The sequence below is a fragment of the Pseudorasbora parva genome, chromosome 22 (genome assembly GCF_024679245.1).
Source record: "Pseudorasbora parva isolate DD20220531a chromosome 22, ASM2467924v1, whole genome shotgun sequence".
NCBI classification, from domain to species: Eukaryota; Metazoa; Chordata; class Actinopteri; order Cypriniformes; family Gobionidae; genus Pseudorasbora; species Pseudorasbora parva.
In genome coordinates, this window is record NC_090193.1 from 29,809,793 (window position 1) to 30,043,376 (window position 233,584).

The 233,584-nt window shown below is 37.2% G+C and overlaps 9 protein-coding genes across 14 annotated transcripts in view; 7 read left to right on the plus strand and 2 right to left on the minus strand.

Moving 5' to 3' along the window:
- The first annotated feature begins 1,645 nt into the window (after window positions 1-1,645).
- tmem178a (transmembrane protein 178a) lies at window positions 1,646-91,086 on the plus strand. Of its 4 annotated transcripts, none has more exons than XM_067431774.1 (5): window positions 1,646-2,490; window positions 5,571-5,684; window positions 7,486-7,623; window positions 49,167-49,315; window positions 89,600-91,086. In XM_067431774.1, the coding sequence occupies exons 1-5, from the start codon at window positions 2,079-2,081 to the stop codon at window positions 89,612-89,614; spliced, it is 828 nt and encodes a 275-aa protein (XP_067287875.1). In that variant the 5' UTR covers window positions 1,646-2,078; the 3' UTR covers window positions 89,615-91,086. The 4 variants fall into 4 exon arrangements, with proteins under 4 accessions (XP_067287875.1, XP_067287874.1, XP_067287873.1 ...); XM_067431773.1 differs by lacking the exon at window positions 89,600-91,086 and adding an exon at window positions 74,544-74,763; XM_067431772.1 differs by lacking the exons at window positions 49,167-49,315; window positions 89,600-91,086 and adding an exon at window positions 10,808-12,128.
- Window positions 17,509-70,028, minus strand: slc8a1a (solute carrier family 8 member 1a). Of its 2 annotated transcripts, none has more exons than XM_067431770.1 (11): window positions 69,837-70,028; window positions 63,129-64,983; window positions 37,456-37,562; window positions 35,312-35,332; window positions 34,846-34,863; window positions 34,698-34,712; window positions 27,701-27,769; window positions 26,374-26,501; window positions 23,785-23,884; window positions 18,756-19,028; window positions 17,509-18,371 (listed from the first exon to the last, which is right to left on the minus strand). In XM_067431770.1, the coding sequence occupies exons 2-11, from the start codon at window positions 64,943-64,945 to the stop codon at window positions 17,995-17,997; spliced, it is 2,925 nt and encodes a 974-aa protein (XP_067287871.1). In that variant the 5' UTR covers window positions 64,946-64,983; window positions 69,837-70,028; the 3' UTR covers window positions 17,509-17,994. The 2 variants fall into 2 exon arrangements, with proteins under 2 accessions (XP_067287871.1, XP_067287872.1); XM_067431771.1 differs by lacking the exon at window positions 69,837-70,028 and adding an exon at window positions 66,341-66,656.
- LOC137058490 (myelin and lymphocyte protein-like) lies at window positions 87,900-89,626 on the minus strand. The gene is made up of 4 exons (XM_067431776.1): window positions 89,479-89,626; window positions 88,699-88,866; window positions 88,459-88,587; window positions 87,900-88,147 (listed from the first exon to the last, which is right to left on the minus strand). The coding sequence occupies exons 1-4, from the start codon at window positions 89,566-89,568 to the stop codon at window positions 88,073-88,075; spliced, it is 462 nt and encodes a 153-aa protein (XP_067287877.1). The 5' UTR covers window positions 89,569-89,626; the 3' UTR covers window positions 87,900-88,072.
- A 993-nt stretch (window positions 91,087-92,079) lies between the features above and the next one.
- On the plus strand, window positions 92,080-94,653 carry pgap4 (post-GPI attachment to proteins GalNAc transferase 4). The gene is made up of 2 exons (XM_067431136.1): window positions 92,080-92,387; window positions 92,949-94,653. Exon 2 carries the CDS (start codon window positions 93,101-93,103, stop codon window positions 94,289-94,291), a length of 1,191 nt encoding a protein of 396 aa, XP_067287237.1. The 5' UTR covers window positions 92,080-92,387; window positions 92,949-93,100; the 3' UTR covers window positions 94,292-94,653.
- A 701-nt stretch (window positions 94,654-95,354) lies between these two features.
- Window positions 95,355-112,655, plus strand: tpcn3 (two pore segment channel 3). The gene is made up of 19 exons (XM_067431271.1): window positions 95,355-95,604; window positions 96,344-96,426; window positions 96,511-96,625; window positions 99,168-99,296; window positions 99,676-99,792; window positions 100,737-100,855; window positions 100,984-101,085; window positions 101,219-101,345; window positions 101,686-101,893; window positions 101,984-102,128; window positions 104,384-104,569; window positions 104,674-104,738; window positions 105,817-105,904; window positions 105,987-106,056; window positions 109,005-109,224; window positions 109,360-109,450; window positions 109,540-109,653; window positions 109,783-109,895; window positions 112,180-112,655. The coding sequence occupies exons 1-19, from the start codon at window positions 95,500-95,502 to the stop codon at window positions 112,302-112,304; spliced, it is 2,322 nt and encodes a 773-aa protein (XP_067287372.1). The 5' UTR covers window positions 95,355-95,499; the 3' UTR covers window positions 112,305-112,655.
- A 152-nt stretch (window positions 112,656-112,807) lies between these two features.
- Window positions 112,808-145,252, plus strand: ttbk1a (tau tubulin kinase 1a). Of its 2 annotated transcripts, none has more exons than XM_067430898.1 (15): window positions 112,808-112,955; window positions 120,311-120,463; window positions 123,910-124,057; window positions 125,322-125,395; window positions 125,623-125,763; window positions 125,890-125,994; window positions 128,124-128,189; window positions 128,312-128,404; window positions 128,532-128,657; window positions 130,170-130,324; window positions 131,089-131,287; window positions 131,377-131,543; window positions 131,910-132,453; window positions 141,538-143,042; window positions 143,908-145,252. In XM_067430898.1, the coding sequence occupies exons 2-15, from the start codon at window positions 120,395-120,397 to the stop codon at window positions 144,344-144,346; spliced, it is 3,831 nt and encodes a 1,276-aa protein (XP_067286999.1). In that variant the 5' UTR covers window positions 112,808-112,955; window positions 120,311-120,394; the 3' UTR covers window positions 144,347-145,252. The 2 variants fall into 2 exon arrangements, with proteins under 2 accessions (XP_067286999.1, XP_067287000.1); XM_067430899.1 differs by lacking the exon at window positions 112,808-112,955 and adding an exon at window positions 113,613-114,221.
- Window positions 145,253-146,989: 1,737 nt separating this feature from the next.
- Window positions 146,990-157,104, plus strand: slc22a7a (solute carrier family 22 member 7a). Its single transcript, XM_067431084.1, has 11 exons — window positions 146,990-147,235; window positions 147,315-147,718; window positions 149,271-149,374; window positions 149,820-149,974; window positions 154,262-154,430; window positions 154,941-155,064; window positions 155,146-155,252; window positions 155,329-155,543; window positions 155,636-155,744; window positions 156,430-156,636; window positions 156,816-157,104. The coding sequence occupies exons 1-11, from the start codon at window positions 147,088-147,090 to the stop codon at window positions 156,901-156,903; spliced, it is 1,830 nt and encodes a 609-aa protein (XP_067287185.1). The 5' UTR covers window positions 146,990-147,087; the 3' UTR covers window positions 156,904-157,104.
- Window positions 157,105-158,280: 1,176 nt separating this feature from the next.
- On the plus strand, window positions 158,281-159,636 carry wdr83os (WD repeat domain 83 opposite strand). Its single transcript, XM_067431085.1, has 4 exons — window positions 158,281-158,440; window positions 158,849-158,954; window positions 159,101-159,198; window positions 159,301-159,636. Exons 1-4 carry the CDS (start codon window positions 158,391-158,393, stop codon window positions 159,365-159,367), a joined length of 321 nt encoding a protein of 106 aa, XP_067287186.1. The 5' UTR covers window positions 158,281-158,390; the 3' UTR covers window positions 159,368-159,636.
- Window positions 159,637-160,608: 972 nt separating this feature from the next.
- The window catches only part of cacna1ab (calcium channel, voltage-dependent, P/Q type, alpha 1A subunit, b), a 162,040-nt gene continuing 89,064 nt past the window's right edge, over window positions 160,609-233,584 (plus strand). Inside the window, 5 exon segments of the mRNA XM_067432376.1 lie at window positions 160,609-160,949; window positions 163,552-163,941; window positions 194,370-194,635; window positions 225,853-225,959; window positions 226,908-227,047. Coding sequence (XP_067288477.1) covers window positions 163,556-163,941; window positions 194,370-194,635; window positions 225,853-225,959; window positions 226,908-227,047 — 899 coding nt within the window. The 5' untranslated portion in view covers window positions 160,609-160,949; window positions 163,552-163,555.

The following is a 233,584-nucleotide window of genomic DNA, read 5'->3' on the forward strand; positions in this document are numbered from 1 at the left end:
AGAATAGAATAGAATAGAATAGAATAAAAATAGAATAGAATAGAATAGAATAGAATAGAATAGAATAGAATAGAATAGAATTTATTTAGGGCACTTAAGTGACAAAAATTAAAACATGACTAAAACATGATTTTTATGACTTTATTGATTTCCTTGCAAAGCTGTTTCTAGTGTGATTTTGTACATGAAATGTCCCTTCACTGTTAGATCATTGGTTGTAGTAGGTTTAATATTTTGTAATTTACTGTTATTTTCTGACTTGTATGCAATGATAACAGTGAAGGGTTGTGGTTTTCTACATGGATTTTCTTCATTTCGGGAGTCACACAAGGCAGTTTGTGCTCTGTTTTCTCACATATATCTCTCCAAATATGTGACAAACTGACAGTTGACAAATTAACAGTTGTCAGGATTCTCCATGTGGTTGTGACTTACAAAACAGTCTCATACTTCTTCCTCCATCTTTTTCTCTTTCAGCTCAGACAGGATTGTGATTCAGCGCTGTTTATTTCCGAATCACAGAGGAGTGTGTGCCAAGAGTGAGCTTCTGAACACATTTGTACTTACACCATGTGGTTGTTATGAAGGTTTTATGAGCCAGGACTATTGAGTCTAATTTATTTCTCAAATGCCAGGCACACATCCAGGATGCAATTTATTGACTGATTATTAAAGCATGCACTGGCACAGATCAAGGTCTCAGCATGACGGCAGTTATCAAACAACCAACGCACATACACTTGGCCTGTATAGCTCAGAGAGGTACTTTGGCTGTTCTAGATGTGTTCCATTGTTCAGGTTTTTATTCAATGAGCACAATTTTATTCATTTTTAGTTCCTCTCTATCTTTTGCGTCTATATGATGCAGTGATAGTCCAGTGAGGGTTATTAATTATTCTTAATTATTACAAATAATATTGGTTTTAGATACCTATTTTTTATCTAATACATAATATATATATATATATATATATATATATATATATATATATATATATATATATATATATATATATATATATAATTATTATTATTATTAGCCTATTATTATTATTATTATTATTATTATTATTATTATTATTATTTATATGTATATATGTATATTTAAAAAATATGCACATTCATTAACCAATACAAAATGACCAAATATTGGTTCATCTTTTAATCATATGCATGTCATATAAGCTACATTTATACTGGCATTAATGGTTACATAAAGGACCTTTAACATTCATGGAACCTTTAGATTATTCAAATACTCTTCACACTAATAAAAAGGAATTTTTATGGAACAATTCTTTGGGGAACACAATATAATAGTTATACGTGTTTTTTGACCTTGTTATGAAAGTTACGTTTTGAGTAACTGGCCTATAAAGACCTTTTAATTCCCAAATATTGTGAATTATGTTTTTTTTAAAAGTAAAAAAAAAAAAAAAAAAAAAAGATGGTTGGAATTAATGTTCTAAAAATGGACGCAAGTATTGCATTAAACGATTTATAATTTGTATCATATCAGACCCTAGAGTAGGCTACTAAAAAAATATTTCTTCAAAATATTTTGCTGTTGAATCAAGTTTTTAAGTTGTTTTTCCCCTTTGCATAATGGTCTGCATTGATGTTTGCCTGGTCAAACTAGTCATCATCATCATCATCATAACAGTTCAGTCGCGCGCTCGCAGGAAACCGCCTCGCCTGTCTCCTTGACACACCCATAGCTATTGTTGGCACAGTAAGCGCGCGACAACCTTGACATTCCCACACGCGCGTTCAGTTGGACGGCGAAATCTCTTTCTGCGTGGATGCATCATTCTTTACAGGAAAAGGGAAAGTAAGACAAGCGGCTACTGCGGATAAAGGAAGATGCACAAACGCCGACCGGAGTGCAGGTAAACACACACGCACGGCCATCGCTCATCCCCATACAGATGCCCACAGTACCGCACGCGCAGACACACTCCGCGCATTCACCTGTGATGAGAGATCGCTGCTCAAAGCGGTGCATTGTCCCGGGAAAAGGCGAGGAAAGTATGCTTCATGTGAGAGATGACTGAGTGAGTTGCGCGGATGTTGGAGACATGGAGAAACGGGCTCTTGTAACGGCGTTCAGCTTGTCCATGAGCCTGCTCGCGCTCATGCTGCTGGTCACGGCGATCTTTACCGACCACTGGTACGAAACCGACACCAGGAGACACAAGGAGAACTGCGACCAGTACGGCTCGGAGTCCAACGACCAGAAGAACAGGGAGATGCCCATCTATCACCTGCCTCTGGTGGACAGTGGGAATGCGAAGCGCAACCTGGCTCTCATGAAACCCATCCATGTAGGGAGTCGAGAGGAGGAACTGTTGGAGAACTGGAGGGCGATTTTGGGCATGGGCATTTTGGAGACGGAGTGCGGGCGCCCGCTCTTCTCCACCTACTCTGGACTTTGGAGAAAATGCTACTTCCAGGGAATGGACGGGGATATTGACAAACTCATTTCGAAGGGTAAGAACTGGAAAGTTCGTTTTAACACAGGCTGAAAAGCGTCCAAATGTTTGCTTAGACTAGGGCGAGAACTGTTTTAATAGTATCCTATCCGAAACGAAGGGACTGTTAATGAAGTTCAGTTCTGTTAGGCTTCTCAAACGTGCTCTTTCTACAGCTACAATAATCATACAGCGTTGTCTGCATTAAATCTATAACGCGAACAAACACGCGCGACTAGTGCTAACCGATTCCCGAACGCATGACTCTTATGAGTCGGCTCTTTTTAGTTGACTCAAACACAGAGCGGCACTAGTGTAGTTCGATTCCTGAACGAATGATTCTAATGAGCCGTTTCTTTTCAGATAAAAAAGTAAACTGACAGCGCGACCACAGTAGTCAGATTACCGAACAAATGATTCTTAGGAGTCGGTTCTTTTCAGTGAATATAAACACTATAATTAATCAGTCGATTGTTAATCAAGGATCGTGACACGTCTAAATCAGTGCAGTCAGCTTCTGACTGGTTGTTTATAAGATGCATATAAAGTGCATTCTGAATCTTGCTGTGACAAGTAGCGTATTGTATAAATGAATAAATTAATGTTTTTGATTGTTTTTTTAATAAAATGTTAGGATTGCATAGCCTTATGCCGGATCTAAAGAGAAGGGCGAATTGAAAAAGTGTTGGCTAACACGAAATCATCTCATCATTCCGAATATTTAAGTCGTTATTAAGTCGTTAAGGAGTAAAATCGGAACCGGAATTGTTAATACTATTTTCATAGTTCTGGCTGTTTGACAGACGCTAAGTGTGCAGGCGAGTGATGATGATGATGATGAGGATGATGATAGTCTGCATGTTGCGTCAAAAACATAGGTGAGTGTGGATGAATATATTGCTTATGCATACTCGTTTCCTGGAAGAAATATCGATTTAATCCTTTTTGTTCTGACACTTATCCTAACTTAAGCTTAATGGACTTTTTGCTGACACTAGTGCCTGACATTTTTTGTCTCTCTCTTGACCTGTTTATTTTACTGCAAAGGCACTTTCTGCAAATCAATTTCATGCATGATAGATCTCAACAGAACAAAACTTTATTAAATTGCCAACCAAGCCAGCTGTTTGGCAAAAGTTTCCTTTGAAAGAGATGAAAGTCTCAAGGTGAAAAAAAGCACAGGAAATGAGTGATGATTCTTAGTCAATACAGATTATAGAGATCTGATCATGTCAAGATTAAAAGCGGAAGCCGCATGCCACCTCGCATTTAAATCAAGCCCAAAGTCACACAGATCACTTGACCTTCAGCACCCAGGCTTTGATTTGTGTCACAGTCTATTACTGTGAGTCCCCGAACCAACCCATCAAAGAAGAAAGGCACTCTAAAGAGCATCTCATCAGATCACAATGGAATCAGCTTGGGTTGAGGGCCCCATGACAACCGGAAGATCAAAACTCCATTTATTTCTGTTCATCACTTGTTTCTTGATGTTTGCTAGTGATATATTTAAATGTACCAGTAGGAGTAAAATATATTATAAAACTATTTATATTCCATTTCATGAAAATATTAGGATTACAGCCCACATATTTATAAATCAAGTAAATACAAAATGTGTATAATTTTACAATATGCAATTGGCAGAAACTTTTATTCAAAGCATCCTGTGTGGCATTCATACATTTTACCAGTTTATTCATTCCCTGAGAATTGATCCCATGACCTTGGTGTCTCTATCATAATCTTTAAATATATTTATAGGCCCACATACACATACTATACATATGTACATTTATTTTTTTCCAGAGCTATATATATATATATATATATATATATAGATAGATAGATATATATGCTGTATATGTACACACACACACACACACGCACACGCACACACACACATTTGTTTTTGTGACATATGGGGACATTCCATAGGTGTAATGGTTTTTATACTGTATAAACCGTATTTTCTATCCCCCTACACTGCCCCCTGCCCCTAAACCTACCCATCACAGGAAACATTCTGCATTTTTACTTTCTAAAAAATTTTATCCTGTATGATTTATAAGCATTTTGAAAAGTGGGGACATGGCCAATGTCCTCATATTTCACCCTCTCCGTAATATCTATGTCATACCCATGTCATTATACACTTTTGTGTCCTCATATGCCACAAAAACATACACACATACACACACACACACACACACACACACACACACACACACACACACACACACACACACACACACACACACACACACACACACACACACACAGCTATAAATTGGTTAGAATGATATTATTATGATATTTAAAAAACGCTTAGGCAGTAATCACGATAGGAAAAGTCATGGGAAATTGGTCAACAGGTTGGGAATGCTTTAGACAGTATTCATTAAAGTACATGGCTGCAACACTGTGAGAAAACCTACAGAGTTGAATTCATTATCAGTGAATACAGAAGTGCACATCTAGCCTTTTTTCGAGGTTTCTCGCTGGCTTGGCTCTAAATTTAATGTAGTCAGTTCAGAGAAGGCATATTTCAATTTCACCCACACGGTTTTAAGAAACTGATAGGAACTTGCCAGACTGAATTCATTTTTTATTTTTTAGAGTGAATGAAGTGTCTGTATCTGACCGTAACCCAGACAGTGTCTTTTTTACTTAACTATGCATCTTAGGCTTTCCGCGTGATTACTGCAGTCTCTGCTCGGCTATCAGAATCAACTCACAACGCCTGCCAAATCTGTGTGGTACGGTGTGAACCCAGGCGGAAATAATGACAGAAGGTCACTCTGTCGGGGAGGCGGTGTTTCAGCAGTGCTTGGCTCTATACTTGTTCTTGGCCCAGTGCTGGAACGTCCAGGGAAACAAAGACAAACAAAACAAACAAAGTAGCAGAGATTAGTGCAAACAGAAATGCATTATTACAGAAACAACATCGCAAGGATTTTAGGAGGAAGCAAGAAAGCGTTTTTTTATGAACAACTAGCATCGCATTCCAGGAGATTTGGGAGGGATTTGATTGGTAAGACCTTTAGCTGCATTTGAAAGGCAGAATTTTTCTTAAACGAGTGTGTGATCCCTATGCAGGTATTGCAGACCGATGCACTTCTGTCAAGTACCATTTCTCCCAACCCATTAGACTCAGGAACATCCCTCTCAACCTGACAAGGACCATACAGCAGGACGAGTGGCACCTCTTACGTAAGTCACCCAAAGCTTCCTCACTGCCTTATGTAGCTCTTGATATGCATTGAATGTTAAGCAGTGCATGCAAGCTGAAGTTAAGTGTGCTTTGCATAGTGAAAACTGTGCAGTGCAATACATGTAAAAACATACAGAAGACTTGCTTGGGATACAGGATGCTTACCATAAAAAATATTATTTTGCTCTGACAGTTTTTTGATTATGGTTATGATTTTTTACTTAATTCAGTTACATTTATTTGTATTATGCTTATTAGTAAAACACATTGTATTTATGTAGCTAGTTGAACTAGCAGGACCATACTGAGGATCTGGATTTTAACAAGTAATTGTATTTTGAAAAGGAAAATTATGTTATTTGGTATTAATGCAATATAATCAATGCATTTAATTTCATTGATATTTAGGGAGTGAAAATAATAACATAAATATTATCCAAAATATGTGCTTCCTTTCTTAGACAAAATCCCTAAAGGGTTATTGACTCAATTAAAAAACATTTATGCCAAAAATAAATAAAAAATATTATATTATACTATCATGTTTAACAGGTTATTTAAAAAATATATAGTGATAAAGTAAGTTTACATGCTGTTTAACACTTAAACCCTTACCTCGGGTCTTTAGTGATGCGGGACATCATTCACTACACTCCTCCTCATTCATTTTTTTTAAAGATAGACATCAGCCTTCTTTGTATTCCTCAAACAATTCATCATAAACAATATAACAAAAAAATATATACATAAAATGATACAAGAATGCCTGTTTTCCCATTCATTTTTTGTAAAAATTGTATAGGGTCGCTAATGACCCGAGGTGTGTAAAAGTGTAAGTATATTTTTTTCTGCACAGCAATAATTGAATCTTTGATGACTGAAAAAGTGCAATTCACCTTTACTCTGACAGTTACCACAGGAAGAAAACAAAATAATAGGAAGTAGCATCAGCAAAACCTGAAATGACTCAAGAGCAAGTACTGAACCCAATCAAATATCAGAGCCACTGTCACTTAAAGGTGGATCTGGTGAAGAAGCTGTCAGCTTCTATATTGATTTTGAAGATGTTGAAAATGTAAGAATATGTTTGAGATGCTGAATGTACTGGGAAATGAGCTCTGATGAGGACAGTGATGATGATGTTATAAACATTTGCTCCAACTGAACCCTTCCAAGTGCCAAAAGGTATCATAAAATATGATATATCATATTTTATATGATATAAAATATATAATACAATTTTAAGATAGAGAATTTTAAGACAAAGAACCATTGGGATCTATTGTCCATTCCATAATAAGAATACAGCTCATGTTTTTTGTCTTAATGCGGTTGTTGCATGTCCTCTCATGAATATGTAATCATAACCTTTTCTTGCATCTCCACGATATGATTATTTTCCCCACGGTATTGTTTTGTGTACACAAACTTGGTCAAATGTCATTTTCTGTTGGAAGGAATCACATTAGCTCTTGTGATGTCGTAACTTAGCAAGTCTGGAGGGAGCCTGCGAGCCTTAATTACAGCCCTTGTTAAAATGTCTCTAATTAAGCTTTTCTTCCTCCATGCATGTGTCCCAATCAGATTCTATAATGTGATATACCTCCAAATTAAACTCACTGAATCAATAACTGCAATCAGCAGCTCCAAAACTTCGCATGGAGTCAGAAGCGATTATTGAGCCCACACAGCTCAGTGAAAGTTCTTAAAGATAAGGTGTTACCCATAGCTATGAAGTGCGAGTTGTTGGCTAAGTGGGTGGTAGTCATGGCAACAGTGTGTTTTTTCTGTGTTTTTCAGATCTGCGGCGCATCACGGCGGGGTTCTTGGGTATGGCTGCTGCCGTAATGCTGTGTGGAAGCATTGTGGCCGCGGTGGGATTTTTCTGGGAGGAAAGCCTCACCCAGCATGTGTCTGGACTCCTGTTCCTAATGGCAGGTACACAATTCTGCTTATTCGGACTTGTTTAACTTTTTCTTCTTTTTTTCTTGGCTTCTTGTTACTCGTTTCACCCAGTCGCGCGCTTTCTCGTAGGTGGTTCTCTTTCCTTTCCAAGTTGTTGTCTACCTTGTTCATTCTCCCACGTCTCTCCTTCTGTCTTATTTCCCTTGACTTGCATGTGTGTGTGTGTGTGTGTGTGTGTGTGTGTGTGTGTGTGTGTGTGTGTGTGTGTGTGTGTGTGTGTGTGTGTGGGTGTGTATTTAAGTGATCAAAATAGTGAAATATATATAAAAGTATTTATTAGTAGTGGGGATTTTTCAGTGACTTTCTGTAGGTTACAACATTACACCAGTAGGTGGAGGCAAATGAATGTCTTTGTAAGGGAATTTCAACTGATTCGTTCAAAAACATTGATTAATTCAGAAATAGTATTCAAAACCAGCATACTGTCTTTAAAAAGTAATTATATTGGCACGAATTCAATGAACTCTTGAACATCCCATGAGGCCACAGGAGAGGATTTATGAATGGCACCTCACACGGGTATGTCACATGACAGTAACAAAATGGCGGACGTAGTAGTCCCTACGTCCAAATTTTATTCACGCTGCATCCGAAATCGCATATTGATCAGGTACTACATTTGAATTTGAATTTACTTTGTGACCGTTAAAAAAGTCTGCTCTATATAGATAAAATGTAGACTGGGTTAACCTAGCCTGATCTGCCAGCGACTCGATTTTGTCCTTCATCATTTCACTCCCACTCACAACTTAACTTTTAACTTGACTCTCTGTGGTCATTAAAAATCCCAGGATTTCCTTCGGAAAAAAGAGTTGTGGCAATATTGTGAATGTAAAATTTCATTTATACTACCCATATTCATACTACTGTATACAGAACTTTTTTTTTTTTTTAGTCGCAACGTAAGTTTCAAACCAAATGTACGATGCCATACAGTATGAGGTATTGGCCGCAGAAAGTTAATTCACTCAAACTATTCATTATTAAATCTATCCATCTATCTGTCTGTCTGTGTTTCTTAATATATATTTATCTATCTTTCTATCCTCTGTCTATCTGTCTGTTTCTAAATATCTATCTGTCTGTCTATCTGTCTATCTGTCTATCTGACTACACTCAGAAAAAAAGGTACAGTTCTGTTACTAGGGCGGTACCCTAAGGTATAAAAGTGATTTTGATATATAAAAGGTAACGGTGATATAAGATTATCCTGTAAGTTTCAAAGCTGAAAACCTTTTTAGTCAAAGAAAAGCTTTTATAACACCAGGCCCAGAAAACAATCGTGTGCTTCATCCTTACGTCATTGCGTGACAAAACACCTCTACAGAATGTGTAATTCAGTAAACCCGCCCACCAACAAACTTATGTGAGTAAAACGTCTTTTTTATATGTAGCATAGTAATAGTAGTACGGGGGCTGTGTGTTTTCCAGACGGGCTACCAAAACATACACCCGTCAAGAAAATTCTTTCTTGATCTGGTTGCGCACGTGTTTGTGTCTGTGGGCTCTATTTTAACGATCTGAAACGCAAGTGTCAAAGCACGAAGCGCAAGTAACTTTGTGGGCGGGTCTCGGCGCTGTTGCTATTTTTCCGGCGGGATAAATGGCTCTTGCGCCCGGCGCAAATCTAAAATGGGTTGGTCTGAAGTAGCTTCATTATTCATAGGTGTGGTTTGGGCGTAACGTAAATAAACCAATCAGAGCGTCACCCAACATTCCCTTTAAAAGCAGGTGCGCAAGTTCCATTATGGATTGCTATTATTATGGCGTATTTACCAGGCGCACGCCAGGAGCGGTTCACAGCCTGAATAATTTGTAAGCTAGATTTATGCCTATTTTTTCACATCTTCGTGGCACAGCACAATGATTTCCGTCATCTCATGTGTTAATATTTTTTTAGTGTAACAATTTATGATTTGCAAAAAAAAAAAAATCGCGCTTTGCGCGGGTGCAAAATAGGAATGACACATGCGTCGGTGTACAAAGTCAATTGCGCTTGGGTGCAAGATAGGGCCCTGCGTGTGTGTGTGTCTGTGCACGGGCTGTTCACGCTTATATCGGACGATCGTGCGGGCAATGTAATACAGAAACAATATTCCAATCAGTTGTGGGTGGATGAGAAATAAATCATTGTGTTTGTTTGATAAAGACGTTTACGAGCCCTGTGGTCAAGAGAATATTTGCAGTTGCCGTTTTCAAAATTATCTCTCCCTCATGTGAACCACACGGAGACGCGTTTAGCTGTATACGCATCTATTTTTCGTCCACACAGATCCGGCGTTTTGAAAGCATGAATCCAATATTTTTTGAAACTGGGTCCCAAAGTGGATAAATCTGAAAACGACAATCTTCCATTTTCGTGTGTACAGCCAATCTGTATATTTTGCAAAATGGTGATATCATCACACTACGTCCAGCACGGTGAAAGAGTTAAGGGATACAACTATGGGCACTGCCGGGCATGCGCACATCAATATTGCATCCTTTAATTGCCGTATTTGCATTACTGTAAGGGTATGTTTAGGGTCGGGAAGGTGTTAATAAAACACATCTGTTAAGTAGCAAATGTATTTATTGTTATTTTATTGTGAGATTGTGCCTCACTTCCAACCATTGCTTTACCCCTTCTTTCCATAACTCTTTTTCTCTGGTTTTAGTGTATTTCTGTTGTAGAATTACATAGCCACACACTGGCCTGGCATATATACTACATCGTTTTGAGACATTTTATAGCTCTCGTGTGAACGCAGATACGAGGGAAAAAAAAGATCGGATACAAAAAGCTCTGGCTTCGTGTGGAAGGGGCCTAGATATGACAGCGGTGCTGAAGCTCATTAAATATGCAAATCTTATCCAATCCTTGCCATGGGCATTTACTTCCAAGTCTCCAGTACGGCACACCCATCAAAACCCAACGTTTTGGAGAGAGCCACAAAACCAGTGTAGAAAATAGCCTATTACTTATTAGTTATGATGTTTTTGAATGTAAAAAACATATGAACGTCATTTTATACTGTTGACTCAGACAACAGTATAAAAAAAGAAAAAAGTTTCAGTTCCAGTTTATGACACCTTTAAATAAATATTAAGAAACCGCTAACCAATCACCAGTCTCATGTCTTGGATCAGTAACCTCAAAGATTCTTCTTTTCCACAGGAATCTTTTGCACAATTTCACTGTGCACCTACGCAGCCAGTGTGTCATATGACCTATCCAGGAACCCTCCTTTCATCTACGGTCTGCCCGGTGACGTGGACCACGGTTACGGATGGTCCATCTTTTGTGCATGGGTCAGTCTGGGCCTAACAGTGGCGTCAGGTTGTATCTGCACAACTTATCCCTTCTTGAGCCGTACAAAGGCTCTTCGCTCCAAAACGGCAAGGGAGTCATCTGTATGAGCGCTGTGGCCTGGAGGACCCAGCAAAACAATTAATCAGCACTTGGCGCTTTAGTAAAACGGATTCAAGTGGGACTCCATGCTGTATGGAGCAGTTCTGAATGTCTTGTAGATTTCCGATACCTTTGTGGGGCTCTTTTGAGATGTGTTGAGGTTATACAGAACGAAGACTGTTGCATTTCCTGCGTGTCTTCTACACACATTTGCTTAGAATTCACACACATAAAAAAGAAAATACACACAAATATACAGTATATGTGAATATAATGAACAAAACATTTGCTCTGAAATGGGTAAGTGTATGTTTTTGGGTTGTTGTGATGCAGTCATTCTCTGGATCAGGTGACACTTAGGATCTGAGCCACAATTTTTTATGCAAACCATCTGAAATTCAAATGATTGCCCTCATCACGGTCGGTATTATTTTTTATCATGTGATTAAAGCATACCTTTTGGTTTCCCAACCACGTGCAAATGGATACAAGACGACTAACCATCGGCTCCAAACTAAAGCTGACATTTCAAATAAAAAAACGGCGAAAGAATTCAATCAGGGATGAACAGGACGCTTCATGTCAGCGATGTCACCACATCAGACAAATGTATAAAGGCATGATTGCATATATATCACCGTTGGGTAACAGCTGGTGGACGATATTCAAAAAGATTGAAAAATCAAAGACACACAAGAAGTCTTGAGATCTAAGACGTGGATATGCAATTTCGTGATTGGATGAAATGTCTCTGAAGATTCAGAACTTGAACGTGGCTGTCACTAGCAGTGCAATCGTAATATGGCAGCATGCTTATTAAAGTGGATGCTCTCGAATCTACCAGCCTTGCTCATGACGTCACGTCATTGCTGAAAATACAAATCCTTCCATTCCACACGAAGCAACGCTAAAATAAAGCGACGAGGATTATATTAAATGCAGGATGTTGTTTTCCAAACTGAGCCAAAACAGTAACATATCTCTTAAACTGTACTGTTTGCCTCTAAACTTCTACTGTGTTTCTGAAAGTGTATCGTAAATCAAATATTATAATGAAAAAATAAAGGTCTATGAAGAAACCAAACTGCTTCATGGGAACTTCGGCAGTTTTTCGGCTGTTATTCGTGTTAATATTCTTGTCAGACATATGGCGACTCATTTTAAGCAGTGCCAGAATGTTTTTCTGCTTTCTCTTTTTCAAGAAGAATACTAGCCCACCTGTGCAGAAATATAAAACAATGGCATTAATATCACCTCGCAGCTATCGGCTATGATGTATTATTCAAGAAAAGCAGTTCATAAGCTAAAAATGATTAGTGTATAGCTGATTTGTCGATATATTATAAATACGTTTTTTCCCTATATTAATATTTATATTGAGTGCCATGGTCCTGAAAAACAAGGAGCAAGTGTTACTATTATAGTTAAATGATTTTGAAATAGGTTTTATTTTAGTGTATTTTTTATATTTCTGTTTAACTTTATTTTTAGTCATTTTAGTACTTAATTTCAAGTCAACATTTGATTTGATTTCAGCTTTATTTTTAAACGGTTAGTTCACCCGGAAATGAAAATTCTGTCATTAATTACTCACCCTCATGTCATTCCAAACCTGGAAGACCTTTGTTCATCTACATTTAAGATATTTTTGATGAAATTCAAGAGGTTTCTGAACCCTTCAGCAACATCATTGCAACTTTCAAGGCCCAGAAAGGTAGTAAAATAGTTCAAATAGAGATCTCCAATTTTCAAATAAAGATTTGAACGGTTTGAACTAACCCTTTAATGTTATGAAGCGATGAGAATACTTTTGTGCACAAAAAATAACAACTTTAATCAACAATCACTTCTCTCCCATGTCAGTCTCTTGTGCTATTTGTAAAACCAGAACAGCACCTCAAGGTTCTACGTCTGAACGCCGCCTCATTATTGGCTCCTGCATCAGCATCACACGCATGCTTTGTGCTGCTCACGTGAACAGTGTCAGCCAATGGTGAGTCGGCGTTCTGATGTAGAAATTAGACATGCTGTGTTTACTACGTAGGAGACTGATACAGATGAGAAGAAATAGTTGAATAAAGACATTATTTATTTAAAAAAAGGATTTGCGCCCAAAAAGTATTCTTTCATACCATTACGGTTGAACCATTGTAGTCACTATTTTAATGATGTCTTTACCACCTTTCTGGCTTGCAGAATGGCTTAAGGCGGAATAAATCATGGAGTAATTTTTATTTTTATGTGAACTATCCCTTTAATTATTGAAAACATTTGAATAGTTATCAATAACAACACTGACCTGGAACTAACAGGGAAGTTTACTCTATAGTGTACATAAATTGTTCTAGTTATGCTCAGTTCCAAATGATTGGGCTACATGTATACAATGCAGTCTAATAAATGCTCTTTGTGAGTAAAACTTCTATTTATTTAAAATCCCATTAATCACAAATGATAAGTGAAAATGGAAAATGAATGGACAAACGGTGTGGCAGCTGTGTTTATGAGTGAAATGAAGCATCAGTAAAACCAATCATAATATTCATAACAGTTTGATATGGATATTATGCTGGATTTGTTTGTACAGGAATTTCAATTATTCTGCCACAAGAGGGCGCCATACTATCTATCATCAATATACACACAACAAGCCATTGTCTAAACTCTGAAAACGGCTATTTTGTATGAGGTCCTAAAGTTTTATTTTGTTGTGGTGGCGAAGTCGGGGCAACACGTCTGGCGTGTGCCACAGAAAACAAAAAGGACAAAACTCAAATTGTTGAAACAACAAACAATGTTCCAAATAAAGATTGCATTCTCATACAGATGACATTAATAAAAAATGAAACTTACAGGTATCGAGCACTCGCACAAGCGAGGGAAAACTACTTCAACATATCTGCGAAATGTACCGTCAGTGAAGCTGAGGGTCGAGCGACACGGGCTGGAGTAGATATAAATAGTGATGTCACCCGTGTGTGTGTGTGTGCGTGTTTGTGTGTGTGCGCGCGCGCGCGCAATGATATGGCCTGACCAAAAGGTGAAAAAGAAAAAAAGCTTTTACCAGTGCTCTAGTGTCCTCAAATAGCCATAAAATAGTCATATATCCTGATTTAGCCTATCTATCTGAAGACTGAACACTATATACAATAAAAGCATATTCCCAATGTCTCTGTTGACTTTTTTTATCACACATGTGCGGTGTAGGCTACTGTGATTTACAAAAAAGCCTTTTCTTTATGAAGGAATAAGTCACAAAAACACAGGAGAGATAACATGCATTCCTCATATAGTATTATTAAAATAATAAAAACAACAGATTCTGAAGTCAAATCATTTTCTCACAGATCTTCTTGACTAAATGCTCAGGTTTCATTGCATGTACTAAAACTACTGTTACCTGCACTAGAAACGCATGGAAACGTCTCAGAGTTCATGAAATAAAACATAATATACAAATTTAGACACAAAATATTGCAAAACATTTTATATTATTTTCGATTGTCCTCAGTAACTGACTTCTAGCTATATGAAGTCTGTGGAGAGCTGAGAGACACTGTCCCATGTAACCAGGCTGGAAGGTGGCAAAGTGTTTTTCTCTAAATCTATTTTTAGGCTACTTAAAAACATCGAACACACTGAATTATGCAAATCTCAAATAAAATCAAGTCAAAGGCTTATGATACTCACAAATCCACACTTTTATGCATTAAAATCTAAATGAAAAAAACATCTGTTGACATCGTCCATTGTTTAAAACACCCGTTTGTAGGTCCAAAAAGTCTTCATTGCAAATATGCACTATTTTCATCTTTTGAGTTCCTTTACACAATGATTTCTGTTTAGTGAACTACAAAATGTTTCAAGTATATGACTGAGATTTAAAATGACAGTGAATGTGTAACAAAATGTTACTCAAATGTAATTTATTTTTGTACCATTTACCCCCCCCCCCAAAAAACCCCGACATCTTAGATGCCATTGGAATTTTAGATGTCATTTGAATCAAATTTACTCTGCTGTTGTCATATTACAGATTTCAGTCTAAAGGCCTGTTCACACCAAGGACAATAACTCTAACAATAGCGATAAAAATGCAGTTATAAAAATCTTTATAAGTGTAAAAGAATAGCAGAGTTCACACCACAGTAACAGCAAAGAAATACAACACAGTTGAAATCACTTTCACAACGGTTTCTTCCAGCTGAAATCATTGACAGCCAATCAGAATCCCTATTATGCATTTTTGAAAATTATCTTTCATGTAGTGTGTGACATAGTTCTAAGTGTATGAAAACATCCTGCAAAGTTTTAAATCTGAAAGTGCACCGTATATTAACTTCTCAAAAGTAACAGTCGACTCGGAGTCAATTAAACAAATCGTTTTTTAAAAGGAATCGCAAGCAATTTTGTTGTGATGTCATCAAGACGAAACATTAGCGTACTGCCCCGTCTACTTATTGTGCGTATTGTGTTTCATATCGTGTAGGTCTCTGGCTAACCGACAAACTCACATTATTACTGTCTTACTTATTACTGAACTATAAATCAGCTGTGGGATACTATTACTTAAAGGGGGGGTGAAATGCTGTTTCATGCATACTGAGCTTTTTACACTGTTAAAGACTTGGATTCCCATCCTAAACAAAGTTTCAAAAACTAATGTTGGACGTTTGATGGAGTATTTCTGTGCCAAAAATACTCCTTCCGGTTTCTCACAAGTTTCAGAGAGTTTTTTTCGAGTATGGGTCGGCTTGACGTCGACAGAGAGGAAGGTCCTTGTATGGGCCGTACGGGCTCTTCTCCCGGTAGGGTGCGCGCGCGTGACTAGAGGCGAGAGAGCAAATGCACGCCCATAAACACTGCTCTCAGGTGCAGGTCCGTGAACACGTCTGTCGCACCGCGCTCCACTTTATTCCTATGGCTGACATCAAACGACTTTAATGCGCCCGCACAGCATTTCGGGAAGGCAGCGCTGCATTTGAACCGATTTGAACGCAGAAATGACGGGAAGCTTCACAACATCGCTTCCAGGGGCGTCGGACTGGGGGGATAAAGGGTACCGAGTAACCAGGGCCCGAGGCAGGGGGGGCCCTTAGAAGTCAGTTTTCTATACATACACATATATGGTACGGGGGCCCAGCAAGATGGTTTGTACCCAGGGCCCAAAATTTGGTGCTACGCCACTGATCGCTTCAGTCGTGTCCCAAACGTGGATCTCTACGGTCACTGCTGTCAGGACTTCACGAAATCAACAGTTACCAAAGAAGTGTGTTTTTGACGGCGCAGTCCCAACGATAAAGGTTCACGTCGTGCTTTGGAAGCAGATGGTGAGTAAAACTGCTTCAAATGTCTGTGCTGTTGGCTATCGTCGCGTAAGTAAACATCAGTAAACAACACGATCGTGTATAACGTTAGTTAATTTATCAATGGAGCATGCGATCTATGGTGTGTGTTTAAATACATTTGTTTAGCTGACCACTATAGGTTTCAGTTTGTTTATTGTAAAACCACCCAAACATAAACCTAGCATTCTCACAAAGCGAGCTTCGTCATTCAAATGCGCTAACGGTTACTCCATTGTTGTTCTCTGTATAACGTTACACTAGTCTGACGTGCAAAACCGTTTTGCTTGCTACGGCTAATGTTTAGTCACATACAATAGTCAATAAACCGAATCATGTCCTCATAAACTGCGAGTAAACACACACAAATGTTGACAGGCCACTAAATACAGTACGTACCACAGAGACGGACGTCCTGCTGTGTTTGCTTCGCTTGTTCAATTTATTTCAGCCTCTGGATCTGATTCTGGATCATATATGTATTAGTTGAATCTGATTGATATAGCCATGGTATATTTAGGGTAGCGTTTTCTTCTCCACGCTTGAGGACGTCACCGCTTTGTGCGCACTCGTCATTCTTTAGCTCCGCCCACACGATACGCCTCTAGCCGCTCGTTTTTCCCCGGAAAGACTCGGTACAGCCTATATTTCTTTTATAAATATAATAAAACTAAAGACTTTTTGGATAATGAAGGATGCAATACTACTCTATAGGTACTCAAGATTGACATTAGATTGACTGAAACTGAGTGCCCCCCCCCCCTTCAAACTGTCCATTAATGCAGATTGTCAGTTATTCTTACTACTTTGAGTAAAGATAAAGGATAGAGCAAATATTTTAAGGTTTGCAAACTTTAATGTTACATCAGTCATTCACGCAAATGCCGGGCTAACGTATGCGCTGTTATTGAAACAGTTCCTGCATGTGTACCGCAATAAATTAGAAACACACATACACATGGAAGCACACTTGTTAATGCTGATGGTGAGGAATTACAGTTGAAACATCTCGTAATGTACCTCAAACTGAGAACAATCACAGAGAAACGTCCTGCTCAAGGTTTGGGTTGAATAGCTAATAATTGCGAGAAAAAAAAGTCTCTCTTTTTATAAAAAAATTACTCTTTTTATATATGTGGCGGAAACGGGCTTTCATATAAACCTGTTGTTGGAGACCTTGTTAGGAAACTTTAAAATAGCATAATAAGGGCACTTTAAGGGCTTGAGTATTTAAATGAGAAAACTGCAGCTCTTCCTTACAATAAACAGAACGTCATCGTCCACTGGTCTGAATGCTAATATAATTATCATTCTTGGTGTGAACAGGCCCAAAAGCTTAATAAGTCCAACAAATCAGCATTTCCATACTTAATTCTCTGAAATCTTTACAGCTGTCAATTAAAAAAAATATTTAGACAGTCTCTTTGAAGACTAGAATCATCTCAACAGCAGAAACACACGTGTATTCACACACATACAAAACATACAGTGCATAACACAACAATGCACAATAAAACACCTGCTTTGAACTCCTCTTTTGAACCCTTTCGTCACATCAGTCCTGTTTTAACGACGGCATCCTGTCTGCGGCATCATCTCGTGTCTGATTTAAAAACCCTTGATGATGCAATAGGCCTCCATGGAGGATAAGATGATGTACATCAGCCAGAGACTGAAAAACAACGTCGTGGTCAGGATTTTGGGAGTCCGCGGGCCACCCAATTCCCCCCCGATCTCGGGCCTGCGGCGGTACATGAGGACGGCGATACAGATGAAGGCAAAGATGGTGAAAAGGGTGACGGAGAACGCAAGCGTGCCGGCCTCCACACGGAAGGTGTCGCCTTTTGCCTGGTGAAATATGGCAGCGATGGACCAGGCCACTCCGATGCCCAGAAAGACGTTCACAGCATTGCTGCCCGTCACATTGCCGATGGAGGCGTCAGCGTACTGATCCTGGGTGGCTGCCACCTTACTAGCAAATGTGTCTGATTTTGGAATAAAAAAGACAGAATATTATAAATATTTTCAAGCTGCAAAAATAGCTCCAATCTTATAAAACTTCTAAAGAACAAGTTCATTTCATACTTTGCCTTGAAATCCAAATATGGAAGTTTTGTGTAAATTAAGATTATTTTTTAACACTTTTGAGCACATTTCCCTCCAAATTATCACTGTAGCAAAAAATGTAATATGAAATTAATTATATATAATTCGTTATTATAAAATTATGATTTGTTTTAATAATTATTATTTTAAAGTACTTTTAGTTACATTCAATTCAATGTGCTAATAATTTACAAATAGTTGTAAATAAATCTTATAATTAACTTGATTTTGGAGTGAAATGTGTTTTTTTAAAGGGAAAATACCTGGCACAGAGGTTCCCAGTGCCACAAACACAACCGCAGTTACAGAGTCTTTCAGGCCAACAGTGCATCCGAAATGGGATGCAATGTCTCCGATGAATGCAGTGAGGACACCAATCATGATGATGGACACGATGAAACATGCCCAACCGTTCCAGTAATCGGTGGGCGGCACGAACGCAAACAGAACCTTCCAGAACACAGTCAGGAAGTGCATCACGTAGTCAAAGCAAGATGGCATCCTTTCTTCCCCACACTCTTCATCGTCGTCGTCCCCTTAGGATGAGAAAGGGGAGAGGAGATTTAAATTATGGATTGGTTTGTTTGTTTCCTGTGAAGAGACAGGCTGTCCTCTTCCTCTAGGGAACAGCAGTGTGTGATAAGCATATCGCTGTTACACCATATAGCCGACACCAATCAAATCTCTAAAATCAGAGGACGTAGAACAGCAGAATGAAGCTCAGAGGACCGGAAGTCCAATACCATCTGTGTTAAGCCAAATATTACACCTAAAATCAATCTTAAAGTCACCATGAAATCAAAATGGGCAATTCTTATTTTTTCATGGAATATTGCAGTATTTATTTTAAATGATTTAACTGTGCAGTGTGCACATCTTTTGTTTTCTTTTTTTAAATCACATGCCGTCATAATCTTCAATCAAAATAACTTCCCCTCCCTCTGTCAGAGACATCTCTCTGATGTGTTCACCAACACGAGGACGGGACAATCTGTCAATCACATGAGATCGCAGAAATAGCAAACCACAACCATCCAATTATTAACTAATGGATAAAGTCCTGCCCTACATTTTTTCTTGCTCAAACTGTTTCAAAGAATCTTTTGTACAGCCCAGTTCATGGTAACTGTTTGAACAATAAAGCTATGAACAATAAGAGGCAGAGCTATATTGTGAATGTAAAAGGGAACTGTTAGGCACAACACTCAATATAATCAACATTTATACTGGCCCTGATGCACGTACGCGCACACACACACAAGTCTGGTTTACTATCTTTGAGTGGACTCTCTATAGATGTAATGTTTTTTACAAACTGTACATTCTATCCCCCTACACTTGCCCCTACCCCTAAACCTACCCATCACAGGAAACATTCTGCATTTTTACTTTCTCAAAAAAAAAAACTCCTCCTGTATGATTTATAAGCCTTTTGAGAAGTGGGGACCGTTGGCTGATCCCCGCAACGATCTCAGGTTTTACCATCCTTATGGGGACATTTGGTCCCCACAATGTAATATAAACAAGGATACACACACACACACACACACACACACACACACACACACACACACACACACACACACACACACACACACACACACACACACACACACACACACACACACGTTAGGTTTTTGTGAATTGTGGGGACTTTCCATAGGCGTAATGGATTATAATGCATTATAAATTATACTTTTCATTAATAAATAAAAACATAAAAACACAATAATTATTATGTTTAAATTAAGTTAAATTTATAATTCAATATTTACATTTGTTTAACATATATAAATGTATTTTTCTATATTTACATGTATAAAATGCATTTTGAATTTTTAGAATAAAGACAATTATTATTTTACATTTTAACGTTTTTTTAAAGCCACAATATGTAATTTCTCGCCACTAGAGGTCGCTTATTCAAAACAAAGGTGTAGCTTAATGACGGCTTGATTTCACAGAGCTTTTATTGTTAGTCGCCTCTTCCTCTTCTTTAGCTCATTCTTATGTGTGGTAACGCAGCACTGTTTTATCATATTAGATACAATTGTGTTAAAGAAACTGTATTTAAGAAATGTATTTCAATTAATCATAAAATGGCCCTGATACGTCCCTAGACATTAAGAAATTATGTTAATTTCAAATACTTATATCCCTGACAACAGTAGTCCGGCCAAGACATTGTCATTTAAAAGGTTTTGTTGCAGCCCTCAACTGATGTTGACGTTGAAATGCTGTGTTTTGGCCTAAAGCTCCACCCTACACCTATCGACCAATCACGGAGTCAGTAGTGTTTCGGCATCCGGGTTGCCAGATCTACCCAAGTTACCACAGCTGCAGCTACAAATGTTCCTGCTGGATCCTGTAGCCTATCTGGCAAGCTCGAGTCGGGGGGGAGGGGGAGAGGGGATCATGATTGCTGTACCAGTTTTGGCCACAATCTTACATACACTTCCTTTAAAATTTGTTATAATGCTACACGGTGCATTCACTCGGCGGCTACTATGAGACACTTGTTGCACACTGCAGTGAGCTAGATCGATATTAGGCACGGTAAAACATGATACTCACGGTACATCAAGAAAACAAGATTTAAACAATAAGACTAATTGTGTTGAGCTATATCGATGAATGTATCCAAACAGCTTACCTGTCTAATAAAACGCATAATATATTAGAGCGTACTTGGTGTCATGGTTATTACAAAATAAAATCAAGGGTAACGCAGGTATGATGTCATTGATAGGAGATGCACAGACACCGTGTCTTGGATAAAATGGCTTATTTCTCTGGATTTAAACATTCTTGGAAACATTTGGGATAATGTAAGTACACAAGTCAACAAAATATATAACATTGTTCTAGTGGTTTTGGGATATTTGAATACAATACTTACATATTGTGCCTTTAAATATTTAAGAATATATGATTTACTATTATAGTTTTTTTGCACAATATAAATTTAACTGTTACTACACTGTAAAAAAATATTGTTGGTTTTTGTTGGTTTAACTAAAAAAAGTAAGTAACCTGGTTGCCTTAAAATTTTGAGTTTATTGAAATTAAACATTTGAGTTGATACAATGAAGGACATTTGTTTAATAAATGGAAACTCAAATTATTATTGAAACTGAACCACATAAACATTTTTGGTAAATCATGAAAATAGCACTATTTGGCATGTTTCACTGCATCATCAGAACTAAAAAACACACAATTACCCAATATGCTTACAAAATCTTTTAATAATATTTTAATAAAGGTTGACGAATCGCAAAAAATGTTCATTGTATTAACTCAAAAATGTAATTTCAATGAACTCAAAATTTTAAGGCAACCAGGTAACTTTTTTTCTAAATCATTTTTTACAGTGTATACTAATCTTTTTGTTGTTGTTGTTACATTTAAAGGAAATATAAGATTGTGGCCAAAACTGGTACTGCAATCACTTTCAAATGACTGTAGAGCGGTGTATCCCCCCTTCCCCTCCCCCTGACTCGAGGTTGCCAGATAGGCTGCAGGATCAGCAGGAACATTTGTAGATCTGCAGCTGTGGTAACTAGAGCAGATCTGGCAACCCGGATGCCGAAACACTACTGACTTTGTGATTGGTTGAGAGGTGTAGGGTGGAGCTTCAGGCCAAAACACAACATGTCAACATCAACATCAGCTGAGGGCTGCAACAACAACTTTTAAATGACAATTTCCTGGCCGGACTACTGTTGTCATTGAAATAATCATTTGAAATTACCATAATTTTTAAATGTCTAGTGACATGTCAGGGCCATTTTATGATTAATTGAAATATATTTATTATATACAGTTCCTTTAATCTTGTAAAATTACTAAATTTAGGTGTGCAAGAATTTAAGTGAAAGCAACTCTATCTTAGTAAAAATATCAATGATTATTTTACATAATACAGTGTCATTTCATCATGACAAAGGAAGTTCTTGTGTCACAGCCGGAGCACTGCAGTGCAGAGTGAGGCAGCTCTCTATAAACTGCCTAATGTCTAATTATGAGAAATATTCCCCAGGAATTTAGATTATGATCTCCCTCTCTCTCTCTTTCTCTCTCTCTCTCTCCTCTTGGCTCAGGCTGCACTAACAAGCTCTGTCAGCTTCAGTCAAGCCTGTCAGAATGAGTGTTTGTGTATGCGTCTGACTGCATGTGCGTGTGTGGCAAAAGACACAGAGCTTTGCGTCCACACATTCCTTATTAATACGCTGTGCTACATGACGAAAGACACTTCAAAAACTGAGCGGACGGAGGGTGAAAGCAAAAGGCCTTGACATTTTAGAGGAAAGACTGGCGCTGCCTTGTGTTTGGTCATGCTCGCAATAAGCTTGACTGATGGTTGAAGAATTCTGGGTAAAAAAAACACAACAAAAAACGTATAAGAAACATTGATGTCTTTCTCCCTGTTAAATTCAGTTGCTTTCAAGAACACAACTTTTGCACAACTAAACTTAACATTTCTTGAAAAAAAATATTTGTATATGGTGTGAAAAATCTATAATATTAAATAGTAATACTTATTAGAGTTAAAACCGTAAATACTGTATAATTAAAACATTTAAATATTTTACAAAATAATTATGTTTTTGATACAGAATTGCCTTCTATTGTTCCTGACTCTGAAGTTAAGAGTAAAAAATTCAATATTTTTATCCAAATTTGTGGATGTTAAAAATATCTACAATGCACATAAATAAAACTTCAACATTCGCATCCCAGTTTACTTTCATAATGTGACACGTTTCCGAATAAATAAAGGCGTAAAAAGAAAAAAAGTAAGATAAGTTTTGATTTTATCCCTGGTTTTTAATTTGGTTGTGACAAAGGGCTTGGTAAGATTACAGTTAAAAGATTATGAAGACAAGAATTGATCAAGACATTATAATAGAACAGTATGTTTGCTACTATTAAGATGCCAAACTGGTTCTTGGGAACTCCAATGTAATACTAAGAGCTGTCTGCTCAGGATGAAAAAGCAAATTATGATTATATCTTCTCTCTCCGGCACCCCTCTGGAGTGTCATTTTAATTGATGAAACACTCACATGCATTTCTCTCTGGCTACAGGCATTCAGCTCCAACACATTTTAAATTGCAATGGTGCGCTAATTAAAGACATGTGGCAAAGTTAGTGCAGTGATTGAGAAGCAATTACTATAAGCCTTTTAGAGTTTTCTAGCATTCTGACTGTCAAATCTGTCAAGTTAAGTCTTGCATGTGTAATGATTGTTTTTGAAGTATGTATAAGACGTTATCTCAGTGGCTTACCTGAGCTGACAGTGATGGCTTCTACAAACTGGTCTCTCCAACTGTTGGTCCCAACCAAAAGGGCCAAGTTGGTTTTCTTTATAAGTTTGTCGACTGTGCTCTGGAAGGGGGGTTAAAATCATTACAACTATAGGTTAACAATACTTGAAAGGTTAAATGGATTTATTAACATTAGTTAACATGAACTAATTAAAAAACAACACTTCTACACCATGTATTTATCTTAGTTGATGTCCATTTCAACCTTTCCTTATACATTTTTTAAATTAAGGCCAGCTGCATGGTCCAAAAGGTTTGTCCCTATTTTCTTAATGAGTAACGGCGTGTGTGTTTTGGGCATAATGTGCAATAAACCAATGAGAGTCTCGTCTCCCATTCTCTTTAAAAGCCAGTTGCGCCCATGCCATAGTGGATTTATTATTTACATGGCGGATTTTGCAAGTGGAAAAAATGAACGCTTCTCCGACGAGGAAAGCTCCCTGGGCATATGACATACAGGCATTTTTATATTTATGTACACGATAATAATCTAATCTTAAGATTAATGCGTTAATGTTATTTATCAGCAAATGTTATGCATTATCAGCAGCTTTTCTAGCGTTAGCAAGTTTTCAGTAACTGGGAATACATAGATCGAGTACAAGTTCACGGGTGGGAAGTCACGGGTTTGACTATCGTTCCAGTGCACTTTCACAAAAGTTTGGAAAAACATGGGTTATGGGTTGCCTGAAACGTGGCATTACAGGCTCAAAAACCTGCCTGGAACGTAGCATAAAGTCAACTGCACAATATTTTCTTTTGTTATTTAAAGAGTGCCTTAGTAATATGTGCCTATGGGTGCACAACGCACGTACACTGCTTAGTACACACACAGGGATGCACAGCAGCACACAAACATTTTTAAATATGATTAATTAAAGGATTTAAATGCAAAAGATTATTATCGTGTATATAAATATAAAAATGCCTACATGTGATATGCACAGGAGCTTTGGTGGAATCCGTCTTGTTCCGTAGGTGGTGCGCGCTTTAAAGCTACTTTTTTAGTTTATTTTTTAGCTAAAAACACTTAGTTCTTTCAAAAATATATGTGCTCATTAATGTATATTTACTTCTTTCAAGTAATAAAGTATTCTCGTAAGTTTATAATATGCCATTGAAAATACATACGGGTGAGGGGTTTGAATGCCGGTCGCCATGTTGCCCCTCCATCTTGAAAGTACATTAGCCAAAGAGGGACATACCCGTAAATTCAAGCTTTGCCTTTCGCGTTTTAACACTCGATGGCACCGTGTTGAATGTGAAGAGGGGGATTCCCATGTTAATCTTGGACTAAATCGGCCACAGTAGGAGTTAAAACGAAATCAGAATTGAGAGGAACAGAAACTATTATTCCCTGGATGGTCATATACCTTTACACCGCTAGATGGGGGAAAATATCACACAGTGTAGCTTTAAACTCGAGCACGAGCAGATCCGTTTCATCGCCAGAGAAGCGTTCAGTTTTTGGCATTAAACAGTCTTTTTCAGTTTCCTCACAATAGCAACGCGGAAACGTTGTTTAAATTTGCTATTTAAACAACGTGACGCAGGACCTGAAACCTGCCTGGCGCCACAGTGAAGAAAAGAATCAATTATTTGATCAATAAATAATATACTTTAAGCACATTCTTGATGAATGTGCATAAAGTATATTATTTAATGATCAAATCTAGTAATTTTAAGGTATATCAAATATAAAAAAACTCCCAAAAATGCTTGAAAAATATAAATATTAAAATAATCTATTATTAGCAATATTAAAATATAGAACAAATATTATCCAAATGAAATTATATACGCTTTCTGGACAAAAAAAAGTATAATTTGGGTCATTTTGAGCCACAAGGGAAGGATTTGCTACTGGATGCTAGGATAGGGTGAGGGTTAAAGTCACAAAGTTAATAATTCAGCAGATTTCTTAGATTAAGAAAAAGATTTCCAATAAAGGTTTTCCTGTAGTGCAGCCACCGATAAACCTGTCAGCCTGAACACAAAATCTTATCCATTACAACACTGCGAAACTGATTTGTCAGGGCATCATCGTCATTCAATTATGAAGGTTATAGTCAGTATCACACCAGCAGAACATCATTTTGTGCAGTTCAATCAAATCTTCAGGATACAAGGGAATCATTTTGCTCGAGTCAAAGAAAATTAATCTCACGGAGAGGATGAAAATGAATAAACCCTCTGACGCACACAGAAGCGAACTGGAGAGGTGAACTAGAGATGGAAAATGGACACTGTTAACATGTATAAAGTGACAGGCACTCAGAAAGGTTGCGGTAATAGCTCTGCCCGTGTCTGCTGTATCTGAGGAGCAATTAAAGGTTGAAACGTCTCCAGCTGGGGCTACTTCAGCAGGACAGGATACCATCGCTCATGTCCAGATGCTCTGTCATCCTCTTATTCATTTTGAAGGGTTTCTAAACCCTCATTCGTGCTTTAAATGTCATCACTTGACCTTATAGTATATGCGTGTGTCTGCGTGAGTGTCTGGACATTGAAGGGTGTCTGAATGTATTTTTCCATGAGCAGTAAATGTACCTTAAACTCATAGGACTCCTCAATGATTACTTCAATTTTAACATGTTCGCCCAATGTCGGACGGCCCATCTCAGCAATACGCCTCTCATCCTTTTCTTTTTTAGTCAGGGTCTCCTCTTCCCCGTCCTCTGAGAGAGATAGACAGAGCAAAAAGAGGTAGAGGAAATTTGATGGAAAGGAACAAAACAAGATGGTGAGTCTTTCATGCATAGATCCATAAAGTTTTTGAGTTAATCGGCTTTGCTCACACGTGCACTCCTTATAAAACCACACATTTACAGTGAAGAGGCAGATTACTATTACACCAGTTGCAGGGTTTAAATAAAGTCATAACATCTGTAACGTGAGCTATGCTGTGTTTGTTTAGAAGCATGAGAATGCAATGCTGTCAATCTGGACTTGATTTTTTTTTTTTTTTAAAGTGTAGGCCTTTTGGATGGTTTAAAAATATAGTATACCAAGCAATGTTACTGATCTGAACAGACGGATGTATAACTGATAAAGGATATTTCAAGAAATGTTGTCACTCCCATGTTGCTCCAACCCACTAAGGAGATTATTTTTGGCAGAATGTCCGACTTTCTGCTTTATATACAAGGAAAATGAATGGCTAGGATGAGAAAAAAAAGGTTGGAAATACATTAAGATGATTTATTTTTAAAATTTGGGGTGAACTATTCCTTTTAAAGAGATAGTTTACTTAAAAATAAAAGTTCTGTCCTAATTTACTCGCCCTTATATTACGGTAAACAAACTTACCCTACATTAAATCTGTTCATCATATAAAGCAATTGTATCTCTTTACAAGACTTGAATTAAATCGGTTGGTTCATATGGATTTATTTTACAATGCCTTTATGAACTGAATGCCTTTTTTTAGGAGGGACAGAAACCTCTCAGGTATTATTATAAATATCTTATATTCTAAACATCTAAACTGTTTTGAATGGTTTTATGGGTTTGGAACGACATGGGGGTGAGTAAATGATGAAAGAATTTTTCCTTTCTGGGTGAACAATCCCTTTACGATAACACAAAAAGACAACTTCCAAGTCAATCAGTGTATTGCATTGATTCAAAACACTTATAATGTGATTAAATGCATGCATTAAGCATCAATCACCTCATTCCAAACCTGTAAAGTAAGCACTATAGCTTTTGCATTTGAGTGAACACTAAGGAGGAAATTAAACAGTTGAACTGATTTCATCCTCACAATTGCTTTATCACATACATGCACACACAATGAGATCACACATTTATAGTGACACAAGGGAGAATGACTTAAAAGGAAGAGAAAGGGATGAACAGGAGATGAAATGGATACCTGTGATGCTGATAATGGTGGAGGGGATTGGCTTGTCTCTACCCTGTACTTTCCGGTACACATCCCTGCCTGATGAGCCCAAGCACATGGACTGAACAGTGTTAGCACAGATGCTAACAGATAGACGGAGCTTTATCTAAAATGGTGCACAACTAAATAAAGCTTTATAAAGCAGATTATGAAAATTTCATTTATCAAGTGAGAGAACAGAGCAGCCTATTTGACAGATTATTATAATGTACATAGTGTATAAACTCTAAAAAAAAAACTAAAAACAAAAACTGAAAAGAAACATCCTGTATTTTAAAGATAATTATGTAAAACCCAAATAAGCTTTATATATCTGTATTGGAAATGGTTTAAATAGTGTTTTTCATGATTATTTAATGAACCATAAACAATGATTACACATGTACCAGAGGAACAGTCCTTAAAACACTAATGGCCCACTCAAAAAAATAATTAACTTGCACTGTTGTTAGTTGCACTCAAATCATACTTTTTCACAATACTTAAAAAACTAATTTAACTAAATTAACTTTAGTGTACTGAGTTGTTTCTACTAAAAATGAGTATTGGCAGCTTTACATAAGTGTTTGTTCGGTCAACATTTTGCTGAGTGAAACTAACAAACTGGCCGGTGGATCTGTTCCCAGCATGCTTTGCAAGGGACTGTATTAGGAGAGTAAATTTAGGGATTAAAATGTTATTTTATGTGCTTTTCAGTAAAAGGAAAGATTTTGTTAGTGTATGTTAGTGTTTAATGTTCAGCTATGTTGGATATAGGAGTTTCTGTAATTATGGTTACCATAATGCAAAAGAGTGGTGCCTGTGTTTAGGTTGCGGACACTCATACAAACACATTAATTGGATGGATGTCCTGCCCTCAATTAAATTATTTTAAAATTTTGTTTTTAAACATTCACTTGCAGAACTAGCCTGACAAACCAGACCCACATCAAGATGTTTGGTCTGGAAACTCACCATAGACAGGGCTCAATCCGAGGGGCGGGATAAACGGTTGTCTTTCAAACTCCCTCTGCACGCGATAGGATAGCGCTACACCAACCAGAGCAACGAAGGTGAAACAGAGCTAGTTGATAGATTAAACTTTCGCCGTATCCGGTCGGCTAAACTCCGAACACATCTTCCCTTTTTAAGAATGACTTCAGTGCCGTTCTTTGTTCTTTTCTCAGAGAAAGCTTAACTCCAAGTCTTCCAGAGTCGCGGTCAAAGCTGATTCGAAATACCGCCGTTCGCCAGTTTCTGTATTTACTAGAAGCACGCAAGCGCAACTCAGCCGTCATTATGTTAAGCCCCGCCCACCGACTCTATACACAATGTGATTGGCCCGGCAATAGTTTGGCGATTACAGCTCAGCTGGGTATTGAGAGTTGCTAGACGACACTCGCGGCAGATTAGATTTGTTGCCGCTAGTGTGCGTCTAGATTTCTAGGCTATAGTAGAACAGTATTAGTTGCAAATTAAAATGTATTTAATTTAATAAGATAAATTAAATTGATAAATGTGTTCACCTAACATAATAATCTTTTATAAATGTAACAAAACATTATTAAGTAAACTACACATATGAATATTATGTAACAGTGACAAATTCAAATGGTTTGCATTACTTGAAGAAATTTTGTCAGCTTTTCTTGACATTCTCTTGTTCATATAACTAAATTGTTATTTGTAAAACTTTCTAAATATAGTTGTGTGGAACCACTTGACCATGCTTTTTAAAGTAAATTCAACCAATACATTTTTTGAGTGTATCATACAGCCCCCGCAATGCGAAGCCAGGTGTTTTTTGCTAGTTTTGAGCCCGACGCAGTTATCGTTCTCACATCCAGCACAACGTTGTTTAAATAGCAAATGCATTGACGGCCATCTGTGCGCCCATGGTCGTGCTGGTCTGAAAACAAGGTGTGTTCATACGCATTATTGGCGTGTTGCTTTTGAGGCATCCACAGCATCATTGACCAACAAAAACCTGGTCTGAAGTTAACAGCGCAGTATTTTTTGTGTTCTTTAAAGGGCGCATAAGTAATACATGCCTAGAGGCGGTGCACAATAGACACACACTGATTATTATGCACACAGGGACGCACACATACATTTTTATCTAATAATAATAATAATATTGTTACATTTATATAGTGCTTTTCTGGGTACTGAAAGCACTTTACATATAGATGGCGGGAATTTCCTCAACAACCACCAATATGCAGCATCCACCTGGATGACGAAACGGCAGCATTATATTGCACCAGAACCCCCACCACACACCCTCTTATTGGTGGAGAGGAGACAAGGTGATGCATCAAATCAGTATTTGGGGACGATAGGGAAGTCATGATGGACAGAGGCCAATGGCCAAATTTGGCCAGGATGCCAGGGTTACACCCCTACTCTTTTTCTGAAGGCGTTAGGACCCACACAGACAACAGGGTGAGCACCCCTTGCTGGCCTCACTAACACCTCTTCCAGCAGCTATTTATTTTTCCCAGGAGGTCTCCCGTCCAGGTAGTAACCAGGCTCAACCCTGTTTAGTTTAATTGGGAAACCAGTCTTGGGCTACAGGGTGATATGGCTGCTGGACTGAAAAATAAAAGATTCCTCTTCGGAGAAGCTTTCAGTCTTTCTGCTCGCAAATTCCATCATGGTGCAAGTGCAACTGGCTTTTAAATGGAATGGGAGATTAGACTGATTGGTTTATTGCACGTTACGCCCAACACACACCCATGACTCGCTAAGAGACTAGGTATAACCCTTTTGGGCTATGCACCTGGCACGCCAACCATTTTTCCTTCATTAAACTAGCAAAAGTGGATTTGGACACGCCCTAAGTGTCATGCGCTTCAGACCATGCACTCAGATCGTTAAAATAGGGCCCTAAAAGCTAAAGGCAGTAGATCAGATCACAAGTGGATGATGCTAAATACATTGTAAATGGGGTCTAAAACCAGAGGTAGTCCAAAACGCATTTGAACAGTTGGAAATGACCCCCTATGCTCTGCCTAAAGACCTAAGGCTTAAACATTATGGGAAGCACGCTAGCCAGTCGGGATTTAAACTTTTTGTCGGCTGGAGACACCATTTTTTCCAAGAGGAAAAATGGAAAAATGTACCAGGCACAATGTTCTCTCACCATTCATGATTTCTAATACGCACTCTGTCGTCTTTCAGCTATCAGAGCAGAAATCAAAGCTGCTGCTCTCCACAAACGTGTTTTTACATTTGCCTCTGAGCAAATTCATATGTAAATTGCGCAAGCTTAGTTTGTCCATTTGATCGAAAGATCTGGAAAAAACATACATTTACCCGTCCATAGACCTCCCCTCGGAGAAATAAGACAGAAGTGGTTGGAATATATGTAAGTATATATTATCTATTTTAATTATATATACTATACAATTATTATATTATATAATCAGTCACAGTACTTCAATTCAATGTGCTAAATGAGATTTAATAAATCATACTGGAATATACACTCTAAAAGTGCTGGGTTAAAAACAACCCAAGTTGGGTTGAAAATGGACAAACCCAGAAATTGGGTTGTTTGATCCCAGTAACTGGACCCATATAAACAACCCAATTTCTGGGTTTGTCCATTTTCTTGGGTTGTTTTTAACCCAGCACTTTTTAGAGTGTATAATTGTGTATAATGTGTATATTTTTAAATATATTAATATCTATATAAAATTATTTAAAAAAAATTAAAAGTGCAATTTCCTAATCAATTAATGAAGGTCAAAAAAGGTGAAATGGGTCATGATGGCTACAAATTAATAATTAAGATAATGAATGCTATAATTATATATAATAATTATTAGAGAGCAGTTGTTTAAAACTCTTTTAGATGGTGTATAACATGTCATGACACATCAACATGACGTCAACCTCCAATATATGTGAAATAAACCACACCTCGCCTGAATGGCATTCATTTCATTCTTCTGACTCATATGTTTAGGATGCACTGTTCTCTCTGTGGTGAAATTCTCCCGTAGCAGACACTCCTTTGACACAATATTCAAAGTGAAATAATAGTGTTTGATGAATCAATGCGTGCTGATACAGTTGAGCGAGTTTGACAAGAATGTTACGCAAACAGCTGCGTCAGCTTAAAGCGGACTAGCTATGTATTCTCGTCAGGAACCAGCCCATTTGCCTTTGGGAATATGCCAATGCTATTGCCCGCCACACAATGTCTATTGTGAAACTTTATGTTGCATGCAGCAAACGTAGCATTTCACAAGTAAAACAATTCCAGGAGGTTTAGAGCACTGCAACAGCAAAAAAACGTAACTTTATAAATTAGTGCTGAGTACACAACTTGAAAATAAGGCCGTAATTATGTTTAAATTGAGAACACAGGTAAGTTTGAGAAAATGAAGTAAACGGGTTTAGTTTTTATTAGAGACATGCAGGTAACACTCAGCATACTAATACTCTGTTAACACACTAATGAGAGTTAGCCATGTAGGTGCAACGTTACTTATTTAAGGGACCCTAAAAATAAAGTGAAACTGAGACATGGACTGTGTTTGAAAACATATTTAGAAAGAAAATAAATTGGCAATTGGTTATAAAAATAAAAAAATGTCTGATGGAGTGGTTACCAAAGTAAATTATAAATTATTATTTATCAAATGAAATTACTTATAAATTATAAATTATATTTTATATTATATTTATTAATTAATTACCTTTTAAATGCTATTATTTATTTATATAATCAAATTGTCAAATTTGGATTTGCCCACTTATAATTCAGTTTGTACAGAGAAATATAAGCAATGTCATTATTATTGAACACAGTTGTAAAATATAAATTTGATAAATTATTTATTCCAATAAAAAAATAAAAAACATTTTAATTATTTTTACAATTTATAACAATATTTTCTAATTATAAAGATATGAAATTATTCATTACATACAGTTGTTACAATAATTAATCAGACCCCCTTCATTTTTACAATCTTTGTTATATTGCAGCCATTTGCTAAAATCATTTAAGTTAATTTTTTCTCATTAATGTAATCACAGCATCCCATATTGACAGAAACACAGCCATATTGAATTGTTGACATTTTTGCAGATTTATTATAAAAGAAAAACTAAAAATTATCAAATGGTCCTAATATTAAGACCCTTTGCTGTGACACATTTATATATTTATATTTATATATGATATTTGACATTTATATATGATATATTTAACTCGGGTGCTGTCCATTTCTTCTGATCATCCTTGAGATGGTTCTACACCTTCTTTTGAGCCCAGCTGTCTGGACTTGATTAAGAAAGCCACACACTTGTCTATATAAGACCTTACAGCTCAGAGCGCATGTCAGAGCAAATGAGATTCATGAGGTCAAAGGAACTGCCTAAAGAGCCAGAATTGTTGCAAGGCACCGATCTGGCAAAGGTTAAAAAAAATGTCTGCTGCACTTAAGGTTCCTAAAAGCACAGTGGCCTCCATAATCCTTAAATGGAAGACGTTTGGGACGACCAGAACCCTTCCTAGAGCTGGCTGTCCGGCCAAACTGAGCTATCAGGTGGAGAAGAGCCTTGGTGAGAGAGGTAAAGAAGAGCCCAAAGGTCACTGTGGATGAGCTCCAGAGATGCAGTTGGGAGAAAGTTGTAGAAAGTCACCCTTCACTGCAACCCTCCACCAGTCGGGGCTTTATGGCAGAGTGGCACAACGGAAGCCTCTCCTCAGTGCAAGACACAAAAAAGTTTGCTAAAAAAAACATCTGAAGGACTCCAAGATGGTGAGAAATAAGATTCTCTGGTCTGACGAGACCAAAATAGAACTTTTTGGCCTTAATTCTAAGCAGTATGTGTGGAGAAAACCAGGCACTGCTCATCACGTCCAATACAGCCCCAACAGTGAAGCATGGTGGTGGCAGCATCATGCTGTGGGGGAGTTTTTCAGCTGCAGGGTCATGATGACCGGTTGTAATCTAGGGAAAGATGAATGCGGCCAAGTACAGGAATATCCTGGACGAAAACCTTCTCCAAAGTGCTCAAGACCTCAGACTGGGCCAAAGGTTCACCTTCCAACAAGACAACGACCCTAAACACACAGCTAAAATAATGAAGGAGTGGCTTCACAACAACTATGTGACTGTTCTTGAATGGCCCAGCCAGAGCCCTGACTTAAACCCAATTACCAAAACATCTTTGGAGAGACCTAAAAATGTCTGTCCACCAACGTCTACCATCCAACCTGACAGAACTGGAGGGGATCTGCAAGGGGGAATGGCAGAGGATCCCCAAAACCAGGTGTGGAAAACTTTTAGCCTCTTTCCCAAAAATACTCATGGCTGTATTAAATCAAAAGAGTACTTCTACTAAATACTGAGCAAAGGGTCTGAATACTCAGGATCATGTGATATAAGTTTTTATTTTATTTTTTTAATAAATCTGCAAAAAATGTCAGCAATTCTGTGTTTTCTTTGTCAATAAGGGGTGCTGTGTGTACATTAATTAGATTTTTGTATCTTAAATGATTTTAGCAAATGACTGCAATATAACAAAGAGTAAACAATTTAAGGGGGTCTGAATACGCCGTACGCACTATTTATACATATATAATTTATTTACAATACATTTTGAGCAATTCAATATTTATTTATTTTTTTGCCCAATTTCTACTGAGATATAAACATTATAGTCATTATTTTCAGACACAGCCATGATGTAAAAGCTAAAATCTAGTCTAATAGATAGTTTATAGTCTACTGGACTGGTCATGTGAGCTATTATTCTGCTGTAAAGGTTACTCAACAGGAAAGAAAACAAAGCAAATTAGACACTTAGTATCTGTCTCTGGGCCTATTTAAGCAAGCAGGCCTAAACTACATGTTTAAGCAGCGTGACAAACAAAGGCTCTAGCTCAACATCAAGCAAACCAGTTACCAAACACACCCAATGTTATATTTAGCTCTCAGCTTGGGTGAAAAGTAAAATCTCTTACCATAAAGCTGCTTATCTATCAAAGAAAAGATTATCATAGAAAGGATTAAATCTATGACTGCAAATTCATTCACATTGTTAGCAATGCAAGTTAGCTTAAGTAGCTGGTAAAGAGTTAGCTAAGCAATTCCAGTGATGTATTACCGTACCTGTCTTCACGAATCCACCTAAAATCATAAAAACATAGCACAAATGAACTCACTCGTTGTTCGATTCATGTTTAATGGTCTGGTTTTAGTGAAGATATGAAATTGTTATTGGCTGAAATTAAAAGCTTTACTTGGTGACCAGAAGTGATAAAGATGGAGACAATGAGAAATTAGTCCAAGTATATCACAACATATTGCATGTCCTTGCTGTAAAGACCAGCATGTGGTAAAATTTAGCTTGACCAGCAACAAAACAGCATTAACCAGCATAATTGGCATAGAAGAACCACCAGCATGGAAAATGATGGCCTTTGCAGCATGGATAGTGATAATCTTCTAAATGTGAACAAACAGCTTAAATATAGTAATAAATAAACATTTGCATGATCATAATCATGTGATGAGATGACATTGTTTAAAGTGATTTACAGATATAAAGAGCAGGGGGAAAAAAGAGACAGCTTACCACATTCATGCAGCAACATAGCTGATGTAGACAAATGAGAGAGACACAGGACAAAAAAGAAAAGGAAAAAAAAGAGATAAAGAAAGAACAAAATGATTATGAATGAACCATCACAGTAACACAGACAGGGACAGTGTGCAATAAGATTGTGTTGATAAATTTAGCTGACTCCAGGTGGGACTGATGGGGCTTAGAGATTGTCTCTGAAATTGAAGCGTAATTTCAACAAAAACTGATGGAAATCATCCAACATTGATAAATGGGGGATTTTGTTTTTAAATTTTGGACATCTGAATACATCCATTATAATCTATACAGTTACTATTGAAAATAATGTTCTTAAAAATAAATTAAAAAAGAATCTCACCAAGGCTGCATTTATCAGTTTATCTATTTCGATATATTTAAAAATTGAATGCATTCCTGTGATGATAAAACTGAATTTTCAGCATTATTACTTCAATCTTTAGTGTTACATGATGCTGATTTGATGTTCAAAAAACATTTATTATTATCAATGTTGAAAACAGAATTTTATTTTATTTTTAAGATTCTTTTAAAAGATTAAAACATTTTTTAAAATAATAATGTAATGTAAACTGCCAGTTTTGATCAATTTAAGTCCTTGCTGGACAAAAAGTATTAATTAAAAAAAAAAAAGATCATACTAACAGTGTGACTGACTAAAATAATAATAATAATAATGGAATAAACATCTCCAGACCTGTTCATAAATGTCATTTTAGGGACATTTCCTACAAATACAGCAATTCATAAAGTACCACTTCAACAGACTGACAGACTCTGATTGACAACTGACTGGATTGGGATGAATGGGTGGAGATGAAATAAAAATACATTGACTCCTAATGCCTTTTATAATGTTTTTGTCTGTCACAAATAAATGTTATCTTAAATTACCTTCATTTGGGAGATTAATCTTTAATTAGATAAAATATTGAGAATCACATGTAATTAATTATATTATAGTTTTAATTGGATTGACAGCTCTAAAACAAAATATTATGAAATTTGAAAAATGAGTATGATGTCATCTTTTTGAACATCATTTTGCTGAATCAATATCGTTCTGTTACAGAGACCATGAAATCACACAGGCTCTGGAATTTGGCAGAAATCCCATGTATCTGCAGGTCATTATGGTTTCATCCTGGCTTAAAGGAACGGTCCCGACAGCTTTAGTCCAGGACCGAATCCTCACATTAAAGGTCTAGTCAGAGCCAATTATGCCTATTCTCTGAGAGAGCTCTTAACCTTTTGGTCAGGAGAGAATATTGAGGATATATCCACTGAAATTGAGCAGTAAGGGGAGGAAAACTGCATTACTGCAACAGTAGAACGAAAGTAGAGGATCAGCTTTGAAGGAGGAGCGGAGGAAGTGAAGGACAGAAGCCAGAATAAAGGGCAGCTGCAGAAAAAGAAAAAGTCTCGTTTCTTTGCTATCTTTCACCTGTCCATCCCCTCCTCCTCCATTCTGGTTCCTGCAGCTCTATGAAGAAGTTTGCATGCTTGTCATACTCTTCATGGTCAAGAATTTTAACCTTTATGGTCTTCCTGTGGGAGGAACATAAAATCACATTTGAGGTGTTAAGTGTGCTTGTGTGTTCATTTTAGGCACATCAGATGCCTCTAAACAAAACGTTAATGAGCCAATCAAATCCTAGAGTAACTATAAGACTCTCCATTATTAACTGATTCATCTATTCATTTCGCTTCAGAATGCAATGGAGAAATGATGCGTCCTCTTCTTCAGAACTCAAGAATCTTTGAGTCCAAGAGGCCATTCAGAGAAGTTTGTCCAGCAGAGTTTAGCTCCAACCCTAATCAAACGCACCTGAACCAACTAACCAAGCTCTCCAGGATCGCTTGAGTATCACAAGCTGGAGCAGGTTGGAAATAAACTTTGCAGGACTGTTGTTCTCCAGGAGTAAGGCTGAAGAACTCTTTAATAACAAGGTATTCTGTACATTAGGTCTCAATTGGAGAGATTGTGTGTGGACTATGAGCCAACTAACAGTGACTTTTCGCCCTGATGGCTTTGTAACACTTCCACTTCAGCCCTGAAGATGGCAGCACACCGAGCTGTTACAGGGAAGTGGGACCAGGGGAAGACGACATCCCACCTTTTCTCTCACTCATTTCCACCATTTGTGGCTCTCCAATCTCCAGGAAGAAGTTCTTATTCTTTTCATACTCCTCGTCATCAATTATATTGATCTGAATAGATTTGCTGAAAGAGAAAGAGAGAAAGAAAAAAAGCACAAGTTTGCAGACATGAGAGAGGCTCAAGGAAAAGAGCTGAAGAATAAAGTAAAAGCATGCTGGAGATATAACCGATAGCAAAGTAAAGCAGAATGAAAGAATATAGACAATGACTATATTGTAAACAACATAAAAAGTTAATAAAAAAAATTAAAATCAAAGGAAAAGTCCACTCAGAAATTAAAACTGTCCTCATTAATATTTCCTTATTTTGTTTAACGCATGGTGTTATATTACATATAATGAAAACTAATTACAAAGAAATAAATTAATAATAATAATAAAAAAGATTAAACTGATTTTTCATTTAAGGGTGACCTAAAATAAAAGTGCAATTTTATGAACTATTAGGGAAAAAATAGAATCCATTCCCTGAAGGAAATGGAAAAATCTGTGGCATATTGTGCTCATTCTGAATGAATTGCTTATCTGCACATGCTGTGCATGTTTATTATCTATCCATTGAGTGCTTTATATACTCACACTAAAACAGAGCAGCACATATATCATCATATAATGTGAGAGAGTCACAGGCAATGGAAATCATTTGAAAAATGATCTGCAATCACAGCTGTGTTTACTGGAATATATTGGCCTAAAAGCCCTTTAAGTGCTTCTATCTGGTTTTGTGAATAATACAACAACAGGCTCTCTCTTCCATCTACCTTCGTCTTTACTTTTTTTAAAAATAGTATCAATTTACTAGGACAAATACACAAGTCATTGTAACAAACCGCTACACAAAATTCAAATCTTATCCTCAAGTCCTCTTATCCTTAAGTCAACAATGTTAGGCCAAGAACATAGTTAATACAATGAACATTTTTGAGAATTGACAACCTTTAATCAAATATTATTAAGATATTTTCTTTTTTTAAAGAAGCATATTGGGTAATTGTGTGTGTTTTATTTGTGATGACGCAGTGAAACATGCCAAATAGTGCTATTTTCATGATTTATCTTTTTTTTTATGTGGTTCAGTTACAATAATATTTTGAATTTCTATTTATTAAACCAATTTCCTTCATTGTATCAACTCAAATGTTTAATTTCAATAAACTCAAAATTTTAAGGCAGGTTACTTACTTTTTTAAGTAAAACCAACAATTTTTTTTTTTTTACAGTGTATGAAATCGCCACAGTGCCAACTCACAACTGCCAGCTTTCAGACAGCTCAATCTAAATAGCTAAATAGCCACCTTGTCAAATAGTTAAAGGGTTACTTCAGCGATTAGCATAGGGCTTTGTATCAGTAGAAACCCTGGAGTATATTCGAATGATCGCACACACAGCTCAGCTCGCAGCTGCAGGCATTCATGTAAATGGAGCTATGCTGAGCAATGTTAGTGTTTCTAATTCTCAAATTAATTCCTATTAAAAGTTAAGCTTCCAAAGGCATGAACTGAAAACGCGCCAGACTGAACACGCGCTGTGAACGACTGCCGCGAGCGTGGATGCCTTTACCTCAGCTCTCATCACGAGCTCATTCAGCTCAGTCATGACGATGAATGTTATCTGACTACTACAGCGTTTGTGCTGTGACACTCCCTCAGCAGATAAAATACATTACATTAACAGACACATTCAGTTTTTAATTGTAGTGTCTGTTCTCTAACTATACTGGTTTTATAAAAATGACCAAAAAAAATCCAGTCACAGTAATCCTGTAGCAGTGGCTTTGGAAGTGGCCTCTTAGGGCAGCGAAGCATTCTGGGAATTGTTGTCTTTAATCCCCATGAGACAAAAATACATTTTCTATCATTTCTCAGTCTAGAAAGCAGTAAATTCAAAAATAATTTCACATTTCTACTACATTAATGATCCAGTTTAAATACAGATTCATCTTCCTAGTGCTGAAGTACCCATTCAAGTTTCCATTACATTGGGTTGGATAGACATATTTATGAGATATTTCACAAGCAAAACATACACAAAAACAATCAGCCAATCTGAACGCAACTTCAGTTTTCAGCCATCACTTGCTATTCAATCAGATATAAGCGATCAGGCAAAAACAAGCGAACAGCATGTGGGCGGCTGGTGGGTGTGTCATCTGAGTCTGAGACTAGGACAGGACACACAGAAAGCTAAAACACATCCCTTGAAATACTCTCTACCTTCATCCAGGCATGTGCTCAAAATAAACCCTTCCTCCTATCTGTTGGCATCTAAGCTCCGCTTGTCACAAAATCTTGAATTTTTCTGCCACCAGCACACTTCTGCTAAGGAACAACAGAGAATGAGTTGACGTAGTTGAAACGGGTGCCTTTTTCGGTGCCAAACCGAAGATTATAAAGATTGCACCAGTCAAATAATGTGTTAGATAAAATAATCGCAGGCTAAATAAACATATTTTTAATACATTTAATTATGCTTTTCAGAAAGGTAACAAGGTTGATATAATAGTTTAACACTTTAATTAGACATTACAAGCCCTACACTGTAAAAAAAATTGGTTGTTTTTTGTTGGTTTAACTCAAAAAAGTAACCTGGTTGCCTTAAAATTTTGAGTTTATTGAAATTAAAAATTTGAGTTGATACAATGAAGGAAATTTGTTTAATAAATAGAAACTCAAAATATTTTTGTATCTGAACCACATAAAAAATTTGATAAATCATGAAAATAGCACTATTTGGCATGTTTCACTGCGTCATCAGAAATAAAAGACACACAATTACCCAATATGCTTACAAAATCCTTTAATAATATTTAAATAAAGGTTGTCGAATCTCAAAAAATGTTCATTGTATTAACTCAAAATTTTAATTTCAATTAACTCAAAATTTTAAGGCAACCAGGTAACAGGTAATAATTTTTTACAGTGTATGCTTGTCATGGTCCTTCAAACTATACAAAGTGCCTTAAAGCTGATATTTCTACAAACATTCACATTTTAATTATCAAATCAGTATCAAATTTGAAATTTTGATGTGTATTAATTTTAAATTAATTAATTTTAATTTAATTAGATAAATTATATTCAGAAATAATTGTGTTGGTGTGTTGCTATGGATGTCTTATAAAATCTTTTTAAAACTTAATCTAAAATATGATCTGAAAATAAATTAGTTTTAAGAAAAAATACATTTTACACATCAAGATAGCATTAACCAAGTCATTATTTATACTGTATATTGTAAGTGATCAACACCAATGGCACTCATTTAGTAAAACTACCTTATGCTTGAAACCAAAACCTAGCGAATCTAGAACACATTCTAGAATATTTAATTTCATTGGCACATAATACCTAAGACTCTTTAAAGAGAAAGTAGTTTGCTCTTTTCCCCTCTCATGCTCTTATGATTGTCCACCTGTCTTTCTGTGACTGACCTCTTTGTAATGGCTCAAACCATAGATTTATAAACTGCGACAAGAACAAAAAGGACAAACAGAGACAAAGGCCTGCGGATGGAAAAGTGCACAGTGCCATTGTCTGCGTATACTATAGGTTTATGTAAGCTCCCTGCACACTGAGGCTTTACAGGGCCCAGCCCCAGACATGCTGCACTGTGTTGTGTTACGGCTTGTTAAATGGGAAGGCCTGGGCAACAATGCCAGACAGCCTGTTTACATAATTTTCTAAGACCAAACACTCTCTTTCTCTCAGGGGCTGTTCACACAAAATGATACTTAAGTTTAAAATAAGATGCAGAGATGGAGAAACATGTTTTTAAAGGAATAATTTACCCAAAAATGAGATATATTAAATTAAAAACAGCTTTGATGGGTTCAAGAATGTATCCTTTTTTTTCACCCACCCCCCCATTCATATTCTGCCAGTATAGAAAACAGCACAAGCAGTTTATCAATTCATTTTATGGGCCAGCACACCATTCCCATGTTTGATGATATCCAGAGGCGCTTCATCTACAGCAGCAATGCTTACCAAATATGGAGAGTAAACTAATGTGAGTGGTGGATTTTTCCCTTATACGCAATTTATTCTTATTTCCATTTTGCACACAACACCAAACAATGATTCGTGACTAAACGAGCAGAGAATAAAAACGTCAGGTTTGATAATAAAAAGAAGGTTAAGAGAAGCCTAAAGGAATGAATTTTAAAAACAATAAAAACCAAAAAAAAGAGAGCCGTGTTTTGAGACCCGTGTGATTCACATTCTTCGACTGAGCTGAAGTATTTACACTACTGTTATTGTAACCTAAACCTATTTTAAAATAATTTTCATTCATTGAAATAAAGCTGAAATATATAACTTACAAAAATTCCAAATGTTTTCTTTTAGCAACTGAAAAAAATATCAAATGATGACAAAATGTTCCTTAAATAGCTCATATTTGTAGCTGCTTATGGTGTTAACTTCTTGTTTTAATTGAGCTTCTTTTGACTCATATTGGTTTGGAGGCATAAATTATACGATGTGAGCAACAAATATGGCTTTAAATGCTAAAGTCATAATAAAGGCCTTTGGCTGTAGCTGTTGCTTTAATCAAAAATGACCTTCGCTAGTCTGCAATACATGTGAATGCTTTTGACCAATGAAGATACAGGGTTAACTTCAGACCACAAGAATTTGCTTAAGCAACTGTGTGTCTGTGTTAATAATTCAAGCTTGAGTAAAATAGATGCCAGCTGGTTTTAAACCAGGAGGGCAAGGACAGAACTAACCTGAAGCACAGAGCTCCAATTGAAGATCACTGGGACACCAGCTTGCAAAAGCCAAAGAATTTTTGCACGATATAAATGGTGCCTGGTGGGTACCTCCACAAATTGGTAAATAGATACTGACAAACAGATCCTTACAACATGCATATACATGACGCAGCATGCAAGCATTTGACCTGTGTGCCAGTGCAGTAAATCCATCAGATGAAAGTGATGAATCTGCATGCAGGACGCCAATTATATTTATTCCTATAACTAGGCATCAGTATGTCAGCTGAAGCATAGACGCATTGCTTATATTTACCCCAAACAAGACAGCACTGAGCCGGATAAATTATACAGAAATTCCAAGGTTAAACTATATGGTTTTTCAAGGATGAATGCAGATTTATATAATGATACAATTTATGTATAATTTATAACAGCCTCTAAATCTATTGCTAGTTTTATTGTGATAACTTATATCAATGCCTGATGAAATATCGGCTTGTAATGAAAGATTACCTGATCTAAAGAATCTTCTAAATACTTTAATTCTTTCTGGATTGTTTTAGATTAATGTGAAATATTTACACCTCCACAGAGAAAATGTCATGTTGTCTCAGAGCACCCTGCTTATAGGCACATATTACTAACGCGCCCTTTAAGTAACACAAAAATACTGCATTCAGTAGCCTCAAAATAACAATGCACCTGAACACACCTCGTTTTCAGACCTGCATGCCCATGGGCGAACAGAGGGGTGCAAGAGCATTTGCTGTTTAAACAACGTGTTGCTGGACATGAAAAGTATAACTGCATCAAGCTGAAACTAGCAAAAAAACACTTGCATCAAATCGACCTGGCGTCGCATTGCAGCAGGTTTATGATAGAACCCCTTAACACTTTCCCTCCTATTTTACAGTTGCCAGCCAGGGCCAGTGTTTTTGATCATTTTCACAAAAATGTAATGGCCCATAGAATATTTTGTTGTATGAATATCTGAGCATGCGATATACAAAAAGAAAGAGCAGACCCTCTGCCTTAAACAACAACAAAAAAGTATTCTATAGCTTCATGCATTACTTTTTTTTTAAAAAAAAGGAACATTTTGAACAGAAAGCTGATAATTTTTTTGTCAAATACAGACAGATGATCAAAGCACAGATGGAGTAGATTAAGTTCATCATCACCCCTAATGTTTACACAGTCCTGGGTCCACATTTCATCATGTAACATTAGGCAGTTTTGATTTATTTGTTGTTTAATGTTGACGATCACGTTATTTTACATATGCATCTGCTTACATATGATCGCTTGTTTTTGTGTCTTCTTCGTCTGTGTTTTGATCAGGAGATTCTGTACTCATTCAGAAGTTGTGTAATATGGATTACACAAATTAATCCCCCCCCCCCCCCCCCCCCACACACACACACACACAGCGTATAACAGTGAAAACCCGGAAGATTCCATGTTTGCGGGGAAGCATTTTCTTACAAATAACAGAAAATTCTGTGTTTGGCGGGGAAAGTGTTAATGTATGCCATAAGTACAAGAAAAAAGCTTCCTTGAAGAAAGCATATAGAGCTAAAATGACCCCTTCTCTTATCCGGTTTGTGACTGACCCATTTAAACCCAATTTAATGCCATTAAGGCTTTCTCCACTCAAAAAGCTAATCAGAGCCAGTGCTTTTCAAGTCAGAAAGCCCCTGGCTCTTGACTCTCAGATGTTGATTGTGAGCTGGAATATTAATTAGCTGTTTTCCCCAGTCCACGACAAGCCATGCTACGAAAACCCACCACTAAGCAAGCCTATTGAACCGAGGTGATGTGTAAAGCCAGACCTATATGGGACTCCTGCTGTGTATTGTTTCCATAGACAGGAACAGGCTGTTACTTTCCCTTCCAAAAGCTGTAATAGGATGGGATCAATTTTTCTGGCTGCCTTGAAGTTTCTAGCTCTCTCCCTCTCTTTTCCTGACAGTGATTACAATAGAATGCCATCTGATCAGCGTTCATTCACAGGCGGAAAGAGCTGATTGAAAAATGATCAGGCGTTTTATAACCCAGAAGTTAGTGGACGGGATTACACAAGCGTGAAGGCTGCTTGTCAGACACAGGTCCAGATCTACAGCACTGTGAAAGACACGAGACAGGAGGAAAGATGAGAAAGAGACTGAGGGAATAAAAGAGCGATAGCAACACTGGATGCACCATACATGGACCACACAGTTTTACAGAAGCAGGATGAATCTTGGGAGATGCTTTATTACGGAATATATTATTTAACCTACTATTCATCTCCCAGGGAACACACTAGTGTTGTTACTGTTAATTAAAACTAAATATATTAAACATTATTTTATAAGTTTAAATTAAAATACTTAATTTACTAAAACTGAAATAAAAATAAAGCAAAACGGAAATATATATAAAAAAAATGAATAAATGACAAAACCACAAAAATGAAAACTTTCAACACTGATAAAATGTATTCTAGTTTGAACACTGCTTTTGGATAAGGTCTGGAAGATGAATGAATGCAAATTTTATATTTTATTCTAATGTAATGTACTAATGTTTGCTCATTGATAAAAAAAAACTAAGCAAAAAGTTAAAACTTCAAAGTGTTAAAAAAAATTATAGAGTGCTGATCTTTTTTACAAGTCTATGGTGCTGATGCACAAATTATTGTAAGATTTAAAGGAGTTGAAACTATATTTTAAATTGTTCTCTGATATCTACAGGGTATTTGACTTATTTAAGGGTTAAAACTGCCCAGATACGGTTTTACAGGTCCATTTACAACCCCAGAAATTGTCCCTAGGACGTAGTGGTCTGATTTTGTCTTATTTGGAAGGGTCATGAATATTAATGTAGAGTTCGGCTCTGATTGGCTGTTTCACTGTGCAGCTTAGTGACAGAAACACATCTACCATATACTGTCAATCATGGAGATATTAGGCTATGCATCCAACCTTATGTTTGATCCTGTTTCTGACATAGATAAAGATTTTGAGGAACAACCAATTGTTTTGAGATTGGAAATGGACGCTTTTGAGTGGTAAGTTTAGTCTTTATTTTGAGTAAGACCTGCAAAACGTAACGCCAGTACTATAACTTCAGCCTACATGTGAACTATAACATTAAAGGGATACTTAACCGCATTTTCATATTAAACAGAGATCAAGTTAGAAGCGACCAAACACCTCCACGTTTTCCCTATTTAAATACAGTTACACGAATAGTTGAACGATCAAGTATAGTGACATAAAATAAAATGTAGCACTTTTCTTAAAGGAGAACTACGATGTCTTGTCAAATTACTACCTTTTCAACTTAAGGGGTGGAGAGGACGTTAGCTAGAAGGATCGAGTGAGCAATCTGTAAGCAACTAAACTAACATAGTTAGCTCCTGAGTTATGTGTTGTTGATGAAAATAGCCTATAGACTAAATTATAATTCTATTCGACAAAAGAGACGGCCTTATGTATCTACAGTTGTATTGTGCAGATTTGTATGACAACACTGGCAGGAAATAATACTAACTTTGACATTTGTCATACTGATGTATACTACTTGGAGTTTCCTATTGTTACTGTGCTAGCATCTTGCGCTGTTAACAGGCCCAAAGTGACTAACAAAAGAGAAAAAGCGCAAGCAGCACTGCATTACCTCCAAGCCTGCAGTCTCCCTCTCAGATACTGAAGCTTTCGCGCCTCGATCGCCCCCCGGTGACCGGTCCCAGTATAGCCGCCCCTCTGTGTTTTCTAATGGACGCGAGGCAAACTAAATAATAAAATTACACTTCAAATATTTTTTCCCCAAAGTTAGTTTATGTCGCTGAAGGCAGTTATCATCACGATGATTTCATTTCAAGTGTTAGTTTTTAAAATAAGTTTAGTTTTAGTTAGTTATTTGATGCTATAAAAACGGGGGGTGTGACGCATAGACTGTAAAAAAATATGGACGTAGTGTCCGTGACGTCACCCATAGGATTCCGATAAGCCGCTCTGAAGCTTGTGAGCGAGTCATCGCGTGTCACTCCTGCATAACAGAAAATGGGCAAAAAGGCGGGATGTGGAGCTGAGGTGACGCAATGACTATAGACGGCAGATAAATGGCTATCCACCTGTAACCATGCACTTAATTATGCAGAACCTTAACTCTTTATATAACGTAAACGAATGAGTTATAAAAAAATTCACCCCCCTCACAGTTGTCATGAAGATCAAAATTAGCCTTATAAGCCAAAACCACAATTTGTACCAGGCTGTAAACATGTTTTTTTCTGCTTTAAAGTTGAGAATTTTAACATGGGGCTCAATGAGATTCTGCTCCCTTCTGGAGCCTGTCCCTAGTTCCAGTTGAGGAATTGCAGTTTACATTACTTCCGTATTGGCTTCAAGAGAGATCGTGGGAGGTTGCCGCTTGGTGTGACGTCATGATTGACAGCTGAGACTGACGGCTTCTCTTAGTTGTCACTGAGGCACTAACGGACCTTTTTTCGTCATTTTTGGGAGTAGATTGGAGCTTTAGCTTTAATTTCTACATTTCCATAACTGTTTATTTCACACCAGCATAATTAATTGTTCTGCATCTGCGAGAGTGTGGGCGGGCTTTTGATATCGCAGCTGTACTTCTGCTCTACTTCCTGCTCTCTACTGCGCAACTCTACTGCGCAACTTTTATTATCAATCGCTACTGCGCAGACTCGGTCCCAAGATGTCAGCGTCGTGCAGGCCGCCTAAAAGCTTCAAATCTGCCAAGCGGAAACGGATGATGTCGAGTCGTACATATTTTTTTACGGTCTATGATTACCTCATAATACGCATGAGCTGAAGAAGCAGAAGAAGCAGAAGAAGCGGAAGAAGCGGAAGAAGCGGAAGTGCTGTTCTGATGCATAATAAAAGCTCTGTGAAATCAAGGCGTCATCAAGCTACGCCTTTGTTTTGAATAAGTGAGTTTTTAAAAATTATATATTGTGGCTTTAATGATAATTTAATTTATGATAAAAATATAATACTCCTTTACGGCTGTAAAAAAACGATAATTGTAAGCTGTGGGGTGAGAGAAGATAAAATCATCTGCGCTTTCATGACACACATAGTGCTCAAGGCTATGATCAGCTGTCCTGTAATTGAGTGACACGCCACTAAAGATTGAGATTAGAGATTAGAGTGTTCTTTGCTACACAAGATAAGCCTACACATGCATGGCACCAGCATTTTTTTTCTCTACCGGTGCTAAGGGGAGGCTTGACCAAAATGTGGGGGTGCTAAGAAAATATTCGATATTCATGATGTCAGAGTTACTTCATAAAGAAATTGTCATTTAAAAATGAAATAAAATCAGCTATGGTACACACCACAATCATCAGAAGTGTAGTTTAAAATTATATTTGGCCGAAGAATAGGCATATTCAACAAAATATATATATTTTATTTAGCTTAATACAAGTGACCACAATACACCACAACAAAAATCTTTTACATTTACAAGACTTCAGCACATATTGATGCATAATCATAACTGTGCATACTTTACACTTATATTAAACGTGCACCACATCACAATCTTAGTGATTATGGAATGGATTAAATGCAGCCTTTTAATGGATTTAAGCATTTTTTCACATGACTGACATATTAATGCTGCGTTTTTAGAACGCCATGAGCGCAACGAGTTGCTGAACGACGTCTATTTCACGCTCAGTGCTCAACATTTTGACCGGTCATCAAGAGATGAAGAATGTTCAACTTTGAATAAAACACAGCACTCATCACTGTCGATTTTTACCCAGCCGTCCAATCACAGTGGAGATGGGGCGGGACAAATCCAACACTGACCAACCGCCACAACCAGATAAACAACAACATAAATTTAAACAAAAATGAACAAAATAATTTAAAACGAGAGCCAGAGCAGACACTTTACATTGTATCGACATTTTTATATAGCATCAATACAAAAACAAATAATCTGTGAATGAAATACTAGTAACACTTCTGTGGATATTCTGTATCATAGCAAGCAAAGTACCTCAACTGAAAAAACAGGACTATAGCCTGAGCCTCGGTGTAGCACTGTCACTGAGCCTACAATCAATCAATCAATCAACTTTATTTATATAGCGCTTTTACAATCACGATTGTGTCAAAGCTGCTTCACAGTGTCAAACAGGATAATATTGCAACAAAATTAGATTTGGCTGTACAGTCGCTCCGGAGAAAACAGTGATGTTATCAGCTTATTTTAATTTATCATATAGTGACAATGTTGGAAGTTGTTCTGTTCTGCATTATAGTATATAGAATTAATTAAAACCTAATTCATACATTTTATTTGTATAATTAGTTGAATAACTTGGATCATAATTTTAGTGTCCCCAACTGAGCAAGCCAAGCCAAAGGCGACAGTGGCAAGGAACCAAAACTCCATCAGGGCATGATGGAGAAAAATAAACCTTGGGAGAAAACAGACTCAGTCGGGGTGCCAGTTCTCCTCTGGCCTATTAACACACCGTGTATGATTATTATTCTGGCAACCTTACAAGTCAGAAATCATATTAGATCGGAATATTCAAAATTTCAGGGTATCAACGAAGAGACGGGTTTATTTGGGATGGTGCGTCGATTACACAAGAGTATGAATACATTAAAGATCGGAATTATTGCGCCTGAGACGGGTTTTACAACACCTGGGACAAGCCATACACACTCAAAAACACACATCCTAAAATGTACACCCTTGATGTTCAGCTTTATTATCCCAATAAAAGTATGGCATAAAATACTGGACAACATTCAGCAGTATTAGCTTTATAGAAAACACAACTCAACATTCAAATATGACCTTAAATGTCAGTTTTATTTCATTTACTCCCATATTTTTCATCAAAGCAACAGAAATAGATCATTTTCTGACATCGTCTGTCTGTTCTCCCTCCCGGGGCAACTACAGACGGAGATTCGGGGCCATGTGAGCAGCTGAGTTTGGGTCAGCTTCCCTTGGCAACAGAGCTATTTGCCCTGGGAAGCACTGCAGGCCCAAGTGGGACCGCCACCGGAGCAAAATCCCAGCAGAGAATCTCTCAAGAACCTCATCTGATGGCAAGTATATGGCAATGACTGTCTTTAACCATACAAGGTAAATCTTGAGATGTTCATGCATTGAATTAAAATCCGATTAGATTGACAAACTCAACATGAATTGAGAAATCAAATTTTCGTTGAGCTTTTTACATATAAGAGGTCAACATGCTATAAGAATATCCTGTACATTTCAGAACTGAAAACATTCTTGTTAGTCAAAAAAACAGCTTTTATTTTTTTATTTTATGACTTTTTTGGGGAATTGGATATGCATACATATTTTTATGTAAAATCATACTAACATTATAAGTGCACCCCAGGAAACATATAATAATACAATAATGCAGTTAATGAACCTTTTAATGAATATGCCCATCTAATTGCATTTCTATAGGGATGCCATGTGCTGATGCTAAAACTCTATAAAATTGTGCTTAACAAACTATGCTTTTACAAATAAAACTCTAAAAACAATATTTTTAAACACTGCAGTCCAAGTGCAGCACAACATTACAATTGGCTAAATGTTACATTATTAAGGATTATTAAATTGAGTTTTAAAGATTTTCAATAACTTTAAGTGAGCATTAAATGACGATAGGTAATCCAAATGAAAATCTATATAGACTGAAACCATTAAATAAAAGAATAAATAAAAAATACAATACAAATATAATAAATAAATAAAAAATATGACGGCCACAATTACAAATAAAAAAAATTAAAATAAACTTACTGAGTTTAACTTCAAACATCAACATTTCAAGAAGTCCACTTACAACCTTCTTGACAACATCAAACTTGGCCTAATGCACTGAACAAGCAGCTCCCCAAATCTGCCACATACTTTTGTCAAACCCTTTTATATCCCATCTGTCTGTGTAGAAAGAAAAAAAAAATCACAAACTTTGGAGACTATAATCTTCTCCAGGCCGATTTTTTTTTTTTTTTTTTTGGAGCAGGTTTATGAAGTGCACTTGATAGCTTTGAAATGTCTAGTGTGCTTCAGAAAGAACTTCTGCCTGTGCTTGCTTGGGGACAAAAAGACAGCAGGAAAAGAGTAATCAGACGAAAGGTCATGCTCTGTACGGCAGTAATCAACTGATGGAGATGATGGAGCATCAAACTATAAAAATGGACCTCAGTTTCGATGAACTACACCTGCACAAATCCTTTGGACAAGACTAATTATTTGGTGAAATAGTATAAACAGAAAACCAATCAATCTAGATCTCTCTTGCAACTTACACATTTAAAAACAAAAAGGCTTTGTACGAGCATCACAAACAAGGGCTTCCAGACGTTTTGATCAATACATTTTTCAATCGTTCATGATTATTACAGAATAAGAATTGCAGACTTGAGAATGAATAGATTTTTACTAGTGCATAATGCCTCCAATTAAACTGTCTCAGTAGACAGATCAGTTTTTCTCATTGGCTTGTTGCCATATTTTACTCTACAAGCATTTACAAAAAGCAATATCCAACGAATTACATATTTATGAGCTGTGCAGAACTAGAAACATGGATATTCACTATAAAAAATTACAAACTATTTGTTGACATTTTAAAGAGGACCTATTATACTTTTTTTTACTTTTTCAACTTTCTTTAGTGTGCAATGTTACTGTTTGAGCGTGAAAACGATCTGCAAAGTTACAAGGCACAAAGTCCACTCCAAAGGGTGTTACTTGCTATATCCGTAAAGCACTGTTTCTGAACTCCTTAAAACAACACAAATCTATTTTAAAGTTTTCTTCCAGGAATGTACGTGTCAAATATTCCTTTCATATAATTCCAGGCCAAGGAATACACACACACAAAAAAGGGCAAGGCCTGGTTGAGTTGGGTTAGTTGTGTGTTAAAATTTGAGGTTATGGTAAGAGGCGTGATATTTTCAAAACACACTTGAAGCGGTTGACCAATCACAACTGGTCCAGCCGGTCACAACTGGTCCAGCCAATCAGAACACATTGACCTTTTTGCAAGGAGGGGCTTCATAGAGTCAGGAACTAAACAGAGCGTAGTCTCGCTCATGCCGTGTTCATACTGCATGATTTTTAAACGTGTCAGATCACTGCTCTTTTCACACTGCATGACTATCTGTGGTAGCATTCAGTTGCTGTTGTGTTCACACTGCACAATGGATCGGCGACGGGGGGTTTCCCATTGCATGACTGTACAAGAGCGAAAATCGGCAACAACTCTGTCCTGTCCGTAAATTAGGTTTCACAAAAGCTTGCGATCCAAATTTTCTGTGCTCTGATTTTCAGTGAAAAGAAGAAAAAGAAAAAAAGATTGTGGTGGTGGACATGTTTGGGGAGACAGAGGGAGCAAGGATTGTGTTCTGCAAAGAGAGTTGGAGGTCAGAACACGTTCAATATTTAGCATGCATAATATCTCATGGGCACTTGCAACTCATCGGTGATTCTATTATTCCGTGTCATGTTTAGGGGCGTGAAAATGTAAAGTCTATGTCCCAGCAATAACAGACCAGTGTGCATCTATAAAGGATTAATTCTAGAACGTTATGCAAGGTTACTGCATCAATGGAGCTGCGAACTTCACATACTTTTGAAAATGTAGAGTTTAGTTGATCTCGGTAAGTGCTCGTTGACACAGTTGTAAACACGACGGCGTTCTTCCACAAGAGAGTTTGAAGTCGCGGCATTTGTAGACTGTTAAAGAACATAACACACTCGTCTCGCGGACATCCTGTAGAATTCAACCAATCAGGTGTGCCATTTGCATCAGACATTCGACCAACCGTCCATGGGCGTGAAGTCTGGGGCTGAGACCAAACAGAGTATGAGATTCTTGAAAAAGAGTCTTGAAAGAGAGCAATAATGTAAAATATGTGAAAACATTTTTTACATTCAACAATTGAAAACCTATTCTAATAGACCTCATACAGCATGCATACTTTGAAAAAGCAATAATAGGTTCCCTTTTAAGACATTTTAAAGAAATTATGCTACATTTTACTTAATTTTAACACATATTTACACTGATAATTCGAGGTTTTCCATAACCATAGAAAGTAAACGTTGTGGGTGTTCAACCTAGTCAATATTTGAGATACTGAATCATTTAGGACATGTTACTTGTTTATTTACTGGCGTCTTAATGTGCTCAATTTCCTGTGACACAATATTTCCATCTTCCCTACTTGTATCCTAACATCTAAAATGGGAACTGAGCAGTGACCGAAGCTTGCTGTGTTACGATAAATGGCCACGCTACAATCCAGTGTCTCGTACACACTCTAGTATAGCATGAATCAGCTGTGACATTAATCTTCATGTGGTTACTCCTGGCATAAAGGCTACAGAAAAATGTATGACTCATGAAATGTTGTCATTTCCAGGCAGTTTAACATTTCTGTGATGTGCAAAAGTGTCATGACCTTGCTACCTAATTTAACATGTGGAGTCCCAATGGGTTTTGTAATCGGACCATTGTCATTTTGTAAATACTGAACTCCTGATCTGTATTCTTTAAGCTGAGGCATGTGCAGTGATTATTTGTTCAAAATCACGTTTTGCTGAATCAAATCATGCAAATCTTCAGATATGCCAGAAACACAAATACCCAAGACAGGTGGACAGATGGCTTATTTCAAAACCAGGTTACATTCCTAATCCTCTTCTTTTTGCCTACCACGTTCACCCTAATCTGTTTGATGGCTTAAGAAATGCACAATATTGTTGTTTCTCGCTAACAAATCCAGGCCTGACAGTGGAACTAAACCAAAGCATTTGTAAAAGACACATGGGCAAAGAAAGAATTAAATGAAGCATAGATGTCAACTACATTCAGGGAACAGGTGGTAGGAGAAAGCTCATGAACAGCAAAGTCGATTTATTAGGGTAAAGGGTGAACATTTTCTTTGTAAGGAAAAAACTTTCAAAACTAGAATGGAATAAGAAGATGATGGATGAAAAGCCAGCGTACATTTCAACCAATCCTGGCACTAATGTCTTCCATCCATTAACCAGTGGAGAATATAATTCCATCTCTATTCTGTCACTGCTTCTGATGGAATGTTGTCATTCCCGGGTGGAATATATGGAAAAGTTCCTTAACAACTTACTTCATTAAAAAGTCCCCTGTCACATACATCACAGCCTGACAACTGTCAGCCGTTGGATTTACTCAGAAGTAATTTATTTTTCGGCCTAAGGGACACTGCAGAGAAGCCGCTGCACTGGCTTCTAATAGGAATTTACAAATGTGATTATTTTTGCCAGATTATTATTTTTTTGTGAGGGGGAAAGGCTCTAAATTGTTCTGGCTTACAGCAGGAAAATGATTTCTGTCAGTGTTCACTATTGTTTGATAGTATTTACAGACCCATGGAGCTAATATTCTAAAGGACTACATGCGTACAATTTTATAGTCGATTTGCTTTGAAAATCCTTTTCATTTGCCATTAATTATTTTAAACCATTATTTTAACTATACATTTTAACAAACATTTTTAAAGCACAATAACAATCCAGTTAATCTAGGCATGTTCATCAATTTGTCCATGATCCATAAAATGTATTAAATTAGCATTTCACTGCGGAATCATTTGTAAACAAGATACAGGTCAAGTCTGGATTTGCAGAGATGTTGATATTAAAACACAATGATGGACCTTTTATATTAGATCCGACAGGAATTGTGCAACACACTTATGTGAGTAAAACATGTTTTTTTTATATGTGATAGTATTGCATTGTTACAGATCATTTTGATTATGTGTACGTGTCTAACAGAACATACCTAAGCATGCTGTCACAAGCTGGAGAATCCTTTATTTGTTGGTTCACTGCGATTCCTGATTAGAATTGGACATGTATTGGCCAGGGCTCGCAAAGCCCAACGTCCTGGGGCTATGTGTTTTCCAGGCGGCTACCAAAGCGAAAGCCTGTCGGCAGGCCGGTGAATCTTAAATAGTGAAAAACATTCCTTTTTTGATCTGTGTTGTTCACTCTCTTGACTTGATATTTAAAGGGTGCACGCACGTGCGGTTCGGGCGGGCCAAGAAGGCTAATACAAAAATAATATTCCAATCAATCACGGGTGGATGAGAGATAAATCATTGTGTTTGTTTGATAAAGACATTTTGCGAGCCCTGTGAGAGAATCATTCCGCTTTCAAAACAATCCCTCCCTCATGTGAACTGAGCAGAAGCTCATATATTATGCAAATATTATCCAATCAAAGTCGTATGCGTTTACTTCCAAGTCTCCAATGCGGCACGCCCATCAAAACCCAGCGTTCAGGAGAGAGCCTCAAAACCAGTGTAGAAAATAGCCTATTACTTATTCATTATTATGTTTTTGAATGTAAAAACCACGCGAACGTTATAAGTTGACCTCTAAGTTGACTTTTTTTTTAAAGCCAGTTCATGACACCTTAAATATATTTATTGATCTATAAATAATCTATCCAGGATGCTTTAAATTGTTCAAAATGATAGTAAAGACATTTATAATATTACATAGGATTTCCTTTTAAAATAAACACTGCATTTTATGGATTATTTCTAGTCATCAAATCATCCATACAAGTCTGTTGAATAGCCCAATGAGCAGTAATACTTAATAATCTCAATAATAAATTATTGCACATATAAATATTTGATATATTGCCAAGCTATATCATGGTACTAAATTTTACTAAAGGACACAATAGATTTTGACAAGCCTTGAGAAAACTTTGCATCCCAAAGAAAGGCAAGCAGCTTGTGCCGTTAAAAGGGAGATTTATCTGGAAAAATCCATTTCCCTCTTGAATTCTTACTGCTGAGTTGATGTTGTCCATGGACAAAACTGGCGTAGAACAGATCAGGAGAGACATAGAGGAAGCGCAATGGAAATAACAGCACTTCAGAAAACAAGACCTATTCCTGGATACACTTGAGAGGGTATTATTTCGGACTACTTAAATGCAATCTGTGCTCCTCCACAACAAACTGGCAAGGTCTGTGACGAGAATGGCGACAGTGACAATAACGAGAGATGATAATTAAAGCCACACATCTTCCCCCACCCCTCCGAGAAATGCATAAAAAAAATATCGGGCAGGAAGCCTGACAGACGCTGAGCGAATGAGCATGAAAACACAATCTGTCATTCAGATTGCCGATGAGAGGATGGTAAAGGTATGTGCACCACGGCAGGCTTCATTCATTAGCCTCATTGCAGGTTTTCAGGTTTTGAAGTTAAAAGAGAGAAGCAGAAAAAAGGGTTAGCCATTATATTATGTAATGGGAGTCAACTAAATGAACAGAATTTGAAGTGGCAGATCTGCTGCTGTGCGTGTACTTCAAAATTTTACGAAACTACAAGCTACTTACAGTAGGCCTACAATATAAAGTAATTAGACTACCCTTTCAGTCATGCTATTCCCTTTTTAAGAAATATATATTTTCAAGTTTGTCACTTAACCATATTTACAAAGGTAGTGAAATGTGCAAGTCCCTAGACTGGTTTCTTTCTTTGTAAATATTTATTGTATGTTGTGTGTGTACCGTGTAATAAATATGTGTGTATAAATACACACACATACATGTACATATAAGGAAAACATTATATAAAATGTATATAAAATATGTATGTGTGTGCGTTCAAGTATATATAATAATTATACACTGTATAAACACATATATTATGTAAACAGAAACTTTAACCACGATAAAGTGATTAAGCAATTTATATATTGGCATAAATCGTATAAAAAATAAATAAAAAAAACAAGTAAAAATTGATTAGTAAACAGAGTAGAAAAAGTGACAAGCAGCTAAATATTCTGCTATAATAACAGTTCACAAAATAATAACAAAATCAGTAAAGATGTTTAAACAGCTCTCTCAAATGAATGAACTTGAATATATTTGCACTAAATAAAATGTTGAAAAACTGGAAAAAAAAATTTTAGCAGGCTGAAGGACAGCAGCATAAAACAAAATAAGAATAAGTGAAATTACTCTATTTTACTTTATTTAAAAAAAATAGTTAGACTTTATTTTACAGTATGTGTACACACTGGTAATATAAGGTAATAGGTTAAGGAGTAGGTTCAGAATTACACTGTAAAAAAATGTTGGTTTTTGTTGGTTTAACTTAAAAAAGTAAGTAACCTGGTTGCCTTAAAATTTTGAGTTTATTGAAAAAAATTTTTTTAGTTGATACAATGAAGGAAATTTGTTTAATAAATAGAAACTCAAAATATTATTGTATCTGAACATAAAAAAAAAATTATAAATCATGAAAATAGCACTATTTGGCATGTTTCACTGCGTCATAAGAAATAAAACACACACAATTACCCCAAATGATTACAAAATCTTTTAATAATATTTTAAATATTTTTAAGGTTGTCGAATCTCAAAAAATGTTCATTGTATTAACTCAAAATGTTAATTTCAATGAACTCAAAATTTTAAGGCAACCAGGTAACTTTTTTTCTAAATATTTTTTTACAGTGTAGTTATTACCCAGTTATTGTAATTGCTTTAAATTAATTAATTTAAAGGAATCAATGAATGAAAAAAAACCGATTCACTGAAAGGAATGCTGCATGAGAGGGAGGACAGGAGTGTGCATTTGAAGCAGTTCACTTGACTATAAAACTGTGCGCGCGATAGAACGTGACATTAAAACCAACGAGGTAGCATTTCATAAAACTACACTGGAAAAAGGAGCTTGTTACTGGCAAAGCTACACTGGTTTAAAAACAACTCAGCTACTGTCACGCATAATGAAAACGTAGTTCGCTACATTAGCCTTGCTACTTTTAGTATGTTACCCCCCAACACTGTGTGGGTGTCGTTTGATTTGCTGTGTGAAGCTTCTAGGACATTTATCAGAGCCAAAGAGCAGATCTCGGCCTCTGCACACTATGCAATAAAGGTTACGGCGGTTCGTTCTCCTCCTCTCCTTCTACATATATTTAATTTTAAGCAGTTTTTCCTCTCTACAGTAAAACATGCAAGAAAACATAGCTGTCTGTCATTGTGATCCATTTTCCCAAGGTTTGTAGGAGGATATTTCCCATCTTCCTGCCTGCCCTCGTGTTGCTGTTAGGCTGAAGTCATGGAAAATACATCATGGAGTTTATGCAAGTGTTCAAAATAAGCATGAGGCAAAAAGAGGAGAACCTTAAAGTAAGCTGAGAGAGGAAGGAAGAGAGAGAGCGAGAGAGAGGGAGAGCAGATTAAAAGTATGTATGGAACTTCTTGCAGTGAGTTTTCTGGTTGAAAGTTGGTCTGACTTAGAAAAATTGAATCATAACCTGTCAGGAAAATCATTTTTAGACCCAAAACAATGCTGACAGCAACATAACTGTTAACAGTCTCTTTGAATCTACAGCATGAAATTTTCCAGAGATTTTCTACAGATCTAATTTTAAACCCTATATTTGTTATTGTATGTGAAGGGTAATAGTGATGGAGTGATATATAGTGGCCTGGCCGGGATCTTTCGACTGTTAATTACAAACTGTACATGTATTGTGTGTAGTGAATTCTCAGTAAATATTGCAATTGTAATTAAAATAAGCAGAAATACAAAAATCAAATCAAATAATTCCCATTATTCAAAGATAGATTACACTGAATAGCCCAATCAAATTTATCTCTGCATGTCACTAGATATCATTATTGGCATCAGCAGTTTAAAAAAAAAGGGTAACACAAACTGTGTGCTAGATTTTATGAAGTAAACAAGAAATCTTCATTTGAAGTTAAACGTAATACTCTCTGACCTCTAAACAAGCTCCATCACTCACTCAGTGTGTACAGATTTCATCATGAATGAATAAACTAAACTAAACAAGCAGAAGTAATGCTGAGAATCATCACGATCCTTTAAGAACAGACTTGCCTTTGAGGGACACCGAGGGTTATTCTGATGGTGGCTTGCTCTCTGTGAGCCAACTGCTGATTCATGTCATCAAACCGAAAACATATTTCCATTTTTAATTCAATTTTCATGACCTCCCTCAAGAGGAAGAACATTCTCTCCAGTATGGTGTCTTAAGAAATTAATGCATTAATGCCATGAACATCACGTAAAGCTACACAACCCGACCTCTGCACTTCCCCACAGGCCACATATTCAAAAGACTGTATTGTAAACATATCATCAAGCCGTTTCTGGAAAAAGGGCTGCTCTCCTAATGAAAATTTAGGAAACGCACGTACTGTACAACACAAAGCCACAAACGTTCGGCAGGCACCTCTGGAAATAATTTGAATTAGTCATAGATGATCATAAGATAATAACTGGCTGAGAGGGGTTACCTAATATGATTAATATACCCAGCAGAGATGGGAGCAGTGATTTAATGGTGCACTGCTGCTGACTATCTTTGCTTTGTGCAACGAGTCACATGAAATCAACTGACAGCCTGTTTGTCTGGGCAGCTCTGAGCTGGCAGAAGACTCTAGCGACAGAAGTGTGCCCTCTCCTCCTCGACTGGGGACACACACACACACTCCAAAAACATAACAATAAACCCGGGAGCATCTTTCCTTCTCTTGTAGAATCAGGACATAGTACTTGACCATTAATTTTTTTGATTTTTGCCCCTTGTTCAGTTTAGTTAACTAAAATGGGCTAATAAAACACAATTGTCAATGACATGCAATAAACTTGAATTTGTTAATTGGATGTTTACCTAATCTATTCACATTGGGACACCGTGTGGATTTTTTTTCTGTAACCAGATGTACCGAAACACAAATTTATGGCAGAAAATAATTGACAGTATTTATTTTTATATAACTGTATAAAATAAATTATATAAGAATGAATACAAATATTATCAGAGAAGCATAGGTAATTTTCATTGCATCTAGTCGGAAAATTATTTATATAAAATAAAATAATCAAATAAAGTACTAAGATGAAAATTGATATTATGTTTAATTTATTAATTTATTAATTTAAGTTTGAACAAGAGACTAAACCATATTAAAGGGATAGTTCACCCAAAAATGAAAATGTGATGTTTATCTGCTTACCCCCAGGGCATTCAAGCTGTAGGTGAGTTTGTTTCTTTAGTAGAACACAAATGACGATTTTTTTTAATCCAACCGTTCCCATGTAATTCATGTCAATTGTTTTTTTCCTATGAGAGCCACTATGAGAGTAAAAAACGAATCCATATTAGACCCTGTGGCTTGTGATGATACATTGATGTCTTAAAACACGAAACGATCGGTTTCTACCAAACAGCATTTATGATATTTTTTTACCTCATAGCAGGCGAATCTCATCTAGTATTACCAACCCCATTACTTCTGCTGGAGAAGGTCAAAATCCGGCGCGATCATAGATATGTGTACATAGATGCTTCATTCGACTGATCCGCACCATCCGTGCTGGCACTAATGAGAATTTTTACTCTCATTGTGGCTCAAAAAACCCATTGACATGCATTATAAGGCAACGGTTGGATATAAAAATCTTCATTTGTGTTCTACTAAAGAAACAAATACACATACATCTTGGATGTCCTGGGGGTAGTAGATAAACATCAAATTTCATTTTTGGGTGAACTATCCCTTTAAGTAATTAGTAAAAGTATTTAATTTTTTTGTCTACAAGGCTTAATTTAATTGCATGAAAAAGTTATTAAGTCAATTAAGTCATTTGAACAATTTTTTGTGTAACATGTTTCTCAACTCATCAGATGCACCACATGTTTTTGTTGCAGAGTGCTCATGTGAGATGCACTGCCCAAGGTTCACTGTCAGTGTCACATGACCACTGGACGAGTCATCTAATTAGCCGTGGGCAGAGGCAAGGACTCTGGCAACTGTGCATGAGGGCACATGGACATAGTGTGTCCTTATAACAAAGGTCATGTCGCAGTGTCTTATTGAAGACCCTAACTAAGCATTTGACTGTTATCTTAATTAGACTAAAGATCCTGGAAGTGTTTCAAGGGCACACTTTAAAAATCCTTATTACCTGACAGATATCACGGAATTCTCACAGCCATCTTTGCAGCAGCCTTGAGCTCAGTAAAACAACTCAAAATATGTGAAAGACTGTAGACGGGGAACATTTTTTTTGGCCAATCACAAAATGAACCAAATCAAAACAATCTCTGCCTGTGAATAAGGAAAAATATTTTGGGTGAATGCAAAATAAATGTGTTTTTCTGACTATTTTGAGAGACTGCAAGAATGTAAATACTATACGGAATTCTCCAACTATTGATGGAAATTCCCTCCCCCTAGAGACTTTGTCCCCTCCATGTACAGTGTTAATGTAAAGTCCAGTCTCGCATACGCCAAGATAAACATGCCTGACATACTATTTCTATGTTCTCCCTTCTTTTTCCCATGTCTAAGTTTCATTCTCTTTTAACAAGCTCATCGGCAATACACTCATGTCTTGCTTGTTACTCTGCATGTTGAGAAAAATGTAAAAAAAAAAACCTCAAGATTACCATTTAAAACTTGCTAATGATAAACATTATATTCATTACTCTCCATGACAAAAGCCTAAGAGGACACAGACGGATTGCTCATGTTTTTGACAGCCCCCCATCAGGATGAAACACTCAATGCTAATACATCAATAACAGGGATCCAAATTTAATCTAGTGTTTATACTGCAAGACCCGTTTGTGCCCATGTGATCAGAGGCCAGTTATAGATGTACTCTAATAATAATTAAAGCAAGTAAGAGACAATAAGGCTACTTCAGTGAACTCAAATGAATTGACTATACCACCACTGAGATGTCTTAGGGTCCTAATTCATCTCGCTTCTCTTTTGACATCCTTAGTGCCAAATCTATAATATTCAATATGGGATGTACTTAATCATCTGGCCTATTTTAACCTCTAAAAAACCCTAAATTACATGTAAAGGATGTCGATTTGAAGTAGCCCCATATAAAATCCTCCACGGACAGCAGTTGTCTCCAAATAGGATCTAGGGTCCGGAGTCGAGATGCCCATAAATGGAACTTCATCTGTACGCATGGCCAGATCAGCGTGGTGTAGGTTGCTTACTTCAAAGCAATGCGTTTAACTCTGTTTACATTTGTGCATGTCTTCCCATTAATCAGCTTAAAATAAGCACAAGTAAGGGAGCTTTTCCATTTCAAGATCTTGGAGCAAATTCCGAGCTGTTTATCTTTGACTTGAGTAAATCTGTTATCATTACATCCTCCCTGTCATGGAAAATATCTGGGGTTCAGGCCACCTTGTCAAGTATGTGATCATACCAATAAATGATCTGAGGCTGAGTGCCAGAAGTGTCAGAAGAGGAGGAGATCGGTGAGGAGAGCCTGTTCTCTGCCAGAAGCCCTAGCGATGGAGCTCAAGCTCAAGTCGAGCATCGCAACAGTTATGGAAATGTAATTAGTCACCCAAATGAGCAGTTCTGGAGCTCCAAGACATTCTGCGGCATGCCTTTACACAGATTAAGCAGATCCGACTTGTGGAAAGCTTCTACTTAGCTCATTCACTTCAAACCAGATGCTTTTTCATTCAGTTCAGGACTACATTTGTCAAAGCCTTTATTGTGTGTCAAAGGTCTGTTATTGGAGGAACTTAATCACCTCAAGCAATAAAAGTACTCTTACTCTCTTCTGATCCAGCTAAATGGTTTTGCATGCCACTTTAAGGTGGATTTGAGGTGGAAATAGATGCTACTGCAAGAAACTATCGATAAAATAACAATATACAAATCTAACCATATCAATGCACTTCCTTGAATCACACTTTTGCCATATGCAATGGTATAACAATGTCAAAGCCACGGTTTAAGGAGATCTGGGAGTAGCTGCTATATATAAAACATTTTTATTAATGTGAGATTCTGAAATAAACTGAGCAAAATGGAAACATTAGTGTGAGCAAAGCTAGTAAGGAAATGAGAGGGTGAAAAGAAAGCACCAGGAGAGCTCCAAAAGAAAATGTACAGCCAACAGATATAGCAAGGGGAAAAACATATTGTGGAAAATAAAGAACTGAGGAGATAAAATCATCTGGATGGTTTGGAGACTTTGATGAAAGTATCTTTTTTAATTACACTATTTAGCGCTCAGCAGTAAAGATTTGTCAGCATGCCTGGTCAGGCCATAAAATGTTAAATTTTCTTTATATAGGAAATGTATAATAATAGCAGGAGATTCTACAGTTTATGAATTATACAAAAAAATGGTAACACTTTACAATAATGTTGTATTAGTTAACATTAGTTAACATGAACTATCCATGAACAGCAGGTGTTCAGCATAAAGTTAATCTTTGTTAATACAAATACAAAGTAAATGTTGAAATTAACATTAACAGAGATAAATAAATGCTTTATAGGTGCAGTTCATTATTAGTTCATGTTAACTAATGTAGTTAACTATGAACCTTATTGTAAAGTGTTACCAAAAAAACACCAAGACAGCAAAAAACAAAAACAAAAAAACATCAGCCAGCTGGATAATTTACCTATTTGACACATTAAAAAAAAAAATTCTGACAATGAGAATTTAGAAGCATCTCCATGTGACAGAAAAATAAATATTTAACTTTGAAAGCCATAAAATCCATTTACAAAATTAAAAAATGTAATAGTGCTAACCCAATAGGACAAGTGACATTTAGGTCATTTGGACCAAAACTGACTCAAGACAAGTGGGCCATCCTTAGTGTGAAACACTTACTAGGGTTTTCAACAATACACGATTATGTTGATTCCCCTTTGAATTGTGAAATAAAATGATATTGAAAGTAATATCCATTATATTTTTGTCATTTTGCACTCTGATGCAACACATTCTAACTGAATAGTTAATTAAAAGAAAAAATACACTTACGATATCTCATCGTTCTGGAACTCCAAGACACCATGAGTATCTTCAAAGTCCTCTCCTCCACCTTTTGCTGTGCCTTCAGTTGTTTTATAGGGGATTACCACTACTCCACGGGCTCCAGAGGTACGTGCCACCTTCACCTCCATCGTACCAACGCTTTCACTGACATGAACAATCGGTTCCTCAAATGTGAAGATGCCAGCATGGTCATCATCAAAGATAGTCACAGTAGCTGTTGAAGGAAGGCCAAGACCGGCTAATGAGTCCACATGATTGGCACCTGGGTTCCCGTTGCCGGTTCCATCAGACATGACCTTGACGTTGCTGAGATGAACCAGGAAGTGTTCGTCTTCTTCAAAAATGTCATCGTCAATGATGTCCACTCTTATCTCCTTTTCGATTTCACCTGGTTTGAAGACTATAATACCCTCTGTGAACTGGTAATCAGACCCTGCGTTGGCAGTGCCATCCTCTGTGCGGTACTCCACCGACACAGTGCTAGTTAAGTCGCCTCCACGTCGTACCACATTCAAAGCCACAGTTCCGCAGTTCTCAAGACACTGATATGTGCCAGGGTCAAAGAAGATTTTGGAGGAAATATCATTATCTGAGACTTCTGAACGAAGTTCATGGATACCAAGTGCTTTCCTGGCTTGGTCTGCAGCATGTTTTTTTAGTATATTACCCGCCCCAGTCATAAGTCTAGTGGCCTGGCAGCGATAGAATGCACGACTCTTCTGCTGCTGGCTGAGGACGTGGTAGTTGGCAAGCTCAACCAGCTGCTCCATCTCTTTTTCTGGATGTTTCTGTTTCATTTCCTTCAAAATCCTTGCCATTTCTCTTCTGGCCTCATCCTCATCCATGTCTTTATCTTCAATATCAACTGTTCCGTCTAAGAACTCCTCGCCGTGAGAGTTAAGCATCCCGCCGTCCATTTCTATATCTGCCTTTGACTGAAGCTCCGGCTCACCTTCGGTCTCGATGATCATCCCCCTTTGTTTTCCAACTCTGTAACGCTTGTAGACATACTTGTAGAATAGAAGTCTACGGTCTGCAACCCAAGCAAAAAGGACACAAATTGGAAAGAAGAAAAGAGTAAGCAGTCCCTCCCAGACTTCCACGATACCTGGGGAAATCACCGCCAAGATCAGATAAAGCCATGTATATGCGAAGATACTCCAAGAGGCTGTGACAAAAAACACCCGCAGGTGCTTGACCTTCCGATGCTCTCCTTCTGGTATCACAGAGACACAGAGACCGATGATGACAAACATATTGAAAGCTGCACTTCCAACAATGGTGTTTGGGCCCAGCTCGCCTGCATCAAAGTTGTGTCCACAAACTTCAACCACGGAGAGCAGAATCTCGGGGGCTGATGAACCCAGAGCCATGAGAGTAAGATTTGAGACGGTTTCATTCCAAACACGAACAGTAGTGGTTGTGGTTTCTCCGTTTGGCTTCTTGATGGTGATCTCTTTCTCCTGGGATGTGATGACCTCAATGGAAGCCATAAAGCGGTCTGCAATGATGGATACCCCCAGAAACATGTAGAACAAACTAACAAAGTACACAGTGGCTCTGGCCAACTTATCCCCAAAAGACGGGTTCTCCGGCATCCATATCGGCAAGATCACTCCCTCTTTGCACTCAAAACTACCGCCACAAGTCTCGTGTGAAGTTTCATTAGGAGAAGTATCTACATCTAAGCTTGTTTTAGTGCCGCCAGCAGTGGCTGGCATAAGCTCATAAGAGAAAACTAAGAGGAAGATGCTGAGGTTTAGAGCGAGAGAAAAACTGTATGAAGTCCCAGATTGGCCCATGTTCCTAGTGAGGTATTTTGTTCCTGCTCTCCTGTAGCCTGTGAAGGAAGAAAAAGTGTGGAGAATTGTTAAGAATTATACAACAGCAAAATGGTTGACCAGAATAAAAAATAAATAAATAAATAAACAACAGTTAGTTCTAATGCTCAAATTCAATTGGCCGAGCAAAGTTCAGAGAGAGCTGATATTAACAGTAACAACAGCACTAGGAAGTTTTACCATTTGTATGCAATGCATGCTTGTTCACAAAATTCCAGACCTGAGTATGCGAGCAGTGCTGAGTGTAAGTGGAAATTGCTGAAGGGAGAAACCGTTTTTGTTTTAAAGTCAGAACATCAGTGTTTTCTCTCGCTTCATGTTCGCTCAGAATGGGGAAAACACAGCGAGGAAATGGAAAACCTGCAAAAGAGTTGGCCAAGAGTGATCGCAGAAAGTGTTGAGTCGGGGGGTGTAACCTCTGTCACTCAACTCCACTTATATGTTCCAGACCGGTTTTTAGACTTGCAAGCTGCTTGGAATACAAACTAATTGGTCTTTTTTTTTTTGGTCTGAAATATACCACAAAACTGTATTATAAAAACCAATCACGTGTTGTGCTTTAGTACTGAATATAAGTGAAGCTGAGATTACCGGTGGCCTGTACTCTTTTTTCCCTGTTTTTTAATGAGTAGTAAGAATAGAGTGTCTGTTAATTATCTTTTTGTATTTTAAAAGCTTTGATGATGGTGTAGACAAGCAGATATAATTCAAACAATACACACATTTACACAACAGCTGTTTTGCATCAAACAAAAACACATTCAATTTTTAATTATATGCATATTAAGCTTCATTTTATTATAAACCCTATAGGGGTATTCTCAGAGAATATACTATAGGGGTATACTCTGAGTATACTCAGAGAAAAAACAGCTTAATCCAGCCTAAGAACGATATGTTGGTCTTAGTTGGTCCCCCGTCCTGGTCAAGATGGTCTGCTGGCTAGGATTATAGATTTTTTTAGCTGGTCAGACTGGGAGACCAGCTTACTAAACCTGAACACCAGTTTGTCCAGGATGTGGGACCATCTCAAACCAGTACACCATTTTAAATAAGTAAGCATATAACAAAAAAGGTTTACATAAATGAGCAATAGACTGCAGAAAGCACTTTATAAAACAGAGGAGGTTTTCTGAATGGAAAGATGTGCAAAAGATCTAAATAACTGGCTTTGAACTTGCTCTAGGCATTTTCATCTCATCTCTGTGTGCTCAAGAAAAAAACATATTACTATGAAATTACACTCATTTTTCATCCATAATACTATAAAACACATTCACAATATTTAGCTACATACACCTGCAGACAGTCTAAAACATTGTAAACATAGTAAAGTCCGAATACATTAAGATGTACCTTTTAAAGCGAAATGCTGTGGTGATGTGAAAGACGCCACATATAGTTACAGCTGTGGTATTTTGACGCTCGGAGATTCCGACCAAACAACCAGTCAACCGGACCGTTTACCGGCAGCGCTCATTTGCAAAATACCGCGACCGTTCACGCTCATCCTCCAGTAGTAGAATCATTCCGGTAACGAGAGCTGTGCGTGAGACACGCGATTTAGATTCATTTAGATTCGGAGCTGCACATGGAGAGTGTGCGGAGGGAGAGTTGTAGGCTACTTTTCCTAAGTGCTGCAAGCATATTTTCCGATTTCCGTACGGATTCGCATTTCTGACCGGAGGAGGGGAGACTGTGTTCGGATGGCTGGAAAGTGCAGTGGCTTCATGCCAGACTCCCATGAGCTGATAACACTGACACTGAGAGCACACACAGCTCAATACTATCTATAATATAAGTCAGAAATGACATGTAAGCAACCTTTGTCCCCTTGATTTGGTTTGCAGTGATTGCATTTTAGATGGCATATTTTAACATAGTTGATTAATTAACATAAATGTATATCGAATATAGTTTATTGAAAATTCAACTCAGGTCAAATTAAACCAACGTTAAATAAATAAAAGCAATATTAATTAGGCTACAACGTTAAATAAATAAAAACAACACTCTTAACAATAAAACATCATTTAAAAAAAAACTACATTTTTAAGTGATGGTTATTATAGGGCGTTGCTGATTGCTATGGTAGCTTATTGGTAGGCGTTGAAGGCTGTTGCCAAGCCTAGGCTACTGGATGCATGCGTCCTAGGCCTGGGTAGCTGTTTGCTGCTAACGTGTTTTGTGTGTGCTTTAGCAAATATTTCGCCCTGTCTCACACAAAGATTTCTGTAGCCTAATCAATCGTCTCCTCATCCAAAGTTTTACATTTCCAAATCCCTGAATGAATGTACGCCCTCCCCGAGCGATATAGGAGAAAGAGAAAACTCAAACGCGATTACTTTCAGGTAAACAAATCGTTGCGTCAATTAGCTAGATATCGTGGACACTGTAATTTTTCCAAAAGCTGCTAAATTATAATTTAATTTAATATAATAGATAGATGATATAGGCTTAAACACTACTGTTTCGTTTTAGCTTTATGAAGCCTGAAACTCTGTCAGACTGTCTGTCTTTATGACTCAAGAAAAACTTCTTGCTACCAATAGCTGGGGAAACTTCAGCAATTGATAAGATAGCATTTAGCTATGTTTTTACTATGCTTTAATTCATTTTCCCAAAAGATCAATATAGAAAATGGAACAGGAAAAAAATAAATAAAGATTATCTTAATAATCATATAAAGTTTCACAACCAACCACAATAAATTCTGTAAATATTAGACTATCTTAGTATTATACATTTATTATATATAAATAATATGCAATTTGTCTGATCATATGATCATATATCATCAGTGATTTTGTAAGATGTTCTATGCTGCAATATTTACTTTAGGATGCATGTGCAGTTAACATTCAAAAGAAATGTATCAGTACTGAGCCATGCTATGCTGTGTTCCTCACTCCTACTGCAGAAAAGACACTTTTGTGCCCTATCTTGAGTCAGTGGTATGCCATGCCAGGTCACATTTGCCAGTGACGTGATATCTGTCGTGATGTGTCTCCCTGCGTTAGACCAATATGACCTGAAGGGCCTCCATTAATTTGAATCATGTTTCTTATTGTGCCTTGCCGACGGCTCCCTAGACAGAAGCAATGCAGAAACAAAGCAATGAAAATGCAAATATATTCATGCATACAGTGTTGTAAAGGTTGTCTTACATTTTTTACACAAGGCTGAGTATCATAGTGTGTGTAATTGATTTTGTGGGTTGACTACTGACACATATTGTGGGTAAATGCACACGTGCAAGATTACATTCTGCATCATCCAAAGCATCTAAGCGCAAATAATTGATGTATATCAGCTAGGTATATTAGTACACATGAGGAATTGCACAACGATGACCACCAAAAACGTGCATGTGTCTTATTACATTTTTCTTGCTTGAGAAGACGTTTTACTTGGATGTGTCCCAATAGTGAATAAAAGACAATCACAACTTTCATTTCATGCCAACTTTGAAGCTTTACCTAAATGGCACATTTCCCAGAAATACATAAGAACAATTCATTACATGTATTTGTAGAAAGATGCCAATGATTACTCTGCATTTCACATGGTCTTTCAGCCTCAGCTCATCTCAAAATGTGTCCTTTTGCAGAAGTGAACACAAAATGTCCGAATCCAGTTTGGCATGAACTTTACATCTTGAGGCTTATTTTGCTGTTGCGGGCAGCTTTCACCTCGCATAGCTCCACAGCTGTGCTGTGAGACGAGGAGAGGAGGCCTTGAGACGGAGTGAGCTCACCGTTGACTCAGTGAGGTGTGTTATTCTCTCTGTAAGATGACGATTTGTGCTTGCAGTTCCACAGACATGCCTGACTCTTACGCCTGACCTGGCAAACAAAACCTTTCCACCGTAAAATAAATAAATAAGCAACAACATGTTGTCATTTGCTCACGGGCAGTCTGTCAATGTACTGTCATGTCATGGAAGAGCTAGACTGTTCCCAACTTTCTCACCTCATTGGCATGAGGTCAGAACTGGCATGGATGAGCTGTAGCAATTTACTGGGCTGAAAGTCTGAGAGTAAGTTTTGGTAGAAATGTTTCTGAATCTATACATTAGCTGCGACGAAGTTGCATCCTGCTGTTTTTTCCTTTTTCACTCAATTTTTCTTTGTTTGCTTTGGCTAAGCAACTCGCATGCACTTAAATGCAAAGTCAGTGCAAATGAAGTTTGAATCAAAACATTATCACCGCTAAAATAATTTAACTTCCATGCAGGTTAAAAAAGCGATAATGATTTTTTTTTGTTAATTATTAATAAAATATTTATTTATTCGTAAAACTATACAATCTCTTCAGATTCTATTCCTTTTTTCTTTTTTTGGGGAGGTTAATGTGAGAAATAATCAATGTATTGCCACATGGAGTTCTGAAGAAACACATTTCCTTTAAATAAACCTCTAATTTTTTTCTTTTGAACTAAAACTTTTTTTTTTTTAAACTCTTTTTAAAACGTAATATTTTTTACATTGGCGAAGCCACATGGCAGGTAACATTTTATTTACAAAAAGGCAGATTTTACTTTCATTTAGCACTTGGTGACTGTTTAATTTTTTTTCATATAATTCTTTCTACAAGAAAATATCAACGTCATCATAAAATATGCCTGCTTCCTTTTTTGTTGTTAACACAGTAGCAATTACTTGGCATAAGTCAGACATTTTTGATAATTGAACATTACACTCAGCAACAATCAAAATAAACCATTATGATCGCAAAACTGAAACTTATTCATGCAAATTATGTCACTTTAAGTGGTATGCCATCTAATAAGTCATTCATCCAATAACATAATGCTAAGATCCTTGAAGTAATCAATCCCATATGGACTCACCTCCGTATTCCCTGTGGTGCTGTGAGAGACTGTCTAGGAAGAGGAGCTGTGGCCGATAACCTGTCTAAATTTAACAGAAACGGGCATTGTTTCTGGCCTGGTGGGCCCAGTGAGCGCCTCTAAACATGGACAGCATAGTTGGGTTGTTGCTTATCGTTCTCCTCTCCTTCAGCCACTTCCATACAAGGCTGTGTTCGGAGCCTGTCACTTGCTACCCTGTCTGTGAAGCTCTCCTATCTGCCAGCTTCTTGTCGTTAACAGACACGTGCGAGATAAAGGGGCTCCGCTGGCAGGTAGCTTTCTTCTCCCCCTGTGTGTGTGGGCATAGTGTGTGTGTCTGTGTGTGTGTATGTTTGCAACGAAGGCAGGAATGCGCTGAGGACGTACGAAGCACTCCTGGTCCTTTTCCACCGTTCCCAGGACCCCGCTCATGACATCTTCTGGTCCTGTGAGACATCCTGAAAGGTTTAGAGAAGCTGGCTTACATTCAGTGTTATTTCAGTATCATTGAGATACTATTATAGTTTTTATTAATATGTTGTATATATTTTCTGTTTTCATTTTAATTTTTAATAAAAAATTTAATTTTAAAATTAATTTAAAGAAAAAGTTTATTTTATTTCAAGTAACTATCTTTTTTTTAAGGTTTTAGTTTAAATTAACTATGATGACGCTGATTACATCCTTCAGTTGGAATGAGACCAGATGAAACTCACATACGGGAGGCGAGAGGCAAATATGAAATGAGTCATTGTTTACACTTTATTTTGATGGTCCTCTTTCGACATATTAACTCTGCAATATGTCAGCTCACTCTCATTAGAGTTTTAGTAGACTGTCTTCTTAAAGGGATAATTCACCCAAAAATGAAATTTACCCCATGATTTACTCACCCTCAAGTCATCCTGGGTGTGTGACATTCTTCTTTCAGACGCATACAATCAGAGTTATATTAAAAAATGGCAAGCTTTATAATTGCAGTGAATGGCAAATTCTGTTTTGTGGTCTATAAAAGTGCATCCAAAGTATGGCTTTGTGGGGTCAATAAAGGGCTTCTGAAGCGTAAAATATATTTTTATGTAAGAAAAATATCCATATTTAAAACTTTACAAACTAACTGTCATACGCACGTTCAAGAAAGACTGGCGTTTCAGTGTAGGACGCAGGTGTAGTGTAATTTCCGGTGACAAACTCTGAAGTGCAGAGGATAGAGTAAAACAAAGCTTGGTTCTCGCAAAAACTAACATATTCTCACCAGCTTCCTCCTACGTCATATGCTGGAACGCACTTCAGAAACAGCCATTCACTGCCATTATAAAACTTATATATGGTTACTTATATATACTTTAACTTATAATACTTTAATACTATAATACTTTAATATAACTCTGATTTTATTTGTCTGAAAGAAGAATGTCATGACTTGAGGGTGTGTAAATCATGGGCTAATTTTTTTTATTTTTGGGTGAACTATCCCTTTAACATCTGCTAACATTTTTGTCCCTCAACATACATTTTACTGATCTATAAGTACCTTTACTGCTACATGTAAACCTACTAACCTGAACCCTAACAACTAACCCTAAACTAATGGTCTACTAATACAAGGGTTTTCAAACTTCCAGGGGTCCTCCAGAAGGTTCTAAGGGGTCCCCAGAAAATGTCAGGGAATAAAAAGACAAAGCAAAAATGGATAAACTGTTTCATTTTCTAAATGTTTCTCTCCTTTCTTGCCATAAACATACTTTCCAGAACTGTATGTTTGTCTTGTACCTTTTATAGTGAGTTTTTCTCCCTTTATCTCACTCACTGGGACTTTAAGGCAGAATTCTTAACCCAGTATGAAAGCTTGTTTACATGCATTTATTGTGAAAGTTGCTTATACAAATCATTTTAAAGAAAAAGTTCTTCAGGGTTATACATCCAACATTAAATATAGCCAGTTTTAGTTTGGAAACAATATGTTGTACTTATAATGCCACACTAAAATAAATTTACCAATAAAATTAGTAAATAAATAAAAATAAATTAACTTTTTTTAACAACCTAATTTTGCTCTGAACATTGACTTTTGTATTAAATGTTTTTAGCTTTAGTAACTCCAGTGGCAATTTTTTTAAAAACCATATATATATTATTTTATTTATTTGTTTAGCTAAAATGTTAAACTCAAGTTAAAGATGGACTACAACATCTTATCATTCATGCTCCAAGCTATAGAGGGAGACACTGTGCAGATTTTAAGAAGGGGGTCCCTCATTAAGGTTCATCATAATTGGGGGTCCTTGACATCATAAAGTTTGAAAACCCCTGTACTAATACTCTGACATGTAATTAGTTGACATGTAGTTACAAATGTATTTATATTTAGTCGAATGTCTAAAATGGACAAAAGAAATAAAGTATACAAGTCATTATTCCCATCACTACATTTGGTATATTATGCATCTTAATCTCCCATGCATATGTTATCACTATTTTAATTCATTTCTATGTAAAGCACTTTGAATTTAGACTGCGTAAACCCAGCCTGATCTGCCAGTGATTTGATTTAGCCCTGCAAATTAATTTCTACTGCTCCTGTTACACTTTTGCGGTACCCATTTGCAGACTGGCTTCTCCACCTGGTGTGCTATGCGGGTTTAACATGATGACGGATAGAGAAATGATGGGTCATTGCCTGTTGATCACGCCTCTTGTGGTCTGACTGGTTGAAGGAGTATCAGATTGCATACTTCATTCAAATTATGCTGGTTTATCACACCTCTTTTGCAGTAGAAAATAAAGAGCAGACTCCCCAGACCAATGTTCAATTTTAAATTAAGCTCGGTCAGATGATAGCCAGACAACTTTGAATTGCCATTGTATATGAAATGTGCTATATAAATATACTTGCCTTCCCTATCGGTACATCCTGCCTCCAAATCCTTTCATTTACATTCAACATGCCGTGACATGAGTTTAGTTGCATGAGGGCAACGTGATATAACACTTTTGGCCGCTTTAGACGTATTGCGTTTTGACATCTGTCTAACTGGGCTGTATGAGAAGGGCAAATAAAAAGCACATGGACTTGTAAGCACATGAATCATGACCATGTTTGCCTAAAATGCAACATCCTATAAACATCATGGGAGCAGTATGCGACAAATCCAGGAAAAGCATATTTGATTTCATATTCTCTGGTTTTGAAATTGTTAAGGGATTGTGTCAGTGTCTTTAATGCTTCGCCCTTTATCACAATCCAGTGATAAAGTGCACTTAGGCAAGTACTTTGTTGCTATTTTTATCACGACTTACTGACATTTTGAATTCAGTTTATTTTTCTCCTCTATGGTGTTTATTTACATGTTTACATTATTAACAGACAATATGTCTTGTAATGACATGTTAAAATAAATAGTTTGGAGGGGATGCAATAAAATTAGTAAATAAATAAAAATAAATTAACTTTTTAATAAATTAACAACCTAATTTTGCTCTGAACATTGACTTTTGTATTAAATGTTTTTAGCTTTAGTAACTCCAGTGGCAATTTTTTTTAAAACCATTATTTTATTTATTTGTTTAGCTAAAATGTTAAACTCAAGTTTAACTCTTAAAGATGGACTACAAGCTGATCAAAAATAAATTCATAATAAATAAATACATATGAGTTAAGGGAACAAGGGGGTTTAAGACAAAAAGTCTATAAGGTTTTTTTGTTTGTTTCCAAAAGTCAATAGACTTTTTTAAATAATAATTCAAAAACAACAGGGCTCTGTCCCTATGTCAACAAAGACTACAATGTATCACATTACAATTGAGCTGTATATGCCAGCAATACGGAAGAACATATCAAAGCTCATGTTACTCTACAAAGACAAGACATGTATATTCTTCATATCTCTTCGATCATATTTCCATAATATGGATGCCGCATTATCAGATTAAGCACAGTAAGCAGATGACACATTCCTCTTGTCATTTTGCTGTTTGATATGATTTATCCATAGATCTGTAGTCATGTGAGATGTATACTGTTTTCCAGAAACGTAGACCAGTCCGAGGTCCATTTTAAACTGCATGAAGGTACCCAGTGCCTTATTTAACACATGCCCAGTCCTCCTATGCCATATACTAGTCTTATGTTCACGAACATATGAAGTGACTAACATGCAAAGTCATATGATTTGGCTTGTATGCCACTAGCAACCATAGACCGGTAATCTGAGATTAACTCAGATTATGGGATCTTTCGTCAAGTTTGCTGAAAACAGAAGTAATGAATCATCCTCTTATGAGTCATTAAACAACTTTGAAGTTTGTTAGATTAAGTATTATCTTTCCTGTAGTCACTGCTGGCGCAGTCATCGCCGGCATATAGGGCAGCAATGATTGTCACAAACACATGCTCCATTTTGTCTCCAACTCTTACCTAAACATTTTCTGTTCCAGTTAAAGTGTCCTCATTTGATGTTTGTGTTACATAAGTGAACTTCCTTCCTGAAACTTGTATTGAAGCGTAGATAAAATCCTGTTACATGTGAGGCAAATATGATGCCATTTTTCATGATATACTTTTCTTTTGCCTCTGAAAGGGGACTTTAGAGCTTCTAAAAGAAAAGACAGCAAATATTGTAATATTTCCAAATAGTGGCTTGTCTAATGTTAGGAAATGGGTCACTTACATGTGATAATCTCTTTCATGTCACTCTTACTTCTTAGAAGACGAGTGTAGAAGATTTCATTTCTTCGCCAGTGGACTGAAATGACAGAAACTGCAGCTGTGCATTTGGGTGGTGGAAGAGGAATCATCTGAGATTGACAAGGAACATAGAGTTCCTTATAAGAAGAATATTGGCATAATCTCAGAGACAGAAAACTATGTTAATTTCTATCAGAAAATGTTCAGTTGTGATTACCCTCATTGTTTTTGTTTGAAGTCACATTAGCGGGGCATACACTTTTGACTGTTTCAGTTTGTGTAGGTCCACTTGCAGTTCAGAGTATTTATTTTTTCCCACATTAATTTCCCAAATGTTTAGACTCTAAAAAATGCTGGGTTAAAAACAACTCAATTTGGGTTGAAAATGGACAAACACAGAAATTGGGTTATTTGAATGGGTCCATTCACTGGGTTCAAAGAACCCAATTTCCAGGTTTATCCATTTTCAACCCAACTTGAGTTGTTTTTAACCCAGCATTTTTTAGAGTGTAGTACAATTAGGTGGTTTTGTTTCATTAATACAGTGTATACTTTTTTATTGATTTCACCCGGAAGAATAGAAGTGAAATGTCACAACATGTAACATTTTATTCCCAATGCCATTACTTCCGTCAAGTAAGGTCAAAACCCGGCACGATCTTAGATATATATTTACATAGATGCATCATTCGACCGATCCGCGACCGATATAGCATGCGGACCTCACGAAAATGCGTATAAATAGTACGAGTGTGCAATGCCGTGGAATGTATACGCCAAAACTCCTTTTGGCGTGCATATGATACGCACTTTATGGCGTATTATACAGCCACGAACCACACACCCCACCACCCTAATCCTACCCAAGAGCGTGTCATATACACGCCATAAAGTGCGTATCCTATGCACGCAAAAAACTGCATAGCATATGCACGCCAAAAGGAGTTTTGGCGTATACATTCCACACTTGTACTATTTATACACATTTACATGTGATTGGGTTGGATATTTTTATCTATGATCGAGCTGGGATTTGACCTTCTCTGGCAGAAGTAATGGCATTGGGAATACTCGATGAGATTTGTCTGATGTGAGGTTAAAAAAAAAAAAATTGTGTCTTAAGCTACACTTCTGGTAAGGTCAATATCCACGCTATCCAGAGCATAGATATTGACCTTACCGGAACTGAAGCGTGTATATCCAGCGCGTGTATTATTGACCTTACCGGAAGTGAAACGTGTTCCAGGCTGTCGGATATAGCGTTTTATTTAAGGTAAAAAATTATATAAATACTCAATTTCTCACACAAACTGATGATTTTGTGTCTTAAGATGTCAATGTGTTGTCATGAGCCACAGGGCTCTTTGTACATGTTGTCTAAGCATGTTTTTGTTTTTTTTGCTCTCATAGAAAGGTACCCATTCACATGATTATATGACCTACACAGCAACGGTTGGAGTTAAAAATCTTCATTTGTGTTCTACTAAAGAAACAAAGACACCTACATGTTGGATGCACTGGGGGTAAGCAGATAAACATCACATTTTCATTTTTGGATGAACTATCCCTTTAAACTTATACATTTCAACATCATTTCAACATCTTATCATTCATGCTCCAAGCTATAGAGGGAGACACCGTGCACTCTGAGGCTTTTTTGACTTTTACATTGTACTCAGAAATGAAAAATTTCCTGTGTTAAATAAAAATACATTTACATTTAAACACTTTTAAAATGCATTTTAAAATACATTCTAATAGAATTTTTTTTTGTGTTTATTAATATTTTACAATATTACTGTTTTTACTTTCATTTTGATCAAATTAATGCAGCCTTGAGTATTTCAAGTATGTCATACTGTATAAATACTGTATAAATAAATAATATAATACTGACTTTGAGACCCAAAACAGTGTTTTCACTGGGTGTTCTCATCCTCTAAATCTGTTGTGAAACTGTAAAAAATAAAATAATTCACAGCTCTGTGTGTTTTAGGGAACACATACAATATAACACTGACCTGAAGGTCATAATAATCTGCACAAAACAAAACAAAACAAAACAAAACAACAACTCCAAAATAATTGTATTTACATTTTCTAAAGGTAAAGTCTTCTTCCAAAAGATATAATTAAAAGACCTGTCCTGCTGCTATATTATTATGTTTTTATAATAATACCAGAATCATTCTTGTAGACAGAAAGTCCCCGAAGGCCGAAAAATGTGTGTTTCTTGCCAACTAATACTGGGGTGAGTCAGAGACATTTTGCTACCTTTGGAGTTCTTTCATCTGAACACACTAAAAAGGGATTTCACGAAAATTCACGAATTTCCCCCCATTACATTTATGTGCATATTTCAACCAGTAACCGTGAATATGATTTTTGACGTCCAGCCTGCGTTCTTAACTGTTAGTGTTGATGTAAAATGCAATGAACAGTGTTCCTCTGATTAAAAATATTCCCACAATAATGTACCAGCCAGAAAATGTCCACATGTCTGATTAAAGCTGGGGACACATCTTAAGTCTTATCCTTGTTGAAGTTCCACTAGATCAACTATTTTTAACTACAGTTTCAAAGCGTCAAGGGCTGGGTGACAGAGAATCAGGTTCTGAAGTATCCATGAGATTACAGGGACACTCACACCTTTCAAAGATATTTTTTTCTTTGTTCATCTACTTTCCCAGCCAGATATCCTCTTGTGCAATGACGGTGTGGGTAAAAATGGCATTTAGTGTCGTTGTGTCGGCTATTTTTTGTGAATAGTGGGCTGTTGTAGTATTATTGATGCAAAAAGAAAAAACTAAAAATATTTTTTAAGAGTTAAGGACTGCTGTAAAAATGAAAAGGGTCTTCATTTTGCCACACTGGCGGAACCCTCTGTAGAACTTTTAGGAACCTTTTCAAAAGCGTCAGTTGTCTGAGGAACCACCCTAGTTTCCCGAGAAACTCTTATGAAGCTAGCCTGACAAGCCAGACCCACATCAAGATGTTGGGTCTGGGAACTCACTATTAACAGGGATCAAATAGGAGGGGTGGGATAAACGGTTGTACATAACCTAATGTACATAACTGATTTGAAACTAAGAAGAAACATTTATTTCAATGAAAATACATAAAATGTGAAGTGTCGGCAGGGAATTCTGGGAATATCAATTGATGTTTTTTTACTGTAAATTACAAAATGACTTGTTATTTTTCATTTCCAAAAACTGTGAATTTAACTGTATTTTAAACTGTATTTTATTGTAAATTTACATTAAATGTAAGGTATTACAATTGTTCACCGTATATATTGCGGAAACTTTCTGTAATGGGTCCTGCACACTGTGCGATTTTTCAAAATCCTTTGCGAATGTCCCTTGTCAGACTGTACGAACATGATCGCCATGTCACACTGTAAGATCTCAGTTGACATTAATGTCAGACTGCACGATAGTGAAGTCACGCTAAAAACGGACGCGCGCAAGAAAACTCACCCGGAGTTTCATATCATCAATGAATGACGCGTTCAGTGACAGTGAGCTGCATTACACGCGGGACTGAAATGCTGGCTACAAAGAAATCTCCAGCTCTCGTTTTGGTCATAGTTTGTCTTGAAAAACTGAGATATTTGACTGTCGTCGTAGGAGAAGTCACACTGCAGGATTCTGTGCCAAATCTTCTGACACTGCCAGAATTTCGTCGCAGCGCTCATTAATCGGCTGCCGGTGAACATGTCAAACTAACGACCAAAGACGTCAGATTTTAGCCTAGGATCAGAGGAATCTTTTAGGATTTGCTAAATTTGTCTCAGACGGCCAAATCGTGGCCAAAATCGCACAGTGTGCACCCGGCTTTAACCAGGTAACTGTCTTGCAGTCTTTTACCGTTAAAATGATTTGAATTTAATTTTTGTTACCGGTTTGCCGTTATCCTTGCTTCTTGATTTTTTTTTCCATCTGTTTATTTATTTTTAGCACATCCATGTGAATGTGTCTTATGTTGGTGGATGTTCCATGTCTTGTATTATACATTGTGCAATAAATAAATAAATAAAAAAGACAAAAGAAACATTGTTTCTGCTTGTTGAGGCTGACAGCACAGTTTCCGGGTCAAAAAGCTCTATGAAATGCCAAAAACAAACGGTGCATATATATATATATATATATATATATATATATATATATATATATATATATATATATATATATATATATATATATATATATATATATCTCAGATGGACAGTTAAAGTCAGCTGTTATGAATCATTAAAATATTGAAGTCACCACGGCTTTTAAAAAGCTTAGAGTAACAAGGTTTGTTGATCAGGGAAACAGTAAATGACACAACTTTAATCACAAAAATATACATGGTAACACTTAACAATAAGGTCTAATTTGTAAACATTTGTTAATATATAAACTAACATTAACTAACAATGAGCAATACATTTGTAACAATATTTATTAATCTATGTTAATGTTAGTTAACAAATATCCAGTTGTTCATTGGTTGCTTGTGTTAGTTCACGGTGCATTAAAGAAACACTCCACTTTTTTGAAAATAGGCTCATTTCTCAAGTACCTTAGAGTTAAATAGTTGAGTTTTACCTTCTCTATCTTGAATCCATATCTTTGAATCCATTCCGCCGATCTCTGTATCTGGCGGTAGCACATTTACCATTGCTTAGCACATCATTGAATCGGATAAGATCATTAGCATCGTGCTCAGAAATTACCAAAACTTTATTTTTTCAAAGATAATATTTTTCCTATTTAAATTAAGAGTATTCTGTAGTTACATCGTTTACTAAGACCAATGGAAAATGAAAAGTTGTGATTTTTAGACTGATATATAGGGCTATTCTCTCATTCCTACGTAATAATCACCAAACTTTGCTCCAGTAAAATTGAAATTGGCGGACACCCAAAAATGTTTTTATCCCAGCAAAGTCTTATTTGATCTGTTATTGCGATTTATGAGGGATGTAGATGACAGTGCGCATGTTAACTGAGTGAAAGAGAAAAAGAGCGGAGCGTGCGCACTCTCTGTCTTAATAATAAGCACTGTTTTAGCCTATTTCATTCACATATTATGTTAGTCAAAATCAAAAGGTCGGAAAACCGAATCCATGTCAAATTTTCCTTGAATTACCGCTGGGTGTGAATTGACTCTTCTCAGACTCGCCAGTTTAAATCTGTTCTCCTCGTCCCTTCTGCCCCAGTCTGTTCAGCCACACTTTCTTGCCTTTTACGTTTCAAAAGCTCATCTTCACTGTAACTCTAATTGTTATTCTGGTTCAAATAGATATGGTTCAGGGTCTGCACCAAAGTAAATATAATCTGAATCGTCTCTCACAAAGGTCTCCATTGTTGCAAGGCACGAGACTTTGTGCAAGCAGGTTGTCATGTTGGTTATGTTGACAGAGGTTAGCCTACTTTCAGGCGGTGTAATATCGTTGCGCTGCTGCACCCATGGGACGGCCGCAAAGTTCCGTGATTCTTATCCAGGAATGAGAAAATAGTCCCTAGTTATATCAGTGTAAAACTATTTTCGTTGGTCTTAGTACATATAGAACTATAGAAGAGTCAAGTTTTAAATAGAAGAAAATATTGAAATATTGTCTTTGTTTTTGTTTTGTTTTTTTGAGCGAGATGCTAATGGTCTTATCCTTATGGATGTAGTGAAGGAGGACATGAAGGTAGTCGGACTGAGAGAAGACGATACAGAGGATAGAAATAGATGGAGGCAGATGATTTGCTGTGGCGACTCCTAAAGGGAACAGCCGAAAGAAGAAGAAGAAGATGCTAATGGTCTTATCCGATTCAATGATGTATGCTAAGCTATGCTAAAAGTGCTACCGCCATATACAGAGATCGGCTGAAGGTTTTCAAAAACAGTAAAACTGTTTAACTCTAAGGGACTTGGAAAATGAGCCTATTTTCAAAAAAAGTGGAGTGTTCCTTTAACTAATGTTAAAAAGATTTCAAAACCACACTAAAGAATGTAAATTGCCACAAAAGAAGTATGGCCTGCTTCTTATAGTGTCCATAGTGACTCATGGATTTAGCATTCGGTTGAAAATATCCTGTGGTCACTGTTAACTCTGAGTTTCACACTCCGGACAGGCTGAACTTACGACCGTGGTTTTGGAACCTGCATTCATCGAGTTACCAAGATTTGGGTTAAACAACCGAGTGTTCAGTGTATATGTGACTGTTAACCTTGCTTTCTGGAAGACCCCCTGGTCCTCTCTTATCCTTCACTGTCGTCACGTCTTGCTTTATCCTTCCAGAGCTCCACCATGTGACTAGAGCGGTATGGAGCGCATGTGATGCTCATTAGCACTTGCGCCACTGGCCTCGCTCTTTCCCATGGTTCTTTCTCGCCATCATTGCCACACTTAGCTTAAATGTGTGACATGAGTCAGTGCTCATAAACAGCTGTCAAGTATTCTTACTACAAACATGTAGAGGCTTGGACCTGGAATCCTTTTACAAGAATCCTCATATACAGAGTTCAGGTGCAGTCATATTTATTGTTGTTTAGCGAATTTTCAGTCATTTCAACAAATCCACACAATCAGGAATCTCGTGTGAGTATGGGGGACAGTTGACCAACAGAGATCTGCTTGAAAAGTGACTTTTCGTGCAGTGAGAGCATTACATACATTACTTCGCTACACAGTTGACAATGGACAATATACCTTTTTTTACAAAATTTCACTGACAATTTAAAAAAGTTTACTTTATTGCAACATAAAATGCAACATAGAAAAAATATTCACGAGGGACATTGGTTTCTGCCAGGCTTCTTCTTTCCTCTTTTCTAGCAGATGGTCCTGGCACTTGATTTCCAGCTTTACAAAAGGTTTTCATTCCTGTTCGAACTTGTTTCAGCAGATCTCTGCAAAGTACAACATTCACTGTTAGTAATGTTATTAAAGTTATAGTTGTGAAAATAAAGATCATGTGTTATGAGTCACAACTCAAAGTTATCTGCTTACCCTCAGGGCATCCAAGATATTTTGTGACTTAGTTTCTTCATTGGAACACAAATGAAGATTTAACTCCAACCGTCACAGTCGGTCAGTCGTATAATCATGTGAATGGTAACACATAAAAGTATTAGAATGAGAGAAAAAAATATGCAAATCCAGTGGCGGTTCTAGGAATTTTCTAGCCTGATGTGGTCATACTCAATTCTAGTCAGAATATGAGTCCGATACTGCTCCATTGGGCTGTGATTATGGGGCGTGTTTCAACCGAACCAGCAAAGACATCAATTGGACAGACTTACAACCAATCAGAGCAACGAAGCCGACGCGTAACGTTAGTTGTCAAATGTCAACAGAGCTCAACTGCACTGTGTTGCTAAGTGGGTTGTTTTCCCCGGGTTGAAGCAAACTATTATGTGATATATAGACCCATGAATGCAAATTTTAGCAGGCAACCTTGCCAAAATAACACACATTTTACCCCCCAAACGCCGTTTTTTCTGGAGACAGTTTCTGTTTTTCTGTAACAGTGGCCATTAAGGGGCCAGATGTTACATTCAGGGGCCACGTACAAGGTACATAAAAAAAGGAACATTGGCGTAGAGTTCTATGCCATATTTCAAATATTGTAAACTAAAATATAAGTTTCTCAGTATGCAAACTTCTGATTTGCGTCAATGTAATTCAGACTTGCCAAGTTCGACTGGAGAACGACGGGACGGGAGGGCAAGTCAAGTAGGCTACTCTGCAAATGGAACAGCAGTGTTCTTGATAGTGTCACTCAGTGTATAATTGTACATTTTAGGCTACAATAAAAAAAAGATTTGATAAAACACCACTCTGCCTACTTTCATTTTCATTTTTTTTTAAATGCAACATTATAGCCACACAAATCTAGTGGAGGTAATGCATTATCTTCACTGCATATCAAAACGAAATATAAAAAACCCTGCCTCTTTTCATTTACATAAAAAACATAGATATATAAAAAATATATATGTTGTTCAGACAAGTGTGGATATATATGAATGCCACTGTAATGAAATGAAATATGACATAAAACACAACCCAGTCTCTTTTTGTTAAATGTCAGTTAGTGTGATCATAATTCAACTATAAGAATATAGTAAAAGGTATAAGAAGCTATTCAAGAAATAAAGTGAACAATTTAGACAAAAGTTAGTGCTATCTACAACGGTTAAATTACACCTAAAATATAAAACTTCCCTTTGCTCTCAGCCAAAACGATCTGCCAAGGAACAAATTATAGATTCATGATACCAAAGATCAGCAGTTAGATCTACACCAAACAAATAATATCTCAATATCTCAAGACAAATATTTTCCACTACAGAGACATCAGAGTCAGGTAAATGTAAGAAGGACTATAGCCGAGGAAAGGCTGCTCTTGCCTGCTGATAGAGCCTACAACTTGGGAGAAAAAAAGTTTTATTGATGCTAGCCACAACCTTTGCTTCTTCTCCCAAGTTGCATTGACAAATTACTGCCGCCAATTGTTTTTTTTTTTTTTTGGGGGGGGGGGGGGGGGGGGGGGGGGGGAGACTGCATCTGTGATAGTTGTGAATAATTCTCCGGTTGCTCTTCTCGTCGACGATTGATGGAACGTGGGCCAATCAGATAGTGGCCCCAACTCTTGAACCGCCCCTATACGAATCCATATTAAAACCTGCGGTTCGTGAGGACACATTGATGTCTTAATAAGACACAAAACGATTGGTTTTGTTTGAGAAACAGTATGTATATACTTTTTAACCTCTAATATGTTACAATGTCCAATGGCCTTCTGTGTGCGATCACTTCCAGTAAATGAGGCCAATGTACACATTATGACAGGTAAACGTAAACATAAAATGTAAATTTTCGGGTGAACTATCCCTTTGAATCTTCTGAAGCCGTATAATAGCTTTTTGTAAAAAAAACAATATACAAAAATGTAAGTTACAGTGCATCTGGAGAGTATTCACATTGCTACACTATTTCCACATTTTGTTGTTACAACCTTATTCCACAATGTTTAAATAATTATATTATCCTTAATTATACAAAAAAGTCTTTGCAATTAAAAAAAAAAAAAAATTCACATGTGCATGAGTATTCTCAGCCTTTTTGAGTATGGTCTTGAGTAAGCTTGGCACACCTACTTTTGGGGCAGTTTCTCCCATTCTTCTTTGCAGGACCTCTCAAGCTCCATAAGGTAGGATGGGGAGTGTCAGTGCACAGCCATTTTTAGATCTCTTCAGAGATGTTCAATCGGGTTCAAATCTGGGCCACTCAAGGACATTCACAGAGTTGTCCTGTAGCCACTTCTTTGTTATCTTGGCTTTGTGCTTAGGGTCATTGTCCTGTTGGAAGATGAACCTCCGCCCCATTTTGAGGTCCAGAGCGCTCTGGAGCAAGTTTTTAACAATGATGTCTCTGTACATTGCTGCATTCATCTTTCCCTCAATCTAGACTAGTCTCCCAGTTCCTCAAAAGGAAAAAGATCCCCACAGCATGACACTGCCACCACCATGGTTTACTGTATGGAAAGTATGGCCAAGCGATGAGCGACGCCTGGTTTCCTCCAGACATGACGCTTGCCATTCTGGCTAAAGAGTTGAATTTTTGTTTCATCAGACCAGAGACAATTTTTTTTCTGTGATCTGAAAATCCTTCAGGTGCCTTTTGGCAAACTCCAAATGGGATATCATGTGCATTTTACTGAGGAGTGGCTTCCATCTGTAAATGAAGAACCATCAGAGTTGGTTGTTCTTCTGGAAGGTTCTCTCTCCACAGAGAAACCCTGGAGCTCTGTCAGAGTGACCATCAGGTTCTTGGTCACCTCCTTAGTTAAGGCCCTTCTCCCCCATTCGCTCAGTTTGTCCGGTGTGGCCAGCTATAGAAAGAGTCCTGGTGGTTCCAAACTTCTTCCATTTTCGGATGATGGAGGCCACTCCATTCATTGGGACCTTCAATGCTGCAGACATTTTTCTGTACCTTTCCTCAGATCTGTGCCTCAAAACAATCCTGCCTCAGTCTACATAAATTCCTTGGAATTTATGGATTGGTTTGTGCTCTGACATGCACTGTTAACTATTGGACCTAATGCCGCATTCCAGGCAACCCGTAACCTGTGTTTTTCCAACCTTCTACCTGTGAAAGTGCACTGGAACGGCCGTCAAACCCGTGAACTCGTACTAGATCGATGTACTCCTACGAGTTCTGACGTCACATAGCCCTCGAAACAACAATTGCAGCCCTTAGGGATTGTTTATGTATAGGCGTATATTAAAACAAATAATTTAAGGTATTGCTCTAATGTTATTTATCCACTAATGTTATGCATTATCAATAGCTTTCGTAACTAAAACCTGCCTGGAACGCAGCATTATATAGACAGGGTTGTGCCTTTCCAAATCATGTCCAATCAATTGAATTAGCCACAGATGGACTCCAAATCAAGTTGTAGAAACATCTCAAGGGTGATCAGTGGAAACAGGATGCACCTGAGCTCAATTTTGAATGTCATGGCAAAGGCTGTGAATATGTGTGTAATTTTTTTCGTTTTTTATTTTTAATAAATTAGCAAAGATTTCAAACAAACTTCTTTCATGTTTGTCATTGTAGGGTATTGTTTGTAGAATTGAGGAAAAACATTATAAGGCTGCAATATAAATTGTGGAAAAAGTGAAGCGCTGTGAATACTTTCCAGATGCACTGTATGTCATTTATAATCTTACCCTCGGACAGAGATGTCTTATATTCAAATTGGTCACAATGCAAATGATTAAGGCATAAGAAACAAAAGGTATCAAGCATCAACACCAAGCCTGTCATCTTGTTTTTGAGTAACATGAATGAGATTTGAGAGCTGCAGCATGGGAGATTTTTTAGGGAATAATAGATTACATTTATCTTCATCGCATTATTATGTAGTGATTTTTACTTTTGTCCACCCAAGGACACTAAGTAAGGTAGTGATTGGTACTCACGTCACCGCTGACGTTGTGAATTTTGGATCACACGTCACTTAATGTGTGGTTATGAGTACATCAGATGACCACCTTCCCCCCTCTTAGTTTGGGACACTAGTCAAGGTCTTTTACCTTGGCTGTATGAGAACACTCCGCACAGGAGGCTGCCCAGTCATTTATAATGAATGTAAAGGGGGGAGAGTTGGTCAGCTGATTTATCTGAAAGATTGGTGAGATTTCTAACTTGTAGAGCCTTTTCTGCCTTATCAGCACAAGGAAGACACAATTGTAATAAAATAGATTTTATTAACAAAAGATAAACAGAACAATTAACACAACTACTAAATGAATACAATGAATGATAAAGGAATAAAGTGCGTAAAATGCATAAAATACATGTGAGTAAGTTAAGTGTGGCTATAGAAGAGTTACGTTATCTTATGGAAAGATAAACTGTTGTTTCTCTGAAATTAAGGTGAAGAACCTTATTATGTATCAAACAAATAAACGAAAGATTATTTGTTATTAACTAGCATCAGTTATATTACCTCTGATGTAAATTAGAAAATCATATACTAATAATATACAACAATGCCAAGGTCTCTAGAAATAGGTTTGGTTAAGTGATATTTACGTTCCACGTCGTTGAGTAAGCAGTCCGATGGTGAGGATTTCAGGTACAATGCTGTAGGCCACATCTTATTATGGCCTCAGAGAACGTCCAGGTTCTTCAAGAGGCTGACTTTTATAAAAGAAATCTTCCAGAAACCACTTAAATGTTTACAGATCTTACAAATCTTACATTTAAAGAATTTAAGTTCCTCTAATTTCCCCTAAGCACTTCAAGGTCTCATGGTAATGAAAAGCTGTATCCAGAACCCATGCAAACAGAGTGCTTAAAGGCTCTCACAAGTTCCCCCAAGATCTGTAAAGAATGTCAGTGGTTACACCAGTAACTCTATTATCAGAGAAAGAGTTTTGAGGCACCTTTTGAAGTTCCCTGAGTACCCAACAGGATATTTGATGTACCTTTAATTTTACAGTGTGGTTAAACATTGTCAGGGCTGAAATTAACATCGTTTTATAAAATAATAATAAAAAAATTGTTTAAGGCAATGTTGTTGGCAACTAATTAAAATAATTTGTTACATTTACATTTCGATATGAAGAGGGATTCTTCCTCACCCTAAAAAATGAAAATTTGTGTATTAATGCATGTTGTTCCAAACCCTCCTTTCGTCGTTTCTTTCTTTCAAACAGTGAAAGTAAACAGAGACTTAGACTTTCATTCTTACTATTCTCTTACAGACAAATGAAATTCTTAATAAGACATGAGGGTGTGTTCATTTTTCAGTGAATTATCCAATTGAGCCACTTACAAAAGTAAGAATTTTAACTTAATTTATTAATGTTATTAACAAATGTAATGTGTGCTTGTGCTATATATTAAAACAAATTGTATATTCTATCATCTAATGCAATATCATTCATACATTTTTAAGTGGCTTTTGTGATCTACATAGAAGTAATCATGTCATAGTATAATGCACCTGGACTCCTGGATACTTTTCCCCACCTGTCCTATCCTCATGAATTAAATATTTTGATACAGTTCCCAGACATCACCTTACAGGGTCCAATTGTCCCCTGTTCCAAATGTGTGTGAACTCACACTCCTGTGTCCTGTTACTCATACTTCATTACAGACCCATTAGGAACAGGTTATACCAGTTTAAACAGTTTAAACCAGTTCTGGAAAAATAGATGCATGCTAAGGAACAGAAAGACACACCAAAATACACAGACTACAACACACATGACCAAAAAAAAAAAAAAAAAAAAAACTGAAATGCTGCGATTACATCTACACCTTTACTCTGGTTACAGGTTTGTTTACTCATAACTTATCCATGCCCACATTATTGTGGTGCTCTGCTAAGGCCATACAATCTTAAAAAATAATTGCATGGTATTATATTATATTTCTAAAAAATATACTTTTGGTTCCCCAAAGAATCTTTCAGTTAACCATGTTTTCTTTATTGTAAAGAGCATTTTTATAATCAAAAGAACCAGTTCTGAAATAGAAAGTATGGAGCTCCTAAAGGGGTGGGGGAAAAAAAAGAAGAAAAAAAAATGCAATGCTTTTGTGTTCTCTATTGCAAACGTTTTGCATTCCCAATTAGATATGTTGCGTTCGGTACGGTACATCACACTGGCAACATTTTGTAAAAGCAGGTGATTCATTCCAGAAGATCTTATATTTCAAAGTAAAGTGCATTTATCTGGTTTATAATGAAGCCCTAGATAAGCCCTATAATCCAAAAGATTATTCTCCACAGATCGTTTGTAATCTCCTTTATTAGATATACTGTCATACAGTAATTACAATAATTTATACCTAAGGTGAGACTAGTTTACAAAAGAACACCAGCAAAAAGTGTTTAAAAAAAGTCTGTATACATTTTATAGAAGATCAAAACAAGACTGTACAGTCAATCTATTATCACATGAATTATTACTGATGCATAAATCACATTTGTGTAATAACTTTGCTTAATGATGCCGTTCAAGGTTGTGGGCAGATATTTTAGAAGGATTTCCATCTGATGGCTGAGAAAATGGTGTGGATGAAATACAGAACTGTTGTGAGAAAGGAGAACACCTGAAATTAAAGAAAAAAACTGTCATTATACACTTTATACATTATACACAGATCACAGGAAAAATGTACAGATGCTTCTTTAAAATGACTTTTGCTGGTGTAATCTAATCAAGTTGATTTTATTTTAAGTTATTTGTTAGCACATGAAGCACATTTTAGGTTACCTAAATGAAGTTAAATGTTTAGTAATCTAAATATTCAAGATATTTCAGAACATAATGAATGTTTTGTCATTTTTTTCACAAATTTCATCTTCTTACTGTAGTAGTATTTAACAGGTAACATTTTAGATTTGGGCTAGAGGGACTTACCACGGCAGCAACATCCAGCTTGTAAACAATTATGGTAGTGTCAACATAACTAAAAGCAATGGTTACAAAAGCTAAAAGCACAGAAGCACTGAGATAGATGAGTGTTGCAAATCCATGGTATGCTACATCCTGTGGAGAGAAAATTTTGAAAATGTATATTAAAATAGGAAAACTTCTTTGTGAGTGGAGAGAAAGAGAAGATGGAAAGGCAAATGACAAAGAGAAAGATTATAAACCTACTGCGGTTGCCCAAGAGCTTTTGTTACGATGAGACCCACAGGCAAAGACCATGAGCCATAGGAATGTTGCGATGAAACAGAAAATTGTCACCGTAATCACATACGCCTGGGGATTGTTAGGAATGAGGTATGTAGATGCTACCAGAGACAATACCAGACCGCCAAAGACCTGTGAAATAAACACAATGAAAAATGAGCTTCCAGATAGTTGGACTCTTTGTACAAGAAAATAAAATGCATATTCAAATAGATGAAAAACCCTATTGTTTATGAATTGTTTTAAAATCGATATAAGAGAAAATAATGACATTGAAATGAAATACAATACGTGACATTTATCAGTAATAGTTGGCTTATTAAAATGTTTTGACGATTACAGATTAGCTTATTTTTTATGTATATACGTATTCAATAATGAATCAAGTCACTTTAAATATCTTGTATTTAACAGTATAATCTTTAGATTAACAAAATAATATTTTTATCATTTCATAATTGTTTAAATTTCTGTTAATATTTGTTGTCTTTTTAAATGACTGAAATGATTCAAATAAATGAAGTTCGATTTTCCAGGCTGAACTCTCACAGCTATTGTTGCCAAATGAATAAAAACAGTATACCACTGATCAATAACTTGATCCATTAACAAATATTATATACTGTTTAACATTTAAGTACTTGAATTTACATCAAATAACTAACATATCAGCTCTTTGTTTCAGTGACTTTAATGAAAACATAATATAAAGTTAATTCAAATGAATTAAGTAAATAAACTCACAAGCTCCGGTATGTAGAGGATGTCAGGTATGGTGCAGAATATAGCCCCTCCGCTGGGCAGGTAGCCCATTTGTCCTGTATTGGATGCCATGTGTGCTCACCTGAGTGTCCTCTCTGCACAGGTAAAACCAATGTGAAGAAACACTGAAGATATGCTTTATTAAAGAGGCTGACAGACGCTGGTCGGACCTGTTCATCTTGATGCATTCCATGAAGACCCACCCTGTTTACACCGCTCACCCAAGGGCTGCTGTTTTCTTGCCAGACATTTGTGGGACAAAGTCAACACTTGTTTACAAATTGTTAGAGCAAACGATGCACAATTATTTTAGACAGTGTTGTTGGTTGTTGTCTCTAAAACGACCATGACAACTTTCTTTTCTTTTTTTATGATAGGCCTGCTACAACATACAGATCTTATTCTAATTCTACCAGTACCAGTTTATCAATTCATGGTGGTGATCAATATATGGCAATGCAAAATATGGGAACATAAAGTGAGCAAAATGCATAATTTTAAAACTAAATATTTTTATCTCTACATTTGCCATGTAGCGGTATGTCGAAGACATTGAGAAAAACAAACAAACAAAAAAACAACAACCTTGAAACAGTTTCCCAACAGTATAGGTAATTAAGAAGTCGATCTGGTTATACGGGTGGTTTAGATTTCCTTTGGGGATAGTTCACCTATAAAAACTGGAAAAAACTAGCAAATGCCGGAATGTCTGATTAAGGAACAATGACTCTCTAAGAAAATAAAGGAAATTAACATCTGAACTCATTCATACGTCCCCATCCGAGACAACTTCACACTGAGTGAATAACTTTAATTTACATGCCTTTCCTTTTACTGCCTCTTCCACCCATCCCTCCAACAGAATTCACACAAAATCTATATGGTTTAATGCAAATTCTAATTATACAGTATTATACATGTTTGATATCATTTGAAATGTCTCAGTGTGACTGGTACAAAGGTCTCATCCCCAGAGAAGTAAACAAAAAAGTAATAAAGGTTTTCAGAGTTTAAAGATATTTTGCTGAATGTGTGTTGGGCGTGTCTCCAGTTCGGGCCAAATGTTCTCTACCTTCTGCTGTCAGGCTAAACAGGTCTATAGGACTTGATTAATGAAAATTTCCATTGTGAACTCATGTTTACATATGAAAGAGTTTTGCATCTTACTCTGGGTATTTCAAGAGATGTTGCAAAGTGATCTGGGCTCGAATCTTTGTATGGGTCTCCAGATTTTTTCAGAAGTCAGGTATCCAAATTTTATTTTGTACTTCAGAGTATTTGATGTTATGTATAGATTATCTTTGAACTGATTATGTAATTGGCGTCATACATTTACCCGACTGTTACTAAATTGTTACATTTTAATTTATTCTGACTTCCTCTGGAATTATTAACTATCTCTAGTATAATTTGAATGGTTATAATTTCAACAGTGTTAAACAGAATAATTAAATGTGTGGTTAACTATTGGCATTTAACCTAAATACGTTGGTCATAATAAAATGAAGTCAGATAAAAGATGAACTGGAATAAAATCCCTTTGCCCAGCTGAAAAGATCAAATGCGCAAGAGACCTTCACCCACCAATCGTAAGCCTCCATTGGGACGATTGGGCAAAATGTGTCATCATTTACTCACCCTCAAGTTGTTCTAACCAAACTTGATGGGGTCCATTGACTGCCATATATAGAGGAAAATACTATGGAAGTCAATGGGGTCCATCAACTGTTTGATTACCCATATCCTTAAAAATATCTTATTTTGTGTTCAGCCGAAAAAAAATATTTAATACTGGTTTGGGACAATTTTAAGGGTGACTTAATGACGATGGATTTTTAATTTTGGGGGTAGCCTAAAACTATCCCTTTAATTTGAGTCTGACTCAGGATTCAGTTTTATAGACTTTTTTGAGTGAATGAGATATTTCTGATGACTGAGATATTTCTAGGATTTTTACAATCCCAGTGAGGCTTAATTTATTGCAGTGTCGTATTTTATTATCAGTTGGTTATCAGGAAAATTCCAGGCTTTAGTATGTTTTATGTTGTAGTATGTACATATGTATGTAGGCTAATATGTGCAAACTTAAAGTGTCAAACTTTACCTGTAAGCTTGAAAGTTAAGTTGGTCATTTCTATTACTTATGTAGTTAGCCTATTTATTGAGATGTTAATGTTCCACTGCGATGATGTTAGCCAAATGAAAATATTTTCAGACTGACAAACACGACTGTAACTTACATTTGATGATCTGCTGATATTTGGGCTACAGGATATGTAACGTTACCTGGTCCCCTACCTATTGCACAGCGCACTTCCCACTTTTTATTTTCGTAGTACTACCACGAATCACATTCTCATACCAGAAATATCATTTTTTCCTTAATATTCATCCTGCCTTATGCAATAGATGATTTACTAGGCTACTGTCTGTTACCTCACACTCCCATCTAGTGTTTTGGTGTGATGATTACAGCACTTGAAGGAGTTATCATGTGCTTTCTGTTACTTTACTCAGCGCTGGTTACGATGAACCAATCACGGGAATTTTTTGAGATCTAGTAACAGTTATTTAAATACAAAAAATAAACGCCCTGAATGCGAATTTAATAAATAGAAGATTTCGCGTCATGAACCATCACGTGCGGCCTGTATGCATTCGCAATTAAATGCGAAAAAAATCAAATTGCGCATTGATTTCACTTCGCTGCGAAATCAATGCGCAATTTGTCCATGTTTTACAGTAACGTCGCAATGGATACGTGGACCTATTTTGACGCGCGTAGCAGCACGTAATACGGTCGTACAGAGTTATGTTTGACCTGCTCTTTGGTCTCGGGCTGCTGCAGCTGTCGTCTAGTCGTTGGGTGCTAAACATTCACGTTCTGAGAGGTAGAAATTCTGAAATAGTTTATATTCTTGGTTCCATCTCTTAAATATTTAACTTGACGGTTCGTTTACAGACTGATAAATAGATTCTTCCGGGTTTGTTCTATTGTTATAATACGCTGATTCATATTGTTTATTATGCTTTCTACAGCGCAAACTGTCTCTCTTCCTAGCTTTTTTCACATAAAGAAGGGTCGAATTCCTGAAAAGGGTGGCGTTTGAGTGTCGCAAGATTGTTTGTTCATATGAAAATAGGACTAACTTTTATTAGATGTTAAAAAATTGTATAACATCAAAAGGTCAAGTACGTTACATGCAGCAAGTGTATTGTCTGTACTGTACATAATATTTTTACTTAATATTTAGACTATTATTATTGAATAATAAATATGTTTTGGCAGAATATATATATAAAAAAACCTAAAGGGGTGATATGTTAAGTGTATACTTTAATTTACCTAATAAAACATCTTTTCAAAATTGAATGTAAGGAATGACCCATGTTTAATTTTTATTTACAACAAAAATACGAGTATGACTCTCATATATCTCTCTTGTCTATAGATTCAAGTTGGAAATATCTCTGAAGTTTATAATCTCATATCCTCGAGTCCTTCCGGTAATTTTTATCTGGATCCTCCATCTTTGCAACATATCCATCACATTTGCACTGAACTGTCACAGAAGTAAATTGTGACCAGTTTAAACAGACACAGATGCCTCGATGGAGGACTTGTACCAGCAAGCACTTTCGTTGGTCAAGCCCAGTAGCTCAAGGGGTGACTTTGTGTGTTTTAACCTTTGGAGTGATATTGCCAGTATGCTGCCATCATCTACTTTACTCACGTTATTTTTTAAAGAAAGTCTATCTTGATTCTCTAAGTGATGCATCACTACAAAACAGCTATGACAGGGGTCAGGAGGCCCTACATTTCTGGGAGAATGCTGCTTCTACGAAAAGCATGAAGGATCCATTGGAAACTGTTGCTAAGAACCCCTATCTCCTGGTCACCATAGTGACATCCAGAAGAATAGAAGGAAGGGACTATCACTACCTATTACAGGTGGCACAACGGCTCAAATCGCTCCTTTCGACATGTGGCGATAAACCATGTGCCGAAGTCATGCTCTGTGATGTCGAAAGTGGTCCCACTTTGAACGAGGACGCTTTGCTTCTGGAGAAACAGTTCCTGGTTGTTAGGCGTTCACCAGAAGAGAAATGGAATCACAAAGAGGTGGCCAACATCTTCGAGAAGGAGAAAAGAGATTACGTTCACTGCCTGCGGAAAGGATGGGACCTGATGCAGCCAAAAAACGTTGTTGTACTGGAGGATGATGCACTTCCGATGACTGATTTCTTTCTGTTGATTAAAGACTTGCTCTCACGGAAATTTGCCCTCAATACTTTATACATAAAGCTGTACCACCCGGAACGTCTGCAGGGATACTGGAACCCGGAGCCGTATCGCATTCTAGAATGGCTGGGTCTCGGCCTGTTTGGGGCTACAATCCTTCTCCTCTTGTCAACTCTCTGTACACCTCTTTCTTTTACCTTTACACCTCGTCATCTTCTCTTTCTAACTCTCTACATAATGGCCGTGGCTGAGCTGGCAGGGAGGCACTATCTGCTGGAGATCAGAAGGCTCTCACCCCAGCTGTATGCTGTGTCTCCTGCCACTGAATGCTGCACCCCTGCTATGCTGTACCCAGGCAATGCCTCCATCCGAGCCGCCGAATACCTGGACAAGGCTGTCTGTGCTCAGGGTAATGCGAAAGACATGGTGCTGTACAAAATAGCCAGGTCTACGCCAGGTGAAAAGGCACACAGCGTTGAACCCAATCTCATCAAGCATATCGGAGCTTACTCCTCCGTCAGGACAAACCCTATTCAACCAAGATTAATTTGACATCATAATTTTTCCTTTCTTACAGAGGTTGAATAAGAACCATTTTAGGTACTGTTTTTAAATAAAAGTTTACATTTTGTGGCTGAAAGATTAATCTTTTATGAAATCGCAACTGTCCATTTGTATACGACAATGTCACGATGCTTGTCTTTTAAACTATTGTTAATCAACATTTGTCATTTTAGCACCAAAAGGGAATTCATAAGGTTATGGAAGTATATTTATATTATACAAATTAATGCTAAATGTGCACACTAAAAACACAATTTTAATCAGTTTAAATTATATATATATATTTATATTTTTTCTTTATGGAATTATCATGTTTACATAGATTTGTATTGATCTTTCACTCTATGGCGTTTATAGGAACACTTTTGGTAAAATATAATAAATATTATATAAAGTTTTACAGTCGTTGTTTTCTTTTCTTTTTTTCTTGTGGTACAGGCTCTTTCACTGTTTATTTTATAAAGGCAGTAGTTATAGCCTACTGAAAAACGTTAAGTTAACACCTAAGTTATGGTTAACACCAAATTACACGATGCTGTGATGTTCCTCTTCTGTTGAGTAAATGACTGTAAGTGTATTAGAGAACAATGGGTTAATAATCACAGTCGTCAGGGTGTTCTTCTCTTCCAGATGTAAACTCAGCCTGTGGCTCTTTTCCGCTATTTCCGCTTGATTCAGTCACATGACCGGTCAAAATACACTGCATTGCAAACTCTGTTTAAAGAAGCAGTGTAACATTTTTATATATCTGCTCTTGATGTTCCATACTGTTTTTTCACCCAAGAACTGTTTATGTGGAGGTTAAAGGCAAATAACATTTAGTGCGCGTGTAATATGCGTGATTTAACCAATCGGTTCCTACTATGGCGAGGCCTCATCTTATGAATATTAATTAGATAGAGCGTTCATCCTGTCAACGCAAAGCTTCTTTCCAATGAAAGGCGGGGATTCTTCATGTAATTAGACCATGCTCATGTTGATTGGTGAGATGGCTGGCCTACTAAATATTAACTTGGCCATGCTCGGTCATTTTCCACATAAGAAGGCGTGGGTCATGAATTTTTAACAGAGAGGCCTTCGCCATACTATGGTTAGAAAATTCCCTTCGCTTTGCAAGATAAACTTTCTCGAGACGGGATTTCCTGCGAACTGGATGTATCTGCGTAAGGATAGGGAAAAGTTGGAGGATAAAGAAAATGTCTGAGACCGAAAAACCAAAGTGCGATTCTTTAGCAAAGGATGAAGGTTTAACAAATGGAGGAAATTATGTTTCCAGTAACGTTGCAGATGAGATGACAGAGGTATGTTGCGTGGACAGTGCTCTTGGAAACCTGTAACGTTACCCATTAACGTGGCGCAAAATGTACATACTAAACAGATGGTTAAAAAAAGAAGAAGTTCGAGTTAATAATGACACTCTGATTTTAAGATTTGATTGTTTGGTTTATTAATTTGATAGGAATTCTATGAACTTATCACAGCATTGACGGTCCTTTCAAATCTGGATCGTTTTATGTAATAATAAAAACATCTGGTGTCCTGTTTGTCAAGAAAGCACGGGACCATTTTTCCTCCTTGTTTGTCAAGGAAGAGTCAACGGAAGCACATTTGGCAAACATGTAAGAAGTTGTAATTTTAGAGAAGGCTACGTCTTAATTTGTAGAGAAATTGATTGTTATGATTGGCTGCCATACGAATTAAATTATGCATGGGGTAAACTGTTAAATAAGTGAACATGCGCATATCGTATGTAGTCTGGGAGAAGGGTTATAGCATCAAATAGTTTTGGTAAGTTATGCCATACTCTGTACTTTATGTGACCAGCTTCTCATAGGTTTCCCAAAGTATTTGATTTGTTAATTGTTATAAATACTGATTTCATGACATCATATGTGAATTGACTCCATGAAAGAAATATGTCACTCCAGGTGCTTCTCATTTAAAGTGAAAATAAGAAGGTGGCAAGTGATTAAAATTGGCCAATCAAACTGATTTTGATTACAAATGGATTATTCTCTCTGATATTTTCTGATGCTTTAGAAATTCGACCTTGCCACTGTCTATGTGTCAGATGCCCAGTATAACAGAAACATCTTTTTTGACACATCACCACAGGCTGTAAGGTAAGAGATGACCTTCCAGCAATCATTTATATGACTTTGACTATTACTAGATTGTGTATTATAAAATCTGTAAATATTCCACAGGCTGTACCTGCTGTACAATCACTGGTTCATGCAAACTCTGGTATTTGTGTTCATCATCATAAATTTGGCTCTGGCTCTCTTTGAGGATCCTGCTGTTGTACCACTTCCTATATGGGTATGTATTGGAAATATAACTTGCATTTAAAAATTGTTCAGCAAAGCAGTGGTTTAATCATTGACCACAACTATAGTTAGTTAAAGACCTTTTCCTGTTCATGTGACATTCGACTTAAGCCTATATAAAGACAATGTATATAAGCTGATATGTAACGAGGTGTACAGAAAATAAGTAAAAACCCAGAAGTTTTTATAGGCTGTTGACCTCCCAAAAAATGAGCGTTCAGTGATACTGTATTTTTTAATATTTTTTACCATTTCATTTCATATTCATATAGAACCTTTTCGGGATAATATAGTGTTTTTTGAAAGATTAAGTCAAGAACTCTAGGGTTCTGTATAGTACCACACTGAAACTTTTTTCTTGCTTACTGCTTTTATGACATCCTGGAATCCAAGCCCTACATATGACACAATGGGATATTTCCTCCTCTTTCGGTGAAGAGTGGATATTTCATTGAAATACTTTCCAATGAAGAACATCAAAAGATTTAGATGCAGTTTTTATGTGTCAATATTCACACTATTTATTTGTAGCCCAGCTGATCTTGATGGACAGATGTTCACAGCCAAACCATTTGACAGCTGGAGACTGTTAAAGTCTTAGAAAATCTTAATCTTAGTTGACAACCAATGGTGTAGTATTGTGTATGTGGTTCAGGTATACCTTACATTAAGGGGACAAAATGTCCCCACAAAGATGGCAATCCCCACTTATAAATCAGTTATGCTTTTTGAAAATCTAAAAATATAGAAAGTTTTCTCTGATTGGTAAGTTTAGGGTTATGAGATATATATATATATATATATATATATATATATATATATATATATATATATATATATATATATATATATATATATATATATATATATATATATATATATATATATATATATATATATATATACACAATTTATATTGTATATATAATATACAGGTCCTTCTCAAAAAAAAAATGCATATTGTGATAAAGTTAATTATTTTCCATAATGTAATGATATAAATTAAACTTTCATATATTTTAGATTCATTGCACACCAACTGAAATATTTCAGGTCTTTTATTGTTTTAATACTGCATACAGCTCATGAAAACCCAAAATTCCCAAAAAATCTAAAAAAATTAGCATATCATGAAAAGGTTCTCTAAACAAGCTATTAACCTAATCATCTGAATCAACTAATTAACTCTAAACACCTGCAAAAGATTCCTGAGGCTTTTAAAAACTCCCAGCCTGGTTCATTACTCAAAACCGCAATCATGGGTAAGACTGCCGACCCGACCCTGTCCAGAAGGCCATCATTGAAACCCTAAAGCGAGAGGGTAACACAGAAAGAAATTTCTGAACGAATAGGCTGTTCCCAGAGTGCTGTATCAAGGCACCTCAGTGGGAAGGAAAAAGTGTGGGGAAAAAACGCTGCACAACGAGAAGAGGTGACCGGATAGGAGAAGGAGAAGGACCAATTCCAGACCTTGGGGGACCTGCGGAAGCAGTGGACTGAGTCTGGAGTTGTAACATCCAGAGCCACCGTGCACAGGCGTGTGTGCAGGAAATGGGCTACAGGTGCCGCATTCCCCAGGTCAAGCCACTTTTGGGCTACAGAGAAGCAGCACTGGACTGTTGCTCAGTGGTCCAAAGTACTTTTTTCGGATGAAAGCAAATTTTGCATGTCATTCGGAAGTCAAGGTGCCAGAGTCTGGAGGAAGACTGGGGAGAAGGAAATGCCAAAATGCCTGAAGTCCAGTGTAAAGTACCCACAGTCAGTGATGGTCTGGGGTGCCATGTCAGCTGCTGGTGTTGGTCCACTGTGTTTTATCAAGGGCAGGGTCAATGCAGCTAGCTATCAGGAGATTTTGGAGCACTTCAGGCTTCCATCTGCTGAAAAGCTTTATGGAGATGAAGATTTGGTTTTTCAGCACGACCTGGCACCTGCTCACAGAGCCAAAACCACTGGTAAATGGTTTACTGACCATGGTATTACTGTGCTCAATTGGCCTGCCAACTCTCCTGACCTGAACCCCATAGAGAATCTGTGGGATATTGTGAAGAGAAAGTTGAGAGACGCAAGACCCAACACTCTGGATGAGCTTAAGGCCGCTATCGAAGCATCCTGGGCCTCCATAACACCTCAGCAGTGCCACAGGCTGATCACCTCCATGCCACGCCGCATTGAAGCAGTCATTTCTGCAAAAGGATTCCCGACCAAGTGCATAACTGAACATAATTATTTGAAGGTTGACTTTTTTTGTATTAAAAACACTTTTCTTTTATTGGTCGGATGAAATTTGCTAATTTGTTTAGATCAAAATCATCAGTATTAAAACAATAAAAGACCTGAAATATTTCAGTTGGTGTGCATTGAATCTAAAATATATGAAAGTTTAATTTTTATCATTACATTATGGAAAATGAACTTTTATCACAATATGCTAATTTTTGAAAAGGACCTGTGTGTGTATATGTGTATATATACAGATATATATTAATTATTTCTATGCATTGTCCCCAACATGTGTGTTTGTGTGTGTTCTATAGGCGACTTCTACAATTGAAATCATATGTCTCTCTGCATTTACTGTACGGATGGTACACTATGCCAAAGTCATTCCAAAGAATAAATTCTGGAAGGATCCCAAAAATATCTGTATCATAATAGTTGTAACGGTAGGTCTCTAATACATCGTTTTGGATTGGATCTTATTTACAGATTCATAATCACTTGTATCTTGTGTTAATTATATAATACAATATTTATATAGCATAATACCAATAAAGTATTATGTCTCTACAAACATGTGAAACTGCTGAGAATGTGCTCGTAACAATGCTGTGAAATGAACTTTAGCCCGTGTTTTGTCATTCTCAGCAGTTCTGCAGGATCTCCAGGAAATGTGGCGTTCAATGACTATGAGTAGACATTTAGTGAAGTCAGGCAGAGGGTTTATGTGTGTGGTGAAACTGACTTGCATAACTGGACATTTTTAGAGATTAAGACTGTTGCTGTATTGTTTCATTATCTTTCTTTACCCCTCCCACCTCACAGCTCTCTTTCATAGATTTGACTATATATGGGGCTCTGAAAACAACAGGCTACTTTGCCATCCGATGGTCGAGGGTCTTAAGACCACTTCTGTTAGTCAATGTTACAGAGGGACGACAAGTAAGAACATCACAGTCAAAGCACAATAAACAAATATGTTTTTTTCATAATATATATTTTGTGTATTTCTTGTATTAAATTAATTAAATTACTAAATCATTAATCCATTAATGATCCATCTCTTGGAATTGCTCTGTGTATAATTTTTTTATGATTTGATTGTCCATTAAGACAATTTTATCACAAAATGTTGTCAGTCATTTTAAGTTTCCTGTCAGTTACTTTAGTCCTAAAGTTGGCGAAAGCATACAGAATTTTTTTTTTTTTCAACAAGTATGCATAAAATGATCAAAAATGACAGTTAATACATATATAATGTTACAAAATATTTCGAATTAAAAAAAGCTGTTCTTTTGAACTTTCTATTCATCAAAGAATCTTCAAAATCTTGGTTTTCAACATTGATAATAATAAGAAATGTCTCTTTAGTGGCTAAATTGGCAGATTAAAATGATTTCTGAAGCGCATGTGACACTGAAGACTGTATGAGTAATGAGGCTGATAATTCAGCTTTGATCATATGAATAAATAATTTTTTTTAAATAAAATAGATATTTCACAGTATTACTGTTTTGACTGTATTTTTGATCAAATAAATGCAGTTTGGTGAGCATGAGAGACTTAAAAAAAAAAAAAAAAAAAACTTTTTAATGCTAGTGTATGTCTATAGACCTTATTCAGAGCAGCGTCTTGACAGGTATGAAAGTGAGGCCACAAGGGATATGTTTACCTTTTTTTTATTGACATCCACTGTAAAAAGCTGTATAAATCTTCTAGATCACTTCTACTTTTTTAAAAACAATCCAAAAACACATTAAATGACAGGATAACCCACAAGAGATTTATGTCTATCCCTTAGTGCCTCGCTTTCATTCCCGTTAAAAAGCAAAGATTGCATACAAATGTGTCTTCTGCAGAATAATTTCTTCTTTTTGTGTGTGTAGCTGCGAAGGGCGTTCAGGAGTATTCGGAATGCACTGCCTCAGATCTCCTATGTGTTTTTCTTATTCATGTTCAGCGTGTTGGTCTTTTCTCTTATGGCTCTTAAATTGTTTGGGAAAAGGTAAACCTAAATTAAGTATCCTCCATTTATATCTTTATATCTTATCTATATATTTTTCAATCATAAACAGTTTTTCAAGGAAAATTTTTAGATATAACCTGTTAAACCGCTTGTCATATCTTTCCCAGGGGTCTTCTTACCATTGATGGTTCTCCATATTTCACAGACTATTTGGATATTGTTTTCGATCTGTATGTATTGGTGACCACTGCTAATAGCCCTGATGTCATGTAAGTCTTGAGCTGTTCTATATATATATTCAGCAGTATAAAATATTTCATTTACCCACATTATGCTTTTAAGCATGCATTGTAGATAACGCAAATGCTTCTGTAATATTTCGTTTTTTTGTTTTCATTGTAGGATGCCGGCATACAACTACAGTGTTTTCTTCACTATTTTCTTCATTCTGTATATTGTTATCAACACCTATACCTTCATGTCCTTCTTTCTGGCTGTTGTTTACAATAACTACAAAAAGTACCTGAAGGTATTCACATTTTTTTCCATGTCAGCATGCACATTTTTATTTATCGCATTTGACAGAATTGTTTTAAAATTAAAATAATTTAAAAAAATCTCTAAAATGCCCTCAAAGTGGTTGACCAATCATGGCACAATGGTCCAGCTGACCAATCAGAACACATTGCGCTTTTTAGAAGGAGGGGCTTCAGAGAGACTGGAACTAATATTAAAATAAAATAATAAAAAAAGACATTGTAAAAGTGCAAAATAGGTCCCTCTATAATATTGTTTAATTTAATAAAATGCGTCTGGATATCTGTCTAGCTGTAGTGAAACAATGGCTTGATTTCTTTCATGTTTTCTAGGAGGAAGTGCGGCAGCTGGTGAAGGCCAGAAGATATAAGATGTGCCGGGCATTTTCTTTGCTTCAGGAGACCCGAGGTGAAGGTGGGGAGCCTGTGGTGACCCAGGCCAATTGGAACCATCTGGTTAAACTTGTTAAGCCGAATATCAGTACAGCTCACCGGGAACTGCTGTGGAGCGTCTTAGATGATCTAAATAAAGGACACATAGGTCAGACAGTTTTTTTTTTTCTTTCCCATTTCATATATGAGTTCAGTTGAATTCTCTTTTCCTCACTAATTATCTTCTTTTTCTGAACAGGAAAGTTTGCGTTTGTCCAGCTTGCTGATATTCTGAGTATCCAGGTGATCACAGTGAAGTCACAGGCACATCCCATTCAGATCTGTTTCCCCTCGCTGTATAATTCCTCACCCAGCAGATTCATTCGCCACATGGTTCATCATAGGTATGTGAACATAAATGTCCAGATTTATTAACAGTTTGCAACAGCGCAAACCTTCATAAAAATAAAAAAAAACTACTGTCGGAATTTGATTAAGACTCAAAATTATCACTGAAAGGCATGGACAGTTATGTTTGAGGCTGACCTTCCTGCAAATGCATTTAGGAGATTTCATTTAAGATGGTTTGCGGTTTTCAATTTACTGGTATTTGAACCTTTATTTAACACCCAAAAAGTATGTATTTTTGTCCAGTTTGCACTTGACTTGACTGTGATAAGCCACTGTGACAGGTTATAGCAAGGCAAGGTTATAGTTACATTTCCATTTGAGCTTGGCTTGTATTGGAAGGGCACGATTACGAACCACTCTCAGCACGGTTGGCTAAAGCAGTGGTTCTCAAACCTGTCCTGGGGACCCCTCACCACTGCACATTTTGTAAGTCTACCTCCTCAGACACACTCAATTAAAGTCTTGCAGTCTATACTAATGAGCAAATCGTGTAAATCGAGTGTGTTAGATGAGGGAAATTTATCTGGCAGAATTTGGCAATATGTACTCTGGTTGTGTAGCCTGACAAGCCAGACCCGCATCAAGATGTTGATGGTTCTCCATATTTCACAGACTATTTGGATATTGTTTTCGATCTGTATGTATTGGTGACCACTGCTAATAGCCCTGATGTCATGTAAGTCTTGAGCTGTATGTTATATATATATATATATTCAGCAGTATAAAATATTTCATTTACCCACATTATGCTTTTAAGCATGCATTGTAGATAACGCAAATGCTTCTGTAATATTTAGTTTTTTTGTTTTCATTGTAGGATGCCGGCGTACAACTACAGTGTTTTCTTCACTATTTTCTTCATTCTGTATATTGTTATCAACACCTATAACTTCATGTCCTTCTTTCTGGCTGTCGTTTACAATAACTACAAAAAGTACCTGAAGGTATTCACAATTTTTTCCATGTCAGCATGCACATTTTTATTTATCGCATTTGACAGAAATGTGTTTTAAAATTAAAATAATTTAAAAAATCTCTAAAATGCACTCAAAGTGGTTGCCAATCATGGCACAATGGTCCAGCTGACCAATCAGAACATCAAGATGTTTGGTCTGGAAACTAACCATTGATGGCTCAATCCGAGGGGCGGGATAAACGGTTGTCTTTCAAACTCCCTCTGCACGGCGTGCACGCAATCTGATAGCGCTACAACCAACCAGAGCAACAAAGGTAAAGAAGAGCTAGTTTGAAGATTAAACTTTCACTGTATCTGGTCGGGCAAAACTCCGAACACTTCTTCCCTTCTTAAGAATGACTTCAGTGCCGTTCTTTGTTCTTTTCTCAGAGAAAAGCTTAACTCCAAGTTCTCCAGAGTTGCGGTCAAAGCTGATTCGAAAGACTGCCGTTCACCAGTTTCTGTTTTTACTAAAAGCACGCAAGCCCAACTCGGCCGTCATTATGTTAAGCCCTGCCCACCGACTCTATACACGATGTGATTGGCCCGACCAGAGTTTTGTGTTTACAGCTCAGACGTGTATTGAGAGTTGCTAGACGACACTCGCGGGCAGATTAGATTTGCTTTCGCTAGGGTGCGTCTAGATTTCTAGGCTACTGGTTGGGGGTCCCCAGGACATGTTTGAGAACCACTGGGCTAAAGGAAGGGGATAATTTTTATGGGATATTGTAGAGGTGTCTGCCCTTTATTTCCCTGTCCCACATTTCGTGCCATTTTTTTATCTGTGTATTTTTTTAATTCTTTCTTTTATCTCTGCTTTACTCAGTGGAGTTTGTACTTCAACGTATTGCCTGTTTGACCAGATTAATGACTATTTCATTACCTTTTACTCCCACATGTGCAGGTACCCATAGGAACCTCAGGTCTATATACACATTTTCTGAGTACTAAGCAGATTTATAAGCATCTCGTATATTAAATCTTGCCTTGATGTCGACTGCCCACTTAATAAACTGTTAAAAGCTGACAGGTCTGAACAAATGACTGCCCTTATGTAGAATGCTTTAAACCATAAGCATATGTTTGAACTAGATGCTGTTAAACAACCTCCTTAAATGCAGATTTTCATTCTAAACCTTATATGGTAGATGAAAATCGACTTTGAAAATGTCTATCATTCATTGACATCTGTTTGAATCACTTGTGTTCCTGTTGGATTTCTTGTCAGTTATTTAACATGTTTGCACGTGCACATTCCATATAGTCATATGTTTGTCATATTGTGCGTTCCAGAATGTTTGTGTATGTCTATGACCTGATTATTCTGGTGAATGCTGTGTTCATTGGTCTGGATGAGGAGAACCCTGTGGTATCAAATGCTGAGTGGGGTTTTCTGGCTCTTTATATGTTGGAGATCATTCTCAAACTATACTCTACTGAGCCTCGGGTGTTCTTCGCCCGACATCATTTCTGGAACTGGTGAGGAACACTTTATGTTTTGAGTGGCTTTCTGAATTTGATTACATAACTTCACCTGTGTGAGCTCACATGAAACAAAATACATTTAACTCCATCTCTTATAGGTTTGACACTATCATTGTTGTGTCTGCACTCTTTGGCACCATCATTAACTCAGTGCTCAAACACTGTAAGTGCTCATCTGGACATAACTAAATTAAGCACTAAGAGGGTTTTATGTATATACTTGTGTATCACTGTTAAAGTGTATTAGACATGCAGTACAGGCCAAAAGTTTGGACACATTACTATTTGTAATGTTTTATATTGCTCATCAAGTATGCATTTATTTGATTAAAAATACAGAAATGTTTTTTAATATTGTGTTAGATTACAATTTAAAATATTTGGTTTTCAATATATGATACTTTAAATTATCATTTATTTCTGTGATGCAAAGCTGAATTTTCATGATCGTTACTCTAGTCTTCAGTGTCACATGTGACATCCAGTCTATCACATGATCCTTCAGAAATCATTCTAATATTCAGATTTTTTATGAGTGTTGGAAACAGTTCTGCTGCCTAATATATTTGATGAATAAAAGGTTCAAAAGAACTGCATTCATTCAAAATAAAAACATATTTTCAAATAATATAAATCTCCTTTACTATCACTTTTGATCAATTTAACACATCCTTGCTGAATAAAATTATTGATTTATTTCAAAAAAAGAAGGAAAAAAAATGACTGACCCCAAAATACTGACCAGTAGTGTATATTGTTGTTACAAAAGATTTCTGTTTTAAAAACATTTGCTTTCACAAACATTTCGTATCACAGGTTATGAAAAAATATTAAGCAGTAGAACTGTTTCCAGCTTTGAACATGAATCATCATATTAGAATGATTTCTGAAGAATCATGTGACACTGAAGACCGGAGGAATGATCCTGAAAATTCAGCTTTCCATCCCAGAAATAAATGATCATTTAAAGTATAATAAATTGAAAATCAATTATTTTAAATTGTAATAATTATATCACAGTATTGAAAAAAATGCTGTATTTTTGATTAAATGAATGCAGGCTTGATGAGCAGAAGAAACTTCTTTCAAAAACATTACACATAGTGTCCAAACCTTTGGCCGGTGCTGTATTAGAAGATTGCCAAATTTTTGCATTATCTGTGTTAGTTACATTGAAGCTCTTAAGCTTGATATAAACATACCTTTAAGAAATCTTGTTGACTTTATCTTTACATTTGCAGCTGGAGGTTACACGAGTCGTCAGATCTTGGACATAGTTTTTATCTTGCGAGTCCTCCGACTTATACGCTTGGTGGATTCCATAAAGAGGTGAGAGAGTTCTTGCCAAATCAAAAAAAAAAAAAAGTGCGAAAATGCCATGTGACATTTAACTAAAAACCTTTCTTCGCAGATTCCGAGCCATCATTAACACGCTTATAAAAATTGGACCAACTATTCTTACCTTTGGCCAACTCATAGTGGTGAGTATTAATGATTAGTTCATATACAACTCTAAACTGTCAAAATGTACTCTGCCTCATGTCATTTCAAACCTGTACAATGTTCTTCTTCGTGGTTTTGTCTATACAATAAAAGTCAGTGGGGTTATCTGTTGTTTAAGACTCCATTTACTTTCATTGTAGGGAAAGAAAATGGTTGAAAAATTATTGAATGTATCTTAGGGTTCGGTAGAAGAAAGTTGACACGAGTGAGTAAAAGGTACAGTAATAGGTAAAGGAATACTGAGAATATCAAAACAACTATGTTTCAATAATATTTCAAATGCGTAATATATATGTACTGTATACAATTACATTGCTGAATAAAAATGGGATCAGTATGTTTTTATTTTAATGTAATTTTAATAATAAAATAATAATAAATTATTCAGCAAGAATGCATTAAAAGTAATCCAAATTATAAAGATGTTACACATTTTATAATATTACAGAAGTTTTTTTTTAACTTTACACAAGGAATCCTGATAATCATGATTTCTGAAGGACCATGTGACACTGAAGGCTAGAGTAATGGCTGCTGAAAATTCAGCTTTGTCATCACAAAAATAAATTGCATTTTAAAATATATTAAAATAGAAAATGGAAGCAAGGCTAAGAGGAGAAGTGGACATTTGTGAGCAGCAGTATGGTTTCATGCCAAGAAATAGCACTACAAATGCATTATTTGCTGTGAGAATGTTAATGGAGAAGTACAGAGAGGGTCAGAAAGAGTCTTTGCAGATTTAGAGAAAGCATATGACGAGAGGAGCTGTGGTATTGTATGAGGAGGTCTGGAGTGGCAGAGAAGCATGTTAGAGTGGTCCAGGATCTGTATGAGAGCATTAGGACAGTGGTAAGGTGTGCCGTAGGTGAGACAGAGGACTTCACGGTGAAGGTGGGACTGCATCAAGGATCGGCTCTGAGCCCCTTCTTGTTTGCGGTGGTGATGGACAGGCTGACAGATGAGGTCAGACAGGAATCTCCATGGACTATGATGTTTGCGGATGACATTGTGATCTGTAGTGAGAGCAGGGAGCAGGTGGAGGAAAGTCTAGAGAGGTGGAGGTTTGCTCTGGAGAGAAGAGGAATGAAGGTTAGTCGCAGCAAGACAGAATACGTGTGTGAATGAGAGAGAAACAAGTGGAACAGTGAGGTTACAGGAAGAAGAGGGAAAGAAGGTGCAGGATTTTAAGTACTTAGGGTCAACAGTCCAGAGCAATGGGGAGTAGTGTGGAAAAGAGGTGAAGAAGCGTGTGCAGGCAGGTTGGAATGGGTGGAGAAAAGTGTCAGGTCTGTTGTGTGATAAAAGTGTACCAGAAAGAATGAAAGGAAAGGTGTACAGGATAGTATAGAGAAACCAGCGATGTTGTATGGTTTGGAGACAGTTGCACTGAGGAAAAGACAGGAGGAAGAGGGGGTGTGATGAGGATGGATAGGATCAGGAATGAGTACATCAGAGGGACAGCACATGTGAGATGTTTTGGAGACAAAGTTAGAAAGGCCAGTTTGAGATGGTTTGGACATGTTCAGAGGAGGGAGTGTGAATATATTGGTAAAAGGATGCTGAGGTTAGAGCTACCAGGCAGGAGGTCAAGAGGAAGCCCAAAGAGGAGGTTTGTGGATGTAGTGAAGGAGGACATGAAGGTAGTCGGTCTAAGAGAAGAGGATACAGAGGATAGGACTGGATGGAGGCAGATTATTCGCTGTGGCGACCCCTGAAGACAACAGCCCCCCCTGAAAGAAAAAGAAGAAAATAAGTTATTTTACATTATAGTAGTAGCATAAGAGCAAAACATTAAAACAACTTTTGTTTTTGTACTTTTTGTAATTTAAAAGTTTTTTTAAACAACTTTCTTTCGCTCACCAAGGCTGCATTAATTTGCTTTTAAATATACAGTAAAATAGTAGCCTTACAAGCCAGACCCACATCAAGATGTTTGGTCTGGAAACTCACCATAGACAGAGCTCAATCCGAGGAGCAGGATAAACGGCTGTCTTTCAAACTCCCTCTGCACGCGATAGGATAGCACTACCACCAACCAGAGCAACGAAGGTGAAACAGAGCTCGTTTATAGATTAAACATTCGCCGTATCCGGTCGGCTAAACTCCGAACACATCTTCCCTTATTAAGAATGACTTCAGTGCCGTTCTTTGTTCTTTTCTCAGAGAAAAGCTTAACTCAAAGTCTTCCAGAGTTGCGGTCAAAGCTGATTTGAAAGGCTGCCATTCGCCAGTTTCTGTGTTGACTAGAAGCACGCAAACACAACTCTGGCGTCATTATGTTAAGCCCCGCCCACCGACTCTATACACGATGTGATTGGCCCGTCATGAGCTTGGCGTTTACAGCTCAGAAGGGTATTGAGAGTTGCTAGACGACACTCGCGGGCAGATTAGATTTGCTGCTGCTAGGGTGCGTCTAGATGTCTAGGCTAGTAAAATAGTAATATTATGAAATATTATTATAAGTCAAAAGAACTGTTTTCTCTTTTAATATATTTAAAAACTTTCACTAGTGTGTATATCTATTGCATGCTTGAAGGGTTATTGCTTTTAAATAAAAATACAATATTTATACAAAATAAAAAGAGTGTTCCTTTAGGGATGAGCAATGGGAGGTTGCTGTCGGCGTCTCATTGGTGATTCCTGTATACTGCACCATAGCTGACCTCAAGGACACATTGTACAAAAAGTGGGGGTGGATGCAGCTTGATTTATGGCTGCATTTAGGTAGCTGCAGCTCATCACACTGCCAGCAGTGTTCCATTATTCCACCCCCTTGCTCCCGTTATGATCCTAGGACAGGGACATAATCATTAGAAGGGAGGCAGACCCTTCATGCCACATGTTAAACTGTGATTTGTGATGAGAAACATTATCATAATCAATATAGCTGTGTATTTATAATCAATCCACTGCTGTCCCCCTACAGGTGGTCTATTACATATTTGCTATGGTTGGCATGGAATTATTTAAAGGAAAAATTCGTTTTTTTGAGCCCAACTCTACAAGTACTGATCAAGAGTATTGTGGAAACCCTCTCCTTAAAGGAACCACTTTTGCCAAACTCAACTACTGCAAGAACAACTTCAATAATGTGATCTCTTCCTTCATCCTCTTGCTGGAGCTCACTCTCGTTAATCAGTGGCATGATATCCTTTACAACTACTGATCAAAATGTATTTTTGCTCCATGCATTATCAAATGTGTGAAATTGTAGACAGAGGTCTTTTAAAGTTCTGATAACATACTTTTCATGCATTGCTTTTCCCTTAACTCAGCTGCACTGTTAACCAGCGGTTTCACAGCAGTTACACATGTTTCAGCCAGAATTTTCTTTGTCGTTTTTCACATTGTGGTCGTCATTATTATAATTAAGTAAGAATGTTATTCTACTCGAGTCTACTAGAGTATTATTGTTGTGTTTTACTTTACTTTACTTGAAAGAGATTTTCATTTCCCTCCAGTATTTTTGTAGCATTTATTTTGGAGGCCTTCTTGGTGGAATACACAATTGACAAAAGTGACCTGCAGACTTCTCTGGAGAAAAAGATAGAGGAGCTGGATCTCAATGTTCAACAGTATGTGCCATTTAAACCTGCTATCTTATTTGATGTATCCAAATATTTCATGCATGCATGTCAGCGTAGTGTCCAGTTGCTGTTTATTTTGGGTTTTAATGGAGGTTTTTGTGGTTTTGTGTTTGTTAGGGATGGTATGGACACAGGTCTTGTAGATGCAATGGAAAGCAGTGAAAATGCCCTGGATTCTTCTGAAGCTGGCAAACAGAAGCCTTCGCTCATGTTCAAGATTGCTTCAAGAAGTAATTTTATTATTTTATTGTTATTACTTTTTCATTTTATTTAATTTTAGTCTAGTCTTGTTATGAGTAAGTGTTGAAGGATTTTTGTTTTGTTTGGCTCGGTATTTTTTTATGTGTATGTACTAAATTGCCAACAAGTTTTGGGATGCCTGCCTTTTTCATGCACATGAACTTTAATGACGTCCCATTCTAAATTGTAAGGGTTTAATATGGAGTTGGCTGACCCTTTATAACTTCAACTCTTTTGTGAAGGTTTTCCACAAAGTTTAGGAGAGTGTTTATGGGAATTTCTGACCATTCTTCTAGAAGCGCATTTGTGAGGTCAGGCACTGATGTTGGATGAGAAGGCCTGGCTCGCAGTCTCCGCTCTAATTTATCCCAAAGGTGTTCTGTCGGGTTGGGTTGAGTCCAGTCATGTTCCTCCACATCAAACTCGCTCATCCATGTCTTTATGGACCTTGATTTCATGTCATGATGGCCCCTTCCTGTTCACACAAAGTTTCACTGGATCTAAGGAGCCAAGCCCAACCCCTGAAAAACAACCCCACACCAATGTTCCCTCTAAGCTACGCTCTTGCTGCCAGGGCATCACAAGTGCGCGGCCACATATGCGCACAGCTTGGAGGGAACATTGGTGTGGAGTTGTTTAAATGAAAGAATAAAATGCCGTGCAGACGCAGACACGAAATGAGGGGAGAAATCCAATTGCCATTATTTCTCATTTTTTAAAAAAATCAGTGCTCTGTTCAGCTGCTATAGAGTTAGCAGCGGTTTACATGTTTCATAGAGAGAACCGTCACGTGTGAGCGGCAGTCAGTCATGTTTGCGGCCCAAATAGCTTAATGTGAGAAGCAGAGACGTGAAATAAAACTACATGTTTTCAAGAAGAGTGACTTGATTAAGTGGTGGAAAAAACGGATTATGGGCACAGACAGCACTGTGTAGCAAACTCAAAATAACTCAGTAACACGTCCATTTATATACATGTGTTTGTGATTTGGGCTTCAGATATGTTTAGATAACTATAAAAGAGTTCACATGTTCCCTTGAACATACTTAGCTATTAGATCTATTTTATTACTTTTATTTATTTATTTATTTATTACAAATCGAAGTATTTAAACTGATATAATGTATAAGTTTAAATACTTTAGTTAGTTTTTATATTATAGTCTGTTATATTATATGGTAAGCCTAATAAAGAATTGATCTCACAAGGGGATCATTTAGGGATTTTTGCCATTTATAAATAAGAAAAAAAGAAAACCCTGATATATAAAATATTGGATTTTTTTATAGTTTTTCTTGGTACAGAAGATTTGTACAGTTAACAGCATTGTAAAAAAAAAATATATATATATATATATATATATATATATATATATATATATATATATATATATATATATATATATATAATATGTATATAACTCAAATTAAAATGTGCTTAATTTGACTTCTGAAATAACTTCTTAACTGTTTTAAAAAAATATATATTTATTTTATCACTAAGTTACATCAAGGGTTAAAAAAATAGAAATGGTACATTAAAGTTATAACTGCATGATAAAACCACTTTTGTGTGTGTTTGTTTACGTATGCTGTACAGGTCTGGTATAAAGAAAGTTTTTGCTTAGATGATCAAAATGTCCGCCCAATAGAGAAAAGTTTTGTTCAGCGAGAACTGCACCACTGCATCCGACGCTTTGCAATGCGCTTGGTGATGAAGGCTTAGATGCAGGAAACTCATTCTATGAAGCTCTACGCAGTTTTCTTGAGCTAATCTGAAGGCCATACAAAGTTTAGAGGTCTGTTGACTTCAACATTGGCGAATTCTATGCACTTTGAGCCTCCTCATGCATGCTGTGAATTTAAATATATATTTTTAAAATTATTTTATTTGTTTTACGTGGTCTATTACTATGTGGCTGAGTTGCTGTTGTTCCTAATTGCTTCCACTTTGTTACAATGCCACCGACAGTTGACTGGGGAATATTTAGAAGTGGGAATTTCATGAAAGGACTTATTGCACAGGTTGCAAACTATCACGCGATACCACACTTGAATTCACTGAGCTCCTGAGAGCGACCTATTCTTTTACAGATGTTTGTAGAAGCAGTCTGCATGCTTAGGTGCTTGATTTTATACACCTGCGGCCATGAAAGTGATTGGAACAGCTGAATTCAAGGATTTGGAGGGGTGTCCCAATACTTTTGGCAATAGTGTGTGTGTGTGTTATATAAATGCATTATTATTAAATATGTCTTTTATGGCATTTTTCAAGGATCCAGAACTGTGGATGGACTTCTTCAACGGATGTTTGAAACAGATCTTCGTCCTGAAGACTTTAATGAGGAGGAAGAGCCAGAAAACATCAACTTCTCAAACCCTGTCTTTGACTCCGTATAACTGACATGAAACTAAAAGCTCCCCAAAACTTGTAAATATATAAATACAGTTTGTATCAAATATTCTTTATTTGTATGCTATATTTGATTATCAATTTTGATATCAATTAAGATTTATTACACACTTCGGTATGTGGACCACTAGTATTGATTTCAGTCATCAAAGACTCCACTTTTGTAATCATGTATGTATGTGTGTGTGTGTGCGTGCATGCATGTGTAAGAGATCTTATATATACATTACATTATTAAAATAGTGTTTGTATTTTTATAATTGTTTGTGGGGAAAATGTACTACATGGCGAACAGCACTTGCTTCAGAGTAAAAGTTTGTACAAATAACTATTGAAATAAAAATATATAATACATCTAGAGAAACTCGTTGATATTTAACATGGCCCAAAATATGTAAACTACATTATCCACGACTTATAATGTACTGCCAAGAGCCCGCCAGCAGGGAGCGGAATACTGTCTGTAGAGCATCAGCATCGCGGTCGGAGAGGAAGAGCGATGTGTGGTGCTGATGCTGGGATCCAGACGGGCGGGGAGCAAAGCAGCAAGCATCTTTAGCGATGGTGGAGAGCGGTCTAAAGAGTATCCTGACGCGGGAACTGAGGCTATGAGCCTCGATGCATAAGAAAATGAGCAGGTAATAAACGCCTTATATTTAAATTTCGCCGTGCTACAATATGGCAGGTTCTGTGATGCCAGGCCATGTCCTACTGGAGAACCGCTGTCATTTTAAAACAGCCCCGTTGGAATGTAAATTCAACCAACTACACCCAGAATGTCTGCCAATGTGTGTTTGCATTTCTTAGCGAATGAAAAAGAAATATGCTTATTATAGGCGTTATCTGAAAATTACACAGGCCTATTGAACCCCCGTTGTTGTTTATCGGCTTCAGTTTTAAATTTGTAGTTCTGTTTTGAATTGTAGGCCTCTCTTTACTTTGGCCTAGTGAACTTTCCAAGGTTTTGCAATCTAGAGACTTCTCTCTTATTTTGTTATGATGGGTAGTTTATGTAACTATACAAAATTAACATTGACAACGGGTGTAGCCGAGAGACGAAATGACAAATCCTACTACGGCGAAGACATAGCTTATGAATAATAACTAAATCATGCTGACGTTTCTTGCTGGAGCGTAATTAATATTCATAAGCTAAGCATTTCTCAAAGTTCGATTGGTTAGCTGACTAGCGCAGCGTCTGCCTTTGCCCAATCACGTAGCTGTACTAGACTAACGTAAGCAACGTAATGAATATTTATCCACAAAGCGTCCTCTACAGATTGTAGAGAGTCACTGCATGGGTGTTTGACGCGCTGCAGTGCGGACCAGCGCAAAGGATGTTGCGGACAGTTGCGTTCAGTGAGAGCTGTGTCGTTTATTTATCAAAATTAATTGGATGCTTCGAATATCTGGATAGAATAGTATTAATATACTCGTTTCAGTCATTAGGCGGTGCAATATGATGCTCCATAGAGCTTGTTATAAGGCGAATTAGAGCACATATCACGTGCCAGATTTGTATATTTGCTTTAACCTTGGACTTTTTGTGTCGTTAATATATGCATGTTTTTTTATATTATAGGCGTGAGGTTTACGATTAGATAACCAACTACGCTTGCAGTAGGTGTTTTGTGGTTGTCCACTGGCTTGCAGTCCACTATCAGTGTGATTGAAGAATGTTTTAAGTTACAGTAAATTCGCGTTTTCCTAATAGTAAAACTGCTATAAATTGTAGCACCCGTAGACAGAATTTCTGATAGATGGAATATCAATAACAAAATGCAGAAGTCACGCGGTTTATGCTTTTAGTAAAGGTCCCAGCTCATGGTTTGTATCACTGTGAGGTCCCAAATGAAGATTTCAAAACGAAGGAAACGACTGACTTTTCGTAGTCTGTGTGCCAGGTAGGGAGAGAGACTTCCAAATTTATTTGAAAACATGGGATTTGCTTTTTTACTGTTTTACTAAAGCATGTGAAATAATCTGGAGTAAGGCTTGTAATGAAATGTTAGTCTTATGTAAGCCATAAATTGTAACACATAAAAACAGAAAAAAATGTGTACATTTCCTACAAACCTTACTACACCTTTCTGACACAAGGGAGAATAGGGTAAGATGTGTCACTTTCACATTTTGTTGTGTTCAAATATTTTGAAAGGGTCCATTACACGTCTTCCAGTGATTACAATTAAAGAGATGATTAACAAAAATCTCTATATTTGCATGTCAAAGTAAATTTTCTACATGGCAGGAATGTACAGAAATATATATTTTTGGGTCCATTTAAGAATCTAAAAGGGTACTTTAATTTTCCAGTTTTTAAAGTTTCAAATGTGTAAATTTAATTGCACTGAATTCTTTAGAATATATAAAAAAATATTTGAAAACTGTGAATAATGTGCAGTAAAGAGTTTGGAAAGAGATAGTACAAATATAATAAAATAAATTGTAGGTTTATATATTATTTATGTTGTGAATGTTTTGTGAATTCATATTTCAATGGCCCTGTAGATGATGCTTTTCGTCTCATTCATTCAAATTTGAAGTGGCACAGCTTACCTCCACTCTCCCCTGTGCTTTTTAACACAACATTTATGCATTTATAAAAGCATTATATGTATTTACTGTCTTGTCTTTCTCACTGCCCCATATGTGTCCTGGTGTGTTGTAATTCGTGTATGTATCTGTGTCCATTTCACTGTGTTGCACATCAGTGTATTTTGTGTTTTCTTCAGTTCACAGGGCTTTCGCAACGGCGATGTTGTCTTTTCGTAATGTCAAGTCAAAGACATATTTTTCCTTTTGCGCATCAGCTTATGATTCAATAATGCATGTATCACCTTTCTCTGGGACATTGAGTGCAAACTGACCTTTGTGACATTCATCCTTAAGGATTCGGTTTCTGTCTGACCCATGCTTGCCTTAAGATGGATGGTGAGTGTCATAATAGTCAAAAGAGGAGCTGCTGATGGTTTGAGTTTGTATCATCGGCTATTACTGAGTCTGACCAATGTGCCGAATCCTTGATAACTAGCACAGAGAAGGAAAACAAAACAACCGTGACGTCATTTCAAGCGCTGTATCGGCTCAAAGTGCTCAAAACCAATTGCTTGCTAAGTATAATCCATCTCTTCTCTTGTTTTTCTGGCTTGTAGGCCTGCACAGGAGGGTTTTGGTGTCGACTAAATTGGTCATTTGCAGGAAATTTGTCAGAGACGTAAGGTTATTGAAGAGATTTGTGAACATGGTGAGAGAGTTACACCGTCCTTCATAGTTCCCTCCCCTTTCCCTTCCTGGAAATGTGGCTGCACTTCACTTTTCAGAGTTTGATCACAAAATGGCTGTTGACGCTTCCCTTCCCTGGGATTCAGAGGAATTTAAATGATTATTCTTTGGTAATTGAGGTGACCTGAATGAAACCCCCTCTGCTTTTCGCTCACCGTAACCTCACATCCCATGGGTCCCCTGGAACGAACCTGAGAAAAAAAGCTCACATGCAGATTAGCGGGAATACAAGCCGTGCGATATTAATGCTTTAGCTGTTTCGCCAGCATTACGGCCTGTGCGCGAACAAGACTGTTCGGGAACCTGCTTGTTAGTTAGTCGCTCATAAGGGAGAGGGTAGATTGCAGCTAATGAAGAAACTGTCAAGGATATCCATCTGTCCTTAGGCCTAAAGTGGATTCCATTTATTATGGGAATGAAGCAATAGCATTTCCACACATTGTTTCTCATGCAAAATAAAATTTGACATCATCTCAAAATATGGTAACAAAAGAGTGCAAGAATCAGGTTCCGGAAGTAAAAATCTCATTCATTTTCTCCATAGGGGAATAGATTTAACAATAATATAAACCTTTAAAGACAGACCTAATGTGAGTTATGAGATTAATATATGCACTTTTGAAGACATCAGCTCACATTGATTTTATTGAATAATCAAGTACAAAAGCGGAATTCCTGGTGAAAAACTACACTACCCATGATATTCTTCAAAGAAATCTTCACCAATCAGAGAACTGAAACAGCAAAATATCTCTTACGTGCCTGACTCACATTAAGTACTGCGAATGACATAAATCTAAACCACTAGTTTTATATTTCTCAAGTTTTTATCTGATTATGTCATTCGCATTGTTTCATGGGATTGTAGTTCTTTTCTTCATTAAACATTAAAACCGGTTTAAGCCACAATATTACAAAATAATGTTTTTTGCTGCTAGAGGTTGCTTATTCAAAACAAAGGCATAGCTTGATGTCACCTTGATTTCACAGAGCTTTTATTATGCCGCAGACGAGCACTTCCGCTTCTTCCGCTCATGCATATGTGTGGTAACGCAGTACTGTTTTATCGTATTAGATACATTTGAGTGTGTTCAAAGTTGTTATAATGCTTCTCTGTGCTTTCGCTCGGCGGCTACTATGGGACACTTGTTGCACACTGCAGTGATCTAGATCGATATTAGGCACGGTAAAACGTGATACTCACGGTACATCAAGAAAACAAGATTTAAACAATACGAATAACTGTGTTGAGCTATATAAATATTAGTTTTCTGTCGATTAATGTATCCAAACAGCTCACCTGTCTAATAAAATATATTATATTATTATTATATATTAAAGCATCATTGGTGTTTGTTTCTACAAAATAAAATGGAAATCAAGGGTAGCTCAGGTATGATGTCATTGATATGAGACGCATGGACAGGCTGTCCTGGTTAACTTAAATTTGCTTATTTCTCTGGATTTAAACATTCTTGACATTTTAGATAATGCAATAAAAAATATAACATTGTTCTAGTGGTTTTTTGATATTTTAAAGCCCCACTTGGCTACTTTTGCTCTCGGGGTCCCCCTACAGTTTGGAAAAAATAATGTCCTCAACTACTGTCGTAAGAGCTGTCCTCCTACAACAGGGGATGCCATCGCGCGTGCATTTGTTGACATGACAACCCTGATAGCCCTGAACAAGTGATGCGTGGCTCGTCTCATAACCCGCGGACCCCGTATGTCTATTTAATGGTCGCGGGTGCGCGGCGTGATGTAAAAATATATACAGTGGTGCGGTGCGGGCCAAATAACTTCATAAAAGCGTCCCGCGGGTCGGTGCAGCTCTAACAGTTCCCCTGAAAACTGCAAGAGGAGTTCTTCTGGCGTCGCGTGTGAAATGTCTTCATCCCAGGTAACGTTACAGTCAGTGGCTTATGCTTCAGCATGTCATATGAATATAATTTCATGGGTTTTATTTTTTTCAAACGCCAAATAATCACGATACTCACGTTTACAAGCCAGCGTCATTATAGTAGTCTATTGGTTACCGTTTTACAGAATCTATATGATACTTCAGTTCAATGTTTGAGTGGTAGGTAATCACCGTAACAAGCATGACAGCATCGGTCGGGCACGCCTCCTTCAGCTCACGCCGACGAGCAAACCCTGGTCACATTTTGATCCGTGTCCTGCCTTTAATCCCATCATTTTTTCATTTCCTCTTATTGCTTTCCTCCAACAAAACCTTTTCTATCTTATTTGTCTCTGCTGCTTCGGACATGACTATATTATCCGACGAACAAAGTTGGGCTCGCACGTCCGAATGTAAGGAAGTGTGTGTGTTGGTGGAAGTGACGTATATGCCGTAAAGCAGTCGAATTTTGTAGTTCTTTTCTTTTTCTCGGGTTACTACCCGAAACCCGAAGTTTAAAAGTACGATTAAAAACGATACAGACCCCATCAGGCTATGGCAGACGTGTCATTCAACCTATTGTAAGTCGATTTATCATCACAAGAGTCTTAAAAAATATATTATGAAGGTTGAAAAGTTACCTAGTGCTGCTTTAAACCAAAAATCGTACATATTGTGCCTTTAAGTACACAATCTTGTACCATTGTCTTTATGTCCGATGTTGCATTCACCTCGCAGCTGGTGGATTTTGTTCATGGCTTTTAACTTTTTAACTCTTACTTTTTATAAATCCCTGTTGATGAAAAAAATACTTCCGGAACCAAGGTTGCTGGAAAAGTGGGCAGGCACTGTTGCACTCTATGGCAATTGACGATTGGCTGTAATTGAAGAGATTGAAAAGTGAGGCATGAGATATAATGGACAAAAACAAGTTGAAAAGCTTCATGCTTTTACACAGGCTGTTATAGTCACAACAATATACTTCAGCTAGATTAAGAGCCTATTGATAACCAGCCACTAAAGGGTGTGGAAATGCTGGCTTGATGAACTTCAGTTGTATCTCAGTGTTCAAGAACCAACACATAGTGATTAAACTCTTCACTGCTCACATTCTTTTGCCAACTCATGTGAATTCGGACCAAACCATATTTCAATGTTTTATATTATCGTAAATAGCATCATTCCTCCCTGTCACTGCCTGTGTAACATTCAGACCGACATTTTCCAGTTGTTTTCTACAAATCTCCTTGTTTGTCTCTATCAAGGGTATATCAGTGCAGGTGTCAGTAACTTGGCACATGAGTTGGCAATATTGCGCTCTGTCACTCTTTTTGGCTGAACTTTGTCTACCTTATGTCATAGTGCAGTTTGTTCCTAGATTGTCCGTAGAGCACTTCTCTAAGATGCTGCACTAGAGACTGCAGTTCTTGACAGATGCTGGGCTGGGCATGAGTTAGCGATTGAGCTACTGAATCTGAGCCGAGCTAGGCCCTGCATGTTTAATCAAAAAAAAAAAAAAATGGTGCTGCATGACAAATAGCATGTTATTGGGTTCTTATATGCATCTTTCTTAAACTTATAAGAGAAGGTAACTTCAATATTGAAACTTGGAGTAAAGTTTCTATACTGTATTAAACATTTAGTCTCTAATTTTAGTGCCGAATTTCATTTGTGTTAAGAAGCTAATGTTTAAGGTAAAAGTTTTAGCAGGGCAATGGTGTTTAAGAATCCAATGACCAGTATGGTTTATTGTCGATCACCTGGTTTAAGAATTAGAGAACGTGAATCTGTAAAAAAAAATATTGGCCAAACTGATTATCTATTTACAATGGCAATAGTATTTGGCTGCTTAAGGCTGCTTTTTAGGGATGCACAATATATCTGTTATTAGCTGATACTGGGTATTTAAAGTCATTTTTCATGTTTGTTTGTCCTTTTGTCATCTAACACTCAAAGTTCACCTTTAAAAACACTAATAATTTAATAACATGCAATCTTTAGACTTAACATGTGATTTTGCAATCTTCTCAAAATTAATATCTGAACATATAAACAATTTAACACTTATAACCATAACATAAAAATGATTATTGGCTTATTTGTATCAGCCAGAATTTTAATATCAATGGATCCGTTTTTTTATTTTTTTTGTCTGGCATGGAGTTTGAATACCATTGCTGTAGGGAAATAAGCAAAATGCGTTCATTTTAATAAATGCTAACGTGGAGGTTGTTAATTCATATTTTAGATGTGTTCATAATGGTTTCTCTTTAAATCTTATGAGAAATGCCCAGCAGACTTAATGTAACTATCCCCTTATGCACATCGTAAGCTACTTGGCCTTTTTTGCTGTTAGAAATATCCTCACTGTTTGTTAATGCAGGCTAGTGCGGTTTCATTACTTTTTTATCCACGTTTTCTAGACATTTCTTCCACTGTTTGTGGCCATTTTATTTGCGCAGGTATTTGGGTCAAAAAGTATGTGGGTCAATGGATGTGCCTTGTAGACTTTTTCTTTGTCTGCTAACAGCATAGTAACACTCTAATGCTCAAAGCAGACTTTAATGTCAGCATTTTGCCTCTTAAATATGTATCAGTAAATAACTGCAGGAATAAATTGGTGTTCTTATATCATAATTTCTTTTTAAATCAGGCATTCCAAAGCTAATCTTTGGAATGTTACCGTTCGTTGAAGTTTGACTGGCAGTTGCATGTAGAAGCCAGCTCAACTGACCAATAGCACGTCGGCAAGGTGGCAATAGTGATGGGTAAATATGTAATTTAACACATTTCGGTGGCTTTTCACAGATAAATGGCTCGTTTAAGCTGGGGGCTGCCAGAGTGCTCTCAGGGTTGCAGTGCCTAGCACCAGCTCTGCAGGACAACGCCAACATGAACGGCACTGCAGAGCAACAGGACATTCTGCCCCCAAATTGCACGGTCAAAGAACGATGGAAAGTGGTAGGTATTCAAAAGATCTGGACATGACATTTGTACACACAGGGAGACACATACACACTGAAGTTGTTTTGTGTAGAAACAATTTTCACTCAGAAATTGCACAAGATATTACAGAGAAATGGCAAGTAACACATTGAATTAAACTTATAATTATATAGTATTTATAGCATATTAATATTTATAATTTTTTTGCAGAATATGTGATATTTGTTTTATTTAGGAAACAAAAACATTTACAGTGCAGATGTAACACTCCAAGATAAATATAACAAAATAAAACATCTTGATTGCTTTCACTAGTTTGACCTAAAAATATTGCAGAATCCTAAATATACATTTCACAAAACTTCTCTGTTATACATTTCTTAACTCCCTAAATGTCTTGTTTATTTTCATACTTAAATAAAATGTTGAATCCCATGTTTCTATTTTACATGTGGATTTTTTTTTTTTTTTTTACAATAAATAAAAATAAATAACTTTAATTGATTGGTTTGGTGTAGAACTTTTTTAATAAAAGTGACAGGAAAAAAAATCACTTGCAAATAAATACTTTTATTTTTTAACTGTCCTGAAAAAATCTATCATGATTTCCACAAAAATAATATTAAGCAGCACAACTGTTGTCAACTGATAATATCAAGAAATGTTTTTGAACATTGGAATTTCTGAAGCATCATGTGACACTGAAGACTGGAGTAATGATGGAGAAAATTCAACTTGCCAACCACAAGAAAAAATTATAATTTTAAAGCATGTAAAATAGAAAACAGTTTTACATTATAATATTTCACACTTAATGTATTATTATACTGTATTTTAGATCAAATAAATGCAGCCTTGGGGAGCGTAAGAAGTTTCTTTTTAAAAAACTAAATGGTTTACCGACCTTAACATTTTTAAAATGTGTGTATATACAGTGAGGAAAATAAGTATTTGAACACCCTGCTATTTTGCTATAAGTTATAAGTTGTCCCACTTAGAAATCATGGAGGGGTCTGAAATTGTCATCATAGTTGCATGTCCGCTGTGAGAGACATAATCAAAAAAAAATAATAATAATCCAGAAATCACAATGTATGATTTTTTAACTATTTATTTGTATGATACAGCTGCAAATAAGTATTTGAACACCTGAGTAAATCAATGTTAATATTTGGTACAGTGACCTTTGTTTGCAATTACAGAGGTCAAACGTTTCCTGTAGTTTTTCACCAGGTTTGCACACATAGCAGGAGGGATTTAGGCCCACTTCTCCACACAGATCTTCTCTAGATCAGTCAGGTTTCTTGCCTGTTGCTGAGAAACACAGAGTTTGAGCTCCCTTCAAAGATTCTCTATTGGGTTTAGGTCCAGAGACTGGCTAGGCCACGGCAGAACCTTGATATGCTTCTTACAGAGCCACTCCTTGGTTATCCTGGCTGTGTGCTTCAGGTTATTGTCATGTTGGAAGACCCAGCCTCGACCCATCTTCAATGCTCTAACTGAGGAAAGGAGATTGTTCCTTAAAATCTTGCAATACATGGCCCCGGTCATCCTCTCCTTAATACAGTGCAGTCGTCCTGTCCCATGTGCAGAAAAACACCCTCAAAGCATGATGCTACCACCCCCATGCTTTATATGGGGATGGTGTTCTTGGGATGGTACTCATCATTCTTCTTCCTCCAAACATGTTGAGTGGAATTATGACCAAAAAGTTCTATTTTGGTCTCATCTGACCACATAACTTTCTCCCATGACTCCTCTGGATCATCCAAATGGTCATTGGCAAACTTAAGACTGGCCTGGACATTTTTAAGTTTAAGCAGGGGAACCTTCCGTGCAATGCATGATTTCAAACCATGACGTCTCAGTGTATTACCAACAGTAACCATGTATTACCATGGTAACGGTGGTCCCAGCTCTTTTCAGGTCATTGATCAGCTCCTCCCGTGTAGTTCTGGGCTGATTTCTCACCTCCATTAGGATCATGGAGACCCCACAAGGTGAGATCTTGCATGGAGCCCCAGTCCGAGGGAGACTGACAGTCATGTTTAGCTTCTTCCATTTTTTAATGATTGTTTCAACAGTGGACATTTTTTCCTCAAGCTGCTTGTCAATTTCCCTGTAGCCCTTTCCAGCCTTGTGTAGGTGTACAATTTTGTCTCTAGTGTCTTTGGGAAGCTCTTTGGTCTTAGCCATGTTAGTAGTTGGATTCTTACTGATTGAATGGGGTGGACAGGTGTCTTTATGCAGCTAACAACCTCAAACAGGTGCATCTAATTTAGGATAATAAATGGAGTGGAGGTGGACATTTTAAAGGCAGACTAACAGGTCTTTGAGGGTCAGAATTCTAGCTGACAGGTGTTTAAATACTTCTTTGCAGCTGTATCATACAAGTAAATAGGTAAAAAAAAAGCATATATTGTGATTTCTGGATTATTATTTTTTATTAAGTTACAGTGGACATGCACCTATGATGATAATTTCTGACCCCTTCACGATTTTCAAGTGGGAGAACTTGCAAAATAGCAGGGTCAAATACTTATTTTCCTCACTGTATTTGTGTAATTTCTATAATTAATTAATTAATATATTAAATAATATTGTATAATAAGATAAGTTGCAGATTTTCAGTAACATGATATGGGGGCTTTTCAAAAAAAAAAAAAAAAAAAACTATGCGGGTACATATAGATAAAGCTTCCTATCTTTTCTCTTATGCTCTGAGGAGATTATGTAACAGTAAATCGCTCTTTTGACCCCAATCACTGGAACTGTCTTGTCAAAAGACATCACAAAGAGATAAAAATCCACAACAATTTCCAGTACAAGGGAGAAGAGAATCTTCTCACATGACTGCTTACTTCCAGTCCAAGTATAAGTATAAAAGTGTATAGAGAACTAGACAAGTGACATTACTGACCATCAAATAGACATGATGATTTATGAAAGCAAAAGACTTCTGATTTACTTTCTCCTTTGTTTTATGGAAATGTATTACTCCATTGTGCGGATATGTAATTTGTGACAAATTTATGCAAAGCTGACTAATGTTTGTTCTGCAGTGGGACTGCTGCAATATTGCGTATCCCTGATCAATAGATGTGCAATAGACACGGATTATCTACAATAACATGCAGATGTAGAAGAGATTCTGTTGCAGTGTTATTCGTTGAGCTTGTTGTTTTAGCCTGAATTGAAATCAATATCTCGGGAGAGTAAAATAAAGGTATTATTGACGCACTTGAAATGTAAATATTACAAAGGGCTTTTTGATGTTTCCCAGTCGCTTCTTTTAAAAGATGCTTTGCAAAGCTGCGTGCATTTTTATAAGATCATCAAACATTGACAGCTCTTAGATTGTGAGAACTGTTTCTCTGACTCCAGCTCATACCTGAAATCAATACCAAATGAAGCAGAAAAAATTCAGGTAACATCCTGTCGTGTTTCTTTTTGATATACAGCTGAAGAAGATAGGAGGAGGGGGGTTCGGGGAAATCTACGAGGCGTTGGACCTGCTGACTCGCGAGAATGTGGCGTTAAAAGTGGAGTCAGCTCAACAGCCCAAACAAGTCCTGAAGATGGAGGTGGCAGTTCTGAAGAAACTGCAGGGTAAGCCGTGGTCATCATTAGGTCTCGGTTTTTGGTACAGCATTAACATCACTTTGACATTGACATGACATCACATTGTCCGATAACCAAAGGCAAGTTCCCCACTGAAATGCACATGGTCATTCTTGTTATACAGTACCTTTTGAACTCCTGAAAACTGTATTCTTATGTTGTAATTTAAGGAACTACTTCTACAACTTGTAAACAAGTCTCTTAGAATGTGTTTAATCAATCAATAGTGACGGTAAAAACATTCATAATGTTTTTGAACCTTCTATTCATCAAAGTGTCCTAAGAAAAAAAATGTCTACACTTGTTTTCAACATTAATGATAATAAGCAAATCAGCAATAGAATGATTTCTAAAGGATCATGTGACACTGAAGACTGGAGTAATGACGCTGAAAACTATAGCGTTGCCATCCCAAGGATAAATTACATTGTAAAATCTATTTTAAAAAACTGTATTTCAATCAAATAAATGCAGCCTTGTTGATCTATTTTATAATTTATATATATACTGTATATATTTGTACCAGCTAGTAAAACCATTCTTATACAGTACTGATTTTCTGCAAATGTATCATATGTAAATATATTCATCAACATTTACTGATGTGTTGGCTGTTGTTTTCCCATCATTATGTAACTTCCTGGAGGATGATTTGTTCAGTTAAAGCACATTGAGGACAGGATGTAAAGTGACATTGAGGACACAGGAAAAACCTATAAATTGATTTGTAATTAAGACAATATTCCCTTAAAATATTTTGGAATCATTACAGGACAGATAGACTCAAAACAGGAGGGTTGTGTTTCAAAATCTTTTTAGATTAAGTCGAATGCTAGTTTATGCAGTATTTAATTAGACATCATCATGACTGAGGCATTTATTGAAAGCTTTAAAGACTGACCATCCCATATGAGTGGACCATGTGCGTGGCACATTGTATATTTAGCACTGTGAATGAAGCGGCAATAACACAGCCTACGTGACTGCGAACATGTGAAGCAATCATACAGCCCAACTTACACTCACAGACACACACACATTCTGATGATTCAGTTCAGCCATTAGTCATCAGTAAAAAAACAAGCAAAAAAGAAGTACAAGTTGTCACATAATGGCATGTAATATAAAAAAGTGTTGGTTGTCCAAGTATACATATTCATTGGCCATTTAATCAGCCTGTCTAATAATGCTATTCTTTAATATTTTTTTAATATAGATTACCTGCACATGTTAATGTTATTTTCTTTTTTAGGTAAAAACCATGTGTGTAAGTTCATAGGCTGTGGGCGAAATGATAAATTCAACTATGTCGTCATGCAGCTGCAGGTAAACGTCTCCTTTTCATAATATATTAGGCACATATAAAACTAAAACTCATACACAGCAATGCAAATAAGTAATCCTTAATTCGATTAGTGGTGATATTTGAAACATTTTATAGATACACCATAGATCACCATCACATGCTGGTTTCTCCCAAATACTGAAGCCGTGCTTTGTACTACTGGTGTTATGGAGGTGTGAGGGCTTCACTTACACTTTATCACTCTCAGGGTAGAAACCTGGCAGATCTCAGGCGAAGTCAGCCACGTGGCACCTTTACCATGAGCACAACCCTCCGCTTGGGAAAACAGATTCTAGAATCCATTGAAGCCATTCACTCTGTTGGCTTTCTCCACCGAGACATCAAACCGGTAATATCTAATAGCTTTCCTGAAAATGTAATTGTCTTGTGTATATTATATTAAGATAATGCCACACTGTCATTTGATTTCCAGAAGTGATTTTATTTATCAAGGATGTATGGATTTTCTTTCCAGTCAAATTTTGCCATGGGAAGGCTCCCTTCAACATACAGGAAATGTTATATGCTCGATTTTGGGCTCGCACGACAGTATACAAACACCAATGGAGAAGTCCGACCGGTATGTCACAGTTTGATTCCTTTTCAGCATCACTCATTGTTGATTAATTATTTGCTGGTTAATTGTGTTCATTTGTTGTATGCGCTAAATAAAAGTACTTGTTTCCTGCATTGTAATGAAATATGACATTTCTGTCATTCATTATTATTGATTACAATACAACCATATATTAAGTCGTCTTTTGATTGACCTCAAAGGTCTGGTTTTATTAAGAAGCTGATTTATTTAAACAATAAAAAGCAATATTCACTGTAACAGTGCAGTCTGGCAGAGAGACGAGCTGAAAGCTCATGAGAGGTTTACAGAGCGCTGTGAATCTGCGGTTTCCTCTTTTAGCTCATCACAAAGAGCTCTTCATTCGCACATGTTCCTCTCTTCTCCATCCTTCACACCATCTCTCTATTTCTCTGTACGTGCAGGTTTTAGTGCAGCGGTATGAATATTTAATAAGACTGCATGCATCAGTGAGCAATGCCCCCAGGTTCAGCCTGAGAGGGTGTAATATTTTCAGCCCTCTTTCTCTCTCTCTTTCTTTCTCTCTCTCTCTGTTGCTCCCTCTTTCTCTTTCACCGTTCCTTTCTGCACAGCTGAGTCAGCTGCACTCATCGATTCAGGCAGGAAACTGAGTGTCATCCTCTATCTATCTATCTATCTATCTATCTATCTATCTATCTATCTATCTATCTATCTATCTATCTATCTATCTATCTATCTATCTATCTATCTATCTATCTATCCATCTATCCATCTATCCATCTATCCATCTATCCCTCTATCCATCCATCCATCCATCCATCCATCCAAGCTAAGCAATGCAGTGCTGCAGCACTAAAGTGGTTTGCCTCAGTTTTTCTCCTGCAACCTTCGGGAGCTGTTGTCTGTTGAAATTCTTCTTTAAATGCCATTGCAGCATGGTTTCTCGTCCATTCTGTGGTGCATCATATTTATGAGATATGAATAAATTATTTCATGATTATAAATAGCGTTGTGTCCTCAGAACTGTAAATGTTGCCTTTTTTAAATGCATATAGTATGAATAGGACAATTAAGGTCCAGAGTCATATGCTGCCATGCTTGTTTGTTAATATATGTGGATGTTTGTATGTTTTAAATTGTACTTCATTTTAAAATATAACTACTTTTTGTTATACTAACATTTTCTTATGGACATCATTTGAAGTAAATTGCATGGGGTCATTTATATAATTTTGCCTGGTGCAGCCTTTCTTTTGTTTGACCATCTTGTCTTATTTTTTTGCAGTTTTCGTTTGGGGTTTTAAGTTATGACTTGCATGTCTGACGTATTTCTCCATCTGTTCCCTTCTCCCCCACACTCTCACCAATGGAAAGACTTTCATTGTGAGTGACTTCATGGATTTCTCATCGTTTTATATCTGACCTTACATTTATTAATTTAGTGATATATATATATATATATATATATATATATATATATATATATATATATATATATATATATATATATATATATATATATATATATATATATATATAAAGACCAATTGGATTAGATCAATTGAAATTTTTGCACATTACATTCATTCCACATTTCATTTTAATTTGAATTCTTAATATTTTTACATTGATTAAGCTCATTTAATACATCTGTGTTAAAGAAATGTTTGTGAGATTTATTTTTGAGAGTTTGACCTTTATGTTCAGCAACAGTGCAGTTTCTATAATTGGCAGTAAAACACTAAACACGGTAAGAGAATATTAACTGCATCCAAATGAAATGTCATTTGTTCTGCAAAACAGATGTTACTTGTCATGTCATTTAGTTAATCAAAAATAAATTACTTAATTTGGTCTCATTGGGAAACACTCATTCATGCACAGACACACAGGTACATTTATGTGACGGAAGGTGTTTACCTTTTGCGTTGTGTGTTCAATGTTCTGGAAGAATGGAACGCTGTTTTCAGTAGTGTGTGTTGTGCAATGTGTCCTTCTCCTGTTGCTACAATACCACTAAAACAGTCATTGAATTATTAATGAATAAAATCATAATGCACAGTAGTATTTTTGTCTGATTTGTTTTGATTTGATAAGTATTGCAGAAATAAAATGTATTTATCAATGATCAAAATACATTTTTCTTCTTTTAGCCCAGAACTGTTGCAGGATTTCGAGGGACTGTTAGATATGCATCTGTGAATGCACATAAAAACAAAGTAAGTGCTTAGTGTATGTCTACTTATTATCTATTTATATCAAATGTATTTTACAGAATACACTATCATCTAATGATATGTAACTATTAATTTTAATAGAATTCTTGTGTTTGTTTTTACAGGAAATGGGTCGCCATGATGACTTATGGTCATTGTTTTACATGCTCGTTGAATTTGCTGCTGGGCAGCTGCCATGGAGGAAAATCAAGGACAAGGTGTTCTGACTTACCTTGCCTGATTTGAAAATCAGTGTTTTGTTTTGTTTTTGTTTGTTTTTACAAAGTGTTATTCTGTATCAGATCACCATTGTTGAAATCTACTGTTGTCGTCTATATCATTTAGGAGCAGGTGGGTCAGATAAAGGAGCGCTATGACCATAGGATGCTGCTTAAACACATGCCATCAGAGTTTAATGTCTTCCTGGAGCATGTTTTAGGCCTTGACTACTACACCAAACCCGACTATCAGGTACCTATGTTTACCAAATAGATGTGTACCTGATCGAATAGTTAAATAGCTTTTTGTATTGTTATTTCAATGTTTTTCAGTCTCTCTCTCTCTCTCTCTCTCTCTCTCTCTCTCTCTCTCTCTCTCTCTCTCTCTATATATATATATATATATATATATATATATATATATATATATATATATATATATATATATATATATATATATATATACACACACACACACACACACATTAAACAGGCATAACATTATGACCAGGTGAAGTGAATAACACTCTTTATCTCTTCATCATAGCACCTGTTAGTGAGTGGGATAAATTAGGCAGCAAGTGAACAATCTGCAAACGTAAGGATTTGAGCAAGGGACAAATTGTGATGGCTAGACTACTGGGTCAAAGCAGCTCTTGTGGGGTGTTCCTGGTCTGCAGTGGTCAGTATCTCTCAAAAGTGGTCTAAAGAAGGAACAGGGGTAAACCTGTGATAGGGTCATGTGTGGCTAAGGCTCACTGATGCCCGTGGAGAGCGAAGGCTAGACCGTGTGGTAAGATCAAACAGATGAGCTACTGTAGCGTATATAGCTCAATAAGTTAATGCTGGTTCTGATAGAAAGGTGTCAGAATACACAGTGTATTGCAGTTTGTTCTGTATGGGGCTGCAAAGCCACAGACCAGTCAGGGTGCCCATGCTGACACCTGTCCACTGCCAAAAGTGCCAACACTGGGCATGTAAGCGTCAGAAATGGACCACAGAGCAATGGAGGAAGGTAGCCTGGTCTGATGAATTATGTTTTCTTTTACGTCACGTGGATGGCCGGGTGTGTGGACATTGCTTACCTGGGGAACACATGGCACCAGGATGCACTATGGGAAGAAGGCAAGCCGACAAAGGAAGTGTGATGCTTTGGGCAATGTTCTGTTGGGAAACCTTGGGTCCTGCCATCCTTGTGGATGTTACTTTGAAACGTGCGACCTACCTTAGCATTGTTGCAGATCATGTACATCCTTTCATGCAAACAGCATACCCTGGTGGCTGTGGCCTCTTTTATCAGGATCATGTGCCCTTCCACAAAGCAAAAATTGTTCTGGAATGGTTTGAGGAGCATGACAAATCTGAGATGTTGACTTGGCCTCCAAATTCCCCAGATCTTAATCCAATCGAGCATCTGTGGGATGATTTTAACAAACAAGTCCGATCCATGGAGGCCCCACTTCAAAATGTACAGGACTTAAAGGATCTGCTGCTAACATCTTTGTGCCAGATACCACAGTACACATTTAGGGGTCTAGTGGATGATTCTCAGTGGGTCAGGGCTGTTTTCAGCAAAAGGGAGACCAACACAATTTTAGGCTAATAATGTTATGCCTGATTGGTGTAAATATGAATATTAAATATTACATATATGAATAATAAACATTAATGTATAACTTTATCACTGTGTTATAGCAGAATTACATGGCTACATTTCATCATACTGATATGAGTGGCCTTTTCTAAGATGTCTTTTCTGTGCCAGCTCCTGATGTCAGTGTTTGAGAACAGCATGAAAGAACGCATCATCACAGAGAATGAGCCATATGATTGGGAGAAAAGTGGGACGGACTCCATGATGTCTGCCACAACACCAACAGCAGCACAACAGAACACACGACCTACAGTGGCTATGGTTGGGTAAGAACTGCATGCTTGTGTGAACACATCATGTTGCATATGCATGTGGATGTGTGACTCCATGTGGGACTTGTAAATCCATCCATCCATCATCCCATTCACCTTGTCATCCATCCAACCAGCCAGCTTCCTTTATTGTTAAAGATCCTCATGTACACAAAACCCACACTAATTCACAGGCAGCCTCTCGGGAGACTTTGTTACTTGTCGTACATTGTCACAAAAAAGCCATACAGATGGATGAAAGGCATGACTAACATCTGAAAAACTAACATCTAACAACTGAGACAAGCTTGAATCTGTTGTCTTATTTGTTTAACTTAATTAGTGTTATTTGCATACTGATACATTTTGCAAACTGATTTATTGGTCACAAACATTCAATGCTTCTTGGAACATTGTAGCTAGTTTTCAGAAGGTTTGCGTGTTTAGAGAGAAAAAAAGTTACTTCGGATGTAAATGTCACTGACTTATTTTAGTCCATTGCAGTTCTGGAAAGGCAGAGTTGTTGTTTTGCTCCAGGACATGAAGAGCATTTTACCATGACAGAAAAATGTGTCATGACTTTTGATACTTAATTTTGAGTTCCCCCTTTGATACTTAATTTTGAATGTGATATTTACAGAAAATTACTCCATAAAGGTGACAGGTGTCGTTCCTTTTTCCAATTATGTTTCCCAAAACATCATCTAAGGTTATTCAGTGTCAACTTGATTTTTTTTTTTTAAATTGAAATTGATTATGATCTGTTCTTGGACCTTTAGGGTCATAAATGTGACCCAGATGCCTGGTGACCTTCAGAGGGAAAATACAGACAACGTTGTACAGCACGAGCACCTAAGCGATCAGGAAAACGCCCCTCCGATTCCGATTCGAGATGATGGTAGTCAGTTACCTATTGACGCAGATGGATGGGAAGAGACAGATTTTAATCGCAACAAACTCAGGATTAACCTTGGAAAGGTGCAGAGCATGCCAATTAATTATTTTGCATGTTTATATTTTAGAAAGCTTTATAATAACATTATAATGTCTTTGATTTTGTGTTGCAGGGAGGTCAAGACGAAGATGGTAGCCGCGGTGTGTGTCCTGTGTCACCACAAAGGGGAGGACTGGACTCTCCGGGTATGCAGGTGCACTCACTCAGGTACCGACGGGTCAACAGCCCTGAATCTGATCGCATATCTGCCGCTGATGGACGGGATGGTTATGGGCAACGGTGGGTCAAAATTTCTCATAATACATAACGTGATGCTGTTTTTGCGCTTCATTGAAATGTATCTTTTAAGTTTCACATGTAAAGAGATATTGAGTGGGCTATTTTCATTAAAGAAGTTTAATTCACTGCATTATTCAAATAAAAGCATTACAACATGATTATTTAATATATACACTACTGCTAAAAAACTAAGTGGTCAGTAAGATTTTTTTTAAAGATTCAGCGAGGATGTTTTTAATTGATCAAAAGTAACTGTAAAATATTTATAATGTTACAAAAGATTTATATTTAAAATATAATAGAATAAAAAAATAAGTCTTTCTGTCTATATCATCATTTAGTCTGATTTATTTATTTATTTTTCAGCTCTCGAATGGACATCCTGGGTTCTCCTTCTCGGCATGTTTACTCCTCCCAACCAGCTCAGATGCTGTCCGTTGACGGTTGTCGCGGAGACCGTGGTCGTAATGAGGCTTCTGCATCAGTGGACCAGGAAGCCCACAGCAATGCCTTCATCCGCTCTGTCCCACTCGCGGAAGAGGAGGACTTTGACAGCAAGGAGTGGGTAATCATAGACAAAGAAACGGAGCTCAGAGACTTCCATCACCTCCCAGGGGCCGAACCCACCACATCCGGCACCACGGATGAGGAGCCGGAGGAATTACGCCCTCTGGAGGAAGGAGAAGAGCGGCGGAGACATAGGGGGACGGATCCGTCAGTGAGGCCCAAGACGTCACACGGCGACCGGACTACGCGAGGCATGCTGCCCCTAACGGAGGAGGAGGCGTCCAGAAGGAGCGGGAAAGGCCAGTCAACATCAGTGGAGAGCCCTGTGCAGTCACCCTGTCACTCGCTGCCCTCAGGACGGCCGCGCCGGAGAGAGTCGGAATCCAACGGACCTCAGAGACAGGTAAGATTATCCTGCACTGACTAACCTGCACTGACATTCTTAGCCTAAAGATGGAGTGCATTGTTGGGTTTGAGGTGAGTTTTGAGGTTGAAAATATTTGATGGTGGTAAAGAAATCATGAGGTCCAGTTAGATGCGCTGTTTGACTCTTTGCTGTGGTGTGCGACTGTGCGTGCAGTGTTTTCGAGCTCATGATATGCTGAAGAAAATGATCTGGATCAGATATTAAAATAAGATCAGGAAAAGGATGTTTATTGTTCACAAACCAGCACTTATCAGCTGAGTACTGGGTTTTATCAGCTCGTCATGGGATGAATGATAATGAAATGTCAAATAAGATTATTATATAGGATTACTATACTGTAACTTCTTTATATTATCTTGCTATTTTGTTACTTCTCTGCTTAAATATTAATAACAGATATTTTCAAAATTATATTAATATATTTTAAAAACATATTATTACAGGACTTTACATTTTTTAAATATTTTAGATTTTAATACAGATAATAATTAAAAAACTACCATTCAAACATTTTGAGTCAGTAACAGTATTGTTTTATTTTAAACTGTAGTAATATTTCACATTAGGAATTCTTACTGATCCCACATTTTTGGACAGTTATGTGTCTGTATGTAAATGTTTGTAATAAGTTGTGTAAAATATATAACTAAACCTATAATCCTCTTTAGAGCACTTTCTATCCTCTTTTAAATGTGGAGACTGATCTTTACAGCTTCACACAGAGAATGAACTACATCAGGGATTTCATGTACCTTAGAAAGAAATTTGTTCACTTTCCACTTTTTCCAGGAGCGAACATGAAATACTGGTTGCAGAGACATAAGTGCAGGAGACTTGGTTTAGCTTAAGTCCCGTTCATAGCTCTTTGTCAATTCTTAAAATAGCTAATATATCTTTAAACCAACTTTTTAATCAATATAAAACCAGTGCTTTGTGAGGGGGCGGTGCTGTTATCTCACTCCACTATTTACAGGGTGTGTGCCTATTTCTTTCTCTCTTTCTTTTCTCTTCGTCTGTCACTCTCTCTTTAATTCACTGTCTGACACACAGACTCATGCCTCATCTCTTCTTTTCTGACCATCAAACATTTGGTTTTTACATGATTTGCTACAAATGTAATTTTGCAAAACGTTTTTGTATGCAGAAGTTCAGCTGTAACTAATGGGGTATTCAAACTGCTCAAAGGTCATGTACACACTACAAAGCTTTGATCAGTTATCATTTATAAAAAAGGCGACTTTCATCCTACAGCCTTACGATATGGAGGTAAGCATAGTGGACACCAAACATGGATACCAAAGTCTCAGTGACTGATTACAGTGCCATTTGTTATGAAATCATTTATGCTAATTGAATTGCATTAACTAGCTGCTCAGTTTAATTAATTCCCAAAAATGAAAATTCGGTCATTAATTACTCGCCCTCAGGTCGTCCAAACCCGTAAGAGCGTTTTTAATCTTCAGAACACAAATTAAGATATCTTTGATGAAATCTGAGATCTCTCTGACTCCACATAGACTGCAACATAATCTCTACTTTCAAAACTCAGAAAGGTAGTAAAGCCATTGTTAAATAGTCCATGTGACTATTGGTTTGGACGACATGAGGGAATCAACATTCTTCAAAATATCATGTTTTATGTTCCTCAGAAGAAAGAAATTCAGTCAGGTTTGGAACAACATGAGGATGAATAAATAAAGACAGCATTTTCCTTTTAAGAGTGAACTCTCTTATTTACCATTCTAGAACTGATTTGACTTGTTTAATTCGGTTTTCACTCCTGTAATGACTGAACTCAGTATGAACAGAATGGGAATAAATGTAGCTTCAGTGTGTACATGGCCCAAAAATTTTTTTTCCTTCCAGATAAAATTACTAGATCATTTTTTAACTCTGTAGAAATATCCAGGTTGTTTTTTGTTTTTTTTAAGTTTTCATAAAATAAAAAAATTAAAAACACAAACTTGTGGGGCTAAACCAGACCTTTGCTAATGGGATTTTGGGGCTACGTAGTTCTTGTCCTTCAGAAAAAAACACTTTTTTACCTCAGTACTGTGTTTGTGTCTTTGACTGCGTTCAAATCAAGGGGTCTACTGCTGAGCGTTTCTACAAATTTCTTTAGCTCTGACTGTGGTTTGTCTTTTTAGGATGCTCAGCACTAAACCATTCAGTAAATCTGTGCACTGATTCACATTAAAGTTATTCATTTTCATATTTTAATGTTTGTCATCCCTCATAGTCCAAAACAAAATGTGTGAAAAGATTTCAGACACTCCTTACCACTAGGGTGAGCCAGATGACATATAGTAGACCAGCAGTTTTTCTAGTGGATAGCTAGTTTATTCCTCTCATTTTACCCATGAGAAAATATAGCAGAAAACATTTCGGGGGCATTTTTCTGAACTCTGTTTGGAAAAAAACTTGCCCCTTACATTGTTTCGCTGTAAGGACAGTCACAGCCTTTTCAAGCTGAAATGAGATTGCTGGATTGTCTCTTTTGTATGATAGCCAAAACCTCAAATCAAAACAGATGAGGATGCTCATTTTTCCAGCAGTCTTCACCTTTTAAATGCCCACTGCCTTTTGCTCGGCCTTTCGCTCAAAATCACGTATGACACGTTGATTTCACCCATGGAGAAAATACCAAGGCTGCCGCTGGAGCCACAAAAGAAGAGTGAAAGAGGTGTTTGCGGTAAGCACAGTTTAGGCTAGTCCATTTTGTACCTGTTTGATGAACTTGCTCATTGTTTTTTCATATTTGATTTCAGTTTGTCATCATTTTATCCATATTTACCCATTTTTATCCATGTGTGTTTGTGTGTGTATGCCTGACCATTCATTTTTCTTAAGTTGTCCAATGACGGTGTGATGATACCGATCGGCAAAATGGTTAAAGTACTTTTTGTCTGGAATCTCTCGGCTCATTGTCTTGTACATGGTCACATATGGCACATTTTTGAGAGGTGGATCTGCATCAAACGAACAGCCTCTGTGGAATTGAGGCTCTCAATGTTGGCTGCCCAACCAAAAAGAAAAAAGAAAAAAAACATAGCTATCCCTTTAGCTTTGTCTCTTGTGAAAACTTGTTTCCAGGCAACCCATCGTAGGTCTGTGTAAAGAGAGCCCGTTCCTCTCTTTCCTCTGAGTGTTTGGCGTTCTCCTCACTGCATGCGACTGGGGAGATGCCTTAAATGTTACAAATACAAATCCTCCGTTAAGCCCGTGAATTTCAACGCTCGCTCTCTCCTTTTATTTCAGCTGGATGATGAAAGGCCTCACTCTGGCCCACGCTCCAACCAGCTACGACGTCTCGCCTCCTACGTCTTCTCGTCCTCGACGCTGGAGACTGAGCAGTACCCTCACCCCGGAGGATCCTTCATCCAGCGCAGCCGGTCGGCCGAAAGCAGCCCGTCTCACGGTAACCTCCGATCGGGCTCGAGACGTCACGCTTCCCTGCAGCCGCCTGGAGGACAGCGCAGCAGGCCCTCCGTCATCCTGTCGTCCCGTCTGCAGATCCAGCAGATGCTGGCCAAACTAATGAGCAAGACCAGCTGAGAAGAAACTACATTAGCTTTCCTCAACTGGTCTTGTTCATTAGTCTTGCACTGGTCTTGCTAAACAGATCGTATGTAAGACTAGTAAAGACTCTCTTTTTTTTCAGGATGAAGAATTATTTTCTGGGAAGGATGTAGTCTTTTCTGATGCAATAAACTGTAGAGGGCTGTAAGAAAGTAACGACATGTTAAAGGGAATGCTGTGCTTTTACACAAGCTGTTCATATCTGGCACTTTCTGCTTGCTATGAACAAACGCTTTAGTCATTTCAATCACTTTGTGAGTAAAAATTTAAAGATTTTTATAGCCAAAATTCATTATCTGCAGTGGCTATTCGTGTACCTCAGTTGCACGTGTGTTGCATTTGCAGCTGTGGTCAACCTGAAACATACCTGAAGTGACCAGCTGCTTTTAATATGCAAGTTATTTAATTGTCTTCCATGCAAAAAAAAAAAAAAAAAAACATGAAAAGGTTTTTTTTTTGTGTCCTTGTTATTTTTTGTATTTTAATTTAGGTTTCAAACACATTTTAAGCCATCATCCATAGGTCATAATGTTCCTAACATACACAGACTTTCAATTTCACAAAGAAAATAATTTTTTCTGTGATCTAAAGGTGCTTTGCCTCACAAAGGAGATGTTATGCAAGTTGAATGGAAGTGTTTTAAATGTAAAATGGAACCATAGGAGCAAAATGGAATAATATGTCTACGCTTTTATAACTAATGGAGTGGCATACTGGAGTCTGGTTATCTAAATATGAGATAAAGGAGTCAGCTGTTGTGTCACAGTCGTAAAGTAAATGAAAGATTAGCACGCATTTTGGTTTCTCTGCCACTGATTAAAATTAGTATAGCCATAAAGTAAGCAAAAGCAAAAAAATGAATTTATATTTCCCTTAAATAGCATCTTTTCTTTTGAGTCTTTAGACAAAAGCTTTCATATCTTATTGAATCATATATGTGCATAGAGCTTTGAATGCATTGTGTAAGCATTATATCTCATTGAATACCTCCTAGTTAGTCTCGGGTTGGATGGACAGTTTTATGTTATTGAGTAGCAAATGTATGTGTGTGAGACTGCTGTAGGGTCTTTAGAGTACTGTTTTTCACTATTGCACTTTAAAAAAAAGACGCCGAATTGGAGCCATAGCTGTTTCCTCTGCGATGTGGAACAAAAAAGGTGACTGACTGCAATAAGATGTAAAAGGTGTTTTGGAATTGAGAGGTACTAGATGATAATTTTCTCAATTAAAATCCACCAGTGTTTATACTGAAAAGGTGAACTGAAAATAAGGGCATATTCTAGAAAATGTTGTGTACATTAGACATTCAGTGATTAAAATACACCTTTGTTGAATAATCTTCATTTTTTTCATGCTTAAACAACCTAGGCTTGGAAGTTAAATGGCTCTTGCAGTGTTATTGTTGTAGCAGGTCTTTGGCAATATAACATAAAGATGCATGTCTGAATTGTGAAAGTTGATGGAAAATGTATTTATACTTGCCTTTCGGAAGGAAATGCAAATGAAAGGGTCATTAACCGTTTAGAAAACCATTTACTTTTGCTAGATTTTTTTTTAAATAAATACATTTGTTTATATTTTTTAAAAATAAAAATGTAACTGCTTTTTTGTTGCAAAGGAAGTGTTTATAAAACATGGGATTTCAGAAAAAGTGTATTCGAAAATCTGTTGTTTGTTGACTCAAGTCAGTTTTAGAGTGTGTACTGCAACTTTCCATGATCACATTTGCTGAATTGTCCATCTTCAGTGAGTGAATAATATTTGAAACTGTATTAGAACAGAAATGATACATGACTTTGTTTCTGTATGTTTCTGGTACTCTCACAGTCATGGCTTCTCACATGAATGTACTGTTATACCCAGACAGGCTGCTATCTCTTGCACTTGTTTTGCACATCTGCTTTTGCCTGGTTTACATCACTATATTTAGCTATAATTGTACAGCAATGACACTGACATTAACGAAGAAATGTCGTTATTGTTGAGACTGTCCAGGTCTGTTGACTGGGAAGTACTGGAAAGACAATGCAGTTCAAAATCCTGTTTTTGCATGACTAACAAATGAAGTTGGTCCATGAAAGCAAATTAAACTAAGACAATTTTTATGGCTTATGTTATGCCTTTATGTTTCCATGAATTGTACATTGGTTATTGATTTACATACTAAGTGATCAACATTGCAAATTCCTTGATGTCTTTTTAAAAGCAAAATATTCAGTTGACAATATTCAAAATATTTAATTGAAAAATAAATTTGCATAAAAAAATCTACCATAACACAATGGTAGCATGGCTCATATGTTCTTTGTTTGTAAAGAATATTGTAAAATATTTTATTTTATTTTTATGTACTGTTTACAACATTTTCTAAGGCCTTTTATTTTATTTCCACCTGAACATCTGCATGTTATGCTCTGAAATACCAAAAAGAATGTAATTTAGTCGATCACATCCCACTAAACTGCTCTTATGAGTTTTTGATGGTTTTACTTTATGCCTATACACAATGCCTTTGTCACAATAACACCTTTTAGATAGAGGAAAATGCTGTATCATAGCTGTAATGTGCATGTTGTATGATAAATTGATGATTGCAGGGTCATTCTATATAATGTATGTAGTGAGATGTGAGGGATCAAGGACGTTTGGAGCATAATCATGCCCGCAGGGAGTGATAAACTTAACTTGGCGTTGTGAGAAGCTTCACTGACAACAATGAACTCTATTATGTATACCGATACACAGCTGAAAAGCAACAATGTACACAAAACAACAGACAAGCTCTTAAAGGAGCTGATACAAGCACCGACTGTTGTCAATATTCAATGTATTCCGTATATTTGCAATTTAAAACAAATGTGTCAATGGTTACAGCGCTAATTTGAAAGTGTCTGCTGTAAAATAAAAAAGTGTAAAAATAAGTTGCAGAAGGTTTTATTTATGTAACCGGGCAAGTCACTTAAGAGCAAAATTTTTATTTACAATGACAGTCTGGTATTGCTATGTAATGTAAATGGGCTGTGATCTGTTAGATTAATGTACAATAAGCATATTACCTTTTCTATCACAATATCACTGTACAGTATGCTTGTAATATTTCCAAGTAAAGCATGTATTTTAAACTTTTTTTTAAATTATAGGATAATTGTACATATATATATCCAAGAAAGAGAAATTAAATCAATACTTTATAAATAAAAGCATGTTATTTGGTTGGTTTTAGTCTGTATGTATTGTATAGAAAACCTGTATGTTGGATACACTTGAAAAAAAAAAGCTAAATATGACTGGCTGCTGTAAAAGGGAAAATTCTTTAACACATTTTTGTGCCTTTTTTAATGTATGTAATCTAGACAATCTTAAAAAGCTTGTGTATAATTTAAACATAATTAAAGTCTTTGAGGAAAAAATGTTTGTGTTGTGTGGTTGTATAATGTATAAAGCTTTGGAAGCATAAGATCCCACCCTCCCTTCAAAGCATCCCCAAAGCCACACCTTCTTCAAAACACATGAACGCTCACAGCAGAATTTGCAAAGCATCACAAGATGAGATGGCCTTAAACTTCCTTATGTTTCAAAGCACATAACGTTACATTAATAATGAACATAAACAACTTGAAGAGCACTGACCTGTACCACCTGACTGCTGCAGGTTCATTTTCCTGTTGATTGTTTTGTCATTGAAACACAAAAAGACGAGTCACAAACTGCTCCGAGTATAACATCACAGGTTTCCATTTTTTCCAAATTACAGTAGCTATGGAATGAACACGCAGCATTGTACACTGCATTAGGACCGAATGCAATGATTAGACGAACATTGTAAGGTCCTATGCTTTCTACAGATGATATACGTATATATAGTTATAAATAAGTTTAGACCACTTAGCTTAGTGATTGCTATCAGGGTGTGACGAGACTTTTAACCAGCATAACAAAAAAAAGTTGTCTACCCTGCCTTGGTTAGAAAGTGGAAACACAGTATTTACAGTGCATCCAGAAAGTATTCACAGTGCTTCACTTTTTCCACATTTTATCACATGTACATACTGTAAGTATTCATATCCTTTGCTCAATGCTTTGTTAAAGCACTTTTGGCACCAATTACAGCCTCAAGTATTTTTGAGTATGGTGCTACAAGCTTGGCATGTCCATTTTTGGGCAGTTTCTCCCATTCTTCTTTGCAGGACCTCTCAAGCTCCATCGGGTTGAATGGGGAGCGTCGGTGCACGGCCATTTTTAGATCTCTCCAGAGATGTTCAGTTGGGTTAAAGTATGGCTGGGCCACTCAAGAACATGTCACGTAGCTACTCCTTTGTTATCTTGGCTGCAGTATGCCTAGGGTTGTTGTCCTGTTAGAAGATGAACCTACTCCACAGTCTGAGGTCCAGAGCACTCTGGAGCAGGTTTTCATCAAGGATGTTTCTGTACATGGCTGCATTCATCTTTCCCTCGATGTTGACTAGTCTCCAAGTTCCTCCAACTGAAAAAAATCCCCACAGCATGATGCTGCCACCACCATGCTTCACTGTTGGGAATGGCCCATTCAGGCTAAAGAGTTCAATATTTGTTTCATCAGACCAAAGTCTTTCAGGTGCCTTTTGGCATCTCCATGTGGCGTCTGGCCACTCCACCATACTGGCCTGATTGGTGCAGTGGTGCAGAGATTGTTGTTCTAGAAGGTTTTCCTCTCTCCACAGAGAAATACTGGAGCTCTGTCAAAGTGACCATCAGGTTCTTGGTTACTTCCCTGACTAAGGCCCTTCTACCCACAATTGCTCAGTTTGACAAAGCGGTCATCTCTAGGAAGAGTCCTGCTGGTTCCAAACTGGTACTGCAGATGTTTTTTCTGTACCTTTTCCCAGATTTGTGCCTTGATACAATCCTGTCTTGGAGGTCTACAGACAATTCCTTGGACTTCATGGCTTGGTTTGTGCTCTGGCATGCACTGTTAACTGTGGGACCTTATATAGACAGGTGTGTGTCTTTCCAAAATTAGTGTCCAATCATCTTAATCAACCACAGGTGGACTCCAATCAAGTTGTAGAAACATTTCAAGGATGATCAGTGGAAACAGGATGCACCTGACCTCAATCTTGAGTGTCCTGGCAAAGGCTGTGAATGTTATGTGATTGTTTTCAAATTTTATTTTTAATACATTTGCAAAGATTTGCAAACAAACTTTTTTCATGTTGTCATTATAGGGTATTGTTTGTAGAATTGAGGAAAAAAAATATGATTTGAATCCATTTTGGAATAAGGCTTTAACATAAAAAATGTGGAAAAAGTGAAGCGCTGTGAATACTTTCCAGATGCACGGTATGAATGAATGTATGTCCTCATATAACGTATGTGTTCCTGGAAAGTGTTTTCCTGGGAAATCTCACTGTATCAAAATCTCATTGTTTCTCGTAGTTTTTCTTGCATTGCCTTTTCAATTTGGCAGTCTTGTAACTTTTGCATTTGTTTGTTATCTTTTAGGGTCCAACCCCGAGTGAGCCTCTGTTATCACCTACTGACTACAGGACTAAATCCCAATCCTCTGAGAAGGAGATGTTTCATATCCTTCCTAAACTGCAAGCTAAGAGAGCCGACTTCCTCACCGTAATGCTCACAGGAAGCCTACACCACCGACGGGCCTTCACAGCCACACCGCCTGAGACACAAGATGAGGGACCCAGAGATGACGATGTCACAAAGAGTGAATCTAGTAGTGGCGCAAGCGAAAAGAGCACTGAACGTAGTCAAGATGGGGCTCCTTCCACCTTAGTGGCCGATGATGCGCACAAGGAGCCAAAAGAGCCGGGCTCTATCGCTGAAGTAGATCCTGACCAAGAGGATGTCTCGAACACCCTTGTCTTGTTTTCACCAGGAGACACAAAGAAGTCACCAAATGTTATAAATGCGATTGATGTGGATCAAGGTGTGGTGGGATCTGATGCCCCTCAAAATGAGCAGTTGGATGACGTTGGTCGATTAGAAATACAGGTCCAGGAGGACATAAAGCAGGCAGAGAGGTTTTCAGATGCAAGGCAACCTGATGCAAGTGGTGTTGACACATTCATAAAAACGTCTAAACCGGTGATAACCATCTCAACAACTTTGGTGGCCTCAGCCTCAATTGCATCACCCCCTTTTTCTAAAGTGGAGCGAACTTTTGTACACATTGCAGAGACAACCCATATGAATGTCATGTCTTCAAGTGGTGCACAGGTTGCTGAAGTTTTAGAGGTTGATGGCAAATCACATTCCAAGTGGATAAAGGACAAGTTGGTCCTTTCTCAAGAGCCAGGAGGAATAGCAGCATGTGTCCAACCTGAAGTGACTTCTCAGACTCTTACAGAGGAACCTCAGGTACTCAGTGTTCTGCATGGGTCTTTGCCAAATGCGACAGCTGAAAAATGGGATGGACTTGTGGTTCCTCTACCCTTAGAGTCTAGGGAAACCATCCATAAAGGTTTATCAATTGAATCCAAACAGGACAAACAACTAAAAGAGGAAAATCAAGAGGAGAACGTTGTGCCAGAAAAGGTTTCTAAACCTCCACGACCAAGTAGCAAAAGTCGAATTCCTATCCTAGTCCCAGAAGAGGAACCAGGATCTGAAGAATCCCTGTCCACCAAAGAACGACTACGTAGAAGAGCCATGCAGCAAGACCTGGCCCGCCAAGTTGTAGAAAGACAGCGTCAGGGCCGTTGGATGAGACTGAATTCCAGGACTTCATCCTCGTTATCTTCTGGAGACGAGCCCAAGAGACCTTCAGAGACTGTTTCTACTACAGTCTCAGAGGAAGATATTCATGTATCTGATGATTCTCTCAAGAAGCACAAGAAGAAGGCTGAGGAAAAGTACCAAACTGAGTGGCACAGCAGGATTCCACGACCAGTTACCCCAATAAGGAAGCCTTCATCTAAACTAGTAGTTGTAGCTCCTGTTATCGAACCTGATGCTGGAAATGCAAAATTGGGACAAAAGGCAAGCAATGGGTAAGTTCACCTCAAAATAGCTCTTTTTAAACATGTTTGACAGCCACGGTTGTGCACCATTTAGAATCAAATTGAGAATGCATTGAATTTGAATGTTTTTTGAATTGCAACTCTGGCCCTGCTTACATCTGGTATTAACCGTTTTGGTCGATCTTATCACAAGTAGACGATCACTATTTTGTCCACTTTCCTGCTTTCTTTGGATGGTATAGCTAGGTAAATGTATGCTTTTTTTAGATCTTTCAGTCTAGTGGACAAAATAAGCTTGTGCAATTCACATATTAATGTGCCTGGAGACGATGGAAAAACAGGAGAAGAGTAACTTTCGTTTCTGATAGCCCCAAGACCATGCCGAACACAGTGAGTGTGTGTTAGAAATCAGGAATGGTGAGAGAACATTGTGCTTAGTATGTTTTTCATCAGCCGACAAAGTATAAATCCTGTCTGGCTAGCGAACTTCCCATAATGTTTACGTGCTAGGTAAACACATTCGACCACATGAACATTTACACTATGAAAGCAATCTGTTCGAATGTGTTTTCATCTTCCTCTAAAAGTGGTTTAAGTGGACAAGCTCAAAATGTTCTAGACAGCATTTACACCTGTATTTAGAACTGTCCACTTGTGATCTGATCAACCAAAAAGCATATTAATACCAGGTATAAATAGGGCTTCTGTAAAATCCTCTTCCTGTCATTCCGATTCAAATTCAGTTTTCAAATTGGATAAAGCTAATTCAAATTCACACTTAAGAATTTAATGAGAGCCATTTCTTCAATTCAGAATTTTGCACAGCCCAGTTGACAGCACTATAAGTATGATCGCGGTAAATTAAATTAATTCGATTTTGTTTTATTTACCTCAGGCCAAAAGTACAACCACAATCAAGTGCTCCACCACTTCATGCAAGATCAAAATCAACATTGTCTTATTCTACCAAGCCAAGTGGAAGCAATCGCATGCCTCTCTCCTGTATTCCGGCTTCCTCTCGTCGCAGCTTAAGCACCACAAACTGCACTTTCTCTTCCAGCCGTATAGCTAGTCCTTCGCCCCATAGGCTACCCCTACGAACTGCAGTTAGCGAATCTCGCAAGCAGCCGTTTGCCCTCCGAGCCACTGTGGAGCTCCCAATGAAGTCTAGGACTACTACTTGCAGTGGTCCTTCAAAGGATGCCAAACCATCACCAAACCAACCCACCGATACACCTGTCAGGAATCAAACCAAAGCTTCTGCTCAATCGAAGAACACAGTTCCTGTGAAAAGGGAAAAAAGCACAAGCAACAAAACGGCTGCAGCCAGATAAGACACTGTGACTGCTGTTTACTGGGATTGTCTCTTCTCAATTACTTGAACATATTGCCTCAAAATATAATCTGCCCCATTGACAAGAATTTGCTTTTTTATTTAATTTAATGTTCTTCCTAATCAATGAATGGCTATAGTTCTAATTTTGGATTCTGCACCAAATCATTTTATGTTGTACTATAAGGTTAAACAGTGTAGAACTTTCACTTTACTGGAAGTTTTTTTGGAATATAATGAGGAAATGTCATGTTTAGCTTAAACGGTGCTATATTGTATATGTGTTGTTCTGTTGTGCTAATTTAATTTAATATATGGTTTTTGGAGGTGTACTTTATTATTAGTTAGATGCCAAGTTGTCTTTGACCCTTGACACACGATAATAATGTATAATTATTTACAGCATCTAAATCAATCATTCAGTATATATTTAGGCAGCACACATGATTATAAACCACCGGACACACAGAACATTGTAAAATCTGCCACATATCCATGGACAAATGCACAAATTTCCTCTGGTCTGCAGCTCGGCCCTCTTTGTAAACCTTGTGATGATGGGCATGCCTTGTCTTTAGCTTGTTACAAGTGTTTGATGATACTGCTGTATGCTTGTATATATTCTTTTCAGTATTTCTTGCAGAGACCTCTTTATTTTTTATCAGACAAAGGAAATGGTAAAGTATTTGGGTTTTAATTTTCTTAAAGGAATATATTGTGGGTTCTACACTGAGTTATCTAATTTTCTAAGCATGGCAGAAATCACAAATTATTAATAACTGTCAATACAGAATATTTCTAAATGAACAATTTCCACCTTTTGCTCATATTACAATAGTGACATGTTAAGTGAGATTTCTGTTGGATCAAGGAGCATAAAAGGACCAAGTCTTAATCGTGTTATGTTGTTTTTTACTTCTTTTTTTTTTTTTTACAAGTGACACATTTCGTGTTCTTCCCAGTCCTTGAAAACATTTACACATATAACAGAGATTCCCAAACTCTTCTGTCAGCCAACACCCCCCCTCCCCCCTTTTTTTTTCAAGTAGCCCTGAGATTTTAAGTAAATATTTGAGTCATTTAACAACACAGCCATGTTATCACAGTTTTCTGATGTCTTTAAATGGTCACATGGCATTAATACAAATGGTACATGTCCGATTTATAAAAACGAATGAGTCAGTCAACTTGCTTGTGTTACCCGTTTGAATCAGACTTAGACAATGTTTTACTACTGAGTTTGCAACTGTATCGCAAGTCACAACTTTGTTTAATAAATGAATGATGTAATTCTAAAAAAAAAAAAAAAAAAGCACATTGTATGTACACTCACCTAAGGATTATTAGGAACATGTGTTCAATTTCTCATTAATGCAATTATCTAATCAACCAATCACATGGCAGTTGCTTCAATGTATTTAGGGGTGTGCTCCTGGTCAAGACAATCTCCTGAACTCCAAACTGAATGTCAGAATGGGAAAAAAAATGTGATTTAAGCCATTTTGAGCAGGGTTGTTTGTGCCAGATGGCCTGGTCTGAGTATTTCACAATCTGCTCAGTTGCACATTTCTAGAGTTTACAAAGAATGGTGTGAAAAGGGAAAAACATCCAGTATGCGGCAGTCCTGTGGGTGAAAATGCCTTTTTGATGCTAGAGGTCAGAGGAGAATGGGCCGACTGATTCAAGCTAATAGAAGAGCAACTTTGACTGAAATAACCACTTGTTACAACCGAGGTATGCAGAAAAGCATTTGTAAAGCCACAACATGCACAACCTTGAGGCGGATGGGCTACAACAGCAGAAGACCCCACCGGGTACCACTCATCTCCACTACAAATAGGAAAAAGAGGCTACAATTTGCACAAGCTCACCAAAATTGGACAGTTAAAGACTGGAATTTTGCCTGGTCTGATGAGTCTCGATTTCTGTTCGATTTCCCGACATTCAGATGGTAGAGTCAGAATTTGGCGTATACAGAATGAGAACATGGATCCATAATGCCTTGTTACCACTGTGCAGGCAGGTGGTGGTGTAATGGTGTGGGGGATGTTTTTTTGACACACTTTAGGCCCCTTAGTGCCGAACGGGCATTGTTTAAATCTCACGGTCTACCTGAGCATTGTTTCTGCCCATGTCCATCCCTTTATGACCACCGTGTACCCATCCTCTGATGCCTACTTTCAACAGGATAATGCACCATGTCACAAAGCTTGAATCATTTCAAATTGGTTTCTTGAACATGACAATGAGTTCACTGTACTAAAATAGCCCCTACAATCACCAGTTCTCAACCCAATAGAGCATCTTTGGGATATGGTGGAACGGGAGCTTCGTGTCCTGGTTCCAAATCTCCATCATCTGCAAGATGCTATCCTATCAATATGGGCCAACGTTTCCAAAGAATGCTTTCAGCACCTTGTTGAATCAATGCCATGTAGAATTAAGGCAGTTCTGACGGCGAAAGGGGGTCAAACACAGTATGGTGTTCCTAATAATCCTTTAGGCGAGTGTACGGGTATATATAATTCTAATATAAATTGGCCAAAACTAGCAATACAACAAAAAAATATATATAAAAACTGTTCTCCTTTTCAAATTTAATTGTGGAACTAATGTATTTTCTATTTCCTCTCTCCGGCTAGTCAGGTGAGGGATAGTGAACTTTTAAGGCCTGGGATTCTTCTTTTTCTTGAGCTTACCAAGACAAAGACCTTGTTGTGTCTCATACAGGCTCTGAAAAGCATGACTGGGAACAGTGTTATGATAGCATATATTAATTCAGCACTGCTCATCTCATCAGCCTACTCTCCACTAGCTGTTTACTACAGACCTAACCAAGTGTGTCTCCAGAACAGAGCCAATTTCATAGAGAAGATATCAATTCTGATGGGTGAGTAGAACGTGCATTGCAAAAGAAACGAGAACAAAGACTGATATCATATCTACTTGGTAGATTATCTCATTTTCAGCTATGAGGTTCGAGGACGTCCTTCATGAAATTGGTGGCTTCAACAAGTTCCAGTTTCTGGTTCTATACATCCTGTGGCTCCCACGGGTCATCCTTCCACTGCATTTCCTGCTCCACAATTTCATCTCAGGTGTGCCACCTCACCACTGTGCCCTGCCTCACTTGGACGGCCGGTACACAGGTGACACAGAAAAGGACAGTGAAGCGGCACAGATTCTGGCTCTTGGAATCCCACGTAATGCAGATGGCTCCTACAGCTCATGCAAGATGTATCCTCTTCCCTTGGACTTTAACCCTAATTCTGACTTGTCCCTACTGTATGGAAACCGATCAAATGTGTCTGTGCCATGCCAGCACGGATGGGCATATGACCGCTCACAGTTCACCTCAACAACCGCCACAGAGGTAAGAATACAAGTTGTTTTCCTCTATTTCAGTGGTCTAAGGCCCCACTTTTTCAAAGACAACATTCGAAAGGCTCCAAAATATATCTTGTAATTCTGCTTTAATGACAAAGCTGCCCATTTTTATACTTTTTTATAAGGGCTGGGAAAAAATATTGATTTCTCAATTTTAATTTGTTCTCACTTTTACAAAATAATATAGATTCTTAAATCCAAAGAATCTATATTTTCTAAGAATACTAAGAATTTAATGAGATAAACATTGTAGCCGACCTCCCTCCAATACATTTTTCAAATGATTTCGCAATCATTTTTCTGTTTTACACTACTGATATGAAACAAAGTCTCATATTTGAAATTACGTCAGTTTTTTTTTAAACAAAATTTTAAAACAAATGTTTTGGCGTTACATGGCGCAAGATCGCTCTGCCGCGGCTCAACTCAAGAGAACCGGCAGCGCGGAATGCACATGAATGGATCTTCTCAGTAACAGTGCCAAATTAACATGAGTGAGCATCTGAAAGTGTGTTAAAAGAAACAAGACAACTTACCGAAATCCGTACCATGTCACATGAAAGAGCTCAATCAGTGTTTCAACCGCAGAAAGAAACAAGTAAAACATCTTGTAAAAATTTAATGTAGCCTACTGTCACATTTACCTCAGAAAAACCATATCCAGTGTCCATAAACTCGTTAGTATGCTAGAAAAAATTACTCTAGAGAGGAGCATTTTGCTAATTATATGCACCACACCAAATCGAATCGAAAATCGAATCAAATCAAAAGCTTGTGAATCGAAATCAATCGAATTGTGAAACTTTGAAATTGTGTCAATACCCGCCCTTTTTTAATGTAAAAGTGGCAATATGTTAAAACAAATGTAACAAAAAAAGTAATAATTAAAACAATTAAATTATAATCCATAATTCAATAAATATCAATAATTAGGTTCTTCAGGGTTTACACTTTTTATTTCCAATGAATTTGGGGATATTTAAATGAATTTTTTTTTTTTTACTAACAAATGTTCATTTCTAGTTTGACAATACTTTTTACAATAAACTATCAATGAGTGACAATACTCACTGATAGTTTGACAATTCATATTTATTATAAAAATGTCCAATAGTTTGCCAGGTCAATCAAACTAAAAATTCAAACAAATCAAACTTAAAATTCAATTCAAATTTTAATTTATAAGTTCAATTATATATCCAGGTTTCCTAAACCATGACAAGCCTGGTTGTTGAATAAATATGACAGTTGAATTATTTAAAATAAGAAATATGATGCCAGTTTGCAACTTGATTTGTAGCAGTTCTAGTTTATTTTATTTTAAAGCATGATTTTTCATCAAATTGGAAATAATTTTAAGCGAGTCCCCCATAGTTGAGAACCATGGCTCATGTCTTTATGTTCATGAAAATGTATTTATTCAATTTCATGTTGTTCATGGACTTTATTTTACCAGTTTATTCTGTATCAAATAGGGAAAAGAATAAGGATAAGTAATCTGCAAGGATTTTATCAAGTTGTGATGTCTCTTTTTCTAGTGGGATTTGGTATGTGACAACAAAAAGCTAAACCAAGCCCTTGCCACATTTTTCTTCATTGGAGTAACAATTGGTGCTATCATGTTTGGTCAGCTGGCAGATAAGTATGTTTGTTTGTATTAATATTATGTTTTAGAACATTTTGTCCATGCTATTTCCCCATGCTTTGTCCAATTATTTTCTACAATTTCTAACATCCATGGACCATATCCAAGATTCCTAAGGCTTAAAGTTGGTCACATGATTTTCCTTCAATAAAATGTCTTTACTCACATGTCTGAGGTTGAAAAATGATTAATTCTCCTTGATTAGTTCTGCATAGCTGATTTGTGCATATTCATAATCATTCTTTGCTTTCACAACAGTTATTTCTTGAGTTATTTGTCATGGAACATGTCACAGTTATACCCACATTCAAAACTGCTTACCTCTGGCTATTTGTGTAAAGAGCAAGAGGCGGAATGTGCACACTGTCACATGTGATTTTCTCTCTTAGAAAATGGTATAATATCCTTTGTGGTTAAATATATTTTTCAAATCACTCCACAGGTTTGGTCGTAAGCCAATGATTCAGGTGTCCTTTGTGGCCAGTGCTATTTTTGGAATCGTTGAGGCTTTTTCTACATCTTATGTGATGTTCGCCATAGCAAGAACATTGTGCGGACTTGCCTTGACCGGGATGTCTATCACCACGGTGGCCTTGTGTATCTATCAGTTTCTCATTTCTTTAATCTACAATCTCTCTAGTCAACATGAATTCAAAACTGATCCTATTTATTCTTTTGCGAACTATTCATTAGTGCATGCTGTCCAGTGTGTATACACAGAGAAAAAAGGTGTAAAAATTGTAACTTTAGGGACAACAGCTTGTCATGGGGGCAGTACCCTTAAAAGGACACATTTGTACCTTTTTTTACCACAAAAATGTTCATAGTAGTACCTTAAGGTATATATATATATATATATATATATATATATATATATATATATATATATATATATATATATATATATATATATATATATATATATATATACACTGTAAAAAGTAATTGTTGAATCTACTAAAGAAAAACTTGTAAAATTAACTGATTTTGGAAAATTTGTTGATTTAACTTGAATACACTGAGTATTGTGAACTTTTGGGTGGATGCGATAGCTAAACTATGCAAGTTTAGTACATTGTACTTAAGAATGTTGAGTGTGTTGTACTAAATGCATGTTCACACTGTTAAATCCAACAGCTGTTCTTACTAAGACTTTTTAGTAAACTTACTTAATGTACAATAATTAGAATTTACTTAAAACTATTTAGTAATCTGAACTGTTTGCATGCTATGCCTTTGTTACTTAGAAAATCCAAGTAAACATTACTTGACTGGTTTGAGTACCATTTTGCCAAAGGAAAAAAACACACACAAAAAACAGGTGGGCGGGCAAAAGATTGAGGCGGGGCAATTCTTAATAGACTTTTCACTCATTTCCTCCACTTCTGCAGTCATCGTTCTTCTTAGTTGCATTCACTCATTTTACAGTCATCTTGAATGTTATTAAAAATACAACTAAATACTTTGGGAAAGCATCACATAAGCTGACTTCATAAATTTATGTTGATTTCCTAAAATTTCTCACCATTACGGTGATAAGTGTTCCCTTTGGTTGGGCACTTGGAACTTAATTTATATTACTATAATTCTCTTCCTATTGATGCAGCAATGCAACACGAAATCACAGACTTCAAAGGAAGGGAAGTAATAAGAATATATATATATATATATATATATATATATATATATATATATATATATATATATAAAAATGTAATACCAATTAATGATATTTTAACATTTTATTGCTAACACTTCTGACAAATTTTTAATTGTGTTGATATAATGACTCTATGTTTGTGACAATATCCAACAAATTACCATGCTTGAGTCATACACAGACTTCAACATTCAGCGTGCAAAACACAACAATGGTAACATTTTTTTTTTTACACTTAATAAGTCCATTACAAGTTCATTTGCTGTCATTATTGGGGGTATACTGACAAAAGACAGCAAATAAAATGGTAAAATAAAGCCAAAAATAATAAAACAGAGTTACGATTGCCCTGTGATTAATTTATTCATGCTGCAATGCATTCTGGGAGTACACTTCCTCAGCTCACAGATAGAATTATGTCAACTTGAAGGGTTTAAGTAAGATCAACTTGATGCAATTAAGCTTACTTAACTGAGTGTTAAGTTCAGCTTACTTGAGAATTTTAAGGCAATCAGTTTCCACACATTCTTCTAGTAAAATGAACAAGCAGATATTAAAAGAACTAGTTAAAAGAACTATTTTGTTTGAGTTCTGCTTACAAACTCCAACTTATATAAGTTGGCTGAACTTTTGAAATTGAGTTACCTCTACAAATACACAAGATAACTCTACAAAGTAGTAGTAAGTATTATCAAGTCAAAAATGATGACCTAATTTGCTTGAAAATGTTGAGGCAATCAGTTTCCACAGCTTTTCCAAGTAAAGTCAACGTATTACTTTTTACAGTGTATATATATATATATATATATAGTGAGGAAAATAAGGATATATAGTGAGGAAAATAAGTATTTGAACACCCACTTAGAAATCATGGAGGGGTATGAAATTGTCATCGTATGTGCATGTCCAAGACATAATCTAACAAAAAAAATCCAGAAATTACAATGTATGATTTTTTTAACTATGTATTTGTATGATACAGCTGCAAAATGGTATTTAAACACCTGAGAAAATCAATGTTAATATTTGGTACAGTAGCCTTTGTTTGCAATTACAGAGGTCAAACATGTCCTGTAGTTTTCACCAGGTTTGCACACAGCAGGAGGGATTTAGGCCCACTCCTCCACACAGATCTTCTCTAGATCAGTCAGGTTTCTGGCCTGTCGCTGAGAAACAGAGTTTGAGCTCCCTTCAAAGATTCTCTATTGGGTTTAGGTCCGGAGACTGGCTAGGCCACGGCAGAACCTTGATATGCTTCTTACAGAGCCACTCCTTGGTTATCCTGGCTGTGTGCTTCAGGTTATTGTCATGTTGGAAGACCCAGCCTCGACCCATCTTCAATGCTCTAACTGAGGAAAGGAGATTGTTCCTTAAAATCTTGCAATACATGGCCCTGGTCATCCTCTCCTTAATACAGTGCAGTCGTCCTGTCCCATGTGCAGAAAAACACCCCCAAAGCATGATGCTACCACCCCCATGCTTTATATGGGGATGGTGTTCTTGGGATGGTACTCATCATTCTTCTTCCTCCAAACACATTTAGTGGAATTATGACCAAAAAGTTCTATTTTGGTCTCATCTGACCACATGACTTTCTCCCATGACTCCTCTGGATCATCCAAATGGTCATTGGCAAACTTAAGACGGGCCTGGACATTTTTAAGTTTAAGCAGGGGAACCTTCCGTGCAATGCATGATTTCAAACCATGACGTCTCAGTGTATTACCAATAGTAACCTTGGAAACGGGGGTCCCAGCTCTTTTCAGGTCATTGACCAGCTCCTCCCGTGTAGTTCTGGGCTGATTTCTCACCTCCATTAGGATCATTGAGACCCCACAAGGTGAGATCTTGCATGGAGCCCCAGTCCGAGGGAGATTGACAGTCATGTTTAGCTTCTTCCATTTTTTAATGATTGCTCCAACAGTGGAAATTTTTCCCCCAAGCTGCTTGTCAATTTCCCCGTAGTCCTTTCCAGCCTTGTGGAGTACAATTTTGTCTCTAGTGTCTTTGGACAGATCTTTGGTCTAGGCCAACCTCGAACAGGTGCATCTAATTTAGGATAATAAATGGAGTGGAGGTGGACATTTTGAAGGCAGACTAACAGGTCTTTGAGGGTCAGAATTCTAGCTGATAGACAGGTTCAAATACTTATTTGCAGCTGTATCATACAAATAAATAGGTAAAAAAAACAAAAAATGTGATTTCTGTTTTTTTTATTTTATATTATGTCTCCCACAGTGGACATGCATCTATGATGACAATTTCAGACCCCTCCATGATTTCCAAGTGGGAGAACTTGCAAAATAGCAGGGTGTTCAAATACTTATTTTCCTGTGTGTGTGTGTGTGTGTGTGTGTGTGTGTGTGTGTGTGTGTGTGTGTGTGTGTGTGTGTGTGTGTGTGTGTGTGTGTATATTATTTGTATATATCAATATGTACCTTTTAGGAGTAAAAAAGTTACAAAGATGTAATTTTAAGGGTACTGCACCAGTGTGTGACAAGCGTTGTTTACAAAAATGTTACAACTTTTGTATCTGTGTACATGTGTATATATACATACCATTTGGGGTCGGTAAAATTTTATTTTTTAAAGAACTCCCTTATGCTCACCAGTAAAAAATACAGTAAAACAGGCAAATTATTACAATTTAAATGACATGTTTTCTATTTAAATATAGTAAAATTAGTCACGTGATGGAAAAGCTGAATTTTCCTTTATGACATTCATTAATTTTTGTAACATTGCAGTCTTCATCTCCACGATTCTTCATGAATCATTCTAATACATTCTTTAAAAAAATGCTGGATTGTTTCAACCTATGGTCAAATATGGACAGACTCAACTGTTTGTTTGCATTTTTAAATTAACATTTTTGTCCATATTTGAAACAATCAAGTTGATTTGGTGCACAAGAAACATTTCTTATTATCAATACTGGCAACAGGTGTGCTGTTTTACTGGATTCTGGATGTTCTTTTTAGGATTCTTTGATGAATATAGAAAGTTCAAAATGTATTAATGTATTTAAAATGTATCTTTTGAAAAAAAAGAAAAGAAAGAATTCAAACTGACCATTTTTTTTTTCCAATTAGTTATTGGAATTAGACAAAATAGGTTGAGAAAATGTATCATGTTGCTTTAAATCTATCAAATTGCTGGTAAAACTCTACCAGATTATTCACACTATTGTTTTCAGCAACTCTTTCATTCTGCTCACTTTACAGGTATTGAGTGGACAGATGTTAAACATCGCACATTTACGGGTACCATCATCAGTCTCGGATGGAGTGTAGGGAACATGCTTCTGGCTCTTCTGGCATATCTCATCAGGGACTGGCGGCACCTCATCCTGGTGGTGACGTCACCCTGCCTTGTTGGCATAATTGCCTGGTGGTGAGTGGTGGAACTGCAAGTGAAACAATAACAGGTTAATGGAGGAAGAAATAATATGAAGGAAGAAAATATTGTCCAATTTCTATTTGAAACGAATTAACACATTTTTTAAAGGTAAATAATATTAAAATATTACAAATATTAATTTATTTACAAAAATCATAATGAATTTTTGTATGCCTCTAAATGTGCATCATGATTATAAGATGGTAACACTTTATTATGTTATAAGTAACTTTGAAACTACATGTCAACCAACTCTCAGTAGAGTTTTAGTAGACTGTCTTCTTAATATCTGCTAACTCTTCCTTGTGGTGCTCCCCAACAGACATAAGTGATAAGTAACTTTGCAAGTATGTTAACATTCTAACCCTACTAATACTCTACTCACACTCTGATGAGAAAGGTGTGTGCAACATTACTTAGTTATAGGCAACAGAATGCGTTAAAGGCACCATCAAAATAAAGTGAAATTGACTGTTTTGTATCCTTTACAAATCATCTCAAAAGGTGGATTCCTGAGTCAGCAAGATGGCTGCTGGCCAATGGCAGGGTAGAAGAGGCGCAGAAGTATCTCACTCAGTGTGCTAAGATGAATGGAAAGTACAATTACACTCATAAACTAGACTCTGAGGTAAAAAATCTAGCCAAGCTTTCATTCAATTTTTATCACATGCTTTATCTCTTCAATAAGACTGTCACCTATATACTATAGACCTTAAAGAAAATCACCATTGCTGAGGTCAACAAGAGCCATTCCTACCTTGATCTAGTGAGGACACCGAAACTGAGGAAGATTGTGCTTTTGTCAGGGATTTTCTGGTATGTGACAACCTTTTTTTTTCACGTCAAAAGCTGTGTTTTAAAAAAAATCAACAATCTTTATTTGAATTGACAGGTTTGCGGTTGCTTTTACCTACTATGGCATCAGCTTCAATATCACTGGCTTTGGTCTGAACATCTATCTCACGCAATTTGTCTATGGAGTCATTGAAGTCCCAGCTAAGGTTGGGACCTACTTCACTCTGGATTGGATTGGACGGAGAAACGGCCAGGCGTGGTCTCTCATTATAACAGGAGCTCTGATTGGACTAAACAGTATAATCCCAACAGGTACTCCTTCATTATGTATGCGACTATCACCTCTTTACCCATATTTAATGGTGGATATGAATTAATGAAGAATTGTGCTATTTCATCTGCAGAGTTGGCTGCTGTGCGAACAGGAATTGCAGTTATTGGGAAGGGATTCTCAGAGGCAGCCTTTACCATTGCCTTCTTGTACACATCTGAGCTCTACCCTACTGTACTCCGGTATTTATTTATTTATTTTTATTCTATTTTTTCTTTTTAAAGAAAAATCCAGAACAACACTTGTAAAGTTTTGGATGAAATGTTATTTAAAGGGTTAGTTCACCCAAAAATGAAAATTCTCTCATTAAATAATTACCCTCATGTCGGACACCCGTAAGACTTCCGTCAGTGAATTGCCGTGAATCAGTGTATTGATTCAGGATTTGGATCGCCAATGTCACGATTTCAGCAGTTTGGCATTTTGACACGTGATCTGAGTCATGAATCAATAGGCTGATTCATAACCGTTCGAATTATCGTTTTAAATTCGGCTCATCACTATAAAAGTCTTTATTTAGTATTTTTGCGCACAAAAACTATTCTGGTCTCTTCATAAAATGATTGTAGAGCCACTGTAGTGAGATGGGCTTTGTAACGACGTCTTTAGTGCCTTTTATGGGTCTTGAGAGAGGAAATGACATTAGTGTCAATGAAGGTCTTTCTGAGCCATCGGATTTCAACAAAAATATCTTCGGAAGATGAACGGAGGTCTCACGGGTGTCAAACCACATTAGGGTAAGTAATTAATGAGAGAATTTTCATTTTTGGGTGAACTAACTAACCCTTTAAGATTAAATGTTGCCAGGGTTTTTTAGTCTTTCATATGCCATGGATCCCCAAATATTATTCTCTGTACCTTTAATAGTCAGTGTGGCTTGGGCTACACCTCGTTTATAGCCCGCATCGGAGGTTCGCTGGCTCCCATGGTCATATTATTGGAGGACATGTGGCGCTTTGCACCGCCTCTAGTGTTCGCCACCACTGCAGTTTTCAGTGGATGTATGGTCTTCCTGCTGCCTGAGACCACCAATGTTCAGCTTCCAGAGAATGTTCTGGATATAGAGGAGGGGAGGTATAGTATCAGATCATAATATTCATTATATAAGGATGCCAAAATAGCTCTCTGCTGAAATTTGAAGTCACAGAAAATTACCTCCACAACCACTATTCAATACATATAACTTCATCTAATTATTAAAAATTGGTAATATTATAAAAATTGGTCATGTATTTTTGTATTTATTTTTTAAGGCACACAGTGTCCACAGAATCACAGAGCGATGTTGAACTCAATGAGATGAATTCAGCACCTGCGGTGTTACAAGAGAAGGACTCATAAAGGCAATACTGTCAGAAGAACAATGATTCCGTACAGTTCTACATCCCTGTGGACAGATGCGAATAAATGACATCCACTACAAGAGATTTGTGGTGCACAAGCGATTAAAAACGTTTGAGGTTTCACAAGACTAAAAAATAAGTAAAATGTCATTGAATTTAAAAGTTAACAAATTTAAATAAGGTGTTGTTGTTTTTTTGTTTTATCTTCTGTGGCTTGAAAACAAATAAAATATAATGGTGCAAATGTTTGCATGATTCTTGTGTTCTTCACTCTTAAAAATAAAGGTTCTTAAATGGTTCTTTTTGGCATCACTATGAAACCACATTTTTGGTTCTTCCTGGCACCTTTATTTTTAAGGGTGTTATGCATGAGTAGGTTATGGTAGGTTATGCATTTTTTGCTGTTGTTGTAAAACACCACTTTTAAAGAAACATTTTTATATTATGTAGTGTGAAGTCTGATGTTTGAGAAAATATAAGGGGTCACTAACTTCTTTCTTTCACTGTTTTACTGAAATGTGTCCTAAAGTATGAAAGAAAGTTCCTGCGCTTCAAATTCCTACGCTTTTAGAAACATTGATGAAAAAAAGAAGAAATATATATATATATATATATATATATATATATATATATATATATATATATATATATATATATATATAAATTAAGCCTGAGGTCTTATGTTTATTAACATTTGTATGCTTTTCTTTTTCATTTATAAACATTGTAATTTATTGAACCATGCTTGAGACAGACACACCAGTTTTGAGATTTGGATTAAAAGTGTAAAAAATGTTAAGACAAGGCACCATTTACTGCATTTTAAATTATGACAATACTATTTATATACATTTTTTATCTTGTGTGACTGAAAATGCCATGTCACGTCAACACGCATGCATTTATTCTGACTATGAGAAATATTAAAAACGATTGTTAATTTTTTTATCATGGAAGGCAATACATATGCAATAATGCAATATGCTTCTTTTATAGGATAATTTTGAATTTTGAGAGTTTTGACTTGAATTGAATTGAAAAAATTGCTTATATGGTGATGTTTTTAAATAATACAGGATGCTTATAATTATTTAATTTTAGCACTTATCACCATTTCTTAACCTATTTGTATTTTAATAATAACTTAGCCTACCTGTACTAGTAGGCTAATTATTATTTTTTAGATTTTTAAATGAATTGTTACCACTGTTATATACAGTCAAACCAAAACGTATTCTGACACCTTCAACATTTTCTTACATTATCACAGTTAAGTATAAAGTATATCTTGGTATGACTGTGAATTTTCCACACACTTACAATTACGTATTAACACTCCTTAGTGGCAGGGGGCGCGAGTGCACCATGTACAGCTTTATATACAACAGAATGAGGCGTAGTAGAATTCCACAGGTCAGCTGTTGGCTGACGTGCTGCTTCTAAACCTCTCTAAGAAGTTTTAATTGTATTAAGATTTTAAAAAATATGACCGTAAACAACATGGCAGACCCAAGACGACCGAATAAGATTTTTCGGTGAGTATTATGTCCGTGTGTAACACGTTTTGATTTCTTGTGACGGGGGGTTTGATCGGCTCTCGATAGCATCACTGTTAGCAGCAGTTCGGCTAATGATTAGTCGAGATTAAAGCAGATTTTCCCTGAAGATAGATGTATGGTTTTTACCTGATAATGCATTTAAAAGTAGATCTTCATTTTTTATGTTACGTGTTAAACTGTACAAATATTAATTAAGTAGTAGTTATTGCTGCATATTTATGTTATCTAATGCTTCTGTTGCATTTTGCTCACCTAGGTATGTTTTCATGGCTATCTCCGATTAAAATCATGTGATGTTTGTGATCTCTGTATTTTATTTAAAACTGATGCATTAAATGACATTTATGGCATTAATAGTCGAGGCATGTTGTGTTTGCTTTACAGCTACAAGCCCCCTAATACCGAAACGAACCCAACATTGGAAGACCCTACACCGGATTACATGAACCTGCTCGGCATGATCTTCAGTATGTGTGGCCTGATGCTCAAGGTGACCTCTTTCTCATCTACAAAAACAGCTGTTTACAGTCAACGCTGCTGTTTACTTCATGAATACTCACTATTTATGATTCAAACATGAGCAGAGTGATTCTCAGCGGTGATGTAATAGTCAAAATTGTTTGTGTATTTTGGCAGCTTAAATGGTGCGCATGGATTGCAGTCTATTGCTCGTTCATCAGTTTCGCCAATTCACGAAGCTCAGAAGACACCAAACAAATGATGAGCAGCTTCATGTGAGTTGCTGTTTGTTTGTCATTAATCTAATTAACACAAGTGTTAGTGTACCTGAAGAAATTCTCAATTGTAATCCTTCTGGTATGCATTCGTTCCTTCAGGCTGTCCATATCGGCGGTCGTTATGTCGTATTTGCAGAACCCGCAGCCCATGTCGCCACCGTGGTAACAAATAATCCAGACCCAGTGAGCCATCTCAGCAGGGACGGTATGAGAACCAGCTGATCCTCCCACTGTCCTTCTGGAACGCAGGGACATACACTCATCAGCCCAGCTGGCCAATCAGGGGCTGTCAAACTGACCAGCGTTTAGCTCCTGTTTCACCTTTTCAAGTTTTCTCTTACCGATTTGTATGTATGTGACCACACTATGCTAAAATATTAATATGCTCTGAATGATTTTGAGAAATAAATGACTGTTTTTGTGCGCTGCTTCAAACATTTCTTTGTGGCTGTATTTTTCATATACACAAGTAATTAGTGCTAAATAGGTCACTTTGATGTGCATAACTAGCAGGAGAGATTTTTGAGAGTGATATTAATGTATTCATCCTGCTGCTGCTGCTTCTGTGTGGACAGAAGTTTATTAACCTTTTTATTTAGAAAGATTTAGTTTTGTGCTGTAAGAAACTGGTGCTAAACAGATTTACAGCACTATACAGACGTGCCAGATTCATTCATCTCAGTGTTTGCAAGATGGATTCTTCACAGGCCTAAAGGATTTAAGGAACAACTGGCAATTCATGAAGTATTGTTTTTCCCTCTAATAGGAGCAATGTGCATTTTGACTGTTGGCTTTATAAAACCTGGGCTGTGTCTTTGGCAAATTGTAAAAAAAAAAAAAAAATTTTTTTTTTAACCCATTATAGCACCACAATGGTCTGAGCACTTTTCTCGCAATGTTATGATTTATTAGTGTATTCTGGTGACAAATATACATTTAAACATGAGCGTGTGTCCAGGACTCTGAAATATTTTTTATATATTACTTATTTAATCTTTTGTACATATAATTTTAATTTCTTTTGAGGAATGTTTTATGTCACTATATGGTCAGAGCTGGGTAAGACACACAATCAGCATTTTACCGTGATCTGACATTTTCTTAGGTCTGATCACGTTTATTGGCTAATTCACAATGCTAAGCATGCCCGATAATGATCATTTTCTTAGTAATTATTATATGAAAGGTTGTTTCTGAATATATTTTTCGTCGTCCACCAACTGATTCGTGAAATTTGTCTCTACAGTTTCCTAATGAATAATAATATCTACACTCTCATAATAAACCCGCGGAAGGAAGAAAAATTACACAACGACACAGTCTCTCACCCACCGCGCAGCAGCATCAGTCAAAACGCGTACTTTTAATCCGCGCGACACTCAGCTCTCGGTGCCAGTACAGTCACGTATGCGTAACGCGCGCACAGTGCGAGACTCCTCGTACAAGTGCATGCGGGTCTCGCGCCACGTATAGTCGTTTTCTCGAGAGCCTTCAAGGGCTGTGACATCTGACTGGAATACAGATATTACACTGAGAGAAAATACTAATTATCTGTTTTGTCCAACAAAAATACTTAAAGACAGAATGTTCCGAGCTTGAAGATGGAAATGACCTCCTGCTCTGAGAAAACGGACCTCGGACCATTCAGTTTATGGAGTTTTATTGTTAGTTTTGTCAGTTGTAAACTACAGGTAATCCGGACGGGTCCAGATTCAAGGATATTCTTCGTAAAAACACAAACCTTTCTGGTAAGTGTCGAGGAAAGTGTTTGTTCAGAATCGTGTATTTTTTTTTATAGACAGTACGATATGTTTAATACGGAATATTTTTTCTCTGTAAATGTAGGTATAGCCTGTATTTTCTTTAAAAAAAAAATGTCTGTCTTAAAATCTAAATATAGCCTATATTTTCTTAAAAATGTCTGTCTTAAAAAAATCTATCTATTTATAACTTTGGTACATAAACCAATATTTAACACCACAGAAGAATATTTCATCTTTCTTTGGTTGAAACGTACCATTAAATACCATGGTATCGGTCATTTGCCATGGCAATACTGTGGTATTCTTTTAACTACCTTGGAGTACAATGTAAAAACTATAGAATATCAAAGTACTATGTTTGATATTCACAGAGCAGTACTTTTTTTGTTCATGTTTAACACAGACTTTTGCTGTTGTGTGATGGCTTACAGCCAGTGTTCACTCAGCAGGTAGCCTATTATTTATGCTCTGAAGGGTGCTAAATGCAGCAAATAATTTTATTGTGTTCAAACATTTTCCTCTGGCCTTCTATTTAACAATACTCATGTCAGCAGCAGAATTTGCTGAGACTTTAAATTTCATCAAACGTTTTTGATTACAGTTCACTATAAAATAAATGTTTTTATATGCAGCCCTATAAAATGCCTAATATAGTTTAATCTAGTTCAATCCAGTAAAACTATCCCAGGGTTTGATACTTGACATCTTTGAGTAGGGATTCTGGTGGCCATTATTTTTATGGGTAAGTTTGTATGGTTTTGGAGAACTTTGCAAATGTCACTCTAATTGCATGTATTCATACACACCCACACAACGGTGAGGTTGTCTGTGGGCTGGTGCAATGGAGAACCAACCCACACAAACAGCCACTTGCAGTAACACAATGATGAAAATGAAATCACCCAAAATTGGATCTTACTACCTTTTGTGGCTATGCTTATGCCTTATCACGCCATTACAGTGAGATTTATAGCGTTGTCGCTTTAGCAGACAAAGCAAAGAAGGATTCTTTTGTCTTGTCCAGGAAGCAGCCAATGCATCACACCCTTTAAATGAGGAAGTGATGTGTTCCTGACGAAAAATACAAAAACATGAACATCACAATGCTGTTGCCTCCAGGAATGGACCTTAAACTGCGTGACGGCCTTTCAGGATGTCTTCTGGTTCTCCTTCACCTCACTGAATATATTGGCTGTTGCAACTGGCATGCGTATTGCTTTGGCTTTCCTCTCCATTGGCCAAAAATAAAGAGGCAGACTTAGTTAGTTCCATCTTTAGTGTCTGATCATTGAGACAAGCTGTGTCCCTCCTAATCACAGCCTGACAGCAAATCCCGCCTGTCAACAAAGAGCACAGCAACAATAAGGGCTGTAGTGTGAATGTATTCCATTCACATTTTATCCAGTGTGCTTATCTTTCCCTGTGCTTTACTCCATCTGTGCCTTTCTTTTTATCTACTCTATGTACTTTGGGGAAGGTCACTACAGCATTTGACACCTTTTCAATGCTTTGCTTTTGGAAATAGAAGTGTAGAAGTGTTACTGGCCCATGTGGCTCATTTCAAAGAGCTCCAGGACTCCCAAAAGCATAAACACCTGTCTATAGGTCTGCCTTTTGATCTTGTGCACGTGTGTGTTATTGAAAGTGTTGAGTGTGAATGTGTCACTTTAAATTACTTTATTCCTCCACCCGTGTCACAGCGGACAAATTCTTCAAACACTGTCAGCATATTGTAGTACCGGAGAGTGCATCATTTATTTTCACCTGACGTTGGTCTATTGCAATTTTTTCTAACCATCTATGCAGCCCTTTTTAATTAAACCTCCCTTGGTGCTTTTTCTTCCATCTGCTTCCATTTCTCATTTTATTACATGTCACCTATTTTCCCCTTCACCGCCCTTCTTCTTTTTTTTTTTCTTTTTTTTTTGCTGTCATTATTATAATAATTATTTGCATCATGAACATCACAACTTAAGTATTTTTCAAAAAATAAAATGTTATGCACATTTACATTTATGAATAATTGGTACAATTGCCAATACTATAATAATAAATGTCATACAAACATATCAACGACTTTATAAATGAATAGCTTATTATGCCTTAAGTACCTATTGACAGAAATGCAATATAATATACATAACTGTTTTCAGTGGCGTATAAAGACCTTGTATAATGTACCACTATGTTTTTATTACCTTAGCATCAGCCATTTCTATCTACGCGTACCCTTGCAATGAAGTCACCATTTTGCACTTCCATGTTTCTACATTAGCCCTAAACAGACAAACTGCTTGACAGAGCACTAGCTACTGTCTGCTGTCTCAGACAACGACATCTTTGTCCTGTGTCGCCCACCGTAGTTTTTCTGTGCTTCGAAAAGGCGGGGTGGGCGGTTGCCACAAAAATGTACAGTGCACCTTTAAATTCATTATTAGTCATCATAAAAAAAGGTTGTTGAATTTAACTTCAGTATACATTCTTATATCTGTATCCATATTCTCATATCTGTATACATATTCAATAAACAATAACACAAAACAAAAAAAGCATTTTTGTATTTACCTCTCTTCTTTTTGCCCTATAGAGCCATGCTGTCTCCCATGTATGCAGACAGCTCAGTCATCATGGAGAGAGCGCCATCCTTGCGGAAGGGTGGGAGAGTGCAGCCACAGGGCCACAAACTGCGCTGTCATCCTCCTACCAGCGGGAGCAGTGTTTGCGCCAACCCAACCTACTTTCATACTGTGTATGACATGAGTGATGAAGCATGCCAGGTTAACTCCTTTGACTACAGCAAAACAAATGGAGGGGAAACCCTGGTGACAGATGGGACACTTTACTCTTTGATGCCCAGTGACTCTCTGGTTCCTCCTGTCAGAAGGAGAGGAGGCCTAGTGGACCACCGTGATGTCATCAAAGCCCACCAATCCCATAAATTGCAGAGCACTCCACAAGCCCGGCGAAAACAATGGGAGTGAGTATTAAAGAATTTGTTGCGTTTTTAAATGTCTTGGGTTTGATGAATGTGAACTAGAAAAAAGTCCATCAAAAAGCACCAATCACGTGTTTTGACATGTTTAGTCATTTGGTGACATTTAAGTTGACTGTAATTTTGCGCAATTAGTTTAATGTCAATGCTAGTTCTATGAATTGAAATGATCAACAGCATGGCCTTGTTCCATATGAAATGTCAATTATGATCCACATTTTAGTGATGAAATACACCCACACCATTCATATTTTATTATTATTACTTAATCTATGATTTTTATTTTTATTTATTGTGATCTTACTTTTGTAATTTGCTTGATAGGTTAAACAAAATCCACCTGAGATCTAGTTTGTTTCCATGCCTCCTCTAAAGCTTTCAGGCAGCATGTCTTCTCAGACTCACTCAAAATATGCATCTCCTATCATATCTCCGAGAATAAAGGTCAGGTCATGTAGGTATGTGTGTGGAGAGGACGTGTATGTTAGAGCCACAGTGGTGGACACATTGATGGACATAGTGATGGCACCTGCTTCATTTGGACCCTGTGTGTGTGGTTGTGTTTGACAGCAGTTAGTGAATGTGAAAACCATGAGCTCCAGAGAAAACATTGCTTGAAAATCTGCAATGGAAAGAGAACAATCTCAGACCAAGATGGAAACATTAATAAGGCAAAAAGAGGGGAAAACAGCTGTGGTGTTTGGCAAAGATTTTTGCTGTTGTAGTGACGTAAAAGCCGTGGTTATATTCTTGTATTCTGAGTGGGAATATGCTTCTCACAAACTTGTCAGTCTACTGACTTTAGCTTATAATTGGAGACCATCAAGTTGATGTATTTCTGCCACTAGTAGCACCAAACAGAATAGCAAAAATCATATATATATATATATATATATATATATATATATATATATATATATATATATATATATATATATATATAGGCAAGGCAATTTTATTTATATAGCACATTTCATACACAATGGCAATTCAAAGTGCTTTACATAGAAAGGAATTAAAATAGGGATAAAAAATGCATAAGAAAAAGAATACAATGTAAAAAGAATTAAAAATAATAAAATGATGATAACCAAAGAAAAGAACAAAGGTAAACTAAAACAGTTATAAAAAGAATTTAAAAAATGATGCATAGATAAGGTGCAATCAGTCGGACGTACAGTGGCACAGTGCTCATTCAGTAAATGCACAGCTAAACAGATGTGTTTTGAGTCTGGATTTGAATGTGGCTACTGTTGGAGCACATCTGATCTGTTCAGGAAGCTGGTTCCAACTACGGCTGGCATATTAGCTAAAGGCAGACTCTCCTTGCTTTGAGTGAACTCTTGGTATTTCTAACTGATTTGATCCTGCTGATCTGAGTGATCTGTTGGGTTTGTATTTAATCAGCATATCTGCAATGTATTGAGGTCCTAGGTCATTGAGAGATTTATAAACAAGTAGTAGTACTTTAAAATCGATCCTAAATGTAACTGGAAGCCAGTGCAAAGACCTGAGGACTGGTGTGATATGGTCATATTTTCTGGTTCTGCTCAGAATCCTGGCAGCAGCGTTCTGTATGAGCTGCAGCTGTCTAATGGTCTTTTTGGGAAGGCCGGTGAGAAGGCCATTACAATAGTCCACCCTACTGGTGATGAAAGCATGAACAAGTTTCTCTAAGCCTTGATATATATATATATATATATATATATATATATATATATATATATATATATATATATATATATATATATATATATATATATATATATATATATATATATAATATACACACACAGTACCAGTCAAAAGTTTGGAAACATTTTGAAAGAACTATATTATGATCAGAAATACAGGAAAATATTATAATATTGTGAAGTATTATTACAATTTAAAGTAATGGTTTTCTATTTGAATGTACTTTAAAATATTATTTATTTCTATGATGCAAAGCTGAATTTTCATCAGCCATTATTCTAGTCTTCAGTGTCACATAATCCTTCAGAAATCATTCTATAATGCTGATTTATTATCAGTGTTGGATTTTGAATAAATGCTGTTCTTTTGATCTGTTTATTTATAAATTATTCCGGAAAAAAGTATCACAGGTTCCAAAAAATAATAAGCACTGTTTCCTGTTTGATGTTTCCAACATTGATAATAGCTATGAAATCAGCACATTAGAATGATTTCTAAAGGTTCATGTGACTGAAGACTGGAGTAATGATGCTGGAAATTCAGCTTTGTAAGCACAGGAATACATTTTATTTTAAATTATATTAAAATAGAAAATGAATGGAGGCTTGATGAGCATAAGAGACTTTTAAAAACATTAAGTTTCAAATGAAGCCATCCTTTGGCTATGGGATGCTTCAACAGAAAAAGGATAAATCTTCCAATAACAATCAAGATTTTCCAAAAAGTTGTACAGGTAAATTAAGAGTGTTTCCAAACTTTTATTTGCAATGCTATGAACGGTTACAAATAATATATTTAAAGTTGTTCCTGGAAATAGGAGTAAATAATACTACCTGAATATAGTTCACCTTAGAAAGAACATGTTCTTTTCCACCGTGGCATTGTTAGCACAAAAACTTGTGTCATAGGCTGCAGGTCTCTGGTGTGTAGAAGAGTGTGTCTTTGTTTCTGTGTTTTGCGTCACGGTGGGACCGCTTAAAAATGAACACAGAGTGGCAATGCAATCCAGTCACGATTTCTGTTGCGCTTTAGGGGTGTGGAGGCTTCCACTCTCATTCCTCACCCACTCATTCTGGCAGCCGAAGCAGCGGGGAGACGTGAGATAACAGGTTACTGACAGAAAATGCAATCTCACCTCATTTCTCTCACTCTTTTCCCCTCACTCTCTTCTCTCTCTCACTTTCTCTTTTTTGTCTTTGGTCTGGGAGTTATCAGCTGTAACTAAATATGGGCCCAGGGAGTCTGTCACACTGCGAGTGCTAGAGAAAGGCACAAACAAACACTCACATGCACAAGATGCACTACTAAACCCTCAATCTATGCAACAGATATGTTGCAGACATTGAAAATCTTCATGTAATCTTTTATGTGATTCTCATGTGATGTTCTTGTCTCTGTTGAAGCACAAGTTCTTTGGATCATCCTCAAATTATGCTGGAGAACATTGCCTGGAAACAATTTTAGTGGCATAAAATAATAATTGTATTAATTAAAAAGATCCAATAAGTAAGTAAAATACCATACTAGGATAGTTTTATGAATTGGCCTGAAATGCTCTTAGATTGTCCCTGGGACAGACGGTTATTATTACTGTTGAGCCCTGAAATTAGAAGCTCATTTGTTCTCTCATATTCTCTAAATTTACAAAAAAACATATGTTCAAAAGTGACTCTCTTTCTTTCTTTCTCTCTTCCCCACTCTTTCTCTTATGCCACTGCCTTTTGCTCTGTGTTTTCCATAAACATGGGGTACGTCTCTCATGCGCTCTCAATTAGAACAGTGCTATATTAAAACAGCCTCTTAAATAGATTAAAAAAAACCTTGTGTCTTTTAGCTGTGTGTTGCATCTCTTCCCCATACCTTCATCTGTGTCCCACATACCTCCCCCTGTAGATTGCTTCACTTCATATTTCAGTGGTCTAGGTTTAGAATGTGAGAGGCTGAAAATCAAAACACATGACCCTAGGCTTTGGTGTATTTTACATATAGACCACACACACACACACATACACATTTGTTTTTGTGAAATGTGGGGACATTCCACAGGCGTAATTGTTTTTATACTGTACAAACTGTATTTTATATCCCCCTACACTGCCCCCTGCCCCTAAACCTACCCATCACAGGAAACATTCTGCATTTTTACTCATAAAAACGTATCCTGTATGATTTATAAGCATTTTGAAAAGTGGGTACATGGGTAATGTCCTCATATTTCACCCTCTCGTTGTAATGCTCATGTCATACCCATGCCATTATACACATTTGTGTCCTGATATCCCCCCCACACACACACACACAGAGTGTTATACAAAGACACTAAAGTCTTATACAGAGACACTTGGCAGCAAGTACGGATAGATCAGCGGCAGTGTGACAAGAGGGCAGCTTTCGAGCGGACGCTTCCACAGTTTTTGTTGGCAAGACAGACCTAAGCAACATAAATAGGGTAGCCGTGCTATTTTTAGCACCCATAAAACTGGCTTTTTAGCATCTCCAAGGCCGCAATGAATTAAAGCGTTGATTTAAGACAGAGAGACTGGAATGATTTGTGGAATATGACATTACAGTTGTGAGGGTGTTTGATGGTTCAATGTCATCTAGACTGATCTTGGCAGCTGGCAGTCCTGCAGTCCTTTCCCCAAAAACTGAGAGGAAGCCAACAGATGCAAATGTACAGACTTCCTGATTAGCCTCTGCAAATAGTTTCCATGTTGATTTATACCAGCGGCGAGGGCATACATTTCCAAGTAAGTGGACCTTGGTAAAATGTTATGGATTATATAATTTTATGATGGATTTTCTTTAGCCCTATCCAGCTTATCTCTACGCCCCATGATGCTTGGCACAAATTAGGTTAAACTTCCATTAAGCAGTAAACAATTAGTTAAAAAAAAAAAATTTTTTTAACTGGGTACAATGAGAAGACATTACTCTACTAACCCTTCAACCATCGGACATTTAAAAGTATAAAAGCATCAACAAGGTATTTCCAACAGACCATGAATAACCCAGAAAGTTTTATTCTTTCCACAGCAATAACAAACATATTAAATATCACTGTATTAATATACACTGATCAGGCATAACATTATGATGATTGTGTTAATCCGCCTTTTGCTGCCAATATAGCACTGACCCGTCGAGGAATGGACATCACTAGACCCCTGAAGGTGTGCTGTGGTATCTGGCACCAAGATGTTAGTAGAACGTCTTGTAAGTTGCGAGGTACTAGGGCCTCCATGGATAAGACTTTATTGTTCTGCACATCCCACAAATGCACAATTGGATTTTAGATCTGGGGAATGTGGATGCCAAGTCAAACCTCAAACTCGTTGTACCATTCCTGAAACATTTTGCTTTGTGGCAGGGTGCATTATCCTGCAGAAAAATGCCACAGCCATCAAGGAATAGCGTTTCCATCAAAGGGAGTACATGGTCTGCAACAATGCTTAGGTGGTACGTGTCAAAGTAACATCCACATGGATGGCAGAAGGTTTCCTAGCAGAACATTGCCCAAAGCATCGCATTGCCTCACATAGCCAGCTTGTCATAGTGCATCCTGGTGCCATGTATTCCCCAGGTAAGCATTGCACATGCATCCGGCCATCCACATGATGTAAAAGAAAATGTGATTCATCAGACCAGGCCACCTTCTTCCATCGCTCTGTGGTCCAGTTCCGATGCTCACATTTGGCACCACTGTTGGCGCTTTCAGTGGTGGACAGGGGTCAGCATGGGCACCCTGACTGGTCTGTGGCTATGGAGCCTCATACACAACAAACTGTGATGTACTGTGTATTCTGACACCTTTCTATCAGAGCCAGCATTAACTTTAAGCTAAAGTAGCTCATCTGTTTGATCAGACCACAGCCTTCGCTCCCCATGTGCAGCAATGAGCCTTGTTCGCCCATGACCATGTCGCCGGTTAACCACTGTTCCTTCCTTGGAGCACTTTTGATAGATGCTGACCACTGTAGTGGGGGGACACCCCACAAGAGCTGCAATTTTGGAGATGCTCTGTCCCAGTCATCTAGCCATCACAAATTGGCCCTTGTCAATCTCGCTCAAATCCTTATGCTTTCCTGCATCTATATATTGTAAATATATGCCACCAAGTACTGTTGCCATGCGGATTAAGTTAAAGGTGGTGTTGTTTAAGTGGCACCAAATTAAATACCTAATCTGTTTTTACAACAGAAATTAATCAATCAAAAACTTACTTTAGATTTTCTTCTAAATCAAAATGAATTTCCTATTATCACTGTGAAGCAGCTTTGAAGGAATTTGTTGTAAAAAGCGCTATATAAATAAAGGTGACTTGACTCAACATAAATTTAATCAGGAGAACAGTCAACAAATGTGGAGAATATGTTGTTCTGGTCATACAATTACAGTGGAATGCAAAGGGGGGAAATAAAATAATCATAAGACAAAAGAAGGCAGCAACTCAAAAGAGCTCTTGCCATATATATTCTTGTTATAACATATCACGTTAAAATACCAAGTACATTATTCTCATGATGTCAAAATATAAAACATCAAGGAAAATTGACAACTCATTCAGTCAAATAAGCTTTATTGATTTACCTTATGATTCAACCTTATGATTTAAAATGATTAGTTTCAGTCTTTTTGAAGATCCCCAAACCGTAAGTGCCACTCATAATTAAAAAACGCAGTAGGCTAGGTGGATATGATTTTATTGACACCACAACACAATGTCACAATTATTGAATGTACAATAATGATATCTGCACTATTAATTTGCACATTTACTTTAATACAGCTCAAAAGTTTGGGTAAGAAAAAAAAAAAAATCATATATTTATATTATATTATGTAACCGTATTAAAATAACTGTTTTCTATGTTAATGTATTTTCAAATGTTCTCAATGTTTTTTCCTGTGCTTACAAAGCTGAATTTTCAGCAGTCTCACGTAATCCGTCAGAAATCATTATTTTAATATGGGGTCGCAACAGCGAATCATCTGCCTCCATCTATTCCTATCCCCTGTATCCTCTTCTTTCAGACCTCCTGCCTGGTAGCTCTAACCTCAGCATCCTTTTACCAATATATTCACTCTCCCTTCTCTGAACATGTCCAAACCATCTTAACCTGGCCTCCCTAACTTTGTCTCCAAAACATCTCGCATGTGCTGTCCCTCTGATGTACCCATTCCTGATCCTGTCCATCCTCATCACTCCCAAAGAGAAACTCAACATCTTCAGCTCTGCTACCTCTAGCTCTTCCTCCTGTCTTTTCCTCAGTGCAACTGCCTCCAAACCAAACCATACAACATCGCTGGTTTCTCTATACTATCCTGTACACCTTTCCTTTCTTTCTTCCTGGTACACTTTTATCACACAACAGACCTGACACTTTTCGCCACCCATTCCAACCTGCCTGCACACGCTTCTTCACCTCTTTTCCACACTCCCCATTGCTCTGGACTGTTGACCCTAAGTACTTAAAATCCTGCACCTTCTTTCCCTCTTCTTCCTGTAACCTCACTGTTCCACTTGTTTCTCTCTCATTCACACAAGTATTCTGTCTTGCTGCGACTAACCTTCATTCCTCTTCTCTCCAGAGCAAACCTCCACCTCTCTAGACTTTCCTCCACCTGCTCCCTGCTCTCACTACAGATCACAATGTCATCCGCAAACATCATAGTCCATGGAGATTCCTGTCTGACCTCATCTGTCAGCCTGTCCATCACCACCGCAAACAAGAAGGGGCTCAGAGCCGATGCAGTCCCACCTTCACCGTGAAGTCCTTTCTCTCATCTACGGCACACTAGTGTTGTCACGATACCAACATTTTTGACTTCGATACGATACCAGACTAAAATACCTCGATACCAGTACTAAATCGATACCACGGTAGAAAAACAAACAAAAAACAGATCATATGAATAATATGACAACAGAACTTATTATTTTTACAAAAAATTCACTTGGCTAGCATGTTCCTGCCCTGGTTTTTGCCCATTCCCTTCTGTTATTGCTCTAATAACTACATGCCAGTGTGAAGATCTTTACAGAGATCACATTATCAATCATTCACTAACCTTTCACTTCTCAACAGGTTGGGTTGACCAAAATCTTATATGATACGAGCAATTTAATCTTCTTTAAATGTAATCTTTTAATTATAATATAGATTTTTAATTGTATCTGTTTTTAAAAATAAGCTATACATTTAAATTACAAACAATATGACAAAAACAGTGCTTTATTTTTCAGCCTTATTAGGTCTATTTAACAGTAGCAAGTCAAGAAAGAAATTAAATAAACAAATATAAAACTGCTTACTTGGTCTTCACTCTATAATTTAACTATACACCGATTTTTTAAAATAAATATATTTTAGTTATTTAGCCAAGCATGTGGTGGTTTTCTATTTTACATTGTTTGCTTAACATTAATCACAGAATAGTAGGTCTGGCTAGCCTGGATGCCAGCAGAACTTAGCCCCGCCCACAATTTTTTATATATAATATCGTCAATTTGCATCATAGGAGGAATTTTTCCAGAAATAAAATTCAGAAATCTCTAGTCTCAGGGGGCTATGAGGGGGGAAAGCACAATCATTTGAATATACTCCAGGGTTTCTACTGATACAAAGCCATATGCCAGGGCTATTCAAATCTTACCCTGGAGGACCAATGCGGTGCAGAGTTTAGCTCCAACCCTGATCAAACACACCCACCTGTGATTTTCTAATGATCTTGAAGACATTGATTAGCAAGTTCAGGTGTGTTTGATTAGGGTTGGAGCTAAACTCTGCACAGCATTGGCCCTCCAGGGTAAGATTTGAATAGCCCTGCCATATGCTAATCGCTGAAGTAACCCTTTAAGAAATGCAGCTCATATTAGCGTTGTCCTCCTTAAAGTACCGGTACTAATAAAAGTCCATATCGTACCGTTTGTAATAGCAGGGTATCGCAATACGTTTCTAGTACCGGTATATCGTGCACACCTTACCACTGTCCTAATGCTCTCATACATATCCTGGACCACTCTAACATCATCTCTGCCACTCCAGACCTCCTCATACAATACCACAGCTTCTCTCTTGGCACGGTCATATGCTTTCTCTAAATCTGCAAAGACACGATGCAGCTCTTTCTGACTCTCTCTGTACTTCTCCATTAACATTCTCAAAGTTCAAAGAAACAGAATTTATTTTGGAAACGTTTGTCAAATAATTCATGAATTTACAATGAAATAAGTATTACTTTCTTTCAAAAAGAAAGAAAGAAATAATCTTACAGACTACAAACTTTTGAACGGTTGTTGTGGTTGTGCGACATGTTGATATGGTGACACTGATAAGAAATCCTTTTAAAAGGTCACTATTAGATTAAAACATATCAAACCAAATGGCATCTGCAAGCAAATTTTTGATGTAAACAATTGGTTCCAATGTGTTTTTTAATGGATGTATATGCAGTTCCCTTAAAATAAGGAGTGTTTTTTATTTATTTATTTTGCATAGCACTTTTGAGCTAAAGGTTAAGAAAGAAAAGAAAACATATGTTTAAAATAAATTAAATAATAGGATATTTTATTGTGACATACAAAGAGAAAAAGATTCACAGTGGGATACCAGCCATGAGATCGGCAGTTTTTGTGTTTTTTTCAGGGGAAGGTACTTTTGTGCTAGTGTGGGCAATTTTTTTTTTTTTTTTGTGAAGTCGCAATTGAAGAGCCTTATATTATCTATTTTTAATTTGCAGAGGCAGCATAAACCTGTGTATTAATCACAGTTGTGGAAAAAAGAAATAGATTGAAAGTTGATTGTTGAGTTTCATGTACAGTTGAGAAAAGAAGATATGCAGAGCAAGATTTAAATCAACACTAGGTCCCTTTTGCTGTCCTAGCAGTTAACAAACAAAACAAAACATGCATCTTGCGGAAGAGATACTTCTCTCTGTTTATTTCTATGGCTATAGTCATGCAGGTACTGGCTACTCCACAGTGCTGCCGACCCGAACCAGACTAAAATAGTCCAAAATTATAAATGTACCTTAGTGATTCAGGATACGACAAAGTGGATTCATGATGTACTCATATATATTTTGTACATTTTTAGCACAAAAAAAGTTACATAGTTTTGCTATAAGGCATATTTTATGACAGCAATCAGATATTATTTTTCCCATTCATAAGCTTAAACAATGATGCATAGTTTTAAGGCTGGTTTCTAGAAAGATTTAGGAAAATATAATTATCTAATTATCTATCTAAAAACAATAGAAGTCAATAAAAATGTCCCACCATGATAAACAGTGTGAGAAAGAACAAAGAAACATTGTAGCCTATATTTAGGCCATGTGAGAGGATGGACAGATCAATAGATGAACATCACCTAAGGAAATTGTAAAATGGAAAGTAAAGAAATGAAATATGAAGCAATCGAGAGGATGAATGTAACAGGAGACAGATTGAACATTAAGACCAATGAAAACAAACGACAAGATAGCTGTGTGTCCTCTTAAAGGGATACTTCACCGTTTTTTCATATTAAACTATGTTATTCCCTTAACTAAGATGAGTTGATACATACCTCTGTCGTCTGAGTGCGTGCACTTAATCTCTCTGAGGCGGGGTGACATTCTGATAGCATTTAGCTTAGCACACTAATCACAGTTCATTCCTATGGAACCAAACAGAGATCAAGTTAGAAGCAACCAATCAACTCCACGTTTCCCCTATTTAAATACAGTTACACGAATAGTTGGACGATCAAGTATGGTGACACAAAATAATACGTGGCGCTTTTTTAACCGAGTTAAAAAGGAGAACTATAATGTATGGCGGAATAGCACTTCTGAAAGTACTTCAACTCGGCGCAGTAAAAAGTCCCGGCCGAAACATCTTCCCTCACATCTCCCCCTCCCTCTCTCATTTCCGTAAATAGAACCAACGTGATCTGCACGCCTGCATCAGTAGTAGTTTGAGCAGAGTTGACGAAGTACCAGTTTGTAGGAAGATAGTTTGAACAATCATGGTTATAATGTGCGTCGTAAAGGGTTGTGAGAACAAGGCGAAGGTATTTAGTGCCGTCATGTTTCACCGATTTCGGCAGAAAGCTTGGTTAGCTGATTTGAACATTAATGCAACAACATCGCTGGAGATTCTGAAGAAATGGCGTGTTTGCTCCGAGCATTTCACATATTACCATATTGACATTAAAGCTTATAGTGTAAGGGGAGTTTTTATGTTTATTTTCTCACTGCGGTTGCAGGTTTCTATATTGAGAGGTTCATCTCATAAAATCTGTTTGTTTGTTTTTATGATGTTCTCGTGAATGTTCCATCTGTAATATTAAACGTTGCTATGTTAAAGTATACTAATATTGGCTTTTGTCTTTTACTTAAGATCACTTGGAAAGCTGACACAGTGCCTGTTGATTTGGTGACACTAAGTTATAACGTTACACTACGGGCTTAGGCTTATACTTCATTTTTATTTCTGAGCTCACTTCTCAAGTGCATCAAACAGTCAAAAACTCTGTATTGCCTGTCTCACAAGCGCACTGATTTCGCAGCAAAGTTACTTGTGTTTACTAGGTTAAACAACAGTTTGATAAGCTAAGGTTACTGCCACCTGCACTTCAGGACAACCAAATACCATGCAAACGGACACTTACAGTGTTAGGTGATGATCCACTTTGTTGTGTTCTTGCTTTGATTATTGTCGGTGTGGCAGAATCCTTTAGGCGTAATCCTGTGGAGGTATAGTCCGCCTGTGTGACATGCTCGGAGCAAACACGCCATTTCTTCAGAATCTCCAGCGATGTTGTTGCATTAATGTTCAAATCAGCTAACCAAGCTTTCCGCCGAAATCGGTGAAACATGACGGCACTAAATACCTTCGCCTTGTTCTCACAACCCTTTACGACGCACATTATAACCATGATTGTTCAAACTATCTTCCTACAAACTGGTACTTCGTCAACTCTGCTCAAACTACTACTGATGCAGGCGTGCAGATCACGTTGGTTCTATTTACGGAAATGAGAGAGGGAGGGGGAGATGTGAGGGAAGATGTTTCGGCCGGGACTTTTTACTGCGCCGAGTTGAAGTACTCTCAGAAGTGCTATTCCGCCATACATTATAGTTCTCCTTTTTAACTCGGTTAAAAAAGCGCCACGTATTATTTTGTGTCACCATACTTGATCGTCCAACTATTCGTGTAACTGTATTTAAATAGGGGAAACGTGGAGTTGATTGGTTGCTTCTAACTTGATCTCTGTTTGGTTCCATAGGAATGAACTGTGATTAGTGTGCTAAGCTAAATGCTATCAGAATGTCACCCCGCCTCAGAGAGATTAAGTGCACGCACTTAGACGACAGAGGTATGTATCAACTCATCTTAGTTAAGGGAATAACATAGTTTAATATGAAAAAACGGTGAAGTATCCCTTTAAACACTGAGCTTTTTTATGAGGTTATTTTCTAATTTTCTTCTCTTGCAGTCTAACCTCAGCCTTCATCTTACCCTCCATCCCTCCTTTCTTTTTCCTTTAGTCCCCCTTTCCAAATCTCTTATCTTCTTTTTTATCTTGCATCAATCTGGCTGATTGCCATGCGTTGCAGACCTGTTCCAGACAGAGGCGTCCCTTAGGACCCAGTTTCTCCAATGTCTGTGTGCGTGTGTATATTGATTGGTTGCTTTCTGTGTGTGGTTGGGAAGTCATGTTCCTTGTTGTTATTGAACTTTCAAATACACCTCAGCAGTTTTCATGCAACTATGTATCGGCATTAAATTCATTACTTTATATAATTGCTTGGCTGCGTCCGAATAGTGCGCAAATACATTACGTCAATTTAGGCATCGGTGTCATAAACCAGCTCACTGTCTGGTTTTCAGGCACAATTTATTGAGCCTGGGATCCTGTCAAACCAAAGTGTTCTCCCAGCCTGAGACTGCACCTCCTGCATCTCAATTATGCATTTGTGCCATACTGTCTTCCTCTATGAAATCTCAGAGGTGAGTTTGTGGTGTGTTTTGTGAGAAAGAAAGCAGAGCTGTTTGACAGTGTGATCCTAGGGTTGATTTGGACATTGATTTGGCTTGTCTGAACTGAATTGACCAAAAGACCATCATAAATCAGAGGTCCAGTTGTAAAGGTTATAGTCACCCAAAAATTGCTCGCAAAATGTTTGCGTTCCCCAAGAAACTTTCCGTTCGCTCACAAAATATTGAGTGAACACATTTCTCAGGGGAACACAAAAACATTGAAATCTATTTTTTTCTCCCATCTCATATTTTTTCCATGTCACTTCAGCAGCTCCATATACACCAGTTCAGAAACATTCAAAAATATATTCTTGTGCAATTCATCTTTTGTAGTTCATGAAAGTGGACTCAATTGTGAAAATAGATCCTACCTATGTTTGTGTGTCTTTCTGTGTATCTCTTGTTATTCATGTCTGTAGGGCAGAACTCACCTCTCTGTCCTCTGTTGTTTCTCTGAGCCATTTAGATGCTAATGCAGCCAGTGAGCCCATTCCATCTGCTGCTGGCCCAAAGGTCACAGCAGGGGCAGCTAAAATCTGCTCTGGGGGGGTGGACAGTCTGACCCTTATTCACACCCATTCAGACTTCCTTTCTCACGGACTAATAACAAATATGACACAATACACATATGATTGATTCATGGGGTGTGTAAAACTGGGCTGCTAAAGATAAATATGAGTGTTATAACTATTTACAGTGGATGTACACATATTTTCAGAATAAAACAAATACTCTGTATACCTTTTATGTCAAATGCTTCCACATCACTCTGCAGATAGCCATTGTCATATATTTATGTTAGCTAATAATACTACCGGTATGCAGTGTGTGTAGTAGAGGATGTTAAAGCCAAAAAATCTGGCTATACAGTTCTTACTAAAAACAAGTGCACTATCAGTGTTCATTCAGGTAAAGAAGTGCTGGAAGACTAACATGCTCACAGTAATATTCTCAGTGGATGTTATGTCATAAATAATTTCTTTATGACAGTGCTTTACTTCCCCCTCATATTCAGAGACATATTGAATTCCCTTCGATCATATGTCACGATTTGTCTAGATCCTTGCCGATTTCACAAGACAAGACACATTATGCTTTAATTCGATTTTAAGATTTAACTTAAAAACCACGAGTAATTCAAAGGTATTTATTGGAGATGGTACAGTATAAGAATTATTTATACACAGCTTCAAGAACAAGCTGGCGTGCCTTTTAAAATGTTAGTTACTGCCCTCTCCTGGGCAAAATATTCAACTGCTTTGTAACTGTGTGTGTGTGTGTGTGGTAATTTTTATTGTAAGGTATTTTGCTATGTTTAAAGTAACAGACACATTAAAGGAATAGTTCACCTAAAAATAAAAATTAGCATATTATTTACTCCCTCAAGTCCTCCTAGGTGTATATCACATTCTTCTTTTATATTAAAGTTTTCTTTAAAAATGTATATTAAAAAAGGATTAGCCAGTCCAAGCATTACAATGACAGGGATTGTTCTGTTTTTGAAGTCCATTAAAATATCTGACGAGTGCAAGTATTTTGAACTGCAGAGGCACTTTCAACACTTTTTCCATTAGTTGAATAAGGAAGGCAATCGGCCGTAACTTTAATATTTTTATTACACAAATGCATTGATTAGCTTCAGAAGGCATTTGTTAACCCCACAGAGCCCTGTGAAACACATTATATGACAGACAGGAGGCATTTGTATGGACTTGAAAAACCATTATAAAGCTTGGATTAGCCAGGACTTTTTAAAAAAAAATTGTATTCGTCTAAAGGAGAATGTTATTTGATGACTTGAGGATGAGCAAATTAAAAATTTTAGGTGAACTATCCCTTTTAATGGACATAAAAAAATAACCAGATGATGTAATGAGAGTATATATACAGTTTCACATTAATTTATAATATTAAGCTGCACAATTGTTTTCAACATTGATAATATTAAAAAAATATTCCTTTAAATTATGTGACACAGAAGACTGGAATAATGTTGCTGAAAATTCATCTTTGCCATCACAGGAATAAATAACATTAAATAGAAAATATATTTATCAATTTGTATATATATATATATATATATATATATATATATATATATATATATATATATATATATATATATATATATATATATATATATATATATATATATATAATTTTTTTTTTTTTAATCGGCCCCAAAGTTTTGAATGGTTGTAAATAATTTTTTATATTATATTATTCCTTCATAATCTTAGATGTCGATGATAAATAAAATGTGTAGAAGATATATGTGGTGTTTGAATTCATTAATGTAATTACTCTTTTCTAATACTTTTAGCTTTTTCTGTTAAAATATACAGCATGGGTGTTGTGAATTTAACATCAGCCTTTCTGTACGTTTAGCCTCATTGAATTTAAGTTATATATTTAATTAGCATTGTTATTTGCTGTTAACAGGACGAAACTATGCTTGAGGCAAATTTCAAAGCATTAAGCTAGACATTTATTTAAAAAACACAAACTTACCTCCCATGAGCTGTAAAGTAGGTGAAGTTGCAAAAACTGTTAATTTTTTTTGCCTGTTCTTCCATTATCAGACACGTGGTGGCACTGCAGGACAGTCCTGTTAGATTTCTGCAGCCCCACCTACTGTTTTGTCACCCTGTAATCACCCACCGCTATGGGGATCTCCCATCTTGAAACACTCAAGCACTTGCTGCTCTTCGTCTCTCGCCCACTCTCTTGCTCTAAGCCTCGGCTCATAACATTGCGATGATCATTACAGCAGTAGTGTTACAACTCATTTTGACAGGCTCTTGATTGAATGGATTTAATCAGTATGATTGCCATATGCCTGTGCCTGTGCCTGAATTCTCTCAGATCACTGTGCAGTTGCTGCAAAAGCAGTAAAAGTCTAAGAAAACCTGATCCACCATTAGAAGGGACATCACTAACATTTTATATCACTCATGCTGTGAATAAGCTGCTCACCCTCATGCTGTTTCAAACCTAGATGGATCATTTATTTCCTTCTGTGGAACACAAAAGGAGACGTTTACCATTATATGTTACCCTGGACCACAAAACCAGTTATAAGTCACCTAGGTATATTTGTGGCAATAGCCAAAAATGGGTAAAAAAAATATATTTTATGCCAAACATCATTAGGATATTAAGTAAAGATCAGTGTTGCGGCCTAATATTGTCCTATCCACACACACACACAAAAAAACATACATCAATTAACACTTATTTATTCAGCTTTTGGATTATGTATAAATCTATAAATCTCAATTTTTAAAAATGTACCCTTATGACTGGTCTTGCGGTCCAGACTCCAGGGTCACACATCTGAGCTGCTGTTTTCCTTTGAATGAAAGTGGATGGTGACTGTGGTCTCAAGGTCTAAAAAGGTTTTTAAAAGTAAAAGTCTTCTTAAACATGTCATAACTTTGAATTTGAAATTAAAGGTATTCACAGAAAACCTTTCATGGTAGCTGTGATTAGATCACCATTCACTTTTATTGTAAGAAAGCATTTTGGGCATTCTGCAATTAATTACTCTTTTTGTAGGTCATATAAGTTTTAAAAGACATCAGGCTGGGCAAACAAGGACAGCATGTTCTTCTGCAGAATGCAGAAGAGGATATTTTGAAGTAATCTGTGACCAATTTTATTTTGTTTTCTATAGAAGTTTTAGAACATCATGAGGGTGCCTTAATAAAAAAAAATAGATTTTGGGATGAACCACTCCTTTAAGGCTTCTTGTTGAATACCACAGTTGTTTATTTGTGTAATTTTTCAGACGCGCCATTTGGTCATTTTCATCGTATCAATTCCTCTTTAATACTTGACCATTATCTCATCAACTGAATTAAGTACCGGAAAACTGCAGCTCTCAGGTTTGTGTTCAATGAAATGCATCAGTGTTAATATACAGTACGCACCGTATTCCCAGCAGCCACCATGTCACCAGTGTTCTGTTCTGACTAGCGTCACCGTTAAGTGCTCCAGCCTGTCTGAGTAGCCATGCGTCCCATCGCTCACATGTCTTCTCAGGGTCACTCTCCCTGATTGGCTGGCTGCCAGTTTGAGCTTGGCTCTTTTCTCAATGAAACTCTCAGAGAGTGTGATTTATGCTGTCCTAACGACATGAGTGGAAATGAGATGCAGCAGAGTGCAGCTGGCAAATGCACACACAAAAACAAAAAAGGATATCAAAGTGATAGAAACAAAGCAAATGTTAATAGAAAGTTTCCACCCAAAATAAAACTGTCATTTACTCCAGCTTCCAAACCCATATATGATTTCCTTTCTTCAATGAGATGTAGGTGAGTCAGTAGTAGTGCAATTGATTATGAAAGACATAAAAGCTGATTTATGTGTGTGTGTGGTAAAAGAGACTTAACTAGTTACGTCATCAAGTCTCGTAGTCTTCTGCACAAGACAAACACATGCTCATAAGCGCAAACACTCTCTTGCCCTTTCTGTCTCTCTCACCCTGAAATAAAATGGTATGCCAAAACAAGAACAAGAAGAACAAGAACTTTCTCTGAACAAGGACACTGAAGATAGGTTGTATCTTATTATTATCTATCTATCTATCTGTCTATCTGTCTATCTGTCTATCTGTCTGTCTGTCTGTCTGTCTGTCTGTCTGTAGTAAGCCAAATATACTAAATTCCATCCATCCATCCATCCATCCATCCATCCATCCATCCATCCATCCATCCATCCATCCATCCATCCATCCATCCATCCATCCATTTTTATGAATTTTAATGGACTTCCTTACATAACATTTCCAATGTTTTGTCCTGTTTGCTACTTTAATTCAATTTGTTTACATGCATTAATATTAATATATTTTTTGAAACTTTGAAATAATATGCACTGATGGATTGTGCACAATAAAACTAGGAATTATTTGCAAATAGGGGCCTTTTTTATTTTATGTTGAGAGAAAGCACTTTATTTTTGCCGGAAGGACACTGATGCTATGCACACTTACACACAAATATACTTCCTTCTCTCTATTTTCCCCTCCCTATCCATTTCCCTCTTTCTCTAACTCAGATCTTTTGACTCCTCCCCCTCTCTCTCGCCAAGTGTTTTCACTTTAATTGAAAGGCCCTCAGTGATGAATCAGGGCTGATTTGCCATTTGCAGTAGCAGGAAAAAACGAACGCTCAGCACACTGGCTAGATGCATAGATGGATGGAAAGAAGGAAGGATGAAGGGAGGAGGGATGGAGAAGTGGAAGGAGGGATCGATGGGCTGACGTGGTCACAGCGCTCTTGGCCAGACTCATTCACCATCTCTCCTGCTTACTCATAATTTCCCATCCTCCTCTGGTCACACCTCCTGCTTTTAACATAATTTCCTGCCTCTAATATGCTCTTTTCATTTTCCCTCTCTCTGTCTTTTTCATCTATCGTTTTGAGACGCATGAATTGTAAGCATTTATGTCATCTTGGTTATGATACATTGTTAAAAATTGCTGATCATCTACTACTCTATAATAAAGGATTAACTATATTTTGCTTACAAAAATATACATTCTAAAATACATTGCTGATTTTGAATGGCTGTCTTAGGAAAGATTCTTTTTTGGTCCAGATGGTGAAGTTATGCATCTGCTAGCAGTGCCTGGTTAACTAGCCATATCTTGACCGATTAAGAATAAAAAGGCTGACAGATTGAATGACTCTGCGTTTATGTTCACGCCTCTGATATTTTTCTCTTACTCCTGTTCATTGGTTGCAACGGTCAGTTTTTAACAGCACATCAACATAAATCCAGTGCAATACTGTGCAAACAATAGTTGTGTTAACCCTTTACTGGGTACATTTGTTAACATTTGTTTACTAGATTAGTTAACGTTGACTAACAATGTTAATATCAACATTTACATTATTAAATTAATTAATTAATAATATATTATTCAAATTAAAAGTTGTATCTATTCATATTATTTACTGCACCCTAACTAACATAAACTAACAATGAACAGTTGCATTTTTATTGTTATTTAAATTTTAACAAAGATTAATAAATACTGTAACAAATGTATTGCTCATTGTATGTTAACGCATTAGCTAATGTTTACTAATAGAACCTTATTATAAAATGTTACCATATTATTATATTTAATTTGTGGCATAACTTTACTTTTTGAATGTGTGTGGCTTGTATTTGTTCTTTGTGGGCTTGCTGGAGAAAAATTATATGTGCGTGCACAACTTAAAGATTGCATTAAAGGAAAATTCACCCTTTCAATTTTCTAAATGCATGTTATAGATCTTATTGTGAACAATTCATCTGTGCAGGTTTCATAAAAAAAATAAAAAAAATAATAACCTCGTAATGAAACTGAATGTCACATCTGGGCCTCTCAGGTGACGTATGCGAATTGTTTCATTCGTTTAAACCTTGCCCCATTAAGCATGCATTAATCTGTCTCTATATTTTGAGTGCAACAGCCACATCTCAAAATACAGTCAACAACTGTTGCATAGAACCAGTGACAGCGATAATTCATTTGAGGCCATCAATACACTATATTGACAAAAGGTTTGGGATACCTGCCTTTACATGCACATGAATTGTAATGACATCCCGTTCTTAATGCGTAGGGTAGGGTTTAATATGGAGTTGGTCCACCCTTTGCAGCAATAACAGCTTAAACTCCTTAAGGTTTAGGAGTGTTTTTATGGGAACTTTTGACAATTCTTCTAGAAGTGTATTTGTGAGGTCAGGCACTAATGTTGGATGAGAAGGTCTGATTCTCAGTCTCCTCTCCAATTCATCCCAAAGGTGTTCTATCGGGTTGAGTTCAGGACTCTGTGCAGGCCTGTCAAGTTTCTCCACACCAAACTCACTCATCCATGTCTTTATGGTTCTTGCTTTGTGCACTGGTGCGCAGTCACGTTGGAACAGGAAGGGGCCATCCCCAATCTGTTCCCACAAAGTTGGGAGCATGAAATTGTCCAAAATGTCTTGGTATAAAAGGTATTAAGAGTTTCTTTTACTGCAACTAAGGAAGCCCAACCCTTGAAAAACAACCCCACACCATAATCCCTGATTTTACACTTGGCACAATGCAGTCAGGCAAGTTCAAATCCAGACTCATCCATTGGGTTGCCAGACAGAGGAGCGTGATTCGTCCCTCCAGAGACCACATCTCCTCTGCTATAGAGTCCAGTGCTGGCGTGCTTTACAGCACTGCATCTGATGCTTTGCATTGCACTTGGTGATGTAAGGCTTGGATGCCACATGGAAACTCATTCTATGAAGCTCTCTACGAACTGTTCATGAGCTAATCTGAGGGCCAAACAAAGTTTAGAGGTCTGCTGGCTTCTGCACACTTTGCGCCTCAGCATGCGCTGACCCCGTTCTGTGATTCTACCGGGCCTACCACTTTGTGGCTGAGTTGCTGTTGTTTCACAATTGCTTCCACTTTGTTATAATATCACCAATGTCTGTGGTATATTTAGTGAAGAAATTTCACAAATGGACTTATTGTACAGGTAGCAACCTATCACGGTATAGCACTTGAATTCACTGAGCTCCTAAGAGCACCCATTCTTTCGCAAATGTTTGTAGAAGCATCTGCATGTCTAGGTGCTTGATTTTATACACCTGTGGCCATGGAAGTGATTGGAACACCTGAATTTATTGATTTGGAGGGGTGTCCCAATACTTATAAGATCTATCTCCATTTCTCGTTGCATGTGTTTTTTGTTGATTTTTGTGTTTATTAATCTTTCACCATGGACTCTCCCTCATTCCAGTTAATATGCTTCCTCGAATAACAGATGAAATTTCTCAATCTCACCTACCATACACCTTTACCAGACTGTCTGTGCTCGTTCCTGACCTTCTGCCACGAAAGCGGTGCTTTTTGTGGATTATGTGCAGGTATACTGGCCATCATCGCTGATCACTGGACCAGCTGATGACTAAGCCAGTCTCACTCCCAACCCAGTGCCCAGCCAGAGACATCCCACTGCGAGGAGCATCAGCACGAGCCCCCTGCAGACAAAAAGCTCATCTCCACCACAATGTTTTAGTCCACGCCAAGAGGATCGATCAAACAGGACATTACCCTGGAGCCTGAGTTAGCTGACCAGCTAGCTCTTACCTCCCCCAGGCTTTGCCTCCGACTCCAAGGTCTTCGATGTCTCTATGCTACATTGGCTATTTGGCTGCACGGTGGGCTCAACCGCTTGTATATTCCAATCATCCCATTGGTTCTGACTGAACACCGTCCTCCATGGCTCCTCCCCCCAGCTCCGCCGCCATGGATCGCAGTTCTGGCTGTGGCCTGGGTCATCCCTAGTCTGTCCCTGTTCAAGGCTATTTATTGGATCACACCACCTGCATTTTTTTAAAGACTTATTACCTTAATTTTTTGTGTTTGTGTGTTATAGCAACATCCATTACACTTGGATGTACTATACAGAATAAAAGATCTGTCACTATTTGAGAATACAATTTAAATTCAATATCCTGCCTACACATTCTTATTTCCAGTGTAGAAAAATATAAGAGAAATGCACAGTTACTGAAGTACTTCAGTCTGTGATATGTGGCTTTGCATTTAGAGAGAAAAATTTGGATCATATGCTGTCAGGACAAAGAGCTTGTCATTACTTCAGTGAGAGAATAAGCCCATTGGTCACTGCTCATTCTGTCCCAGAAACTCAACAATTTCAAATATCCTGTATGTGGTCGGAGGGTCAGAAGGGCCATTATCTCAGCAGGGAGATTAGTCACTGTGGCTGAAGCGGCCACTTTGACTCCCTCTGATTCTTTACTATGCAAATTAAGCTTAAATGCACGTGTATTTATATTGTAAATGTTTCTGTGTACATACAGTGTGTGCAAACACTTAGCGTGTGTGTATGCGTGTGCATGTGTGTAAGTGCTGATCCTTCTCAGTAGACTGCTTACTACAACAGTCTTGGGCCATTAGCTGAGGCCAGCAGTGCAGTCTCACCCCTCCATTCGCTCTCTCCACCTCTTGTTCCCTCCCTCCATCCCCCCTCATCAATCAGTTCATCAATTAATACACACTCAGTCCTTCTGCAAACACACAGAACAGCCAAAAAAGACCAATCTCCTAATTACTGTGGCTCTTCTCCCATCCTCTCCCATTCCTCTCTCTGTCACTTATCCCCCCCCCCCTCATAAACTCTCCCTCTTCTTCTGCTATCCCTCTCTCTCTCTGAGGACTATATTCATTTAACCTCATTGGCCTAAGAATTGGATGAAAAAGATGCAGATAAAGACCAAATATTTTTTATAACATTAGATTTGCATTTCATTTTGGAATATCATCATCTGAAAGGCAGCAGATACAACAGGGTTAAGGTTTCAGTTAATCTTAAGTTGTATGATTAGGTTCTGCAGTTTAATTCATTAGAGTTGCTGCTTCTTTTTTCAGATACAAGAGAATCAACACACAGCATGAAACTAGTTTAAGAAGAATCTATGCAATCCATATTTAATAATAATATTATAATTATTCAAATGTATTGTTAAATTAAAAGTCCATCTGATAATTTACAATAAGGGATTGTTCTATTCTGTCATCCTTTATTCACTCTTTTTATTCACTCTCATGTTATTCCAAACTAAATCAAACTAAATAAAAAAATACATACTGTATATGTACACTGATCAGGCATAATGTTATGACTAATCTATTCAATCCAATATTGTGCAATATACATCTAATATTGTGTTAGTCTCCCTTTTGCTGCCAAAACTGCCCTGAACTGTCAAGGCATGGACTCCACTAGACCCCTGAAGGTGTGCTGTGGTATCTAGCTGAAAAATGTTAGCAGCTGAAGGGTGCTTTTACACTTGGTTCGATTGCCTGGACAGAACCCGAGTTCGATTGCTCCCCCTCCCCCTGCGTGACTGTGTTCATATTATATTATTTAGGTCTGAACCGGGGTTCGTTTGTGTCATCAAAGCAGCAGCTGTTTACCTGGTTGCTAGTAACGACAGCAAGTGTGAATGCAGTGAAATGCATAGTGTTGTTCCCGTCACTTTTATATTTTTATTGTTGAACCGTTGGTTTTGTTACCAAAGCTTCAGTACGCAATGGCACTTGCATCTATCCGCCACGAATGCACTAAAAAAATGCAGAAGACGAGCAGAAATAAGATCTACAGACTACAACTCTTTGCTTGCAGTATGTTAGTGACGCTTGTCAGGTAAATGAGTGAAACACACAAAACACACACTTTTACCAAATCATATGTCATTAATAGCAGTTCACTTCCACTATTTAGTAAGACTACATTCACATCAGCAACAAACCGTCCCGTGAACTGAACCCCAGAACACCTTTTTAAGCGGACTCGGGTACGGTTCGCGGGTGCGCAGCCGAGTTCGGAAGACCGCGTTTACATCATCCAAACCAACCGAACTCTGACATCAAATGAGCTCGGGGTGCACACCAAAACTGATCCTTTCGCCTCTTGTTTGTTAAACACATCCTACAGATGCTCGATTGGATTGAGATCCGGAGAATATGAAGGCCAAGTCAACACCTCAAACCTGAACCATTTTAGCTTTGTGGCAGGGCACATTATCCTGCTGAAAGAGGCCACAGCCACCAGGGAATAGCGTTTCCATCAAACGGAGTACATGGTCTGCAACAATGCTTAGGTAGGTGGTCCATGTCAAAGTAACATCGACATGGATGCCAGGACCCTAGGTTTCTCAGCAAAACATTGCCCAAAGGATCACACTGCCTCCACCAGCTTACCTTATTTCCATAGGGCATCCTGGTGCCATGTGTTCCCCTGGTAAGTGACGCACATGCACCCAGCAATCAGCGTGATGTAAAAGAAAATGTGATTAATCAGACCTGGCCATCTTCTTCCATTGCTCCATGGTCGAGTTCTGATGCTCATGTGCGTGCACTTGTCACTTTCAGTGGTGAACAGGGGTCAGCATGGGCACCCTGACTGGTCTGCGGCTATGCAGCCCCATACGCAACAAACTGCAATGCACTGTGTATTCTGACACCTTTCTATCAGAACCAGCATTAACTTCTTGAGCAATTTTAGCTACAGAAGCTTGTTAATTTGATCAGACCACATGCATCAATGACCCTTGGCTACCAATGACATTGTTGCCGGTCCACCACTGGAACACTTTTGATAGCTACTAACCACTGCAGACTGGAAACACCCCACAAGAGCTGCAGATTTGGAGATGCTCTGACCCAGTTGTCTAGCCATCCCAATTTGGCCCTTGTCAAACTCGCTCAAATCCTTACGCTTCCCTAACACATCAACTTAGTGGACAAAATGTTCACTTGGTGCCTAATATATCCCACCCACTAACAGGTGCTGTGAGAAAGAGATAATTCGTGTTATTCACTTCAAATGGTCATAATAGTATGCCTAATCAGTGTATATTTAAGAATAAAATGCTTTTTTAAAGTTTATTCTTTTCTGTTCCATATAAAAAAGAAAGGCATCCAGGTTTGGAACAACATGAGGGTCCATTCTCATTTCTGGTTGAACAATCCCTCTTCAAATATATGTATCCGTGTTTATCTATGTAAAACAAAAGTTGTTTTCTAGGTCAGAGTGATCATTTCTGATCCTTTGGCAGTATACATAGAGCAGAACCTTCCTTTATACTGAAGCACCTTGGTACTTAATGCATTGCCTAATTAAATATTAAACAATTGAACACAGGCCAGCATGCATCAGTGCTTAGATATAATTCTGGGTAATGCGTTATCAGGTCTGTGATGGTGTATGTGTGTGTACATTTTGCAGTTTGATTGAATGGACAGAAAAGTGAGTTGGAAAGTGTAGACTAATGTAAGAGAAAAATGATAAAAGAGAAGGTCTAGAGCTGTATTAGGAAAACACATCCACACACTTACACTTGGAGATGCTGCAGAGAGTTAAACAGATCAAAGATTAATAATGAGAGCTGGGCTAATATGCATGGCTGCTATGAATTATTTAGGTTTATGAATCATTGAGTATAGAATCGTTTTCTGGACAGAACTCAAGACTGGCTCAGCCTCAGCTCAAGTGCATATTACTGGACAAAGGTGTATGCAATTGTAGACACGAAAATACATACTACATTTATTAATTTAATAATTAATAATTATTAAAGGGTTAGTTCACCCAAAAATTAAAATTTATGTCATTAATGACTCCCCCTAATGTCATTCCACACCCATAAGACCTCAGTTCATCTTCTGAACACAGATTAAGATATTTTATATTTTAGTCCCAGAGCATATGCAGTCTATGCACACTTCGCCAATGTCACGTGATTTCAGCAGTATGGCAGTTTGACACGTGTTCCAAACTGCTGAAATCACGTGACATTGGCGATCCGAATCATTGATCGATTCACTGATTCATAACCGTTTGAATCTTTATTTGAGGTTTGAAAACAAACGCGGAAGAGAAGACTGATGCTGAATAAAATCATAGTTCTTGTTATTTTTGGACCAAAATGTATTTTCGATGCTTCAAGAGATTCCAATTAATAACTGATGTCACATATGGACTACTTTGATGATGTTTTTATTAGCTTTCTGGACATGGACAGTAAAGTGTGCATAGACTGCTTATGCTCTGGGACTAAAATATAACATATCTTAAACTGTGTTCTGTCTTACGGGTGTGGAACGACATTAGGGTGAGTCATTAATGACATCAATTTCACTTTTGGGTGCACTAACCCTTTAATAAAATATACATTAATATAGCTATTTATTTATTTTAAAGACAAACAGCACAAACTTATCACAAATAAAAAAAAAATATATAGATGTAACGTTAAAATAAATGAAGATAAATAGTATTTGAACACTGTTTGTTGGATGTTTCATGACTTGATAGCACTAAAAATGGAGCCCGGTTTGTAAAACGTGTATATTTATGAAAAATTTGTTTGCAAATACTATTAATACTAAATGTTATATTTTATTTTCTAATACAATGCAATTAATGCAGCTTTAACGTTGTGTCTAAATACATTTTTGGGCTACTGTATTATTGCATTGTCCCTTAAACCCAGAGTGAAGTTTGAGTAAAACCATTTCTCCGACTCTTCCTCCAAGACTTTATAAGAGCAACTTGTTCCTGGGATTATAATGACAGCATCTATTGCCACAAGTGTAGAGTTGTCACATCTGATTCCTTTGATTGACACCTCCAAGCTGGGGCATTTGTTCTTGCTGTAGGTGAGCGAGCTGCTTTCTAATGTGTTGCAGTCACAGAGCAGTAGAGTAAGTGAGTTCTTGAGCATATTCTAACCTCTTGAGACAGCCTGTAAAGGGGCTAAACACACCTCCTGCTGCCATACACCGAAGATAAGCTGAGGATGAATCTATTGCTCTCGCTAGCCCGGTTTAAATATAGTAGCCCCCCCTCCCTCCGTCTCCACATACGCGCTCTTTATTGCTCAGAGACTCATGGGTTCTTGGCAGGTGGTGATTTTCTGTGCATTCTCATGCGCTCTACATGCTGTTTGACTTATCTCAGTCATTTTAAAATGCCATAGGTGTGAAAATTCACCTGAAAAGTGATATATAATTCCAACTCTTGATTCATTTATCCATAACTTTTTTTGGTAGGAACAAGGGCATAGGGCGAACGCAAAGTGCCCCGTCCCAACCTTATTGTTGTCGGCTTTCCTATTAGAGCCAATGCTCACCGCTTGTGTGTGGATGGTGGAAGGGTTATCATGCTTCACGCTATGCTCAGTCAAAACACCATATGGTAACCCTGTATATTCCTGAAGGGCCAGAGCTTAGAGAGCAGGTGGTTATAGAGTTATATGTCTTTCCATTCTAAACAAACACGCACATATTTGCATTTCCCATGTGTTCTGATACATTCTCTCTGCTTCTTGCTGTACTTGAGGCTAGATGGGCGCAGTGAGAGAGGCAGTGGAAGGATGGAACGAATAAGGAGAGGAGCGGACCGGGGAGAGAGAGCAAGAGCAAAAAGCAAGCCAGAGGGAGAGAGAGAGAATGCGGGGGAGCACTGGGTGCTTCCTGCAGGGTTTCCGTGTGAACGCGGTCTGAATGACAATGGTGCACATCAGGGCCCCAGCACGACTCAGTCTCGCGGCTCAGCCAGAAACACGGGAACACATAGCATGCTGTTGCATATACACACACGCATGGTGCACAGAATGCACACAAGATATATAAACATTGATTCAGTTGTCTGCCTTATTTATTGCATTTGAACTGGCTATGATGCAAATGTCAAAAATCATACTATATAAGACTAAGAGTTCGAGGAATTCATTCTAAAATGTTTTGCTGTAGGCTAGCAGTGAATAGTCACCTATGTGCAGTGTGTGCTGCAATGGTGATTTCTCTCTCGCTCTCCCCTCTGTGCTGTGTGTTATAAAACCTTTTGTCAAATTGTCTCCCCAAGCGAATGCATTATGCTTTAATTAACCATGTCTCTCAGCGCGGAAGCTCATTGTCTTTGTTGCATTACACCAGGCGCTCCGGCAGATACTCTACAGACTGCGCATCCACGCCCCTTACCGACACTCGCGATCGCCCACTACCAGGACAACCACTCCACCTCCTCAGCGGGAATCCTCCCCTTTTATTGCATTATTATGGGCAGCTTGACTCGAAAAGCTCCCAGAACAAGTGCGCTGACTAATCATGATGTACCTGCGCTGCTTTATTTCTGATAGTGGTTTCAGGACCATGGATAGCGCATTTTCAGTGCAGGGGGATAGTGTCGTTTCAGCACCGTGGACAGCATCTATCTAGAGCTGCTGCAAAAATTGCGATTTCTTTCAAACTGAATATTTCCAAATTCAGTTCACAGCCCGTTAGTATGCCACCAGCTGTCTTCAGATGGAAATCGTACACGTTTTCTCAGCAAGTTTAGCTGGAGTGTAAACCCAGGGAATTAGCAACCAAAGGCATTTCAGAGGCTGGTGCCAGGTGGACAGATGGGCATGATATGAGCAGAGTGTTTTTAGGACACACACTCTCTCCTGAGTGTCTTTTCAGGCTGACAAACTGTCTGTTCAGAGAGAGAGAGCATCACATTGCACTGTAATGTAGAAACGTGTTATTGGTTAACTGTACCGTAAGTTATCTTACATGCTAAAAAATACATAACTATTCTAAAAGACAGTAGATTTACGTTAACATAAAAAAATGTAATTTACCTCATAAAATTAGGGGAAATATTTAAATTATATTTAAATCCGTATAGGACACTATAGTATTGCAGTAAAATAAAATGTTAAAATTATATATTTAAAATAACTAAAAAGTAATCCGCCTAATAGTTTATGGGTATTGCAGTAAAATAAAATGTTAAAATTATATATTTAAAATAACTAAAAAGTAATCCGCCTAATAGTTTATGGGTATTGCAGTAAAATAAAATGTTAAAATTATATATTTAAAATAACTAAAAAGTAATCCGCCTAATAGTTTATGGGCAAAGGGACATACTTTACAGTTTTTGATTTAAACTGGGGTCGTTAATATTTTTTATGACTTTGAAAGATGTATCTTATGCTCACCAGGCCTACATTTATTTAATTTAAAAAAATATGTAAAACAGTAATATTGTGAAATATTATTACAATTTAAAATTCTATTTGAATTTATTTTATAAAAGTATGTATTCCTTAGATGGCAAAGCTGAATTATCAGCAGCCTTCAGTCACATGATCCTCCAGAAATCATTCTAATATGCTAATTTGCTGCTCAAGAAACATTTCTTATTATTATCAAAGTTGAAAACCGTTGTGCTGCTTAATATGTTTGTAGAAACCATGATTCATTCATTCATTTAACAGTGAATGTTCAAACATAACTTATTTTAAATGTTATTTGTAACGATGCAAAAAAAAAGCCTTGTGAAAATAGCATACATTGGAGTGTTTTATGATGCATTCATATTATTTAGTTAATTTTGTATTATTTTTGTGTAGTGTGTTTCCTGATGTCTTTTTTTTTGCTGCTGTAACAAATTGTGGATTTTCTTTCACTTTTATTATGTGTATAATTACATATTCTAATTGAATTTGTATGTTCATATTTATACTTTAATGATATACAAAAAATATACAATTACTAAAAAAAAAACAATCCGTAATTTTCAAGCAACCACAGTTTTTTTTAATTAAGATTTTCAGTCTATCATATTGATTAATTGTAGTAACATTTAATGTGTAATAAGGACCCCACAAATCCATACTTGGTCAACAAGTACACACTCCCTCTTCCGGCAAGGTGTATGACTCAGACACAATACGTATTGAGAGATATGAATCCATCTATCGCCTTTGGATTATGTCTCGTCTCACACTGTTTGCGAGAAGAAGCAAAATGGCACGCAGTGCTCGGTTGAGTCTTGTCTTGGCCATAAGGAGGAGTGAGCTGGAGGATAAGCGAATCGCTACGGGGACGCGCGTCATGTGCTGCAAGGCTTGAGCACGAGCGTTAAATTGATCAGTTGCTCTAAACCCGCCAGCTGATCTGAGGAGGACTGCGCTCGAGACCCCGCGTCTCCGTTTCGTTTTATCCGCCAAAAAATAAAACTTTTAAATCCGAAATAATCGGACGTCGTCCTCTGAGGCGACAGAAAACAACCTGAGGCGGAGCATTTTTGGGGGGCTTCAGGCGATGGGTGCCTCTTGGTTCCTCTCGGTTACCACAGAAGATGCGTGCTCGAGCTTCAATCCACGCGCTCCGGCGACTCTCCAAAACTGATTATGCTCCTTACAACGACCACCGTCGGATTTCCCGCGTCTTGGATTTGTCTACGAGTGCTGGAGTATAGATGATAATTATTTTTATTGAGGAATTGAGGGAGAAACCGCAAGAGACCATCATTATATCTTGACATGGTGTTTTTTGTTTTCCCAGCGCGCGCTCACGCCCACCCTATAGGACCGATATGGCTCTAAAAAAGCAGATAAACTTAAATGACTAAAATCAACAAATGTCACCAAGGTGTGGATTTTTTTGGGAAGCACGTTGTCTACAATTTGCGAGTGTAATTCGATAGTTTGGCGGAGGGGAGTCTGAATATTGCAATAGTATACCAAACATTGCGGATTCCACAGAAATAAATTAATAATTAAACGGTTTTTACCATTTTTCTATTATAATTTTGTCTTGTGGATGGGGGTGGGAAACTATAATGCAACTCCTTAGAAAGACGTATTAGACCTGATATAGTTGATGCCAATTTAAATGTAATTTATTAACGCAATTATGCTAAAAGGATCTGAATGTACACCTTTCAAATGGCAAGACGACCCACACCGAGCTGTTGAGACAGGAAATACTTCTTAAAATGTGGCTCCCACCCTCCTGAGGAAGATAATTCGTCGACATTTTATCTCTTTATGTTTGACTATTTGTTTAACCGACTGCACCATTGAAAAGACATACTCCATCTATCCATCCATCAATCGCGTTATCTGAGTCCCTTTTTGGCGCTGACACGCTCTCTCACACATTTCCCCAACCACAGATCTTGCTTGGTGCTTTATGATGGACATTTCTTAACCATGAAGATCAGATCTAAATGTCTGTGTGCTCTGTGCTGAGGCGGATGGGGTGTAATGTGGTGTTGTCACCCTGAGACTTCACCCCCTTTTCGGCTGCTTCGTAACGATTGGCGTTTGGTGTCTACAGAATGGCTCGGTTCGGAGACGAAGTGCCGGCCAGGTACGGCGGCGGGGGCTCCGTTCAGGGGGGACCCGGACGCGGCGGCAGCAGGCAGGGCGGCCCGCCAGGGGCCCAGAGGATGTACAAGCAATCGATGGCCCAGAGAGCCCGGACCATGGCCCTCTACAACCCGATCCCGGTCCGACAGAACTGCCTGACGGTCAACCGCTCCCTGTTTCTCTTCAGTGAAGACAACATAATCCGAAAATACGCCAAAAAGATCACCGAATGGCCATATCCTTTAATAAATCCAGTCACGAGGGCCCCTGGGAACAGGTACAGATTTGTAATATGTTATATGGTAGCGATGGTTCCTTCACTGGCCCCTGCTTGATGCGCTCTGTAAGTTAATTATTAATTTAAATTATTATAATTAAGCACACAGGGTATAAAGATTAATATCCAAACGCTACTTTTTATGCATGTAGTTATGTATTATAGATTGTAGATCATTTTGAGATGCTGATCAACAATGCTTTCTCAAAAAACAACAACAACACAGTAGTACCCTTTTGGTTTGGATTTTTGGCACAAAATCCATGCTAGATACCTATGCTATTTAATTTATTTTGAGACAGTTGTGGGCTTAACTTCTTCATAGATGCTGGCACTGTTCAGCAAAGCTAATTTAGACACTTTGAACGTGTTCCCCCCCCCCAACTTAAAGTAGTCTATAAATGTTATTTAATATTATTTCTGTAAAATTAAGGAGATTTTACCCCACCCTTTTCCATTTTCTACAAAGCATTTGGAGTATTTTTAAACCATGAGTTTAAAGTATCATAGTACTACCCTAGTACCGTACCCAATAAAGAGGGAGGTGGTGCCAGGGTGGGCAAGGCTCACATTGTCCCCCCTGTGGAGCCAGGCCTGATGTGCATGTGTTTTCATATCCATGTGTAAGCATGTGTTACGTGTGCAGGTCTGTGTTCAGAGGCCTGAGGCTGCGTGGGTGTGCGTGGTTTCCCGCTGGTTGGGATTGGCGGAGTGTGCAAGTGACTGTTTGAGTGCCTGTGTGAGTGTGGAGGGGGGCTGCTGATGTCAGCATATGAGCTTTAATGGAGCCTTGCAGTGTGGAGCGAAAAAACAAGGAGAGAGATGAAGTTGCCTTTCAATACTGTATGTGCACAGTTTGAGTAAACCACACCGAGTGGTGGTTATTAGTAAGAAAATAAGTTTTGATTTTGAAGACACAAAAAGTGCTAGTTCACATACACTGTAATACATTTTGTTATGATTTACTTCCATTAAGTAAGTAGCCTATATTACCTTTTTTATTCTGTGGAACACAAAAGATTGGACCCCACTGACGTTCATATTCATAAGGACAAAAAACCTAGGGACTTCAAAATATCCTTTTGTGTTTCACGGAAGAAAGAAACTCATAAAGGTGTGGAACGACATGAGGTTGATTTAAATAATATTTTTCATTTTTTTGTGAACTATCCTTTAAATATTTTAATGTATCATGTATTCTTTATTGCTGCTTGTCATTTACCAAATTATACAATATTACATTAAAAGGTACTTGCAGAACACTTTTTACAAGAAAAGTCTCCTTGGAATATACCGAATGCTAGCTAAAGGATGCAATAATTAAAGAGTATGAACCCTGAATCATTAAAATTCCCTTTCACAACGAACCTGCAACTTTTTTGGAGGCACATCGACTAGGCCAACACTATTCCTGGTGCACACTTATGCAGAAAGATATGGATCAAGGCAATGGAATAGGAACTTTAAGAGACTTCTATCATGATTGGCAGACTGCCAAGTATTAAGGTTTATGATAATTTCTCTAATTACTGTTAGGGAAAGACCGGCTAATAATACTAATGTGTACTCCATCTCTTGGTGAGTTGTAACTTGCTGTTGAGTTTAAAAAGCTCAGCAGCGCAGCTATTATGATCACAGTGCTGCTTTAGTCAGCAGCAAAACTTTTCTATCACTCAGTTTCCTTATCTCAGTATATGTTGGCTGGCTGTTTATAACTTCTTTTTCCATCGTGTTAATGGTTTGGTAAAACAGTGCGGTGGTAGAGGTGTTAGACTGTTTTAAAAATACTCTGTCGGAATGATGAGTTTATAAGGTCTTTGCTTGTACAAGTGCCAGAAAAAAATTCCCTCATACTCTCATGCTCCTACGCCTCCCCTTTCCTTTTGCCATCTCTCCGTCTCTCTCTCTGATTCTCTCAGACCATCTGCTCCTTCTCTCTGTTGTCTGTATGGTGGTGGTGCTTCCTGGGGTTCTGTTGGACTCACTGGGCATGAGCATGTGAGAGGAAATGATAAAAGAATGGAAAAAGAGTGATCTGGGGAGGTACACTCATTTCTGTCCTTTTGGACGTGTGTGTTTCCACGTGTATGTGTGCGTGCATGCAAGTGAAACAGATTTGTGGCTATTTGACCAAAGATAGCATCATAGAGACTAAGCCCATGGTCTTATTTTAAGAGCAGATTAGACGTTTTTTTTTTTTTTAAATGACTGTTAAGATCAGTTTGATTAGCCATAACCCATTCCAGAATTAAAAGATAAATATAAGACTGGAAAGAAAATTAAGCCATTATATTATGTTTGGATTATTAAAGTGTTTTTTTTTTTTGCTGATTGACATTTGAATGACTGTTAAGCACGTCCTATCATATTATCCTTTTCCTAAATGCAAAGAAACAAAAATATTGATTTAATTTATTGAATTACTTAAAGTACATACACTTAATATATGTATACAGTATTGTAGTAGTTGTACTGCCTTTAAAATAAGATGATTAATGAAAAGTATAATTTTATAATATTTTTAATGGAAAAAATGAATAAACTGCAGAAGTAAGAGTCACTATTAAGAATACTGACTGAGAATGGGAAAGTTTGTCCTGAGCCACTCAGTAACATGCACTTAGATACTTTATAGTTAAGTTTTTACTCATTAACCCTAAAGCAAAACTGTACCATGTTAAGAATAATTTTGGAGGAAAGGTGGTTAAAAATTATGTAAAAATACAACAACAACAACAAAATCTTACCGATATTTACAAAATATATTTGAGTGTCTTTATGCAAATTTTTCTTTTTTAAGGTTTCTTTATTTATGCAAAATATATTTTCTTATTTTTATATTTATATTTTTGAGTGACCAGAGTCATTTTAGTGTTCTTTATATCATTTTATAGTTATTCATATTTTGAATTTTTATATTTTCATGTAAATTTTTGTTTCATTTATAAAAAAAAAATTGTGCTGTTGTCATTTTTATATATATTTTTCAATATAATGTTTTATGTTTTATTTATTTTGTTTCAGTTTTTTTAATTAGTTAAAGGGTTAGTTCACCCAAAAATGAAAATTATTTAATTAATTACTCACCCACATGTCGTTGGACCTTTGTTCATCTTCGGAACACAAATGAAGATATTTTTGTTGAAAGCTGATGGTTGAGAAAGGCTTCAGAAAGGCCTCCATTGGTATTCAGTACATTACCACTCACAAGACCCATAAAAGGCACTAAAGACGTCGCTACAAAGTCCATCTCACTACAGTGGCTGTACAATAATTTTACAAAGCAACGAGAATAGTTTATGTGCGCAAAAAAAATCTAAATAATGACTTTGTCCGCCAAGATATTGTCTTCCGTGTTGGTTTCTGACGTGAACTCACCTGGAACTCACGTGATAGCGGTGCTCCTTCTCTTCCCGGTCATGTATTGAACGGTGGAGTTGCATCATATTCTCGCGCATGCGTCGAGTTCACGTCAATAACTTAGTGGATAAAGTACGCACAATAACTATTTTCGTCGCTTTGTAAAATTATTGTACAGCCACTGTAGTCAGATGGACTTTGTAATGTCGTCTTTAGTGCCTTTTATGGGTCTTGTGAGTGGTAATGTACTGAATCCCAATGGAGGCCTTTCTGAAGCCTGTCTCAGCCATCAGCTTTCAACAAAAATATCTTCATTTGAGTTCCGAAGATGAACGAAGGTGTTACGGGTGTCCAACGGCATGAGGGTGAGTAATTAATAATTTTACATTCAAATTTTTCTTTATTGTGTAATGTTGCCGTTTGAGCATGAAGAACTCAGCAAAAACTCGAAAGGGAGTTATTCTCTCTCAATAAGCACTATTTCTGAACTCCCTGAAATACCTTGATTGTAGTTTTAAAGGGATAGTTAACCCAAACATTTTCATTCTGTCATCGTTACTCTCCTTCAAGTTGTCCCAAACATGTATGCATTTCTTTCTTCTGTTGAACATCAAAGATATTTTGAAGTCAATAAATAAAAAATTTGATGGCCCCCATTGACTTCCATATTTATTTATTTTCCATATATGAAAGTCAATGGAGCCCATCAACTGTCTGGTTACCCATATTCTTCAAAATATCCTCTTTTGTGTTCAGCTGAAGGAAGAAATTCATATAGTTTTGGAACAACATGAGAGTGAGTAAATGATGACAGAATTATATTTTTTGGGTGAACTATCCCTTTAAGTTCTATTCCTTGAACATAAACGTCACAACATCTCTCATTTAAATAATTCCCGCCCAAGTTATACACAAAAAGAGCGAGGCCTGGTTGAATTGCTTCCAATCACAACACACTGGTCCATATGACCAATCAGAGCACATTGAGCTTTTCAGAAGGTGGAGCTTCATTGAGACTGGAACTAAACTGGGGGTGTTTCCCGAAGCCAACTATAGGCAAGATCTGCTGTTACCACGTGGCAACCTTCCGCTCTCTTGAATCCAACATGGAAGTGACTTAAACTGCAATTCATAGACTGGCCACTAGAGACATTCTCCAAAAGGGATTCTCCAACTTTACAATAGAAAAAAATATGTTTACAGCCTGGTACAAAACATGGTTTTGTATAGCTAATTTTGTCCTTCAGGACAACTGTGTGGGGGTGATTTAATTTTTTTTTATTTTTATAACTCATATTTAAATTATATTAAGCCTTCAAGTTCTGCATAATTAAGGGCATGGCCACTTGAGTGACAGTTGGATAGCCGCTGCTGTCACTAATAGCCATTTGTCTGCTGTCTGTTAGTCTACCCACTAATAAAACTACTAACGCCGCATTCACACGGGGCATAGGCGTTAATGCTTCCCATTTACTTTGAATGGGTGACATCATCCGTTGCCGAACTGAATTGTGGGTTCCGTCGCGTCGCTTCACTCGCATTGCAAGCGGCAGAAGTTGAAGATTTCTCAACTTTTCAAGCGCCAGTGCAGGCGTCATCCAATCAGATCGCCGTATGCAAATATCCTTGAGCAGGCGCTAGCCAATTGCGTTCATTACTGCTCCGTGAACCATCCAGACGCAGCTCCCGGACCAGTATGTGATATTCGTCCCGCTGTCAGGCTTTGAACAGCTTCAAGCAACTGTGCAGTGCACTGACAACAGCTACAGGGGCAATCACATTCGCACATACAACCAAATCGGCATCCATTTCATCTCACAGACTAGCAGTCAAAAAAGGCGTTTTTTTGTATTGTGTTGTGGTCCAAGCGGCAAGTAAGTTTTAATGTGATTGGCTGTTGTCACGATAGGATTGCGTCAGCACCAAGCTTCAGCAACGCCCTCCGTCAAGCATTAACGCCTACGCCCCGTGTGAACACACCGTAAGCCTCTTTGCCCTTTTTTCGGTTATCCGGAAGTGATGCGCTGCCAAGATGGCGATGGCTGGCTACACTCACTTTTGGGGTTCAAAAATGCTCTTCAAAAACCTACGGGTGATGTCACGGACACTACGTTCATTGTTTTATACATTTATATTTATATCTATGGTCATTACCAACACAATTCAGCTGAATTTGCAACCATAGTTGGCTAACGATGCTTTTGGGAAACGTACCTTAGAGCATTACTGACAGACTGGAAATAAAGGTAAATTATGTGAATAATAATGTGTTTTTTGAACATTCAAGCATGAAAACTTATTTTAGTGTACCCCAAAAATCAAGACTCGTAAAAGGCATAATAGGTCCCCCTTTAATTAACAAAAATAACTCGGATTGTGACCTGGGCATGTTTTTGTGACACTAGCCTTTAAAATCGTGCTTTCATTACCGTATGTTAGTAACACAATGGCATGGTGACATATATATTAAGTCCTTGCAAGGATGGATGCAGTGACGTGTTATAAGAAGAACATGGGTTTGTAAATGTCTCGGCTGGTTTCACACTTTGGCCTCCTGTCCAAGCTGAATGGAGATTGTGCATCAGCGGTAACGTACAGTGTATAGATCATTGCTGGGTGAGTGGAGACTTGGTAGGGCGGCACAGCCTGTGGCATCAAACAAGCACACGCACATGAACTAAGGCAGCTAAAACAGTGACACCTGTTCTGTAGGATCAATCTCCTCGGGAGACCAAAGGAAAAGGGAAGCAGGCCAGGACTCAGCACCAGCCTATGGCATCACACACACACACACACCATGTGGGACATTCACGCTCCAGTGTGCAATCATAGAAGAAATGGATACATGCACACACTTGCACACCCACACACACATACCAGATACCAGACACTAAATCCATTGCTTTTCTCTGGCTAGAGAACACAATCTGGCTTTTTTGCTGCAGTGCAGACTTGAAGAGATATAAAATAGTTTAGCATCTAATGGTCTGTGTGTGCATGTGTGCATCTGAATGTTACTCAAAGAGTAAAGAAAACGTTCCCATGCACTTCACAATGGCACACATACACACTTTCTCTCTTTTCTCTTCTTAGTTCTATCAAACACTCCCACACATATTCATATTGAAATGCTCTTTTTTGCTTCTCAGTTGGAAATTTCCTTCCTTATTGCCATAACCTTTAGGTACCCTCTGCTGGTAAAAGGTCTTTTTTATGAATACCAAATTATGTTTTTTTTTTTTTTTTTTACTATTATTATTAATTTTGTTGTCCTGCTGATGCATTTGCCCTTCTATTAGGAGGAAGTAAGTTCAAGAAAGCTTTGGGGTCATAACCTTTTTGCAGCTCACATAATGTTTTGCTGAACCATGTTGAGTCGTTTGGCTGGACCCAGGTTTTAATTGATTGGATCTCAGTAGATTTGAGACTGTGAACTATCGAGACTATTGAGACTTGCATAATTAATTTAAATACTCTTCTCCCATACATTTTGTACATTTGTAAGGGAAACTCCTACAAATGCATATGCAAAACAGTCAGCTGCAAAAATAACTGTGACCACGCCTTTTCAGCACACATTTTTCACTGCATGTCTTTAGTAAATCCTCACAGTGGGTTTTTAACGCTAAAAGAAGGGTTTGCACTGTCACATAGACTTCAATTGCATTCTACTCAATAATGGACAAAAAAGGTCAAAATTCTTGTCTGTGGTAATTGACAGAATGTCAGCTGATAGAGCTTATGTTGCTTTGAACATAGAACATTCATTCCTTGTGTGTGTGTGTGTGTGTGTGTGTGTGTGTGTGTGTGTGTGTGTGTGTGTGTGTGTGTGTGTGTGTGTGTGTGTGTGTGTGTTTTAGTGGGCACAGATCACACTCATCATTCAGAGAGAGACAGAGAGATTCAAGAGTTCTTTTCATTGTCTGGCATGATATGTTGGACGTGAGCCATTGGCTGTTGTCCAGAATAGCTTTATGGCCTTAGTGTCACCGCTGTCACTGTAAGGAAAGTCTCACCTTATGAGCTCCCATGTTCCCTCTTTAGTTTACTGTGTCTTATGGTTAAAGACACAGTTCAGCTTTTATCGATGGCTTTAGAGATAGTTCACAAAAAACTGATGAAAAAATGCTGTCATAATTTTCTCGCCCTCATATTGTTACAAACATGTATGTCTTTATTTCTTTTGTCAAACACAAAAATATAGTCACTATGAACTCAAAATTCTAGTTTTGAATGTAATATTGCAGTATTTATAATTTAAAAAAAAGATTTATCAACCTAAATAGTTTGGGGCAGATATTATACGAATTGGGACACAACAAGTGTAACATATGATAAGTCTTCAAAGCCTGATGCCAAATAGTAAATAGCGATGGCGAATAGAGAGTAGGCCTGTCACGATAACAAATTTTCGTGAAATTATTACGATAAACGATAATATTGTCATTCTTAGACCATTTTCATCTAAAATAATGATAATGGCATAATAATGCAGGTAGGCTACACCTTTTCAAAGATCAATAAACTTTTATTTCTAAAGACTATTTAACACTGATAACAAAAAAAAAAAACATTTTAAATATCCATAATAAACAAACAAAACAACCAAAAACAATAAAAGCAATCTCAGTCTGTTTACAAAAAAATGCACGTGAATAAATACCATATCCAATAAATAAAATGGATGAAAACTGCAACTGATGATTGTGTTTTAGGTGCATATTAGAGGCGGCACGGTTCACAAAACCCACAGTTCGGCTTGTATTGCGGTTTAAGGGTCACGGTTTTTGGTTCTGGATGGTTCTTGTTGTTGTTTTTTCTTTTAATCGTTAACACTCAAAAAAAATTACTTCAGCATATAATATAGCCTAATTATTATCCACAATTTAGGATACAGTATTTAAAAAAAAATATATCACGTAGCCTAATCATGCACAAACTGAACTTGACCATCTCTGAGGAAAGCTAGATGAGATTTTGATACAGTAAGAGAAAAGACATTGATGGCACAAAAAAAGGAGATTGTGTATTGCTATCTCTAGAGAAATAATGTGCTTTTTAGCACATACAGATTTAACTGAAGAATTACCTTGCATTTATAAAACTGTCAATTTCAGTGCAGCTCTTTGTTTATACTCGACGAGTACCATAGGAACCATAGGTCCGAGGGTGCGCGCGGCAAAAATGACGTCAATGCGAGACCCTATTTCTCTTGGTGGATTGCACGTCAAATTTTTTAACTTTGCCTGCGGCTCCGCAACCGAAGAAGCTCGAGTTCAGGCGAATCTGGCCGAGCATGACGTCTCATCACCCAGCTGCGCGTCGAGCATAACCTACCCAAACGCACGAGGCGCCGTCAGCAAGAGACAAGGAAAAATTATCGAACTCATTTTTTGTATTGTGCGATTAATTGATTTATTGACTATCGCGACAGGCTTAATAGAGAGTTCATGTATTTTGGGTAGACAGGGATTTTAAAGGTGCTGTATGTAAGAATGATAGCTAGTGGTTGAAATGGGTACTGCAGTCCAAATTCAAAATATGCCCGCCCCCGCCCCTGCCCCCTCCTCCTCAGACACGATGCTCCCTAGTTTGAGGACACGCAACTGGAACAAATGCAATTGACAATGGAAAGTGAGGAGACTTACACACTATAAGTTGATACGTTGATTAGATGGATGCCAAGGCTTTTTAGTTCAGATAGACTCTCGGATCTCTGACCAAGTTGTTTTGGTGGCAATAAGCCGTGTTTTCCTCCAACTGGCAACCTGGAGTGGTAAAATACTATTGGGTAAATTGGCAACGTTCTGTATCGTACATGCCGACATGGAATGCACATTTTAAAGTAAAGTAACTAATTGTTAGTCAAAAACTTACATACAGCACCTTTAAAATTTGTGAGCCCAATTGCTTAATGAGATAAGCAAAGTGAAAGAGACAGATATACAGCAGAAAGGAAATACAGGGAGCAAATTATGCTGGTTTTGTGTTCTATCTACATGATATTTATTGGCCTTTCAACCAGGCACAATGTTAGTAGCAAGTCTGTACAGGCTTATGTGTGTTGTGTGTTGTGTGCCCATGCCCCTTTTCCATGTAACTGAAAAGTGCCTTTGCCTTAGGTTTCCCACAATCTCTTTGGACCGTTTCTGGCTCGGGTTTTATATCGGTAGAGTTTCTCTGCCCACTGGGCATGAGCAGTCCTGTTAAATATCACAGTGTGTGCTGTGAAGCATTTCCTGATTCTTTGTCATGTACACTTTTAGCTCCTCTCCTCTCCCTAATGTTCCTCTCATTATAAAACCATGCGAATGTAAGAACATCTCAGTACGTGGCAGAAAACAAACCCTCCGCCACCTCGGATGACTGAATGAGACTGGAGGTGCTGTGATATTGTCCCCGTTCTTGGTCAGGAGCCATGTTTTTATTAGTGCCGAATCGATCAAATAGATATCCAGCTTAATTGTTATTTTGTGATTAAAACACTGCATTAATGAGAGGATACTAATAGGAGTGCTTATGTAAGGGAGGGTAATGATAATAATTATTCTGATGATGGTGTGATTTGGCATTATAGGGGCTGCTTTAGGAGAAACTGAGAGAGCAAGGAAAAAGGGAGCGGCAGGGGTGAGGAGGGAAAGAAAAATGAGTAGCTGTGGAGGAAGAGACTGGGTGAAGACTGTGTGTGTATTTAAATCAGTTTGCATAAAAATAGAGCCAATCAATCTGTCCGTTCATTCTATCCATTCTGTTCTATCTATCATTCTATCTGTCATTATTTGTTCAATTGTTCATTCTATCTTTCTATCATTTTATCACTGTGTATTTCCTTTCATCTATCTATCTATCTATCTATCTATCTATCTATCTATCTATCTATCTATCTATCTATCTATCTATCTATCTATCTATCTATCTATCTATCTATCTATCTATCTATCTATCTATCTATCTATCTATCTATCTATCTATCACACTCTAAAAAATAATGGGTTGTTTCAACCCAAATTTGGGTCAAATATGGAGTAACCCAAACTTTGGGTTAAATATTTAAGTAACACATTTAACCCAATGGTTTGGTTTGTCCATATTTGACCCAAATTTGGGTTGAACCCATTATATTTTAGAGTGTGATAGAGTGATAGAACGAGAGTGCAATCATCGTTCATTCTATAGGTTGTTCTATCTTTCTTACTGTTGTTCATTTTATTATTCTTTCTATTGATCTATGTTTTGTTTAATGTACCATCCCATTTGTTCTATCTATCATTCACTCTATCATTGTATCGATCTAACATTCTATCTAAAGTTCTATTCTCTATTTTATCATTTTAAAACCTGGGTAAGATTCTGTCTGTCTGTCTTCTCATTATTGTTCTATCATTCTATATGTTATATTTATCTGTATGTCTGTCCGTCTGTCTGTCTGTGTCAAATATGTTTATCTGTCATCCCTGCTCACACTTCTCCTCTCATTCTCAGGGGATTTGCTCTTCCTCAGAAGTACAAATGTCATGTTTGTGTCAAACTCTGGCAAAAATTCAATTTGCAGCTCAAACAGAGCCAATTAATAAAGCAACTTCCCCACCCCCAAGTGGTTGCACTATCATAGCTCATGTATGGGTTATCACAGAAATTTATCAGCTTTGTCTGAGATTTATTGTGTAAGACAAAACTAATGGGAAATCACACGAGACACATGTTTACATAAAGTAAAGCTTAATCTTGGAAGTATTTAGTATGAAATGTTTGAGTTCATAATGTCTTCTGGCTTTTGATTGTAGACTTGTAGACCTGTAGACATCATAGCAGATCTGAGCACCGTTTGAGACATTAACAGAGAATGTCTTATCAGACTAAAGGGGAATCTCAGGAAAAAATTAAGAACTTTGCTTTCTCTACGAGACCGATTTTGAGGTTTTAAAGAAACCTCAGTTGTGATTTTCCTGTCCTATCCATTTATGCATACAGTGTTGTGTGTGTTCATGCAGGTTTGACCAGGTTAGTGTGTTCTGACAGAGCTAACATGTGATTTGGTGTGACAGCCTCCTCTCATAGATCAAACAGCACTGGAGTAAAAGTGGTGTGCTAGTGAGAAGTCACAGCGTCCTCTTGCCCTCATAAATATATACACAATATTCAATTTAAGCATCTGATTTAGGTTTTTGCCCTCATTTTTCATAAAATGAGAATGGACGAGAAACAGATGAACTGCACAGATATTTAGTAATATTTTACAGTATAACAGTATAAAATATTGGTACAGATCAGTATTAGTATATTATATATGATTATAGAATTTAACTATTTTAAATATACATACATCATACAGCCTCTGTCCCCAACACATCTGTTTATGTGTCAGGAATTTTAATGTGAAAAAATGTAAGTTGTAAATAAAAATATGTTTTTGTTTTTTTTTTTTTATTTAAAAAAAATGTCTTCCACGCACACTGATATGTTGGGGAGAAAGGCTCTTGGCTCCAAAAAATAAAAGGCTATCAATGAGGTAATTATAATATTTTCATTGCTGTGTGAACTACTCCTTTTCATACATTTTTTTTTCATATTTCCATTGAGACAAATAGGTTGTCCAGAGAATGTACATATAATGCATACATGAATTAGGACGCATGCTAGTAGTCAGATACACACACACACACACACACACACACACACACACACACACACACACACACACGAACACACACACACACACACACACACACACTTTAAATATGTCTGATGTAAAGATCATCGTAGTCCGATTATTGCTATTGATTCTGACTTTATATAGCTGTTTTTGGTTACCATGGTAACTCGTGGGTCTGCCCCTGCAAGTAGCACACAAAGCCTGCACATACACGCACACACGAAGATGGAAGGAACTATCTAGGGGATGCAAACACACTCAGTGCAGTATACAATTCCTTCTAAAGATGAGGGTGAAGCAGGGGAAGTGTGTTAGAAAAAGAGAGAGTGTAAGGCATCAGCTTTCCATGTATCCTTTAGGGAGCAATGTGTATGATACATGCAGGTTGATTGCATGTACATGAGGTGTTTGACTCTGGGGCAGTGTAGGCAGAGGTCACAAGCCACTGTCATCTCAACAATAAAGGGGATGGGTTGTGATAGCCAGTGGTAAAAGATGGTAACAGAAAGATTGCAGCAGTAGGAGAGTCCCTGCCATTAGTGCACTGTGTGTAGAGATGGTTTGGATAAAGTCATCTGCTAAATGCACTGCAAAAACAAATTTTCTTAATCAGTATTTGTTTGGTTTTCCATTTAAAAGATCTTAACATCCTTAATATGAGATAAATTTACTTTTTATGAATTTTGAGAAACCCGTGAAGCCTAAATCTTTTTAAATGTTCTTAGATTAATACTTAAAAAAGTGTCTCAAAGTGGCCAAATATTGACCTTTGAAAATGAATTCACTAGTTACTAGTCATTTAGCATGTGCTTTTACAGTACATTAATTACAACATAGACATATCCTGCTGTAACCTGGGATTAAGTCTTATGCTGGAGGGCACAGTGATAATGAGGACAGTGATTTTGGTAAGTCTGCAGTTCATGGGTCACAGCAAGATGGGATCAGGCTTTACATCTATTTCGATCTGTAACTATTAGAATATCAAAGCCATAAACTAGTTTATTAGTGAAATATTTATGTGAAACCACTAAGTATTATATTTCTCAGCATAGCTCATCCCATACTGTTTGTGCTATTGACATGAATTACACTTCAAATTGTGTGGCTTGTGAGGAATGGTGTGCGGTTACTTTTCTAAGTGATTAATGTAGTAGAAATGTGAAAATATTTTTGAATTTGGTGCTTTCTGGTCATGGTCATGATGAAAGACAACAATTTCCAGAATGCTTCGCTGCCCTACGAGTCAGTCGTTCACAATGTGTTCAGTTCGGCGCGTTTTCAGTTCATGCCTTTGGAAGCTTAACCTTTAATAGGAATTCATTTGATTAGTTGAAACACTAACTTTGCTCTGCTCCGTTTACATAAATGCCTGCAGCTGTGAGTGCGACCCCACCTTTCATGCGCAGGTTGAAAACATGCGGAAATGGCTCCCTCTGCTGGCTGTAGTATTTAGCCTCTGGCCAAAATTTTTACAGATGACGCCAATTGACAATATTTGTAGCATCAATTTTTCCAGAAATTAAATGCATAAATCTCTTGTCTTATTTTGACATTGTCAAAATTCATAAACCTTAAATCATGAAAAATAATTTGACATACATGCGTGGTCAAACTCTGTGCAGATCTCGTCAAAACTGCCTGGTTTAAACTATAATAATTCTTGATGAGAAGATCTGCACAGAGCTCGACAGTGCGAGCATTTCACTTGTGTGTGCAACTAAAAATAGATCTGTGTTAACTGTAATATGTATTTAGCAGCATGTGTGTGAACAAAAGTCAGTTGTGTCATATTTAAGGTCATAACTTAAACGATATAACAAAAGTCTTCATTGTTTTAAGAGGTCTTATTTTTGAGGCCGGAAACAGGAATAAGAATATAGCTTAATGTGATTATTGGAAATGATTTAAGTAAATAAATATGCGTGGTTGCACATTCTACAGGCTCGCGGTTTCAGAGCGATGAATACCGTGCATTTATGTCAAATAATGCCGATCTTCTCGTTAAAACTGCCTGGTTTAAACGGGGGCAATTCTTGACGATGTGAACAAAATATTCAGCTGCATTAGAGCAGCTTAAAGATGATGTGGATCAGCTCTGTGAGTTTTTTCCCAAACATATTGGTTGCACATGTTTGTCAACAGCAGCTAATACTCTGATAGGAACAGTCACAGCCATCAATATGTGTCAAGTGCCTTCAGAGATCCCAGAGGTCAAACTTTCAATCCACGAATCCCTCCATGAATGTGTTGAGGTTCAATAGGCTGAAATCGCAGTCATACTAAACAAGTAGCGTATTTTTGAAATCTCAGCTGTGTTTATCAGTTGTGTGACATTTTGCAGAATAAAATGTAGTTTAAATGGGTTTCAACTTTGCAGACACTCTTCTCTCTGTCAGTCAATAGTTTTTTCTTTTAATTAATTTTTCCGTCAGGCTCTATTTCTAGTAACTGGGACAAGCTTTTGGTCACCGTGCTTCAGGCATCCAGTGAATTATGGTAATAAAAAAAATCTGCTAAGTTGTAAAATGGAGTCCTCTTAATTACTGCTATACTCCTGCATGAAGACACAAGCCCTGATTTAATTAACCATTTGACAGTTGGGAAATCTCTTAGTCCTTTAATTACACTCATATCCATAACTAATGATTTTGTGATTTTCCACATTCTGGCCACTTAAAGGTAGGATAGGAGATTTTAAATGCTAGCAATAGCAAGCTAGCTTTGAAAGAATACGATCCTACCCTCCCTCTCTGAATACACTCCCCCTCCACAAACATGTTAAAAACGGCAAAGTGTCACAAGACAAGAGACAGCATTAAATTACCACATGTCTCAAAGCACATAACATTACAATAATAATAAACAAAAGCTCTTACTTATACTAAATATTTAATAATATTTGACTGCTGCAGATTCATTTCGCCATTGATAGTGCTGACATAGAAACGCATAAATGTGAGTCTGAGGATGCTAACAGCTCCAGCTCCATTGCCATCTTGTAGTTATGGTTACGACATGGCGTGAACGCAGCATGAACTTGTTTTTGTTGTTCAAGAGGAGCTGTAAAAGGCGCCTGCTGTTTGTGTATGGCCCTCGTGATTGTTTGTCCACAACTCTGCATAGCCTTACAAAACGCGCTGATGACGCGTGATGTCTGCACGGAAGTATGGAAATGCATATGCTGACCAGCAGGGAAGACATTGTATCCTTGCCCTTGGAATGAGGGAATTGATTAGATTAGATGAGATGATTTTATGGTCATAAGCCTTTCACAGACAATATAAATACATTTTTAAATTAAATTAAATTACATTTAGAATACTTAACTTAGTGATTGTTGTTGGGATATAAAAAATACTTTTACTAGAATAACAAAAACAACTTTTAAAAAAGCAAATTACCTACCCTGCTTTTTATATTAACTGCAGCATTAGATTTTGTAGTTCTTATCTATGTCTTATTACACGGCTCTGTGAAATACTTGATTGTGATTGGTCAATCGCGCATTCCAGCGGTATGTTATTTCCAGATAACACCCGCTCATACGGGTACTGCGAGTTAACTTGACCGGTACTACTTCTATGCTTAACGCTCGCGCCATCTTGTGGCTTAAGCAGCCGTGGGTTACAATGGAAGACTTCAAGGCAGGTTTCCTTTATAACGTTTTTAGTATAGATATTTTTCTTACACAAACGCATCGATTAGAATCAGAAGGCTCTATTAACCCATCGGAGTCATGTGGAGCACGTTATTTGACGGACAGCTGCATTTTTTATGGACTTCAAACACAACTACAACAACTGCTTGGATTAACGTTAGCCTGGACTTTTTAAATATAACTCTGATTGTATTTGTCTGAAAGAAGAATGTCATATACACCTACGATAACTCGAGGGTGAGTAAATCATAGGCTTGGTTTCATTTTTGGGTGAACGAACCCTTTCAGCATTCATTTTAACATTTAGCAAGGGCATATGGCAAATCTTCAGCAATAGATAAAGGCTTAAAGCAGGTTGGAACTGTTTTCCTTAGCGGAAGCTTTGCGTTAGAGCTAATAAAATATTTAATCTCGAGACAATATTTTGTGTCTAATAATTATTTATTTGAGACTAGTAGCCGAGTAATAAGCGGGATAATGTACACCCAGCCGGGTGTTATCGCAGAATAAACCCCTTCACAGTGATGTAAGACCCCTCCGCTTCGTCCTGATCACTCTGTCGGGGTTTATTCTGCGATAACACCCGGCTGGGTGTACATTATCCCTTACTTAGTATTTTACACCTAGCATCAAACTATCTACAAAGGTGCTGCTAATTCCTGTAAAAAATACTTCACCTAGAAATAATTTTTACTCAGAAGTTGCTAGTAAATTTCACAATTAGTTACCATAAAACTCCAAGTAACACATTGTCTGGCTATCACCAGACCAAGCTCAATTTAAGACTGAACATTCGTCTCGGGAGTCTGGTCTGTATTTTCTACTGCACAAGAGGCGTGATCAACTGGCATTATTTGCATGAATCTGTAAGCACTTGGATAGTCCTTTAACCAATCAAACCACAAGAGGCGTGATCAATGGGCAACAACCATAGGCTGTAAAAAAAATATGGACGTCACGACATCATCCGTTTCCGCTCTGCCAGAGTTGAAGCTTTCAGGCGGCATGCACGGCGCGGACATCTTCGGACCGAGTGTGAAGTAGCGATTTCGGGATCGGAGTTGCGCACTAGAGAGCCGGAAGTAAAACAGGACGTACAGCTGCAATATCGAAAGCCTGCCCACACTCTCACAGATGCAGAACAATTAATTATGTTGGTGTGAAATAAACAGTTATGGAAATGTAGAAATTAAAGCTAAAGCTCCAATCTGCTCCCAAAAATCCCGAAAAAAGTATTTTAGTGCCTCTTCACTCAGAGAAGACGCCAATCTCAGCTGTCAATCATGACATCACACCCCCCGTTTTTATAGCATCGAACTAACTACAAACTAACTTTTTATCATTTACAACTAAACGATACAAAAAATGTACAATGCAAAAGTTATTAATTTATGCAAAGCTCCTCTTATTAAATTCCATTTAGCAATCAAATGCAGGTATCACAGTCTTTACTTAAGAGGACAGGGAAGTAGAGAAGTTAAACCTCTCTCCTTTTTCCAGAGATGCAAATAGGCCACTATGAGAAAAACAGGGTTTCACAGGGGCAAGTCCCCAAGATGATGATCTGGTTCCATATATAGTGCACAGAGTGTAAATAGCTAGTATGGCTAATTCTGTGTCCATCATGATTCAAGGGTGACTCACTGCCTGGTCCACACTTGTGTGTGTGGTTTGCTTAAGCACTGTTGATTATTTTTAGGAGATCTAGACGTTGCCTGATATTGCATTTTTTCTGTATGATTAATGTAAGGACATTTCAACACTGTGGGCTATGTGGAGCTCTAAAAGTAAAACATCAAATATTTTTTTAGAGAATATAATATGTTTTAAAAAAGTGTGTGTGTGTGTGTGTGTGTGTGTGTGTGTGTGTGTGTGTGTGTGTGTGTGTGTGTGTGTGTGTGTGTGTCACTCAGACGATGTTGTCTTATCTGAATTACGATTTTACCTAAAAAAGCTCATATATTGATTGATCGATATTAGTCAGTTATATAGTCAGACATATTTATAGATGGATGTAATGTAGATTGTATTTCAGATATATTTTGTTTTTTGAACATCTGGTGCTTTTAAATACATATTAGCATAGTTTGTATTGATTGTATGTTGGTTTTGAAATTTGATTCTCATTTGTTTACATTTTAAAGTGGTCATGAGAACATGAGAAACCTATGTAAATGTTTTCATAATGCTTTGTCTGTAAATGGATAAAGTTTTCAAAACACATTACTTATGTGGGCATTGATACTGTTTCCAATACAATGATGTTAGCCAATCATAACACTGCCGTTTACCCATAAACCTTAAAGGAGCCACCGCTTAAAAATTGATCATTTCAGCCACAGGGTCAAAATAAAGTTGAAAAAAAGACATTAGACCTCTTTTTGCTTATATATTTGTTCAGATTTTGTTTTCTTTTTTTCTTTTTTGCAAACATGTCAGCATTATAAGTGAAATTTATGAAATATAAATAAAGCCCTCTTTTAATAGAAAATTATAATCTGGTTATCAATATATGATCCAAATAATGTGTGATAAATTCTAAAATAGTATTTAAAGGGGGGGTGAAACACTCAGTTTCAGTCAATCTCATGTCTTGAGTACCTAGAGTACCTTGAGTAATATTGCATCCTTCATATCTCCGAAAAGTCTTTAGTTTTATTATATTTATAAAAGAAATATAGGCTGTACCGAGTCATTCCGGAAAAAAACGAGCGGCTGGAGGTGTATCGTGTGGGCGGAGCTAAAGAATGACAAGTGCGCACAAAGCGGTGACGTCCTCAAGCGTGGAAAAGAAAACGCTACCCTAAATCAGATTCAACTAATACATATATAATCCAGAATCAGATCCAGAGGCTGAAATAAATTGAACAGGAGAAGCAACAACATCAGGACGTCCGTCTCTGTGGTATGTACTGTATTTAGTGGCCTGTCAACATTTGTGTGTGTTTACTCGCAGTTTATGAGGACATGATTCGGTTTATGGACTATTGTATGCGACTAAACATTAGCCGTAGCAAGCAAAACGGTTTTGCACGTCAGACTCGTGTAACGTTATACATAGAACAACAATGGAGTAACCGTTAGCGCATTTGAATGATGAAGCACGCTTTGTGAGAACGCTAGGTTTATGTTTGGGTGGTTTTACAATAAACAAACTGACACCTATAGTGGTCAGCTAAACAAATATATTTAAACACACACCATAGATCGCATCCTCCATTGATAAATTAACTAACGTTATACACGATCGTGTCGTTTACTGATGTTTACTCACGCAACGATAGCCAACAACATAGACATTTGAAGCAGTTTTACTCACTGCCTGCTTCCAAAGCACGACCACCGCTCCGTCAAAAACACACTTCTTTGGTAACTGTTGATTTCGTGAAGTCCTGTGACAGCAGTGACCGTGGAGATCCACTTTTGCGACACGACCGAAGCGTAGTCCAACTTAGTTTTTGAAACTTTGTCTATGTTTAGGATTGGAATCCAAATCTTTAACAGTGTAAAGGCTCAGTATGCATGAAACAGCATTTCACCCCCCCCCCCCCCCAAACTTTTTTTAGTAGTAGTAATGTTTTTTTATAGGATTTTTTTGTTGTAATTTTTAATCAAACTAACACATTTAATAATTAATAGTTCAATCTATAACTATTGCCGTTAAAATATTTTTGTTAGTAGACATTAATGTTGTTTTTTGCTTCATAACTGGGGTTACTGAGGGTCACAGTGGATTGTTCAGAACACGGATACACCTTATCAACAAACGCGCTGTAGTCTTAACTTATCAATACCCCTCATTGATCCGTGAGTCCTTTTCTGTCTGACCCAAGCATTTTTTCTCACTCCTCTAAATGAGAAGTGGATTGGGCAAAGGTTTTTTTTCTTTTCATTTGGAGGGTGGGTTGTGCAAGCTCTGACTTTCCCCTCAGGGTCCTAAATCTCCCATGGGACAATTTAGAATTTGCGGTGCTGAGACTGCAAGCTTTTAGCCTCTCTTATCAAGGTCTGGCCTTGCTGACATGCACACCTTACACACATACACACGCACACGCAGGTGCGCCCCACCGGTTCGCAGTAGATCTCCCAGATTGCATTGGGCCATTGACATTCCATCAAGTCCCATCAGCACTTGCTTCACTTGGCTGAAGCTCAGAGAGTTCAGTTCAGCCTGGGAGCCAAAACGTTACGGTATTCTCTGCTGATCGCACAACGCAGGGGTATTGACATGGATAAATATGTATTACTGTTACAAATACTGGACACTTGCAGTTCTTTATGGCTAACATCCAAGTACTTCTGAAGCTCTGAAGTACAATAAACATGCAATTACTGCACAAATGCTTCTTTAAAAGAAAAAAAAATGTTGATATGTTTAAGTCAAGTAATGCTGATGTAGCCTCACTGTGGCGGGTTGTGCTCGGTGGCATATTGTGTGTTTGCTGTTGCTCCGATCAATACATAAGCTCTATAAAACAGAAAGAACTCTCGGTGCCTGGCCACAGTAATGTAATGCATGGACAGTATTCATACTGGAACTATATGGAGAACAGATACTGTGTGGCTGCTCTAAAGGCCAAATAGTATTTATAATAATAATAATAATAGTAGTAGTAATAATGTCTAATATACATATTTAATTTTTTTTACATCGTAATGTTTTGTCCCTCATTTTTTTAGGGATGTACAAAATGTACAAACTGTATAAATTCTATCCCTAAACCTACCATCAGAGAAAACTTTTGGGATTTTTGTTAATAAACCCCCCCCAAAAGTTTAGTATGTTTTTTAAAGACAGGAAGTGTCCTTGTAAACCTTAAGTTGTAATACCCATTTGATTATATTTGTGTTCTCATAAATCATATATACAATAACACACACACACACACACACACACACACCATTTTCTGTATGTATGTAAATATATAATATAACTGTGATGCAATTTGAACCTAATGATTTTTTTTTATATTAACCAAAATAACAATAAACAGTGATTTATGCTAAGACTTCCATATGCATTTTTGAGTGATGACAGCAATAACAAGTTTAAATCAGAGGTGCTATTGAAACATATGATGCTTGCAAGTTTTATTTTATTATATTTTATTGCAGTTACTCTTGATAGACCCAAAACTCACTAGGTCTAGCCAGAGTGTGTTTTTATGTGTGTTCTGAAAATGAGTATTAATTATGCATATGCGTGCATGTCTATTGTATGATATGCAAACACTTGATAGCTGTTGTGGTTGAGTGTTTTTAAGCCAGTTGATGATAATCTACTTCCTGAAGCCCACTCGCAGACAAGCAAAAAAAAAAAAAAAAAAAAATACTCTTCTTCCCCCTATACCCTCAGTTCTGACACTTCATTGCATTTCCCCTTTTCTCATTCTCCCTCTTCTCTGTTTATACACCCATCTTTCTTTTTCACACTCTCCATTTCAGTTTCTCTCACTAGGGGCTCTCTCTCCGTCTGTTCTGCCACTGTTTATGTTCTTTCTTCCCTCTATCTTCTCTCTCTCTCTCTCTCTCTGCAGAAATGCTGAGGCGGCAGTAGCGCTCTGACTGAATTAAGATTGTATGATTGATGTGCAGCACTCTCAAACGAGAGCGAGAGAAGGAGAGAACAAGAAGGAAGCGAAATGCGGGAGGGAAAGGAAAGAAGGCTGAAAGGGAAGGATAAAAGATAAAGAGGAGTGGAGAGAAAACAGGGTGGAACAAGGAAAAAGGCTTTTTAATACAGGACAGACATGCAGAGAGAAACATGCAGATGTCAGGGTGTGAAAGGTGCCGGATTTTACGTTTAAAGAGAGAAAGAGGAAGTGGAAGAAATTAGTATTTGTTGTTTACTGAGAAGATGCAGGAAAAAGGAAGGAGAAATGAGAGTGAAATTGAATTGGAGAGAGGGAATGAAAAAGAAGCATGTCCGAATGACAAACAGACTGTAAATATTAAAATAGAGTAAAGGCCTTTATGAGAGAAAGGTTGAGTGAATGTCTGCTATATTTTAAACATATACAAAGACCCATGATTCTCTTCTCCTCATATACACATTAAAAAATAAAAAAAAGTTCTGGAATCGGATACTTAAGGTCAGGAATCGGATACTTGTTATAAAATGTCAATTCCTCTTATCGACTCCTTTGTGTGCACTTTAATGACTTTAAATGATTCAAGTGGAAGACCCACACACAGTTTTCTGTGCTGCAAAATGTGCATGCAGAAAAAGTGATTTTAATTTGATCTTAAACCAGTCAATCGCAAGAAGACCCACACTTTGTTTTCTGTGCTCCGTACACATCTAAATTTGAAACCATTCAATTGCAAGAACACTCACACTGTTTTCTGTGCCGCACACACATCCAAAGCGCACGCACAGAAAAAGTGATTTTAAACCATTCAATCGCAAGAAGACTCACACACTATTTTATGTGCTGCGCACACATCCAAAACGTGCTCGCAGAAAGCCAGTGGTGTGTAGGGGTGTGCGATGTATATCGTCTGCAATAATATTGTAATTGTTGTTTTAACGATGTGCGATCTGACATTATCGAGTATATCCCTCACACACACACACACACACCCAGAGAATGTATGCATTCCATTCACTACGTGAATAACAATGTTTGGTTTCTACATTCTGTGTTTACTGGGTATACATGTAGATTAGACTAATGTGGGTGTGCATTAGAGTACATGCTTTCACTGCATGATTCTGTATTTATAAAATTTAATATAGTTTATAATATCACATGAAGAGTGCAATTTTTCTCCAGGTATCAGCATGATAACAAATGTGATTACTAAACAAGAAATTACTGTAATATTAAGTGACTTACATTTTAGACACCTTGTTGCCTGTTTTGCTATATTTTGCCATCGAAAATAGTTCAAAACAAAGCTACTAGACTGTTGTGCATCTCTGAGCAACACATTTGTTCTTTTTGAACAAATCAATTAAATCCATGATTTGATGACTAAGATAGTTAAATGCCTCGTTCCTGAATGAATCAGTCGTATTAATGAATCGGTTGAATCTCAATGACTCCCTCATTAACGGTGAATTTGCTGCCACCTACTTGTGGTTTTAATTTTACATTTAAAGTGTCTTTTCATGTTTTAAATTTCAAAAATCAATATTCATCAAAACGTTATTTATGCATTTGTCACCTCTGAGCTACATTAAACAGTCTGTGTAAATGCCACTTCAAATGCAGTTTCCTGTTATTTACAAAGATTAATTTTGTTGAGAATTATTTGATATCAAAAAGAATATTAAAACCTTTAGGAGTCAGTTGTCCACGACAGTCCTAAACCATGGTACCAGCACTATAAACATAATTAGCAAAGTATTGTCTAATTATTGCTATTGCTAAAATACCAGCAAATTTTGAGATATCATTTTTTGCCAATATCGCACACCCCTAAGTGCAAAATATTGAATGGATCTTTTTAAAATAAACTTCACTATAGGGGCCAGTAAGATATAAAATATAAGGTCCATAAGATTTTAGGAGGAAGTAAATAAGGTTTCAAAAGATTTATAATGTATTCATCAAAAAATCTAAGTTTCCACAATAATAATAAGCAGCAACATTGATAATAATAAGAATTTGTTTGTGCACTAAATCAGCCATTTGAATTTCTGAAGCATCATTTGACACTGAAGACTGGAGTAATGATGCTGAAAATTGAGCTTTTACATCACAGGAGTAATTTACATTTTAAACTATATTCAAATAGAAAATTATCATTTTAAATTGTAATAATATTTCACAAAATTACTGTTTACTGTATATTTAATCAAATAAATGCAGCCTTAGTGAGCATAATAAAAATAAAAACCCTGTGAAAGGTTACTTTGAAAGGTAGTGTACATTTGTTACTCAATTTATGTCACAGATCACAGCTGTAAGGAAGAACAGCTTGAAATTGTGGTTGAAACCAAAGGATTTGTTTCCATTCAGTCTATATCAATATCACAACATAACACAAACACAACTTCAGCCAGAACAGATCAATATGATCACCGGCAGCATACACGTATATGTTTTCAATCTCTCTGGTGGATTGTGCACGCTGCCATTTCTATGTACGGCAGAGACACGTTTGACATGTGTGTTTGGATCATGCAATGGAATCTGACCAATGAATAGTTTTGGTTCCGTTTTCATAGAGAAAAAAAAATACAAATACTGAGCATGTTTTAGTTGCAGCGTTGTAATTCATTAAAAAATAAAAAAAGCACCAAAAATCCTGCTGATTTGGTGATTTGATTTGGTATTTTATTATGTTATATTTTATGTATTTTTGGTTCTCAATTATTCATAAGTGTTCTTATTATCTTTCCTATTGCCTGTGTCCTTTCTGTGGACAGATTTAAAACAAATGGAATCTAATAAAAAAAAAAAGGGATAGTTCACCCAAAAAAATGAAAATTACCCCATGATTTATTCACCCTCAAGCCATCCTAGGTGTATATGACATTCTTCTTTCAGACGAATAAAGTCGGAGTCATATTAAAACAAATATCCTGGCTTTTCCAAGCATTATAATGGCAGTGAATGGAAGACAAAATTGGAATGCCCAAAAAAGCCCATCCATCCATTATAAAGTAATCCAAACAGTTCCGGGAGTTATTAAAGAGGGTTAATTAAGTGAATCAATGGGTTTTTGTAAGAAAAATATCCATATTTAACACTTTTTTTACTGGCTAATATCAATCAGATATTGAAACCTTCTCTCTATTCAAGTCAAATCTAGAGCAGTAAAGTGATAGTTCACTTTATATTTTTGTTCTTAAAATGAAAGTCAATGGGATCCACACCAACACTGGTTATTGGACATTTCTGATAAATTATATTTTGTGTTTCATAGAAGAATGTCACACAGGTTTGGAGTGCCATGAGTGTGAATGACAGAATTAGTTGAACTGTCCCTGTTTTAGATATATTAGAGCACACTGTTTATATGAATGTGTTGGTATTGAATGTAATGTTACTCCAGCTGCAGAATCAGGATCTTTCTGCATATTGCATCAGTGAAATGTGCGTGCAGTTAGCATCCAGCAGTCAGCTCAGTGTCTAACACAGGCTTACCGCAATGAAAACCATTAAAGGAATCCATGATGGAGGAAGAAAGCTATAGAGAGAGTGTTAGAGTGAGAGAGAGGGGAAAGGAGAGAAGAGGGCGCTAAGACAGTGTAGCAACGAACAAATCTCTGTGAATCAAGAGTCACTTAGACCTCTAAAGACCCAAACACAGCATGATGCGGTAGAATTTAATGTCAGAAATAATAAAATACTGAAAAAGAGCGATAGAGTGAAAGAAATGGGTTTCAAGGAGGAGAGGAGCAGACTCTTTAATCTGTCATGTATCTATTTTTAGTGTAGCGTATATGGAACAGGAGGGGGAATTCATAACTGAAGGCTTTTTAGCATGATGGATCACACACACACACACACACACACACACACGCGCTTCAGGTCCCTCTGCAGGAAAAACTGAGCAATCGAAGAGGAAAGGAAAATGCAAAGATGGATACAGCAAGACCACGGTGTGCCAAACAGAATGGGAAAGTGAGGCAAGCGAGTTGGCCAGAGCCCTTGCTGAGTCTTGTGGATTCTTTCATTTAATTTGTAAAGTTGTTTGTTTTATTTCAGTTGAAATGTGTTCATCTCATCAGCTCCGTTTCCCCCTAAAGCACACTGTCAGCTCAAATCTACAGTGCAGAAACCCAACACGTACAGTATATGTCAATTTAAACGCATGCAGTTACAAGATGTCACTAACTAACAGTGCTGTCAACTCAAAGGTAAAATTTACAATGAAGTTCTCGCTGTGATTCTTCGCAGGAAGTGCCAGAAATGTTCATTTGAGCTTGGTTTTTTGGTTTAAATATTTACACAATATTCCACACAAACTAAAGGTGCGTAATTAAAGGTCAGTCGTTTGCAGTTTGGCAGCAAGGGCTGTTACGAATATGAAAAAGCTGAGTTCAACTTTATTAGAAATGCACAATGACGTAATGGGAAGTGCAGACAATGCAGGTCATGTGACTTGCTGTCCTTTAAAAGATGCCCATGAAAAGTTTCTGAAGCCTGGAGGGCTAACTGACCGTTTTAGATGTCTCTCCTCTCCTCTAGATAATATAGTATGGAGTTTTTAGTTGTGAGCAGTCAAGCGTCAATATGCTGATGCTTGATAATGCAGTGTGTGCATAGGGACTGTACAGTATTTTAGTGTGTGTGAGGTGATGGAAAAGTGCTTGTAGGGACAAGAAAAGGTAGTCATGGGAAGGTTTTAAGGACACTATAAAAAGCAGATAGAGAATTAGAATAGGGTTAGTTAAAACAAAAAGGGTGCTTTCAACTTGTGCATTTTATTTTAAAGCTGTGTTTAAAGGTAAAACCTGCCCTTTAGAAGTTTACATTTAATCATTTAGCAGACGCTTTTATTCAAAGCGACTTACAAAAAAAAGAGGCGAGCAATAGAAGTTAGCTGAATCAAGCAAAACCTCCCATTGGGGACATCTTTAATGGTAAATATTATTCATATTTTTTTCATACAAAAACCTTAGTTTAGGATTTGGTTTATGGTTGGGTCTCTCATAGCCCAGACTAAATGAAATAAGCTACAATGTGGACCAGAGTTTGTTTTGCTTCTAGAAGTTCTTACATAGCCAGTCAGATTGGTTCTTTCCGTAATTAATTTTTGCTCACAAAAAAAAAACATTTTATATATATATATATATATATATATATATATATATATATATATATATATATATATATATAAAATGTTTGTTTTTTGTGAGCAATTTGCATCAGTGAATTGATGAGTCTGTGGGTCTGAAGTTGATGCTGAGGTTGTTCTGTAGCTTTTTGCACACACAAAAATCTGTAAAAAAAATCTTATTTTATATTCGTCTTCTTTTCCAGTAAATATATCTATATATCTAAATGTTTAAAATGATACATTTATTTGAGCAGAAGAATTGTATAAGATATTGAATAATAATTATTTTATTTTCATTAATAATGTATTTTGTTGTTGTTGTTACTTCATATGAAAAATAAATTATTTAACTTCTTAATCCGCACCGGATCGTGGGCGGGGCGTCTGACGCAAGTGGGCGTGTCTCTACTTATAATTACTTTTGTTTTATACAAACTGTTCAATCAACTATCACAAACTATGCATCAATTGAAAGCTAAAACACTCAAGATTCATGTTCTGAACTCGTTTTTGCAATAAATACACCAGAGAGGAAAGGGTTAAATTAAATGCTAAAGCAGTGGCTATTTAAACATTAGCATAATGAACGCGGTACTCATCTTTCATCTCCTGACGTTCAGATCAGATCGGACGAATCCACGAAACAACAGCATACATGTCTGTGTAAGAGTCCACTCTTCAAAATGCATCCCACTTTTAATCCAAAACAACGAAAAAATAAGGGGAAAAAACTAAAAATCCTCCGTTGTTTGCATAAGCGTTTTGTGTTAAGAGTAATCAATCATGTCCATTTTCAATGAAATAGCGATTGTAAGCCTTATTTTGACAATCTCCCCTGTACTGTGGACTGTTCCGGTTATATTAAACCCTCCCAGGTCTCTCTCCTTCAATCAAAAGCTGACAAGGACACATAAATAGAAAGGGAGCGCGTCACTGGGTGATACATCTGTCAGTCAAACTCGCCGGTCCTTTGTTGGATAAGCCAGTCAATGCCTAGCCAATGCATAGCCAGCATAGATTTGATTGATGGATGTAGTAACGAATCAAAAGACAATATTTTGCGTAGTTTCTGTAAGAGATGTCGTAAGAAGCATTGGTGAATACCTCATGCTTACTTAGCTGTTACTTAGCGTCGTCTCCACAGTTTTCATTCATCGTATCCAGCGCCTGCCAGTGTGAGCACACATACTTACACACAACGCGCAGACTAAATAAGAGACTGTTTTTATCAACTAAATGAGTTTTTTTTACACTTGTAAATTCTGTAAATAGTTGTTTTAGTTATCAGGGACTGCAAATGCATTATAATTAGCAGTTTATTGCAGATTTATTTGAATAAAAACTACTCTTTACTATTACACAAATGTTCTAATATAATTGGACTTTATTGAAAGGACGCCCAGTCTTTTTTGACATAAAAGCTTACAGAAGCTACATTTTTGAGAGAATCGTCCTCAAATTTTAATCAAAGCATGATCAGACATTCAGTTTTATATTTAGGTTATTTTCAGGGCATAAAAATTAAAATCTAATATTTTTTTCCATAAGGGAATAATAAAAAAATAAAAACGTGAGTCACTTACATGCATATTTCCCCTTGTTTTAATCTGTCCCTATACTATTTGAGTTATTATGACTTTTGGGTAACATAATTTAAAGTGTCTAGTTTAAAATAAGACCACATTTATGGATATAGACCATAGGGTTTAAGAGCTGCAGACATTTTTATTTGGGGTATGTCATTTTTTTATTTATTTCTCAGCACAGGGCGAGGGTTAAGAGGTTAAGTATAAACAACTAAATTATGTTAACATTTAAACATATTGAATAATAATAACTGTTGTAGCTGTTGTTTTTACTTCATTTCTTATTTTAAGCATAAATAACTAAATTGTGTTAGGATTCCTGCTTAACATGAGAGTAAATTGCCAAATAAGTAAATTTAACATAATTTAAGGCTAAAACGAAACAAAAAAATCTAGTTAAGATCTTTTTAAATTTGTATTATTATTATTATTAATATTATTGTTTATCTATCTAAGCATGTATGTGTGTGTGAGAAGGAGAAACATAATTATACCATATATAGGAGGATATCATTGTGTATCTTTGGCTCTGTTGGATCTGTGCGCAGACTTTTTAATTAAAGCAAAAGCGATTGAAAGAGGGACCTGGCACCATCACTTCCTCTTATTAGTCTAATACACATTTAAACTGCTGATGGAGAGATGCAGTAGACTCTCACATGCTGGCCAACTCTCCATTTCACAGCTCTGCCTTTCTCTCTCTCTCTCTCTCTCTCTCTCTCTCTCTCTCTCTCTCTCTCTCTCTCTCTCTCTCTGTTGCCAGCTCTCCCTGCCTTGCCTTTTCTTTTCCTCCTCATTTAAATATATCTACATTCTCACTGTTGCCCTTCTCTGTCTTATTTTTCTCTCTTTCTCTTTCTCAATCACCCTTGTAGTCTCTCTCGCTCTCCATCTCTCTATCCGAGTCTTAAAATTGAGAATTGAGAATGAATTATTAAGGGCACATTATGAGCTCCAGACAGCTTTCATCACCGCCATCACCGCAGTGTAACTGCACAATTTGTAGGTAGATACGTAAGTAATGTAGAAGAGTGCTGAAATGAGAAAGGAATGTTTAATACTTTAGTGTGCAGCACTCTGCAGCATCTCTGTGGTTTCTGCCGTGAAGGGTTTGCACAAATACTCACATTTCGTTTCTCAGAACAACCGCTCTGCACATGCTCACTTCAGCACTCGAGTGGTTGCCATGGATACCACTTTAAGTCTCCCAGCATGCACTGTACTGCTAGCCGTGTTAGCCCTGAGCTAACTGTGTGTGTTGGTGACTTCAATGAGCTCTGAATACATAAGCATAAGTGTGTGTGTGTAAGGACTTAGTCATGATGTGAGCTTGTTTCCTTAAGAGGTCTGTGTTTGCTCTTTTCGCACCACAAAATAGCTGGTGTACTTTGAACAGTTCCCATGCTGTACACAGACAGATTGAGGTGAATTCATGTTCCATGTTCATATGCAGGGCTCTAGATTGCAACCAATTTTTTTTTTCCCCCACCGGTAGAAAAACATTTTGAACTGGTGATCAGCCCAACTAATAGAGCTGCCATTTCTGTTACATATGAGAAACAGCAAAACGTAAACGAAAGCGGAACCATTCGTTTGAGCTGCTCGGACAGTTTATCAGCTCGAACCAATAATGGACCAGCGAAACATGAGGGGCGGGGGTGTTTGTTAAATCACCTCCAGTAGAAATTAGAAACCGTGTTCGCGGGGCATTGCGGTGTGATTGAAAAGGGCACTTTCACGATTAAAGGGGCAGGGGCTCAAGCCCATCCAATCCCCACACACCCCAAATCCCCACCCAACCCCACCACCTGTGCACTCCACTGCACTTGCTACACTACCCACTTTATATACTATTCTACTTTATACCCACTTGTAAAACTATTCTCACAGTCTCTATTAAAAAACCTTCGAATGTGTCAGTCGGCGCAAATAAAATCATTTTGTTTATCAGCATGGTTTTGAAAATCACATTGGTTCAGACTCATGCGATTGATAATTGACTATGAATATTCTCATCTTGGAATGGACATTCAATGTACACAATCTCTGCCCAGCCAAAAAAAAAAAAAAACTCTGTTTGGAGTCAATGATTGGATCATTATTGTAGTGGTTATTATTTTTCTAGCATATCATATGTTTGGCGACAGTTCTTTTAACCTTTGTGTAGCTTTTCATTTCTTAAACAACCATGTAGGAAGACACATTATGGCTATATTCCAGTATGACAATGTCAAGATTCATCAGGCTCAAACTGTGAAAGAATGGTCATTTTCACATTAATTGGCAGCTAAGTCCAGACCTTGAATTCACTGAAAGTGCTTGACTTTTGCATTGTCAATACAAGATCTTGACCAAAAATGTATGCACCTCTTGATGAAAAACATCACAACATTTATTTCCATCAAGAGGTGCATCAACTTTTGTCCAGATCTTGTATTGTAAGTCTCCTGAAGAGTAGTATCAAAGTTTAATGACATTTCTAATAGTTTGAATGCATAGGAACTACAATCAATTTCTGATTGTCATATAGTCTAATGCAAACATGTTATTTCATTAAATTAATCATCTTCAGATATTACCAAAGTGTGTAGCAGTCATGAGAAGGACTGTGTGTGTGTGTGTGTGTGTGTGTGTGTGTGTGTGTGTGTGTGTGTATATATGTGTATGTCACATGCATGATATAAGCGGTTATGACAAGTGCTGAGACTGTGTGTGTGGTATCAGTGCCAGTGGCAGCTGGTAAAGAGACACACAGTAACTGGATAATGAGTGCTCTATTACAGCTAGGCTGAATCTGTCCACACTCATCTGTTTAATACAGCCCTGCAGCCTACTTTGTGTGTGTCTGTGTGTGTATGTGTTTATTTTTGTACATGTGTGAGCCCAGGCCTACAGCTCCGCATCACTTACACTTGAACGCACATGGTTTATCCAAACTCTGCAAGTGGACAAATTTATATGTGTATGATTCGTTGTTGTTGTAATATTTATTCATTAATACAATTTCTCATAATATTAATGTATAACACATTTTATATTTTGACATTATATTAGGTTATTTTTGCAACATTACAAAGTTTATACATTTTAATGATTGCATGATGATTTTATTATTAAGGTTCAAATACAATACAGAAATTTAAATATGTGTGATATGAGCCTTAACTTTGCTTCTTACTCCGTTTGAGTGGATGATTTTGACAACCATCATTGCCAACTGCATCGTACTGGCTCTTGAACAACACTTACCAGATGGAGACAAAACTCCACTTTCAGAACGACTGGTAAAGTGCAACACACACACATACACACGCATGTTGGTTATACTATATTGATGAGGACATTGGTAAAGGCTGTCCTCATATGATAAATCGGGTCCTTGTGTTTTTGTGTTCTTTTCATGTTTTATGGGGAAATTCTATAGACATCATGATTTTTATACTGTATACATTTTCATATTTTCAAAAAAAGTCACAGTATGATTTATAAGCTGTTTTCCTCATGGGGACCTCAAGGTTTAACAGGACCACACACACACACACACACACACACACACACACACACACACACACACACACACACACACACACACCCACACACACACACACACTTAGCGATCTAAATGGGGACATGCATTTTTGCATTTTTGAATTTCAAAAATCTTTTTTTTAAGCCATTTGGTTTACGGAGACATGGTGTCCTCATAAACCATGTTTGCATAACATTGTAAAACCTATGTCATTATACACATTTGTTTCCTAAATCATAAACCATATACACCTTATGGGGACATCCCATAGACGTTATGATTTTTATACTGCACACACTATATTCTATCTCCCTACACTAACCTTACCCCTAAAACTACCCATCACAGAAACCTATATGTATTTTTAGATTTTCAAAACACTTAATTTTGCATGATTCATTTAGTATGATTTATAAGCAGTTTTTCTCATTGGGACCAAAAATGTCCCCATAAGGTCAAAATGTACTGATACTATCCTTGTGGGGACTTAATGTATTGCGTACCTAATTTGGTTCCCATTACGTAGGGAATACCAGATACACACACACACACACACACACACACACACACTCATAGTAAAGGAGTAGTTTAACTACCATATAAACATTATTTCATCTGCTCCTTTCTGTTCAAGTATGCACAAGACAATTTAAGAGTCACTTGTTAATAAATGCAGGCACTGTGTGTTTTCTTTCTCTCGCAGGATGACACAGAGCCCTATTTCATTGCTATTTTCTGTTTTGAATCGGGCATTAAGATTCTTGCGCTGGGATTTGCCTTCCACAAGGGCTCCTACCTGAGAAACGGCTGGAACGTGATGGACTTTGTAGTGGTGCTCACGGGGTGAGTTAAACAAACACACTCACTGCATGCTGTCTGATGTCATTGCTTTTGTACACAAACTGCAGAGAACAAATGAAATATAATTTGAGCTGCTCGATTTATGAGTCAATATAAACAATTGTTAGATGGCTCTCTGGAATACGTGATGCTGTTTGGTCGATGGTGGTGTTCTCATGTCAAATATTTTTGTGTAGTTGTATGTTCAGTGAAGGACTTAACATTTAAATTGTAGTGGCTCTTTTTGACAGATTAATTAAAAGAGTCATTTGTTTAGAATTCAGACAAAACTAGTCATTATTTTGACAGAAATGATAAAGAACACTTTTTGCCTGTGTTTCCATGGCCTTTTTAAGCTCTTAGCTTGTATATAAAATAGATGATAGATCCATAGATTGCCTTATGACTGCACATTATCCCAGTGAAAGACACGCCCCCTCTGGAACTCTCTGTGCGAAACAACACTATGTACACAGCAGAGGTCTGGTTGGACACTGGCTCCCTCATGCCTTAATGAGCACAAACACACACACACACACACACACACACACACACACACACACACGTGGATTCTCAAACACAGGGCTGATCACAGCAGCACTGTAGGGAGCAACCATCAGGGCACGTCTGAAATGTCACCTCATAGGGAAGCAGAGAGAGAGAGAGAGAGAGAGAGAGAGAGAGAGGTAGGAGGGTGTGTTGTAGTATTGCAGTTTTAAAGAAGGGCAGGGTCATGTGACTCCATTACTCCATTCCCCTGGGCTTTGAAATATTGGAAAATTCGGAGAGAGTGAGGGGGGGGGTGATGGGGAAAGATGTATGGACTGGAGGAGGAGGAGATGAGAGACTGAAGAATCCACAATGGAGTGAAAATCTTGAAAAGCTCATTTATGCTGGTTTCTAATGGTTTGGTTGGCAAAATGCTGGCCCACTAGCATCATTGCAGCATTAGCAGCATTATTGTTGACAAAGGGGAGCTTGCTGGTTAAGCTAGTTAAAGGACTAGTTCACCCAAAATGAAATATCTGTCATCATTTACTGGCCTGTATCGGAAATGATTCTCTCACAGGGCTCGCAAAACATCTTTATTAAACAAACACAATCATTTATCTCTCATCTACCCACGATTGATTATAATATTATTTTTTATAATACTTGTCCAGCCCGATCAGTGGATAAGTGCAAACCGCACACACACACACACACACACACACACACACACACACACACACACACACACACACACACACACACACACACACACATGCGTGCTCTTCAAATATCAAGTCAAGAGAGTGAACAACGCAGAACAAGAAAGGAATATTATTTTTCTATATTATTTATTTTTTAATATTATTATTATTCAAGGAATATTTAAGATTCACCGGCCTGCCGAAGGGCTTTCGTTTTGGTAGCCCGTCTGGAAGACACATAGCCCCGGACGATGGGCTTAGGGAACCCTGGCCTATAATGTTGCATGTCTGAGTCTGATCCCAAATTGCAATGTTAGACACATACACATAATCAAAATGATCTGTAACAATCACATATTAAAAAAAACATGTTTTATTCATAAAAGTGTTGCAGCATTCCTGTCGGATCCATATAGATGGCACAGCATTGTGGTTTAATCTCAGTATGTCTGCAAATCCAGTATCAACCTGTGTTTTATTTACAAACAATGTTTATTGCAATCTGTTTAGCTGCCCGACTCGGTGGGTGGGGCTACAGAAGCAAGCGTACATATTTATCTTTTTGAGGTGCCGTTTCCTTGTTCTGTTACATCATTGATCAATGTTGCTGAAATATCACAGGACAAAGTTATATTTGAAAGTATATATTAAAATAGAAAATATTTATTTAAAGTTATAATAATATTTTACAATATTACTGTTTGTACTGTGTTTTGTTGAACACGAGACAAACACATCCAAAAACATTTTTTAAAATCTTACCGACCTCAAACTTTTGAAGGGTAGTGTAAATGTATTTTGAGTGTAAGAAAGGTTGAGAACGACATGAAGATGAGTATATGATGGGTCAAATTTTTTTTGGGTGAAATGTCCCTTTAAGAAGATTGGTAAGGACACCAACATAGCAGCATCCAAAACGCACCATGCACTGTTGACCAGCAGTGCTTGTCTTTTCCACAGGTCAAAGTAGAAATGATAGGAAGAAGGACAGAAAAAAAACTAGAACATGGAGGATAGAGTTGGAGGGGGGAGGGAAGAGAATGAGAGCGAGGGAAACGTAATGGAGCAGGGCGAGCGGGTGTGTGTGTTTTCGTTAGCTGCTGCAGTAACCTGCTTTTCACTACTGCAGATGATCAATCAACTAGCCCCGCTTTTAGACACAGCCAGATCTTCTCTCACACACACACACACACACACACACACACACACACGCACGCACACACACACACACACACACACACACACACACACACACACACACACACACACACACACACACACACACACACACACACACACAAGCAGCTGTGAAACTGAACATGGCTAATCATTAACTACATCCTCAATCCACATTTTTACCCGCGTCGACTGCTGTGTGCGCACATTGGACACATTTGTAAGCATCAGCTGACTTTCACAGCAGTATCTGTGTTAGTGTGGTTGTGTGTGTTTGTGTTAGAGAAAGAGCTACTCTTTGATGATACAAGGCTTCCTCCTCCATGCTGCTTCCTGTAGCTTTGATTTTTATTTACATTCAGGCTCATACACACCTTTACTTACTGAAATAAAATGCATATTGGACATGTTGGACTGCCGTGTTGTGTCACTTGTAGAAACAAGCGATTGTGTTTTTTTCTCTCTTTCTGTTCAAGAGAACATTTATTTGATTTGATTTAATTACATATTTTATATTTAACCTTTTATTTAAATTGAAATAAGACTTTTTATTAAAATAAATTATTTAAAATGTTTTATATATTAAATATTCATCCAAAAATGTATTAACATTATTTATGTATACAGACATTTACAGATTTTCTAGTGACCCAGCAGCATAGAAACAGTCTAAAATACATTTCAACTTTGCTTTGAGTATAAATATTGTGATGAGATTTTGATAGTCCAAATTTGATGAGGTAGGTAATGGGCGCTAGCCATAGCAGGATTACTGCTTACTGCTTGCACAGTTGTTCAGTCCACTGCCAACATTACCAGCTGGCAGAAGCTTTTTCTTGGTCTTAAAGTTGTTTCACAGAGCCAATTTTTTCCTCATTCTGCAGCCATGCAAAACACTCTTTAAGCTCTTTAAATATGATATGCTGATATTATATATGTGGTATGCTGATATGATATATATGATATGATATGATATGATATGATATGATATGATATGATATGATATGATTAGCTATTTATAAAATTCCGTTATAATGCCCTTAGGAGGCCTATATAATATCTAGTTCAGTCATAAATGCTGATTGGTCAAAAGCTGATTGGCTTCTGCTGAACCTGGAGCCAATAAGATTGCTTGCTTAAAGGGTTATTTCACCCAAAATTTTAATCTTGTAATTAATTACTCACCCTCATGTCGTTCCAAACCCGCAAGACCTTCATTCATCTTCAGAACGCAAATTAAGATATTTTTTATGAAATCTGAGAGCTCTCTGACCCCTCCATAGACCGCAGTTAAAGGCAATTTAATGTCCCATGGCATGAAAGTTTTTTCAACATTAATATGAGTTCCCCTAGCCTGAATATTGTCCCCAAGTGGCTAGAAATTTTGATTGGTGTAAACTGAGTTCAGGCTGTCTTTCTCTGCCTTTGAGAAAATGAGAGCCCAGATGAGCTGATCTTGAATTCTCATGTTATGCCGTAATACCAGGAAAGGTTATCGCCCCTTCCTCTGCTTTGCCCGACCAGAGAATTAGTAGAGAATGGATTCAGTTTATCAGTTGCGATGTCAGTACAGACTTTACCACATGGATTCAACAGCACTGCCACAAACCGTGTTCATTAATGCCTGATCTGGGATCAGTGATTTCTGATGTGTAGTTAATCATTCAAGTTCACCCAGACTTTCTTTCTAAATTGTTTAATACTGTCAGTCTTGATTTATCAATGAATCAAGCCCGTGACTAAAACGTTCAACTTCACGTCGTTTCTGTTAGCAGCATTAAACAAATCTGTTATTTAAATGGTTAAACTACAGAGAGCGATCAAAGAACACTCTTTATAATGTTCGGATCGGTCAGTTGATGTATATCTCAGTGCACACTTGCCCAAACTGCCGTTTGAATGACGCTGTTAAACTGCTCAACAGAAGCTCTTACTGTATTCATGTCGATGTCGTGTTTGCTGTTAGCTGTGGTGAAAGCATTTTGTGAGCGAAATAACTTTGCAAAGTTCACTCGTGTTTATTCAGAGCTCTCTGATACAAACAAAATAAACTTGCACTCTCACAAACTCAGTACAATAACACTTTCTTAGCAATCTTTCCCCAGCTCTGTCTCTCTCTGTCTCTCTCTCGACTGGCAGTGAGTGCTCCTGCTGCTGCTCGCGCCCTCACGCCTGACTAAACCACGCCCCCTCCGCACGTAATCTCATTTCAAAGATGTCAGCCAATCACAACAGTAGGTGTTTTCACTGCTGTCTCACAGAAGACACGCCCCTTGAAACAGAGCATTCAAGCAAGACGGCCTATATCAGTATAGAAAAAATGCCTTTTATTTCTAAATGATGACATTTTTTGATGTAAAAACCATACTAGCAATATAAGGACACCCCAGGAAACATTAAAAATTAAAACAAAAATCCATGCCATGGCTTTAACACTTGCAAGGCCCAGAAAGGTAGGAAAGACATAGATGAAATATAGTCCATGTGACTCCAGGAGTTCAACCTTAATTTTATGAAGCAACGAGAATACTTTTTGTGTGCAAAAAACAAACAAAAATGACTTTATACAACAATCTCTTCTCGTCTGTGACAGTGTCCTAAGTAGTTTACGTTGTTACCGCAATGCAGAGCTTCCTAGTTGTACGGCAGTCGCCGACTCCCCATTGGCCGATGTATGCGTGCGACGCTGACGCAGGAGTTAGCCAATGGTGAGCCATTGTTCTGACACAGGACTAGGAAGCAATGCACTTGCAGGAAAAATGTAAACTGTGTAGGATGCTGACACAGACAAGGAAAAATTGTTGAATAAATTCATTATTTTTGTTTGTTTTTTGTACACAAAAAGTATTCTCGTCACTTCATAAAATGATGTGTGCAGTGTTATAATGCGTTGACGGCGGTCATTATAAGGAAGGAAATGCCACAGAATAGAATCTTGCTTAAAAAAGTGGATAGAGCTGGTTGTTTTATTTGTTGTTTGTTGATTTTCAAATTTAAAAAAAACTTGAAGTGTTTTCAGTGTGTGCATCAGTTCTGATTTGAACACTTTCAACTCATTTTAACAAATCCATGATACTATTGATAATCATGATTATCATGACACCATCCTTAGAAGCGGAGCAGGTCTAGTCCGACAAAGAGCAAATGCATTAACATCGTCATATTCAATAACATGCTAAGACATGTTTGAACTATGACTATGATGTAATAAAAACTTGCTGCCACAGTAGTAAAAGAAAAAATCTGAATTGCTTCGTGTTTGATTAAAATATAGAACTCCAGTTAGAATTAGTCTGAAAATAATTACTAGAATATTAGACACTGATGTCATTACATTTCATTGTTCCCTCTCACATGCTTAAACGTTTAGCTGTGGTTGTCTGCTTTCAGTGTCTGTAATGCTCTTTAGTGTCAATTGAACAAGGATGTTGCTTCTGACAAGGGCTGTGGTTGCAGTACTCCCTCGAGTGCCGCTCCATCAGCTTGAAAAATCTAGTTCTACATTTTAGTTTCACCTCGTAGATTTTACATCAAGACATCAATGAAGCTTGACAGCAGAGTGACATACTCTCATGACCTCTGAGCAGAGTTTGCTGCTGGTCACAGAGCGGTCACTGGTCACAGCGGACCGTCTGAAAGCACTCATGTTGAATCTGTATTTAAGTAGTTGACAAATAATGACATGAACTTGCTATTTTCAACATTAGGATTTTTTTTTGTGTGTGAAAAAATAAATGTTCGTACATAATAAAAAAAACATGAATATAAAATGTATGTAATATATAATTTATAATATAAATATATTATATGTGTATCTAATATAAAAAGTAGTAACCAGTAGTAACGTTATGTTTATCTTCGCTGCAATATTCAGATTCGATTCCAGTGCCTTTTTGTTATAAAAAAAAATTGCTAAACTGCCATTTATGACACATTTAAGAAAGAAATCCGTCTTGACAATAATGACGGGATAGCCTAACACTTTTGTCGTTTGAAAGTGAACTAACAGAATATGATGATATTATCAACATTTTCAATTCAAAACCCAGCCAACTCCACAGGTTTAGAACAGACATCAGTCATACAAGGTAAGCTATGGGTAGGTTATTAGTCTGGCCCGCCGTGGAATAGCTATGCAATATTTTTTTCTGAAATGTACATAAGCCACATG

Bases quoted from the DNA above. Each gene is read 5' to 3' on its own strand.
- tmem178a (XM_067431772.1), top strand. From the start codon at position 2,079: ATGGAGAAACGGGCTCTTGTAACGGCGTTCAGCTTGTCCATGAGCCTG. The intron at 5,685-7,485 runs GTAAGTCACCCA...TGTGTTTTTCAG, and splicing joins GGACGAGTGGCACCTCTTAC to ATCTGCGGCGCATCACGGCG. The intron at 7,624-10,807 runs GTACACAATTCT...TCTTTTCCACAG, and splicing joins ACTCCTGTTCCTAATGGCAG to GAATCTTTTGCACAATTTCA.
- slc8a1a (XM_067431770.1), bottom strand. From the start codon at position 64,945: ATGGGCCAATCTGGGACTTCATACAGTTTTTCTCTCGCTCTAAACCTC. The intron at 23,885-26,373 runs GTACATTTACTG...CCCCCCTTCCAG, and splicing joins AGGAGTCCTATGAGTTTAAG to AGCACAGTCGACAAACTTAT. The intron at 19,029-23,784 runs GTAAGCCACTGA...TCTCATCCTAAG, and splicing joins AGCCATCACTGTCAGCTCAG to GGGACGACGACGATGAAGAG.
- LOC137058490 (XM_067431776.1), bottom strand. From the start codon at position 89,568: ATGGCATCCAATACAGGACAAATGGGCTACCTGCCCAGCGGAGGGGCT. The intron at 88,867-89,478 runs GTGAGTTTATTT...TTTATTTCACAG, and splicing joins TCCTCTACATACCGGAGCTT to GTCTTTGGCGGTCTGGTATT. The intron at 88,588-88,698 runs GTAGGTTTATAA...TTCTCTCCACAG, and splicing joins AAAGCTCTTGGGCAACCGCA to GATGTAGCATACCATGGATT.
- pgap4 (XM_067431136.1), top strand. From the start codon at position 93,101: ATGCCTCGATGGAGGACTTGTACCAGCAAGCACTTTCGTTGGTCAAGC.
- tpcn3 (XM_067431271.1), top strand. From the start codon at position 95,500: ATGTCTGAGACCGAAAAACCAAAGTGCGATTCTTTAGCAAAGGATGAA. The intron at 99,793-100,736 runs GTAAGAACATCA...TTGTGTGTGTAG, and splicing joins ATGTTACAGAGGGACGACAA to CTGCGAAGGGCGTTCAGGAG. The intron at 101,894-101,983 runs GTCAGACAGTTT...TTTTCTGAACAG, and splicing joins TCTAAATAAAGGACACATAG to GAAAGTTTGCGTTTGTCCAG.
- ttbk1a (XM_067430898.1), top strand. From the start codon at position 120,395: ATGAACGGCACTGCAGAGCAACAGGACATTCTGCCCCCAAATTGCACG. The intron at 120,464-123,909 runs GTAGGTATTCAA...TTTGATATACAG, and splicing joins TCAAAGAACGATGGAAAGTG to CTGAAGAAGATAGGAGGAGG. The intron at 125,995-128,123 runs GTATGTCACAGT...TTCTTCTTTTAG, and splicing joins CCAATGGAGAAGTCCGACCG to CCCAGAACTGTTGCAGGATT.
- slc22a7a (XM_067431084.1), top strand. From the start codon at position 147,088: ATGACTGGGAACAGTGTTATGATAGCATATATTAATTCAGCACTGCTC. The intron at 149,975-154,261 runs GTATCTATCAGT...CTCACTTTACAG, and splicing joins TATCACCACGGTGGCCTTGT to GTATTGAGTGGACAGATGTT. The intron at 154,431-154,940 runs GTGAGTGGTGGA...TCATCTCAAAAG, and splicing joins GTTGGCATAATTGCCTGGTG to GTGGATTCCTGAGTCAGCAA.
- wdr83os (XM_067431085.1), top strand. From the start codon at position 158,391: ATGACCGTAAACAACATGGCAGACCCAAGACGACCGAATAAGATTTTT. The intron at 158,441-158,848 runs GTGAGTATTATG...TTTGCTTTACAG, and splicing joins CGACCGAATAAGATTTTTCG to CTACAAGCCCCCTAATACCG. The intron at 158,955-159,100 runs GTGACCTCTTTC...GTATTTTGGCAG, and splicing joins TGTGTGGCCTGATGCTCAAG to CTTAAATGGTGCGCATGGAT.